The sequence below is a fragment of the Sorex araneus genome, chromosome 3 (genome assembly GCF_027595985.1).
Source record: "Sorex araneus isolate mSorAra2 chromosome 3, mSorAra2.pri, whole genome shotgun sequence".
Taxonomy (NCBI): domain Eukaryota; kingdom Metazoa; phylum Chordata; class Mammalia; order Eulipotyphla; family Soricidae; genus Sorex; species Sorex araneus.
In genome coordinates, this window is record NC_073304.1 from 195,516,888 (window position 1) to 195,805,245 (window position 288,358).

General features: G+C 43.8%; 6 protein-coding genes and 1 pseudogene across 7 annotated transcripts; 2 read left to right on the forward strand and 5 right to left on the reverse strand.

Moving 5' to 3' along the window:
• Nucleotides 1–3,733: 3,733 nt before the first annotated feature.
• Nucleotides 3,734–11,218, reverse strand: TMEM199 (transmembrane protein 199). The gene is made up of 6 exons (XM_004605030.2): nt 10,977–11,218; nt 8,055–8,128; nt 7,632–7,721; nt 6,063–6,105; nt 5,750–5,862; nt 3,734–5,038 (listed from the first exon to the last, which is right to left on the reverse strand). The coding sequence occupies exons 1-6, from the start codon at nt 11,185–11,187 to the stop codon at nt 4,943–4,945; spliced, it is 627 nt and encodes a 208-aa protein (XP_004605087.2). The 5' UTR covers nt 11,188–11,218; the 3' UTR covers nt 3,734–4,942.
• A 95-nt stretch (nt 11,219–11,313) lies between these two features.
• POLDIP2 (DNA polymerase delta interacting protein 2) lies at nt 11,314–22,518 on the forward strand. The gene is made up of 11 exons (XM_004605296.2): nt 11,314–11,561; nt 13,422–13,503; nt 15,280–15,377; nt 16,049–16,145; nt 16,316–16,391; nt 16,605–16,712; nt 17,154–17,290; nt 18,779–18,805; nt 18,981–19,106; nt 20,765–20,844; nt 21,494–22,518. The coding sequence occupies exons 1-11, from the start codon at nt 11,401–11,403 to the stop codon at nt 21,606–21,608; spliced, it is 1,107 nt and encodes a 368-aa protein (XP_004605353.2). The 5' UTR covers nt 11,314–11,400; the 3' UTR covers nt 21,609–22,518.
• Nucleotides 22,519–22,663: 145 nt separating this feature from the next.
• On the reverse strand, nt 22,664–33,502 carry TNFAIP1 (TNF alpha induced protein 1). 2 transcript variants are annotated; one of them, XM_055130968.1, is made up of 7 exons: nt 33,320–33,502; nt 28,848–29,162; nt 27,633–27,802; nt 27,205–27,294; nt 27,074–27,126; nt 26,054–26,249; nt 22,664–25,168 (listed from the first exon to the last, which is right to left on the reverse strand). In XM_055130968.1, exons 2-7 carry the CDS (start codon nt 29,050–29,052, stop codon nt 24,932–24,934), a joined length of 951 nt encoding a protein of 316 aa, XP_054986943.1. In that variant the 5' UTR covers nt 29,053–29,162; nt 33,320–33,502; the 3' UTR covers nt 22,664–24,931. The 2 variants fall into 2 exon arrangements, with proteins under 2 accessions (XP_054986943.1, XP_054986942.1); XM_055130967.1 differs by having other exon boundaries at nt 28,848–29,165; nt 33,320–33,501.
• Nucleotides 33,503–33,708: 206 nt separating this feature from the next.
• Nucleotides 33,709–40,224, forward strand: IFT20 (intraflagellar transport 20). Its single transcript, XM_004605033.3, has 7 exons — nt 33,709–33,862; nt 36,669–36,753; nt 37,319–37,346; nt 37,492–37,620; nt 38,707–38,792; nt 39,287–39,390; nt 39,821–40,224. Exons 4-7 carry the CDS (start codon nt 37,494–37,496, stop codon nt 39,900–39,902), a joined length of 399 nt encoding a protein of 132 aa, XP_004605090.1. The 5' UTR covers nt 33,709–33,862; nt 36,669–36,753; nt 37,319–37,346; nt 37,492–37,493; the 3' UTR covers nt 39,903–40,224.
• A 69-nt stretch (nt 40,225–40,293) lies between these two features.
• TMEM97 (transmembrane protein 97) lies at nt 40,294–52,660 on the reverse strand. Its single transcript, XM_004605034.3, has 3 exons — nt 52,423–52,660; nt 44,059–44,203; nt 40,294–41,660 (listed from the first exon to the last, which is right to left on the reverse strand). Exons 1-3 carry the CDS (start codon nt 52,546–52,548, stop codon nt 41,401–41,403), a joined length of 531 nt encoding a protein of 176 aa, XP_004605091.3. The 5' UTR covers nt 52,549–52,660; the 3' UTR covers nt 40,294–41,400.
• A 10,159-nt stretch (nt 52,661–62,819) lies between these two features.
• Nucleotides 62,820–210,332, reverse strand: NLK (nemo like kinase). The gene is made up of 11 exons (XM_055131283.1): nt 208,601–210,332; nt 139,073–139,202; nt 124,663–124,718; nt 98,503–98,609; nt 96,965–97,050; nt 89,933–90,142; nt 84,100–84,201; nt 78,373–78,459; nt 70,971–71,169; nt 69,381–69,474; nt 62,820–64,691 (listed from the first exon to the last, which is right to left on the reverse strand). The coding sequence occupies exons 1-11, from the start codon at nt 209,056–209,058 to the stop codon at nt 64,637–64,639; spliced, it is 1,584 nt and encodes a 527-aa protein (XP_054987258.1). The 5' UTR covers nt 209,059–210,332; the 3' UTR covers nt 62,820–64,636.
• Nucleotides 210,333–238,873: 28,541 nt separating this feature from the next.
• On the reverse strand, nt 238,874–239,001 carry LOC129403952 (small nucleolar RNA SNORA70; annotated as a pseudogene).
• Between the last annotated feature and the right edge of the window lie 49,357 nt (nt 239,002–288,358).

Below are 288,358 nucleotides of genomic sequence, written 5' to 3' on the forward strand. Positions count from 1 at the left end.
TTCCTCCTCAGGTATGGTTCCAGAACCGCAGGGCCAAGAAAATCAAGACTAGAAAGGCAGGAGGCCTGAGCCCCCCACCTGAGGCTGAGAGATCCCCCTCTCTTCCCGATCCCCTTCAGCAGTCCCGGGCCTCAGGCCAGCCTCTGCCCTCCGCCAGCACTCCCTGGTGCACACCGGCGGGTCAGCACAGCCGCTGTCCGGCGGCCTGTCCAGGACAAAGCTGGGCAGCGGCTACAGTGGCTGTAGCATGGGATCCTGCCGGGGCTTCAGGGGTCCACCTCCCTTCCGAGCGCCCTCCTCCCCAGACCTCACTGGGCAGCCTGTCAGATCTCCTTCACGCCTCAGTCATCGTCTCCGGCATGCACTATTCCTAACGCCAGACCCCTCCCATGCTCCTGCAGCCCCCTCTGGACTGCGCTGCCAGCAGTGCACCCCTGCCTCCTCCTTTACACAAAGGCTTCTCTCAGAGCCACGTACTCTCTGAGAAAAGAGTATAACTCTCGGGTCCCTCCCCTCAATGTCTTCTGGACTTGGATCTCCCTCCCCCTACCCAGTACTCTGCCCCTCTCAGAGATGAGTTTCTGCCAGAATACATTCAGAGACACAAGCTGTGCTCTCATTCTGCCACCTAGACTGTATCCAATTCCTCTCCATCCTCTGAAGACTGGGCAGTCAGCCCTCCCCCAGGGCCCTTCAGACCATTACTATCTGAACTTTGAGGACAAAGCTCTGAGTTCCGGTCCCAGGGATAAGCTGTGATTCAGGATTGCCTGGATCGGTCAATCATTAACCTTGGATCTGAAGAAGTGACAAGAAAGTCATCAGGAGAAACAGGAGCCCAGAGCTTCCATCAACTTCCTTTTCATGAAGATCAGATTGGCTACCTTCTAATCTAAAGCCGCGGAGACAACCTGACAGATTTAGGATGGGGTGAGGGCTGGGGGTGGGGATGAGAGGTTTTGGTAATGCCAACTAATCTCTAATCTCCAAATAAAACCCAGACTCTCACCTTAATCTGGATTGTTGCGTGCTAGAGATGAGTGGGATGGGGATAAGGGCAGTTGGTTTTTAGAAATTTATCTCTAGCCCCCAATCCTTAAATAAGGCCAGGTTCTACAAAGCTCCTGAGCGGGTGTGTGTGTGTGTGTGTGTGTGTGTGTGTGTGTGTGTGACTGTGCGGGTGTGTGTGTGTGTGTGTGTGACTGTGCAGTCCACAGCTGGGATTAGCTACAAGGACAGTGAGTTAAAGGGCTTAGGGCACTGATGACAGGCCTGGGAGATGGTGCTTCTGCTGCTCCTGCTGCCGCGCTGGGAGCTGTCCTGCTGCAGAGAAGCATGGGGTGAGTCACTGGGCATGCTGCACTTAAGTCCCACCCCTGCCCATGCACTCTCTGAGAGCCTGTGAGCCTGGAAAATGGGGCCAAGAATACTTGTCTTCTGTCTCCTAGGGGACTGAGACTAACGCAGAGGTTGGGTTCTGCATGGTGCCTGACACTACATGCCAGAGAAACTCAGGCAGGGTCTAGTTTCTGATGAAGTATTCTGCCTCCTCCCTGAGGAACCCTGGGCAGGCACTGCAGAAGGCCTCATACAGGGAAACAGAAGAGGCACGAAGAAGACAGTGCCACAGATTAGAGAACAGGACTTCCAATTCCTACTTGTAACTGACCTTGAAGATGGAAACCACCTTGCACAGTGGCCAAGTCCTTGGTAGGAACTGGGGCTCCTACCTCTACCCCCACAAGCTAGCTGTGTTGGCTCTTAAAGTTCTAAGTGCTCAGTTGCATTGTTGCTAAAACATAAACCACTTGTCTTCCATGTTTTTGGTAATGGTGGTGTTTCCTGGCTCTGTGCTCAGGGATCACTCTTGATAGGGCTCGGAGGACCAGATGGGGTACAGCAAACTGGAAGCATGCACCAATCTAAACCAAGTGCATTAGAGGCAAGGCAAGTCCTTTTCAATCTTTTTTTTTCTTTTTGGGTTACTTCTGGCGGTGCTCAGGGGACCATAATGGATGCTGGGATTTGAACCTGGGTTGGCCGTGTGCAAGGGAAATGCCCTACCCACTGTGCTATCGCTCCAGCTCCCCCCTTTCAATCTTGACCCATCCCTGTTGGCTTCTATTCTTAGAAATTACCTATTGGTTGACATTATAGACATTTCATTTATAGTATTACCAATTTGTTGTTTTTTGGTCACATCCATTGATACTCATAGTTTATTCCTGGCTCTGTGCTCAGGGATCACTCATAACGGCACTTAGGAACCATACGCAGTGCCTCAATCTTTACAGTCTCTGGACACGTTTGCTTCTGACTAGGGTACTAGGAGCAGATAAGGAGTCCACTCTAATGATGTTGGGGTGTCTGTGGAATGAGTCCCTCCTTTCCACATGATGCTCTGGGTCAGCAACTGTTTGAAAAGATCTGCTCTGTCTGAAAAGGTCAGTCTAAAAGTCTAGGGTTCAATCCCCATCACTGCATGGTCGCAGGAGCACTGCTAGGAGCAACGTGAGCAGAGCCAGAAATAGCCCTGAGTTCTGCCAGGTGTGGCCCTGAACAAAATCAAATCGGAAATCTTCCATCATAAATTCAGATTTGTGGGGGATGTGAGCTTGAGGTTATATGACACTTACCTGAGTCTTCCATGTAGGCTCAGGTAAGTGTAGATATCTAAGCACAAAGGTTTGCTGTTGCTTTGTTTTATGGGCCACACCTATCGGTGCTCAGGGCTTATTCTTGGCTCTGCACTGAGGGATCACTCCTGGCGGGGTCCAGGGGCCCATCTGGCGTGCTGGGGATCAAACCCAGGACAATGGTGTGCAAGGCAAGTTGCCCTACCCACTCTACTACGGCTGTAGGAAGGTAGCTTAAAGGGCTGTAGTGCAGCCTTTCATATTCGAGGCCTTGCATTGAATGCCAAGCACTGCATGGCCCCCCAGCAGCCTTCAATCTAGCCCTGGAGGACCTGAACCCAGTGGCCCTGATGCCGAACACTGATGGGAATGCCCCCTGGGCTCCCTGAACATTGATTGCTTGGGAGCCCCATGGCAAAAACAAACCAAAAAACCCAACTCCCCTGATAATCTCAGATTGCTATGGCAAGAAACTGGCAAATACTTGGGCCTGAGAGTTGAAAGGCACTACATTATGTTCCCCCAAGCACCGCCATGAGTGATTCCTCAACACAGAACCAGGAGTAAGCCCTGGTTTACTCCTAAATGCATATACCCTAACTCTGTGCTCAGTGCTCAGGGATCACTTCTGGTAGGGCTCAGGGGACTATATGTGGTTCTAAGGATCGAAACAGGGTTAGCCATGTACAAAGCAAGTACCCTACCTACTAGCCCTCTGGATATATATATATATATATATATATATATATATATATTTTTTTTTTTTTTTTTTTTTTTTTTTTTTTTTGCTTTTTGGGTCACTCCTGGCTCTGCACACAGGAATTACCCCTGGCCATGCTCAGGGGATCATATGGGATGCTGGGAATTGAACCCGGGTTGGCTACGTGCAAGGCAAACGCCCTACCCGCTGTGCTATCACTCCAGCCCCTGAATATATAATTTCTAATTAACAGAAAAGTGCCCAGAGGGAGGTGAAGCCCACAGAAACTCATATAGGAAACAAAAAGATGCAGTCAACCACTAAGAGCAGAACATTGGGAACAGGACTATATCTGTTCTCAGAACCATGCAAATGAAGACTTCATAGATTTTGAATGTCAGAGATTTGAAAAAAAGACATAATAAATATTTATTGGATAAATAACTAATCATTTTTAAGTGCTTTATGCAGACTCAATCGCACCATTAAACAAGAGGTTTAACAATACAGACCTCAGGGTCACTGAGAAATCTGGCTCCATTTAACAAAGAGAGCTCATGGCTGGTAATTTATGCCTCTCATCTTGCTTGTCCTCTAGAAAAGGGCCTTAGAAACATTTCCTTTCCCAATCTACCATTGTTGGAAGAATCACAATTAAACAAGTGTGAACATTTCATACTGTTTTCGCACTTCTCAAACATGTTTAAGAACCCACATGAAATAACTGCATTAGGTTTATATACAACAGTATGCATACATATGCTATGCATACTTACGGTGTATGCTTGCTTATGACCGTGTATAGGTACATGTTGTTATTAAATGTGAAAACAATCCTTGTGTATTAAAAATGTCTCCCTTATTGAGGCAATCTACAATAAGCATTCTCTCCCCTCCCTGCAAATACAAATAAGCACAAGGAAATCTGCAACTGAAAACAAAACATACTATTTTGTCATCTAAATTGTTCCCCCTTTTGGAGGTAGAATAAAAGGTAACAAAAACATTGAAAGTTTAGATTGGTGGGTGGTAGAGGCAAAACCAAATACAAGGAAAAAAAGGCAGGTAGATGGATAAGGATGAAGATAGAAACAACGATTCCAAAAAGATAGCTGCCCTGCTTTGAATTCTAACAGTCTGCACCAACCCATCTTTTTCTTTTCTTGTTTGATGTCCTCTGATCAGTCACCTTCACAAATGGGAGAAATGGAAGTCTTTCTTGGAGGCTTCTGATCAAGTCCACAGCAAGGATGTGTGCGGTGTGGGTCACAACCAATTTCTGAACTTGAGTAAGTTGAAGTAGGGTCAACTTCTGGGAATGTTTGGACTCTGTTTCCTGATGGTAAAAATCAGTCCTAGCAGGGACCAGAATGGGCCAGAGAAAGCAGATACCGTGTTCAGGTAAGGACCTGATGGTCTAGTTCTTTTCCATGGTTGGGAATACCCTTCCAGGTCCACTAGAAGCTACAGAGGACTGCAGGTGGCCTCTGGTCAGCCTTTGAGAAATCAGAGCTCAGTAGTGACAATGGTGGGTTGGCTGAGGGCCCAGTGGGTGCAGCAGAAAGCCGTGAGACTCCCGAACCTTTTCCAGATTTTATGAAGCACGTCACAGCTCTCCCAATTCACCTTCCATTGTCCGTACCATGACATACAGCTCCGCGAGACCCACCACTGAGGCGACGATCAATGCAGCCAGTATTTGCTGGGGATGGGAAGAAGCATGTTTAGGCAATGCTGAAGGCCAGCGTTCAGCACAGCAGTCTCTAGCACCTCTTATGAAAATGGAGATGCCCCAATCCAGTTTAGAAACATGTGGGGGTAGAAAAGGAGATCTGGATTTTAGGATTGGGGGGCCCCCCCCCGCCCCCGTGATGCTTAGGATTGATCCCATGGCCTCAGACATTTGAGGCAAGTGGTCTCCCATTGGTCCACAAGGACCTAGATTTTTCTTCCCCTTCTCTTGATCTTCTGGCCACACCTGGTGGTGCTTGGGAGTTGCTCCCTGTGCTCAAGAGACCCATGCAGTGCTAAGGACTAACTCCGGGCTCACATATGCTGTCTCTGGATAGATCTGGATTTTTTTCCTTTTTATTGTTTTGGGCCACACCTGGTGGTGCTTAAGTATCAGAGGTTGCTCCTGATACTTTAAGAGAACTATGGGGTATTGGGAATATAACATGAGCCTCCTGTATACAACACATGTGCTCAACTCTGAAATCTCTCTCCAGCCTCTCACCTGGATGATTTTAAGGCTGCACCAACCTCACAGCTGCTAGAAAGCTCAAATACTCTTCTCGTTGGCCCTGTGAATACCTAACATGTTGAAAACCTGTGTAAGGCATTTTCACCTATGTCCACCCTTTTCAACTAACACCCCCTCTGGAGTGTCCTGCCCTGCCCAGGGCCTACTTACCGAGGCCATTTCTGTGAAGACATACTGGCTTCCAAGGTAAGTGCAGACGAAGGCAGCTGCCACCGTGACAATGAAATTGAAGATGGTGATGACCAGAGCTTTCACTGACCTCACTTTGGGGAGAAGTCCAGGAAAGAGATCTTTAGGTCAGCATTTCTTGTCAGCCCTCTTGGCTCATGGCTCTACCCCATCATCTAGATTTCCCTCAGACAGCAGCCTAAAAAGCTCAGGCTTAAACCTAGAGCAACGGCAGAGAAGGGAGCCATGACCCACCCTAGTGAGGTGTCAGCAGCCTAACTGCCCAGTATCTCACCTTGCTTTCCTAGGTCACTGAGAGTTCCACCATGCCTTGAATCCTGGGAAAAAGAAAAGCCTGCTTTCAGAATGGAAGCAGCTCCAAGGCAACCCAGAAAGTATCAAGTTGCCATTTTGGGCTCAGCTTTATTTAGAAACACATTAACCCTGCCTTCTGCCTTTTTCATTGATTTGTCAGCTTGGGACCAAGCTAAATTGTTGTTCTGGAGCCATACTTGGCAGTAATTAGGAGCTACTCCTGGCTTAGCACTCAGGAGTGACTCCCAGTGCTGGGAATCCACTGGGCCTCCCATAAGTAAAGAATGTGCACCAGGGGCCAGAGAAACAGTACACAGTGGACATGGCATTTGCCTTGCATGTGGCCAACCTGGGTTCAATCCCCAGCATCCCATATGGTCCCATAAGCACCACCAGGAGTAATTCCTAAGCACAGAGCCAGAAGTAACCCCTGAGCAACTCTGGGTGTGGCCCCAAAGCAAAAAACAAACAAAAAGAATATGTTCCAGCCCACTCTCAATTGGATTCTTTTCTGGACCACAGATCAAGCATTTTAGAGAAAGGACTCAATTTCTCAGTAGTATCTATCCCCCTCCTGCTTCAGCACAGAGCATGCCAAAGAACAACATGTCATCCTTTGGGAAGAATGGCTCTAAGATTCACTCCTACTTCTTTTTTTCCTTTCTTTGTGGTCATGGGATCGAGCCCAGGACCTTACACATGCAAGGTATGTGTTCTATGCTATGAAGTTTTATTATCTGTTCTATGGCAGAATGTGTGGCAGGGCATGAGGGCTACTTCTGGCTCAGTGCTCAGGAACCACGTGGTACTAGGGGGTTAAACTCAGGGTCATAGAATGCAAAACATGTGCTACAGCCCTCTAAACCATCTCCTTGGCTCATACCTCTACAACATGGTTTTTGGAGGGAGGGGGGTGGGGGTTGTTTGGGGGCCATACCAGTGGTGTTCAGGAATTACCCATGGCAGTGCTTGAGGGACCTTATGTGATGCTGGAAATCAAACCCAGGCCTGCTACATGTAAGGCATGTACTTAGCTGCTATACTTTCTCTTCACCCCAACCTCCACCCCACTTTTAAAAGTAAGTTACTACAGGGACAACAAAAATAGTACAAGAGTTAAGGCGCTTGCCCTTCATGCAGCTGATCCTAGTTTGATCCCCACCATAGTATGGTCCACTGAGCAGAGCTGGGAGTAGCCCCAAACACTGCTTGGATCTGGCCCCAAACCACCTGTCTTCCCCTCCAAAAAAGGTCACAACAGACCAGGGATGTAACCCAGTGACAGAGCACTTGCCTTGCATCTTTGAGGCTCTGGATGCACTCCCTGGCACCACAAAAACAAAAAAGATACCCCCTCTCTCTGCAAATGGTACTGAGTCCAGAGTCCTAGCAAATAAGTTTGGAACTGTATTTGGTTTGGAAGCAAAGGTTTTCCATGGCCCCTGAAGAGACAGAAACCAAATTTCCATGGTGTTTCTTTAGTACTTTCTTCCAGTTCAGGGCCCTGCTTTTGGGCTTCTCAGTTGTGTACCAGCAAGCAAGCCCTTACCTGACAGGTGACATTGCGGGTAATCCGCTTATATTCCTCATTGGCCAGCTGTATTTTAATCTTCTCCAGGCGGGCAACCAGCTCTGGATTCTGAGGCAGAAATAGTAAAGGAACAGAATGATATTCTCAATTTGCTAGGAAGCATGTCACAATCATTAGCTCAGGGGACAAGACACCGCTGGGAGGCCAAGAGACCTATGTAATAGTTCTGCTGCTTTGGAGATGGCTTTCCTTTCTTATGGCCTCACACTGTCTAATAGGGAAGATAATATTGATCCCATACCCCAGTTCCCAAGGATTTGAATGCCAAACTTTTGAGCCCATAAAGCTAATTCTTAAATCTGAATGCATCATGAAAACATCCAGAGAATACACACATTTGGCCAGCCCATACCCACTCTTGTAAATATGTCTTTTACATACCCGAGGTGGCTTCACAACCTCTGGGAGATAGATTTCACTGCCTTCGAGGAGTTCATGTAGGTAAAGTGTGGAACCTGGGAAAAAAAGATTTCCTCAAAGATAATGATACAGAGAGCTGGGGCTGGAGCGATAGCACAGCGGGTAGGGAATTTGCCTTGCACGTGCCCGATCTGGGTTTGATTCCCAGCATTCCATATGGTCCCCTGAGCACTGCCAGGAGTAATTCCTGAGTGCAGAGCCAGGAGTAACCCCTGTGCATCGCCAGGTGTGACCCCCCCAAAAAAAAATGATACAGAGAGCTAAGGCTGGAAGATGATGACCAAAGAAGCACCTAGCCTTTCTGTTTTTTTTTTTTTCTATCAAAACATGACCATTCCTGTGTCGATTCATTGCGAGGATCATTTTCAATTGGAAGGACTCCAGGAAAATCCTCATAACTATCTCCCAAGGTTGTACTGATGCTCTCCAACTATCCTGCCAATGTCACAGAACTCACAGCCAACATGTAAGTCTTTAAGGTAGGTCAGTTTATTTAGTTTTTTGGGTCATACCCGGCATTGCTCAGGGCTTAGTCCTGGCGGTGCTGAGATGGGGGAGGGAGGGAGAGAGATATATGTGGTGCTGAGATGGGGGAGGGAAGGAGGGAGGGAGAGAGATATATGTGGTGCTGAGTTGGCAAGACAAGCTTCCAGGCAACCCACTGTACTATCTTTCTGGCCCCAAGTCCTGATGTTTAAATAGCCCAAGTGGTAGATCAAAAGCCTAGCATGTGGGGCTGGAGCCATAGCACAACAGGTAGGGCATCTGCCTTGCACACAGCAGACCTGGGTTTGATTCCCAGCATCCCATATGGCCCCCCAAGCACCACCAGGAGTAATTCCTGAGTGCAAATCCAGGAATAACCCCTGAGCATCGCTGGGTGTGAACCCCCCCCCAAAAAAAAGCCTAGCATGTGTGGGGTTCTGAGTTTCAGTCTCAGATACCACCTCTCTCTGCAATTTCTATATTAAAACGTATATATGTATTTTTATACATATACCAATCCTGGAATACTAGGCAGGTGCAAGGAACAATAATCATGCCATTTACTGCAAGTTGGATGGAACTGGAAAATATCATGTAAAGTGAAGTAAGCCAGAAGAAGGACAAACACAGGATGATCTCACTTATCTGTGGTATATGAACTAACAAAACAAGGGAACGCAATGTAGTAATAGGCAGATACCTAGATCACCCCTGGCCCCAGATGACAAGAATAGAGAAGGAAAAAAATAGAGGGGCAAAGAAGAGGCAATGAAAAGTAAGGGGGTGCAGGGATCAAAGGTTTCTGGTATATCGGTGGTGTAGAGGTGGTATAGCTTTTTTAATTTTCTTTTTGGGTCACACTCAGTGATGCTCAGGATTTATTCCTAGCTCTGTGCTCAGAAATTACTCCCGGCAGTGCTTGGGGGACCATATAGGATGCTGGGAATCAAACCCAGCTTGGCCGCATGAAAGGAAAACACCCTAACTGCTGTACTATCACTTCAGCCCTGAAGTTTTATATCCAAACCAGCGTCAACAGCAATGAAAGGAGATTCAAACCTAGTACTCAACTATAAATGACTTTATAAGTCTGGTCAACTTTTTGGTGACCCAGAACTTCCTTAAAATATGTTTAAGTCATACTGAAAGCGAATTCTCAATATATTGCTATACTAGATTATCTCTTTTCTCCTTTCCTTCTCCTTCTCCTTCTTCTTCCTTCTTCTTCTCCTTCTCCCCCTCCTCCTCTAATACTTGAGCAGGATGCCCTTCGCACTTCTTGCTAGGCTATGGTAATTCTGGTAAAAGATCCCACATACTAGTTTCTCCTATTCCTACACTTCTGATTAAGGGAACTGAGGCCGAGGGAGGAGAAATGACCCCAACAAAGTGCATTAGTAGCACAGCAGGGGCAAACTCAGACTGTAATCCTGGTCCTAAGCTCTCAACTCAGAGGCACAGTCTTACTCCGGAGTACAGGAGTATCAGGGGCCAGAACTGCGGGACAGCGGATAGGGCGTTTGCCCTGCTTTGGTCCCCAGCCCCGTATCTAGTCCCTGGCGCACTGCCAGGACTGATTCCTGAGTCCAGAGCAGGGAGTAACCCCTTGAGCATCGCCGGATGCGGATGCGGCGCTAGAACCAACACCCCCCCCCCCCAAACCAGACAAAGGAACCCAAATGAGAGTATCAGATTTCTCCGCTCTCGCTTCGGGCATGGAAGGAAATACATATTCCCACACACCCACTTTCTAGGTTACGCTGGTAAATAACGTAGCTTACAAGGCTAGCAGGAACCTCCCCGGACTAGCAGGGCCAAGAGGGGGGCTCCCGGAGGTTAAGATGATCACTGAGTAGCCGCCAGTGGGACCAAGCAGGCGAAGGGCTTTTCTCGCCGAGAGACCAGCAATGGTAACAAGGGGGTAATGAGTACCAGGAAGACTGCTCCACGGCTTGGGAGCCGGCCTCACACACTGAGGGAAAAGGCAGCTCAGACAGAGAAGGGAACACCAAGTAAAGGGTGCTTGGAGGACCCGCTAGGATGGGAGATGCGTGCTGAAAGTAGACTATAGACCGAATGATGGCCACTCAACCACAACACCCAAAAGGAGAGAGAGGGCAAAAGGGAATGCCCTGCGACAGAGGCGGGGTGAGGTGGGGGTGGTGGGAGGGATGCTGGGATCATTGGTGGTGGAGAATGGGCACTGGAGGAGGGATGGGCACTTGATCAGTGTATGACTGAAATGTAATCACGAAAGCTTCTAAGTCTGTAACTACCTCACGGTGATTCATGTTAAAGAAAGAAAGAAAGAAAGAAAGAAAGAAAGAAAGAAAGAAAGAAAGAAAGAAAGAAAGAAAGAAAGAAAGAAAGGAAGGAAGGAGGTAACTGCAAGCTCACCCGTTGCCCTGAGGTACTGGTGCAGCTCCCGGATCAGGCGGAAGGACACCAGGCGCTCGGGGCCACTGTGCGGGTCGCCCTTCTTCTGCTTCTTCCCCAACGCCGCCTCAAGCTCTGCCCGCAGCTTCGCGGGCAGCTGCTCGGTTTTCAGCTCCCCGCCGGGGCCCAGAGCGCGCAACAGTCGCTCGCCCGCAACCAAGCGAGACGCCATGCCGGGACGACTCCGAGGTCAGGTGACGCCGAGGCGGGACTTCCGCCGGGCGCCGGAAGGAAGCCCGCCCTCGAGGGGCGGGGCGAGCCGGGCCGCGGGCCGCGGGCCGCGGGGGCGGGGCGGCGCGCGGGGCAGTGTGGGGCGGGGGCGGGGCGCCGCCCGGCCGCGGGTCGGGCCCTGTGTCAGCTGCCGAGCGCCGTGCTGCGGCCGGTCATGGCGGGCTGTGCGGCCCGGCGGGCCCTGGCTCTGGGCAGCCGCTGCTGGTCCCGCTCACTGACCGGGGCCAAGGGACCGCGGCCGCTCTGTGCAGCACGTGGCGTTGGGGCCTTCCTGCCAGCGGCGACCTCGACGGCGCGGAGGCACCTTTCGTCCCGGTGAGGGACAGCGCGGGCGCCAGGCGCGGAGTGGCCGGACGCAGGCCGGGCCGCCGCCGGGTGACGAGGGTTCGGCCCCGGAGGGGACCCCGCGCGGGGAGGCGACCTGCGGACGCTGCCCGGGACGTGTGGCGGCCGGGGCTGTGCGTGGCTGGCGCCCCGGGGGCCGCTGGTGACGCTCCCGGGGCGCATCGTGCCGCCCCGAGTCTGGTCCCCGAGCGCCGCGGACACGGGCAGCCTTTCAGCTCGGCCTTCAGGGGCAGGCTGGACCTCCCGGCCCCTGGACCGGGCCGAGCCTTCCTCGGACGATGCTGGAGGGAGGACAGAGGGCTCGGCCCTGCGCGGGTCCTCGGTCGCACGGTGACCTTGGGAGGCTGATTCTTGGTGTGACTAGGGGGAGCGAGGTGGAGGCTCCCAGAGCCTGACACGTCAGATTGGTGGATAGGGTGGGACGAAGCATCAAGGACCCTCGTGAACAGTGCCCCGAAAGGCCCCCGGTGGGAGCAGCCCTGTTCGGCGGTCCCCGAGAACTGACTTGGGGCTCGGATGAGAGTTGGGATGGGGGACGCTGAGAGTCCCCTGTGACAAGACAAGACTGAGGGAGAGCCAGGAGCAAGGCGGGGAGCAGTGGAGTAGCAAATCTAGAGACACAGACCTCTGGAGGAGTGAGCTGAGGGCCAGGGAGATCTTAGAAGGGAACAAGCACAAATTCTCTATGTGGGGGACTCTTCCCACTGTCACCCCGGGAGCAGCCTCAGGCAGTGGCCCCAAGGTGGGGTGGACAAAACAAGGGTAAAGTCAGGATTCTTTCCCTCCACTTGTTGTTTTGGGGACCCACCCAGTGATACTCGAGGATGGAATTCTGATGACCTGCGTGCAGAGCCTGCTCTCCAGCCTCTTGACCCTCTCCTCAGCTTCCCTTAGTTTTTGGTGCAAGGACCACAGCAAGCACTGGCTCAATTCCCAGCATCTCGTATGGTTCCCTGAGCACTGCGGGAGTAATTCCTGAGTGCAGAGCTGGGAGTAACCCCTGAGTATCATCAGGTATGGCCCCTAAACAAAAAGCCTCAAACTTTTTTTTTTTCTTTTTGGGTCACACCTGGCAATGCACAGGGGTTACTCCTGGCTTTGCACTCAGGAATTACTCCTGGCAGTGCTCAGGGGACCATATGGGATGCTGGAAATCGAACCTGGGTCGGCTGTGTGCAAGGCAAACGCCCTACCCGCTGTGCTATCGCTTCAGCCCCCTCAAACAGTTTTTGATTATCTCATTTTTAAGGCTCTGAGGGGATCCCAAGCTACGGAGAAGCAGGTGCTGTCTCTTGTGGAGATCACTGTATCACTGTCATCCTATTGCTCATCTATTTGCTCAAGTGGACACCAGTAACGTTTCCATTGTGAGACTTGTTACTGTTTTTGGCATATCGAATATGCCATAGGGAGCTTGCCAGGCTCTGCCGTGCAGGCAAGATACTCTCGGTAGCTTGCCGGGCTCTCTGAGAGGGAGAGTGAAGATAAGTCATGAAAACCAGACAACAGAAGGGAAGATTGGAAGGAGCGTGTGAAATGTGGTGGAGGGTTCCGAGAGTGGGTCAGGGAGGAAGTGGAGGAAGATGTACAGTTGCAGGTGTGGAGCCCGGCCTGAGGAGTGTGGAAAGTGAAGAGAGCGGAAAGTGATCTGGGAGCAGTCGGACCAAACTCTGCAACCTAGGCAGAGCTTTGGCAGGTTTGGCGGGACGCTCTGGCTGCAGCTGCCCCACTGCTCCAAGCCCTTTGTCACTGCCAGTGCCTTGGCCTTCGTGCCACAGTGTAGGTCAGTACCATCCACTTTGTGTGCTCATTCTTTCTCTCCCTCATCAGAAACCGACCAGAGGGCAAAGTTTTGGAGACAGTTGGTGTGTTCGAGGTGCCAAAGCAGAATGGAAAATATGAGACTGGGCAGGTAAGTGCTGGAAGGGTTAACTTTTCACTCGATGGCTTCTGGTCTTGTTTTTTTTCTGTACCTCTTCCCAGATGTGGTCTGGATTTCAGGAGTAGAAGGAACATGACTTGAGTCCTAGATTGTGCAGGACTGGGATGCTGGGAACTAGTAATCCTCGAAGAGCAAGCCCCACCTCCTCAAAAGGGGTAGAATCAGACTAGAATCACATTTTTTTTTTTTAAGATGGGGTTTCTTGGGCCAGAGATACAGTACACGGGTTAAGGCGTTTGTGTTGCATTCTACTGACCCTAGTTTGAATCCTCAGCACCTTCAATGACCCGTGAGCACTGCCAAGGGTCACCCTGAGCATGGAGTCAAGGAATAGCCCTGGAGCACTTCCTGTGTACCCCTTGCAAAGATGGGCTTTCTTGAATTTCGCAGGTCAATGGGCTCTCTTTCCAAATCACTGTGGAAAGGGATCATTTGGACTAGAGTGTGGGAACAGCCAAGTTGCTAAAGAGGTTCAAAGTAGTGGATGGTAGGAAGCCAGTGAAGGGAGCTTTCCGAAAAGCAAACTTTTGATGCTTTATAATAGTTGAACTGATTCCATTGTAGTAGGCTCTGGGTGTGAGACTCTTTTTATCTCAGTATGTGCCAGAAGCATTGAGTAGGAAGCACTTTTTATTTCTTCAATTGCCTTCCTTCCTTCCTTCCTTCCTTCCTTCCTTCCTTCCTTCCTTCCTTCCTTCCTTCCTCTATTTTCTTTCCTCCTATTCTTATCCTTTCCTTCCTCTTTCCTTCTTTCTGTAATGCTGGTCACTGTGCATTGGTTTATTTTAGAAACCAGTGCCTTCAAGAAGTTTACTCTTAAGAAAGGAAATATGGGGGGCTGGAGAGATAGCACAGCGGTTAGGGCGTTTACCTTGCATGCGGCTGACCCGGGTTCAATTCCCAGCATCTCATATGGTCCCCCGAGCACCACCAGGAGTAATTCCTGAGTGCATGAGCCAGGAGTAACCCCTGTGCATTGCCGGGTGTAACCCAAAAACCAAAAAAAAGAAAAGAAAGGAAGTATGGGACCTAATAGTACAGGGGTAAGGCCTTGTGTGCACCAACCTTGGGTCAATCCCTGATGTCACTTATAGTCTCTAAGCCCCTGATGTCACTTATGTCTCCAAGCATCGAGGGGAGTGACCCCTGACCGACCACAGAGCCAGGAATATCTCTAGAGCAGCGCCAAGAATACCAAAAAAATTGAAGGAAGGGAATTTTTAATGGAAGGTATTCAGGACAGCTTTTTAATTGCCTAAGTTGTGGCTTAAGGGGTGATTAGTAGTTGATCCTCTGACCGGGAGTGTTCCAGCATTGGGACTGGAACAGTAATAGTACAGTGAGTAGGACATTTGTCTTGGGCACGAGGCTAACCTGGGTTCTATCCTTGGCACCCCACATGGTGCCCTGAGTCCCACCAGGAGTGATCCTGAATGTAGAGCCAGGACTAAGCCCTGAGCACCACTGGTGTGACCCAAAAACACAAGTTAAAAAATGAAAGACTTGCATAATATGTGAGCTAATAAAAGATGTTCTAAGGAGAAAAAAATACTTAAAAAAGGAAAAAGAAGAAGAGTGTGTTCCAACATTGGCTCAGGTAAATCATGGAGTTCAAGGGAGGAGTGGCAAGGCCTGTGCTGGGCCCCGCCTACCTGAGTGCTCGGGACTGCAGACTCCCCCTCTGCTAGTGGTTTGCCTGAGCTCGCCCGGCTGCAGACTCAGCTCAGCCTCTCTCTCCCCTCCCAGCTTTTCCTCCATAGTGTTTTTGGCTATCGTGGCGTCGTCCTGTTTCCCTGGCAGGCCAGGCTGTATGACCGGGATGTGGCTTCTGCAGCTCCTGAGAAGTAAGTTTCCTGGTCAGCGGCCACCTGGTATGCTCAGGAGGCAGCCTGATTCGTGATGCACGTAAAGGGAGTCCCCGGGGTGCTGACTGTATTCCCCTGGGTGTAGGCCCAGCCCCAGAGTACTTTCCTGGCACTGCTACCCATGGAGACAAAAGTGCTGAGTGCCTGTGACAGTCTTAAGCCAAAGGGTCCCTTTGGACTTCTGAGGCTGTTCCTGAGCTGTTTTCTTTATACGCACCCCTGAGGGGATCTGGACACCTGGGTGTCTTGATTTCTTCACATTCAGTTAAGAGCCTGTCCCTTAATCTCTTTTCATCGCAAAATACATGATCCATCTCTATTAATAATAATAACAGCCCCTAGAGTGTGAGAAGAGCGGGTCCTCTAGCCCGGAGATGTGAGGCAGAAATTTGATTTTCTCAACATAGGCCTCTTCTAAAAGCCCTCCAGAGTATGAGACGGACGGTGGCCTCTGTGTCTTGGGTATTTTCCTGACCACAGTTTGCTTTGACTCGGGGCTGCCTGAGCTGGCTGTTGCCGAGCGAGTATGCCAAGCTGGTGATAATGCCAGTTCAGATCGGGCACCAGTTGGCCGAGGAGGTGGGGGCAGCTGAGACAGACACTGCTCTTCCTTCTCTCACAGTAATCCGGGATTGTTTCCTCCCCCACAGGGCAGACAACCCTGCCGGCCATGGCTCTAAAGAGGTGAAAGGCAAAACGCACACTTACTATCAGGTGCTGATCGACGCCCGCGACTGTCCACATATAGTAAGTTAATTAGGTGGCCGGGCTGGGGGTTCCTCTCCAAGGGGAGGACTTGGACATGATGGGGACAATGGGAAGGAGAGGGTTCCAACAGAGCCCACATCCACACCGGGCCCCCAAGTCATCAGGACTGGATGGTCACGAGAAAGTCTCTGACTTGCTTCCTACCTTAGTCTCAGAGATCTCAGACAGAAGCTGTGACTTTTTTGGCTAACCATGATGACAGCCGGGCCCTCTATGCCATTCCAGGTGAGTGAGTAGTGACTAAATCTTGAGGGGTGCCTGTTAGCGTGGGGTCTCTGGGACATCAGGGAGAAATCTCCAATTCCTTTTTAGCTGGGTGGGATTATAGGTGCCGGGTCTGCTCTCCCTGGGACTGGTCGGAATCTCTCTATGCTCTTAGCCCCATTCCTTTTCTTTCCCGTTTGTGAGTTTCACTGTTTGTTCCCCTTTCCATTCCAGGCCTGGACTATGTAAGCCATGAAGATATCCTTCCCTATACCTCTACCGATCAGGTTCCTATCCAGCACGAGCTCTTTGAAAGGTTTCTGCTGTATGATCAGACGAAAGGTAACTTTGTCAGGATGGGAGCTAGAATACGGGTGGGTCCTTTCTTAAAAAGAATCTCATAGAAGTCATTACAAAGCTCTACTTTAACAACTACACTCAATCCCTGTTATACTTGTCCGATAGATGACTAGTATCTCCTCATAGGCGTGGAAACTGAGGTTTAGGGAGGATGAGAAGTGACTCATGGCTGGTAGCTAGTGGCAGAGCAAGGTTTGAGTGGCGCTAACTCTTCCCAGGATCTCACATACCCCTCAAGACTTGTTCTCAGTGGGCAATGGTCTGCAGAGGTGGGCAGGGGGTGCTGTGTGCCTTCTCCTGACCATACATTTATGTTTAGGTGCCTTGGTACTGGGCCTCTACTCAGAAGGGTCTTAGAGGATGGGCAGTTGGAGAGTTCGTGCAATGCCTCAGACTCTGTCCTCTGCTAACCTCTTACCGCAGCACCCCCTTTTGTGGCCCGGGAGACACTGCGGGCCTGGCAAGAGAAGAATCACCCTTGGCTGGAGCTCTCTGATGTCCACCGGGAGACAACTGAGAATATCCGCGTCACCGTCATTCCCTTCTACATGGGCATGAGGGTATGTGTCTGGCCTGTGCCTCTTCCCAGGGTTAGGCCCCCAGGTTTGGTGTGATATCCCTAGTGGGACTGCTGGAGTGGAGTCTCCACAGAGATCAGACATTGGGTGCTGCTTCCAGCTACGGGTTGTGGTGGTTGCGATTGAGTGTCTCTTGGCGATGCTGCCCGAAGGAACTAGAATGTGGCTGGAGTGATAGTACAGTGGGTTGGACGCTTGCCTTGCACACAACTGACCTGGGTTTGATCCCTGGTACCCCATGTGGTCTCCTGAGTACCTAAGGAATAACTCCTGAGAGCAGAGCCAGGACTAACCCTTGAGAACCACTGGGTTTGGCCCTAACACAAAATAAGAATTAGAGCAGGGAAGGCCTCAGTTTCTTGGCCAAGTCTTCCTGACTGACTTTTCCTTTTCTGGTCTAAATGGAGCCTTGTTTATTAGGAGTACATGCATATCTGGTAAGTCAGGGTAGCTGATTTCATGACTTTATATGTTAGTCCACTGTTTTCCAAAGTGAGTGATGACTCTTAATGTTTGAGAGGTAGTACAGAGGTTTAGGCACTTGCCTTGGACGTGGTTGATCTGGGCTCAATCCCCAGTCCTACATCTGGTCTCCTTACTACACTAGGAGTGATCCCTGAGCACGGCCAGGTAGGACGTGGCCCCCCAAAACAAAGTATCTGATACTGTCCCTGTGGGGGTTGTGCTTGAATGACCAATGGTGGAGTGGGGTGATAATCTGGAGTGCAATGTCACATTCCATGACATTTCCTCATTTTTCATTTAAGGGAGATTTGGGGGAAAGCACTGATTTTTTTTTTTTCTTTTCTGAATAGGGGACAATAGAGCAGTAAGTCTGGGAGTCTCTGCATTAGTGAAATATTTATGGAGTTTCCTATCTGATGGAAAACTTGGTCTTAGGGATACACATATAAGTGAAACATTGTTCCTGCTTTCCAGGAGCTTGGGCTAGAAGAGGTCAACATCCAGTTGACCTGAGCATTGTGATAAGGTTGGGTTATGGGAGGGCAGAGTGGCCAAAGCTGACAGTGATGGGCTGGGCGCACCGGGAAATGGGGCTGCAGAGGAGAGCCAGCATGGTCAGACCAGGTGGGACACCAGGGAGGGACCCAGGGGAGCCTTTCTCTAGGGGACTTTGACCATATTTGAGTTGTCATCATCCCATAGTTTTTGCATTTTCTTCTTTCTTCTTTGTTCCACATCTGTCATTGTTAGGGTTTATTCCTGGCTCTGCACTTGGGACCGTATGTGGTGCCCGGGTGGTGGGTGGGGGGAGAATCGAACCCTGGGCGGCTTCATGCAAGTGCCCTACCTGCTGTACTATCTCTCCAGCCCCATCCCACAGATTTTTGAAGCTTTGTAATGTCTCTGCAACCTTCCTGGAACACGTCTATTCCATTGGAGAGAAGTTGATTGGAACAGACTTGGTTCTGCCCACTGGAACTTAAATTTTTTGCTTTTTCTCCCCAGGAAGCCCAGAATTCCCATGTGTACTGGGTGAGTGTCTCCCGTGGGCAGGTGTGTCTGGGAGGGCAGGTTGATGGCCTGAGTGGAGTCGAGCCCCTTGAGAGGGGGGTTTGTGCAGTAAAGGCTTTTTCCTCTTTTGTCCCCAGAATCCTGGGCCAAGAACTGGTCTTTTCTCAGCTGTGATCTCTCTCTCCCCCTTTCTTAGTGGCGCTACTGTATCCGGTTAGAAAACCTGGACAGTGACGTGGTACAGCTGCGGGAACGACACTGGCGGATATTCAGTTTGTCCGGCACCTTGGAGACAGTGCGAGGCCGAGGAGTGGTGGGCAGGGTGAGCATCCTGGGCCAGTAATGCCAGTTTCTGGTCCTGCCCCACAAAGCTCGTGTGTGGTCTCTTCTTCTTCTGCGGCTACACACAGGCCGTGTAATGCGTTGAGATGCTTTGCATTAGAAATCTCAGAGCAACACTGAGTGTCTCTTAAATGGTTTTTAAAACCATTTTAAGGCCAGAAATGTGGTTCAAATGTTAAAGCACATTCCATGCACATATGAGGCCCTGCGTTTGATCCCTGGCACCACATGATACCTTCCCTTGCTCGTAGCACTGCTGGGTGTAGCACCTATTAAAAAAAAATAATAATTCACAGAGGCTGGAGCAATAGCACAGCTGGTAGGGTGTTTGTCTTGCACACGGCTGACCCAGGTTTGATTCCCAGCATCCCTTAGGGTCCCCTGAGCACCATCAGGAGTAATTCCTGAGTGCAGCCAGGAGTAACCCCTGAGCATCGCTGGTGTGACTCAAAAATAAAAATAAGGTGGCTGGAGCCATAGCACGGTGGGTAGGGTGTTTGCCTTGCTCGCGGCTGACCCTGGTTCGATTCCCAGCATCCCATATGGTCCCCTTAGCACTGCCAGGGGTAATTCCTGAGTGCAGAGCCAGGAGTAACCCCTGAGCATTGCCAGGTGTGACCCAAAAAGCAAAAAAAAAAAGGGGGAGGGGAATAAAAATTAAATTCAAAAAGAATTCACAGGTGCCTGAGTGATATAGTACAGCAGGTAGGGCATTTTGTCTTGCATGCAGCCAACCCAGGTTTGATCCATGGCACCCTGTGTGGTCCCATGAACCCTCTAGGAGTGATCCCTGAGTGCAGAGCCAGAAGTAAGCCTTGAGCACCGCTGGGTGTGGCCAGCCAAAAAACAAAGCAAACCATACAAAAAAAAAATGTCATAGATGAAAAGTGAGACCTCAAAGTTCAGTGACAATCCCAGAGCTAGTCGTGGTAGTGTTGCCACTGAATCCAAGTCTGACATCAGAGCTGGTATAGAGTGCTTGTTGCCAGCTGAGGCTGATTTTGTGTGCCATGAAAGAGGGCACATTCTCCCCCACCCTTGTTCTTGTCTGTCCCCTTGCACGTGTGTATCCTCTTCCTAGTCCTTAACGAGATCAGATTTTATAGTTTTTGTTTTGGGGGACAAGGTGTTGTTCCCCCCACACTACCCCCTTGCAATGCTCATGTTGCTCCTGGCTCCGCACTCAGGGATAACTCCTGACTGTGCTCAGGGGACCATATGGGATGCTGGGGATTGAACCTGGTCTGACATGCAAGACAAGCACCCTACCCGCTTTGCTATCACTCTAGTCCCATGGACAAGTTATTTAATAAAAATGTTTCTCACCACTAAAAATGGGTCTTACACTTGTTACTTTATGCTTGCTCAGAGGTGTCAGTGAGCAGAAATTTGCAGGTCGCTGCCATCCTAGCACTGGGGTACCAGAACCCGTGTTTGTAGAGTAGGTCCTGTGCCAAGCATGTGCCTGGTTAGAACTGAAATGACCTTCCCTGGAGTCACTATAAAGGCCCAGGTCAGTGGTTATGCGCTGAGAATGCTCTGCTGAGGGCGCATCCAGTCCTGATGACCAGCAATTAGCAAGTGGCTCCAGACTGGGGACTGTGTCTGGCCTGATCTGTTACCCGCCTCTGTCCACAGGAACCAGTGCTGTCCAAGGAGCAGCCTGCATTCCAGTACAGCAGCCATGTCTCCCTGCAGGCTTCCAGTGGGCACATGTGGTGAGTAAGCATGCGCTGGGCAGGGGTGCTCCGCTCCACTGACTGCGGGGCAGAGGGGGAGCTTACAGTAAGCTCCTTCACTCTCAGTCCTCCAGTCTTACTTGCTGTTCACTGGTTTGTGGGATTCATCTAATTTTTTTTTTTTTTTAGATGGTAATTTTTCCTAGTTCCTTAAAAGTCCATGGACTGGGGCCGGAGCTATAGGACAGCGAGCAGGGCGTCTGTCCTGCACATGGCTGACATGGGTTTGACCGCATCCCATATGGTCCCTAAGCACCTCCAGGAGTATTCATAAGTGCAGAGCCAGGAGTAACCCTGAGCATTGCTGGATGTGACCTAAAATAAATAAATAAATTAATTAAAAGTTCATGGACTGAAAACTTAGACCCCAGGGCCAGTGATTTCATTCTGCAGTTGCTTGTGTGGCTGCATTTTCTTCCTGGGGTTTCGCTCTTTACCCTGAAAGTCAAGTTAGGGAGCTTACTGAAGGATGCCCACCTAGGGGTCAAGATCGGGACAGCTGGGTTTCCTTGCTGTGGGGTTTCCGGAGGCAGAGCGAGAGCACAGCCTGGTGCATCCTGTGGTCTGCAGTGAGGGTGTGGGCTATGGCTCCCGACTCCCTCTGTAACAGCATCTCTTCAACCCACAGGGGCACGTTCCGCTTTGAGAGACCCGATGGCTCCCACTTTGATGTCCGGATACCCCCTTTCTCTCTGGAAAGCAATAAAGATGAGAAGACACCACCCTCAGGTCTTCACTGGTAGGACCAGTGAAGGCCCTGGAGTGCCCAGGCTCAGCCCCTGAAGAACAGCTCTTCATCCCACATTGCTGCAGAGCTCTCCAGCATGGACCATAAAAGGTCTCTTAATCGATCGCATCATTTGATTGTAGAGTTCTTCTTGAGGGGTAGGGGGGCAGGTAGGTCATGGGACATAATTCTCCCTGCAGGCCTCCTCCAAGGCTGGCCGTCCCTATAGCCCCACATACACTGTGCTCCAGTTAACCTTCCCACCAGGAACTCTGGGGTCAGCGGCCAGAGCTGGGTGTCCCCTGGCCTGTCAGTTTTCAGAATGTGAATAAACCGGTGCACGTGTGGCCCCTCTCCCCTTCACCATTTCTGCCCCAGGGGCAGCAGGCTTTCTAATCCAGTGCGCCCCCCCCGCCCCCCATTTCTTTCCTTCTTGCCCTTCTAAGCAGCTGTCCCTCCTGCTGAGGGATGCACCTGAAAGGAGCTGGAGGATGGTGGGCTCAGCCTGTGGGGAGGGGCGGGGCAGGCCTCTTGCTGTCTTTACTCTGCCAAGTGCAGAGCTGCAGCTAGCAGCAGGATGAGGAGTAGCTGGGTTCTTACAAGCATTTGCATCTCTGGCCTCCCTGGGCCTGGGGGGGCTGGAGTAAGCCCACTGGGTTTCTCGGAGCAGCGGACCTGCCAGCCATGAGCGCACATGTGTCAAGCATCCAGATTACAAGTGCAAGAACTCAAGTCAAGGAGCTTTAGGCATGGATGGCAGTGAGGCCAAGCTACTTTCTGAGCTTCTGGAAAATCCCCAAGAGCCTGAGATGAACTGTGCTGTGTTTTTCCCTGATTTGGGGACTCCTGCACCTCCACCACCACCATAGCGATTGTTAAAACGGTCGCTTTATTCTGAATTAACATTAAAACTATTTCAGCCCTTACTGTTGTTGTTCTCAATTCTCCACTAGGGGGAGGCTGGGTTGCAAGGTAAGGGAGAGTGCCCCGCTGTAAGAAAGCACAAGATCAGTCAGGGTGGACGGAAGCAGAACTAAGCCAACAGCAGTGAGCTGGCCAAGATACACTCACTGCATGCATGACTGCACCTCGGCAGTGTAACAGTTTTATTAGATACTAGCTGTTTGTATCACCTTTGTCACATTAAACAACAGAGAAAATTACATGAAACAGAATTTCTCATGCCGTGGTCTTTGGGCTGATCTTGGTCAGCTACCAAGTAGAATAAGTCCAAATACTGGCACGTGTGGTTAACAGCAGGCTTCATTTCTTCAGACTGACAAGGTGTGACCATTCACTCTCCCTAGGCTGCCCAGAGTTGACAAATTCACTCTCCCTGGGCCGCCTAGGGTTGACAAATTCATACAACCAATAGTTGCTTTCTAATCCCAGTGAGGGGACTTAAATGAAATTCCCTAAACCCTCAGTCTCTTGCATCTCATTAAAGAAACAAAGATTCAATGTCAGTGCTTAAGACCCAGAGTTCCCGTCCCAGCAGAGTCCCATACTTTGGGCTTTCTTTGGAAGACTAGTCACTACATTAAGACAGCTCAGAATCTGAATGACAAAAGCAATGTATTATTGGGGCTAAGGAGCCAAAGAATGAGCATTCAGAATTCTTAGTGGGGGGCTGGGACTGTAAAAGGCATCAGAAGGGCAGGGAGGAGGAAATAGGCTGCTGGCCTCAAGCCAGAACATTCCAGTTCCTGAGAAAGCCATAATGCCAATGCCAGAATGTGGCCAAAGAAATGGATTTGTCTTTACCTTATTGCTCCAGTGAAAGCTGGAAGACTTGTCTGTAATTACCAGGGCGCCTCACCTGAAACCCTACATTCAAGACGCCATGAGTTATAAAAGGCCTCCTGAGAATGGCATTCTCCTTCCCTGGCATGCCTCTTGGGTGCTTGTGCCTGCTAACCTGACATTTGCCCACAGGCGCCTTGGGCTCTGCTGGAGCAGTCACTTAGCTGTTAAGAGGAATCAAGAGCGATGCACTGGATGACCTCTGTCTCTTAAGAGCACAAGGCTAGGTGACTGCCCTCGCTTAGACCCTAGGTACAACTCTCTCCCTGAGGGCATTCCTTTGGGAAAGAATTCCGAGAAGCAGCTCTCCAGGGCAGGTCACTCTGAAGGGAATGAACACCAAAGCCCTGAAGAGGAACTAGCACCCTGGCCCCAGCTGGCACTTGGCATCTCCAGAGCCAAGTTACCCAACTAGAAAGGAATGAGGCCTTCCAGAGGCAGAATTGTGCCTGCTGTGTCCAGGCTCTTCGCTGGGCAGAACCATCGCCATCCAGGACATAGTGACACATGATTGTGGCAGAGGTGGGTCCAGAGCAGGGCTACCTCTCCTGGCCCCTGCACCTGCCAGCACCTCTAGCCTTCCCGCTGCCCTGCTCTTAGCGCCTTAGGGCCGACAGCAGGCTGAGGAGAGGGTCAAAGAACCAAGAGCCACCGTTCCACCACAGCAGTCATGCTAGCTATGGGGCAGGGGCGGGGTTTATCCTATTAGGGGAATGCTTTCAGGGTCTCACATCCTAACTAACCTTCCTGCTGTAGTGCTCATGGCTGGCTGCTTGACCAGTGTGGCAAAACCAGAGTGGGTCTTTTTTTTTTTTTTTTTATTGCTTCTAGTCCTCTCCTCAGGTTGATTGCCAAAAAGGGAAGTAGAGTCAGAAAGAAATGTGTTGAATACAAATATCCTGAAAAAACCAACAAAGTGCTTCAAAGAAACGTCCCAAAGGCATCAGAAAGATGGGGGTTACTATACCTTTTCCTTTCAGGAAGGCACCCTGAAGGGGAAACTCGGTCCCCTCATTAGTAGACTAAAAAACTATTCATTTTACTATTCTAGATCATTTTCTAAAACCCAAGCTCATCAAGCCGGTGCTTAGCAAGAAAAGAGCCCAACCTGTAGGCGACTGGGCCTCCACGGCAGCAGCTGCTTCCTGGCCTGCAAAGTGAAACGTTCCCACGGGAGCAGCTAAGCTACCGAGCACGGGGTGTCCCTTCAGCAGAGCAGAGAGGCAGGGAGGCTGCAAGGCCAGGAAGGCTGTTGTCAGTGGGAGGTGGCAGGTCCATCCATTCACCCCGGGGCAGACGTAGCAGGGTGCTGGCGAGTCAGGGATCCCCACCCAGTCCTCTCAGCAGTGCTCGGGAACGAGCCAAAGGGTCGTGGTCCTGTTCCTCTCAGGCCCTTGGTCCTCCCAGGCAGGCCCTGTCGGGCCTCTGGGTGCTGGAGCAGGGGCCCAGCCAGCAGCATCGAGGGCTGGCCCATGAGGCAGGGCTCCACAGGAGGGGAGACAGAGTAGCCCGTACCCTGACTCCCCGAGGGTCCTGTCAGTCTCGATGGGCAGACTGGTGGCCGAGCTGCCGATCGTCGTAAGTGCTGTAGCGCTTGACGTGGATGCGGCGGACGCGGTCCCGAAGTTCGAAGGTCTCCTCATCTTCACTGGGGGACGCCTGGCTGCGGCTGCGGCTCGTGGCCTCCAACAGGGAGTTGTCAGGGACTCGCGGGGTCTCATAGAGTAAGACATTGAGCGTTTCCTCATAGATTCGGGCCTCTGGGAATTCCACCTGGGGTGAGGGGAACGAGAGGACTGCATGGTTTCACCCCTCAAGGAGTGCCCGATCCCCTCAGAGGTTAGCTCCACTCCTGTGGTGCCTCGCTGCCTGCATGCCTGTCCGCATGTGTGTGCGCGCGCGCATGTGCCCGATCCCCTCAGTTAGCCCTACCCCTGTGGTGTCTCACTGCCTGCCCTCAAAGGTTAGCTCCACTCCTATGGTGCCTTGCTGCCTGCCTGCCATGCATGCGTGCGTGTGTGTGTGTGTGTGTGTGTGTGTGTGTGTGCGCGCGCGCGCGCGCGCGCGCGCGCGCATGTGCTCAAGAGGGGCGAGGGGGGAAGGGACAGCTCTCTTACTGATCACCTGGTCAAATCTCTCCCATGTGCCTGGCACTGGCATTACCCACAGCGGCTCAGCTGACTGCCCAGGAATCACCTGAGAGCTTGGGTCAGAGAGAGTTGACTGACGTCTCCACCCACTGTGCTGCTCTCCCTCAGACCGGCTCCTTTAGGGCTGCAGCGACAGTATAGGGTATAAGGCACCTACCTAGCATGTGGCAGGCCTGGATGCTAATCCAATATGCCACAAGGTCCCCAAACCCTGCTAGGAGTGATCCCCGAGTGCAGAGCTAGGATTAAGCCCTGAGCACCGCAGGGTGTGGCTCCAAGCCCACCTGCCCTCTCCCGACCCTCTCCCAAATTGTTCCCTTTTCATAATGGCGGTTAAATTCAATCCATGGCTACTCCTGCTGGTCACCAGCCCCTACTGGCAGCGAACAGGAATCAATGGTTCCCCGGCCATCCCTAGATGCTAGCTGTAATCTTGTCTAGCACCAACACAAGAGTCTGGGTGAGACAGCAAGCATCCTGCCTCCAAGCCTGAGGGCAGCCCCCTCACCTTGGTCTGCTTCTTCTCCGTGGCATACACGATGGAAGTGCAGCACACCTCGGCCAGCTTCCGGCCCTGGCCATAGAAGGACCAGCAGCAGATTTCATCTCCCAGCACGTCTTTGATGAAGAGCACTCGGCCGTTGAAGCGGAGCGAGAGCTTGTCAAACAGCTCGATATTTTTCAGCAGGTGGTCGTCAGAGTTGCTGGAAGACCCATGGAGGGTGGTCAGAGACAGGGTGAGGTTATGGTGTGTCCCTGGGCTGACACAAGGTCCATCTCTGGTACCCCATGTGGTCACTGCCAGGAATGACCCCTGTGCCCTGCCATATATGGCACTCCCCAAACCACTACCATCACCACCTCACAGTCCCTGAGGGTGCTGGGAAGGAGGCGGCAGGCTGGAGCCCCTGAACCTCCCCTGTCAGGAGATGCCAGAGGAGACAGACGGAGGAGGATGGGACCCTACGCGCAGAGGCTGGGGGTCTGCAAAAAGGCAGTTGATTTGTATTTTGCTGATGCTGAGAGACCCCCGACGGGGCATCTCCTCTTGTTAGGCCGGAAGGAAAAAGCCCGCTGCTGGCCAAGAACTGCTTCTCTTGCTCTGGTGGGGGGCCCTGGAAACTGTCTGCAGGGCCTCGGCCTGCAGCCCATCCTGCATCTACCTAAGTGCCTTGCTCAGAGGACCCAGTGGGGGCCAAGCAGAAAGGGGGCACAGCTATGAGGCACAAAGGCCGACTTGGTCGGTGGGTCCTGGGGCACTGCTTGCCAGCATTCCTCCTCCACCGCATCAGACAATGCCGGGGAATCCCCTGGAACACTGCCTTGGCATAATATGCGGAAGTTGGTGCTACATGTTCAGGCTGGCCCAGAGCACAGGTGGTCCTGCACCAGGTTCCAAAGGCCTCTATCTTGATTTTTCTTCTATTTTCTGTTCCACCCATTCCACCCAGAACCCCATCGGAAAGCCTTCCCTTGGGCCTGACCCCTATTCCCTATTTCCTGCCCCGCCCCGCTGGCGCCACCCTACCTGGTGTAGGAATACTTGTTGTTGCTCCTGTTGTACAGCAGCTTCACCACCGGCTGTGAGGGAGGAGAGTGTGAGGGCCGGGCCAGGGGCCCTCCAGGGGCCCTCCAGCCCTCCCACAGAGGCCCGAGTACCTTGGTGGAGGACTCAATGAGCGTCTCCTCCTCCTTCAGGGATGTGATAATGGGGATGTTGCACACGGGCTGGTATGAGTCCTTCTTGTCCTGGGTCACACACAGCCAAGAACATGTTGAGAACTTCTGCTTGCCACACTTAGCCAGCGCTCCCCAGGAGCTGTCACTGCCCCACTGCCAAGGTCACCCCGTGCTCACAGAGGAGGCACTGGGCACGGAGCAGGACACTGGCAAGCATACTCCCGTTTCAGAAATCATCACACTGGCCACTAAAGACACCTCGGCACAGACGCAAGCAGCAGAACGCAGTTAGACCGTCTCTGCCCAGTACGGAACTAGCGCTGGACTCAGCAACCACACAGCCTCCCAGTAACTGGTCCCTTAGGTAAGCCCGAAGGTCATCAGCCGGCCCCACCTCAGCCTCCTACCTGCAGGGCAGCCTGGCACATGTCCACCAGCCCCTGAATGAGGTAATACTTCGCTTCAGCCATCAGTTCCTTGATTTCCTGCCGGTTTTGAGGGAGGACGATGGTGTCATCGCGGAGGTAATTTAAAATGGTGCCAAAGTGCTTTCCACATCGGTCTATGAGGATCCAGCCTGGGGGTGCAGAGAGACCCCGGAACATTACTTTAGCCTCTGGGGAGTCTGAAAGCAGGCAAGGGCCACCTGCAAGCCAGGTGGCAAGTGGCACCGAGAAGGAGCACATGAGGTCTATGAGCTCAGGATAACAGGTGGGACAGAGGATCTCGCTCTGAGGTTTGGGTTCTGGGGCCATAGCTACTCTTGCCTGCCCCACTCCACGCCCCAATCGAAACTGGCGAATGCGTGAAGACAGACCCTCAGGGTTCTGTGAGGCAGGTCTAAGCGCAGGAGCACTCAGGGCTGCCTCCTGGCAATACAAAAACATCCAGGCACTGCGTTGTGCTGCCCACTGGCATCACCCGCCACGGCCACAATTCCTATTAGAACTGAACCCTGTGTGCATATCAGGAAAGATGGGTCTTCTCTCCAGAAAATTCATACACAGGGCCAGGGAAATGGCTCAAAGGGCTAGAGCACATGCTTTGCAGGCAGGAATCCCAGGTTTGATCCCTGGTACCTCAAGGTCCCCTGAACACCACTGGGAGCTATCCCCACTCGAGCTAGGGGGAGACCTTGAGCCACTGCCAGGTCTGGCTCAAAAACCAAAACCAAAGAAAATCCATGAACTGATTTTTTTTCTCTCCAGAGACTAAAGCCAAAAAAACCCCAGAAACTCACGTTCGTTCCCTCCCTCTCTCCCTCCCTCCCTCTCTCCCTCCCTTCCTTTCTTGGCCACACTTGGCAGTGCTCAGGGAATCCTGCCTCGGTGCTCAGGGATCACTCCTGGCGTGTTTTGAGGGACCATACTGGGTGCTGGGGATCAAACCCAGGTCACCCACGTGCAAAGCAAGCACCCTACCACTATATTACCTCTCTGGCCCAAACTTGTGTCTTTCTATGTACAATTTCAGAGAATTCTTACGTTCTATGATTTCCTTCAGGGAACAGGAAAAGTGAACCTAATCTAGAGCCCAGATCTGCCCAGCAGGAGCCTTGCCTCTGTCCTTGCTCAGAACTTCCCCTTCTGTCCCCACATGCCCCATGGGGCCCCGTGGCTCACCTTCTTTGTCGGTCAGCACCTCCATGCGTCCGCTGAACATGGCCTTGAGCATGGTGTCCTGCCGGGTGAGTGCCCGCACCGTGGTATAGTACAGGGAGCCGCCCACGTTCAGCTGGACGTATTTGTTGCCCAGGCCGCCACCCTTGAAGCCACTCAGCTTGGGCTTGGCCCCCGCGGAGGGGCACAGACAGGTATCCCCCGACATCTCCCGCTGCAGGTAGATCACCACACGGCAGCAGGTGGGTCTGGAAGGTTCCGCCGTGGTGGAAGGGTCACAAGGGGGTGGCCAGTGGAAGCCAGAGCCACATCCTCTCCCTGCTGTGAGCAGGAGACAGAGAAAAGACAGCAGTCAGGAGTGGCAGAGGGGAGCCCCCAGCCAGGGGGAACCCTCTGGGGAGCTGGCCCGTCCGATCCTCAGCACAGGGCCTGAGACTCCCTGTCAGAGGTTAATGCCCCAAGCAGCAGCAAGCAAATAAAACCATTTCTGCTGTTATTTATGGTAGTAGGAAGCAGCAGGGAGAGCCCATGGCCTCGTCTCACCACCTCTCCAACACAAGGGGCCCCGGAGGTGGCTCAGTGGTCAAGCACTTGCCTCACAGGTGTGACACCCTGGCTTTGATCCCTGTGGCACTACTGGGTGGAGGGGCGCGGGGGGGGGGGGGGGGGAGGACAAGGAATGGCATCGGCCTTTCCAGGACACATCTGGACAAGCCAAGCCAAACAGGGGTGAGCTGGGGGAGACAGCAAGCAGACTCCCCACTCGGGTCCTCAGCAGTCAGATTATAGTTCCTCCTTTCTCATGCAACCAACTACTGGAAATCTGGCTGTCCAGCCTACCAGTGAGCGTTTCCTGGGGATGGTGGGGACAGGATGTCCTTCCTTTGTGAGGATTCCAGGCCCAGGAGCACTGCATCGGTGCTTACCCTGACCACCGCTTGGAGTCAGGCTCCAGGAAAGCGAAGACAAGTAGCTTCCAGAGAGCCAGGAAAGAGCCAGGCGGGCGGGACGCCAGACAGTATTCTTGGCGGCGGAGACTTTGGCTCCAGTCAGGATTTCCTGACCTTCCCTTTTCTTAGCTTCAGCCCTGTCCCAAGTTCCTGAAATTGTCACCATTTTTCCCAGGCTAGAACAACTAGAGGATGACATTTTTTACTTTTTCCTGAAAGGCGGCCCAACTCTCTCTCATCAAAGGCATCCCAACAAAACAGGGAGAAAGAATTGGAAAAGGTCAGATAGTCGCTCTCAAATCAATGAAGTAACCAGGAAATGAAAACCCTCAAGGGAATTCATACGAAGGAGGCAGGATAGCAAAGGAGGTCACGCCTCATAATTTCATGTCTTAAATTATACATAATGTAGATTTATTATATAACTAATTCATATCATCTGTCATTTATTCATAATTTTATTCATAATGTAGAATTTCATTCTACATTATATGTACTCATTTCTAAAAAAAAAGTAACATTCATTCATGGAAGAGAAAATAAGTAATAGCTTCCACTGTTACACGTTTACTATGTTCCAATGAACATCTATTAAATACTTATCAGTTCATTAATTTTTTAATTTTTATTTATTTATTTATTTGCTTTTTGGGTCACACCTGGCGATGCACAGGGGTTACTCCTTGCTCTGCACTCAGGAATTACTCCTGGTGGTGCTGAGGGGACCTTATGGGATGCCGGGGATGGAACCTGGATAGGCCACGTGCAAGGCACACGCCCTACCCGCTGTGCTATCGCTCCAGCCCCTTATCAGTTCATTTAATGCACTCAGCTATAAAACAATCTTGAGGGGGGCTGGAGTGATAGCACAGCAGGTAGGGCGTTTGCCTTGCATGTGGCCGATCCGGGTTGATTCCCAGCATCCCATATGGTCCCCTGAGCACCGCCAGGTGTGATTCCTGAGTACAGAGCCAGGAGTAACCCTGAGCATTGCCAGGTGTGACCCCAAAAAAGCAAAAAAAAAACACCCCAAAACAATCTTGAGGGTCTACTAGGTTAGGCAATAGTAAGAAAAATATAAAAAAAAAAAATTGGGGTTGGATTCCCAGCATCCCATACGGTCCCCTGAGCACCACCAGGAATAATTCCTGAGTGCAAAGCCAGGAGTAACCCCTGAGCATCACCGGGTGTGACCCAAAAAGAAAAAAAAATTTATCCTTGACTCTAAGGAGTTCAAAGAAGCATCACACTATTAACAAGAATAATATGTGCTTGTGTTCACTGTGTCCCTGCTAAGTACCAGGGGATAAGGCGAGGATAAGTCATGGAGCTTATATTCTAGTGGGTAAATAAAGGCAGTGGACAGGAAATGAATAAATAAGTCAGCAATTCCAGAAGGTGAAAAAACAATAAACATTGAAAAGAGGGTGACGGAGACCAGGAAAATCCTCTTTGTGAAGGTCACATTCCAGTTGAGGTTTAAAGGACATTCCAGAGAGACGGAAGAGTAAATGCAAAATTCCTAGGGCAGAAATAAGGCCAAGATGGCAAGAGCAGAGAAAGGGATAGAAAAAGTTGGCAGAGGAAAGGTACAATAGGGTGTTTGCTTTGCACACGGCCGACCTGAATACATCTCCAGCACCACATATAGTCCCCTGAGCCCTGCAAGGAGTGATCCCTGAGTGCAGAGCCAGAAGTAAGCCCTGAGCACCGCCGAGTATGGCCCCAAAACAAAGAAACAAAATGAGTAAAAGTTGGCATAAAGTAAAACCAGGGGAGACTAGGGCTCAATTCCCGGCATCCTATATGGTCCCCTGAGCAATGCTGGGAATAATTCCTAAGTGCAGAGCTAGGAGTTACCCCTGAGCATTGCTGGGTGTGGCCCAAAACCAAAATCAAAACAAGACAAAAATAATCAGGGAAGGAAGGGGTGAGATCATATTAAAAAGTTTGAGTTTTATATTATTTGCAATGGGAAGTGACTGGAGAATATGAGCAGGAGTGGGTGTGACAGGGGTTACTTCTATTCTGAATAAAATTACTGCTATGGGGCCACAGTGATAGTACAAGTGGCCAACCAAATTCAATCCCTGATACACCATATGGTCCCAAGAGCCTACCAGGAGTGATCTCTGAGCACTATTAGGTGTGGCTCAAAAACAAAACAGAACATGGGGCTGCAGCGATAGCACAGCACAGCGGGTAGGGCGTTTGCTTTGCACGCGGCCAACCCGGGTTCAATTCCCAGCATCTCATATGGTCCCCCAAACACCGCCAGGAGTAATACCTGAGTGCAGAGCCAGGAGTAACCCCTGAGCATCGCCGAGTGTGACCCAAAAAGAAAAAAAAAATCAAAACAAAACAAAACAAAACAGGTAAAATAAAATGGCTGCTGTGTTGAGAAGGGTCTAGAAAGGTACAAGAAGTGGTAAGAGAGAAAGCAGAAGTCTGGGCAAGAGAAGAGGAAGGTGAAGACTTCCAGCAGTGAAGTGCTTCAGTGAATCACATGCACACATTTATAATTGCTTCTCATCTCTTCTAAGTGCAATCCAGAAGCAATGCACGAGTTTCCTCAAGTTTATTGTTTCACTCACAGAGCAGGGATTGGCCCAGCACCAGGTCCGAATTAAAGCAGGTGCTGCGTGAGCACTGAACTCCTTGAGACTCACTGGCCGCAGGGATTCGGGATGCACCCCCACAGCGCCCAGTCAGTTACACCTGAACCGGATTTCCACTGGCCTCCCTCCGCCCCCTACAATGGGAAAGGCCGCCCCTGAGTAGGGCCCCGGAGTAGGTTTTAGCAAGTACCCCCAAGTACTTTGTGTCGAGAGCCCCAATTTCCCCAGGGACAAAAGGCGCGCAAACACCTATTGTGTCAGGGCAAAGGGACCCAAAGGCGTGGTGACTGCCAGCAGAGGAAGACAGACCCGAGACTAATCCCGAGACCCTGGGCGATTCGGTCCTGACCAGGGGGCCACCGGAATCCGGAGCAGGGGACGCCCCCGAAAGCATTCCAGGGAGAATGTTTCCACTGACAGCCTGGGCGCGCTTCCTTCCGGACTTTGTGCGTGGACCTGGGGCTATTTCGGGACGCCAGGGACGCAGGCAGCCTCTGCGGGAACTGGTGGGCACCCGCCAGCACACCCCGCAGCCCAGGAGGGTCCTCAAAGACGACCTAGAAATGCCTCGCGCACGGCGGCGGGAAGGAGTTGGTCTCGGCTACCCCGAGGGAAATTAGCAGAAAATCTAAGTGTAAATTTCAGGCTTCATCCAAAGGGGCATGGGAAAAACCTGGCAAGACCCAAATTCTCTGTGGCCAGTGTCCTATTCTGCAGTCCGGACCCCTCCTCACTCACGGACAAGCCCCGAGACCCCGTCCGGACCCCCGCCCCTCGGGCTCCGCGACGCCGACCCACGCCTTTTCCCCCAGGACTGGGTGGGGCGCTCCGCAGCCCCGCGCCCGGCCGTCCATTCCCCACCCGCAGCGGCGAGCCCTTCCACTCTGGCCATCCCGGGGCGCCTCACCTCTCAGCTGGGTTTTCAAGCCTGCACCGTGCGGTGGACCGTGGGCAGTGGACGCCCGTCCGCTGGTCCGCTTGCCCGCAATCCCAGGCCGTGAGCTCACATCCTCAGCCGCGGGCTCCTCCCTCCTCGAGCCTCAGCCCAGCCCCGCCGGCCCCGCAGCCCAGCCAGGGAGGCCGGGCTGGCCCCGCGCCCAATCAGAAGCAAGGGAAGAGCTCCCGGGACAATTCCGCGGGGCAGCGCGAGCTACTTCCGGTAGCCTGTCTCGCGCGCAAAGGCCTCTGGGTCTTGTAGGCACCGACCCTCACTTCTCGGGCCTCTGTTTCCCACTAGGCTCTGCGGCACGGGGGGGGGTCGGAGTGTAAGTGCTTCCGGGGTCAAGTCGTGACGTTTTGGGTAAACTGGCCGTGTCGCCGTGGCAGCGGGTTGGAGCGGGGCGGGGGCGGGGAGGCTGGGCACTGGCTGCCCAAGTTGCTAAACGGAGAGAGAAGCAGCTTGCCGCCTTCTGCCTGGGCCCCAGCCCAGCTGCCGCGCCGGGGCCGGAAGGTAAGCAGTGACAGGGACTTGGGTTGGGGATGCGGACGGACCTGGGGGCCGGAAAGGCGCGCGCTCTGGGGAACCGCGGTTCCAGCTGAAAGCGACGCGGGGATTCCCGCCTGACTCTGGGAGCGGTTCCGCGCCGGCCTGGTGGGGGCCTGGAGCTTTGCTAGGCATTCACCTCGCGACGATCTTAGAGAAGAAAACTCCGACCAGGGAGTTGACATAGTTGAAGACGGCAAGCTCCATGGCCCGGGAGTCCCTAGTTAGATGCCCAGTTGTCCTTTCCCCGCATCCCTGGACGGAACCGGCTCGGCTCGCGGCGCCAGGCGTGGACCTGGGAGCCCCCGGAGGGCGGAGAGCGCCGGCTCGGGCGGGCGGGAGGCGGGAGATGTTCCGACCGCAGTCGGCCCCGGCCCCTCCCTCCCGGCTCCTTCACGGTCTTCCCCGCACCGATCCGCGCTCCTGTCTCGGGCATCCTTCCCGACTCCTGCCCGCACCCCATCACTCCTTTTCTAAGTCCCAGCCACTGCGATCCCAGCCGTTCACACCACCACCCGACATGTCCCTACACACACACACACACACACACACACACACACACACACACACACACACACACACACACAGAGAGAGTTACCTACGGTCGCCCCGGTAGGTGCTGCGGAGCCATCGAGGTGCACTCCCCCCGCCCTCCAGTCCGAGCACAGCACTTAGCGCCGTGAGCTGAGCGTTCGCGGCATCCTCTGATCGCATCCTCTGCTGGGAAGCGTGAAATCCAAACCCATCCCCTTGGCTTTCTGACCTCCCGCGCTCCAGCGACACCAGTCTCTCCCTTCGGAACTTGGGGTCCGTTCTTTTGTTTTTCATCCACACCCTGCGATGTTCAGGGCTTACTCCCGACTCTGTGCTCAGGAATTACTCCTGGCGGTGCTCAGGGACCGTATGTGGTGCTGGGGATCCAATCCGAGTCCGTTGAGCGCAAGGCAAGCGCTGCGAGGACAGCCTTCAGGTTGCAGCTTAAGCTTTTCCAGAAGCTTTTATTCCCACACATCCCCTCTATGAATGCCGTGTTTTCCCTTAAATCTGGAGCATACCGTGGAGATTCCATACCTTGCAGTGTTCAGGGGTCACTCCTGGCGATGCTTGGGGAACTATATGGGGGCTTTAGGGATCCAGCTGGCATTGACTGCATTGTAAAGCAAGCGCTTTTCCCTTGTACTGTCTCTCCAGCCTTTCTTCTAATTTTAATCACTATATCTGATTGTTTACTACTTGCTTAGAGATCTGAAATGAAAGCATTAAAGCATTTTCTTCCCTATCTCCAGAGCTGACACACACAGTAGATGTTTCTGAGTAAAAGCACCCTGGGAAAGTTAGAGCAGATGTTTGCACCTCAGTTTGATTGAGGCTTTCTAGAGCAGCTGATCTGGTTAATCACCTGGTAGGTGTTAAGCCAGCAGACTCTTAAATGTAAGTAGAACTAGCTGGAAGACATCTTTTTTTCATAAGTGTGATGGTTATTACTGGGAAGCGCTGAAGGATCGGGATGTTTTCAAAGGAAGAGACTGCCTTGTTGTAGGGGACTGCAGTATGGCTCAGGGGCCCCAGCTGTATGCCTATAGACATGCACTAAATGGGCCACAGGATCGAGTGTGATTTTTTTTTTCCTTTAAATTTTTGAACTTAGGGCTGGAGCACAGCAGGTAGGGCATTTGCCTTGCACGTGCCCGACCTCGGTTCGATCCCCAGCATCCCATATGGTCCTCTGAGCACTGGCGGGAGTAACCCCTGTGCATCGCTGGGTGTGACCCAAAAAGCCAAAAAAAATTTTTTTTTCTTTTTTGAACTTGAGAGCTACCTTAACAATCAGATGTCTGGGGCCAGAGAGATAGTCTTGGGGGTAAGGCACTTGCCTTGCCTGGGGTGGTGGCAGCTCTGAGACTGGTTTCCTGAGGGAAAGGAGGGAGAGAGTTGGGAAGGAAGACAAAAAGTCAACACCTTGTACACATCTTGTCCCAGTGGTCACTCCCAGGGTTCAAAGTAGTTTCTCTAAAGAAATTGGAAACAGATTGGTTGAGGCGGGAGAGGGAGACGGTAGCCAGGGGGAGGATGGTACACTGTGCCAGGTGTTGGCAGCTTTTGAAACCTCTGGGGTTTGGAAAGTGCATTCCGGCAAGTGGCTGCATGTAACTAGCATTGCCTTTAAAAAGAAAATTATTTAAAATTTTTTGGTTTTGTTTTTGGGTCATACCCAGCGGTGCTTAGGGCTTACTCGCTCCTGGCAGGCTTGGGGACCATATGGGGTGCCGGGGATCGAATCCCAGTTGGCCACATGCAGAACAAGCACCCTACCTATCCACCGTACTGTCACTCTGACCCGTTGTTGCCTCTTTTTAGACATTGGTTTTAGTATTAAGCCAGACCAAGCATGAGTTTTCTGTTCTCCAGAATTGAGATACCCTTTTTTTTCTTGCCCACTGTCAGTAGGGCCGATTCAGGCGGGGGTGGGAGGGTCTCCAGAGTCACAGCCTGTGGCGCTGGGTATGTGGCACCAGGGGTGAACCCCAGGGCTGAGCACTTCTCAGGCCATGTGCACTGCCACATTGAGGGCTCAGTCACAGCCCGAGCCTGGAATTGAGGCATTTTTCCATTCAGGATCAAGGTAGTTGGGAAGGGAGGAAATATCTTTGCTGGTTCTCTGTTGCTTAATTCATAGAAGAAAAAGAAAACCAACTCCTGAGCTTGGCATTTGGGACCTTGCTTTTTGGCTCCAACTGATGTGTCCAGCCCGTCCTGTCTTTTCATCTTCTAGGCAGGACATGTCCTGTCGGTGACTTCAGGCTCTTGTCCATGCTGTTTCCTCTGCTTGGAATGTCTCTTCTTGGCCTCCTTACTTGGTATGTTCATGCTGTTACCACTTTTTTGAATAACTTTATAACTTTATATGTTTTAAAAAAAGAATACTAACTTTGGGTCCCAGTTCAGACCAGCGTAGAATGACCCGTAGCATCCATCATTCAGATTCCTTCCTAGTTTAATTTTTAATCCACTCACATTTCTTCTCTTACTTTTGTGTGTGTGTGTGTGTGTGTGTATTCTAAGACACGTATATGAAAAGCCATTTCATGTCCTTTTGGGTACATAATGGGACAACGCAGTGGCCCACAACTCAGTTCCAGTAATGACCTCATCACCCCGTGTTAACTGCTCTGTCTTGGAGGCATTTCTGGAAAAGCAGTTAACAGTGTGGTCATCAGCTCATGTTTCTGTCTTCCTTGGGCTAAACTCTGGGCTCCTCCAGGCCAGGCACCATGCTGCTCTCATCCTGTGCCCCCAGCTTTAGAGGTGATGGCATGTAGTAAGCATTCAAATGTCTCGATACCTGTGATAAGCAACTGGACTTTGTTCTTTTCTGACCTTTGCTCCTGTGACGACTCCTGGCTGCTACTGTCACCCCTTCAGATCTCTAGGAAAGCCCAAAGGGACACAGGTAAGGCTCAGAGAGATGGGGGAAGAGAGAAGGGGGAGACTTGGAAAATTCTAGCCTTGGGTCTTTGGGGTCTAGGAGGAGGAGGAGTGGGCACTTTCCTGAGTATCAGGGAAATGATCAGGGGGCGGGGCCCATTTCTTTGCAGCGATGGCCAAGGACATCCTGGGTGAAGCAGGGCTACACTTTGACGAACTGAACAAGCTGCGGGTACTGGACCCGGAGGTCACCCAGCAGACTACAGAGCTCAAGGAAGAGTGCAAGGACTTTGTGGACAGTGAGTGTCCTTTGGGGAAATCTGTTGCTACTTTCACCTGTCCCAGATGCATACCCAGCCCCACTCCCCTGCGAGTCCTCGTCTGGCAAGAATGAAGCTTTTGCCTCCGGATGCTGAGCCCGGCCTTTCTGCATTGCCACGAGCTCCCATCCTGTCCAGCTGTCTTGTTTTCTTTTATGGTGCCAGGGATCAGAACCAGGCCTCATGTAAGACGGCCCAGGAGAGATTCAGTAGTGTAGAATTGAGCCTCCTGGGGACTCTGCAGGCTAAGGAGAGAGCTTGATTGGGGAAAGGCATGTGGTTTGTCAGTCTCCTGTGATTAGTCAGTGTGTGTTGTTGCATCTGTCTAGGCCTCAGTTTACACTTCAGGAGAATGGGGTTCCAATACGTTGAAGGACGCAGAGAAAAAGAGAATAGGAGTTGGTTACGCGCTTAAATGCTTCGTGCTCTTTATTAGCACTGGTTACAAGTGGAAAGCCTTACCCCACCATTAACTGACACCTAGTCTGATTTTTGCGGCAGGGAGGATTTGTTCCATGCCCAGTGGTACTTAGGGGCTGCTTCCAGCAATGTGCTGTGTTCCGTCTGTTAAGCTCTCTGGCTCCTTTTTCCTTTCTTTCTCCTTGGGGTGGGGGTAGGGCTTGGGGTCCATATTTGGCAATATCCGGAGACTGGCTCTTTTCTCAGGGATCCTCCCAGTGGTGCTGGGCATCCACCTAGAGTTGGCTGGATGCAAGGCAGGCCTAAGCCCTGTGCCTCTGCTTTTGTATCCCGAGGCAGCCCTTTGTACTTCTGTTACTCTGGGGAGAGCTGGATGGCATTCACCCATGGGTGGGCCCAGCTGGAGCTTGGCGCCTTCTTGGCCTAAAGTAGTGCTGGCGGGCTTGGTCAGCACTCAGTCCAAGTGTGTCCACCCAGTGGGCCTTGGCCCTCCTTCCTCTTGCTCCTTCCCACTAGCAGGCAGCAAACTGTTGGGCAGTTTGAAAGGACAGTTAACCCTGCCCTCCTGGTGCAAGGGGACGTTGAAAGTGATGATGCGGAGAAAAGAAAAAATACTGATTTCTTTTTTATCGTTTTCCCTGAAAGAAATTGGCCAGTTTCAGAAAATAGTTGGTGGTTTAATCGAACTTGTTGACCAACTTGCCAAAGAAGCAGAAAATGAGAAGATGAAGGTAAGATCAGCATGTCTGTCAGCTTGCGGCCCTGATTCCTTTTGTCCTGTCCTCTGGATGTTTGGGGTAGAGATGGTGCGGCATGTAAAACAAGGTTTTAAACAATTCCTGGTCCAAGTAACTTACTATTTAACTCCTACATGCAGCAAATAGTTTCCTTTCACTTTTCCCTGGACAGGTGGTTTTCTATTGATGGTTTTACCTTATTTTATAAAGGAGGTAGGTGTGCTGTGTAGATGAGTTGGCAAAGGATGCACCAGACCAGCCACTGGACACCTGTGCCAGGCCTGGGGTGCTGCTAGGTCTGCCTCAGGGCAGAGTCCAGTTCCCCTGGGGCAGCCTAGGATTTGTGGAGGGTGCCCTTCTTCCTCAAAGCTCTGGGGCTACATCTCCCTGTTGTGGGGCACCAAGAGCTGCTAGGTGGTCACTGCACAGTGGCCCCGTGCTGAGCTTGCACAAAGCCCTGACCTCCCTGGGCAATGCTGTGCTTCCAGGCGATTGGTGCTCGGAACTTGCTCAAATCTATAGCAAAGCAGAGAGAAGCCCAGCAACAGCAACTCCAGGCGCTAATAGCAGAGAAGAAGATGCAGCTTGAAAGGTAAGAATGTGATGATGGGAAGAGGCCCTTCACTCAGCTGCAATCCTGTCTTTCTTGATCACTCCTGACTTTCTTCATCAGTCTTCTCCCAGGAGTAGTTCCTCATTCGTCATGCTCATTTGAAGATTGTTTACAGCAAAATTACATTTGAGGAGATAGAAAGCGTGTCTCAAACTTCTAGTTAATTTGATAGCATGGAAGTTGAGGTGACAATAGTTGGAGTTGGCCGGCTCTCAGAAGGACTTCTTGAGCTGAAGACTTTTCACGTTTTAAGGGTTTTTCCTCTTTTTTTCTCCCTTTCATGCCCTACCTTCTTCACTCTGAATTCACACCATTTCTTGGAATCACCTTGAATCATCTTTATTCTCTAGAATGAAGCTCATGGTTTATTTCACTCATTTTTAGGGCTTCTAACAATTTTGTTTTTCAGGTATCGGGTTGAATATGAAGCTTTGTGTAAAGTAGAAGCAGAACAAAATGAATTTATTGACCAGTTTATTTTTCAGAAATGAACTGAAAATTTCATTTTGTAGGCGGGCAGACTACAAAAACAAAAACAAAAAAAAACCACCACCAAACCAAAACACCTCTGTACCATTCCAGTGACCTGACTAATGACCTGTGTTGTGTGAGATGGTGTAAGGAATGCAGCATCTCCAAAGGCAATAATGTCAAGTCAGGGGACCTTGTGTGCGGAGCTTTACCGAGGCTCCCCGGCTCTGCATTCCTAGTCTGAACAGAGCAGACTATAACCTGACTCTTTTCTCTTTTTTGTAAATCCACAAAACTTTGGAAAGCAAAGCAATAAATTATTGTTTTCAAGTGTTTTACTTATTTGCTGCCTTCGAAGTGTTCTGTTTAACTCCAGACCCCTTAGCCCCTCACCCACAAAAGAAACCAGGCGGTGGTCAGCAGCTGTTTTTATTTGGACCAGGCACACGAGTGGACCAGACACTTCTTCCAGTGGTCCGACCCGTGTGGCTTGGGAGCAAAACAGGCAAAGGGAGGAACTGACTGGGACTGGCTGCTACCGTCTCGTGGGAATGTTCACAGGATTGAAGTTAGCCTCTAGTGTATGTTTGCAAGTGCCAAGAACGCTGATGTCATGTGAAGTGACCCAGTTGTACATACTGGACATACCATACCCAGCTGCCCTCTCTGCCTTGACTAAGAACAGGCCAGGAAAACTGAGCTGTGCTAGGAAGGACGGTAATCTCGGAGGAGGTTCGAAACTGGGTCTGATGTAACAGACGTCAGAGTAAAGGGATTTAGGCCAGGTGGTCTGTGAAAATAGAGAAAACTAGACCTGAAAAGATTAAAATAAATCTGAAGACAGAAACAACACATTTCAGTTGAACCTTTTTTCTGACTGAAAGTTATGGTAGGGCTGAGCCTTCCATTTAGGGGTGAAGAATTCCTTGAGTTTTAAATGAGTATTAAAAAGAAATATAATTTCAAACTTTAAAATGGACAGGAACATCCTATTGTTCAATTTGCTGATTTAGCCACATATATAGAGAGTCAAAATAATAAATGATTCATGAATATGCCAAATACATATATGTATATATGTGCATACATATATAATTTTGTGTGTGTATGTGGAGTGCAAAAGATTGAACTCAGGGCTTCATATACGGGGCCAATGCTCTACCAGTAAGTCACGCCCCTGGCCCAAGGAGCCCATATTTCACAGATGTTTGTCCAGTTTCTGGCCTGGTCTTGCTTTTAAGTAACCCTGCAGTAGAACTTGGGCATAGTGAGGTACAATAACTTCCCTATACAGTAGCCCAGATCCCTCTGCCCCTCCTCAGGTAGGCTGGTCTGTTTGTGCCAGTGCCCCAGGGAGATGTGGGGATCTGACCTGTTTCCTGCCAGTTCTTGCTCCTGGTGTAATGCTGCTGGTGTGTTCCAAATGCTACTGAAGACTGGGGTCTGAGCAGTTTTCCTGGTACTGGGTCAATAGGAAACTGCCCGTAGGCATCTCTCCTTGAGGCCAGTAGTGCCTTCTCATTTTTTCTTCCTTTTCTCCTCATACTTGTAATGGGGGCTCCGCAACATGAAAATCAGAAGCATGAGAGGGATGAAAAAGTAGGGAGCATAGATGGATACGAGGGCTATTCGTTCCCGCAGAGTCTTTGGCCCATGTCCTTTGAAACCACTGGTCTTGGAGAAATCCTCAAATAGAAACGTGGTGAGAATTGGAATTAGCGTTGTCATGGTATGAACTGCGTAGATGATCGCTGGGGTGCGGATCCACTTGCAACCTCCTGAGGTCATAGGGGGAAGAGAAGAGAAGCATTAGGTCTGTTCTTGGCCCCAGAGATGTTCATGACACCATCTAGCTTCTCTACCAGCTCCCTTCAGCCAGATCATTCTACCTTTTTCCCAAGTGGAAACAAATGGATAATGAAGTTTATAGTACTGCGTAAACATAAACTAGCTGGAGCCCAGCACATGCACACTGATGGCCAAAAAACCAAGGTTGGGTTTGACTTTTAATTCAGGAACATTCTCTCAGAGCTGAATGATAGGACAGCAGGGAGGGCATTTTCCTTGCACTTGGCCAACCTGGGTTGGATTCCCCACGACCCATATGGTTTCCCAAGCATCATCAGGAGTAACCCCTGAGCACAGCTGGATGTGAACTAAAAACAAACACCCTTGGGCAATAAAATGGCCAAAACTAGTTGAACTGGTTTGGTCTAAAATGTGGGCGGGAGTCCCACAAGTAGCATCTGGTAATTGTGTCTTGTTAGAGATGGGCTCAGATGCAGAAAGGCCATCTGCACTACTGTGTTCATTGCAGCACTATTTACAATAGCCAGAATTTGGAAATACCCTCCAAGTGCCCAGGAATAGATGACTGGATAAAGAAACTATGGTACATCTATACAATGGAATACTACGCAGTCACAAGGAAAAATGAAGTCATGAAACTGACTTATAAATGGATGGACACAGTATCATGCTGAGTGAAATGAGTGAGAAGGAAAGGGACAGACATAGAATGATAGCACTCATTTGTGGTTATAAAAAAACAGTATGAGACTAATACCTAAGGACAGTAGGAATAAGTACCAAGAGGACTGGTCCATGGTTGGAAGCTTGCCTCAAGTGCTGGCGGAGGGTGGGGGGATGAGTGGGGGGGTGGAGGGCAGCTGGATAGAAAAGTAACCAATAGGAACTGGAGCAATAGCACAGCGGGGAGGGCGTTTGCCTTGCACGCGGCCGACCGAGGTTCAAATCCCAGCATCCCATATGGTCCCTTGAGCACCGCCAGGAGTAATTCCTGAGTGTGCAGCCAGGAGTAACCCCTGTGCATCGCCTAGTGTGACCCAATAAATAAAAGGAACCAATATGACAATGACAGTTGGAAATGATGACTCTGGACAAGAGTGCTGGGAGGAGGTAAAAGAATATACATGATAGCCTTTTATTGCCTATATTACAAACTGTAATGCCCGAAAGGGAAGGAGTGAGTGAGTGAGAGAAGATAAGTGCCTACCCTAGAAGCAGTCTGGTGGGGGGCAGTGGAGGGAGGATACAAGACATTGATGGCGGGAAATGTACACTGTTGAAGGGACAAGGTTGGAATATTGTCTGACATGACAAAGCCAATCATGAACAACTTTGTAACCATGTATCTCATGGTAATTCAATTTAAGAAAAAAAAAGGAAAACAGATGGTATGACTCTTGTAGGAAACAAGTTGTACAAACTCTGTTATCACTTCCTTGGGGACAGCCACTTTCTTTTTAAAAACAATAGGCAGATGGGAACATGGGGAGAAGGAGTTTTAAATGAGCAGGTAGGTCCATGTAGCACCATTAAGATGTAATTCAGGGGCCGGAGCGATAACACAGCGGGTAGGGCGTTTGCCTTGCATGTGGCCGACCCGGGTTCAATCCCCGGCATCCCATATGGTCCCCCAAGCACCGCCAGGAGTAATTCCTGAGTGAAGAGCCAGGAGTAACCCCTGAGCATCGCTGGGTGTGACCCAAAAAGAAAAAAAAAAAGATGTAATTCAAAGGTGCAAAATAAAAGCAATTTTTAAAAAAAACTTGGGGGCCAGAAAATAGGACAATGCGATATTTGCCTTGTACATGGCTGATCCAGGTTCAATCTCTAGCATCCCATATAGTTCTCTGAGCACCACCAGGAGTGGTCCCTGAGGTGAGAGCCAGAAGTCAGCCCTGAGCGCAGCAAAGAATGGCCCAAAAGCAAAAAAAGAAAAATTTGGGGCAGGAGAGATTGTACGATATATGTTTTGCATACAGCAGAGCCTGATTTGATCCCTGATACCGCATGGTCCCCAAAGCACCACAGATAGTAATCCCCAAGCCCAGAGCCAAGCATAGGTCAATCTGGGGTTGACCAGATTATACCAGAAATAAACCCTGAGTATCATCAGGTATGTTCTCCCACACACAAAAAGAGCAAGTTCATTCTTGCAGAGGCCCCTGAGTTTCATGAGTGAGTCTTTCTGAGGATTGCGCAGTCTTGAAATGGCAGAGAAAAGCTGGAGGCACAATAGTGTCCTGGCCCCATCAGCAACTGTATCACCCTAGTCCAAATCACGGGAACCACGGCCCTAGAGAGTCTGTACCAAAGGTATGTGGAGCCAATCCAATCCAGAGCAGAAAGATTTTCCCATCATTTACCAACCTTTGAAGAAGGCGTATGTTGCAACGGGAAAGAAAGGCAGCTGGAACAGGAGCTCACAAAATATGAAGGACTTCAGCCACGACGGAGGGTCATGAAAGAGCGGGTCTTTGAACTCCTTGGCATACCACTGCATCAGGTTTCTCAGCTGGAAAAAGACAATCACAATGAGCACAATACTGAATCCTGGTGGCTCCAATCCATTGTTGCGGGCCCCGGCACAGAGGCGTACCCCGCTGGTTTTCCTGAACAGAATCTAACTCTCACGGTCTTGGTGAAGCTTCCCTCAGCTCTTGTAGTCCCTTTGTGCTAACAGGCATTTTGGTCCTGACCCAGGAGAGAGCTGGGGTGTACCCATTATTGAGACAACAGTATCTGCCACTCAGAAAATTCATAGGATGGTTGTGGAAGGGACACAAATGTGACAGATACCAGCAACAATGTTCTTTAGAAGAGCAATAGCGGGAGGGGGGGCTGGCACAATAATATAGTAAAAAAGGCATTTCTGCCTTGCACGTGGCAGACTCAGGCTCACTCCCTGGCACCACACGTGGTCCCCTGAGCCCACTGGGAGTGATCCTTGAGCACAAAGCCAGGAACAAGCCCTGAGCACCACTGGATATGATCCAAAATCAAACCAAACAAAAAACAGAGAACAAACAGAAAACTCCAAAATCTTGAAAAGCAGACAGGGAAACTATTTCTGGTATTTCTGGTATCTGTCCTTTCATATAGCAAATGCACACCAAACTGAAGGCCAGGGTTCTCAAACAACAAAACTAAGGGACTGGAGAGATAGTAGAGTGGGTTAGGCACTTGCCTTATATGTGGCCAGGGTTCAATCCCCGAAACCACAGAGGGTACCCTGATGTGATCCAGGAGTGATCCCCAAGCACAGTGCCCGGAGTACACCTTAAGCATAGCTGGGTGTGGCCCCAATATAAAACAAAACAAAAATAAGCTGGCCGGCCTTGTTTTTCTGGGGAGATTGAAGGTGAAAGGGAGATAAATCTAACTTCTGTAAAGATGTTATTTTTGTTTAAATCCCCCAAACTCTGGGACCTGTACAGCAGGTAGGCTGCTTTTTTTTTTTTCTGTTTCTCCAAGATTTATTTTAACTTTTTATTAAATCACCATGTGGAAAGCTACAAAGTTCTCAGGTTTATGTCTCAGTTATACAATATTCAAACACCCATCCCTTCACCAGTGCCCATACTCCACCACCAAAAACCCCACTATACCCCGCGCCCCCACCCCCTACCCCCGACTGTATTACTATTGAATTTCACTTCATTTTCTCTTTACCTTGATTATATTCCATATTTCACTACAAAACTCATGATAGTTGTTGGAGTTTCCACCCAAAAGAGACAGACCTACTACCAAGGAAGCATTTGATAATTAGTTTTCCATTGCTGGAAATGAAGAAATATGTAGCCCCACTGCTACAAGTACATAACTCTTCTTTTTTTTTTTCCTTTTTCCTTTTCCCTTTTTTTTTCCCCCGTCATCCCCCTTCCCGAGCCTCATAGTATGGTGTATGCCACGCCGCGTCGGCCAGCGTGGGGCTTTTGCTTAGCTTACAGTCCAGAGAGGTGGCTGCTACATTAATAACCTTCAATATTTCAACAAAAACTTACTGTTATTATTCGTAGTTTCCCCCCCAAGTCAGACCTGTTCAGAAGGAACCATTTCACATTGCTGACAATTATAAATGTTAAGTCTCCGTCCGCGCGGTTTTGGATTTCTGTATAAAGTCCAGGGAAAATTCTGCCAGAAATCGCATAGCCCAGCTCACAGTCCCAGTGCATTGCTGTTCTGGGGACATGGTTGGGAGCACTTGCTGGGTTCAGAAGTCATCCATCTGGCTCCAGATGTTGGGCGTAGAGCAGCAGGGCGGCCGTGCGAACGCATGGCCACCCGGTTCGAATCCCGGCGGAGCGCCAGCAGGTAGGCTGCTTACTTTGCACATGGCCAACCTGGGTTCGAGCCCTTTTCCCAGAACCTCACCAGAAGTGATCCCCAAGCACAGAGCCAGGAGTAAACCCTGAGCACTGCCAGGTGTGGCCCCCAAACCAAAAACAAATTTCCCAGACGCAGTTTCTTCCTCATTCTCAACTCCCCTAGGTCAAAAGTTTTTCTTTTCTGGAGCCCAGAAGTATATTTATAGAACTAACCCTATTAACCCTGCCCAAACCATAAATTATAGAGCTTATAGGCTATGAATGAAGGCTGGACAGTTAACGGAATTAGTTCTAGCTTGCTGCCCTGCCTCCACTTCCCACCCCTCATAACTACGCCAAAAGCACCAGGGTCTGGAGAGATGCTACAGTAGGTAAACCACCTGCCTGTCTGATCCCCGGCATGGCAGAGTCCCCTGAGCACAGCCAGGTGAGAGCCCCCAAATGAAAGCTATGAAAGCTACAGGTTATGATGACGTGGGCCTAAGAGGAGGAAGGGGGGGTTGAATCTGACTTTGGACTTTTGCTTAGGAGCCTAAAGCCTTGGGCTGTCCCTGCTACACGGACTGCTGAAAGGCTGCAGCACTGGACCTCCTGGATCGGGAGGTGGGGGAGGGGGGTGGGTGGGGAAGAGATTTGAGAGGTTGTCCCGTGTGTGTGCGGGTGTGTGTCCAGTGTATATAATGTGTGCTGGATTAGCGGGGGTGTGTGTGTGTGTGTGTATCCTGGATGTGTGTGTGTGTGTGTGTGTGTGTTGCGTGTGTATCCTGGATCAGCAGGTATATGTGTGCCGCCATCTCCACACACCTGTCTCTGAAGTCAAATATGTCTTAATACATGACAAATAAAAGACAACTTCTAAGGTAAGAATTTAGTTTACAATGGAAAACCCAAATATATCTTCCTGTTAATTTTTAATCAGAGATAAAGGCTCACAAAATAGAGTCCTGTGAGGGAGCTTTAAGTAAATATTCAGCAGCCATGGTGCAATGGATAATGCATCTGACTACAGAGCAGAAGCAAATGTTCAGAAACAAACTTACTTTTTTTTTTGCTTTTGCTTTTTGGGTCATACCCGGTGTCGCACAGGGGTTACTTCTGGCTCATGCACTCAGGAATTACTCCTGGCAGTGCTCGGGGGACCATATGGGATGCTGGGAATTGAACCCGGGTCAGCTGTGTGCAAGGCCTTACCTTACCCGCTGTGCTATTGCTCCAGCCCCGAGAAACAAACTTTCTGGTAGCATAAAATTGATTCCACAAAGGCTCTGGCTAGATAATTTGTTGACCCAGTGACCTTGGATTTGTATTTGATTTGAAACTAAAATTCAAAGCAATATCCTTTGATTTCTTCTAAGCACTTTTCAGGATGGAATGGCAGAGAACTGACCTGGGCTATTTCTTCATTTGTAGAAGAAACAATTTAGAAGAAATGTTTAAGAGTTTGTTTCCTCATAGAATACTGGAGGGAGGAAAAAGCCAGAGAGATAGTACAAGTTGATCATGTGCCTTCAATGCCGGTGAAGCCAATTCAATATCTGGTTCACGTATGGTCCCCCAAGCACTGCCAGGCATAATCCCCAAGGACAGAGCCATGTGTGGCCCCCAAACAAACAAAATTAGCTAGCTCCATAGTCATCAGGACCCAATCACTTGCTCACAATCTTAGAAGCCCCCTGAACTGAGTTACGCTCAGGTCCCAGCAGAGTTAAAACATGGAACCTGGGGGCAGAACTGGCTCTGAGTGTTGACTCAAGACAAAATCCTTAGTCTCAGTAAACTTGTTTCCCGTCTAAAGTAGGGCCAACCTTCACTGGTGGTAAGATAAAATGAACTCTATATAGAATGAACCTATAGTCTATAGAACAGTGGTTAGCATGAAATAAGTGGGAAATTATTCAACTGAATAAGACCTATCTGGAGGGCCAGAGAGACGGTAGAGAGAGAGGTTACAATACTTCCTTTGCAGGTTACCAATCCTGGTTTGGTCCTCAGAAGCACATGTGGTCTCTTTTTTTTTTTTCCAAGACTGCACATTCTGGACACGGTTTTTTTTTGAACCACATGTAGTCTTGACTGAGTACCACCAGGAGTGACCATAGATCCAAAAGTAAGCCCTGAATGCAGCTGAATGTGGGTCAACACCCCCAAACCCGTCCCACAGACACACAATATTTGAAAATTTACCATTTACTCCTATTAAAATTTTAGCATGCAACTGTCAGAAGAACTATTATTCGAATATGTGAGGTTCTGTGTTCAATCCCTGGCATTGCCATTAAAAAAAAATAGATCAGACACCAGAAAAAGGTAATAAAATTGTTTCTATTTATGCCTGACTCACATTTGACTCAACTAATCATTGTTAGCCATTAAAATATTCACCTGGGGCTGGAGCAATAGCACCAGTAGGGCATTTGCCTTGCACTCGGCCAACCCGGGTTTGATTCCCAGCATCCCATCTGGTCCTCCGAGCACCGCCAGGAATAATTCCTGAGTGCAGAGTCAGGAGTAACCCCTGAGCATTGCCAGGTGTGACCCAAAAAGCAAAATAAAATAAAATAAAATAAAATAAATAAATAAAAATTCTCCTGGCGGACACATGTTTTCTTTCTTTCTTTTTTTTCCTTTTTGGGTCACACCCGGCAATGCACAGGGGTTACGTCCTGGCTTTGCACTCAGGAATTACCCCTGGCGGTGCTCAGGGGACCAGATGGGATGCTGGGAATCGAACCCGGGTCGAGTGCGTGCAAGGCAAATGCCCTACCCGCTACGCTATTTCTCCAGCCCCCACATGTTTTCTTAATCAGGAGTTGTCACAAAGTAGTTTTTGTCTTCTCTAAGTTATAAGGAGGGCACAGAATGATTTCACTATTTCACATATTGGTGCGCCTCTATTTTTCCTTTAAGAGATGCAATGCAGAAGGCTAGTATAGGGGATAGAGAGCTTGCCTTGCATGTGGCACACCCGGGTCAATCCCCGGCATCCCATATGGTCCCTCGAGCACCACAAAGAATAATTCCTGAGTGCAGAGCCAGGAATAACCACTAAGCATTGTTGAGTGTGGCCCCAAAACAAAACAAAACAAAAAAGATACAATGCCACCCAGATACAAACAATACTACAAAATGCTTCCTGTAGAATCAATAGGTTCCAATCCAAACAAAATTCTTACTGTTTCATAACAGTTTTCCAAGTATTGATTTGGTTCCAACCAAGATACTTAATCTGCAAATTTTAGCCCAACTATTATGTGATTTCCCACAAGCTGTTTAGTTCTAGAGGAAAATTCTTCCTATTTTTGGAGGAAAAAAGAAAAAAAAATACTCAATTTTGGCAATTTTCCAAAGAAAACCTTGAGAACAACTCAAGGCTTTTATTTTTCCCCAGAAAGAAGCAACAAAATTTGCCTCAAGACACAAACACACACACCACCCACTGAAAGGTTTTTTGTTTGGTTTGGTTTGGTTTTGGGGTCACACCCAGCAATACTAAGGAATTACTCAGTGATCAGAGGACCATATGGGATTCGGGAATCGAACTCTGATAGGCTGTGTATAAGGCAAACGCCCTACCTTCTGTACAATTACTCTGGCTCCTTGCCTGAATTTTGTTACACGGGTTCTGAAAACCATGAAAACTCCTTTCTTCAAGGACTGTGCCAACCTGTTCTGGAAAGAACATGTTTACAAAGGCCTGCATGGCTCAACAATGGCTGCCATAGAAGTCCATATCCTAATCCCCAGAATCTGTGATTTGTACTATTTGGGCCAGACTTTACAGATGTGACTCAATTAGGATTCTTTTTTTTTTTTCTTGCTTTTTTTTTCTTTTTTTTTTTTCTTGCTTTTTTCAATTAGGATTCTTGAGACAGGGAGATTATCCAGGTTATTTGCTGGTGAGTCCTAATTGTGATCACAAGATTAACTTTTATAAGGGCAATAAAAGTGGGTTGGGGGAGACAGGAGTAAAGAAAGTGCATCAGGGCCTGGAGAACTAGTACAGGGACTAAGATGCTCTCCTTGTATGCAGCCAACCCTGGCTAGATCACTCCACCAGCACCATATATGGTCCACTGAACAGCACTAGGGGTCACGCCTGAGCACAGACCCAGAAATTGGCCACCCAAGTGGCCCCCGAACAAAGCCAATAACAAAGGACAATGTGATCATGAATCTATTGCTAACTGATCTGATCTATTGTGATCTATTGCTATTCTGATCTATTGCTAACACTTGGGGCCACTGGCTTCCCACAGAACTGACCCAGGTTCAATGCCCAGCACTGCACACGGTGGTGCCAGGAGTGACCCCTGAGCACAGAGCCAGGAATCAGGCCTGAGCACCGCTGCACAACAAAGACAAAAACACAAAGAAGGCAGCAGGGGAGTACCTCAAGTGATAAAGCACATGCCTTGCATATGTGAGGCCTGTTTAGTCCCTCATCTATCCCTGCCCCATCCCTGCTAATCATTTGCTCAAGCCCTCCCCCTGTCCCTGGTGGCACCCTAATCAAGAAAAGGCACCTGAGTGACGCCAGAAGCAGAGATGAGGTGACAAGCCAAGGAACCCTGGCACCACCAGAAACCACGAAACGCAAGTCACAGGTATTTCCCCTGTGCGCTGAAGAAACCAACCCGAAACCTTGATGAGTTCCTTCAAACTCCTGAACTCTGGTACTGGAAGAGAATACATTTGTGCTGTTTCATGCCTGTGTTTTTGGTGTCTTCCAGCACTAAAAGGAAACTGCGTTTGCTGGTGCCTATAATGTACTCCAACTCCATGCTATTCCAGAGTCCAAAGCTTGGGCTCCGCCAAGACACTCAAGAGTTCTGGGAAGAACCAAGTTCCCAGACTGCAGCCGAATGCATGCCATATGCTACTGATACGGTGCCCAGGCACAGGCCTCCCAGGTCAGCCTGGTTCTTCAAACAAACCCAGAGACTCTGGAGTCAGGGGGTACAGGGTGAAGGAGGGCCCTTTCATCTTTGGGAGAAGCTTAGACACCTGGGAAAATTGACAGAAATTAGACTTCTACCAGAAAACTCATGGCACGCATATGCATTCACCATACCGGTTCATGGAACTCAGGATAAGAAGTCCCACTACACAGGAAGCATTTAAATTTTATTTCATTTTATGGCTTGGATTTTGGACCTCATCCAGAGAGGTGCTTGGGGACTATTCCTCGTTCTGTGCTCAAGAGTGACCCCTGGTGGTGCACAGGGGACAACATGGGGTGCTTGAGATTTGAAAAGGTGGTGGTGGGGTGGGAGAGAGGTGGGATGCAAGCCGATGGCCTTAACGCAGGTCCTATCTCTCCAGCCCAAAAAAGCATTTTCAAGGAGAAACATGGATGATCAAAATTTCAAGTTAACAAGTTAGGTTTTGCCCAAGTTCTACAGAAGCATTGAGAGAAAAGAACTGAGGTCTGAAATTCCACGAATGATTAGAGGCCAAGTAAATGCAGAAAACAAGAATTTGTCCCCCAAAATATAAAAAGCATTAAAGTTTATGGGTCACGAATGCTCTCCAATAACCACGAAACGGGCTTTTCGCGTGTATCTCTATTCTTACTAGCATTCAATTAAAAGGGCCGATTTGAGGTGTGAGAGACAGCGTAAGAGGTTGAGCATATGCCTTGCGTTTACCCAAGAAACTCCCAAGGAAATTGCAAGGAAATTGCTGAGAGCAACCCTGGGGGCACCTCCACACAATCCGCTACGCCCCCCCCCCCCAGGGCAAGTGTGAAAGGTGTTGGTCATTTAGTTCTCAGGCTTTGCAGTTTTCACACCACTCATCTATGGATGTCTTTTAGACAGGTCTAATTCTACTTGGATTCTCTCTCTGGAATCAGATGACATTTTATTTAATCAAGTTGTTTTGGGACCACACCTGGAGGTGCTCAGGGGTTGGTTCTGAATTCGAGGTCGCTCCTGGAAAAGCTCAGGGGACCCTGCAGCTCGAACACTCACATGCAAAACTTTCGCTTTAGCTATATCCCCAGCCCTAGACGATCAAGTTCTTCCACGAAACAATTTAAAAACAAATTGAAACGTGATGGAGACACTCCGCTACTTCTGTGTTCTTTTTTCTACTACTGCCAACAGACCAGAGGTGGGATGTGGAAGCATACCCATTTAAGATATATATATATATATGTATACATATATATCTTCAACATATATAATTTTTTTTTTAAGAACCAATACCGGCCTCAGCCCTTGGGAGGTAGGGGCTGGGACAGGCAGGACCTACAGCAGCAGGCGGGAAGGAAAGGGGCCAGAATTGAAATCATGGGTGGGAGACAGCGGAAGAAGAGGCCAGTTGGGGCGCAGGACAGCCTCAGCGCGCGGGGGGATCCCAAAGTCGACGAGCGGGATCCAGAATCTACCCTGGCTCTCACCTCGACCGGGAAGAGCTCGAGCGGCAGCAGCATCTGCAGATCCATGACCAGGGTGATGGGGATGTGTGAGAGGAAGTAGAAGCCCAGCAGCCACTCCAGGCCGCGCCGGGCACTCAGAAGCCCCATGATCCGTTGTCTGAGGCAGGAAAGAAACGAAGTCGCGCTAGCCGGGACCTGCCGACGTGGGAAGAGAATTAAAACCGGTTCTGGGTCCCAGGACCCGTGCCGGGGCGGGCCGCCCCGCCCCTTTCGGGGGGCTACGCAGGCTTCTCCCATTGGCTGGCGCGGCGGGCCGGGGGCGGGACTCGCTGCCGGGACCGCCTATTGGCTCGCCGGGGTGTAGCGTGAGGAGGCGCCACGTGGGCAGGGGCGGGGCTGCCCGCGCCGCGTTGGCCCGCGGGCGAGGCGGGGGCCGCTGCTCCTCCGGGGGCGGCTCCGTGGCTCGTGACCGCGTGGCGTTCTGGCCACATTGGCCGCTGTCCACCGTGGTCCGGGTCTCATTACATCATTTACTGAGCGCCTCCGGGGAGCCGGGACAGGGTCGCGGAGGGAAATGGACCGCTAAAACTTCGGGGGTGGCACCGACCCGGGCTCACTGAGAATGCAGCCTCGTGGCGACATCCCTGCTCCGCAGGGGCTCGAACATAATTGCCAGATTATTATCTGCCCCGCAAGGAGCCTTCCCAAGGATGCACACGGCGCACTCAGCCTCAAGCAAGCGCGCAGAGGGCCGGAGCTACAGAGCCGGAGGACGCTTGCCTTGCGCGCGGCGGAGCCGGGTTAGGTCGCTGGCGTAGGGTCCCATATGGCCCTCCAGCACCGCCGGGAGTGATCCTGAGTGCGGAGCCAGGAGTGAGACCTGAGCTCTGCGGGTGTGGCCGCAAACCCGCGCCACCTCCGCACCCCCAGCAAGAAAAAGGCGCGGGGAGAATGCAGAGCGTCTGTCCGAGCGGGCTTGGCGACCACGCAGCAAGGATTGGTTCCTTCTCTGCGGCTACTGAGCTCGCACTGGATGGACAGGGGGAGAGGCTGCGTGGGGCTTCGCTAGGAAGAGGGACACAGGAGTGAGTGGACACGAAGGTCATCCCTGGCATCTCTGAGCTCTCCTTGAGTCCAGGCGGCAGTGAGGGGTCCTGCTTGGAGGTGGGGACCCTCCGTGTCTTGGGAACGCATGGGTTTTGGGAGTCGAGGTGCCCCAACCTCAACGGTCACCGGGTGTGTGTGTGGGGGGCATGTGCTAAGAGAGGGGGTTGGGGCCACGGCGACGCGGGAAGCTCTGCAGCCTGGACCTGTGGGAGCAGTTGAGTGGCGCCAGAAGCCAGGTGACAGCGGGGAGTCCTGAACCGGAAAGGGGACGCAGGCGCCTGCCTGGCTGGCTTCGCGGGGAGCTGCTCCCCAGTTCCCCGAAAGTGCACCCCCTGGGCTTTCGACCGCGCAGCCGTGGGCAGCGGGGAGAGTGGGCCCCAGAAGCAGGGGTTTGAGTTGAGGGCACACCAAGCAAGTGTGGATGATGGGGCAGGGGAGGGTGGTCCACACAGCAGGAAATAGGGCGCAGGGATCCCTGAGGAGTCAGGGGAGAGGGAGGCAGTGCAGTGTCGCCAGGGTGGGCCCCTGGGCGCTAAGGCAGATTTGGGCTTGGGGGAAACCTGGTGAGAAACCCGGATCCCCCCAGGCTGTCTCCCTCGTGGACTCCTCTTCAGTGCCACGGAAGTGCTGGAGCCCCATAGTTCAGGCTGGCCAGGGTGGCAGACCACAGGGCAGAGGGAGAGAATTGTGGGTTCAGGGGCAACAATGTCCTTGTCCTGGTGGCAGGAAGTGTTGCCCATTGACAAGGGCTGGCTGAAAGGAGAGGGGAAGTTATATGGTGATGGCAACAAAGGACACAGGGCCCAGGGGACCAACTGGATGCGGTGGCCCAGGAGAGAGGCCTGAGCCCCCTCTCACAGTTCCTGCAGCTGACAGGAGCACCCAGGAGCAAGGTGGCTCAGCTAAGCTTGGCTGAAACCTGCAGGTGATGGAGTATGAGAAAACCAGCAGTCTGTGTGAAGGGGCCAGCGAAACTTAGTCGGGGGGTGGGGAGGTGGTCCAGGTGTCAGTACGGTGACAGCTGAAGGCAGGCGGTGGGGTAGCAGGGGGGTGGTCGTACAGGGGGCCAGGAGAGGAACCTGGAGACTCCTTCTGAGCTGGTGAGTGCACTCTGTGCCAAGACACAAAGTTCTGGGATTCCCAGGACCTCCCAGGGTCCAAGAGTCCCGGGTACCTGGCTCTGCTGGCGGCACCGTGCCAGGCTCACCTCATGATGATTGGAACTGCTCGCTGGAGGGGGCAGGGGCCCCCTGGCAGGGATTTGCTCAGGGAACATGGTAAGCGTGCACCTGTGCCTGTGACTGTTCTTCAAAACCACCCAGCCACCCTAGTCGATTATCCGTAGATGCGAAGTTTGCAAAGCTGGAGTGCAGGGAGGGGCGGCACGGACTGAGCCAGGACCATGGACTGGGGAAGCTGTCTGGGGAGGGCGCTGTGGATAACCAGCAAGTGCTGAGTGAGTGACTTCCTGCCCCAAACTGGGTGCTTTGTCTGACCTTAGTGAAGCCGGTGCCATTTGAAACTGATGTGCACTGTGAGAGCTACACATGGTGAGCCCCCCAGGGACAGCACTGTCACCCCAGTGCCCCTGCCAGCCTGGCCTGGCCACTTTCCTCTTTGGTGGCAACTCCACAGAACTCTTTCCTGGCCCATCTGCTTTCTCTTTTCCTCTCTTTTTTTTTTTGGTGGGGTGGAGGGGGGGGATTGTTGTTGTTTGGGGCCACACCCAGCGATACTCAAGTGTTATTCCTGGCTTTGCACTCAGAAACCATTCCCGGCGGTGTTCAGGGGACCATATGGGAGGCCAGGGATTGAACCCGGGTCAGCTGCGTGCTAGGCAAGCACCCTACCAGCTGTAGTATCACTCTGGCCCTCTTTTCCTCTTAAAAGGGACCCAAACCCCACCAGGAGTGATCCCTGAGCACAGAGCCAGGAGTTAAGCCCTGACCAATGTCCCCAAACAAAAACAAAAACCCACAACGGCAAAATAACAACCCAAAGCCCCCAGTTCCAGGCCTGAATCTAAGGGCGCTGCTGTTTCTGTAACTTGCACACTTGTCTGTTTCCTACATTTACTGCCAGCAGCATTCATCTGAGTGTCTGCACCTTTCCTGCTGATGGTTGGGTCCTGAACCACAAAGACTGTGCTCTCCAGGTCTGTTTCTTCTTACACCAAGTAAGGAGCATTGTTGAAGGAACTAGACATGAAAGTCAGAGTCCTCTGCCATCTGGAGGCTGTCCCCGCATGTCATTGGTAGGGAACACGGGCTGGAAGAACAGCCAGCTAATGGCAAGATGGAGAAGTATCAGGTATCAAGAGGTTCTGCTGCTAATGGAAAATGATAAGGCCTGGAAAGCCGCTTTGCTTCTACAATCAGCAGGTGGCTTCACGCCTCAACGCCAAACCTGTTTTCACTGACCAGAGCCACACTCGGTCAATGCACACTGATCACTTTATTTTATTATTATTAGTAGTATGAATTTGCTTTTTTTGTGTCATACCCGGCGATGCACAGGGGTTACTCCTGGCTCAGGCACTCAAGAATTACTCCTGGTGGTTCTCGGGGGACCATATGGGATGCTGGGAATTGAACCTGGGTCTGCCACGTACAAGGCAAATACCCTACCCACTGTGCTATCGCTCCAACCCCACAATGACTACTTTAGATCTACAAGTGCAGAGGGCAGCTTCCTGGGGTGATGACCCCCTTTTCATGTCAAAGAACTTGTTAACTTCGGTGGAGAGGAAGAGCAGGAGGGATTCACTCGGAGACTTTAAGATTTGGGTATCTTCATACTTTTTTTTTTCATCATTGTTATTATTTTTCCTAAGTGTTTGGACATACCTAGCTTTGTTCAAGGATTACACACAGTGATGCTCAGGGACTACTGGCGGTAGTGCTTGGGGAACCACGTGGTGGTGCTGAGGTTCAGACTCAGGCTTCCTGCTGGCTCAGTATGTGCTCAGCCCTTTGAACTGTCTCCCTGGCCCATCTGTTATGGTTTGAAAGCACGCTGCATTAACACAGTTTATCATGATGACTGAGATTTTGGTGCCCGCCAAGGTTTTGTGCCTGAGCTGTGTCAAACACTAGCATATCCGAGTGCTTGTCGGGTGGGGGTGGAGTAAGTCTGCCTTGGGGAGGCGGCGGGTCAGTAAAAAGTGACAGTTGATATCTCTGCTAGTGGAGCAGTCGGGAGGGAGCAGGAGACCCTGAGCGAGGCCTGTTCCAGCAGTGCTCTAGGAAGGATTCATTGTGCCCATTGTGCAGGTTGGACTAGCAATGACGAGGGCCTGAGGCAAGAGAAAATCCCGAAATACTCGAATGTGTGTAAGAAATGGCCTATTTCCAGAAGTATAGCAGTTAACAAGCTGGAAGGTCAGGAGTTTTTTCAAGGTGAATGTGGTGGGAGAAAAGGGGGCTCAATTGTGACTCGTTAGTATTTCTCACACCGGAAGTATCTTTCAAACAGTGGAGCAGGGCTTCTACCTTTTCCTGGAAACCAGCCCTAGAGGAATCAGCATTGTGGGGCATTTGCTGTCCAATGACTTCACTTAGCCCTGTGTTCTGAGAAAGCAGGTTTTTTTTTTTCCCTTTGTTTATTTTGGCCACAGCTGGTGGTGCTCAGGACTTACTCCTGGCTCCGCACTCAGGGATATCACTCTTGGCTGGACTTGAGAGATCATATGGGGTGCCAGAGATTGAACCTGGGCTAATTATCCCACTCTTCTGTTTTTCTGTTCCCATGTTTTCACAGCTCTTTGAGTATTTTTTTCGGGGGGGGGCATACTCAGTGATGCTCAGGGGTAGTTCCTGGCTCTGCAGTGGTGGTGCGTGGGGGACCATATGGGATGCTGGAGATTGAACCTGGGTTGGCCACATGCAAGGCAAGCACCCTACCCACTGTATTATCACTCCAGCCCTACTTTTTTTTTTTTCTTTTTGGGTCACACCTGCTGATGCACAGGGGTCACTCCTGGCTCTGCACTCAGGAATTACTCCTGGTAGTGCTCAGGGGACCATATGGGATGCTGGGACTTGAATCCAGGTCGGCCGAGTGCAAGGCAAATGCCCTACCCGCTGTGCTATCTCTCCAGCCTCATCCAGCCCTACCTTTTAATTATTGTGAATAATGCTGTCTTTTTGTGTGCGTGTGTGTGTATGGGGGGGCACACCTGGTGGTGCTCAGGGATCACTCCTGGTTGATCTGTGTGGTGCTAGGGTCAAACCTGGTTTGCTGTAAGGCAAACATGCTACCCATAATACTATTGCTCCTGCCCAATCAATAATGGTGTTATGAACATTGGTTCAACTATCTGTTCACATATCTGAAATAGAGTTCCTGCTCTGAGTTTTTTCTTATAGATGCCAGAAATGAATCAAATGGTGGTTTAATTTTTTTTTTTGAAGACCTGCCACACTTTTCCTGTCGTGGCTGCATCATTTCAATTTTCCATCAGCAATGCACAAGGGTTTCATTTCTCAGATCCACCATTTGTACAATTTGTTTAATAGAGGCCACACAGCAAAGTGCTCAGGGCCTCAAAGCCACTCTTAGAGGTGTTCTGGAAGCCAGGTGGGGTCAGGATTCTATCTCAGAGTCAAGTACATGCTAGGCTCGCACTCTGGCCCTTGAGCTGTTCCTCAGCTCCTGAAATTAAATTTTTGATCATTTAAAAATCTTTAAATATATTTTATAAAAAATTTTAGCTGTAGATTCTAGCTAATTCTATCATGGAAAAATGGCTATCACATAAACGTTTGGACAGTCTTCACTGGCAAACCAAGCTGCCGAAACAGATTTACCTTCTATGTGAAAAGTGTCTGGCTTCATTGATACATGTTTCCATAAAAATTTTTCAGTTCTGAGATTTCAAGAGAACTGTGCCATGAAATCTGTTGCCTGGGTGATAAAAAATACTGCTGGCCTCATTGTTTCTTCTCAGTGCTCCCTTGGCTTTACTTTTCAAAAGGTTCTCAGTATTGATGCGCTATTTCACAGAGTTGAGGTCTTTATAAACCAAAGCTTATAAACCAAAGTCATTTGATTTGTTAATTCCAAGTTTACATGCAAGAACCACTGTGCCACATTAGTAAGATGTGTGAAACATATGCCTTTCTTTTTTTTTTTTTTTTTTTAACTTTTTTTGGGTCACACTCGGCGATGCACAGGGATTACTCCTGGCTCTGCACTCAGGAATTACTCCTGGTGGTGCTCAGGGGACCATATGGGATGCCGCACTCAAGGCAAATGCCCTACCTGCTGTGCTATTGCTTGAGGCCCTGCCTTTCCTTTTTGGTTGGTGGTGGTAGTGATTGTGCATTGCAAGGCAGCACCTTTATTTGGGGGGCGGAGGTAGGGGAGAATTTGGGTCTCACCCTCTGGTGCAGTTTTTTTTTTTTTTTCTTTGTGCTTAGGAGTGCCCCCTCGTGGTCTTTGGGAGACAAGTCCTGTAATTCCTGTACTCTGGCCTATGTGATAGTGTTTTTTTGCAAAGTGAGATTAATGGTGATTGTGTAGGAGCATGTAGAACAGAGCACCCCAAAATAGACAGGAAGTTGGAAAGCATTCAAGTTTTTTTTTTGTTTGGGGGACCTACTTGGTGATGCTTAGGGCTAATCCTGGCTTTGCATTCAGGAATCAGTCCTGATGGGTTTGGGGGAATCATGAGATGCCAGATATTGAACCTGGGTTGAGTAAGGATAAGGGAGATGCCCTACCCACTAGACCATCATTCTGGCCCCCCAAATTCAAGTGTTTGATTCTCTTAAAAACAGTTGTGCCAGTGGGGTGGAGTAGGAGGAGGGTTAGCCTGATGGGTCGAAGCACATGCTACCCCTGCAGGAGGCCAGGGTTTGATCCTCAGTGCGCAGCAGGGTCCTCCTAGTGCATGGCTCAGAGGCCCAAAGCAGAGGCCTTTCGAGGGTGGGGCCCTAAGTTCAATCCCCAGTGCCATGCACACTGCAGAGCACCCTGGACTCTGGAGCACAGCAGTGTGTGTGTGTGTGTGTGTGTGTGCGCCCTCAAACCAAAAGAAAGATCTCGGTGAGCACTACTGCTAGAATGTGCAAGTGCCACGACTCACAGATCTGCAGTGAGACTAAGGTTGAATGTGCAAGCACCACAGCCAGAAGAACAAGCCTCGTGAGCAACACAACAATGTGTGGCCTCAGTTACTGCACCATCAACAGCAGCAAAAGATGGGGGGAAAGGAAACAAGGGTGAATGTTTTACTCGTCGCCCACTGAACATGACCGCTTTCTGTGCGGTTAGCTGATAGGTGACACCCTTAGGAAGCACTGCAACAAGAGGTAGGAGTAACAGAGCCACGGCAAGCACTGTTTGCAGGGCCCTGGTGAGCATGTGTGCAAGCACTGCAAGAGTACAAGCCTTGGTGAGCACTGTGGCCAAGAGAGCACCAGACAGGAGTGTGACACCGCTCCCCATACCACACACACACACCCCCCTATCCCCACACAACAAAAGGGAATGGGAGTGGCAAGGAAGTGGTATCTGGTGTAGGTAACTGGGTAGATGGTAATGCCCAGGTTGCAGATGAAATATTGGATATTATACCTTGAGCCATTGTCTTCGCCCTCAGCCCAGGCACACTCCCGAGCTAGTGAAGTCTTCGTTATTTTATTGGTCTGGGAAGGGGAAAGAGGCAGAGGGAAATGGAACTATCAAATAAGCTAGAGTCTTTGAGGAGAGAATGCAATTTTCTGCATTCCGCATCCCCCACCCCCACATCTTTCAACATACACATCTCCACTTGGAAGCCCAGTTTACTCTGGCCTTGGTCTGCATGTGGGCCTGGTAATTTGGTGCTGGCAGTATCAGGGGCAATCAGGGCCATATCCAGTGATATGTGGGGACCATGTGATGCTGGAAATTGAACTCCGGACCTCAAACATGCTTTGCTTCTATTCTTACCAACCTGCTCCAATTTCTTGTTTTTTTTTGCCACAGTTAGTGGTTCTTAGGGACTATTGACACAAGGTTTTGAATCCAGAGTCTTGGGTTCAATCCTCAGTACTAGATGGTCTCCTGGGCACTGCTAGGAGTCACTTATGCCCTGAGCCAGGAGTAGCTTCTGAGCACCACTAGATGACTCCTTCCCCCCAAATTTGTGAATAAAATGTGTATTTGTGTGTTTGAGTTTGAACATTCAATTTCACACGTGTCAGTAAAAAAAAAAAAAGCTCATTAATTTGTCAAGTTTAAAATATATATGTGCTGCCGAAGCGAGCACTGTCAAGTTTAAAATAGGGAGAAGTACATGTCATCTACAAAACCCAAAGTAACGCTTTTAAAATTCAGACTAAAATTAAATGTTTTTAATCTTGGACATGGCCCAGCAATGCCAGGGGCTCCTCCCAGCCCTTTGCTCCAGGTTCGCTCCCAGTGTTCAGGAAACCAGCGGTGCAGAAGCACGTGCTGAGCCCCCCCCAGAGGACAGTTCTTCATCCGGTCTCAGGGAGAGTACTTCGAAGTCAGACAGGCTCATTTCAGGAAAGAAGGCAGGGAGATGTGAAGTCCTCTCATAAGCCGGCCTTATCTAGAGCAGGGAACTTTTATCTGTTTTGGTACTCACGTGGAGGTGAGAGGCTGGTTCTGTTGTTAAGGTGTGCACCTTGCCTGCAGCTGCTTCTGGCACATCCCTGGCACCCATAACTCCTCAAGCGTTGCTAAATGCAGCCCTAAAGCCCCCTGAGTGCCACCACGGTGGATTGAGTAATCCCTAGCACCGTAGGGCCTGACCAGCACTCTAAGTGGTCAAGAATTGCCGGGGCAGGGGGGAGCAATAGCACATCGGGTAGGGTGTTTGCCTTGCACACGGCCCACCCGGGTTCAATTCCCAGAATCTCATACGGTCTCCTGAGCACCACCAGGGGTAATTCCTGAGTGCAGCACCAGGAGTAACCCCTGTGCATTGCTGGGTGTGACCCAAAAAGCAAAAAACAAAACAGAATAAAACCAGGAGGGGGTTCTAGGCTTTCTAGACCCCCATAACCTTCAATTTTCTACTGGATTCCAATATATGGAGCTTGGTTTCACGTGCAAATAGGGCTCACTGATTAAAAAAAAAGTCTGGGCTAGAGGGACAGTTCAGGGGTGAAAGAACATATTTTGTAGCACTGCTTGGTCCCCTAAGAACACAGCTGGAAGTAGCTCCCCAGCACTGACAGGGCTACCCTCCCCCCATCAAAAATAAAAACTCTGGTGACCATTGGATGATATACTGAGTTCTGAGGAAGTGTTCAAATTATCTATAGTTAAACCAGTGTTTCTTTTGGGCCATACCTGGTGATGGAAGGAGTGGGTGGGGTCACTCCTATCAGTGTTTGGGGATCACCAAGGAGAACCTGAGCTTCGCACATGCAACACATATGTACACATTATCTTCCTAGTCCTAAAATAACAGTCTTGATATTAAGTTTTCAGTATGTCTCTGGCAAGTTTCTGGGAAGAGTTTAAAAAGGGGTATGTGTGTGTGTGGGGGGGGCCTAGAGAGATAGGTGTACATTCAGGAAGCCCAGGTTCAACCCTAGATTTAATCTACTCAGTGCCAGTCTAAGCACCCTAGATCAGTTCTAGTCTAAGTATTGCCAGTTTTGTCCCCAAAACCACTAGAATGTTTTGTTTCTAATCCCCCTCAAAGATCAAAATGGGGGCCGGAGCGATAGCACAGCGGGTAGGGCGTTTGCCTTGCACGTGGCCGACCCAGGTTCGATCCCCGGCATCCCATATGGTCCCCCAAGCACCGCCAGGAGTAATTCCTGAGTGCAAAGCCAGGAGTAACCCCTGAGCATCGCTGGGTGTGACCCAAAAAGAAAAAAAAAAAAAGATCAAAATGGGAAGAACAGCTGAGGTGATAGCTTCCATGGCTAAGCACATGATTTGCATGTTTGGTCCCTGACACTGTATATCTCCTGGATAAGGAGCTGGGAGCAGCCCCAGAGCATCATTGGATGTGGCACCCAAACCAAACCAAACCAACCAAGGAAATGGGATTAGAAAATGTCTCGGGGCTGGAGCGATAGCACATCGGGTAGGGCGTTTGCCTTGCACGTGGCCGACCCAGGTTCGATCCCCAGCATCCCATATGGCCCCCCAAGCACTGCCAGGAGTAATTCCTGAGTGCAAAGCCAGGAGTAACCCCTGAGCATCGCTGGGTGTGACCCAAAAAGCAAAAAAAAAAAAGAAAAAAAGAAAAAAAGAAAATGTCTCAAATCTGCAAATTTATGATATATACAATTGGAAAAAAGAAAACAAAGGAAATGAATTGAAATAAAACAGAAGACACATCTTTTCAAATGTCACATTTAATGTTTTCACCACTGTACTTCAAATCTACATTGTACAAAGTGACCAGTAAGTGTGCCACGGTAATTGACCAACCTCTGAGATTGTACCTTTCACACCAGTGTCTTCTTGGGCTCTTTTGATACTAAACACGTTTCTCATTCAAGTGAATTGAAATGCTTCAGTTGGGTTGATTCTCAGGAGCCTCATAAAAAAAAAACAAAGATATTGCACCATCTTTGTTTAGTAATTCATTGTTTGTTTCTTTCACAGCAAATAATTACTTCATTGAAGTTAAAACTTCCAAACATAACTTATTAATAGTCTTCAAATTCAGTTCAGATCACTCAAGATGAAAATACTCTGCTAAATACAGATAACTTACAATAACTTTAATAGTTAATTGTCCATAACACACACCGAGGTTTTTTTTTATCCTAGACCAATTTTAAGACGATTCATTAGGATTCCTTGTACAGGTGAAAAACGATCTTCAATTTTCTTGTCTTTTTATTTTTAATATAAAAGTTGGAAGGGACATTCAAGTTTCAAGTCTCCACATTGAACTTAAAAAAAAAAAATAGTCATCATCAGCAAGTGGAGGTAAACAAGCCAAGTTGTATGACTCCAGGAGGTAGAGGCCTTCAGTTTGTATTCATATATACATATGCACAGAAGAATTCAGTGTTCCAACAGAAAAAAGAATTTGTCAAAAAAGTCATAAGTTATTTACTACTGTGACATTTCAAGACTCCCACAGCTTTGCCTAAGGACACAAACACATTTGACATAATTCCCTATGTGCCTTTTTTTTGTGGCTTTAATTTTTTTTTTAATTTGTTTTTGTCTTTTATTTATTTATTGTTTTACTGTCCAGTGCAGGAAAAGTCTCACAAAATTTCACAGACCTAAAATGTGCAAGCTAGTTCTCTCTCTATACAGCAATGTTGGGATTCTTTTGAAATTAGCCCAGAAATTACTTATTTACACACATGAAAGATGCATGCTTGGGGGTTCTTTTATGTAAGAAAGAGCAGAAAAACTTCTAATAAAAATAGATTAAATATATATATATATATTTATACCAGGTAAGGAAAACAAAAGTTTAGTCTCTCCTAGTCACAAACTCATTCTCTCTACCCACAACAATGGATTTTAGACAGCACACATCACTGTCACGGCTCTAATGAGAAGCTAATTATAGGGCTGGATCATCAGGTGGCATGCCCCGCCCCCCACCCCCAGGTGCAGCCACAATCCGCTCAGGTGGCTCCATGATTGGTCTCAGGCAAGGTCTCGAGATTCTTTTAGAAAACTCCAAATCTTCAGGAATGGCTCAAATTATCAAAATGTATGACTGCCTTGTGTGTGCATGTCTCTGTGTGTGTGAGTGTGCGTGTGTATGTATGTATGTGGTCTGTGTGTGTGTGTGTGTGTATGTGTGTATGTGTGTGTGTGTGACAATCTCACTTCATTTAAGAAAAGAAAAAGAAAAACAAAAACAAAACCACAAAACCCCCAACTCCCAAATTTGGTTCAATTCTCTCTTGTTCTGAGGTGAGCCATAACAGCTGCACTAAATTCATAAAACATGTGCGACTCTGGGTAAAATATTTTTTCTTCTAAAAGCACAACCACTTTACAAGATTAAAAGTCTAGTAACATTTCTAAATATTATTCATATCATACAAGTAGTGGTTGTTAATTTAAAACTTCATTAGTAAAATTACAGTACAAGCATGATTAACCTCCAGAATTGCAAATCCCAGACTCCAGTGGAAAGCTACATTACATCTTCAGTAGTACATTATCTCCCACGTCACTCCCACACCAGAGGCGAGGGGGGCATCTCGGACGGCTGAGCGACAGTGGAACTGAAAGGAAAGGAGAGATGGTAAGGTCAGTTGTAACACCACAAAGGGCACTAAGCACCTGTTCTGGTCTCTTCTTTATGAAAATGGTCTCAAAGTTGGCAAGCAATAACCACCACTGGTTATTTCTCAACAATCTTATTTTCTGGGGGGTGGCCACACCCAGAGATGTGTAGGGAACCATTTGGGATGCTGGGGATGGAATCTGAGTCAGGCGCATGCAAGGCAGGCACCCTTACCCGCTACACACTCTCTCCAGTCCTAATTCTCTTAAAAAATAATTCTTTTTTAATAAAAAAAAAAATGGGGGTTTTAGGTTACACTTGGTGGTGGAGGGTGGGGGGTTGTTCCCAAGTTCCCAAGGACCCTGCAGTGTCAGGGATAAAACCTAGGTCTCCTGCATGCAAAGCAGCCCACTGAATTATCTTTTTGAGAATTCAATAAATTCTGATTACTTCAATGGGGGAAAAAAATTTCTCCTGTTTCCTCCTTCCTTCCCTCCTCTTTTAATTTCTCTAAAGTTGTATTTATTCCACTTTATTCAAAGATCTATCTCTATAGTGAGGCAATATGACATAGTGGCTAAAACAAGGACATGAAAACAAGGGTAAAACATGGACTTGAAGAGCAAATTTACTTAAAAGGAATAATGTTGTCCATCACACAAGCTACTATTAATTACAAGATATCCTATGCTTTCCTAAGCCAACTTTATAACATAAATGGTAGCTTTTTTTTTCCCGATTTTTGGGTCACACCCGGCGATGCACAGGGGTTACTCCTGGCTTTGCACTCAGGAATTACTCCTGGCAGTGCTCAGGAGACCATATGGGATGCTGGGATTCGAACCCGGGTTGGCCGCGTGCAAGGCAAACGCCTTACCCACTATGCTATTGCTCCAGCCCCCATAAATGGTAGCTATTATAAATAATGTCTGTACTCAATCAGCAACATAATCTTTTTTTTGGAGGGGGGCTACACCTGGCTATTCTCAGGGGTTACTCCTGGCTCAGTGCTCAGAAATCTCACCTGGTGAACTTGGGGACCATACAGGGTTTTGAGGACTGAACCCAGGTTGGCATTATGCAAGGCAAGCCCTACTCACTGTGCTCTCTGGCCCTATAAATCAGCAACATAATCTTAAAGAATGCAGAATTCTTCATTAAAACACTGAGACTTAATTTTGGTTTTTGGATCATAGTCAGTGGTGCCTGGGGCTTACTCCTGGTTCTGCACTCAGGGACCACTCTGTCGGTGATTAGGGGAATAAAATGGGGGATCTGGGGTTAAACCTGGGTTGGCCGTGTGCAAGAGAGGCACCCCGCCACTGAATGATCTCTCTGGCTCCCTGAAACAACGTGACTTTATATTTTTTGGCTTTGGGCTATACCCAGTGGTACACTATTGCTCTAGTCCAAATACCATGACTTTAAATGGGAGACCTATTTTGAATGGTTCTCATACGCATTCTTTTACCAAACAGTATGAATATTCACTTAACATTTGTGGGACAAGGATCTGTTTTATCAGTTATCAGTCTGTCTAATGTTGTCAACTAGATTATAAACTTGTGTGTAACAACTGTTTTCCCAAGATCCAAGATACTGAATGATTTGTATCTGAAAGGCATCAAAACACCTGATTGGCATTTTAGTTTGGAATTTCCAGCATCCCAACTTGGAATGTGTAATTCCTTCTTTCACTGCATAGGAGGGATCCCTCTTCTCACTCATATTTCTTAAATAAAAAAATTGTGGGGGGGGGTTGGTTTGGGCTATATCTGGCTGTGATGAGGGTCTACTTCTGGCTCTATGCTCTGGGGTTACTTCTGGACTTCTGGTGATGTTAGGGGGACTATATGCAATGTTGGGGACTGAACCTAGGTCGGCCACATGCATGGCAAACACTTATCCCCTGTATTTTCTGTCTATTTCTAAATAAAACAATTTTACTGCACACACACACACAAACATACACATCACCTACATGATGTAGGGTGAGGGGCTGTGTGTTATTACTGATTTTTTTTTTTTTTTTGCTTTTTGGGTCACACCCAGTGATGCTCAGGCTGACTCCTGGCTCTGCACTCAGGAATCACTCCTGGCGGTGCTCGGGGACCACATGGGATGCTGGGAATCGAACCGAGTTGGCTGCATGCAAGGCAAATGCCCTACCCACTGTACTATTGCTCCAGCCACATGGTTTTTGTTTTTCTTTTTTTTTGCTTTTTGGGTCACACCCGGCGATGCTCAGGGCTGATTCCTGGTGTTACTGATTCTTAAGGGGGAAATGAAAAACAATTTTATTACTTAGAATATTTTTGGTCAAACCCAATGGAACAAGGGTTGCTCCTGGTTCTCATTCTTGGTGAAACATATGTTGCTGGGGCTGAAACCCAGGTTTCCCACATGCAAAGCCAGTGCTCCAGTTCTTTGAGCCATCGCCTTTACTCCCAAACAAACAAAAAACATAAGTCCTAGGGAAGTAAAAATGCAATCTAATACCTTCTTTCTACAGAAGATATACATAGAAGAAATAAAAATCACTGAGTTGTTGAATTCTGAATAAGACCGTTCACAGTGGTTCAATAGATTCAATCAACTTATTAAGTAAAGTCAGTTTTTATCATTATGTGGGGGGATGCAGCTGGGCCACACCCATCAGTGCTCAGGGGACCATGTGCACTGCCTGGGATGGAACAGGGGATTGGCTCCACTGAAGGCAATGTACTATCACTCTGGCCCATCAAACCCAATTAGATTGTAAGGGAGGGGAAGGAAGTGAAGCAGGGAGATGAGAAAAGATGGAGAAGGACAAAGGAAGGATGTGGTTGTCCTGCTTTGTGGTACCAGAGCCAGACTCTACCGATTCACATTTGTCCTTTGCCATCGAGCATGCTGCTGGCCTCTGTCAACAGAGGGCGCTCTGAGGCCCTAGCACTGGCCCCAGCACTAGCAACTTCTCTTCCTGGTTTTCCTGAGGGATTTCTTTGAAATGGAAGGTCCACCTTTGGTTTAACAAGTTTCTGGTAAATTTCTCTGTAACTCAGCAGGATTCTGATGGCCCAACCCCTCCTCCACCTTCTTGCACGCTTCTTCACCACCCTCAAGCTGTTCTGGGGGTGGCCATGTCCTCTCTAAAGAGTTCCAAATTCTTCGGCAGTAGAGAGGCCTCCTGTAATTTTTTTCTTCTACTTTAAATTTTTATTTATTTTTGGTTTTGGGGTCACACCCGACAATGCTCGGGGGTTACTCATGGTGGTACTCAGGGGACCATATGGGATTTGGGGATTGAACCTAGATTCACCACGTGCAATGTCAATGCCCTACCCACTGTACTGTCTCTAGCCCCTTTTCCTCCTAAAAAAATTAAAACAGGGGCTGGAGCGATAGCACAGCGGGTAGGGCGTTTGCCTTGCACACGGCCAACCCAGGTTCGATTCCCAGCATCCCATATGGTCCCCTGAGCACTGCCAGGAGTAATTCCTGAGTGCAGAGCCAGGAGTAACCCCTGTGCATCGCCGGGTGTGACCCAAAAAGAAAAAAAAAATTAAAAACAACAACAACAAAAAACAACCCAAAAAACCAAAACTGAATCACGATGATATAATTTCTTATAAATGCTCCCTGTTCATGCCCCTCTGTCTGGAAGAAATACTTGAAATTGATATTTCAGGACCCTTGAGATTTCTTATACCTTTGAGTAGCTAACCATCTTTTCCATTTTTTGTTCTGTTTTTCTTTGGGTGGGGGGAGCGAGGCACACTCAGTTGTTCTCAGAACTTATTCCTGGCTCTATACGCAGGGATCACTCCTGGCAGTGCTGGGGGCCTCATTCATGCGAGGCAAGTGATCTGCGGCTGAGCTACATCCCTGGCCCAGTTAATGCTTCTTGTTACTAAGTGTTCCCTGTTCAAATTACTTTCTCCTGTCTGGAACTTAACTGGTACAAGAAGTCGGGGAAATAGAGATTAAGAAGGAAAGGACAAAGAGATAAAGAGAATGAGGTCTGCTAGGTGCCAGAGTAGGTTTCTAGCTCTCATACAATAAAAGCCTATTGTCTGCTCTAAAGAGGCCACACCAGCAACCCTGCTGTGATAAATACTTTCCTGGCGGGCAGTTACTAGGTGGTGGGGGGTGAAGGGACCTACATGACCTCATCAAATCCAGAAGCTGCCACACGCATTCATGCACAGGACCAGCCAGCACATGACTGCTGCAGAAACCACTGCTATAGACACCGCCAGGAATGAGTGTCCGTGGAATGAATTTATTTTGACCACAGCCAGAATTCATAATAAAAACCTTCATTTGGATGTTTTCTATTTTTTTTTGAGGGGGGAGCGGGTAGAGGGGGAATGACACAGTGATGCTCAGGGGGCCATAGCAGGTGCCAGGTATCAATTTTAAGTTGGCCGCTTGCCAACCTGAAAATCCAGGCCCTGGATTTTCTTTCCTATTCTGGTGTTCTGGGTCACACCTGGTGGTGCTGAGGGACCATCTGTGGTACTAGGGATTCAACCAAGGGTTGGGTGCGTGCAAGGCAAGTGCCTTACTCATCATACTATCTCTCTGGCCTCTCTGTTATTTAATCTAAAGAAAAGTATGCTGAACAACAAATTACAATGGCATGCTTTTACTTCATCCCCCACCACCTAGAACAAGAAACTTAGAACTACAGGCAGATAGTTACCTAATAAAGCTCTTAAAAGCAGCAGACTGAGGGTTGATGCAGAGAGGCACTCTGTTTCCTTTCTGCTGTTCCAAAATGAACTGGTGAATAATTTCTGTGGAGAAAACAAACATATTACACCCCATTGAAGGCTTGGAAGCAATGATGCGTCAGCTACTTCCAGCATTTCCTACTGACAGGATCGCTAAAGCTCCTTCCTCTCTCTCCCTCTCCCCCTCGTCCCCCTCCCCGTGCCCCTCCCGGGCTGAATCCGGCAGCATTTTCCAGCAACCAAAATAACAGGTGCTGCTAAACACCGGCAAAGCCCCTATAGCAGCGTGCTTGGGCTGGAACACACCCAAGTATGTATCACTGTATCACTGCTCATGGATTTGCTCGGGCGGGCACCAGTAACATCTCCATTGTGAGACTAGTTGTTGCTGTTTTTGGCATATTGAATACGCCACGGGTAGCTTGCCAGGCTCTGCCGTGCGGGCGAGATACTCTTGGTAGCTTGCCGGGTTTTCCAAGAGGGGCGGAGGAATTGAACCCGGGTTGGCTGCGTGCAAGGGAACCGCCCAACCCACTGTGCTATTGCTCCAGCCTGCCCAAGTATAAAAAATGTTGATGATTTTGAGCACTTCACAGGGCCGGCATTATGAACAAACTCATCTAAATTGCTGCTAACTATTGCATTTTTGAAAGTCACTTAAAAACCTCAATTGGTGTGCAGGGACACAGTTTTGGGTAGGATACTTTGGGAACCACTTTCTTTCTAAAATGTCCTAGAGCTGACTGAATCAGAACTTTTTTTTTTTGCTTTTTGGGTCACACCTGGTGATGCACAGCAGTCACTCCTGGTTCATGCACTCAGGAACCACCCCTGGCGGTGCTCAAGGGACCATATGGGATGCTGGGATTCGAACGAGGGTCGGCTGCGTGCAAGGCAAATGCCCTACCCGCTGTGCTATCGCTCCAGCCCTGATCAGAACTTTGAATGTCATTATCTCCCACCCTACCTTCACACCAAAAGTAAATTTTACAAGTAGACTATGATAAATTTCTTCTCTTAAAATCATCCAAGAACTGATTCCCTCAGTGGATATTCATCCATTTGAAAACTTTACATGTTATATAAAAAAGAAATCCATAAAGTTTCATCCAATGAAATCACACAAAGTGAATACAACATTAAGTACATGCTGGCTAACTCACTAAGTCAGCCTTGAAAATAAACACAAAATATTCATGCTTGACATTCTCCTAAATAAATGTTTTTTATAACAGAGATCTCTGGGCATATTTACTCTGAGCAAAGAGTTCAATGTGCAATGTTGTAAAATATTCAGGGTAAGAAATTCATGGCCGGGGCTGGAGCGATAGCACAGCGTTTGCCTTGCACATGGCTGACCCAGGTTCGAATCCCAGCATCCCATATGGTCCCCTGAGCACGGCCAGGGTAATTCCTGAGTGCAGAGCCAGGAGTAACCCCTGTGCATCGCCAGGTGTGACCCAAAAAGAAAAAAATAAAAAATAAATAAATTCATGGCCAAACAATGAAAAAATATTATTAGGCATCCTGCTTGGCCAAAGATTCAAACAGACACTTACCTTTAACCTGTCGAACAGAACTGAGGTTCTTCTCAAAAGTATCGTCGAATTTGGGATTGGTGATGGGCTCAAAGTCACTGGTATAAACTCTTCCAGTAGAGGTGGAAAAGCAACATTTACACATACACGTGTGGTATCGGAGTCGCCCTTCATCTAGGTAAGGGTGAGCTAAGGCATCCTTAGCGGATATTCTTTTGGACTGAAATAAAATGTAGAGACCAGCACATCAATATTACAGATAAACACGACACTCCAAACAGGCACTTTCAGAATACACAGTAATTACATGGTTTATTTCTGGCTCCTGGTGGGGCTTGAGGGACAATATGGGGTACTGGAATTGAACTTGGGTCAGCTGCGTGCAATGCAAGCATCTGATCTGCTCAACTATCGCTCCAGCCCCAACACAGTAACTTGCTTAACACAGCTTCTATTTATCTTCTGGCATAGCCCAGGTAAAGAGAAAACCTAATTTGGTATGACAAACTATTATTGTAAACCATCATAATCCACCACAGAGCACTTAGCAGAGACTTCCTGCCATGGTCCTGAAAAGCTCCCATCTTAAAATAGATGTATAGAGGGGGGGCAAAACACACACACAACAAATATGTCATTTAAATGTGTAATGCTTTAAAAGGGATATATTTAGATTTTAAGTAACAGGTTATATTCTCTAAATAGGTTCCAGCATTAAGAAGAGTTGCAACCACTGGGGCAATTTTATAAAGCTGCTTCAAAGTCTCATTCTCTTGGATTGCCAAGCCAATGTCGGGTAAAAGCCTGAGCGCTGCTAGAATTAGGTAGCAGATAATGGTCTGAATGCTGTGTTTTGATATCCAGCTCAGTTTAAGTATCAGCAGCCTGTGGTTTTTTGGCACTTCAGATCAGAGTACTTACTGCACTAGTTTCAGGTTTACATAAACCATAAACTTTTGGACTCATTTCTCCATTGGAGGTTTTGAGAAAGGAAAGACATATTTGAAAGGATTTTAGGATATGCTCTATAGGGAGAACACAGCAAAACTGACATCTGGCTCCATATGACACAATTGAAAAAAAAAGAAAAAAGAAAAGACCATTTTGCACTGAAATATAACCGGTCCTCTTTACGCATTCTGGTCCATCAAATAACAAACATTTAGGTATTTCCCATACACTTGGATGCCACAGAAACTGCTTTGTCTCTGACTGTTATCTTTGTTCAAGTTAAAAGGCTGCCCATGACCATGACCTGACCTTTCAGGATACATCATCACAGAAGAAAGCTGCAGTTTGTTCACCGTAAACAGACACATGTAAGCTTCACAACTTTGTTTTTGTTCCTCTCGCTGCTCATGTTTTGCATCTGGTGATCCAGTTCTCTGGTCAAATTCACCAGTACTCTTGGCAAACAAACCATTTGGGTGGTTGTTTTTGCAGAGTGGGGGAGGGGCTCACACCTGGCGGTGTTGGGGAGCACCCCTGGCTCTGTGTTCAGTGGTGCTTGGGAGACCAGGCAGAACCAGGTTTGAACCTGGGTCTACCCATTGAAGCCTGTGCTCAGCTTGTTGGGCCATCTCTCTGGCTGACAATTACACAATTTTCTTCTCCCCCTTCCTAAATGAGTCCAATTCTTTTTTTTTTTTTTTTTTTTTGCTTTTTGGGTCACAACCCAGCGATGCTCAGGGGTTACTCCTGGCTTTACACTCAGGAATTACTCCTGGCAGTGCTTGGGGGACCATATGGGATGCCGGGGATCGAACCCGGGTCGGCTGCGTGCAAGGCAAACGCCCTACCCGCTGTGCTATCGCTCCGGCCCCCAATGAGTCCAATTCTTTCTGCTGTCAGTGAACCTTTTCCTAGCCCAGGGCTTCCTGAGTCCTCAGCTGCCGTTCCTCTGGCGGCACTGCTCAGTTCCACGTGCAGGACCGAGCACTGGCTTCTGCACGCCACATCTGTTCCTGGCCAAATCTATTTCTGATAGAGCAGGGTCAATTGTGTCCACATGGATGACAACAGTCACTGAATTTGGCTTTGATTTTAACATATGACCATGAAGTCATTTGCCAGGTGGCAGATGTCAGAAAAATTGGGTCCTCATTAACTGCCACCAGCATCTGGAATCTGGTTTTCCTATTAGTGTTTTGGTTTCCTTGTGGCTTCTTTCCTGAAATTTGAGAACTCAAGGCTAAAAGATTTTGGTGTTTTCCCAGCTACTCAAGGTATGCTCTGCATCTATTTGTTCCGTGTGCACCACTAGAGGAGCTTCTAAAAGGTGTCTTTGTTCAGAGAGGCCTTTGAACAGAAGAGAAAGCATGTGATGATCAACTTTCATTTCTCTAAATAAATCAGTGTCTATTGAGGAATTTTGAAACAAGGCTTAAGAAAGGAGATGGTCATTCTGTAAGGGGTATGGACACTGAAAAAAGGCCACATTCAAGTAGAAATTGCAAACTTTCTTAGATTTTTCAATGATGTCCTTTTGAAGCAAGAATGGTATTAATTACATCCTATGTATCTTTTTTTTTTCTTTTCTTAAATTTAAATTGGGGGGGGGGGTGAGGACATACTTGGTTGTACTCAGAGGCTGGCTCTGGGGAATCCCAAGGGTGACGTACCTTGGGGGAACTGTTCTGTGCCAGACACCAAACCCAGGACTTTCACATGCAAAGCAACTGCTCCAGCCCCTAACATATCTCTGCTCCATCTTCCTTTCTCTGTCTTTGGCGATCCCCAGGTGATCAGGGCTTAATCCCACTAACTCCTGACTTTGTGCTCAGGGATCACTCCTGCCGGGGCTTGGGGACCATATGGGTTGCTGGAGACTGAATGAGGTTAGCTGTATACAAACCAAGCGACTTGGCCACACCATATATGGTCCCCTGTGACCTTCCAGGAGAGACCCCTGATCACAGAGTTAAGATTACACTCTTGGTCTTGTCATTAAGATAAAAAAAATATTTTTCACTGAAAAAAAAAAAAGTACGTTTTTTTGGTTTTGGGGCCACACCCAGCAATGCTAAGTGGTCACTCCTGGCTCTGTGCTCAGAAATTACTCCTGCTGGTGCTCAGGGACCATAAGGAGTGCCAGGGATTGAATCTGGGTCAGCTGTGTGCAAGGCAGACGCCCTGCCCGCTGTACTATTTCTCTGGACTTTTAAGAGTTTTTAAATATCATTATTATTTCTGGGTCACACCCGGTGGTGCTCAGGGCTTAGTTCTGGCTCTGTCTGTATTCAGGTATCACTTTTGGCAGGGCGTGGGGGACCCTATGTGGTGCTGCAGATCAAATGTGAATCAGCCACATGCAAGGCAAGTTATACACTGTATTACCTCTCTAGCCCATTAACTTTAAATTTAAGATAAAAATCTATGTACATTCCTATGGAAGATGGCTTTAGAAAACTCAATTGAGGTAATTATTTAAAAATTTTGAAAACCATCTTTTTCTTCCTGATTACAAGTCATTTATATAAAAATAATACCAGCACACTATTCTAGTTCATACAGCTTTTAGGTCTTTGCTCTTACAAAAAGCAAGATTTATTATACATACATAATATAATAAATATTCTATTATTTATTATACCACACCTGACAACTCTCAGGGATCACTCCTGGCAGGGCCTGGGGTACCATATGTGGTGCTGGGGATCAAACCCCGTCAGAAGCATGCAAAACAAGTCCCCTATCTGCTGTGCTAGTGCTTCTGGTCTAGTATGATTGTTTTAAACTTGATTCCCCCCACTTATTTATTTTCTAGCCAGGCTAATATTAAACTTTAAGCGTATGAAATTGCAAAATTAATGTGTTCCACTAAATTGGATGAATGACATTAGGTAGTACGTTTCTAAAAAAACCCTAGTATTTATAAAGCACAGATTATAATAATTTAATGTGTCCTCTTATATTTTTATTTATTGATTTTGGTTTTGTTTTTGCAAGGGGGGGCACACTTCATGAGGGCCTGATACAATCTCCTGAATTCAAATTCAGTTAACATTAAGAATTTATCAATATCAATTTGAATTAATAGAAAGACTTTGGTGGGGCTGGAGAGATAGTACAGTGGGTAGGATGCTTGCCTTGCATGTGGCTGACCAAGGTTCAGTTCCTAGTGTCCCATGTGGTCCTCTGAGCATACTGGGAGTGATCCCTAAGCACAGAGCCAGGAGTAAGTGCTGAGCAGTCAGGTGTGGACCAAAAGCAAAACAAAACATATCTTTGGATATCTATACAGTTTTCATTAATTAATTAATTAATTAATTTATTTAGGGGGGTGAGGGAAGCTGTGCTCAGGGCTTACTTCTGGCTCTGGGCTTGGGGATCACATCTTGGCAGGGCTCTGCAGCCCATATATGGTGCTAGGGATTGAGCCTGGGCTGGTTGTTCCAGGTGTGCCTTACCTGTTGTACTATTTCTCCAGCCCCAGGGTTTGTTTACAAGGCCACAACTGAGCAGAAGTTGGGGTTCAGTATCAGCAATATGTGGAGGACCATGTGGCACTAGGAATTGAATCTAGGCCTTCCACCTGGAAAGCATGCATCTAGCCTGTTTAACTATCTCTCCACTCTGGGAAATGTGTGTGTGTGTGTGTGTGTGTGTGTGTATGTGTGTGTGTGTGTGTGTGTGTACATATATATGTATATATATGAGTTTGCTCCTGAATCTGTGCTCAAGAATTAATCCTGGTGGGGGGCCGGAGTGATAGCACAGCAGGTAGGGCGTTTGCCTTGCACATGGCCGACCTGAGTTCAACCCTCGGCATCCCATATGGTACCCCAAGCACCGCCAGGAGTAATTCCTGAGTGCAGAGCCAGAAGTAACCCCTGAGCAACGCTGGGTGTGACCAAAACAGAAAAAAAAAAAAAAGAATCCTGGTGGTGTTCAGGGGATCATATGTGATGCCAGGGATTGAACCTGGATCAGCCTCATGCAAGGCAAGTGCCCTAGCTGCGGTACTATCTCTCTGGGTCCTGGGTAATATAATTTTAACACTGGCTTTTGCATGTAACCTTATTTCTTATGAACATATTACAAAGGGATGGTAAGATGGATCAAAGGGCTGGAGCATATGCTTTGCATGTAGGAGGCCCTAGTTTGATCTCTGGAGTCACAGGGTCACTGCACCAGGAAGTGCCCCCAAACACTGAACCAGGAGTAACCCCCAAGGACTACAGGTGTGCCCCCCATGCCCCCAAGACAAAAACAAAACAAAAAAGGAAAAAACAACTGGGTGGGGCCTGGGAGATAACTCAAAGGGCTGCCGTGCATGCCTTGCACATGGAGGTCCAGAGTTAGGTCCCCAGTATGACATCGTCCCAAGTACTACCCATGTAGCTCTGGTGGCTCTTAGCACAGCTGGCTGAGGGGTGGCACATCACAGAAAGCCTGTGCACTGAAGCTGCAGGCCCACACAGCGAGTCCAAGTAACATACCTCCAGGAATGGCTCATTTGGTTCCCTGCCTTGAAATACTGCCTGAGAGTTACCTTCCAACCCCTCAGCCCCCACCAGAAAAGTGAAACTAGTGGGGCTGGAGTGATAGTACAGTGGGTAGGGCGTTTGCCTTGCATGTGGACAACCTGGGCTTGATTCCCAGCATCCCATATGGTCCCCTGAGTACCGCCAGAAGTAATTCCTGAGTGCAAAGCCAGGAGTAACCCCTGTGCATTGCCGGGTATGACCCAAAAAGAAAAAAAAAAAAAGTGAAACTAGTATTACTTAGGGCTGGGAGATAGCACAAAGGGCTGCAGTATATGCCCCAGCGTGCATAAGGCCCTGAGGATATGCCTGGCACATATATGGCTTCGTGGCAACACTTGTTCCCTGAGTACCACCAGGGCAGAGCCGGTTAAGTACAGCCAGAGTGGTCCTCAAGACTCCCTGAATTTAGTCATATAAATATATAATTCAAAATATTACTTATTGAGTGGGACTGGAGTGACAGCACAGCAGATAAGGCATTTATCTGGTGTTCATCACCAGATGAATGGTGTTCCTCAATTTGATGAACAACGGGATGACAGTGTTACAGTGCTATTTTGGGACCACAGAGGTAGCAATCCAAGGGCAGGTTGGAATTCTGTGAACTGGAGCGATAGCACAGCGGGTAGGGAGTTTGCCTTGCACGCAGTCGACCCAGGTTCAATTCCTTCGTCCCTCTCGGAGAGCCCAGCAAGCTATTGAGAGCATCCTGCCCACATGGCAGAGCCTGGCAAGCTACCCGTTGTGTATTCGATATGCTAAAATAGTACCAACAAGTCTAACAATGGAGATGTTCCTGGTGCCTGCTCGAGCAAATCGATGAACAATGGGACAACAGTGCTACAGTGCTACTTATTGAGCAGGGATGGTCTAATGGTAGACAACATGGCTAATAGATGAGAGGACCATGACAAATAGTAAAATTAAAAAAAAAAGTTTTTCAAGCCACACCTGGTAATGCTTGGTGGTTACTCCCTGCAATACTGGGTGGGGGGCAGCGGAGACAGAGGGTGCTGGAGATTTAGCCCAGGGATCCCACATGCACAGCATGTGCTCAAGCCCTTTCAGCCATTTCCCTTGCCTCCAATATGGATCTGAAATCATGAGTGACTTTATGTTTTTCTTAAAATTATTTTTATCTATTTATTTTAGACTTCCTGTTTTCTCATCGTGAATAGACTGATGTTAAATAAAAGAATTGTTATCCTATGTACCCCACTCTCCCATTTAAATACCTGATGTCCTTGTACTATGAGCATATATAATTTTATTTTCTGAAAGCTTCCATTTTTGAGTCTTCTTTGACAAACTATTGGCAGAGAGTAAATAATAAATATTCTTTGGATAAATGAATAAATGAAGAGCTGCACTTTGTCCCAGAAGAATCCAGTCTATAAATGGCATTTGGAAAAGCTATCATTTCAACAACCCAAAATAAACATTTCCTTATGCAATATAATGGGCAACTTCAAGTAATGTGAATTTTCTCCTTCCAATTTAACTTGGTGTCAAACTCTTCTGACAAATAAGGATGGAAGAATTCTTCTCTTTTTTTTTTTTTTGGATTTGGGGCCACACCTGGTGATGCCCAGAGGTTTGCACTTAGGATAACGCTGACAAAGTTCAGGGACCATATGGGATGCCAGGGATCGAATTAGGGTTGGCAGCACTCAAGGCAAGCACCTTGTCTGCTATACTATCTCCCCGCCCAAGAATGATATAATTCTTTACTTCTCTTTACCTGGACTATTTCTTTTATGTTCATAATAAAGATTCAGTGTGATGAATGAGCATGATTCTTGTGAAATGAGGGAAGTTAAGTTCATCTTTTGAAGAGTTATTGTTTAAACACTATCCATCTATTCAGAGTCAGGATGTTTTACTTAGGATGCATGTACTTTTAATTCATTAGAAGGAAAACAAACACGACTTACTGGATCAAAGACCAACATCCTGCAAAGGAGATGAACAGCTTCATGTGTAGCCTGGCTAGACAGGGTGTAAAGTACAGGAAGAGATGGCTGTGAGGAAAACAAAAAAATTCAAACATATGAGTCTTTATGTAAGTAGTTGTGGCAGGCAGCCAATTTATGACAAGTATTCGTTCAAAAGATATGTGCATAAAAGCCTAAACTCAAGTATTCCCCTCATTAACCAATCTTCAAAAGTAACAGCAGTCCTTCATTTCAATAGAATATTTTCTATTGCATGATACCAACTATAGGTCAAGGTACAATACAGCCTACCAAAAAAATAAAAGCTAATTCTATAAATAGACCTTCTGTTAGCTTATACTGTAAAATAAGGAAGTCCAAACATATCAAGGGATTGGAGGGAAAAAAAGCAAAGCATTGGCCACACGCAAAATTAAACATGTTTAACTGTGCAAAGTAAAAAACGTGCATACAGCAAAATTAGAGAAGGTGCTAAAACAATAGTACTAAAAGGACTATTGGACATTAAGGCATGTACATAATCTTCTAAGAAAATATGCCACAGCTTTTGCTGTTTCCACCTCAATTGCCTTTAGCAGAGATTTCTCACTCCTTCAGAAGTGGCAGGCATATTCACATAACCATAACTAACTGCTTGCTCTCTGGCAGGGAAATGGCTCTGATGAGCCCGAGAAGCCACAGAGCTTAGAAGGCTTCTAGTTCACTGCCTGATGGCATCACTGCTCTATGTCACACAAGCATCACTGACGGTTTACTTATGTCTTGATCATAGCCTCAGAATCCTGCAGTGACATGTATTATTATCAGGTGTTTTACATATTTTTTTTCCTAACAAAGCCATGTAGCACCAGCATGCACATGTGAGGCCCTGAGGTCCTGGCATCACCACCCCCACCTCCCAATCAACTGATTATTGGCATTCTTTTTCTTTCCCTGTTTTTTTTTTCTTTTTGGGTCACACCCGGTGATACACAGGAATTACTCCTGGCTCATGCACTCAGGAATTACTCCTGGCGGTGCTCAGGGGACCATATGGGATGCTGGGAATCAAACCTGGGTTGGCCGTGTGCAAGGCAAGCACCCTACTTGCTGTGTATCACTCCAGCCCCAATTGTCAGCATTCTTATTTATAAAATGAGGTTAAAATTAATGATCTCTTATGTTTACTTAGGTCTAAAATGATGAGACATTATAGGACTTCATAGAAAGACTTTAGATTGCAACCATTTTGTGCAGAGACCCCATACGTACACGATGCTCAAATGTTTTAGACTTTACTATCATTCCTATAAATGCATTCCAGTGCATGCATTTATGTTTGCAGATAAAGATTTCTTGTTAAAAAGATGAGAGTCTAGTGTAGCTGTACAGTGATCTGTATTAAGATGTGGGGGTACAGGAAAAAGTCTGGAGTCACTTTAATTTGTAACTTAATTTACAGATATTTTCCTAATATTTTTATTTTTCCCCAAATTTTATCTTATGAAAGCACCATGATTTACAAAGTTATTCACAGTTCAGTTTTAGACATACAATGTTCTAACACTGATGCTGCTACCAGTGTCAATTTCCCTCCACCACCATTCCCAAGTTTCCTCTCCTACCCCACCCCTCCCCAGCCTGCCATCTTGAGAGGTGCCTTTATAAGTGCATGTCTCATGATTTCAGTGTTGCTAACTGAGGTTTGGATAGTTAGCTCTATTGTTCTTTACACCACTGATGTACATTGAACCTTGTCCCTGTTACTTCTCATCTGTATCTTCTCCCTCTATTCTCCACTCATTGCGTTTTCTTCCCTATAATTTGGGATCAAGGGTGATCTAGACATTCGCCCCCTTTAAACCACTGCTTTTCTTCATCAAGTTACTCTAAATACCACATTTGAGTGTTCTAATTCTGTGTTAAATCCTTCTTCTGGCTTATTTCATTGAACATGTATCTTCTAGTTCTATTCATGATGCTACTGAATAGTGTTCCATTGTGTATATTTATATACACAGTTATATATATAACATCGTTATGACCCAATGATCTATTATTGGACATCTAGGTTGGTTCCAAATCTTGCTACCATACTGAGTGCTGCAATGAATAATAGTGTGTATATAAACTTATGAATGAATGTTTTTCTATGTTTTGGCCATACCCAACAGTGTTCAGGGCTTACTCCAGGCAGCACTGGGGAACTATATGGGGTGCTGGGTATTGGATCCAGGTTGGCTGCGTACAAGGCAGGTGCCTTACTGGCTGTACTATTGCTCCAGCCACTCCCCTAAGATTTCTAAAGAAGAATGATAACTTTGCCAAGCCAATGATGCAATCCTAACTCGGGCCATAATTTACAGTTTCAAACTGCAATGTAGTAACTCTCTATACAGATGTGTGGGAATCAAAGATGACAAAAGTTAAAGACACATTCTTTTATGTGTTCTCTTGATCCAGTGATTATTCTTCTTAGACCCTTCAGGCTGGTCGGGTAGCAAAAAGGGCTGTTCGAGAACAGGCTTTATATGCAGGAGCCCTGGGTTTAATTTCAGGCACTGCATGGTCCTCCGGCACTGCTGGATGTGGGTCAAAACTAAACCAAACCCAGTTTTGGCACTGTGGGCCTGGCAATTTGGTGCTTCTCAGGCCCAATAGTGTTGCTGGGGCAGAGTGGTGGTTATAGTGTTGTGTGTGTGTGTGTGTGTGTGTGTGTGCGCGCGTGCGTGCAGGGTACCTCAGTTCAAACTTGGGTACTCATGCATACAAGACCTTTAAAAGACCTTTAAGCATCCTTGGCCTCCTACAAACTTTTTTTTTTTTTTTTGCTTTTTGGGTCACACAGTAACAGGAGTTACTCCTGGCTCATGCACTCAGGAATTACTCCTTAGCGGTGCTCAGGGGACCATATGGGGTGCTGGGAATTGAACCTGGGTTGGCTGTGTGCAAGGCAAACACCCTATCCACTGTGCTATTGCTCCAGCCCCCACCACCTACAAACTTTTTATGGAGTAAAGAGAAGTCAAGTCATTTGATAATCTTAGATTCAGATTTTTTTTTTTTTTTTGCCATACCCGGTGATGCTCAGGGTCACTCCTGACAGTGCTTAGGAGCCCGAGATCAAACCAGGGTCAGCCACTTGCAAGGCAAGCACCTTGCCCCCTGTACACTCTCTCCGACTCCAATTCTTGATTTAACTGTGAATTGCTCTCATATTTTCAACTACTTGGCATTGAATTCTAGTCAATCATTTGTTTTTGTTTTTTGGCCACACCCAGTGATTCTCAGGGATCACTCCTGGCTCTGCACTCAAGGATTACTCCTGAGGACTTGGAGGATCATATGGGGTGCTGCGGATAGAAACTGGGTCAGCTGCATACAAGGCAAGCACCCTACCCACTGTGCTGTCTCTCCAGCCCCAAATTTCAGTCAATTCTTATGACTAAAATATTTCACAGCAAGCAATGGTTTTAATTTTACCATTTTTTGCCTACCAAGTGCTCAGGGGGATAGGGTGCCACTCCAAGCAATGTTTGGCCAACTGGGCTAGACGGTCTGATGCCAAGATCTGAGAATATGGTGCTGATGGCCACCAGGGACACGTGTGGCAGAGCTGGAGCTGGGTCATGAGGATCAGGGGATTGTGCACCCTTGGCCCCTGTTATTCCTGGGCCTTTATAAGCAATTTGCCAAGTGAATCTATCCTCATTCCGTTTTTACAATGAAGATAAAGTTCAGGGAAGAGAACAGTGGACACAGGCTTAAATTCTAGCTTAGCCATCACAATCTTGGTTAGGTCACTGAATCTTCATCTAGGAGACTGCACCAGCACTCCTGCCACGTATCAATACTATTGCGAATCATCTAACACCCACCAGATGCTGGGGCTAGGTGCTGGTGCAACAATATGAGTAAGACCTCTTTGTTTTGTTTTTAGGCCACACCCAGCTATGCTCAGGGCCTACTCCTGGCTCTGTGCTCAGGGACCACTTCGGGCCATGCTCAAGGGACAATATGGGGTGTCAGTTGCATCAAAGGCAAACACTTGGCCTGCTGTACTGTTCCCTCCAGCCTCAAGTAAGACCTCTCTGGTGGTCTTACAGTTTCAAAGTTCTATCTTAGATGGGGGATGAAAATCAAATTAGAAGGCAAAATTTGTAAGATCTGAGGAGGACTGAATATGAGAGGGGAACTTATGAAAACCAAATGACTAAATGTAAGGCCACTTGAGATAAAAAAAAAAAAACCTCTCCTGATCTTAGCTTCCTTTAGAGAAACACAGATCCACAAATAAATTAAAAATAAGGCTAAAGTTCATTTCAGTCTAGAAAAGGCACTTTGTGCTTTCATCTTTTACAGGGCTGGGGTCACATCAGGTGGTGCTCAGTGGCTATTCCAGGCTCTGTGAATCTGAACCGGAGTTGGTGGGATGCAGGGGACTACAGCATCTACACACTCTTGTTAACTGAAGCCGATTTTAGAAGATCATATGCTCTACTCACTAAAATTACAGACAGGGAGTTACAATGAGAAGTCAAGGCCCTGACCAAATGGCCGGCTGCTAATTTAAGGGACATATCAAATGCCAGGTCTGTCATTTGTTCAGTGAGTCAACCTAATGACCAATAACCTAAAGACTCAAAAGAAACAAGGAAAGGGGCCAGTGCAACAGTGGGTACGGTGCTCGCTTTGCACACGGCTGATCCTGGTTGGATCCCTGGCACTCCATATGTGTGATCCCTGAACACAGAGAGCAGAAGCAAGCCCTAAAACCAAAACTCACCCCCAAGTTCCCCCCCCCAAAAAAAAGGGAAGAAAGAGAGGGAAAGAAGGGAGAGTCCAGGAAAACTAGTTACTGAATTTTTCTTCTCAGGTCTTCCCTCTCCTATTTCATTTTGTTCCAAATAAAAATATTCCCTTGGGGTTGGAGTGATAGCACAGCGGGTAGGGCGTTTGCCTTGCTTGTGGCCGACCCGGGTTCGATTCCCAGCATCCCATATGGTCCCTTGAGCACCGCCAGGAGTAATTCCTGAGTACAAAGCCAGGAGTAACCCCTGTGCATTGCCAGGTGTGACCCAAAAAGAAAAAAAAAAGAAAAAAAGAAAAATATTCCCTTTACTCTTAATACCATTAAGTTGTTCTGTCCAAAGATTAGAAAAATGTATCTAACAAGTGCTACTAAATCAGAAGGATAGAGATAAAGATCATCTTGACTTTCTTAGCAGTGACTTGGCTGGTTGCAGGTCATCAGTAATACCAGCGGAAATCTCGCAATCCCTCTTCATATACTAATTTTCTAACAACAATATCTGGTGGCGTGTTAGGGGTAGGGGTGCAGTGGAGACAGCTTCACAGTCCTGACTGAAACCAATTAAATCAGGCATGTCAGCCCAATACTTGGAAAAGATACCTTGATATACATGGAACTATGTCACAGCCCTGAGGCCAAAAAGCTGTACCTCCTGTAACTTCTCACACATCAAAATAAGGAGACAAAAACAGAAACACCAGGGCCACTGATTAGCTAAAACAATTACTTTCTCCCCATGACACAGAATTATCATATTTTATTTGGTTTGATAAATATCTAACATTTTCTTACAGCTGATACATGAAAAAAAATTATGAAAAATGACAACTGTGTTTTTGTTTAAATATTCTCTGTTGAAAGGAAAATCCCAACGAAAGGGATGGTGCCCCGGTAAAGATCCTCTCTCTTTTTACCTGTTTATGAGGACCCCTGAGTATGTGTGCCTTAGCGCCTTCACAAGCCGTCCTCATTGCTTCCAGTGATGGTGTGCCCAAGAGATCCGTGATCAAATCCAACTATAAGGCAATAGGAGATATACAGTGATAGTAAGTTCATGGAAATAGCTTTGTTATTACTCTTAGACCAGCTTTAAGGATGAGCACCAACTCTTAAAAAAGGTAGGATCTCTTGGTTTCATTTTTGGGAGTACAGAAAAAAAAAACAAGAAAAATATTTTGGTAAGTATGACAATCTAAGGCTAGATTAATTTAGAAGTCCATCTACTTGCCTCGTGTCTGGACAATACAGTACAAATCAAGGATGGGTAGACTATTTTGCTGAAAGATACTGTTCTTTTCAAACAATTAAGAAATGGGAGTCTGACAGTTAAAATAAATTCAGGTTCATTATGGAGCTAATTACTAAATCAGAAAGTGGTGATTTAGTGAAACTCTCTGAACATTCATACCGGAACTGAAAACTAAGCTATCAATGTTTGGGCGAGGGGCCACTCTTCATATCCTGAATATGCCAGAAGTTTCTTACACTGGCAGGAAACTAGGGCAATTAGAAAACAATGACACTGCATTGGTCACATCTGACTAGGTGGGTCTAACAACTGAACAATAAATATCTTCTTACAGATAATCTTTTTAGATAAGCACACTGCCTTAGCAATTTTCTGGAGAATCAATTATTCTACCTTTATAACTTAATCAGCAATAGCATTTCATTTGGATTACTCCAGAAAAAAAAAATCTTTTTTTGGGGTTGGGACCATATCTGGCAATGCTCAGAGCTTACTCCTGGCTCTGTGCTCAAAAATCACTACTGGTGGGGCTCAGGGGATCATATGGGGTGTCGAGGATCAAACCAGGGTCAGTTGTGTGCAAGGCAAGAGTCTTACTGGTTGTATTATCCCTTTGGCCTCTGTAATAAAAAATTCTTACCTAGATAATATTTCTTTTCTTGGTTTTGGGGTTGCCAAATATGAAGCACTAATTTTGCACTAAATTTAAACCCTAGCATCTTTTTTCCCCTATGTAAAATTTATTTTAGTTAACAGTATGTGTTTACAATGGTGTTGACTTTAATAGTCTTGGTGTACAGTAACTTTACCACCAAAATGCCCAAGACCTCTCTAGCTTTCTAAACTGTGGGTCACAACTCCATGGGGTCAGATAAGGTTTTTTTTTTTTTTCTTTTTGGGTCACACCTGGTAATACACAGGGGTTACTCCTGGCTCTGCACTCAGGAATTACTCCTGGCGGTGCTCAGGGGACCATATGGGATGCTGGGAATTGAACCCGGGTTGGCCACGTGCAAGGCAAATGCCCTACCTGTGGTGCTATCACTCCAGCCCCATGTCAGATAAGGGTTTTGTTTTGTTTTGGGGCTACACTCAACGATGCTCAGGGCTTACTCCTGACTCTGTGCTCAGCAATTACTCCTGGCAGTGCTTGGGGGTCCATATAGGATGCTGGGGATAAACCTGGGTCGGCCGCATGCAAGGCAAGTGCTCTACCTGCTGTACTATCACTCCAGCCCTGAGTTCAGGTAAGTTTTTATTTTTCATTTTGGCCTTCCGAGCAGTGCTCAGGAAATTTCAGTAATTCTCTACCAACCAAATCATCTGCTTGAGTCTGTAGTGCCAGGGATTACCCAGGCCACCTTGCTGGTGCTTGGGGGGCCTTTATGGCTACACCCACCAGAACTCAGGGGACATGTAGTGTCTGGGGTTGAACTTTGGTGGGCTCACAATCCTTATATATTCTTTCTGGTCCTTCATGTAACTTAAAAACAGTACATGTTTTTTAATTACATGAATTACATTTGTTTTAAAATAAATTTGTTAATAAATTAAATAAATTGTATATACCCAAGATCATATAAAACTTTTTTGGGCAAAAAGGAATCATGAGAGGTAAAAGTTTAACAAGTCCTGATCTAACCAGGATCAGCACCCTCCAGAATAGAAAAGCATGTTGGTGATACTTTCGGATCTCTAACAAATACAGAGGGCAGAAAGAGCATCAGTGCACAAATGAAAACATGTGAAAACATCCAGAAAGAGGTCTACAGAAGTTTCAAATCCATGGATGAGAAACATTTTTATGGAGTCTGATTATACCATGTATGTAATATCTCACAGACATCGAAGGGAAATGCAATACAGAAAATAACTGCTGCCATCAAGAAGTTAAATCCCTCCCACTTGAGGTCTTTATTTCTCACGTGAAAAATATGCTGGTAATAGACATATGCAAGTTCTCTTGGAGAGCCATGTCAGACTGGAGATTTTAAGACCTAAATATTTCTCTCTAGAAAATGAGAATATCTGAATCCTATGCTAGCTACTCTTCACTTTCCTTTACAAGCTCCTTTTAGCAGCAACAAGGATTTGAACACTACCTTAATTTTTGCTTAACTTTTCCTGTACGCCAGTCTCCCATGTCCCAGTCTGATGTCTTATAGGCAAATCTTTTCAACTATCTAAAGAAATTGAATAGTAAATATTGTCACTTGTGCTCAACCTTAGATTATATTACCTGATTATCAACATTTAAGGTGCAAACTATAGAAAAGATCTGAATGTATAGTAAAGAAATAAATTGAAATGTTGATCACAGCATAGTTTTATTTTATTTATTTTATTATTATTATTTTTTGCGTCACATCCAGTGATGCACAGGGGTTACTCCTGGCTCTGCACTCAGGAATTACCCCTGGTGGTGCTCAGGGGACCATATGGGATGTTGGGAATCAAACCTGGGTCAGCCGTGTGCAAGGCAAATGCCCTACCTGCTGTGCTATCACTCCAGCCCCAATCACAGCATAGTTTTATATGTACCAGTTGACAATAAAGAGCATGAAGTAATTCCATTTCTGTCAGTTGTATGAATTACTTATAAAAGGTAATTTTATAAGTAATTCAACAGGGTGATCTTTAAAAAGTGATCAGTCAAGGCTGGAGGGAGAACACAGAGGTTAAGGTGTGCCATGCATATGGCTGACCCTGATTCAAATCACTGACGCGATACTATATATGGCAGAGTCAGGGGTCGCTTCTGAAAAGAGCCAGAAATAGCACCTAGGCATTTCTGGGTGTGTGGCCCAAATGCTTCCTCCCCCATATTAAAAAAAAAAAAAATCAATCAGATCTTAACAATTTTTTGTTTAAAACCTTTATATTCTTTGGCCCATCCATCCTGTTTGTTTTATGGGCTTTGGGCTACATATAGCAATGCGATGAGGCTACTCCTGCCTCTATGCGCTGGGGTCACTCCTAGCAGCGCTCAAGGAACCATTTGCAGTGCCAGGGATCAAACTGGAGTCAGGCACATGTAAAGCAAGTGCCTAACACCCCTCTATTAGCTCCTTGGCCCCTCCTGGCAGTGCTCAGGGGGCCATCTGCAATGCTGGGGACTGTACTGAGGTTAGCTGCGTTGCAGTGCATGCTCCTTGACCCCGTATTATATCTCCAACCCTCTATCATACTTTGTACAGGATATACTGCGAAGTTCTTTCCAGGTTTCCACGATCAGGTTTTTTGTCTGATCTCATCCACATGCTCTGCTCTTGCCCCCCCCAACATGCTTAAGATTGGGGCCAGAGCGATGGTGCAGGGGGTAGGGCACTGGTATTGCACATGGCTGACCTAGGTCTGATCCCCTGCATCCTGTGTGGTCCCTGAGCCCTGCCAGGAGTGATCCCTGAGCACAGAGCCAGGAATCAGCCCTGAGCATTGCTGGGTATGGCCCCAAAACAAAAACCAAAAACCCAAGTTCCAATGCCCTCAAGAGGACTTATCACATAGGCTGCCCCTTATGCTAGATGCTTTTCCTCAGTGCTTCTCCTTTCATTTCCTTCTCTAGAACTATTCTATATCTATATCATATCATTCTTTTATTTATTTATTTATTTATTTATTTTTGGTGTGTAAGGCAAGTGCTCTATCTCTCCAGCCCCTCTATTGCCATTCTATTTTTTTTTTTTTTTTGGGTTTTCGGGTCACAATGGAGATGATGCTCAGGGGTTACTTCTGGCTCTGTACTCAGGAATCACTCCTGGTGGTGCTCAGGGGACTGTATGGGATGCAGGGACTGAACCCAGGTTGGGTCAGCCCCATGCAAGGCAAATGCCCTACTCGCAGTACTACCCGCAGTCTCTGGAGCCTCCAGCATCATTCTTTATTCCTAACTTAATATAATTTTTCTCCAGAGAATTCATCATTACTTGGGACTAAATTTATTTGTATACTTCATTTTCTGTCTCATGTGAAAGCCACACAAAGGCAGGGACTAACTTTGTCTTATTTGCTGCTGCTGTGTTGCCAGCCTCCTGCCTGCTGACTTGTCATGTGCTTCTGTGCAGCAGGCCTTAGTTTTAGCTTTACTAGTTCATTTAATCCGCCCAATTTTCAGAACAGTTTTAGAGACAGTGGGCAAGGCTCGCATCTGAGCCAATCTGATTCTAGTGGAGCTCATCACTGCTGCAGTATTTTCATGCACACAATGCTGCTAAAGTTGATGAATGAAAGATAAATTTAAGTTTGGTTGTTCAAGTTTGGGGCTGCAATGTTGTATGTCTAAAACTCAACTATGAATAACTTTGTTAAGCAAAAAAAAAGATATTTAAAAATTATCCTAGGACTGGAAAGATAGTATGGGGATAAAGAGCTTGCCAGGCATGTGGTGGGCCCTGGTTCAATCCTTAGCACTGCATATGGTCCCCCAAGCACTGTCAGAAGTGATGCCTGAGCACAGAGCCAGATGTGGCACAAAATCAAAACCAAAATGGAAAAACAAAAAGGAAAAAAATTACTCTAAGAAATATGCACAGAAACAAATTAATACAGAGACAAATAATCCAAAGTATCACGAGGGGCCAGAGATAGTATAGGGGTTAAGGCACATGCCTTGCATACATCCAACCCCAACTTAATCCCTGTTTCCCAAGCACTCAGGCATTGCTGGGTACAGCCCCGAGATAATCTCCAGCACTGCAGGGTGTGACCCTGTGTTGATGGAGAGGCTGGAGTATATGGCAGGGATGGCATTTGCTGAGCAAGTGGTATTTGGTAGACATTTTACGGTCCCCTGAACACCACCAGGAGTGATCCCTGAGCATTGCCAGGCAAACCTCCTTACCCCCTGGGGAAAAAAAAATATTTCTTTCTGAATTTTTAAGTATCTTTCAACACTCACAATTTATATTCTGGGAGCTGGGATATGGCTCAGCAGTAGAGCATGAGGCCCTGAGTTTGTTTCCTGGCACTATAAATAACACATCCAGTAAACAAATTCTTTTTCTTTCTTTCTTTTTTTTTTTTTCTTTTTGGGTCACACCCGGTAATGCACAGGGGTTATTCCTGGCTCTGCACTCAGGAATTACCCCTGGTGGTGCTCAGGGGACCATATGGGATGCTGGGAATCGAACCTGGGTCGGCCACGTGCAAGGCAAACGCCCTACTCACTGTGCTATCGCTCCAGCCCCACAAATTCATTTTCATATCAGACCCACTTAATTAGAAAGAGATGACCTAGCAACGGAAGATTATACCCGCTCAAACCGTTCCATCAGTCCATGTAACAAAATCAGCACTTCCTCTCTAGTAGACTTGTGAGGTACAAAATGAATCTCTCTGTAATCTTTAACTCCGCAACTTTCTGAATTTTAAGTGAACCTAAATTTGCTAAAAGCAATTTAGACCTACAGTGAGTAAGTACAACTATGTGTGCATAAGATGGGGTTTCCTTTAAATCTGTAAGAAAACTGAAAATGACTAAAGCTCCCATGAAATCATACCTGCTGAATGGGACTCTGTGCCTGAAACAGTATTCTTCGTCCAAGTAGCTCTGCAAAAATACATCCGACTGACCAGATGTCAATGGCATTGCTGTAATGACGGCTGCCCATCAGGATCTCTGGAGCCCGATAATACTGAGTAACAACTTCCTGAGTCATATGACGGGATTCATCTAATTCTTCCACTCTGGCCAATCCAAAATCACAAATCTAAATAGAAAAGATTATGAAAGTAATGTCAAGCAGACTAATTTATTTACTCTTTGCAGTGCTTGAGATGCAACTTACGACCTCAGACACGCAAGGGCTCTAATACTGAGCTATAGTCCTGGCTCACTGTACATTCTGATTTCACTGGACTAAGAGGGGAAAAGTCTCAAACTTCCACAGTTCCATATAAAATGCTATATCTTAAAACTATTCTCACTTTTTTAAAAAATGTTTTCAACTGGTAACTGAACCAAAGAGTACCTACTAGTAAAAGTAAAAGCTAAAAGAACTTTCTAAGTTTAATGTAGAAACCAAGCAATACCTATTTTCAATAATGATTTACTGAGAAAGACATAAGATGAAATACTTAACTACATTCACCATACTTCTAGAACACATGCAGTACCATTTCATTAAAGCTATATTTTTCAAAGTGATTTTTATTGAATTTATTTCTGAGGAGGTGCTTCAGGAGTTTCCCTAAACACTTGACTGGACATTATCTCCATCTATGTAAGACATGAATTGACATTCAAATGTGTGAATATGTCAAAATGCAGCATACTACAGAATGCCAGTGTGTCTATGTTTATTCATTTTGGGTTGTAAATACTTGAGTGCCTACTAGTAAAAGTAAACGAGAAAGACTGGTTAATTTATATGCACACTAAGAATAGACCTTTTCTTCTATTTTTGTTTAATTGAAAAAGCACCCTGGGGCTGCACAGTGAGTTGTTAGTAAACAGCAGAAGCCGCAGAACTAGCAACTTTTGCTTATTTTCAGGAATGAAGATATTCTTGATTCTGGGTAACCAAAACAAATGGACACTGAGCATGAATATCAGAACAGAGGCATCTAAGTGCTAGGGTTTTCACTGAGTCGTTATCACAAAGGAGAGGAAAAAAAACAAAACACCAAACAAGGCAGTTTTTCTCTATATTCTAACTGAGGTCTCAGTATTAGATGTCATATTTGGTGCCAGAGAGCAGGCGGAGAGGGCTGAGCAGGAGGGGCTTCCGTCCCCATTGCCAAAGGGTGACCCCAAACTGCGGATAACCCCCAAGCAATATCAGATGTGACCACAAAAATAAAAACAAAGGACTGGGCCTGGGAACCTAAATATTGCTTATGAAAACCACAACTTGCCTTACAATCGAATGGTCATTGTAGGTGCTACCGAACATGTCAAGCACGCTCCTGGCAGCTCTGCTGTTTGAGCCTGGCAGCTCTCTTGATTCTGTGCAATCTGGGACACTAGAAGTGAGGTCTGGCCCCAACACAGCAAGGTGTGTGTCAACACCATGATCAGTGAGCACGAGTCTCAGCAGACATGTGGGACTGCAGCGACTCACTGAGCCCTCCAACTGTTGCCTGGGTGCCTCAAAGAAAAAGTCTGGCTCTGGCAAGCACCACAAATGAAAGGAGGGCAAACCTCAGTGAGCACCTTGGCAGAGTGTGTGAACACCTCAACCTAATACGCTACCCTGGTGAGCAACACAGATGAAGAAAAAAAATGTGCAAGTCACACCATTAGGCATTGCAATGTCAGCAAATGGAAGGGAGAGGAAGAAGGGACTGAAAGATATTCCAAAGAACCCACTACTTGAAAGGAGCAAGTTTTACTCTGAATTTTTGTTTTTCTCTTTTGCTTTTTTCTTTCTTCTGGTTTTGGGCCACACCTGGTGGTGCTAGGGCTTACTCCTGGCTCTGCTCAGGGATCAGCCTGGTGGGGCTTGTTTACCCCTGATTTTTGGCATTCTTTTTCTTTCTGTCTCAAATTCACTATATCAAGTTCGATCAAATGAATCTGTGTTGTAAATGGGAATCAATCAGTACAAAACCAACATCTTGAAAACTTTGAAAAGTAAGTTGGGGTCAGACAGCTAGCTCAAGTGGTAGAGCCCATGCTTTGCACCACCTGGTAGCCTGAACACCACACTGGGTGTTGACCCCTCTTTAAAAAAAAAACAACAAAAAAGCCCTCTTCAAGGTCACCAAAAAAACTCTAGAATGGGATAAAAAGAACAGATTTGACAGTTTGCCAAATCTGTTCAAAGTCTAGCGTTCAGATAACATAGTATTTAAAATTCTATTTACTTGGCCATGACTTTTAAGATAGTCTTAAACAAAACAAAGCCATAGAAAGTTCAATTCACTTTCTGCATCTTTTTTGCACTTAATATATGCCAAGAAACTAACTAACAAGGGGCAGAGGAGAGCTATGCATAGTATATGCAAGACCCCAAGTTTGATCATGGAGACAGGCTTAGAGGCCCTCAAGCATAGCCGGGCAGAACATTCCAGGAATCCTGGGAGTAAACCGGCTCCAGCTCTCAAAAAACAACACTGACCCAACAAAAAATATTTTTGTAAAAAGCAAATTCATTGTTTTTGAAAAAACAGCTGTGCTCTAGAGTCATTTTTTGTAACTTGACTGAAAGACAAACTAAACATGAAATGAGACGCTTAAGGGATCAAAAAGAACCAAAGGAACTGTAGAGGTTTCTCACAAAATTATCTTGTGCTTAACAGGAAACAAAATATATTCACAGTAAGAAAGAATGCAGTGCTGGGGAATGAACCAGGGGTCAGCTGTGTCAAAGACATACAGTGCTATCTCTCTGCTCCTGAAAGGATATCAATTTAAAAGAAACATTGCTTCATAATTGTTTCAGATGAATTTGTATATTTGAGAAGGGAGAATTAGAATCTATACCTAATAATCTACTCTACCTTATAGAACTAGGTTGCTGGGCCAGAGAGATAGCTCAATAGACTAAGTTCATACTTTGCATGATGGAAGACTGAGTATTTATTAATTAATTTATTTTTGGTTTCTGGGCCAGATCTGGTGGTGCACAGGTCTTACTCCTGGCTCTGCACTCAGGAATTTCTCCTGGCAGGCTTGGGGGACCATATGGAGTTTTGGGGATTGCAAGGCAAGCACCCTACCCGCTGTACCATCTCACTGGCCCTCTGAGAAGCCTGGATTTGATTCCCAGCAATGCATGGTTCCCTGAGCATCACTGGGAGTAATTTCCAAGCACTGCTGGATGTGACCCAAAAACTGAAAAAGAAAAAAAAAAAACAAAACCAGAAAATAAACAAAATAAAACAGAGCAAAATTTCAATATGTTCTGAACTGTGTGTTGTTTATTAAAAATGACATTCTTCTTTAGTTATTCATCCATGCAGCCAGAGGTTATAATATCAGGACAGAGAATTTAGAAAATGAACTTTAAGCAGTTAATGATGTCAAGTATGACATTCTAAACAAAATGCTTTTGTGTAGTCTTCCACCCAGAAACACAAATAAGTCTTAAACTGATTTGCTATAATTAGGACAAAGAGTTCCTAACTATAAGGCTTTTACTTCAAAAAATAAATAAAATGCGATAGAGAGACAGTACAGGAGGTAAGGTGCTTGTCTTGTACATGGTTAACCTAAATTTGATCCCTGGCACTGCGTATGGTCTCTTGAACTCTGCCAAGAGTTATCCCCAAGCATGGACCAGGAGTAAGTAATAAGCAGGGCTGGATGTGGCCTAAAACAAACAAATTTAAATGGGTTAGGGGAATACGCTGAAGCTCTCTTTAAAAATGAAAAAGTTGATGTTTGATCCCTGGCACTATATATGATCCCCTGAGCCCCACCAGTAAATATCCCAGGAACACAGAAGCAGTGTAGCCCTTGAGCACTAGTAGGTGTGGCCCAACTCTCCTCTCACCAAAGAAATGCAAAGTTGGGGGCCAGACAGATAGTAGAGGATAAGGTGCAGGCCCTGCATGGGGTCAGCTGAATTCGATCCCATATTGCATATGGTTCTCTGAGCAATGCCAAGTGTGACCCAACACGCCTCCACCCAAAAGGTAAAAGTTAGAGAGGTGAGGTAAATGTTCATCAAAACCATAAATGTTATTGTAAACATGTTACAGAAACTACAGTTAAAAATAATAAAATCAAGTTGTGAAAAAAAAAAAAAGAAAATGGTTAGAGATAGATCAGGGTTAAAGTGTTTGTCTTGCATGTGCTCAACCCTGGTTTGATTCCTGACACCATATATGATCCCCCAAGCACTGCTAGGGATGACCTTTGAGCACTGAGATTACTGGGTGTGGCCCAACACCTATCTACAAAAAGAAAAAATGAAATGCAAGCAGGGATGTTTTAGTGGTCGAGTGTCCACCTGGCAGGCCAACAGCTTCATCTCTTTTGTGAATAATCAATCATCATTCACATGCGAATGCCATCCTGGTGGTGCTGCCATTTGAGATCCCTGTCACCACAACTGATATGATCTCTGGTGCATTGTAAACCAAATGTGTCCGACTACTGTAGCCCATGTAAGAACAACAGTGTGGGGAGTAACCTCAAGTAAGGTCTACAGGGCACTGATTCAATGACTGAAAGTTTATTTTATTTACTTCAATGTTTTAGTTTGGAGGGTCAACTAATTTCTCTGTGGAAACAGAAGGACTAAACTAACTTGTTTTCAGGGGGAAAAAATGAAAATCAGATTATAAAAAATGCTTTCATTTCTTCTTTTTTTTGTTGTTTATTTTTTGGGGGGCTGGAGCGATAGCACAGTGGGTAGGGTGTTTGCTTTGCATGTGGCTGACTCGGGTTCAATTCCTCCGTCCCTCTTGGGGAGCCCGGCAAGCTACTGAGAGTATCCCACGCGCACGGCAGAGCCTGGCAAGCTACCTGTGGAGTATTCGATATGCCAAAAACAGTAACAAGTCTCACAATGGAGACATTACTGGTGCCCGCTCGAGCAAATCGATGAACAACTGGACCACAGTGCTACAGTGCTTTGTTTTTTGGGCTCTACTCAGTGTGTTCAGGCATTACTCCTGGCTTTGCACTCAAGTAATTACTCCTGGTGGTGCTCCGTGGACCATATGAGATGCAAGACAAATGCCCTACCTGCCATATTATTGCTCTGGCACCCCAAATCTTTTTTTTCCCCAAAATCTTTTGAGTTAAAAAAGAATAGTTTTTCAAAACTATAATAGCACTTTATTTAAAGCAGTATAAATAACCAGTATAAATAACCAGAGAAAATTGTTAATCAAAGTTTAAAAAAAATTTATAATTAAAAAAATTTTACTCATGTAAAATTTTAATATATAGGCTGATGACATATTATACAACACATCATATAGAAGTATAATATGTATTATGTAGAAATGACAAGTCTTGACTCACTGGCCCTTGATTACTTTTAAAGAAGGTATCATTTTAAAAGTTCTTTTTCAAACATACCAGCTCAAATGTGGACAATATTTACTCTGGAACTAAAACACCACGATGGGCTAGGCATTTATTAAATAAGTGAAACTTTAATTTTAACAACAGGGAAAGGGGAGAAGTAAAACTGAGCTCCAGGACTGAGATTTCTGGGTTAGTACCTACAATTAAACCTGTAATTAAGTTCCCTTCAGAGGACTAAATGAAGGCTGGCTACAACATAGTGAGAGTGAAAATTCCTTTAACTCTTTTTTTTCCTTTGGATTAGTATTTTGACTTTTCAGAGGGTCAGGGATTGGGTTTGGGTTATACTTGGCATGTTCAGGGCTATGCTGGCTCTGTGCCCAGGAATGACCCCTAGTGGTGCCCAGGGGGACCATATATGGTGTTGGTGATTAGAATCAAGATCACAGCCATTGCAGCTTGCAATGGAAGGCAAGAGCCTTGCCTACAGTGCTCTCTCCCTCTCTGGCACGGTATTTTGAAATGTAAGTGTTTGTCTCTATGTAGCTCTCTCAGTCAAATGGTGTACAATAGTACTTAACAATATCGGCTGCTGGGCTGTGGCTGTGGCCTAGGTGCAGAGTGCCTGCCTTGCATGTGTGAGGCTCTGGAGCTAGATCCCTGGCGCCTCAGGTCCTCTCCCTCACAGCACTACCAGCTAGGACACCCACAGTAATGACAGAACTTAGCCATGTAAAAACATAGACAAATTTGGGTTTTACATTTTAGCTTTTGTGACATACATGGTTTTGCTCAGGGCTTACTCCTGGGGACTATATGTGGTGCTGGAGATCAAACACAGGTTGGTGCATGCAGGGCACCAACTTACCAGCTTACAACTTACCAGCTGTATTTAGTATATCTCTGGCCCCATAGACAAACCTTCTTAAAAGCCACATGTTATTCTCATGTAAACAGCTTATTAATCTTCTAATATATCTTCTTATATATATACTTACTTTGATCATGGAATTAAAAAGATAACCTCTGTTTTTTCTAGACACAATGTTACTACAGTTTCAATGTTCTCAAAACATGCAAAATGTCATGTGCAGTTCAAGAGTGGAGACTACAAATTAGCTACATCACTATGATTACCAATATTGCTAGAAAAAATTGGTTAAGTGGTGAAAATAAAAACTTTCTTTCACAGGGCTAGAATGACAGTAAAGCAGGGAAGGCAATTTCTTGCCTTGCACTCAGCTGACCCATTACTGATCCCCAGAATATCATATGGTCCCTCGAGACTGCGAGGAGTGATTCCTTAGAGCAGAGCCAGGAGTAACCCCTGAACATTGCCAGGTGTGGCCCCCAAACTAAACCAAACCTAAAAACCTTCCTTTCACAAAACATGCTCTTAAACCTAGGGGCTGGAGCCACAGTACAGCGGAGAGGGTGTCTGCCTTGCAGTGGCCAACACAGATTGGATGCCCGGTATCCCATATGGTCCCTAAGCACCATCGGGCAGGACTCAAAAAGCAAAACAAACAAACAAACAAACATTCTCTTAAACCTGCCTTGACATTTTGATTTTTATCTCAAATTTTTAAATAACCTGAAACCCTACCTTCAGAACACAGTTGCTGTTCACAAGGAGATTCCCTGGCTTAATGTCTCGATGTAAAATGCCAGCTGAATGGAGATACTTCAAACCTGAAATAACAAACAAAGGGTCATCGATGATTTGCACAATTAGATTGTGTCTGTAATTTAAAAGATTATTTAGGTTTCAGTATGGATGCGCTTCCTGGGTAACAAAGTTAAGGCTGACCAAACAAATACTGTTCAATTGCCAAGAACTATGGCTATTGGACCTCTGCTATTGATACTCTCAATCTGTGACAGTTCCTATTACCCAACAGGAGGCTGGGCCAAAGAGAGAATATAGCAGGGAAGGTGCTTGCCTTGCCTGACTGAGTTTGATTCTTAGCACCTTATAGTTTATGAGTCCTGCCAAGAATGACTCCCTGAGCACAAAATCAAGAGTAAACACCTAGCACTGCTGGGTGTGACTCCCCCAAAGCAAATTTTTTTTTTTTTTTTTTTTGCAATACACCCAGTGATGCTTAGGGGTTACTCCTGGCTTTTTGTTTTTCGTTCCTTTTTTTAGGTCACACCTGGCAATGCATAGGGGTTACTCCTGGCTCTGCACTCAGGAATCACTCCTGGCAGTGCTGGGGGACCATATGGGATGCCGGGAATCAAACCCGGGTAGGCTGCGTGCAAGACAAATGCCCTACCCACTGTACTATTGCTCCAGCCCCCCCATTTTTTTTAAAAAAAGGAACTTTAGCACTATCGAAGGCCACAGCTTCAAAGTTGAGTCTTTGAATAAAATATAATAAATTGCATATTTTCCCAATCTTTAAAAAACAAATCAATATCTCCCTTCTAGACTTCCTCCCTGCATTACTACAACAAATCTACTTAACTACCTTCCTTAGTTTTGTTTAATATTGCGTATGGATTTTAATCCTTTTGGTAGAAGCTTTTCAACCTATTAAGAGTCAATTATGTGAATATTGTAAGGAGAAACATTTTTATTAGTGAGGAGTATGTTTCAGGTTTAAATGATTCTTCATTTATAATAGCAAAATCCTAAAGGACACACAGGAAATGTCAACAAAGTTGGCTCGTCACTTCTCAGTCAAGTCTTCAATAGATTAACCTGGAGAATTATTTAGCTAGCTGTTCTGTCTCATGCTTTGGTGTTGGATCATTTTGGCTCTTTTTCTAGATTTGGACTCAGACATGCCAATCAACACTCTCACCTGGCCCACTTGCAGGGAACACAGCTACATTTTTGTATTTAAATTTAATCATCTAAAGCCAGTCACGTCCATTTGGCAGAAACTGTGACAAACCATCCCCGCTTATCAAACCATCCTGCTATTTACCACCCTAGATCAACCCACTCAACTGCCACTGAAAATAAGAACCTTTTGGCTATCTTTGAAGCCTTTGAACATAAAGTAGAGATTAAAGAGGCCTTGGTCAAAAGAAAAAAAGCCTTTAGGGAAGAAGAAAGTCTTAGAAGTCAGATTAATGTCCAAATGAAAAGCAAAACATTTCATTGACACAGTAACAATTAAGAAAAAAACTTACCTCGCAAAATCTGATAAAGAAAAACTTTGACATGATCTGAGCTGAGTGGTTGAGGAGAGACGATAATTTTATGCAGGTCACTCTGCATCAATTCTGTGACAACATATCTTGAGGTTTAAGTTAAGGAGACTTCAGAGAATTCAACCCCCAATCCCCTCAAAGCAAAGCGCAGCTCTAAAGAAAAACTTCCATTCTTAGGGCTGAAAAATGTTTAGGTAACGACATCAGACAGCAAGATAGAGGCAAGGATTCCAGCCCTCAGGAGACAGGACATTGCCAAAATTAAAAGAACTTACATATTTATAAGTTAGCAGAAGTAACCCAGCCAAAGGATTATTTCCCTATAATCAGCATTTATAAAAGAGAAAAGGACAAGCATTTGAAATGAGGGCCAGGCTGGGAAAAGCGGGAAGTAAGCAAATGGATTTAGGGTCTATTCAATAGGTTACAGAAACATTCTTTCAATCCAAATGAGAGGGTTGGTGGTCTCACTCCAGGCCTCTCTACAGGGCACCCATGGAAAAGTAATAATCTACCCAGCAATGTGGCTTAATTTATACAGTACAGGACTAAAAATGTCTAACATTGGTAGTTCAACTCCAATGTCTCAATAATCTTTACAGCTTAATTCTTTTATTTAATTCTACATTTATACCCCCTTACTAAATTTTGCTTTATACTGCTATATCCTCAGGGTTTTACTCAATCAAAAGATGTTAGTGACCAAAGGAGGGAGGGATGTGGAATGCAGAATTTGAGCTTTTGACCATCGTTTGCTCACATTTAAACTGGGCAGATTCAAATCTCATTCTGTCTCTATTGATTTATTAAAACTTGGCGAGTTGGATGCTGAGGATGTGTCTTAGTGGTAGTACCCTGTGTTCAATCACCTACTCTGGGGGGAAAAAGAGGAAGTGAGTTGGATGATTTCAGTATAATCTTGAAATGAGTGTGGGAGCCCTGAGCAATAGTACAGGGTAGGGTGCTTGCCTCCCACGTGGCCAATCTGGATTTGATCCCAAGCACCCCAGATGGGCCCCAACCTGCCAGGAGTGATCTGAGTGCAGAGCCAGTAGTTAGCCTTGAGCACTGCCAGGTGTGGCCCCCAAACAAAACATAGTCCTTGATTTTAGGAGGCTCCTACAAAGATCTCAATCCTTTAGACACCACTCCGTAAAAGTAAGTTTCATAGTCTGAGCAAAACTCTACTGCCTGGGGTTCAGCTGCGCACATCTCCAGTGGAGGCCTGGGTTTGATTCCCTGCACCACAAAACAAAACCCCGAAGTCTCACCTAATCCTGTGCAACTAACTGAAAATGGGGAAACCAAAACAAAACTTGTTACTGGCTGCAGTTACTCTGCTTTCTTTACATAGTCCTTCAGATCCTTTCTTCTTTCAGGAAAAAACCCTCTTTTCAAAGATACCCTGTAAAACACCTGTGCTTGTAAGCTATGGCAATTGTCCCTTGTTCTGCTTGCTGCACTGCTGCCTCCCCCCCACGCCCCCACCCCCCATCCCATCTGCTCTCTGCCTTTCCATCCAGTCACGACTCTGTGGCTCTCAACTACAACAACCTGACTTCTGGGGCTTTGGGGAAACCAGATGCAAGGTCTTCGGGTTTCTAATTGTTGGAACATTCATCGTAGCCCTAGGGGTTGCAACTTTAAACCTGGTGGGGCTGGATCAAAAGGCAGGCATATGCAGATCTCTACAGAAACTACAATTCCATGGAAAGATTTGTGCTTTATGGGCTACACCCTCTGGTGATGGTCACTGGACCATGTGATGCTATACTGAACTGTGGGTGGCCCCATGCAAGGCAAGTCCCTTAATCCCTATACTAAATCTTCATGAAAGATTGAGGAGATGAAGAAGGCTGGTCCCTTTCAGAGTGCTAAGTAATGCTGGAATTTCAAGAATTGTTTGGTCAGGCTTCCAAGTGGATGTTCTCACTGGCCTGTGTTTCCTGGGATATAAAACATGAATATTTGGGCTAAAGATGTTTTCTCTTGATAAATAAACAATTAACAAATACCAAGCCAAAGAACATAAAAAGTCCCACCTCCTGTAGCAGTGTTCTAGTCGTCTAAGAAGGTGATACATGATCACAAGGGGCAGTTGGCATCTTAGGGTGCTTGTTAGCTATAAATGAAGAGTGTCTCTAGTTTTAAGATTTACATGTTTATTGTAAAGATGAATGCTGGGCACACAAAAAGCCAGACTATAATGAGTACAAGAGGTAGGGTGTTTGCCTTGCACACTGCTATACTGGGTTGGATCCCCAGCACCACATACAGTCTCCTAAGCACCAATAATAATTCCCGAGTGCAGAGCCAGGAGTAACTCCTGAGCACTGCTGGGTGGGCCAAAAGTCAAAACAAGTGAGATGGAATCTATCTTTAAAACTTACAATCATCGTTAGCATCTGGCTATTATTTTTATGAGCTTAAAAAGAGTGTTGTGGGGGGTCAGAGCAATAGTACAGAGGGTATGGTGTCTGCCTTGCATGCGGCCGACCCGGGTTCAATCCCTGGCATTTCATATAGTCCCCGAAGCACCACCAGGAGTAATTCCTGAGTGCAAAGCCAGGAGTAACTCCTGAGCATCACTGGGTATGACCCAAAAAAACAAAACAAAAAAAAGTGTTGTGGGACCAGAGTGATAGTATAGCAGGTAGGGCGCTTGCCTTCCATGTGGTCAACCTGAATTGGAGCCTTGGCACCCCATACGGTCCCCTGAGCCCACCTGAGTGGTCCCTGAGCACTGCTGGGTGTGGTCCCTAAGCCACCAAACCAAAACCAGGCCCCCCGCCCCGCCATGTGTGGTAAGTGATCGTTACTTGGGTAGAAGGATTTTAAAATACATCTGATTTAATGAATGAGAAGTATTTAAGTAAAAAAAGAGACGTTTGGGAGTAGGGAGAAGAATCAATAGTCGATAGCACCTGATACTTGAAATTGGCCTCTTAGGGAGACCTTTTCTTTCAATGACTTCTAGGGTATCCATTTATTTGCCTTTCTTTTTCCTCGCTATTATCCCTTCTCCGTCTTCTTTTGTTGATTTTCTTCTCTTAGCCAAAATCTTAATGCTGACATGCCCAAGAGCTTGGTCCTGTGAAATACTTTTCTTTTTCTAATGATTTTTATATTATAGTTTAGGTAGTATGCTGACACTAATATTAATGCTTACAATTTTTTTTTTTTTTTTTTGCACACCTGGCTGTGCTCATGGCTTATGGCTTTGTTTTCAGGGATCAGTCCTGGAGGTGCTTGGGGGACCATTTGAGGTGTCAGACCCAGGTTGGCTTCATGTAAGACAAGCACCCTACCTGATGAACCATTGCTCCAGTGCCAAATGTTTTTGGTCTTGATATATAGTTACCATACCTCATTACCATCCAAATGCCTGACTCTCCACCCAATATTATTTCTATATATACTCACTTTTCAAACACCCATGCAGATGACTCTCAACTTTGTTTTTTTGGGGGACACACCCAGTGGTGCCCAAGGCAGTGCTTTAACCCCTGTACACTATCTGTCTGGCCCTGAATACCCAACTTGGTATTTGCAATCTTCCTCTATAATAAACTGTCTAGCCTTTCATAAGAAACTGTCAACTCAAAAACTCCAGATGATTTTGTTTGGGGATCATACCCAGTGGTGTCAGGTTTCACTCTTGACTGGGCTTCCAGGACTGATTATATGGGGTGCTGGGGACCAAACCCAGGCCTGCAAGGCAAATACACTACCTGCTGTACTCTCCAGCTCTTAACTAGCATTTTTGCTTTTTTTCTTTTTGGGTCATACTCGGCGATGCTCAGGGGTTACTGCTGTCTCTCTACTGAGGAATCACTCCTGGCACTGCTCGGGGGACCATATGAGATGCCAGGGATCGAACCCAGGTTGGTCGTGTACTAGGCAAACACCCTACCTGCTGTACTATCCCTCCAGCCCCCTAACTGGCATTTAAAAAAGTAACATGCCTTAAACTGTATTATCCATTTCCCCCTCATCACATCCTCACTATAGGCTTGTTTTCCCCTTACCCCCCCCTCTACACCCCTTGGTGCTCAGAGAACACTCCTGGTGGGCTCAGGGGACCATCTGAGGTGATGGGGATCGAACCCAGGTCAACTGCATGCAACTCAAGCGCTCTACCCTCTGTACAATCTCCCTGGTTCTTTAGCTATATCCTTCTCCCACCAGCAAGCCTGTTTTTCTAGCAAGCTGCTCACACCACAAAATACACACTTTAACATCACTCTTGAAGTAGAATTGTATCAAAGCAGGTCATATTATAAGCACCTTTATTGAAGACATTTGTGAACACCTTTCCATGGTATGTTCTTGTTTCATTTGTTTTTGGCCAGAAAAAGCAGGGCTCAGGAACCATGCAGTGCTGGGGATCAAACCCAGATCTCCTCCATGCAAAGTATATGTCCACTCTATCAGTTGGCTCCTTATAATTCTTTTTAAAAAATATCACTGAGGGGCTGGAGTGATAGCATAGCGGGTAGGGCGTTTGCCTTGCACGCGGCCGACCCGGGTTCAAATCCCAGCATCCCATATGGTCCCCTGAGCATCGCCAGGAGTAATTCCTGAGTGCAGAGCCAGGAGTAACCCCTGTGCATCGCCAGGTGTGACCCAAAAACCTGCAAAAAAAAAAAAAAAAAAAAAAAAAAACCTGCAAAAAAAAAAAAATATCACTGAATGACTAAATAATAATCCATTTTAATGCAGTATGTCACAGTTTAAGCAATCCTCTCCCAATGGACCCTCAGGCTATTACTGTTTGACTAGAGTGTAGCTTTATGGTAGGATTTAGAGTTTCAGAGTTTTGTTTCATCAGGGATTTTTAATTATGTGTAGATCCTCTCCTGGGTTAATCCCTTCCTCCAGAGAGAAAAGACCCGTTAATTTCTGTCTTAGAAGACAAAGAGCAGACTCTTAGAAGGCAATGGTTCTGTATGAGTGGGGCAAGGGGGCAGAGAAACAAGTCACAGCACAGTGTATCTTAGGTAATAAATTTTTAGTCTTCTGCAGGATAGGAAAAGAGTATCTGTATATCTTGTTACTTTTTACACAGGCGGGAAGTGAATTCCATCTTGTACCCCCCCTTTTTTAAAGGGTTTTTTATTTTTATTATTATTTTTTTTTGCTTTTTGGGTCACATCCGGCGATGCACAGGGGTCACTCCTGGCTCTGCACTCAGGAATTACCCCTGGTGGTGCTCAGGGGACCATATGGGATGCTGGGAACCGAACCCGGGTCAGCCACGTGCAAGGCAAATGCCCTACCCGCTGTGCTATTGCTCCAGTCCCTCTTGTACCCCTTTTCTGAGATACTTGAAGCCTCCAGTTCCTGAGACTGTTCCTGTGTGTTTGTTGTTGCCAGTATGGATTTCTACTATTTTAGCTTGTGTGTGTGTGTGTGTGTGTGTGTGTGTGTCCTGGCAAGTTACCTGTGGCGTACTCCATATGCCAAAAAGTAACAACGATGGTCCTCATTCCCCCGTTCCTGAAAGAGCCCCCAATACGCCACTGGACTACACTAGCACGAGATAGGGATATGAATATAGACGTTACTGGTGCCCGCTTAAGCAAATTGATGAACAACTGGATGACAGTGATACATTGATACATGTGGAGGTGCACAGGCGCTATTCTGAGCTGTACAAAGAACCTAGTCTCGCGTGTACAAGGCAGGTGTGCTGCCACCTGAGCCACTGTCCTGCCCAAGTTTTTAATTCTTTTCTGACATTTCAGGAGAGCTACAAAAAAACTGTCAGTAAGGATCTGTGTACTATCAACTGTGTTTTCAGAAATGAAAACTGTTTACATGTTTACTTGCCATATAAAGGTATGAGTATGAGAGGCAAAAGGAAGATTAAGAATGAGAAGGTTTGTGGGCATGGCACCTGCTCTACATGTGGCTGATCCGGGTTCGATCCCCAGCATCTTAGGATGGTCCCGATGGTCCCCCAAGCACCACAGGAATGATCCCTGAGTGCAGAGCCAGAAGTAAAGTCTGAGCACTAATAGGTGTGCCCCTCCTCCTAAAAAAAAAAAAAAAAAAAAAAAAGAGTAAAAGAAGAAAGGACATATGCTGCCCAAGCCTATGTGGTGCCTGAGCACATGTGTTGCCCACGTCTCTCCTCCTGAAATGTGTACCTCAACTTCAGACTTTATTCAGGAAAAAATTTTTCTTGGAGAGTAGAAAGCTCTTTGTCTGTTTGGGAGGTCAATGACATTTTCTGGGTTTGCTGACACTTTTTTTTTTGTTTTGGGGCCACTGTGCTCAGGGCTTACTCCTGGCTCTGTGCTCAGGATCACTCCCAGAGGTGCTCAAGGGACACATAGGGTTCTGGAGATTGAACTGAGGTCAGCTGTGTCAAGGCAAGTGCTTTATAACTTCTGTTCTATCCCTCCAACCCTGCTACCATTTTCTTGTTCCAGCCAGGACTGAAAAGTTCTTGTGTGGAAGTTAAGAACCAGGTTCTATGGCATATATCTGTAAAAGTGGCTGCCAAGTTATGTTGCCAGAATCTTTATTGGAAGTAGTCACAGTTGGTATGCATTCAGGCAGCAGAGAGAAAACATCTTAATTTCCAAGTTATCAGGTTGAATTCATAATACTGGCACTCAAAAAATCTTGCTTTGACTTATAAAAGGAACAAACTGATTCAAAAGCCAAAAATGGGGAATAAATATGAAATAGTCATATGTTCTCTTCTAACAGTGACTACATTTTCAAAGAAAGGGGAAAAGAAAACAGAAAAAATCATGGCTGGAAATGGGTCCCACTCTAATTAGATGTTTTATACACTTATTTCAGAAAAAATTCTTACATTTCATTTAGTATTACAAAACCTATTTTCAGATCAGTGTGTTACTCTGGACTCATCAGATCTGAACTGACATACTTAATTATTTTTGACCAACAAAAAGCAAATAATTTCATGTGGTTCAACATGAAAAAAAAAACTTAATATAGAGTAGAGTATTATCAGATATAAAAACAAAAAGGAGCAAAGGAAAAAAAGGGGACACTAACAATGAGTAGAGTTTAATTTTAAAATAAAAGCCAATTCTTCTATGTGGCGACCACATCCATGTGCATTTAAACCTGAAGGTATTTCCTCTGCTAAATACAAATGACTAGTTCATCACTTTATTGAACTCAGGATCTGTGAACTTGAAACACCTTTCTTCATTCACTCTCCTGTTCTGATATTCCAGAAAGGAGGGTTTAAAAGACTGCCACTTTTGGGCTACAGTGATAGAAAGGCAGATAAAGAGAGCTAGGTTGGATGAAAAAAACAAAAACAAAAAACAAACAACCCAACAAACCCCCCAAAAGTTAATAAGCTGTCTTATATCCAAACTGTTTTACCTCTGTGGATAAAACTCCTGTCCAGTTTTACCATTCTGTTTACCTTTGTGCAGAAATGCTTTCCTTCCTCCAATAGCTCAACTAAAACAGATTGAAAAAACATAATGGATGATTTTTACAAAGTTATTAAGATAGCCATTCAGCCCAGAATAAATTTTGCCCAGCTTTAGCTTCACAAAGCAAGTTCTTCAGGGGAAAATACACTTTAACTTAATTAATAAAGCAACTTTTTTTTCCTACACAGGAAGGAAGCCAACAACCAGGCCAGACTTTTAAAAAATTTATTCTTTGGAAAATATAATTTCTGAATTTCAGGATCTTTAACAATACAGCTGCAGAAACTCAGATGCAATATACAGGACTTTATAATAAGGTTTCTGCTTTGCTCTAGCAGAAACCCTCTGAAGTCTCAATCCCCAGCATAATGTCTCCCAGATGTCTCAACTAGTTGCCATGCCAACTAAACAGCTTAAATTAAATGAGGGCCTGAAAAGGCACCTGCATCACTCCAGGTCTGTTGTGCATTAAATAAAGCTCTCTTGACAGGGACTCAGAGGTGCTATTAACTTCCACAGCAGCTATCTGATTATTGTTTCTGAGTAACTTAATGAGGGTCTCCAAACAAGAGGGGAAAGAGGGCGCTCTTGCCCGTCCCTAGTCCCTCTAAATGGGACGGCCTCTCCAACAGCTGGTGCACCACCGGGTCAATACTGTGCCATGGCTTTTTAAGTTGCCAATAGGCAAAGATAAAATATAGGACAGAAGATTGGGGTTTGGGGGGCATGTTAATAGAGCAATCATTTTCCCCTATTAAAAAAATCACCATGACAAAATATGATCATAAAAATAAAAAAGAAAAACAGTGTGAATGGAATGCCAACCTCAGAGTGATTTGAACAGTTCTGCTATAAAAGAAATCGCAGCTGATTGCAGCAATTAGTTAAGTAGCTCCATGAAATATGGATTTCAAAATGTACTGATTTGCTTCAGAAAAACGAATGATGCAAATCAACAATTATAAATGCAAGGGGAGCAGGGACATGGTAGCTCTGACAGCGCACCCAAGAGAAACAACAGTGCTTCTGCGTTATTTAAAAAAAAAAAAAAAATCTCTTTTGGGGGAAGGATCAGATGGACAACTTAGAGGAGTTTTTTTTTTATAACAAGATATAAAATAATCCTTGTTCTATTTCCCCAAATATTTCTTGTTATTGAAAAATATCACATAACAAGACACTTGCGAAAGAAGTGACTCATCCAGTCGCACTCCCCCATCTATGGAAAGTCGGCCTCACCTTGGGTTTCCTGCCTTAGACCAGCCCTTCCTCCAGCCCACCAAACTACTCTCATTGGACCTCGCTTCTGTTCTTAATCACCTATCACTGCAGTATGCAGAGTACTTTGAGATTAAAAAAAGCGGAAATTCTGCGCTATGAAGAGAAAGGAAACTAATTTTTGTTACTTCATCCTCCTAATACCTAACTTCGTAATCTGCCTATGTACGAGTTTGAATGCTCCTAAGTTGGAAGATGTAAGCTAGTGACAAGAGTTTGGATTCAAATCTGGGTTGTAATAATTTGGAAGCTTGATCCTTTCTATGAAGTATCACCTTACTTTGGTTAGTTTTGTGTGTGTGTGGTGAGGGGCTGGGGGAGGGGGTGAGCCATTTCCGGCGAGGCTCAGGGGATTACTCCTAGCTCTGCACTCAGGAATTACTCCTAGCAGTGCTCAAGGGACCATATGGGATACCCAGGATTGAACCCAGGTTGGCTATGTGCAACGTAATCACCTTACCCACTGTACTATGTTTCCGGCCCTCACTTTACTCAGAGATAAGATTAAAGGACCAAAAAAGATAGTACAGAGTGCAGTATGGCTATAGTATAGCCCTGAATGTGGTAAGTGCCCAACTTGGGAGAAGGAGAAAGAGGGAGACAGAGGAAGGGAGAGGGAGAATGGAAGGAGAGGGAGAGCAGAAAGAAAAGAAGAGAGGAAGGAGAGGGAGGGATAGGGAGAGAAGAAGGAGATGGGGGGAGGGGAGAAAGAGGGGCCAAGGACATAGCTTAATGGTAGAGCACAAGCTTCTTGTGTAGTGAGGTCAAGTTCAATCCCTTGCACTACCAAAGGAAGAAAGAAAAGGAAAAGAAGTCCACAGGCTGCCATTAGCTGCATATTTAGAAAATATCAGGTTTCAAGCAAAAATTGGAAATGCAAAACTGCATTATATGATTTTAGAGTTCCTTTTTTGCAATGTGTTTCTGAATGGGACATCACTGTCTTCATTTTTCAGCAAATATTCTTAATAGTAGAATGTGTCTGACACCACTGAGGCACTGGGAATGCAATGGTATTTAAGAATGTAACTGCCCTGGCTGAGTTTATAGACTAACAAGGGAGATAGACAATTAAACATGCAATTACAATGGATTCACTCAATGATTACAACAATGTTATGGCTGTTAATCCCATAAAGCTCCTTAGACACTGATTTGGAATTGAACATGCTAGATTTGCCATCACACACCCAACAGAATTAAGAGAAACGAAGTAGCCCAACCAAGTGATATTCTTATAGAGACAAATCTTAGACAAATTCTTAGAATTGCTACATTCTAATTACTAGAGATCAAAACCTTTCAGTATACAAGAAACCAACAAGAAAAAAAGATTCTTTTCGTTCCTGCATTGCCAAATTCGCATGACTATGCACATGCTTACTGGCAATTTACCCATACCTATAAGCATCTGTAATAAGGCTTACAGGTGGTATCCTAAAATCGTTCACCTACGGGTCAGAAAGATAGTAGAGCGGTTAAGGTGCTTGTTTTCATGCAGCAAACCCTCATTTCAATACTCAGCACTAACTACCCTCCTGAATCCCTCAAGAACCCCAGAATGCAGAGATGGGAGTAGTGTGGTAGAAACCCACCCCCACACCCAAAATAAAATTGCTCACTTTAAAATTGAAAATTAAAAATGGAGGAACAGAGAGACAGGACCCAAGTTCATTCCAAAGTGCACCCGTAACTGTTTTGTGGCTTTCGTGGCCCATACGCAAGACCATATTGCCGATCCCTAGCACTGTACTACCCCCAGCTGACTGAGGACTGCTGGGAGTGGCACTCAGGTCTCCCAGCACTGTCTGGGAGTGGTCTCTCCAAGTCACATGAAGAAGGACCAGGGATGTGGCTAAGTGGCACAGCAAACATGTCTAGCATGAGAGACTCTGAGTTCTATCCCTGGCACTGCCTGCTCCCACCCCTGAAAAATCTCCAGGTGTGGCCCCAATTAAAAAAATAAATTCTTGCTGTGTTCAAGATACTTTCTACAAATTTCTTCAAATTATCTCAATAAATACTCAAAAGTAACATGTTACTCTAGATAACAAACTGTGCTTGAGTTTTAGCCTTTACTTGGAAGAACTGAACCAAAGATGTCTGAAGTACTTACCCAAATCCATGCAAATATTCATTTCCATCTTAGTACTTTCACTGGTAGGTAAGAAACTCAAATAATAACCACATAGTTACTTTTTTTTTTTTCTTTTTGGGTCACACCCGGCTATGCACAGGGGTTACTCCTGGCTCTGCACTCAGGAATTACTCCCAGCGGTGCTCAGGGGACCATATGAGATGCTGGGATTCGAACCCGGGTCGGCTGCGTGCAAGGCAAACACCCTACCCACTGTGCTATCACTCCAGCCCCCACATAGTCACTTTGTCTCACTCTACTGTAACATATTTTTGGTGAACCTCACAGGTGCCACTTTTAACCTAAGGTCATCTCCCTTAATCCTCAATCATTTGTGACTTCCCACATCACACATCTGGTTGGGAGAGGATGAAAGAATGCAAAGTTGACAGGCCAAACGATGACACACCTTAGGCCAACAACTGAAAATAGAAAAGACAAACACACCAGAGGCACATTATTCTGCCTTACTTTCTCTCTGCCTCTCTCTTCCTACCTCCTGAGTTTAAGCCCTTCGAATCATATTCCTTTTATCCTTCTTTACTTACAAGGCTAACACCGTTAAGTCAACAAACTCTTTCTTGGACTGATAAATCATATATGCCTACTTGAATTACTTCAGACTTGCCATCTTGGGCTGGAGCAATAGTCCAGTAGGTAGGGCATTTGTCTTGCATGTGGCCAAACCCAGTTCTATCCCTGGCATCCCATATGATCCCCCAAGCACCACCAGTAGTAATTTCTGAATACAGAACCAGGAGTAGCCCCTGAGCATCGTTGGTGTGACCCAAAAAGCAAAAAAATCAAAACAAAAACACAGACTTGCCCTCATGGCACAGGGACCATGTAGGTGCTGGGGATGGAAGGAACCCAGATGGGCTGTAAGGCTGCTGAGAAAATTACTTTTATTTTCAATTAACAATCTCCTTTATAGTTTTTAAAATTAAAATTTGAATACTGAAATTATTAAAGCACGTCTCCATTAATGGAGTACAAATTCAACCTTAGTGACAAGATACTTTTTTGGGGTGTGTGTTGGGCTGTATCTGCTAGTGTCTAAGGTTTAGTCCTGGCTCTGAACTCAAGGACCACTCCTGGTGGTGTTTGAGGGACAATCTGGGTTGCTGGGGCTCAAACCTGGGTCGGCCTTGTGCAAGCAACAGTGTATAATGTAAACAGCCAAGCTGGTAGGGAGGAGGGCCCAAATGTAATATGTAGGACACTCTGCTAGATTTCCACAAAGAACGCTGCAGAAGAAAATGTGTGCATAAAGTCGAAAAAGCAAAAAAAAAAAAAAAAAGGAATCAGGTAGAAAAACAATTTTCTTTGGCTTAAAAAAGAATTATAAGAAGACTAGGAAACTGATCTAGAACCTGGCAGCCAATTACACTTCAATGACCTCCGCTGACCGCTTGTTCAAATCAAACAAATCTGTACTATGATCAATATTTGTTTAAACTATCTCTATGATGCTACATCTATTTTAGGAAGTAATTTAAGAATGCCTGGTAATCAGCCTTATGCCAGAAAGCCTGACTACTCCAACTGTCAAAGGTAATTCTGCTGAAAAAGCTACACAATCACCACAGAAACAAATGCTGACATCAAACCCTGACCTTCAATTATGAGTAAGATAATTGAGGCTTTTTCTGTTTTTAGGAAATCACGATTACTCAAGCAGTCTCGGAGGCTGCAGGACTGATGCCAACAGCAGCTTTGTTTAACCATCATCATTAGCATCAATAGATACTGACTGGGTACCAAGTGGGTATTGAGGACATGCTAACTCAATGACAAAACAGAAAAAAAATAAAGAATGGATGAAAGCAGGGCAACATTCAAAAGGTTTGAAAAAGGCTGAGACTGATACATAAAAATCAAGAAGAGAAAACAAGGAAGCAACAATATTTTAATGTACATGGTTACAGAAGTTTGACTAGAAAACAGTTGCTATTTATGGAGAATTTTCTAAAGTCATTCAGCATTAAATTTATTTTGCTTTAGCTATTCCTAATTACTCTTAAGAAGCCAGTCCTAATATGATCATATATAAATGTGTGAAACATAGGGAACACAAAGAATTGCTATGTAATAAGTAAAAGCCGTTATCATCAGGTCCAATAAACTGCCAAATGTTTTTTTTTTTTCTGTTTTTGGGGGGTCATACCCAGCTCATGCACTCAGGAATTGCTCCTGGCGGTGCTTGGGGGACCATATGGGATGCTGGGAATTGAACCCGGGTTGGCTGTGTTCAAGGCAAACGCCCTACCTGCTGTGCTATCACTTCAGCCCCCATCCAAATGTCTTGTATACATTAATTCACTTATTCCTTAAAATAAACCTTCAAGAAAAAAACACCTCTATCACTGAGGAAAATGAAGCTCAGAGAAAAGTGTTTTGAAATACAAAAGGAAGGAGAGCAGTGTATCAGGATCTGAACTCATGATTGATAGTATCAAAGTCCATGACCTTTGCCAAAAAGTACAACTATGTTCTCATTTCTTCCTATCATTCCACCCCATTTCCCTTAGGGAGAGTGGGACAAAAGAATGTATGTTAATAAGAAACATTAAAGAATTTCATCACCGAGGAGGAAAATTTTAATCACTTTGGACTGGAGTGATAGCACAGTGGGTAGGGCGTTTGACTTGCATGTGGCTGACCCGGGTTTGATTCCTCTGTCCCTCTTGGAGAGCCCAGCAAGCTACCGCGAGTCCTGCCCGCATAGCAGAGCCTGGCAAGCTACCCAAGGCGTATTCCATATGCCAAAAACAGTAACAACAAGTCTCACAATGGAGACGTTACTGGTGCCTGCTCGAGCAAATCGATGAACAACAGAACGATAGTGCTACAGTGCTACAGTTATAAAAGGATCTCATGTGTTTTCTTGACAGACACACACATACACACAAACATAAAAAATACCTATATTTTAATAAATTCCTTTGTATGACAATAAGAAATGTTTTCTTTAAAAAAAAAAGATGCCACATTCATATTATTTTTGAGATAGACCTAGGGTTAGTTTTTTAGATTAGAAATTTATGGGAGCAACTGAAAGTGCCAATCTCTGTGAGATCTCTGAAAATCTCCATACAGAGAACTTCTGGATTTAGTTACAGGATTCTAGTAACCTGAAGGGATTCTCAGTCATAAACTGAGAGTGGCAAAAATGAGCTATCAGACTGGTATGCAGTGATGGACTAGTAGTATTCCAATATTATCAGTAAAACATACACACACACACACACACACACACACATTTGCACATACATAAAAACACAACTTTGCTTGGCTCATACGGACCAAACTCTCTTTGGAAAAATGCCATTTGAACTGGATTCTGTTTTCTACCATCTGGTTCTCTTGCCATCTCTAAGTAATCTATCAGTAAGATGGAAAGACTGTAAATTAAACATGTAATTATTCAACCTATCACAAATTATATCATTCAAATTGCTGTTCCTACCTAACAATTACTTTTATACACTATGCACAGAGTGAACCTCCAGTACAAAATAAATTGCACTCAGGTTAAAATATAGATTTGTGTTGGTGTGCCACAGGTTTATTATTAAGTTCCCTGAAGTACTGCTCTCAAATAAATTGGGTAGGTAGCAGGAGACTCAGCTGGTTTATGAAGTGGCTAAAAGTCCCACTGATTCCCCATATCCTTGAATTAAGGTAGGTCGGAAATTTTCTGGCCTCTGAAACCTCTGGGTCTCAATGTAACAGACCTCCTGGTGTCTATCAATCTTCTAAAAAGAAACACAAAACACAGAAATAGCTGAAACAGTGAGATAGGACCAAAAAAAAAAAAATCAAATAGTCTTTGGAATGCCTCTAAACTCACACCTGAATTAAAAATGTCAAAAGGCTAATAAGCAGATTAAGTGGTTCAGAATGTTAACAGTGTTATAAGGCTTTTTCAGCAGCTCAAATTAGGTGTGGCTTTGTTGTTATTCAATATTATCCTTTAATAGCTGGGAGGCATGACAGGTTTCATTCCCACCAGCTGGGAAGTTTTACAGATATATTTATTTATTAACGAAGAGGTGAAAAGAGTAGATTTCAAGCTTCAGATTTTTTTTTTTTTTTAAGTTTCATGGATCACAGGTGTTTCAAAGGGCTGGTGTGAAAAAGCTGTTCCAACCCTAGTGACTCTCTTCAAAGGGGCAGGGAGAATTCCCACTATGAGTTAGAACTTTAAACAGTTCTTTCAAACAACCTCAGCATTTGCTAATGCACTAAAAAAAGCCCAGATAATCTTTATAAAGCCAGGATCAGGCGACTAAGAGACATGGCTACTACTGCTACGGCAGGGCACAGGAGGAAAAAGTTCTAAAGATATATCAGGTTGAAAAGGGAATTATGCAGGGACAGCGAGATAACACAATGGGTAGGGGGCTTGCCTTGCACACGGCCAGCTTGAGTCTGATCCATGGCACCTATTATGATCCCCTGCGCACCACCAGGAGTGGTCCCTGAGCGAAGAGCCAGGAGTAAAACTTGAGCACTACCGGATGCAGCCCAAAAACAAAAAAGAAAAAGGAAATTATGTCATATCATCATAATTAAAACGGTCTGGTAAGGAAGCAGCAGTAAGACAGAAATAATGTGGATTCAGTTTGGATAAAGTGATTTCAGTTGTCCTGTGAAGGAGATCAGGTAAGAAAATATGAGGACTGATGTTTAACAACCCATTCCTCATTAACAGTTCATATTTTATTAAAAAAACTATAGAGACAAGATAACTGATGAAAATTCCTTTGTTTGTGTTGAGTGCTCACAGCACCTGCTGGTAGTGGGTATGTTACATTTGCATCAGAAAGATTTAAGAATGTTCCTGATTCTCTTGTAGCTACACTAAGCTCTACCAGTTCTGGGTTCAATTTCTACCCTATATGCCTTTCCCCAACACCTTCCCTAATATACATAACAAAACATTTAAAAATAATTTAAAAAGAGACCATGAGGTAGTTAATGTAATTCACCATTTCATTTTCTTTCTTTTCTTTTTTAAAATAATGTAGAAGCACTGCTATTTATTCAGCCATTGATTAAGCTGATTGAATTGGGCATGAACTCCATTCACCATCTCATTTTCTTAACCAGGAAATTGGTCACAGAGGGATAACTTGTCCAAGATCACAAAAGGCAGTAAAAAGCAAAAATGGATTCAAATTTAGGCAGTCTGATTTCAGACTCCAAATTTGCCACTAGAAAAGATTTTCTATTTTCTCAAGTCCTGAAATAATAGGAAGAATTTTGAAATAAACAAAGAAGCTTTTGTTTCCATTTTGCGATGGGATGGTAGTCACTAAACTCAATACTGGTATAGTCAAGCAGCAGAACTAAGATGATGAGAGTATGACAAGCACAAAAAATGGAGGAAGGGTCTGATTTTAGAATGCTGCTAGGCTCCAGTACCAAGAGCATATACTGAAGGTACCACCAAAGTTTTACATATAGGAGAGAGATGCCCAGCTGCTTCCAAATATAGTAGTTCTCAGACCAAGGGGACAAGTATGGGGACCAGTGGCTGAGCACATGTTCTGTATGTATGAGGACCCAAGCACCAAAACCAGAAAACAGAAGCAAAGGAAATTTTAATTTAGAACCCAGATATTCTAAATTTTAATTTAGAACCCAGTCAAATAAAAATGAGGAAATTAAATGGCACAGATAATGAAAATCTTGTTTACAGAGACTGTTGATTACAAACAATGCTTTCCATAAAAAGGAAGCAGCAATGCATCACACAGAGAATTGTTTTTTCTTCTAACAACTGGTCAGCCTTAAATCTCATCCTCTTTGCAACCGAAAGCATGCTTGCCTTTCCAACTAGAAAAAAAAAAATCAGTTTATGCTTCAATTAGAGTCACTGACCTTTTCTGAAGCAAGCCTGTGCTTCTCTACAGAAATCAGTGGAAAGGTCACATTGTTAAAATGTTTGAACACAACCTCTTCTAGGCAAAAGCAAATTCCTCTTCTTTTTAAGGCAACTAATTTGTTGTACAGGATTAAGGCAAATAATTTGTACAGAAAATTAAAACTACCTTAAACTTTAAAAATGATTTTTAAAAAATCAAGTCTACCACCGGAAAGCAATAAAAGTTGGAAGGCTATTGTTATTCACATTCTGTCATAGCCAGGGAGATCCTACTGGCTGAATCCTTATCACTAAGGCTATAATCACACATGCAACAAAACAAAAAAGAATATCCTGGAGAGGCCATTAGCTCTCTTTTTCCCAAAGTGCCCTGGAGAAAGGTCAAGGCAAGCTGTGTTTTTCATATGTAGTTTGGCCGTAACTAATCTACCATCTTAACCCTACAGAGCAAATGCACATATTCACAGATGAAGGGCTAATAAAACAATATTTTAGGTTCCAGATATAGTCTATAATCTCTTCTTGGTGGGGAGGAGGTCAGAGCATATTTTTATATATAAAACTTGGTTACTATCTCTATTGATACCCTTACTGGACTCAAACTCCTTAAGGATAACAGTAATGCACACTTACACTTGGCACTACCTGCTGGTATATGCTTTCCTTAGGGTAAAGTTCAAAAGGGATAAAATGAATATTGAGCATTGAATCATTGTGGAAGATGCCAAGTTGTAATGCAATGCATCAAATTCTCATTAAATTCAACAGCATTGTGGTCCCCGGTATTAGGACAGAGTGTTATTTTCTTTAACTAAACCCCACATGAAACAGCTGTCTGACATGACATCCTCTTGGGATGGAGACAGAACTCAGCAGGTTGGTACAGATGCATGCAGAAGGTCTCAGTTCAATTCCTGCATGCGACTGAATGCTCCTGTCCCCCAAGCACAGACAGGAAGAATGGCCTCCAAGTACTGAGCTGGGCAGAGTCCCTGGACAGCACTGGGTGTGCACCACACTTCAGTGCTTCCCAACAGTTTCTCTCTCAATACCAGCAGGAACTTAGCCTGGTGAAAGCTTTCATTTATGGGGAAGTTTCTGAGGAACAGCACATTCTTGAAAGAACAGCACATTCTTGATTTCTAGCTCATGTTCTGGAAATAAAGTACGTGACTAGAACTGAACAAAAGGTGATTACATTTATTTCCCAACCCCCTCCTCTCCCTCGTTTGCAAATGTTTCATTTAATTTTATTGTGACTTTTGGGAAACACCCAGCTGGATTTGGAGAGTACTTCTGGCTTGCTGCTTGGAAGTGGTGCCCTGTAATGCTTCAGGGACCATGTGGTGCTGGTCACTGACCCCAATTCTCATGATACAAGGCAAGTGCTCTACCACTGAGCCACATCCTGGCCCTCAAATGCTTCAATTTATTTTTATTTTTGTTTGATTTTTGGGCTATACTAGGCAATGCTCAGGGCACAACCAAGAGGTGTGACTTACTCAGGGCTTACTCCTGGCAGTGTTCGGGAGACTGTATGTGATGCCAGGTATCGAGTCTGGGTTGGCTGTGTAAAGGTAAATGCCCTACCTACTGTACTATCTCTCTGGCCCGTCAAATGCTTCAATTTAAATGCACAACTCTGACATTACTCTAAGTTCATACTTATTTATTAATAGAATAACTGAAGTGGAGATTTTGAATAATCAGTTTAAGGCCAATTCAAAGCTTAAATTTTGAATTCATTTTGAATCCGGTCCTTTTCAATATTAATTATCAAAATGAAAAGGAAGCTGGAAATTTTGGCCAAAAAATAATGTACTCTGACTTGTTTTTTTAGGTCACACCCAGCAGTGCTCAGGATGATCCTGGAAGGGATTGGGGGACCATATATGGTGCCAGAAATAAAAAATGGGTGAGACATGTACAAGGCAAATGCCCTACCCACTGTACTATCTCTCCAGCCTCTGTTTTGATATTCTTAAACTTCCGTGGAGGGGCCAGAGTGATAGTATAACAAGTGAAGTGTTTGTCTTATACGTGGCTGACCCATGTTCCATCCCCAGCACCCTGCCAGTAGTAAGCCCTGAGTAAGTCACACCTCTTGGTATGACTCCAATTTCTTGGTTAAAAAAATTAGATGGTAAATTATAGCAACTACTTCATGGTCTCTTTTTAAATTATTTTAAAATTCTGAAAATTCTAAAAGCATTTATCACTTTAAACATTTTTGTGTGCACAAATGACTGCCATTAAATATTGTCAGAGAACAATTAAATCACTAATAAATTCTACAACTTTCTCATCATCCCCAACAGAAACCCCCTGTTAAGCTATAAAGCATACTTTGATTCCATCACTGCTGATTAAGATCTTTGATGGGGGGTCTTCCATAAAAGGCAAAAAGACCATTTTGTTTTGTTTTGAGGTCACACCTGACGGTGCTCAGGGGGTTACTCCTGGCAGTAACTGCAGTTGGGAGTCACTATTGGTAGGCTTGAGGAACCATATGGGATGCCAGGGATCAAAACTCAGTTGGTCACAAGGAAAGTAAGTGCCCTACTGGCTGTACGATCTCTCCAGCCCCCACGACTAATATTCTTAGTTCAATATCCAATCCCCTCCATGACTATGCCCCAATGAGTTTAATTTCTCATTATTCATGAATGCTAAGCTCTAGCCAAACGGATTATTTCCTAAAAGCCATTTCTGACACAGCTCCATCTGGAATCCCCACCCTCCTTCCAATTACCTATTCAAATCTTTCTCAGCCTTTCAATACTCATCTGAAATATATTTTCCTCAATGGTTTTATTTTGTTTTTTGTGCCACACCTGACATTACTAGGGCTTACTCCTGGCTCTATGCTTGGGAGCGATATGGGGGCTAAGAGGTTGAATCCAGGCTGTCCATGTGCAAGGCAAGAGCCTTAATCACTGTACTATCACTCTAGCTCCCAATGAAGCTTTTTTGTTTGTTTTTGGGCCACACCTGGCGGTGCTCTGAGCTTACTTCTGTCTCTGCATTCAGGAATCACTTCTGGTAAGCTTTGGGGGATGTCAATGGTGCTGGGGATCAAACCTGGGTTGTCCACATGCAAGGCAAGTGCCCTACCCACCTTACTAACGCCCCTTCATTTAAAGTCCCACACCATTGAGCCAAATTCTTTGGGCACATTCTGCAATAGGTGGTAGTTACAACATATCTCTCCCTGACAGACTGTATGCTTCTTAAGGGAAAGAGGCAGTTGAGGATTAAGAACTCACACCTAGGGGCTGGAGGGATAGCACAGCCGGTAGGGTGTTTGCCTTGCACATGGCCAACCCGGGTTCGATTCCCAGCATCCCATATGGCTCCCCAAGCACCGCCAGGACTAATTCCTGAGTGCATGAACCAGGAGTAACCCCTGTGCAATGCCAGGTATGACCCAAAATGCAAAAAAAAAAAAAAAAAAAAAAAAAAGAACTCCCACCCAGCAGACCAGACAAAATATTATTTCTAAGTATCTTGTACAAATTATCTACTTTCCTGAGGTAAAAATGGAGATAAAGTACTCAGAATAGAGCTTGATACACTAAATTTAAAAGAAGTTAAATGACCAATCCAAAAAGAGATTAGAACAATGCTATTTATAAGCAGTAGTGTTTAATGTTTGGCCGAATGAATAAATAAGCTGACTCGATAGTAAGTGATGGTTAAAGTTAGAAATTTATTTTGGATTGTTCAAGTAACTTTTTTTTTTTTTATCATTCTCTGTGTTTCTTATCTCAACTTCAGAGGTAAGGTGACAGAAAGTAAGTTGTTAACAGTGGGAAATTTTATTTGTTTAGGTTTGGGGCTACACACAGCGGTGCTCAGGGGTCACTCTTGGCCATACTTAGAGGACCATAGGCCATGCCTAGACTGAACCTGGGTCAGCAACATGCAAGGAAAGCACATTAGCCCTGTACTAGCTCTCTCGCACTAGTTCTATTTTATATCACTATATGCCTTTCAAATAATTCAGTTTGGAAACTAAAAATATCCAAGTGAATATCAGATTCCCCAATGCTTTTGGGATACTTTGATAAGTTTGTATCACCATAGTTTCTAACCAACAATATTATTATTATTATTATTATTATTATTAGGGTGGGGAGGGGATTGGGCCACAGCAGTGGTGCTTTGGGAGACCATGAGAATCTGGGTCAGCAACATTCCAAGGCAAGACTTGCCTTCAGTCCTGTACAGTAGGGCTTTATAGTTACTATTTATATGATCGCATCCTTCATTAGATTATAAACCTGAAGAGCAGAGACCATCTAATTCACTTAATACCTACTATATTATATATTAAGCATTGTTCTAAGTGCTAAATATACAAGAGACAGAAAAAAATTTTTTTTTCTTTAGGAACACAGCTGATGCTTATGTTTACAGAATAAATGAATAGGAAATTCTTCCAATGAGTATTCAAAACCCATTGGATGTAGATCTCCAGTTCTTGCTGGTACTACTATTGTAGAAAGTGTGCACTTACTTATGCATATACACATTTTGTTTTGTTTATTCCAGCCCATTGAGCTACTTCCCAGCCCCAGGAATCACATATTGTGTATTCTTTAAATTATAAAATGTTGCTACAAAATACAATGAGCAGAAAACTATCAATTAAACTACTGCATCTGGTTCCATATAAGCTCATTAACTGCATGATTCAGAGACTCACAAATAAATCTCACGAAGAGAGCAACGTAGAGCAACAGGCCAAAGAGATGCCTACCCCGCACCAGGCTGTCTCATCCAGGGTAACCCAAAGGGGAGCAGGTGAGTTCCCCTCCCTGCCCCAACAGAGCCTTGGCAGCTGAAAATCTCCAGAACTAAATTGCCACCACGTTGATGGCCTATCTCCACAGGCTCGGACGAGTCTCATCAATGAATGAATCTGCTGAAAAACATAGGTATGCGGGACTTGTGACTGAAATTTCCAGGCTTGCAGAGTTGGGAATGGGCAACCTTCCCCCATCTCCCTGTGCTTCCAGTAACATGGCAGTCATGCTCACGAACTGCCTCTGGTGCCATATAGGCTCATTAATGGCCATCATCCAGAGACTTACAAATAAATCTCTCGGAAGGAGTCAACACAGAGACACATGCCTCCAGACCCCAAAGTTACCATGCAGTCAAAAGAAAATTAACCTCACCTATATCACTCTATTTAAAATTTTAGAATTCCTGGAGCATGTGGCTACATTCAAGGCTGTACAACATCTCATACTCTACACCACTGATGTACAAAGAGTATCACACCACATTTGATGGGTGTAAAGTAGAAGGCAACCAATCTCGGGGAGGGGAAACACACACACACACACACACAGATATATAGGGACAGAGACAGAGAGACAGAGACAGAGAGAGACAGAGTGCACACACAAGGTTCAATCTTTAACAGTATGTTAGTAATCTCTTATATAAGAGCTCAATGGCTCCAGTGTGAAATACAACAACCTTCACACACTTTCCTCTAAGGAAAATTTTTGGATCATTTTTAGTGAGTTATTCATAACAGGCAATACTAAAATAAATTACTTAGGTCCTGCTTGGGGGTATGGTTTGGAGGTCGGGGTAGAAATATATGAAATATTGTGGTGGGAAGTTGTAGTGGTGGTGTGATTGGTGTTGGGATATTAAATGTAATAAATTATTATGAACTACTTCATAAAAATAAAATTAAAAAATTAAACTACAGCATCTGAAATGCAAAAATAGTACATTACTGCCTATCAAGAATTCTAATTGGCCAATATGAACATAGATTCTCTCTCTTGCTCTATGATAAGAGATCTCTGTTTAGATATTGCCTCTATGGCTGGGGAGATCACTTAATAGGCTAAGGGCAGGCAAGTGGATTTGCATGATAATGATCTGCATGTGGAAAGCCCTGGATAATTCCCACATGGTCCCCTAAGCACTGCCAGGAGTGGAATCACCTCCTGCCCCCCACTCCAGCATTGAGCACTGTAGGGTGTGGCACAGGAACAAAAGAAATAAACACTGCCTGCAATGGAATGAAAATTGGTTCAGCCTCTATGAAAAACAGTATGGAGATTTCTCAAAAAATTAAAAATAGAAATAGTATATGACCCAGCAATTCCACTCATACTTATCTAAGGGAAAACCCACAAAAACACTAATACAAAAAGACATATGCACACCAGTGTTCACTGCAGCACTATTTACAACAGCCGAAATCTGGAAATTACCCAAATGCCAAAGACAAATGAATGGATAAAGAAGTAGTGATATATATATACAACGGAATATTGCTTAGCTATCAGAATAAATTAAATCTTGCATTTTGCTGTACCATGGATGGAACTGGTGGGTGTCATGTTAAGTAAAACAGATGAGAAAGATAAGTACTAGATGATCTCACTTGTATATGGTATATAAACAAAGCATGGGGCTGGGGAGATAATACAGTAGGTAGGGACATGGACCACCAGACTCAATCCCTGGCATCTCATATGACCCTCCCCTCCCCCAGCCTACCAGAAGTTAAGCCCTGAGGGAAGGAGGGAGAGGAGGGACATGAGGGAGGGAGGAAGGGAATAGATCATGTCCAATGAAGACAAATCCTTAGACTGATGACAAGAAAGAGACAACCCAAGGGTGCAGGAGTGAAGAAGGGCTTTATGGATAATGAAGGAGGAATATTGGTCATTTGGAGGTGGCTTTATAATAATTTGTAAGATTATACCTCTAAAATTATAAATACCTACACATTTATAAACCAATATTACCTGAATTTTAAAAGATTGAGAGAAGAAAAAAGAAAAAAAATGTCTACACAAGCTATGCCTATTATTCAAACATAAACACTTCTGAAAGTGAAAGGAGGAATTTACTAATTATAGCAGGACATTAGGTAAAATAAAAGCCAGGGCTGTTCTGGCAAACCAGGACACAAGATCACCTCATTAAAATTTCCATTGTTTAAATTGTAAGTGGTCTAGCATGGAATTGCTGTCCATATTCTCCATAAAATAATGCTTCAAATAAAAAATTTTCTTGGGGCTGGAGCAATTATAAAAAAAATACAGTGATAGGATGTTTGCCTTGTACACAGTTGACCAAGGACTTGCTCTCATTCCATGCTGGTTCTCTTAAAGTCAGTGTCCAAGACTTTTCAACAGTGTTATATGAGTAATTACTGTAATGATCTAAAAAGAAAAAAAAGTCGGTGTCAGAACCACTTGGTCTGGCCCATGAGCCCAGATATAAACCACTCACTTGGTTTTGGGTCACACCTGGAGGTGCTAGGGGTTACGCCCAGTTGTTTTGGGAGGGGTCTCCCACAGCAATGCTCAGGGGACCATGTAATATTAGTGATTAAATCCAGGCCTCCTGCACGCAATGCATATGCTCTACTACGGCCCTGCAAGAACACTTCTATTGGTCAATGATCAGTCCATTCTTTGGATGTGCATGGCTGGCACAACCCAACTTACAGTTAATGCTTCACTGGATAAAGGGATTAATCATGGTGCATATACACAATGGAATACTAATCAGCCTTACGAAAAGATAAAGTCACGCAAGCTGGATGGATCTGGAGAGTATTGTGTTGAGTAAAATCAACCAGAGGGAATGACTCAGAAAGAGCCTTCTCATATGTGGGATATATGGAAACCTCATGCTGTATCAAATGCTGAATGGAGATAGAAGCAAAGAGCAAGAGAAATGGTCTTCAATAGGAAGCTTGTCACTAGGGCTAGGGTGAGAAGGATAAGTTAGGGAAGGGAACACTCGGATATGGGGGAATGGAAAAGTGGCACAGAAGCAGGCTAGGGGCTGGGAGGGAAACTGTGAACACTGGTGGAGGGTAATGGGCACCGGTGAGGGGATTGGTGCTGGAAGAATATACACATCAATCATAAATATTCTGTAACTTTCTAATTCATGGTGATTTGACAAAGAGAAAAAGAGATTAATTCCATAAATGATTCATAAGCTAAAATATCACCAAGGATTACAGCATTCAAAAGCTTTTGGTTTATCAGATCAAAAAAATCCCAACAGTGTTGATCAGTGATAATTCTATCATCTTATAAGATTTCCCAACTCTCTAGTAACCTTAGCAGTTTCTTTCCCTTTGGGAAGCTCTTAATTGTTCCTAGTTACTAAGGATATTATCAGAGATAATTGTCTAGTATGGAATTACCATCTGTGTAAGAAATTTTCATTTATCCCTGCTAAATCAGAAAAAATTATCCTGCATTAGTTTCCATTCTGAGTCACAGATCTAGTATTAATGAAAAGCCTAGAGTGAATACTGCACTATCACGAACTTACCAAATTCAACGATACAGAATTTCATCTCTCACCAAAAGCTTCACCAAGTCCAAACTGCAAAATTTTGTCCAGAAGTGTCAGAAGTTCTAACTTATGTCACGATCTTTTTCATACACATTTCCAAGAACTGTTATCAGGTATTATCTTATTATCCATGGTACTCACAGTATTTTTACACATTAATAGTAGTACCAGGGGAATTAGGGCTGGAGAGATAGTACAGCAGGTAGAGTGTTTGCCTTGCATGTGGCCAAGCCAGACTTTAACACCAGCACTCCATATGTTTCCCTAAGCCCAGCAGGAGTAATTCCGAAGCACAGAGATAGGATGGGCCCATGGCTGGATATGGCCACAAAACAAAACAAAGTCTCAGGGCAATGTTAAAGTCTCTACACTGACACAATTACCCAGATAAGAGTTGAAATCAAGACTATATAGTGTCAAACTGTAGTCATATTTACTAACTCTGCAATCTCATGTTTCTTACCTTTTGTGCCTTAATTTCCTCTTCTGTACGAATGATCACAACACTTTTTTTTTTCCAGAGAGTTATTTTAGGGTTTAAATAAACTCATGGGCATACAGAACTGAGAGTTGTGCCTACATGTGACAGAACTTAAGTTAATAATGGCATATGCCATCATGACATTATTCCAAAGAACTCAGCACTTACACTCTCTCTTTACTTTTCACCTTACCCTGAATAGTAGGAGGAACGACAGGATTACTCTTTTGACTGATTAACAGCTGCGACACAGTGACAAGAGCACTAAGTTGTCTCCTGCTATCACATAGCTGCTACACTGGTTTCATCTGCAATGTGAGGATGATGATAACCTATCTTCTAAGACTATGTGGGGATACTATTTTAAGGTACTACACTCAGGGTGTATTGAAAATATTGTGTTCTCTCAGGTACTTGGGATTTCAAAATTACCGGATTTCAAGTATTTTACCTCTTATGTAAGGTTGGGATTTAATATACTTCAACTGAATACCAAAAGGTGTCAGAAAAACAAATCAATACATTTGTCCCCTTCTTTTACTTCCCCTGGTTAGGATACATTTCTTCAAAATAGTCAATGTGTGGAGGTTGGAGTATGTCAAGGGCAGAGAGTACCTGAGAAAAGGAAAAAAAAAAGTCAAATTTAGATCATTTATTAAAAGATGATATAAATGCAAGTAAATACTATTAATTCTTTAAAGATTTATGACAGTTATAATTGAAAACTAAACTTAATTCAATTCATAAGAAACAAAGCCATATATATATATATATATATAAATCTCTAAACATACTATACAAAAGGCAATTCTATATTTTTATTTAAACTAAATGAGAGGCAGCTGGGTCATAATACATGATACCAGAATCCCTTCACAGAAGAGGGTATTGAAGATTAGAGATTTATTTTTTATTTTTGGCATGGGGGCGGGGAGGGTGATGGTGGTTGGGATACATCCAGCGGTACTCTGGACTTACTCCTGGGGGTGGCTTGGGGAAAGAGACCACACGTGGTGCCAGGGATTGAAGGTCAGCCATGTGAAAGACAAACACCTAGTAATCCCTGTTCTCTCTACCCAACCCCAAATGCTCTATTTTAAATTATTATTTAATTACTGCTCTAAGAACAGTATGCAGAACTTTATCACTCTGTTCAAAAACTAAGTGAATTCTACCTGGCAGGCACCGTGGCAGGTACTCACGTTAAACTGACAAAATTTTATCATCCTTCCCTTTATGACTAAGGGAGAAGAAGGTATTAAAAAAGTTACACAAATGTATGATTACAACATTATTATGAAGAGAAAAAGTGAAGAGTGGGGAGAAAATGCTTTCTTGATATAACATGAACCTGAAGTTGAAGAGGAGTTGGTCAGGTAATGTGAAGGTACATCCAGGCCCTGGTGCAAAAAAAAAAACCTAAAACAACCAGGCAGACTCTAGAAACAGTTCTGATGGGACACGGGTGAGAGGGAATATTCCCATGCAGTCTCTTTAAGCGTTTTTGACTTTCATTTGGGGGAAGACTTCTAAGGAGTGCTTTGGAGGTCTAGGGTCCCCTGTCAACTGGGTTGGTGTTCTAATAAAAGGGTCCTGTGGTGTCAGAGATTATCCGGGCCACTGCAGTATATGTGTAGGGTAGGGGTGGGGTGGCTGGGAGAGGGCCGCCAGGAGTGCACTTTTGATTTAAGTTTGCATTTTAAAATTTTATTCCAAGCACAAAATAGAAGAGGCTAGGATGAAGAAGACACTGACAACTAAATTCAGGTGTATAAGAGAAGCAATACACTACCAATGTAACAATTGCTATCAAATATATCAAACAGAGACCTGAGAGAGAGAATACAGTGTTGACTGTACTATCACAGCTGACCAGAGTTCAATTCCAGTACCACATATGATTCCCCAAGCATGATTAGAAGTGATTCCTAAGCACAGTAAGAAAGCCCTGAGCAAGGCTGGGTGTAGTTCCAAAACCAAAAAACAAAATCACACACACACACACGTACACCATATATACTGTATGCCACCATATAAAACATATAAATCATATAACCATATTTTCTTTCACAAATTTTTATTCAATCATTGTGAGATACAGTTACAAAACTATTTGTGATTTGGTTACAGTGATGCAATGTTCCAATACCCATCCCTTCAGCAGTGTACATTTCTCACCACCAGTGTCCCCAGTTTCTCTTCTGCTCCCACCCCACTCTGCCTCTATGGCTGGCACTTTCCCCCTCTCCATTTTTATTCTCTCTTTATTCTCTCTTTTCTCTCTCTCTCCTTTTGGCATTATGGTTTACATTACAGGCACTGAAATACAACCATATTTTAAAAACTCATTATACATAGAAGCAGTGCTAGGGGAAGTGACAGATGGTGGGGCCCTAACAGCAATGCTTAGTTAAATGTCAACTGTGGCCCCTGAGCACTGTCTGGGAGGACTCTCCTCCCCTAATCCAAATCTATTTTTCCTGACTGAAAATATTCGTAGACTTAAAATCTTGGCTAAGTGGAAAATAATAAAATTTCCAGTTTCTCCAATAATTTTTTTATTACTATGAAAAGAAATTATCTTTTCTCAGACCTCCCATTCAGTGGTTGAGCCCACCTCTAGAGCGAAGGGCTGAGGAGGGGGATGAAGTGCTCAGGATTGAACTTGGGGCCTCTGCATGCAAATCATGCTCTCTAGCCCTGTGAACTATTTCACTGACCCCCTCATTTCTATATTTAAAGAAAAACCTATAATTAGCAAGTGTGTCACAAATTCACGTAAATTCATTTCTCATTATGCGACAGAACAATTTTAACATGAATATTTGATGCTGAGGAAAGCAGCTAGAAATTAATGTTTTACTTGACATCTTTTGGATTCTCAATTCTGTATCTGAACAACATATATCCTGTCTTGGGGGAAAACAGAATGTAATGAGTGACAGCGTCCATTAGACAAAGCTATTTTACACTTCAAATCTATCTGCTATAATTAGAGGTTATCTAGAGGAAAGTGACAACCATACATTTAGAACCTTGATGGAGAAGAATGAGGCTTTCTTACTCTAAATTTGATGAGGCTTTTTGTGGAGCCATATAAAACAGGGGTTAGACATTTGCACCAAAGCATTTAGCTGTGACTATTAGCTTCAAAGGTACAATATTTTAAATCAGTATTTTCTGAAGTGGTTTACTGTGCACCTCCCCAGCCCCCAACCCAGGACTAGTGGACTGTAACCAGCAATGCGGGGATGGGGAGTTGGGGGAAGAAGGGTACAGTTCTGTAGAGTCATTTAAAGAAGGTAGATTTTCAGAAAGACTTGAGTGATTTTTCTTTTTCCCTGAAAAGGGGAGATAGGTCAAGTATGTCTAGAGCCTATTTTATTTTTGTTTTGGGCTCATATCCAGCTGAGCTAGGGCTTACTTCTTTCCGACTTTGCATTCAAGAAAACATTAAAAAAAAAAAAAAAAAACAGGGCTTAGAGAACCGTATCAGGGTACTGGGAATAGAACTCAGGTGTTTTTGTTTTTTTCCACTTTTTTGGGTCACACCCAGTGATCCACAGGGGTTACTCCTGGCTCTGCACTCAGGAATTACTCCTGGCAGTGCTCACGGTAGCATATGTGATGCCAGGGATTGAACCCAGGTCAGCCTTGTGCAAGGAAAATGCCCTACCTGCTGTAAAATAGCTCCAGCCCCGGGAATAGAACTCAGTTGGCTACATGCAAGGCAAGCATGCTACTATTGTACTGTTGCTCTAGCCCAGGAACCTAATTTATACTCTGTCTGGAAATTTTTAAATGCCTGTTTTACACTGTGTTTTTTTTTCTTTCTATATCAAAAGTTTCACCCAAAACATTAGAAAACTCACCTTTATGGGCAATGTGACACAGGTCCTCTTGCATTTTGGAAAACTCTGATGAGGTTTCAGAGCCTAATGTTTTGGGTGAAAAATGTTAAGTGCATGCCCTTAAAGAAGAGATCTTAGTTGCTTCATTTTCTGCTCTATTAAGGCTTTGAGAAACTTAATTTTCATTTTATTTCCCTGGTATTGTGGAGTACATGGATAAGAAGTTCCTTTTCAACCTTGTGGAGAGATAGAGAGAGCTATAGGGAGTGATAGCACAGTGGGTAGGGCTTTTGCCTTGCACAAGGCTGACCTGGGTTTGATTCCTCCGTCCCTCTCAGAGAGCCCGGCAAGCTACCGAGAGTATCCCGTCCGGACAGCAGAGCCTGGCAAGCTATCCGTGGTGTATTTGATATGCCAAAAACAGTAACAAGTCTCACGATGGAGACGTTACTGATGCCACTCGAGCAAATCAATGAATAACGGGACAACAGTGCTATATATACATATATGTATATATATGTCTCAAAGGTTTATCAGAGATTGTTATTACTGTATTTCTAGGTGGCAAAAACAGTGTTTAGACTAGAAATTGGTCTAAGCAAACAGAAGACTGGTCCAAACATCTCAGAAGTGATGCAAATAGGTTATAGTAGCAGAATTTCAAACTGCAGATTTTGTACCTATTTTTTTTCCATTTATTTTTGTTTTGAGGCCACACACGATGGTGCTCAAGGATCCCTGTGTTGCTAGAAATCAAATCCAGACCTCCTGCATGCAAAGTATGCACTCTGCCCTTTCAGCTATCTCTCCAGCACCCTGACTCCCTATAAGTAGTAAAAATCCTAAAACTCCAACTATTTTCTGTGGGAATATAGTGTGAGAGATCAGTCTTACAGTTTTTTTTTTTCCCTCAGCCCCTTCCCCCAAAACACAGAGGATACCAGACCACTGGACAGTCAAGGTCACCTCAGCACATGCTGAAGCATCAGGGCTTGAATCTCAACCTTGTATTTGTAAAGGGTTAAGTGCAAGACTTAAATGCCTAAGCCACTAAAACATGTTCTGGGTCCCTTACTATATAATTTAAATATTAAGATACTTAAATACAGACTGTTAAAAGAACCAAACTATCCCAAAATACCACCAACTCTTCAAACTATCTCAAACTAAAACAATGAATGGATTTGTCTGAAACTGAAAAATTATCTAATGCTACATTCTTAAATAATGATAGCTACCAAACAGTGTCTCAAGCTACACCTCAAGTGTCTTATGAACTGGACAAAAACTCATTATGGTAATGCTTTTTAGAATTTTAATGTCTATGAATGTTAGAAGATTCATTACAAACTGGACACATGAAGAGTAAATGCCATGTTTTCAGTTCTTGATTAAAGAATGATTGCTATGATAGTCTCAATTCTAAATATAAAGATGAGAAACTAAACAGCTCATAAAATATCCTTCCCTAATACATTTAAAATGCTTCATGGCAGATTGTTATGGTGATTCTTATAGACCATAACATAAAATACACAAATCATAAATGTATAATTTGAATGATTTCTCTATATAAAGTGATGCATTTTTTAACTTCATGGATTAAATTTTAGATCAAGAATTTAAGCATCTCAATATCCCAGGAGGCTCTCTTACCCTGTCAAATCAAAAGTCAACCCTGTTCAGAGTTACCACTGTGCTTATTTTTATCATTATACATTTGTTTTAACTATTCTTGAACTTCATTTATATAAATTGACTGAGAGAATTAAGTCTTGTGTGCAGATGGCTTTTTTTTATTTGATATGCCTGTGAGATCAATCCATGGTGAAGTGTAGATGAGTAGTTTATATTTTTTATTGATGTCTCGCCAACCATTTATGAATAGGATATAACACAACGTACTTATTCAGAGTTATACTGGCAGTCATTTGGGTTATTTCCAATTTCTAGGTATTATGAATAAAGATGTATCTTTTGGGGGATCAATCAGTAATTAGTCTTGAATATACCAAGGAGTAAAGCTACTGGGTCACTGGGTAGGTCTATATTTAGCTTTAGTAAAATTGTAAATTTTCGTAAGTAATTTTTACAAATTTACATGATCACCAGCAATGGATAAGTTTCAGTAAATTCAAATTTTGGCCAATACTGGGTAGCAAGCAATCTTTACTTTAGCTATTCTGTTGGGTTTATAATAGTATCTCATTGTAGTTCTAAGATATATTTTTCTAATGACTTTGAATACCTTGTCATTCTTATAAGCCATTTAGCTATCCTCCTTTGTGACATTCTTGATTAAGTCTTTGCCCCATGGGCAAAAATTCTTGATTGGAGATGCTCTTGTAGGACTGGTAACATTTAGATACAGAACTCAGTCTGAAAAATGTCAAGTAAAATGTTTATTTCTAACCATCCTCCTCATATACTAAATATTTACTTAAAAACTATCCTTAATGGTCAAAGAGATGGCTCAAACGGCTGGAGCACATGGTTTGCATGGGGGAGCCCAGGATGCTGTATGGCCCTCAGGACTGCAGTGAGTGAGCCCCAAGCATGATGCTGGGAATAGCCCCCAGAACACTCAGCATGAAAGAAAACAAAAAACAAAAGTACTCTGAAACAAACCATTTTTGATATATCACTGAGGTCTATATTTTCATTCTTATAACATGTTTTTACTTTTGAGCCACACACCGAGCAATGCTCAGGGGTTACTCTTGGCTCTGCACTCAGGAATTAGTCCTGAGAGTGCTCAAAGGACCATAGAAGGTGTTGGGGATCAAACCTGAGTCAGCCGCATGCAAGGCAAACACGTACATGCTATACTATCTCTCCAGCCTCCATTCTTATAGTTAATGCTGATCTCATTTGGAGTACTTAATGTTAATAACAATCTTCTTTTGTGTGTGTATGTCGGTGGGGGGGGGCAGCGGGAGGGGGGTGTTGCTAGAGACCAAATCTAGGGACTCACACATGCAAGACAAGCTCTTTATCACTAGGCTCAGCATTCCCAGTCTCTATCTTTCTTTTGTTTTTTGGGTCACACCCAGCTATGCTCAGGGTTTACTCCTGACTCTGCACTCAGGGATCACTTCTGTCCTCCTGGAGGGGTGGTGCTAGGGATTGAACCCAGTTGTGAAATGCAATTATCTTACCCACTGTACTATCTCTCTGGCATGCTTTTTATTTAAAAAAAAAAAAACAACAAACCCTCACGGTGATTCACTAATTAAAAATAAATAAATTTTAAAATAATAATAATAATTTAAAAAAAGTCAATGCTTTACTTGCCCAGTTAAGAATTTATCAATGGGCACTCTGATGGCAGGTATGGTATTGGAATGGTGTATGCATGAAACTCTTTTGACAGTGTTGCAGATCCCAGTGGCTAATATTGATAAAAACTTTCCTTAAAACAACAAAAAAAAAACTTTTAAGGGCGGCAGAGGTAGTAAGAGGTTAAGTCACATGCATGTATCCAATCCTGTTCAATCCCCAGTACTGCACTGGTTCTGAATGACCCCTGAGCAGAGAGCCATAAGTAGTCCCTGAGCACTGACATGGAGGCTCCAACCAACCCACCAAAAAATATTAATTCATCCTTTTATCTGTATTTCAATATCAGTTGGAGTGAATCTCCAACTCTGTTCAACCATTTTTGTTTGTTTTAACCATACCCAGTCGTGCTCAAGGCTTACCTCTTGCTTTGCACTCTGGGTTCAGGGGACAATATGTAGTGTCAGAGATAGGAGACTTTTTTTGCATGCCTTTTTTTTTTTTGTTTTTTGGGTCACATCCAGCAATGCTCAGAGATACCTGGTTCTGCATTCAGGAAGTACTACTGTTGCTTGGGGGATTATACGGGTTGCTGGGGACTGAACCCAGGCCTGCTGTGTGCAAGGCAAGCAGCCTATCCATTGTACTCTTGCCCCCAAGAGGCCACTACTTAAATCTGCTCAGGACCACAATTTTCCCCCCATATTCACAGAGCTCAGGGCTTACTCATGGCTCTGTGCTCAAGGATCACTCCTGGAGGGGCTTGCGGGGATCGAACCTCGGTTGCTGCATGTAAGGTAAGCACCCTACCTACTGTACTATTGCTCTGGCCCTCTTTAACTTTTATTAGTTTCAGGTTACACCTAGGGGTGCTTACAAGGCATATTCCTGGCTTGCTGCTTGAGGGTAGCTCCTGGTTCAGAGCTTTTTTTGGGGGGGGAGAGTGGGGAGGAGTCACTTCTAGAAATGTTCAAGAGGTCTCTATAATGAAGTGAATTAAAGCTGGGTCTCATGCATGCAAAATATATACTCAGTCTGTTCAGCTGCCTCTGGCCCACCAAAATGGTATGACCTCAACTTTTGGGGGTGGGGAACGCAACAGCCTGTGCTCAGACCATATGGGGTGCCGGGGATTAAATCTGGGTCAGTAGTATGCAAGGTAAGTGCTATAAGCACTGTATTATCTCTCCAGCCCCTGGTATAATTCCTTGTCCTGTATAATCAGAAATCTGTTTCCATTACACAATGCAAAAAAAAGTGAATTACCCCCCCCCCCCAGCTTTTGGGACACACCCAATGGTGCTCAGAGCTTACTCCTGGCTCGATTCTCAGGAATCACTCCTGGCAGTGTTCAGGAGACCATGCATGGTGCCGGGTATGGAACACAGGCTGGCAGTATTAAAAGCAAGTGTGTTTCTTGCTTCTAGCCCTCTTTGGTTTATTCCTAAACAAAAATACTGTGAAAAAGTAACTCTAAGAGTTGTATCATTGAAGTTATCTGGGACTTCTTTCTTCTGTCACCATCTAATCACTCAACCTTCTAAGGAGATCTGACTGCTGATTGGGACTGTTAAGGACAGAAATAAGCCCAAGACAGGGCTCTTAGTAGGAATCAATGGCCCCTAAGGAGGATCTCAAAAGGGTACAAGGTTGTGTGGCCAGAGAGATAGCTCAAGCAGCAGAGTGCATGCCTAGCTTGCGTAGGAGCCTGAGTCTGACTCAGGCACTAATTGGGCCCCTACCCTGAGCACTGCTAAATGTGGTCCTGATGGTTCCTAAGTACTACCAGCTAGAGCACTGCAGGCTGTACTGCCTATGTTCTGCTGGAAATGGCCTTAGATCCTCACCTGAGCACTGCCAGTATGATCACTATAAAAAATAATGAAAGAGTACAAGTACTATCGTTGCTTTCCATGCTGAAATTATGTGCGCCTATGTATGCATACAGAACCGCAAAGGTGAGGAAGATAGAGACTATTTTTGCCCAATTTTATAATGCTCAGATTCTGACTAGAAGTTTTAAGCCTATAAATACCTATCTTTCGGGGCCAGAGAAGAGAGTGCACTTGCTTTGCATGCGGTGAACCCAGATATTTAATTCCCTGTATCCCATATGGTCTTCCTAAGCATTCAAAACCGAAAAAATTAATAAAGTCTAATGACGGGAAATTAAAACAATTTCCTTACCCATCAGTTACTATATAAGGCAAAGTTCTAATTTAAAATGACAAACACCCCATCCTTTAAGGTGTTTTTTCCCCCTTATTGGGGGGGAAAGTGTGGATGTGGTGTCTATGTGTGTGTGTGTGTGTGTGTGTGTGTGTGTGTGTGTGTGTGTGTGTGTGTGTGTGTATGTATGTATTGTATGTCTATGTATATATATATATCTTAATCAGTCAGATCAACTGAAATCAATGATTTTGATTACAAAGACGCTGATTATAATGACTTTTCTGTTCAAAAGAAAAGCCAACATTTTTTACTTTAGTTCAGTAGCAAAAAGGACTCCAAACTATTCTCTGACACACACACAATGTCATCCAAATTAAAATCCAACCTTCTGGGGGCTGGAGCAATAACACAGCGGGTAGGGCGTTTGCCTTGCACGCGGCCAACCCGGGTTTGATTCCCAGCATCCCATATGGTCCCCTGAACACCGCCAGGGGTAATTCCTGAGTACAAAGGCAGGAGTAGCCCCTGTGCATTGCTAGGTGTGACCCCCCAAAAAACAAAAAACAAAACAAAAATCCAACCTTCTCATGATGGCTGGGCAAAACTCTCTAATCCCCTCTCATGACAATCCCTTCTATTTAATCAAATAAGGTACACTTTCTCTTTGTCAATTGAATATAAGGACAACATTCGATTGAAAAACTTAGAAAGAAAGAAAGAAAGAAAGAAAGAAAGAAAGAAAGAAAGAAAGAAAGAAAGAAAGAAAGAAAGAAAGAAAGAAAGAAAAAGACACCTGGACATCAACCTCAAAGAACCCAGTTTAATATTTGAGATGTGATCACAGAGTGATTCTAGTCAACTTCAAAAGTTGGTTGCCCAGCTTTTTTTTATACACAGACTATTCTGTATTCATATTTAAAACTGTCATAGTACCACTATCATAGTATTTATCACATTACTCATTGGGGGTAGAAATTTCTAGAAGCTAATGTAGTTTAGATATATAACATTTATAAGGGGCCGGAGTGATAGTACAGTGGGTAGGGCATTTGCATTGCATGTGGCTGACCTAGGTTCAATCCCCGGCATCCCTTATGGACCCCAAGCACCGCCAGGAGTCATTCCTGAGTGCAGAACCAGGAGTAACCTCTGAGCATAGCTGGGTATGACCCAAAAAGAAAAAAAAAAGATGTTTATGAAATATCCACACTAAAAATGCTCATTAAAGCAAAAACAGATTTAGACTTTACTATTGTCAACTTTGACTTTGAGCAAATTACTTAACTCTAAGCTTTGGCTACCTCCTCTATATAAGGAATAATAAGCCCTATTTGATAAGATACTTAAGTTGATTAACATACATAAGGCACCTAGGATACTTCCTAATACATAGTAACAAGTGCTAAACATACATCTGGTCTACTTTCCCACCCTCCACTCCAAAAACAATTTTTTTTTTTTTAGTTTTCATTAAGTAACCATGAATTACCATTATTTAAGACTGCATATATTGTTTCAGGCATAGGAGGTTCCAACACTAATTCCTTTATTCCCTCTACCAATAAACCCAGTTTCCCTGCAACTGCTCGGCTTCAGTTGCAGGAACTACCCTCTTCCCCTTTCAGGCACTGTGGTTAATATTACCGTTACTGATACACCCCTTTCCCTCTTCCCAAAAAACATGTTTTAAACTTTGAATCCTCTATGTAAAGGAGCACTGAGCTTCGCACACAGGATACAGTCTATAAACATTTGTTGCCTGAAGTACACCAAACACCAGTTGGCTTTTATATTGGCATTCCATAGATACCCGGCTGGCTCTGAAAAGCTTTTGAAGATAAATCTTAGAGCACAGCATAAATTTATTGTGTATAATACAGGGATGCCATGTCATCTTCAGTTGCCTCACTTCTGAACATTCCCATAAAAGTTATGAACCCCTTCACTGGGGCCAGGCAGACAGCTCCACAGGCTGTAGCATGTTTTACATGCAAGAAGAGTTCAATTTCCAGGTTCAATTTCCGATACTGCCATGGTTTCCCCAAAAAGTGAGCTGGTTGCGGCTGGAGCAATAGCATAGCGGGTAGGGTATTTGCCTTGCATGCAGCTGATCCAGATTAGATTCCCAGAATCCCATATGGTCCCCTGAACACTGCCAGGAGTGATTCCTGACTGCAAAGCCAGGAGTAACCCCTGAGCATTGCCGGGTGTGACCCAAAAAGAAAAAAAAGTGAACTGTGTAAACCCTGAGCACGGCTAGGTGTGGCCCAAAACAAAACAAAAAGTCATAAGCACTCCTATGACAGAGTTCAGAAGCTCCAAACAAATATTGCTGTCTTCTAATATGAATGAGTCTTAAGAATTCAGTTAGTTTCTTTTCTTACAAACTCCACACTGACAATGCCTTTGTTAGTTCATTACTATATAGAATGAGTCATTAGCAAAGATACAATATATACAAAGAGAGGATTATTACACCATCCCTTCTTTATGAAAGAAGCCAAGAGAGTTCTGGATATAATACACCATTGAAAGCTGCAGTAAGCCAATTTCTGATGCCACCTAGTTCTCTACTGTGGAGAAAAACTTAATTTGAATCTTCGGCATTGTACATAAAATTTGTATTCTTTAGTAATAAGCAAACTTGAGGAAAAATAATCAAGAGACATCAGATATTATTCTAAACCACTTACAAAATTTGAGGAATTGGTAAAAATGGGCAATTTGGATTGGCACTCAAGTTATTTTTCTGATACTATTTTTCAGTACTTATTTTCTTTGGACTGGAGCTATAGCACAGTGGGTAGGGCATTTGCCTTGAATGCAGCCGACCCAGGTTCGATTCCTACATCCCTCTCAGAGAGCCCGGCAAGCTACTGAGAGTATCCCGCCTGCAGGACAGAGCCTGGCAAGCTGTTTGATATACCAAAACAATAACAAGTCTCACAATGAAGACGTTACTGGTGCCTGCTCGAGCAAATCGATGAACAACAGGACAACAGTACTACAGTGCTATTTACTTTGTGAAAACAAGTACTAAGAGACTAATTAGCCAGCAAGTTCAAGTACACTTTTACATATACCACTTTCAATTCAGGTTTAGTGGAGGAAAGCCTTTTTCTCTCAAACCAGTCAGTCAATTGGCTCGAAATGGCGTAAGTAAGCTAACTGATAGTAGCTTACTGTTTTTCTGAGGAAAAACTGCTTCCCCGCATAGTCTGATCTAAAATATTTAACATAGTCTGATCTGAAATATTGAGGGAAAGGGGGGCAGAAAACAGATCGCTGGGTAGAGGCACCAGCTTAGCATGCTGGAGGCTCAGGATCCATCTTCTGCATTGCATGGTCCCCCTAGCATTGCTGGGAGACATCCCTGAGCACTGCACCAGAGCAGGAGTAACCCTTAAGTAACTGCTGGGTGTGGATTAAAATTCAAATTAAAAAATTTTTTTAAACTAAGACTAGAGCTGTAGCACAGTGGGTAGGGTATTTGCCTTGCATGCAGCTGACCCGGGTTCGACTCCTCTGTCCCTCTCAGAGAGCCCGGCAAGCTACTGAGAGTATCCTGCCCGCACAGCAGAGCCTGGCAAGCTCCCCTTGGCGTATTCAATACGCCAAAAACAGTAACAACAAGTCTCACAATGGAAATGTTACTGGTACCCACTAGAGCAAACGGCAAGCAACAGGATGACAGTGCTACAAGATACAAAATAAAATAGTAAGAGATCAAAAAGGGATCACTCAAAATTAGGCCAATTATTTTCTTAAATCTTTTTTTTTTCCTAATTTAGTCTATCTCTTTTTTTTGTTTGTTTGTTTTGTTTTGTTTTTGGGTCACACCTGGTGATGCTCAGGGGTTACTCCTGGCTCTGCACTCAGGAATTACTCCTGGTGGTGCTCAGGGGACCAGATGGGATGTTGGGAATCAAGTCCGGGTTGTCTGTGTGCAAGGCAAACGCCCTACCCGCTGTGCGCCCTACCCGCTCCAGCCCCTATTTTCTTAAATCTTAAACTATTTTTATGTTGTCTATTGGTACTGTTCCCCAAGTAGTCATTAACATTTGCTTTGTGTCAAATGATATTTATCTTATGATCAATAAATCTTGTAATTCACATAGATTTTATCACTGTTTATATAAAGTACCTAATTTGGGGACTTGGGTATGTGGTAAAGTGGGAGCTCTGGGTTCATTCTCTGGCATGGGGAAAAAAAAAATTCTGGGTTTCCCTTAATAAACCCCTCAGCTGTGATCTTTTCCCAATCTATTTTCTCTACAAACATACACTCCTTTTCGATGTGATTTAAAATGTTTAATAGCATATAGTCTTTAAAAGACATCGAAAATGGAAAGTGTACCACATTCAAAAGTCAATCTTAAACTTAGAGAGATTTCATGTTTCCTAATTCTACAAGGCTAGACCTTGTAGAAGCCATCCAATTTTACAGCTTAATTTTTTAAAGCACCAGTAAAAAGTGACTAAAAGGCCCAGGAGATAACTCAGCAACCAGGAGATCATGTTCTGCATGTGCACAACAGGCTTGACCCCTGATCCTGCACAGCTCCTTGACATGAGGTGCATCCTTGAAAGTACCTGAGCACCTTCAGGGTGGCCCTGGCGGTCTCCAGCAGGGCCAGAGCTCAGCAACTTGGGGCCCGAACACTGAACTGCCTTGGTCAGGTTGGTGGAGTATCACCATGAGTGGCAGCAACTCACCAAAGCACTACGTGGGAAGCTCTTCCATCCCCAAAGAGAAACAAAACGTGGATTAACTAAGTACCTGGATGATTTTAATATGCTATCAAACTTGAAAAACACTTAAAAGGGCCAGGGAGATAGCTGAAAGGTCTGGAGCTCACATGTCTGATATGCATAAGGTACCAGATCCGATCCCCAGCACCACATAAATTCCCAAGCACCACTAGGTGTAGCACTGGTGGCCCCAACATTTCTGGAAGCACTCCCCTAAAAAAAGAACGGAAAAAAAAATAGAAAAGCACAAAAATAGACAGTAAAATATTTTTCCCTGTGGTGCTGGGGACTGAACCCAGGCCTCCTGCATGCAAGGCATATGCATTACCATTGAGCTACACCCTCAACTCTTAGAATGAAAATTTAAGATGATCACAAAGATATAAAGAATATAGGAACACAGAGATGGCTCAAAGAACTGAAGCACATGCTTTTCATGCAGGAGGCTTGGGTTCAATCTCTAAGCATGAAGCCAAGAGTAGATACCAAAGAATTAAAAATATATGCTTCAGGAACTTTGGGTCCTTTCTTTTCAGTAAGAATGTGGAGTCAGAAGTCTATCCTTGGCATTTTCCTGGGGTGGAGAGAGAGTGCAGGGAGTAGGGCACTTGCCTTGCACAAGGCCAATGCAGTAAGGTTAGTTTCCTGGCACCCCACAGCTCACCAGGAGTGATCTCAAAGGAAGAGCCAGAAGTAAGCCCTAAGCACTGATAAGCCCTAATCCTTATCCCTAAAAAAAAAGAGGTTCTTTCCTATGACCTCACTCGTATGTTTACTGTTCTTAAGAGTGTTTTATATAAAATTATAGCTGACTTTCAAATCTTACTTGCATGTACTCTTTAAAAACTTTCTTTTTTTTCTACACATTAGGAAACATTTAGAAAATGGTTTATCTCAAACACCAATTTCACTTACATTATCATGTTTAAAAAAACACAACATCTTCAATTCCCGGAAGACCCTTTTGCAAGAGACCAGATTCTGGAAGACGTTGGGCATCTTTTTGAGTGCTACTCTCTTTCCATCTCTTGGATCTGTTACCGACCTACAGCAGCAATATTTGGGGGAAGAAGATAAAAAAAAAAAAGAGAGAGAGAGAGAGAGAGAAAGGAATCAATTCCAGACTCTGTTCTTCAGTATTTCTGTGCACGACAAAGAATTTTTACCTTAAAACAGTATTAAATGCACTCCACAATGCTTAAGAAGTTAGTACAAACAAAGTTAATGATTAAAAAATACCCATTAAAAGGAATGTTTAGTCCATGAAACAGTTTGTTTTAGTCTTGGTAGATCCCTGTTCAAATTTCTCTATGCACTTATTTACTTTCTGAGGAGTCACACAGTAATTCATCCGAGGTAGGAGATAAAGTCACTGAAAAGGTTTGCAGGTGAAGGGAGTAAGAGACACATTGAGATCAGTTTTGTTTTTCCAGTGTGAGGGGCTCAAACCCAGGGACTCACACATGGGGGGGCAGTGTTCTACTGCTGAGCCACATACCCACCCTGAGGTCAGATTACTTTCATGCTTAATTTTCAGCATCAAATTAAAGATGGGAGAATAATTCAGTTGCTGTCACATTTTAATTTAAACATTTTGATTTCTTATATCAATCAACATCTTCTTTAAGTAATATGGATTTCACTACTGTCAGCAGCGAAGAGTGGCTCCTCAATTAGTGCTCTCCCCCTCCCCACCATGTATCTTTAAATGAAGAGAACCTTCCCTTTTGTTTCTCAGCACTTGGAGTAGCAGCTGCATGCCCTATTCCTGTGCTAAGATCAGCTTGGTCTCCTGTACCCCTCTGCTCTTTGAGCCTTCTAGCCCTCATTTAAATAAGTCCTTGTATTTGTCTTTTGTTTGAAATGCTAATATCGTTTCCATTTTTCTGACAAACCTATTAGATACATGTTCAAACAGTTAAGCAAATCAATATATTTTATTACTATGGACATTGGCATATTAATTTTCCATAAATCAAATATTTTTTACCTTTCACTCATTATCCAGGGGTTGCTTATCCTTGTAGAATTTATGCCAATCAGATTTACCTTGTTATATTCCTGCTTATTATTCCCAACTGCCATATTCCTTCAACTCCTCGGTTTCAGTCTCATAACACTTTGCCTATCTCTTCCAGATGTCATTTGAAAATGTGATCTATATGATCAATGTCTTAATCTAAGTTATTAAAGTTCAGAACAGTGCTGAGAATAGATCTCTGAAATACCAGAAACCATTTATGAGTTGGCAACCAATCAATCTTGAGTATGGTCATTCAATTAAGTACTTATTTAACGTATCACGGAGGCTATATCTTCATCTTTTCCACACAAAAAAATCAGACATTCACTAAATTGCCTTCTTGGATCTAGAGGTAGGTCATCCTAGCACCAAATGGTCTCTCAAGCATAAGACAAGAGATGACCCCAGAAATAGTGCCCATTTTGATCCAAAATTCAAAAGAAAAAATAAATTCCTTCTTGAAAGTGAATTATTCTATGATTCTGTCTAAAACCATGTCAAACTTCTTTATGAAAAACCTTGACTTCTTTAGATATTCATTTGAGTGACCACTCGTTCCTAGGTGATTATAAAAACTCTTAAATCATGTTTCTAATACTTTTAAAGAATGTAACTCTTTTAACATTTTTACATTTCACTGGTTGAAAATTTGGTGACGCAATTAAGCATCCATTGATGATTTCTGCTTAAATAAATTGCTATGATGATTACCAAATAATTAATTGTAATATATATAATAGCTAGCCTGCACAATAAATATCACTCTCAAAACTTGAGTATACTGGAGCTAGAGAGACAGGACAGCAATTAAGGTGTTTTCCTTACAGTGTCCGAGTTTGATCCCTGCCACTCCTTATGGTTCAACTAGGAGTGATCCCTGAGTGCAGAGCCAGGAGTAAGACCCAAACACACTGCGTTCCACCCCCCTACCCCCCAAAAAACCCACCAAAACCCACCAAACTGATTTAACAAAATACCCTTTTAAGGGACTCATTCAAGCATACTTTTCCCAACTTCTGACTTCTTATGGTCTTAATCCTATCATGGTAAGGAAAGCTATGCTAATTAAAAAACAAAAACATTCCTGTCTCATGGTTAGCCCTGTGCCTTGTAATGTTTTAAGGTAAAATTCACAAAGCAGTACTTTACTTTCACAAAGCAGTTTTGGTATAGAAACCAGTCACTCCTGTGGTTGGTAACAATATAACTCTAATGAATGTGAATGGCAGTGAAGTAATTTCACACCATGTTGAGCTTGTGTACTCTCAACTTGGGGTCGAAGATGCTCAGTTCAGCACAAACAGTCCTATAGAACACAGGTAAGTGTGAACCCCATGACACAGGAATTCTTTGTAAGGCTTGCTCTTACTTTCTCTCCTGCTGCAAGACCCTGGTCAGTCCAACTGTACTTGTTAATGAAACTCCAGGTATAGAGATAATAAAAAAGATTTAGGGTAACTTTCCTCATTACAGGGGGGTTTAAAAAAAAGGGAGAAGGCAGTAGCGAGCCTTCCACTTGCAATTCATTTTTGGTTAGTTATTTTCCCTACTCAATAAATATGTCCTAAATAAAATGATACATCTATTATTTTATCTGTTTAATAAACATTCAAATTATACTAACAATTACCTATTTTTAATATTTGATTCTGCAGACACTATATTAAGGGTCATGAGAAAGAATTCTTATATCTGCGCATCAAGCATCAAGCCTTCTCTGCATTTAGAATTCAAGTTTCATTGTTTTTTTTCTCAAAGAGGCAGAAGAACCCCGAAGTCATTCTTCAGAGAGATATAAGGTCAGTCAAAAGAGTTCAATACAGAAAGAGGAAGCTTTTTTTTAATATCTAGTGTGGTTGTTTTACTGTACTTTTCTTAATCCCAGGAATCTAACCTCTGTCACAAATCTACTTAAATTACTGACAAGCAGAAGTGTTGGAATGGAAAAATAGCAAGATGTATTACTGGTGATATTTTCCCAAGTCTTAAGATATTATATTACGACATCTTCAAATTAGCGTAGCTAGTAGTCCAGACAGTCCTAATATGTGCTCTCCATTTTACATTAAGAATCATCTCTGACTGCACCTCCCCCCCACCCATTATGTAGCAGGTTTTTAAAAAAATTTTTAAATGAATCACTGTGAGGTACAGTTATAAACTTACAAACTTCCCTGCTTATTTGATCGAGTACCCATCCCTCCACCAGTGCCCATTCTCTACCACCAATGATCCCAGCATCCTTCCCACCACCCCCCAATCCCCACCACCTCCCCCCACCTCTGTGGCAGGGCATTCCCTTTCGCTCTCTTTCCTTATGGGTGTTGTGGTTTGCAATATAGGTACTGAGTGGCCAACATGTTTGATCTATAGTCTACTTTCAGCTTGCATCTCCCATCCCGAACAGGCCCTCCAGGCACCCTTTACTTGGTGTTCCCTTCTCTATCTGAGCTGCCTTTTCCCCGTTGCATGTGAGGCCGGCTTCCAAGCCGTGGAGCAATTTTAAAGTTCACGTGTTGTTCATGTGTTTTTGATACAGGTTTTTTTTTTTATTTAATCTATTCAAAGCAAAAAAATATTTTTTATAATGGCATAACTTCAGTTTGGATTAAGGAAATCAGGCTCTTCTAATTCTATTCACATAAACTTGTAATCAGCTCGCCTCTATTTTTCGCTATACATACTACAATTACTCCGTCAACTGTACCAAGAGTACATATCCCAGTAATAGAACCTCTTAAATAGACTCTAAATATTTAGATTACTGCCTTCACATTTATTTTGAAATTCATTTCCTTAAAAGTTATTTTTACTTGTATTTAGATTAAGTTAGTTTGAGAAAACAATTAAGCAGTGTATGAAGCAAACATTTTGATATAACGAGTAAGTGTGGAAAAACATGTAACATTTGTATTTTTAGTCCATGCTGTATGTTCATGGATACTACAGATTATGAAATAAGAAATATGGGCCAGAAAGATCACTCAACGGGCTGAGCACATGCTTTGCATGTAGGACGCCCAGGTTTGGTCCTTGACACGATATAGTTCCCAGAGCACCACCAGGAATGACTCCTGAACATAGTGAGAAGAAGATCCTGAGCACTGATAGGTGTGGTCCACAGACAGAAAGGAAATTATATAAAGAATTTATTTTTATGATTCTGGCGTTTTCAAGCAGAATTTTAATAGACTACAGTTCATGTGGACTTTGATACATATCTACAGAGTAGTACACTATTCAAAAGAATAAATCTTAAGATCTCTAATAGGATACCGATAAATGTGGGGGGGAGCGAAGGATTTCATATTTAGATAATCTTTTCCATCAATTAGGGGTTTCTGATTTTTAAAAGGTATTTATCCGAAGTAGCTCTTTAGATAAAAGTTAGCTCTGTAGATGAGTCTTTCCCTTTTCTTAAGATAGTTATAAAATGATCCCCAAATTAGTCCGATATTACTGGGAAAATGACATACAAATAAAAGAGCTAAACCAAATCAGTTAAATAAATTATTTCCCCTCATATTCTTCTAACATAATATTGATCAGAAAAAGCAAAACTTCTATATTTAACTGAAAGTATTAAAACATGAATTTAAGCATCCTCTAGCTCTGTGTTTAAAGAAATATTAAAAGGCAGTGATCCCAGAAGATGTGCAGTCACTGGGCCTCTCTGATCTGTAGTCAGACGTTCAGGGGTGCTGGTAAGGAAGGAAAGGGCAAGGCTTATCAGGCACTCATAAGCTCTGGTACTGTTCAGGGCTTACTCCTGGCTCTATGTTCAGGGATCACTCCCTGCAGTACTCAGGGAACCATATGGGATGCTAAGGATTGAGCCTGCATCAGCTGCCTGCAAGGCAGGCGCCCTACCTACTGTACTATCCCGCCAATCCCTTTTTGCTGTTCTTCAGACCACTGTTTCTCCAGCCATTTTCGGACCATGGACCCCTGCTGACTGTTTCCTTCCACGGTGCCCCTATCTTACCCGCTGGCCCCCTTGTTTCATGTCAGGGCCACCCATTTATGAGTCTCACGAGAGATCCCCTGAAGCCATAAGGCTCCCGAGTGAAATAAAATGCATTAAGCCATAAATAATTAGTACCACTCTTACTTCAGGTGCTGGGAATCTACAGAGACTTCCTCTGCAGCATTGTCAGATGTCTGCCTGAGGAGTCTGCCCAGCCTGCAGGCAAGGCTCTACCCTTTATTTAATGGGATTTTCTAACAGTAGAGGGTAAATGTGGCACAGCCTAGTGCCAAGCTGAGAAAGTTTTCATGACCCACAAGCCACAGTGTTATTCTAGAGACAGATCTGTGAATATAATATGAGAAGAAAAGCCAGTTATGAAGAAAAGGCTTAACCAAAGGAAAATAATTTCTAATTGTATCTTTTTGTATTTCATTCTAGATGCAAGAAAAGATCTTTACAAACAAAACCCAAACAAAAATTATGTCATTCAAAAACGTTTTTCCTTTTTTCTTTTCTTTTTGGGTCACACCCAGCGATGCTCAGGGGCCACTCCTGGCTTTGCACTCAGGAATTACTCCTGGCAGTGCGTGGGGGACCATATGGGATGCCGGGGATCGAACCAGGGTCGGCCGCGTGCAAGGCGAACGCCCTACCCGCTGTGCTATCGCTCCAGCCCAAAATGTGTTTACTTTTAATCTTATTGATGACACCCTGTTTAGTAACAGGACCACTGGGGAATATGAAGACTTAAAAAAGGCAGAACTGGAGAGATGGCTCTATAGGCAGGCATGCACGTTTTTCATGCAGTAGGCCGAATTTGATGCTTATACCACAGGGTCTCCTGAGTACAACCAAGAATACCTTATAAAGCAATGAGCTGGGGAACAGCCCCTGAGCACTGCTGGGTGTGGTCCCTAATTCCACTTCACCCTCGCCAAGGGCTTATATATATTAAAATTTCAAGAAAAAAAAAAAGACAGTTAAAGGGGCAGGAGAGAGTATAGTGGGCAAGGCACTTTAAATCCCTGGTACCACATTTGGTCCCCCAGTTCTGGCAGAGGTAAGCCCAGGACACAGTCAGGTGTGGCCCCTTGAAAAAAACTGAAAAAACATCTGAAGTCTAGATAATAATATAAAATTTTTTTAAAAGGAAGCTTCTTTCCATTATTTTTTATACAGATACACATTTATACCAGCCTATGGGATTTTATCTGCTCTCCCCTTGGGTCACTGGCTCATTCTGTAGAGAGTTGTATACACAGTGTCATTCTTATGTTTTTATAGAATTCCAAAGGAATTTGCTTGCTTAAAAAAAATAAACAATTTCTTCATCCTTACACAAGCAGACGCTATTAAGAAGCATTCCACAGGAGAGAACTGTCAGCAGAATGATTGCACGCCCCTCATCTACTCAAAATCTCCTAACTTCTTCCATTGTGCAGCAAAATGCTGAAACAGCTTCAATATATAGATGTGCTTCAGGTTTTTAATTAGTTGGCTTTTTAAAAATAACTCAAAACAAAAAAAAATTACAAACACAAAACAGGAGGCAGGATTTTCAGCTGAAGCAAACTTAGTAAGTCAGCAGAACCTTACCCACCCAAAACAACTGAACAAAAGTATCAAAAACAATCACTTCAGGACTCCAGAAAACAACTAGCAAATGACAAATTAAAAAAAAAAAAGTTTACTTAAAAAGAATTTGTGCTGGAGAGATTGTATAGAGAATATCTACTGGGCACAGCATTTGGTTCTGTGAGTACCACTAGGAGTGATCCCTGCCAGGTGTAACCCCAAAATTAAAAGTATCTTTTAAAAGTTGTGGAATGTTAGGCAAGAACAGTGGGAATCTGTGGTCTCACTGCTTGAGGCTGTTGCTCACTACCTGCCCCCACCATGGCACAGGCCATGTAGCAATTCTATCTGGGCAGGGTTGGCTGTGAAAAGCAGCAGCCTGCTGTCCCAATCTGCTGAGATGACGAGCCGGCAGGTGAAAACCAACTCCCACTGGAAGTGAAAGCAACAAACTTCACCGAAACAGAACAAAGTCTGTGACTCTTAATCTGACTGAAGAGGGACAGACTAAGAGAAATCCAGAACATTAACGAGGAGATTCCAGAAATGAGAGCCACCAGAGAACAGGTTAAATGCACCTGCTAGCCTGAGGCTGCGCTGAAGTTCAGCGCAGAGTTCACAGGGCCAGAGTGCTCGAAGGATCTGCAGCTGACTGGATGGCTTCCCACAAGTGAAGAACTGAGAGGCTCAGGAAAAGAAATAAATCAACATTTAAATATAAAGTGAAAGCACACTTGAAAACTAGATGTACTCCCAAACACTTCCCCTGCAGCCACCCAACACACACAATTCAGCAAAGGCTAGAAGCTTTACTAGCTCAAGATGAACACAGTATTTAACCTTCAGTGACCACTAAGCTGCAGAAATACAGGGGAACCTGAGATGGCCAAGTTTAAAATTAAAGTGACAACTTAAAAAAATTTAGGTGCCCCAGAAGATGGTTCAGTACGGCTTCAAATGCCTGGCTGGCAGGTGTGAGCCTTTGCGCGCTAACCCCAGTCAGCTGGCACTCACCGAGGGCATCCCGAAAGCCCCCAGGTTTGGGATCCCTGGGGGGACCAGGCGGGGAGTGCTGATGGGGAGTTGGATAATCCAGATAAATAGAGATGTGAATGGCTGTTCCCCAGATGAGAGATTTCGCACATTAAGGTCAGCCAAGTTAATTATTATATAAGCAAGCATAAATAATAATAAGGATAACCCTAGGAGTGGGAGGCAAAGAGAGAGGGGGGGATTGTACCCAGAGGGGTCACAATATAGTATCAAATACTTCCAGTTTTTACCAAAAATTTGCAAGATGTGTAAAGGAACAGGAAAATGTGACCCCTACATGGGGCAAAAAGGGAGTCAGCAGAAATGACTTTTCAGAGCAAGACTTCAACAGTATGTAGTTATGCATTACTTAACAGTTTCAATCAACAATGCAGAGGAGAGGCTGTTGCAGGAGAGGCTGTGTGGGAAAATTACTATAAGAAACTAAAAAGATCTCATGTGTCCAAAGAAAAACAAAGGGGCCTTGAGACCACAACCAGGCAGCCTTGCAGTTAGTTACCAACTTCCTGATAAAGAGAGGACTTTGGAAAACCAGTTCCAGCCAGCTAGCCACCGGAGCATGCTCAGTGAACAGAACTCTGACCCTATTTAACTTTTCTCCTCATTAAGCCCCAAATACAAATTAACTCACGCACCCTCTAGCTGCATAATTAGATGCTAATGATACATTCGATGTATGAGCAGCGTGAGTCCTACTCATGCCTAACCCTTTCCGCACATTCCTCCTCTTAGTTAACTCATCCTCAAAAAAATCACTAACCCCCAAGTCCTGCACTTGACCGTCACCCTTGAATATGTACTACCACTTTAATAAATCTCTCTACTAGTATCTATACTGTCTTGTCCTTAAATTTTATCTTCACAAAGACAAAGAAATGAGGTACGGTAGGGCCTGCATCCCCTGACTTCCCGGGAATATTCTTTTAGTGCTATGGATTAGGATTGTATATGGATTTGGATTGTAACTTGTCTCTGGACTGAATTCTTTCCTTTAAGAAGAAAAAGAATTTGGTTTCTTGGTGAGGCCACTTCCATATCTTTTTCTTCACCTGAAAGAGGTGAATCTCCCAGCCTAAATCCCACAGCTGCCAGAGAGACACCCTGGGGTTAATGCCCAGACCGGGCAGTTCAAAAGGACTTAGGTGTGGCCTAATTATCCGTTGCAGGAATGGTTACTGCCACCACTGAGGGAAGACCCACCCCAGCTGGGTCTTCTTTAGGTTGGGGGGGAACTCAGGTACTCATTTGGATCTCCCCTCTCTCTATGGCCTCCCAGAGTTTTCCCCTAACAGTATCATATACATGACAGAGGAACTAATAATATGTATCATATTGGTGTAAAGCAGGTATAGCTCACCAAAATGAAAATATTCTAATGTAAGAAGCAGCTAAAATAATTTGTTGCTGAAAGACTTGCCTTAAAGGAAATAATGAATTATTTCAGTCTGAAAGAAATTAACTTAGGGGGCTGGAGCGATAGCACAGCGGGTAGGGCGTTTGCCTTGCACGCGGTCGACCCGGGTTCGAGTCCCAGCATCCCATATGGTCCCCTGAGCACAGCCAGGGGGTAATTCCTGAGTAAAGAGCCAGGAGTAACCCCTGTGCATTGCCAGGTGTGACCCAAAAAGCAAAAAAAAAAAAAAAAAAAAAGAAATTAACTTAGAGGGGAACTCAAATTCCACAGGAAAAAAAAATTGAAAACTAGAATTGACAATGTATAATTTAATTTATAGCATATATAAGTGTAATATACTAACATAGCTACATTGAAGTGAAGCTGACGTATTTTACCAGAATTGAGACAGTGTTGATCTGACAAATTTTTTGTTTTGTTTTGGGCCACACCCAGCAGTGCTTAGGGTTTACTCCTGGCTCTGCACACAGGGATCACTCCTGGCAGACTTAGGGATGCTGAGTATAGAACTCAGGTCAGCTACATGCAATGCAAGTACCCTACCTGTTGTACTATCGCTCTGGCCCCAGAATTAAGTTTTTTAAAACAAGAATTAAGTTTTAATTAAGAATTCATTAAGATACAATAAGGGTTATTTCATAGTGGTAAAAGGATAAACATCTGGAAGATACAATGATTAAAATGTATGTACACTTAAAAATACACACTTGATATCATGTTGAGTGAAATGAGTCAGAAAGAAAGAGACAGACATAGAAAGATTGCACTCATATGTGGAATATAATGTAACTGAGAAGTACAAGTTGGCAACGATGCAACTTCTGGCAGATATCTCTCTGGACTTAGTTACTAAAATACTAAATTACAGAAATCCAAAACTGAGAGGCCGCTAAGTGTGGTCACTCGACCTCATACCTCTTCATCCTCAGCAATGGAAAACAAATTATCTAATGCTTCCTTTTCAGCAGGTCTGACTTTAGGGGAGAGACTCTCCAAACAATAATAGTGAGTTTTGTTGAAATATTGTATGCAATCAAAGTGAAAGTAAAGTGAAATTTATTAGTTACACAGGCGGGGGGGGGGCTAAGGGTGGGGGGCTAGGGGCGTGGGGGGGTTAGGGGTGTGGGGGGGCAGGGTGGAGCTATACTGGGATTCTTGGTGGTAGAATATGAGCACTGGTGAAGGGATGGGTATTCGAGCATTGTATAACTGAGATTTTAACCTGAAAACTTTGTAACTTTCCACATGGTGACTCAATAAAAAATTAAAAAAAAAAATACACACTTGACATAAAAGAAACAATTTCTTTTGTCTCAACGAAAATGGAAATAGATAATTCAACAATATTTTTTGGAGGATTTAATACCTCATCTCAAAGAACAACTAGCAATTAAAGATAAAAAAAATTAAATAACACCAGTCAACTTTGTCTAAGGGTCACTTAAGAACACTCTACCCCAAAAAACCCAGTATTTTTCCCCATGCATATTATGCATATTTTTCTTTTTTTTAGGTCACACCCAGCTATCTCAGGACTTACTCCTAGCTCTGTGTGCCGGGGACCATATGTAGTACTGGGGATTGAACCAGGTCAGACAAATGGAAGGCAAGTACTTAACCCACGGTCCTGTCTCTCCAGTACCTCCATGCACACTTAAAACCTTTTTCAGGTCAAAAACCAAATCAAGTCTCAAAAAATCACATCAACTGAAGGGCTAGTATCCAACGTGTGTAAAGCATTCACTAAGCTCAACGACAACCACCAAAATAACCCCATCAAAAACTGGGGAGAGGAGATGAACAAACACTTCTCTGAAACATCTGAATGGCTAGTAGGCATAAGAAAAAAAGTACATCATCACTTATTGCCAGGGAAACACAAATTAAAATGAGACATCATCTAACTCCAGTGAGAGTGGCATATATCAAAATGACTGAAGACAACTAAAGTTGGCAGATATGTGGTGAAAAGGAACCCTTATCTCCTACTGGTGGTTGTCTTCTAGTTCAGTCTCTATGTAAAACAGAGTGGAGATTTCTCAAAAAACTAAGAATAGAGCTCCCATTTGACTCAAACAACTCCACTTTCAAAAACAAAAAAATTAACTTGAAAACATAAATGCATGTGTCTATATATGGCTGTACTAAGTACAACAGTCAGGATATGAAAATAATTCAAACGTTCAATGACAGATGAATGGATAAAGAGGCTGTGTATGACTATGCAACCACTAGAAAAAAAAGAACTCTTGCAATTTGCTGCAACTTGGATAGGAGGGGACATTATATTAAATGAAATAAGCCAGAAGAACAAATACCAAATGACCTCACTCATCTGTGGTATAAACAGAACAAAGCAAGGAAATAATACCTAATGATGATAATCCCTTCATCTCGGACTACAAAACTGAGGTTACTAAGTGGGAAGGGGTGGACCATAAGTGACATTAAGTAGGGGCTGAAGTGATAGTACAGTGGGCAGGACGTTAGCCTTGCACGTGAACAACTCAGATTCAATCCTCAGCAACTGATACAGTCCCCCGAGTTCTGCTAGGAATAATTCCTGAGCCAGAGCCAGAGCCAAAACTTTTATTACATTCTTGAGAACATGACTTGGGGCTTATTCGAATTTTGATATTCAAGTTCTGGTACACAGTACAAAATTAATCATTTGGGGGGGGTTTTCTTTGTTATACAATCTAAAATGCTGATACAAGCACAGTATGTATAAAACATAGCCCAGGCTAGTATAGCAGGTAGAGCATCTGTCTTGTACGTGGCCGACCTGGGTTCGATTCTCAGCATCCCATATGGTCCCCTGAGCACCGCCAGGAGTAACTCCTGTGCATCACCAAGTATGACCCAAAAACTGAAAAAACAAAAAAAACAAACAAAAAAGCCCCTAAAACATAGCCCAAATTTTATAAAGGATATATATATATATCCTTTGAGGGGTCACACCCAGTGGTGCTCAGGGGTTACTCCTGGCTCTGTGACTAGCCATCACTCAGGACTCAGTGCTTGGGGGACCATAAGTGGTACCAGGGATCCAACTAACTGGAGTTGTCTGTATGTAAGGCAAGAGCCTTAACCCCTGTACTATCTCTCCAGTCCTGAGATAAAAATTTTATATATTTGGGGCTGGAGTGATAGCACAGTGGGTAGGGTGTTTGCCTTGCACACGGCTGACCTGGGTTTGATTCCCAGCATCCCATATGGTCCCCCGAGTACCGCTAGGACTAATTCCTGAGTGCGTGAGCCAGGTGTGACCCAAAAAAGAAGGAAAAAAAAACAAAAACATGTATTTTTATTACATGAATTGAAACTTATTTTTAAATAGTAACATACTAGAAAATACTAGTTTATATGAATTAAAGCACTTATATGATGGTATGTGGCTGAGGATAAGTTAAATGCCAGTAATATTTGGAAAACAACAAATACTTAAGAAATTATTGTTTTGAGATCTGTTTTCCAACAAGCTTGGTATAATCAGGTGTTAGGTTCTTTAGCCATGGTCAAGATGCTTAAAATACATGAAAGTATGGCCGCCTACCTACGAGATGGTCAGACTTCTTTGTCAAGACCCCGAATGAATGATTCCTGGAGTGAGCAGATGCCACTGAGCTACACTAGCATGTGACAGGGTTGAATAGAGACATTACTGGTGCCCGCTCAAGCAAATCGATGAGCAACAGGATAACAAGTGACAAGTGATGGCTGGTGAGAGGAGGCAAAGGGCTGGAAGTCATACTGTGCATGCAGGAATTCCTAGTATACAGCAGGGTCCCTGTTTGAGAACCACCAGGAGTGGAGAAATCCTGAAGCACCACCAGATGTGCCCTCCTCCCCACACCTCCTCCAAAGAGTACAAGTTTTAGAAAATATACTTAGAAAACGACAATGGCAAATATTATAATTATGGTAAAATAGAGAAATTAAAGAAATAAATCACCCATACAACAGGAATCAAACATTACCATGTTTTTATGCTGGTGTTTGAAAACGGATGCATGCAGCCCTGGCTCTAGGCACTGAATGAAGGCTGCGGGCTTGCTGCAGGAAACAAAACGGCTCTAAATGACTGGGGTGATGTTAATTAGCTAATGATTTCTACCACAGACCCATCGGAGAAACGGGGATGGGCTAAAACATTGCTATTAAGAGATAACAAAGGCTTTCTTCTGTGGTCTATCTACGGGTAAACCACTAGGTCTTCATGACGCACTTAAAGGAAGGGATATGGAAAAGATTCTGCTGCCCAAACACCCGGCAAGGGAGTATCTGATGACGGAGAACTTATTTATTCCAAAATTCATTTTTCACCAGTAACACCTGCAACCCTTTAAAGAATGAACCATGCTTTAACCTGCAGGAAAAGACAGCTGGAGGGAAGGCGATGAAAACTCTATCCCAGGTTTAGATATGAAACCTACCAGCCATTAGATTAAATGTCAACTAAAAATTTCTGTATTATTGAATTTAATTTAGATTAATAGAATTACAAACTATAAAATCTCTGATCAAGCAGGATGCACTTGTTTCAGCTCAGTTCAATAGCTTTGTTAAGAGAAGCCACCTGTTATAGCACAGCTAGAATTTCAGGTGTATATTACATAGTAGGATTTTCAGACCCCTTTGGGATATGAATTTGAAGACAGTTGTGTGAAAGGAGGTGCCTGTTTCCTTTCCCCTTAGCCAAGCAGAAAGCCAGGTGAAGAATTAAGGTAGCAATCAAGGACAGTCATGCAGAATGTGGTTGAATACAGGAAAATAATCTGTTGCCTGACATTTTACTGACCTAATAACATCACCTGAATGCAGAATGAAGAACTAAAGTATTCAATAGTGCAACAGTCCTCATACTGGGAGTTCAGAGAAAGTATCCACAAAAACATTAAATTCACTGAGAACTAGGGCTTTGATTTGTTTTTAACTAATTTTTTTCTTTTGCTACTTTAATCCAAAATTCTATCCCATGGAAAGTCTTTTTTTTTCTCTCTCTCTTTTTGGGTCACACCCGGCGATGCACAGGGGTTACTCCTGGCTCTGCAGTCAGGAATTACTCCTGGCGGTGCTCAGGGGACCATATGGGATGCTGGGATTTGAACCCGGGTTGGCCGCATGCAAGGCAAACACCCTACCCGCTATGCTATCACTCCAGCCCCACCATGAAAAGTCTTTCTTGAACCTACAGGGCTCCATGTGAAAAAATTTCAAGACCATTACTACAACCTCCTACCACATATTAGTTCCATGTGAATCTCAAATCTTTCCTTAAGAACTTTGCTTGTTGTCACTTCCGTCTAGCATAAATGTCATTACAAAATGCATATCTGGAAACTAAAATCAATCGTAACATCTAATAAAGATAATGAAAACCGAAGCCCCATCTTCCATTAACTGGCCCCATTTTTTCCCCCCTTTTGGGTCACACCAGTGATGCTCAGAGGTTACTCCTAGCTCTGCACACAGGAATTCTCCTGGCAGTGCTTGAGGACCAGTGCTTGGGATGCAGGAGATGAACCTGGGATGGCCGAGTTCAAGGCAAATGCTCTACCTGCTGTACCTGCTCTGGCTCTGGCCCCATTTTGATCATTAAAAACAAAAACAAAAACATAGCAGTGTGCCATCTGGTCACACAGCCTCCCAGACGAAACAAATCAGAGAATGAAGAATCTAATAGAGTCTAACAGAGGGGCTAACAGAGGGGCTAAAAAAGTTTTGCATACTTAATATTACAAGACGGCATCTCAAAATCCCTACCTTCTTTAAAACAACAGTTTTGGTAAACAATGTAATAAAGTGATTATCAGGCAAGAAACATTCGCCACCAGACAAAAAGGTCAAGTGGGCATCTTTTCCTTTTCCCAAAGAAAATGTGAAGTATTTTTCTTAAGTAGCAACCATACTAATAATAGAAATAGTGTGAGAGCATACAGCAAAATGATAAATATAGTAGTAAAACATAGAGTAAAGTTGTCAAAATAAATTCTTTAAAAGAGTTTATCAATTTGAAACTATTTCCCTCGGAACTTCAGTCTAACTGAAAAGCCTACTAAGTTTTGAAAGATATTAGGTTTTGTCTGATTTCAAAAGTCTTCAGAACATGGTTCCAAAAAGTAATTACTTGACATTAATTTATTGTCACTGTGATAACCAGATAAAATTTAAGCACATTTCCAAGTTCATTATCTCTTTTCTCTACACATTTTTTTCAGGGATCTAACACCCAGCAGTGCTCAGGGATCACTCCTGGTGGGGCTCTGGCAATCGAAACTAGGCAGGCCTTGTGTAAGGCAAAGGTACCATCACTCCAATCCCTCTAAATACATTTTGGGGGGTGAGGGGGAGAGAGAAATCACACCTGGCTGTGCTTGGGACTTACTCCAGCTCTGTGCTCAAGGATCACTCCTGACAGGGCTCGGGGACCATATAATGTGCCAGGGATTGAACCTAGGTCAACTGTGCAAGGGAAGAGCTTTACTTGCTGTACCATCTCTCTGAACCCTGAACACACATTTAACAAGATTTCCTAAGGTGTATATTTAGGACTTTAAATATGTAGTAACTATCTGAAGCAGTTCATTGTGGGGAATTGGGAGAGGGGGGGAGCAGCAGTGCTCCCAGGAGGTGCTCATGGAGCCCAGCGACCCTCTCCCCAAGTCTTGCTAAGTCTTGGCCCATCAGACCAGTGGTTCAATACAAAGGTCTGTGAGTGTGCTACAGAGGAGCTTTTCTAAAAATAGCTTTTTATTCTTATTTTATTTAGTGCTGGTGGTAGGAGGTCACACTGGCAATGCTTAAGGCACATTACACACTGAGCTCCAGACCTCAGGATCATCTTCCTGGCCTTTAAAATGCTGTTAATAATATGGTTGAATATAAGAAAAAAAAATCCCATTACAAAACCTCCAAATTCAGGAAAAGAGTAACTCCCCTCAACCCTGGTTTGTGGTGGTGGTGGTGGGGGGGCTTCTGAGTAGTGCTCTGAAGGCTCAGGTCTCCTTCCAGAGATATGTTAGCTCAGTAAAAAGGCATGCAATGACTAAGTCTTGATGGTGGCTGGCTTAATTAAACTTTTGTATTTCCCCAAAACAATCCACAGAATGCGTTCTTGTCATTCTCATACAACATATGGGGGGGAGGGGTGCGGGAGGGAGGTTGGGGGGATGAGGGGAGATATTTCCAAAGCAGTGCTCAGGGGATTTGGGACATTCCCGGTGATACCTAGGCAACCACGGTTCAATGCTCCAATGCATGAGGATGTAGAGCTTGCTCAGGGGCTTCCAGAGGTACACATGGTGGTGCATGTGGGGTCAGGTATCAAACCGGGGTCCTCCCTGGCCCCTGTGCTATCTCCCAAACCTCTCCCATAAGATAATTTGGGGGTAGGGTCGGGGTGGGGTGGTGGGGGGGACAAACCAGGTGGTGCTCAGGGATCACTAATGGTGGGCTCGGAGGACCATATGGGGTGTGGATGCTGGGGATCAAACCAGAGTCGGCCACATGCAAGGTAAGTGCCTTATCCACTATACTATCATTCCACCCCATCTCCCATAACATTTTTAACACTATGAAGTTGCAACAGAGAATTACAAAATAAAATGTCCTTTTTATCATTGCTTACAGCAGTGGTGAGGACAGTGGCGACTTCTAAGCTCCTTTAATGCTGGAATAGAAACCAGAGGTATGAGTCCCTTTTGAAATGGCAATACTTCTTTTGGTCGGGTGGACGGGTGGCCGCATGCAAGGCAAATGCCCTATCCACTATCTCCCCAGCCCTGGAAGTTGCATCTTTACCATATATTTTTATGCCAAAACACTAACAAGAAGTCCAGATTTAAGAAGGAGAAAACAAAGCCATCTAACTACTACTTTGTATATTCTTCAGGTGGCAAGACTTTTCTATGAGTGGCAAAAAATAAGTCATAAAATAAAACCTGTAGAATATATAACTGTACAAGAATGATAAGCTACATAAGAAAAAAAAACTGGCAAAACATCTTGAAATATAAGAGTATCTGTATTTTTTACCTGAAAATTTGACAGATGAGTAAGAAATACAAAGGCAGCTCAAAAGTAAAAATGGGGATAGAGGACATTTGCAGAGACAAAGAGAGATTTGCAAAAACCCATATGGTTAGAAACAGACCTGTTCTGTTGGAGAAAGAAAGAACCTGAAGTCAAGGGGATAGCTCAAAGGGCTCTCACAGATAAGGACCAGTTTGATTCTGGCACTGTTGAGTAGGCCCTGACCTAATGCCAGCTATGGTCCCAAGCCCCAAATAGGTAAAGAAATAAAAAGGAAAGCTAACAAGTGGCTTAGCATTTCTACTTCCAGGTATTTCCCCAAGAACAAGGAAAATTAACATCCATAAAAAGACTAGTACCAAAAATTCCTAACAGCATGACTCATAGAAGTAATCCCAGTGCCCATGAAGAGCTGAATTTAAGTATTTCAATATTATTTAAATAAACCTGTCATCAGAAATGAAACAATGGGTGGGTGTATCTCTGAACACTAAACTTAAGTAGAAGAAGTCAAACACAAAAAATATGTACTGCAAGATATTGTCAGAAGGCCAAAGAAATAGTAGTTGCTTGCCTTGCACACGCCAGCCTGGATTCAATCCCAAGCACTGCATTTGGGCCCCTGAGCACTACCGGATGTGGCCCCAAAGAAATTTTAGGTCTAGAGATATATTTCTATGTCTCGCCTATGGTAGTGATCACACAATTACCAAAACTGTAAGTTGTACTAATTAAAATGATTGAATTTTCTTGTGGATAAATTAAAATCTTATTCTCTCTCAAAAAAAAGACACACTCTCTCGCTCAAAAAAAAGGGGGGGGGGCAGGACTGATAGTACAAAGGGTAGAGCACTTGTTTTACATGCAACTAACCAAAGTTTAATTCCCAACATTTCACATAGTCCCTGGGCACTGCCAGGAGTACCTTCTGAGTGCAGGGTAGAAGTGATTCCTGAGCATTGGCAGGTGCGGCCCCCAAACTAAAACCAAACAAAAAAATATCAAAAAGACAAAAAATGGCACTCTATTTCTTTAACAGAAGGGATAGTGATCAGGCCAGAGAGCTAGCTGAATGCATGCTGCTTTGCATCCTGGAGAGGGCTCAACCCCCACCACCTCATGGTGCCCTGAAGAACTGCAAAAAGTAACCCTTGAGTACCATGTTGGGAGTAGTCACAGAGCGCAAAACTACTAGTTCTGGCCCAAAACAAAAGTGACAGTGAAATCCTGAGCTATCATTTTGTTTTGCTTTTTTCTCCAACACACAGGGCAAAAATTATTTTACTGATGAAGGTGTTAATTAGCATAACAATTCTAAAGAGTAAATTGGCACCACATACCTAAAAATGCGTGATCTTTTGATCCAGCAATTCTAATTCTAGGACTTTTTTTTAAAAAAAATAATTAGTAATCAGGCAAATTAAACAAGACTACATGAAAGAAATGAGTGGACCTGTTAACCCTGCAATTCTATTTCTTGGAAATGTAACTATAAACATAATCAAATTAAGTGAGACTACATACTAGAATGGTGCCAAAAAGCTTTTCATAATAGTGAAAAATAATTGGCGAAAAAATTACATGCCCAATAATAAGTGGTAAGTTAATATCCATCCACTGAAAATGATGCAGCCAGTAATGTGTCCTGTTCATCCTCTTTCCATTATTTCATGCTAATAACTTATACAAGAAGCTTAAAGTTTTAAAATTTTATTGTTTACAAAAATTTTAGTCATACTTGGCAGTGCTCAGGGCTTCCTCTTGGCTCTGTGTTCAGGGATCACGCATGGTGGGGCTCAGGGAACCATATGCAGTACTAGGGATCACACCCACCTCAGCTGCATGCAAGGCAAGTGCCACACCTGCTGTATTCTCGCTCCAGTCCCACAAGAAATGCTTCCTCTCCACTTGTGGAAATGATGATAAAAAATAACTGACCAATAGCTATAACATCAGATTTCTAATATTAGACGAAAAACAATCACTCCTGCCCTCTTTTACACTACCTTAGGTGTCTGAGGTTGTATTTTCTATCAAGGTTTTTTTGTTGTTGTTGTTGTTTTGAGTCTCAGAGCAGGGCTCAGGAACTACTCCTGACTCTGTGCTTAGGCGGTCGGTCGTTGGTGGTGCATGGGGCTCTGCGCCTGAGGACCATATGGAAGAGATAGAATCCTCTTCCTTGCAAAGCATATCATTATTCTACTGAGCTATCGCTTCAGTTTTCTGATTTCGGGGGATGAGGGGTAGGGCGCAGTTTAAGGCACACCTGGCAGTGACTGGGGCTTATTCCTGACTTGAGCTCAGGGATCACTGCTGGCTCTGTGGTGAGGGGACCATATGTGGTTCTGGAAATTCAACAGGGGTTAGCCATGTGCAAGGTAAGAAAAATAACCTCTGTACTATCTTTCTGGCTCCAACCCTCTAATTCTTATGATAAATAATTTGGAGGAACTTTGGACTTCACTCAGTATTATCACAACAGGTTTGACATAAGCAATTATGTTATTTCAAAAGAGCTCTAAACCACATACTGAATTAAGCTATTTTAATAATTTACTCACAGTTTACCATGACTTCTTTTTTTAAGTATTAGGAGGTTCTAGCATATAACTTTTTGTTTGTATTACCTGGGCCTCAGTTCCTTATCTAAAAAGGGAAATGGGAGGGTGAGGGGGATTAAAAAAAAATAAAGGTAGGAAGAGAGACTTCTGGTTCTATGAAGGATCAAGCTATAAAAAGGGGAAGAAAGAAGGGTTCAGGGGTCAGAACACATTCCTGGCATGCACAGATCCCTGGGAGTTCAATACCCAGGACTGCACAACTTCTCTAGCATCACCAGGTATAGCCTTGGTGGTCCTCAGCATTGTTAGGGAGGCTCTGGCCTCTCCTCTCCTCTACCTCCTCAATAGTAATCAGCACTTCATTGGGGGGGGGGCAGATGCTATAGGGGGAGGGAGGGGGAGGGAAGTGGAGGGAAACAGACACTCTGGTGGATGGGGTCTGATGCTGGAACATTTTGTGCATGAAACCATATTATTAGCAATACTGTATATTATGGTGCCTAAAAAATATAGAATTGGCAAATGCAAAATACCAAGAAATATAACTGTCAATTAGTCTATTTTACCTTGTAAACATATACTTAAAAAAAAAGAAAGAAACAGGATTTTTATTTCTGATGAATTTAGACTAAAGGAACATTCACTATAACATGAAATGGAAATTCAATCTGTCAAGTAGACTAACAAAGGCAGAAATCACAACTGAAAAGTGATACAGCCTCAATAGTTTCCTAGTTGCTGAAACTTCAAGTCAATTATCTTTCTTCAACACAGTTAAAATGTACAAGCATCTGTCACTATAACCACATCAGCAGTAGATAATAAGATGTCTAATACTCCCACAACTACAGGTAATTTCAAACAGCAAAGTGCTATATACTATCCGTTATTCAAGTTTAATAATTTAGCATTCTGGCTCTAAGATAATATTACCCAATCCAACTAGGTTCGTATACTCAAATCAAATAAAGGTTATTTATAAAATGTAATTCAACTTGTTTTCACCTAACAAAGAGTATCACAGCTAACAAATTTGCCCTGAAATTCAGCATACTTTAATTCAAAGAAGAGAGCAGGTAACCAATGTAAAATGTTTGTAAGGTTGACTATAAAGATTTGGTTATTACCTGCCTAGTGTCCTCCCCCCACTTATGTACACAAACACATTTATTAATTATGCTAAATTAAAGAAACACACTTAAGAAAATAGCTAGCTATAAGAGCAATATATTTAAAATTTACCTCAAGTAAATATTTTATTATGTGAACAATTTTTTGTACAGTTGCCTATGGAAGTTATACAATAGAAAAAAAAACGTAGTGCATCTTGTACCTTGGTACTTAATTTTTAAGTTAAATTATATCCCAAGTCAAACTAAAAGTATTACAAGAAAAGAATAAAACTATTAAGGCTGGCTGGAGACAGTGGTGATGGGATGTGGCACTGTAACATGTAAGATACAGATAGACTAAACAAAGCCTGAAATAAAGGGAAAAGGCTCCATCATACCACTGTTTAGCCCCACAGAGTCTCACTTATGTATTCTACAAGGCAAATGCTAGGAGAAGAATGTGTCTCTTATTTTCGAACAGAGAAGGAAATGGCTCTCTATTAGCTAATAGTAAGGGATTTCTTAAACAAGTTTCTCTGACACCAGTGAGTCATGAAAGTGGATTTTTCTTAGGACCTCTTTTCTTTATTTAAGAAAATGAAGATGGGGAAACTAGAGAAATGTCTTCAAGATCAACATGAGGCTTTTAATTAATTTATATCAATGGGCTAATGATAGAAAAGTTCTCTTGATGCAAAGGTGGCAAGATTTCACCTTTAAAGTTCAGGTAACCCAGTCCTATAACAAATGGTTGACAAGACATTTTATTCTATTCCCTTAGGTTTAGTTAAAGATTTGAGGTTATACTCAGAGGAGATCTTATATAAATGTGTGTGTGCAAATACATCTCGCAATAACACTTACATGAGAACATTTCATTTTCAAAAGCTCAAGACTATACAGAGTCAAACTTGGCTGCTGTTACTCTGGATGCCACACTAGTGGTGGCAGGGATTAAAACAACAGTGGCACTGATAACAACTGGCATGTGGGATGGTGCAGGAGATTGAGTTCCTGGCCTCATGCTGGTCAGGCAGGCAGTCAACCAGTGAACCAAAGCCTAGGCTCTAGAAAACAATAGTTTAAACAACATTCTAAATTTAATACTGACATGCTGAAAGGAGGAATGACAAAATAAGCCCTTCATTCTACTGTGTATAGTTACAGGAGGGGAAAGTACAATGTAGTTTACTTTTGGCCGAGTGAACAGAAGTATGCATCAAAGTCCAACGAAAGCCTGGCACAACTGTTGTTGCAGCCACCATTCAGTTTCAACTTTTCAAAAGAAGTGTATTTTTGGCCTATAAAACAATGCTATTGCTGACAACCTTGACACCACAGTTAACAACATTATGATGAATGTGCAATTACACTTCACTGATAAGGAACTTGAATAGAAATACACGGCAAGTTTTGGAATAATAGTCCACTCCCATTTGAAGAGTTTAAGGTAAGTAAGTGCAATGGTTAGGACACACACACACACACACACACACTCACAGAGGACCAAAAAAAAAAGCACAGGAAGATACTTGGGGAAATTTTTCTATTTGAGCCTGCTATTTCAGAAAATCCTAGAATACTCAGTGTCAGAATGCCATCTGGCTGTACAACTGATGTAATCTTTAAATGTAACTTTAAAGACTGACGCAATCCCGGGAGGTGCCTAATGGAACCATCACTTCAACTATATTTTTAACTGGAGAAAATGTGGTATCATATACTTCCCATCCTGACCAAAAGATTTTACTGACACTATGAACTATGTAATAAAGTCTCTGAAAATTAAAGCCTACAATTAACACTACAATCCTGAGCAGTAAGACATTTGACTCTAGGAGTGTTACTGAAAGAAAGAGAGAGAGAGAGAGAAGGGGGTTTTGTTTTCCAAAGAGCTCTAAATTTCTTCCACAATTACATGAGTTTTTGTCTGGAGGGGGGTAAGGGAAAATAATCCTAGCACATGTAGATGCTAGGAACAGAATGAATCATATATACTGCTCTATAAAATGGTCAGCAAACTCTGTTCTAGGGCCCAAGCTATTGTTCAATCGATTACCATACTAGTTTGAGGGGTACAGAACTGCCTGGGAAGATTATAAAACAGAATTAGGACATGGACGCAGCAACAGCAGTATGGTTTAACATTTGTCATCACCATTGATAAATCAGTCTCTCCTCCCATGAAAACAACCCTTTCCTAGCACAGATAGCAATTTCCACTTAAGGTAGTGATGGCTATTATTCTGCCTTCCCACTGTTCTTTCTCATCTCACTCTGATAAGCAGCTTATACTCCCTACCATGCAAGAAGTCTTCTTAGGAAATTTAAAAAGTTAGAGCTGGGAAAGCTAAAGAGACAGTATATGCTGTTGTATGCAGGAAGCTCTGGTGCTGCATGGTCCCCAAGCACCATTAAAAAGCAACTCCCAAGCACTGGACAAGGAATAGCCTCTGAATACCAGAGGGTATTACCCCCAAACTAAATAAAAGATAAAACTAGAGCTGAGAAAGGTGCCCTTTCCTCTTGGTTAAAGGACAGCTATAATTGATATGGACTGAGAAATGCCACTGCCATCTGGAAAAAAAAAAAAAGATTCAGGAAAATAAACATTGCTGGCAGAAAAAACCTGAAAAAAGAAACAAGAATCCTAATAACTTTCGAATCTTACACATCAGCTATATGAGGCAGTTTCTATGCCTATTCATCTTAAAGTCTGCTTAAGTGAGCAAATAACTCTCTTTTTCGTGTTTGAGTTAAATTTTCATCATCCAAAAGATTCAACTCTTATATAACTCACCCTTTACCAGACACCCATTTTATATTTTTTAAAAATATTAGCTTTCGTCTCTTGTTCTCTTCCTCTATAAGATTATAAATACTGTAATCTGTCCCTTCCTTCCTCCTAGGAAATGGCACTATTCAATCCTTTTCAGGTATTTTAATCTTGTCATGACCAATCTTACATTACACAGTACCACAGACAAATCAGTAGCTCCTTTGTCAAGAACTCTTCTCATCTCTCCTAATTTTGTTTTCCTTTCTGGTATGCAAGTCTTGGATTCAGTAACCAAAGGACAAGGGGCATAGCTGGGTTAAAACTGTGCTATTTATAATTTGTTCATGCTAGTCATTTATTTCAAAGGTGCAAAAGAGTAAGGCAGCTGTGTTGAAATGTGTTCCTGCTTTTTTGGCTCCTAAGACAGAAACAACCTGACATTAACTTTCAAACTGCTGGGTTTGAACTATTTTTCAAATGACTTTGGGTCTTTAAGATGTTTCTGCTCAGAAATCTGAAAAATCTAACCATTCCCTATACAGCAAATTCTAGTAAGTTGTGAAAAATTATAGCTTTTTCAGAGAGCTTAATTTCACCTCATATAAATAAAAACAGATCATTTACTCCATCAGAAGTTATCATCATCTGATGAGAAAATAACCACCACTGGCAAAACTTGTGACTCTACCATATCCCAGTAAAAATATCACTTCTTTTGCTACCTTTGTTATTAAGCAATAGCCATGTTTTGCAATCTTCTTGTCATTCTCTTTTTAGAGATGCTGTGTTGAAATTCTAATGTTTTCTAGTGCAGACCATATCCTGACTTGGGCAATCTGATGGTTGAATGAGTCCTGACAAATGTTCATCAATTATTAACACTAGCAGAAACCACTAAAGAATCTAGTACAACATCAATAAATTAGCTGGACAAATGAAATAAATGAATAGTGAGAGCCTATGGTGTGCAATTTTCATGGGAAAGACCATTACCTTCATTTTTCAAAAAGGAAAAGTGATATGTAGAGAAGTCAACAAATTTCCCTTGGGGTCACAGAAAATAAAGGGCAGAAATGGGATTAAAGTCTATTGGACTCTACAGTATGGGCTCGTTTTTTCTACAATAGGTTGCTCTCTCTGAAGTTCTACAAAACAGCAAGTAACAAAGCTTTACCTCTGCACCAGAGTCTCCCAATTTACTTGGTCTACTATGCCTTTTCCCCAAAAAAGTCACTCAGTGCTCGCCCCAGAAGTCTTCCTTCTTTAAATGGACAGAGAAAGCACCCCCCCCCCCCACCCCTCACCACAACTGCATCTGAGGCTACTCCCCTCCCCCCATACATTCCACTCATCCAGGTTCCACCAAGTAGTGACAGCATCACCTACTTTGGGAGACACTATTCTATACCTTCTAAGGACCCCTCTGACTGCATTTACATTTCACAGAATTTTCCTTTCTGTTATATATCCCCTTGATATGCGCATGGGCTAATTTAAGGGCAATAAGGAAAGAGAGCTAATAGGAACCATCCACAAAAGCCCTACTTTTGGAAAAGCTATATATCAGCCTATTTTAGACATTTCCAATTTGGGTCTTACTATTTCAGAGCCAAAACTATATCTGAGAAACCCACTGTGTATTTTTCCAGTATCTGGTCACAAGAATATTTCAAAGAAGCCACGTCCGTTTATCATCAAAATGTGTCTCATCCTCCCCGACTCTCATTTATGTGCTGGTTATTCATTAGTTGGGGGAGAGCATTTCCCAGAATCTCGTTTAGGAAAACTTTATAAATAGAAGGAAAATTAAAACATTTCACTTTTGATCTGTTTTGACATCAGTACAGTCCATTTTGCTGCATCATTATCTTCCTGCCGTTTGTTACACAGTAGGTGTCTGCTGAAACAGAAGCTTTAGTAATTAATGTAAGCTGATTCGGTGACTGGGACTTTTACAGCTTGAAGATGGACTAGCCTTAATAAATGAAAGAGTAGTTATAAACTATTATACTAAAAAGAGTTCTGTACTTAATGGGAACAAGACATTGTTGGTAAGGTGCATGCCTTGCATGCACCAGACCAGGGCTCAATTCCCTGGCACTACACAAGACTTTATGAAGCCCTGCAGGGAATGATTACTGAGTGCAGAGCCAGGAGTAAACCCTGAGCACCCACTGTCAGTTGTGGCCAAAAACAAATAAAAACAAAACTATGCTCACAAACTGTGGCTTCCTCTAAAGAGAAAAATATATACCACTGAAATGGAAGAATGACCACATCATGAATATGTTGTTTTTATTGCTAATAATGAAAAGAAATATGTGCATCCAGGGGCTGAAGCAGTAGTACAGTGGGTAGGGCATTTGTCTTGCAAATGGCTGATTTGGGTTCAATCCCTGGCACCCCCAATAGTCCCCTAAGTCTCACAGGACTAATCCCTGAGTACAGAACCAGGTGTAAGACCTGACAATTGCCAGGGGTGACCCCCACCCTCCTAAAAAGGAAACATATATATATATATATATATATATACATATATATGTCTTCATATGGCTAGCATATTAAATATTAAATTTCAATGACCTAAATAATTTTTCAAAGGCAAAAATGCATTAAAGTCTTAATGCATCAAGGCCAAAAGCATGAGACCATAAGAAAGTTGACGCAACATTCTAATTATTTTAGAATTAGGAAGAAGTTGGATGCAGGGGTTACGTGTTACCAAAGAGATTTCAGTCTCTGGCAACACATTTAAGAAAAATCATATATTGTTAACTACAACAATTCCTAGGCCTAAGAATTGAACAGGAGATGCCTATCTGTTGGCATCTCCTGTTCAAATGACAAACTGGAAGTCAGGACATAACAAGCTGTGAAAGCACCCCCCAAAAAATTGATGCCAGCCTGACAAAAATTTTTTATTTTAAAAGTTAAGTGACAAGTACACTACCGAAAAATATCTGAGACGGGAACATTATCTAATACAATCTATTTTATTTGAATTAAATGTTATAAAACTTGTATTATATCTTCTGGGATACCTCAAAGTAAAATTTAAAAAAGGGTCTCCTACAGGAAAGGGAATGGCTTTTTTCCCCTCCTACTGGAAAGGAGAAATGGTTCCATGAAACACTTTTCACTGAGAACTATGAAAATTCTGGTCACTGCCTTCTAAAGACACTTAAGAAATTGGTCTGTGTCTCTGGAAACTTTGATTTGGTAGATTACTGAAAAGTAACTAACCACACGGGTGAGATTAAAAAAAAAAAAGCTCTTTTTTTTACTTATTAATAAAATGAAGGAACTGAACCTGTCAAGAGCTAGACTGAACCTTTCTCCCAGTGCCTCCTCCGCCCCCTTCCCTGCTGCAGTCGGGGACTGCACACACCTGGTTGTGGTGCTCACTGGGTGCTGCATATCAGGCTTCAGCTCGTACACTCAGAATAGGTATTAATTTATTGAGACTTGCACTCCTTTCTCCCACCCCCGGGGGGGGGGGAAATCAAATTAGAAGGGGAAAAGAGCAAGAAGCCTCCCATAGTAGAGGGGGGGGGTCTCCCAGGCATGATTCTGATATACTCTTTAGCTGTGGTGCACATTCTGACTTAGTGTTCACCAGGGCTGACAATTTCTGGCAGTGGGGCTATCACCTTGTTAAGCAGCATGCTCGCTGGGGGTCATGCCCTTTTGTTGTGGTGTTTATACACACCTGGGAGTAGTGCATCTGGCTATCACCTGTCGTACCCTGATCATAGACAGCTCAGCACATGTGGCAACAGCAGAATTTGAACTCATGACTACATGCGTGCAGGGCGGCATTCTAAGCCAGAACCATTCCGCCTGACCTCTGCTCAATCGGTGATCACATATTTTAGACACACATGCAAATATAGAAATAAGATGCTCATTTTCACTGTTCAGATAAAAGCTTACTAATTTGGATACCATGAAGACATTAAATACTAAGATGCACAAAAAGGCTGTCTTAACCTGCAATCTCTCCCTCCCCAAACTCCGGGATGAATCACTGGTATTTATACTTTAAAATGTTAACTTATCACTATCCATAAAAACACATATAATAGTGGTGTTTTAAAATTATACATAAATTTAACATCACACTGACCTTTTACATGTAATCTGCTTTTGTCAGTCTTTTTAAAATTATCTATGCTGATTTACCTAGATCTAATGCACTCCTGTTATTTGTAGTGTCCTATGAATAAACTGAAAGCCCCAACACCTGAGAATTTCATAGAAATCCGAGGAAAACATTGAAGAAAATTATACCAAGAACACATCACAATCATATTGCTTAAAACGACTGTTACAGGGAAAAAATCTGAAGCAGTCGGAACATCAAAACACAGTAGATAAAAAAGAACAAAGGTAAGGATCATGTCATAGATCTCACTGAAAACAACGCAATCTAAGACAAGAGAGCATCTTTAAAGTGCTTAAATGGAAAAATAAAATAAAATGTCACTTTAGAATTCCACATCAACAAAAAATAGCTTTCAAAACTGAAGGTGAGACAAAGACCTTTTCAGTCATGCAAAAGCTGAAAGAAATCATCACCAGTAAACTTGCCTACAAGTCGCAAAGGAAACCCTGTAAGTAAAAGGAAAATACCAGATGAAAACACAAAAGGAATTAAGAGCAAGGGAAAAATAACAGGTAAATACAAAAACATTTCAGCATGACTTAAATCTTGTTAAAAGATAATATTAAAGAAAAATAGTAACAAGAATGTTGTGTTGGTTTTAAACCTATATAAAAGTAAATTATATAACAAAAGCACAAAAACTAGAAGGAAAGGAACGAACACACATTAGTGTAAGGTTCTGTTTTGTTTTTTGTGGTGTGGTGCTCAGGGCTTATTGTGGCTCTGCGCTCAGGGATGAGTCCCAGCAGGCTCAGGACCATATGGAGTGCTGGGGATCAAATCCAGGTCGCACATGTGCAAGGCAAACACCCTAGCTGCTCTAGTATCGCTCTGGGTCCTATTAGATTCTTTTTGAGGGGGTTGGGGGAGTTTGGGCCATATCAGGCAGTGCTGGGGGAACCATATGTAGTGCTGGTGACTGAAGCACATGCACATGCCTTAACCCCTGTACTATCTCTCCAGTCCAGTAAGGTAATCTTATGCTATGCATAAGGTAGTAATATCACTAAGTGAAGCAACCTGGTGATATGTTAAAACCAGTAAGACAACTAGAACTCAGGAGCCCAATAATCAAAATAGATTGATTTGTACCCAATAAAGATAATAGTTACATCTGGGAATATATCCCGGGGATGCAAAAAACACAGTAGAAATGGCATCTGCACTTGTATGTTTATTGCAGCACTATTCACAATAGCCAGAATCTGGAGAGAACCCTAGTGCCCGAGAACAGACGACTGGTTAAAGAAACTTTGGTAGATCTACACAATGGTATACTATGCAGCTATTAGAAAAGATGAAGTAATGAAATTTGCATGTAAGTGGATAGACATGGAGAGTATCATGCTAAGTGAAATGAGTCAGAAAGAGAGGGACAGACAGAGATCGACTGCACTCATTTGTGGAATGTAAACTACCATATGAGACTAATACCCTGAACAGTAGAGACATGGGTCAAGAAGATTGCTGCCTTATGAGCTGGGGAAAAAGGCAGCTGGGATAGAGAAGGGATCATTAAGTCAATGATGGTTGGAGGGATCATTCCGGATGGGAGATGTGTGCTGAAAGGATCAAACATGATGACCTCTCATTATCTGTATTGTAAACCATAATGCCCATAAGTAGAGAGAACAGAGAGAAACTGCCATAGAGGCAGGGGAGGGGTGGAGAATACTGGGGACACTGGTGGTAGAAAATGTATACTGGTGGAGAGATGGGTGTTTGATCAGTATATGACTGAAACTCAAACATGAATGCTTTGTAAGCGTAGCTCATGGTGATTCAATAAAAAATTAAATTAAAAAAAGATAATAGTTGCAATAAAACAAAAATATCCCTTTAATATGATGGGCATGGGGATGGGGAGTACCCTGCAGCAGTAGGATACTACTGCAGCATTGCTGGTGATGCTCAGGGATGCCAGGACCCCATACCCTGCCAGTGCTCTTGGAGCTATGTGCTACCAATCAAACCCAAGGCCCCACACATGCAGTGTGCTTTACCACTTGAGCCATGTCCACATCCCCTCAAATACACTGGAATCCATAAGCTATAGTAATATCACTGGCCACAACGGCATGGTGACAATACACCAGAATAAATTCATTATTTTGAAATTGAAAAAGGTTGTAGGTAAATCATACATTTACCCAATCTTTCCTATATATTTTTTCCAACTATACATACCAACAGTTAATCAAAGATGAAGTTACATTTTATTAAAGCATTTGAGCTGGTACACAAAAAACAAGTGTTAGAATTAGAGTATTACCATTTTGCAAACATTAACAATTACCAGACCTAAGCAGTAACCATCAATGTCTACCAATATTACAAAAGGAAAGACCAATCAAATATTATGTGCTTGAGAAGTAGAGACCAGGTCTACCCCAAACAAACAAAAAAGTAAACAATTAATGATCAAGTCTCCAGATCCACCAGCCAATTAACAGAAGAAAACAAAGTAACATGCAATACCATGTTGATGCAAACAGTAAATTGCAATAAGATTTACTGTGTCTAAACTTATTGTATGTCTAAAACAAAACCACCCAATTCACTAAAGGGAAAGAGAGGAATACAGAAAAAAACAAAACAAAACAAAACCACTATTTACACTAGGCATTCCCAAGTGCTATAACCTCTCCTTCTTGATGGCCTCACCTAATATATTTACAGTTCTTTTTTTTTTCCCTTTTCTTTGCCACAACCAGAGGAGCTCAGGGCTTCCTCCTGGCTCTGTGCTCAGGAATCAGTCCTGGTGGGCCCAGGTGCCAAGTATGGAACCTGGGTCAGTGGGGTGCAAGGCAAGCACCCGACCTGCTGAATTCTCTCCTACTCCATCTTGGTGAAGGCATGCTAGAACATTCATGACCTACCATTATTCAAACTTTTACACATACTGTATCTCATTTAATCCTACAAATGTCATATTAGGTAGATCTTTTTACTTTCACTTTCCATGAGAAAATAAATCATACTTAGAGGTATTTAAGATTGTGCTCATAGACACACACCAACTAAATGCACAATTTAGAAAAGCTATATAGCTACCTCTGTTTAGTGATGAACCTACTTCAGAGTTAACCCTTATAATGGGTGTAGATGTTTTACATACTGGACTTATAGATCCTCTACACTGTCCCGAACAATATCATATGATTAATTCCTTTGACACTGTACAAAAAAGCAGTTCTCATCATTTGTAGGTAATAAGAAGTCCCACCACTGAAAAAAACTTTTAAATATTCAAATATACAAAATTTCTATAAAACTTTTTTGGGCAGCTATTAGAGAATGTACCTCAAGGGTCAATGAGATTGTACAGCAGCTTAGGTGCTTGCCTTGCATGTGACCAACCCAGCTGGGTCCCCAGCATCCCACGTGGTCTCTAGAGCACCATAGCACTGTCGTAGCACTGTTGTCCCACTGTTCATAGATTTGCTCGAGCGGGCACCAGTAACGTTTCCATTGTGAGACTTGTTACTGTTTTTGGCGAATCGAATACGCCACAGGTAGCTTGCCAGGCTCTGCCGTGTGGGTGGGATATTCATGGTAGCTTGTCGGGCTCTCCGAGAGGAACAGAGAAATTGAACTTGGGTCCGCTTCATGCAAGGCAAATGCCCTACCCACTTTGCTATTGATCCAGCCCACCAGGTGCTCTGGAGCACCACTAGGAACAATTCCTGAGAAGAACCAGGAGTAACTCCTGTGTATTGCTGGGTGTGGCTCAAAAAAAAAAAAAAAGCTAGCACGGAGGGAGGATGGCCTGCTCCTCCACTTAGAATAATGATTTTAAAAAATGCTTCTTGGGGCTGGAGTGATAGCACAGCGGGTAGGGCGTTTGCCTTGCACGCGGCCGACCCGGGTTCGATTCCCAGCATCCCATATGGTCCCCTGAGCACTGCCAGGGGTAATTCCTGAGTGCATGAGCCAGGAGTAACCCCTGAGCATCGCCGGGTGTGACCCAAAAAGCAAAAAAATAATAATAATAATAAAATAAAATAAAATAAAATAAAATGTTTAAAAAAATAAATAAAAAAAAATAAAAAATGCTTCTTTCTTTAGAGATTAGTATTTAGCAGGTCTTTGTGGATATTTGACATACATTCCTGCTTAACATCCACTATAAAGACTTGGGTTCTGTATTTTAAATTTATGTAATAATCTATTATAGCAACCTTTTCCTTTCTAAATGTGATATAAAGGGAATTTCAGTAGCAAATGAAAACAGGTTGTTCTTCTCTATTCCAGAAACAAGTTGAGTTAAAACAGTTATCAAAATCTCCACATGAGTGGAGTTCATGCCCAATTCAAACAGCTTAATCAATGGCTGAATAAATAGCAGTGCCCCTACATGATATAAAAAAAAAAATCTCCACATAAAAATTTATTATTCAAAAAAGGATAATATATTAATTTAACACATACAGAGTGTGGCTAGGGACTGTCACACACACAAGAAGAAAGACACATCCTGAGATCAAAAACTTTTCAAACTAATAAATAAATACAATTAGATTCTAGAAATCAAGCCTCTTTATTGGTTCATGTAATTCTGAAAATGCAAGACTCGAGACAATTTTTATATGTTAGGCAGTACAAGATAATATAATAATGATAGCACTGAAAAATGATTTAATATGTAACACAAGGATGTTCTTCTCTGCTTATTTCAAAACCATATGTGACTATTAGTTCAAAGAGTCCTCAGCATCCAGTTTTACGAGCAACCAAATCACTGTTTAGAAAGGGTCACAACAGAAACTTGGGCTTTCAATAACACAGTGTAACTCATTCTAATGGTTAAAATTTCCTCCTAAATGACTATTTTGGCATAACTTTTAGGATAAATGAGAAAAATTCTAAGATGTGCACCTGCATATTTTATGCTACTCGGTCATTACAAGCATGCTATTTCCTCAATGTTTACATTTTAAAGCTTTTACAGCCAAAAGCACTCTACTCAATTCAAAATTTGACAGGTGCTAGTGAAGACAAATAAATCCTTTCATGCCATCAACGTTAGAGGTCAACAATACATCCTGCTTTTCGATTTCATCTCACAATCCAAACTGATCCTGCAATAAGAGTAGCAGGAAACACAGGGGATTGTGCTTCCTTTCTAATCCCAACTACCCTTTCCCCAAGCCTCTTAGACACAAGGACAATAAAACATCCTCGCTGCAGGAAAACTCTTCCCTAAAACCTGTGCCCTTGATGAGCTCTCACTGATGAAAGCTTAAATAAAAGTCTAATTAAAAAAAAAATTCCTAATATTCTCCTGCTACTCGTAGGGTGATTTGTCTAAGGACACAGAATTTGCTTGGAGACCTCAATACTGAAATGCAAACTTGAACACAGAATCAACCCAGGTAACTTTTAATCAACGTAACACCTGACCACCTCTACTTCCTCAGTATAAACACCATATGAAGATGTTAACAGGTTTCAAGATAAATCCCAAACATAAGCTTTACTCAATCTTGCTCCATAATGGAAAACTTTTCTCTAGATCTTCAGGGACAGGAGCAGAGGAGGTGGGGCAGAGTAGCAGAAGCATGGGCACAGTTCTTACTTCCTCTTCCCCCTTCATTGCTATTGTTGCAATAAGCACATTAGGTGTTGACACACTCAACTCAGCAGAGATGCTCTCTGAGGGTTGACTCTTTAGCTCTGGTGCTCATGCATATTCTGGTTGTAGTATTCATTAAGGTTACTGCAGACCTCAAAGGTGCCCATCAGAGCTGGTTTTCCTGGCTGTGGTGCTTGCACAACCTTTTTTTCTTTTAAGTGGTGCAAACTGGGTGTTACACCCTGTTTGTTGAAGTGCTCATACACACCTGACTGCAGTGTGGCGGGAAATCCCTTGTGGCTCAGGATTTCGCTCAGTGCGTGCTGCAGTACCAGAGACTGAACTCTTAACACTGCATTTGCAAGGCTGGCATTTTAAATCGCTGGGATATTTATTCCCTTGGGCCCCCAACAGTCTAATTTACAAACAAACAAACAAAACCAAAAAACTTAAATGTATTATGATTATATCCCCCAAGTGCATTAACTATTATTTTAAAACCCAATCTTAAAAAAATCGACCTCAAAGTAAAACTAGTTCTTTCAAAGAATCAAACTTCTTGAATAAAATGCACACAACTGAAAACATAAACCATAGAACAATGATGGTTGGAGGGATCGCTCTGGATGGGAGATGTATGCTGAAAGTTGGTAAAGGACCAAACATGATGGCCTCGCAGTATCTGTATTGCAAATCATAATGCCCCAAAGTAGAGAGAGAATAAGAAGAAAAGTGCCTGCCATAGAGACAGGTGGGTGGGGGTTGGGGGTGGAGTGGGGGTAATAGGAGGGATACTGGGGACCTTGGTGGTGGGAAATGTAGTCTGGTGGAGGGATGGGTGTTGGAACATTGTGACTGAAACCTGATCATGAAAGCTTTGTAACTTTATCTCACTGATTCAATAAAAGCAAAAACAAAAGCCATCAGAGAAATCTTTTAGAAGCAGCAAATTCTAACATTTGAATAGTTTTCTGTATTCAATACTTTCAAACTAATTTGATGAAAGTTTAATCTACCAAATTGGTCCATGCAACATATCAAATTAATCAAACAAGTAAGGTGTCTACAGATGATATGTTTGAAACCAGTTCCATTCTGCTTCTCACTGAGGTTCTTACCATTTTTTTTGTGGGTCTCCTAAGGGTGCTCAGTAAGGCCCTCAAAGACATTCTCAGCCATCTAGGTTACAGATTTGATACAACAGTCTAAGACCACAGTGCTCCTCGGGCCCTGAAGTGCTAGGAATCACCCTGGCCACCATCGCAATGGTCAGCACCTCTAGGAATACCTCTTGCAGTGCAGAGGCCCCCAGTGATACCCCTTAACTTCACTAAATGGTCTCTCTGACTCTGATTCTCCCCTCTCCACCCCCCCTTTTTTGGAGTGGGGGGATTTTGGGTCATACCCAGATGTGCTCATTACTTACTCTGCTCAGGGATCATTCCTGATTCCTAAAACTCAGTGTCCTAAAACTCAAGTTCTTAAAATTGCTCTAGCTTCCCCACCTCTAACCACTGTTCCAGGAGAAATCCAGGTTCTTCTTAAAAATGTATTCCTGGAAGCCCTGGCAGTCATACCCACAAACCACCTCCACCACCATGTAAGCTCACACACTGGCCTTGCTCCAGAGACTCATAAATAAATCTCAAAAGAGATAAACTAGCTACAAAAAATTTCTCAGACACCATTCTCAGCTGAGGCATCTGGGACACTCTGAAAGTGGGTGGGTCAATGCCACCCAAACAAAGCCTTGGCAGCCACTTATTCCCACACTCCAAAGTCACTGCCATGCCTCTGGCTGGACTCTATCATCTCAGAACAGAGCCTCACAAAGAAATTAACCTGCCCCAAACTCAGGTACATGGGTCCCCATGACTGTAATCTCCAGGCATTGTCAGAGGCAGGATGGATTTACCTCCCTCCATCTCCCTGTAATCCACAGCCCTGGCAGTCACATGTATCACACACCCCAAAGCCACCACCCAGTTAAAATTTTAATTCCAGATGTATCACCCAGTTAAATATTCTGTAGTGCGGGAAGCATTCACACCTGTGCAACATCTCCAAATTCTACAATACTGATAATCCAGTAATAGCATAACAGGTTGGATGGAATATAATGTAGAATCTCAACCAACAAAAACATTAACACAGAAGGCTTAAAATGTAATACTATATTCGTAATCCCTCACACAAGGACTTAATGTCTCCATGGTGAGATATAATTTACATTAATTTTCCTCTAAGGAAAAAATTTTTATCATTCTATTCTATTAGCAATGTATTGGTAACAAGTGATATAAAATAAGTAATACAGCAACTAACACGGCTCCAGGATTCGGGACTGGGACACATCCGAGCCGCGGGGGGGCACTGGAGTGGGGCGGCGCCAGCCCAAAACTCCAAGTGGTCCCAGCCGCCGGAAGTCATGCCCTCGACCCACCCTCGGCGCCATCTTGCCACAATCAACAGAGAAGCGGCAGGCATTCTGGTGAGCAATGCGGCCCGGAAAATGCTCCGGACCTGAATTGGGGCCAGCAACACCGGAGAGCCGGAAGGAGGAGGTGCCGCCTGCACACATTCTCCAGATGGAGCCCTGGCGACACTGAGCAGCAACTAACACGGCTCCAGGATTCGGGACTGGGATACATCCGAGCCGCGCGGCCGCTTACGCGGCTGCGCGACCTTTTCTAAAACCTGAAAACATACAATCTTTTAATGGAAAACTAATTATCAAATGCTTCCTTATTAGGGTTATCTTGTTTGGGGGTATAACTCCCACAACAATAGTGAGTTTTGTGTTGAAATATGGAACGTAATCAAGGTGAAGAGAAAATGAAGTGAAATTCATCAGTTATACAGTTGGGGTGGGGGGTATACCAGGGATTTTGGTGGTGGAATATGGGCACTGGTGAAGGGATGGTGTTTGAATACGGTATAACTGAGACATAAACCTGAGAACTCTGTAACTTTCCACATGGTGATAAAATTAAAAAATATAAATAAATAAAAAAAATTTTACTTAGAAAAAAATAAATAAATAAAATAAGTAATATAGTGGTCCACTATGGGGACAGGTTTGAAGGGTGGTTGGGAAAATCTCAGACAATGGTGGATGACGAGGAGGTCACAGTGGTGGTGGGACTGGTGTTGGAATATTGAAGGCCTGTAACAAATCATTACAAACAACTTTGTAAACAGTGTTTATTTAAACAGTGTTTAAACAGTATTTAAATAAAGTGTAGGGGGGGAAATTACACAGGTAGGCCTTACCTATTTCATGTAAACTCCAAAATATATTAGCACAGAATTTTTTAAGCTTTATTCATGACAGGTGAGATGTGATTATTACCATAATGAGGTCCAAGTACAAAATAAAATTTAATGCAATATATTTTAGATTTCAGAGCAGAAAACTTTCTTATGTAAATGAGAATAGGTATTTTCTTATGTTACATTAAGCGGTTTAAAATTCCTTAGTTACATAGGTTAAAATCATACAGCAATCACAAATTGGCTTTTACTGATTTATTTCTGATCATTCTATTTCCTTAAGTTTTGTTGGAACAAGTAATATAAAGTAAAATTTGTTATGTGACTAAGCAGGCAGGTTGGTATTAGGAGGGAAACTGGGGAAATTGGTGGAGGGAAGGTCATACGGGTGGTATTGGAACAGTAAATGCCTGAAACAACTGTATTATATATGAACAACTTTGTAAGTCATGGTGTTTTAAATTAAAATAACCCTCTCCCCCATATATTCCTCTTTCTCTCCCCTCACACATCTCTAAGTAATTTTCTTTCAGTAAAAATCATCTTGTTTCACTAAAAAAAAAAAAAAAAAAAAAAAAGCTATTATCTCCAAACAAAGTCCTACAGACTCATAAGGTCATGGGATAGGAGAGTTGGTAGTGAGCATTTTCAGGATGTGACAATAGTTAATGGACTGTTTTCCTTAAAAAAATTTTTTTTTGGTAATTAGTCACTTTAAAAATTATTTTTAAATTTATGTGATTGGATTGGTTTCCATCTATTCCCCCCATCTATTTGTTGTTGTAAGAATTGGGTACACATACACTTGGATGCAGTGTTCACACACTGGTTGTGGTGCTCCCACACCTGGTGTGATAAACTTGAGAAGGAACATAACATTTTGGGGTTGTATTTTCTGTATCAAACTCAACCTATGAGGAAGTACAGGGATTGAATTCACAGCCTACCATTTTCCAGAAAGTCTCTCTGCCATGACACTATTAACACTGGACCCCACGCCCTGGATTGTCTTAAAAAGCAACACAGAGAGAGAGAGACATATGAATATGCACAAAAAGATTTTAGACAATTTCAGAGTCTCAATTCACAAACTGATTGATTTACTTTAATGGTACAGGGGACTGAACCCATTGTCATTTATGCAAGATATGTGCTTTACCTCTGAGCCATATCCTCAATCCTTCACGGATCTTTCATAGCCTGTAATATTGTGCACTATAAATATGGATATCCTCATGCCAAAGAATAATGTGGACCCTTATACCACATACAAAAATTTAAAAACCAAATGTAAGGCCTAAAACTATATATAAAGTTCTTAGAAGGAAACATATGTATTTGGCAATGATTTCATGGACGTGAGTCCAAAAAACTCAGCAACAAAAATTAAAATAAACAGTGGATCTACATCAAACATAAAATTTCTGCAAAGGAAACAATCAAGAGAGTGAAAAGTCAACCTATGGATGGGTCCAGGGTGATAGTACAGCAGATAGGGTGCTTGCCTAGCATGCAACTGACCCAGTTTAACCCCTGGCATCCCATAGTCTCCTGAGCACCCCAAGCGCAGAGCCAGGAGTAACCCCTAAGCATTGCCAAGTGTAGCCCCCAAACCAAAAACCAACAACAAACTAAAATGTTAATGAGAATGTAGAGAATTGTAACTATCTGATGGGAATATTGGAACTACTGATGGAAATTCGTAAAATGATATAGCCACTATGGACAACAGAATGAATGATCTCAAAAGCTAAAAAGAGAATTACCATCTGATACAACAATCTGACTTTGGGGAATATAAAGAAAAGACCTGAAAACATAATTTTAAAGTGTGATTTAGACATCCATGTGCACTATAGCACTGACTACTCATAATACTCAAGAGGTGACTGTAGGAAAAATTATATATACATATACATATATACATATGTGTATACACACATTTCAGTATAACTGAACCTTAAGGAAAATATACTAATGTAGGCCTAATAAAAGACAAATATGCACAATCCACTTAGGTAAAATGTTTAAAGCAGTTAATAGGGTCAGAGATATAGTACAGGGGTTAAGATACTTAGTACTTTGCATCCAGCCAACCTTGGCTCATAGCCCCAGCACACATTCCTAAGCACAGAGCAAGGAATAACTTCTGACCACCACTGGCACAACGCCCCCCCCCACACACACATACACACACTCCCAGAGCCACCCAAATAACAGAGTAATCAAATTCACATAAACAGAAAGCAGAATATGATTACAATGTGCTAGGAGTAAGAAATGGGGAGTTACTGCCAATAGGTATACAGTCTTTTTTCAGTTTTGCCCGATGAAAAACTCCAGAAATCGATCACACAACAATTGTGTATAGATAACATTACTATACTCTTCAGTAGTTCAAATAGTGGGTCAGAGATATAGTACAGTGGGTAGGGAGTGTGCCTTGCACATGGGTTCGATTCCCAGCATCCCATATGGTCCCCTGAGCACCACTAGGAGTAATTTGAGTGCAAAGCCAGGAGTAACCCCTGAGCATCACTGAGTGTGGTCCCTAAACCAAAACCAAAGTTCAAACAGTGTATATTGTTTTCTTTAATAGTTACACAAAGAAAACAAAGTAGATATCTACAACCAGACAATATCTCTAGAAAGAGAGACTGAGGTTGGTTTTTAGAGATTTAATTCCATGCCAGAGCTATTGGGTGAACTTTATTAACCATCCACTAAGAGACTTGGGTAGAGAGGATGCTACAAATACTTAATGACAAAATAGTCTATTTGTCTAAAACTCTAATGACAGAGTTCAGAGTTATACTAGGCAGATTATATGTGCCATCTAGTTTAACATTCCAATAAATCTGCATATACATATAAAATAAAATGGAGATTGAAACTGGAGATAAGAAAATCAAATAGGAGAGAAACTGTGACAATCAAAGATTATACTAGTGCCACACCTGAAATGACATCCAAAATCTTTCAACTATTTTTTAAACCTGATTCAAATTAGCTACTTAGGGCCTGAAGACGTGACTCAACAGTACAGCATTTGCCTTGCATGTGTTAAGCCCTGGGTTTCATCCCCAGCATCACAAACCAACAGAAACCTAAAACCAAATTTGCTACTAAGAGAAAGATTTTTTTGGGTTGGCTTGTTTTAGAGAATTTTCTCTCTTTTTTTAGTGTAATGTGAAAAGTCTGAAGATGTAGCTCAGTGGTAAGCACCTGTCTTGCTCGTGTGAAACTGCTAGTTCATTCACCCAAACTGCTCAGCACTGAGGGTGATCTCTGGCACTGCTGGTGTGGTAACCCTGGCATATGGCAATGAACTATGCGAGTACCATAAGCAGGTGTGCATACCCAGCACTCCAATCAAGCTGAAAATAAGTTCACATAAAAATCTGTACATGAATGTCTCCACGCCAGGCTGTTTTCGCTAGGGATGCCCCAGAGCGGGGTGGGTGAGAACCCTCCCCGCCCCAAGGGACCCAGCCCCAGCAGCCGACCTCCACTACCCAACAACCACCACGCTCCAGGACGCTTTCCGGACACATTAGAAGACACTTCCTATCCATTTTCCATAATTATCACACCATATTTGATGGAGTTCAGACAGTAGGCAACAAATCATAGAAAGTTTTACACACACACACACACACACACACCCCAGCCCCCTCCCCCTCCACCTACCTCTCAGAGAGCCCAGCAAGCTGAGAGTATCTCCCCACATGCATGGGCAGGGCCTGGCAAGCTACCCGTGGCGTATTCGATATGCCCCAAACAGTAATGACTGGTCTCATTCCCCTGACCCTGAAAGAGCCTCCAATCATTGGGAAACACAAGTAAGGAGAGGCTGCTTTTAAAATCTCTGGGCTGGGAGGAATAGAGATGTTACTGGTGCCTGCTCGAGTAAATCAACAAGCAACGGAATGACAGTGATACAGTGACAGTGAATGTTTATAACAGCTTTGTTCATAATTAGCAAGACTAGAAAGCAACTAGGTTTTTGGATAAACTTTAGTGCACCCAGACAGTGAAATATTATTCAGTGCTAAGAAAGGAGTTACCATACCAATGAATTACCAAACAAATACACAGGTGTGTGCATGGGAACATATTAACTAAATTAAAATATCTAACATGAGATGTCTACAAAGTACAGGGTATAAGGTGCTTGCCTTGCAAGCAGCCAACCTGGGTTCGATCCCCGGTACTACATAGGGTCCACTGAATATACTTGGAGTGCTCCCTGATCACAGAGCCAGGAGTAAGCTCTTGAACATGGTCAAATGTGACACCCTCCAAGAAAGAAAAAAAAATTATACATATTATAAAATTTTAAATACATGACATTCTGGAAAAGCAAGTTATATGGATGTCTAAAAAAAAAAAAAATCAATGAAGACCAAAGGCCAGTAGGCTGAGTGCATGCTTTGCGTGCAGGAGGCTCAAGTTCTATTCCTGGCACTGCAAAAAGTCCCCTGAGCATCACCAGAAGTAGCTCCTGAGCTCTCAGCATGAAGTAGTACCTTAGTACTGCCAGGTATAAGCCCCTCCAAAACAAACAAATAATCTTACAGATCAGTGATTGTCAAGGGGATGGAGGGAGGGAAAAATATGTGGAACACAAGAGAATTTTTAGGGCAGTGAAACTATTCTGTATATTACTCTAAGGGTGACTGTGTCATTAAATATTTACCAAAACCCACAGAACACACAAAAACTATCAAACACTAATGCAAACAATGAACTCTGAGTAATGCTGGTGCTTTAATTTTGGAATTACAATGTGCAGCTTTGCATCCTCAGGCCCCAGCACTGCACTGACCAGCCCAGTTGACCAAGTATTCCCTAGAGTGGAATGTTAAAAAAAGAAATCAATGAGGGTAAGAGAACCAAGCCAGTTGACCAAGTATTCCTCTGATCTCCCTAAGCACTGCTTGAAAGGCTTAGCCCTCAAAATAAATACATAGAGTGCACAGAAATAATAATACTCATCTAGTTTCTTCATTATCAGGTAAAATACAAGGAGAAAAGCATCATTCCTCTTCTTTCCCACATTATTTCAGCCAAGTAACTTTGTAGTGAATACGTATATCTCTTTCCCATCACATTTCTCTGAATAAATATGTTAATATATTAAAAAATTTTTTTTTAATTTGAGAGGCCACACCCTGCAGTGCTGGGGGAACTGGGGATTGAACCTCAGTTGGCCGCATTCAAGCCTCACTTGCTGTACCACTGCTTTGGCACTTGAGTAAATTTATTTAAATAAAACTATTTTAGTTAAAACAAACAAAAAGCACCAGGGGCTGGAGCGATAGTACAGCGGGTAGGGCATTTGCCTTGCACGTGGCTGACCCGGGTTCGATTCCCAGCATACTATATGGTCCCCCGAGCACTGCCAGGAGTGATTCCTGAGTGCATGAGCCAGGAGTAACCCCTGTGCATCACCAGGTGTGACCCAAACCGCCCCCCCCAAAAAAAAAGAAAACAAACAAAAAGCCCCAGTAACTTGAAATCATTCAAATTTCAAAATAGTCACCATTATGATTTTCTTTAAAAATCCAGTTCGTGGGACTGTACAATAGGCCAAACTCCTATTTTTGCATGTAGGAGGTCCACTAATCAATGTCAGGACTGACCCCTGACTACACAGCTAAGAGTAGTTCATGAGCACTGCTGGGTGTGGTTAAAAACTAAAATACTTTTTAATTCATTTTTCAACAAAAAATAATTTTTAGAGGGGCTGGAGCAATAGCACAGCAGGTAGAGCGTTTGCCTTGCATGCAGCTGACCCGGGTTCGATTCCCAGCATCCCATATGGTCCCCTGAGCACCACCAGTAGTAATTCCTGAGTGCAGAGCCAGGAGTAAACCCTGTGCATAGCCAGGTGTGACCCAAAAAGGGAAAAAAAAAATTTAGAAATATCCTGTATCTTGGGACTGGTGCAATAGCACAGCGGGTAGGGCGTTTGCCTTGCACGTGGCCGACCCGGGTTCAAATCCCACCATCTCATATGGTCCCCTGAGCACCACCAGTAGTAATTCCTGAGTGAAGAGCCAGGAGTTACCCCTGTGCATTGCTGGATGTGACCCAAAAAGCGGAAAAAAAAAAAAGGAAAAAAAAGAAATATCCTGTATCTCTAAATCAGAAACAACTTGACAGAGCTCACAATTCTTTAATCTCACAGTATTAAAAAAAACCATAAATATCAGCAATACAAAATTCTTCAAATTCTTTCATCTCAAAATCATTTAATATAAATGAAAAAAAAGGAAAAGAAACAGGGACTTTCTCTTTGCATCAGGGCCACTAAGGTGTTTGGTCTTTCCTTCAAAGTAGTTAAAGGTCAAGTTGGGGTAAGACCCTCACTTTATCTGACAATTAGCACCATGCCCAACACCTGCCCATATTATGGCCTCTATTTCAAAACTTAACTCCATCTACTCAGCCTTCATCCTGCAAGGCAATGAGGTGACAGTCACAGAGAATAAGATCAATGCCCTCATTAAAACAACCAGGGTAAACACACATATAGCCTGTCTGCAAAGGCATTGGCCAATCTGAACACAGGGAGTCACAGATGCATCAGAGCTGGGAGAACAATGCAGGTGGTCCTGCCCCCTCCCTCCACTGCTGCTGGCACAGCAGAAGCAAAAAAGAATTCAGAGGTCTCAGGATAACATGGCCTTTGGTCTTTTTGACTAACCCCCTTTGTGATTTGTTCAATAAAAAGCTGAACTCCTTTGAATTTTTTTGCAGTGCCAGGAATCAAACCAAGGGCCTCATATGCAAAGCAGCTGCTATATCATTGAGCCACATTCAGTTCAGGCCCCAAACCTGAACTTTGCAGCTTTCAAAAAAGACAAAGAAAGGAAAATACTACTTGCTATGTCACCTGCTTTAATTTTCCATTATCGTTACATGGGATAACTTAAGATGAAGAGAGAGGCAGAAAAGGAGAGAAAAAAAGGAAGGACGGGGGAGCAAGAGAGAGAAGGGATGGGATAGGATTTTTTAAAAAAAAATTCGAAGTTTTATAACTTAAAAACTTAAGGTAAACAAACTGAGAACTGGTCTTGAATAGGTTGTTTACCATGGGAGGTGGGGGCAAGTGGGGGTGGAGGAAATAGGAGGGGACACTGGGACAATGGTGGAGCAAATGAATACTCTGTGGTATTTGGTCTTGTAATGTTTATGCAGTAAGCCCTACCACAAACAGTACTATAAACCATGGTGTCTAAAATAAAATATAAATATCATTTTTAAAAAAATTTAAGAAAAATTTCAAGTTATCTCAGAAAAAGGTGTTGTTGTTGCTGTTTTGGGGCCACATCTGGCGATGCTCAGGGCCTACAACTGGCTCTGCAATTAGAAATCACTTCTGGTGGGGCTCAGGGGACCATACTCGTAAAAGGGACTGAACCCAGTTTGGCTACATGCAAGGCATGCACCCTACCTGCAGTACTACTGCTCCAGCCCCTGGGGGGGGAAAATCATAAAATTCGAATAAAGAGAAATATATGCTCACACACACAAAATTTCCACTCTCAAAAAACTTACAAAGCTCCACCTACCACCCCCACCTCAAAATTTTGTTTGGTTTTGGTTTTGAATCACACCCTGCTGTGCTCAGGGCTTAATTCTGATGGTACTCGAGGAACCATACGGGTGCTGGGGATCAAAGCAAGATTTTTGTTTTTCCTTTTCTTTTTCTTTTTTGCTACACCTAGAGATGCTCAGGGGTAACTTCTGGCTCTGCACTCAGGAATTATTCCTGGTGGTTTTGGGGGGACCATATGGGATACTGGGAATCGCCCCTGCCAGTAGTGATGCTTGAACACAGGGCAGGGAGTAAACCCTGAGCATCAACCAGGTCAGGCCCCATACTGCTGCACCAAAAAAGGTCGAAAGAACAGAAACAATATATTCTATATGAGTACAACCTATATAGATTGTGTAACAAGCAAAATTAGTCAAAGATTATAGAGAGAGTATCAGAGAGATAGTTCAAAAGGCTGAGTACATGCTTTGCATGCAGGAGGCCCCGGTTCCATCCCTGGATGTATTTGGTACTTAGCTACTAGTTAATATCAGGTGACTGGGGATTTATTTGTCACAACTGAAGATGCAGTGAATTAGGAATACATGAAAACGGAAGTAGACAACTGAAGATTTAATTTATAAGAAACTTGACTGCAAAGGAAAAATGGGGTTTGGTTGACAATCCAAAGCAGTTTCACAACATTTTTCTGACTGTGGCCCTTAGTCTCATGGCATGCCCCTCTCATTTATGCAATTTTCACCTGTGATCCCTTTGAAATGTCCTGAGGGTCCACAGAGGGCTATATGGCTTCTAGCTGAGAAAGGCTAATCTGAATTACTGAATACAGGGTAAACTGGAGTAAGTTTATAGATTTAGGGGAAAGGTACTGTTGAGAAACAAGTAGAAAACTTGAGAGAAGACAACAGATGGAACAATGCATCTGAAACAACTGGAAGGGAACAGGATCCAGAGACTTTTAGAAAAGTAGAGAAAAACAGAGTAATGGTGACACAGATATCTGTCTGTGGGTGGAACAGGAAGTTATCCAGTTCTTACATAGTTTGTCTTTTCCCCCTTTGTGAAGCAGAGGATGAAATCATCTACAGAAGTGAGAAAGAGGTGGAGAAGGTAGGAACTTGGGTACAGCAGCAGAGGTGTGAAATAGCTACTGTGGGCAGTGAAGAAAATAACTTGAGACACATGGGAGACTGGCAGGAGAGTGAGGCCAGGGAAATAGTTCAAAGAGCTGGAACAGGGGCTGGAGAGATAGTACAATGGTTAAGGCACTTGTCTTGCACATGGCTGAACTGGATTTTAATCCCCAGCATCTCACATGGTCCCCTCAGTCCGGCCAAGAATAATCCCTGACTACTAGTGGTGTGGTCCTGAATCCCTCAAAAAAAAAAACAAAAGACAACTTCAAAGAGCTGAAACACATGCTTTGAACGTAGAAAATCCAGATTTAGTCCCTGCATTATATAGTCCCTCAAGCTTTACAAAGCAGCAGTCTCCAGCAAAGTTATTGCCCAAACTGCTCCCTTGGACCGAACCCCCTCCCCAACACACACACCAAAAGAACTATATCAAATTGACCTAAGAGTTTCTAAATGCCTCAGGATGAACCTCAATCAAGTTATGGGAAAAGAAAAAAGTACTTTCATGACCATCACTTCTGCAATCAAGTTTGTGATCCACACTAGGAATAGCACTGACATGCAGTATTTGCCTTCTCAGCACCTTATAAATTTGATTATATTAAGAATCTACTTTTATTTTATATTGTGGGCAACCATCATTTACCAAGGTGTTTTTTGTTTTTCTGTTTTTTGGTGGGGGTGCTACACCCAGTTGTACTAGAGCTCAGGGGACAATATGTAGTGCCAAAGACTGAGCCAGATTTGGCCACGTGCAAGGCAAGCGCCTCACTCCCTGTACTATTTCTCCAACCTCTTTAAATAACAGTTTTAACTGCTTTAAATTAACAGTTTGGGGTGTTAAATGTTCCAACTCCAAACCCACCACCAGTGTCAACGTGCCACCACTGATGACAAATTTTCCCCTTCCCCTCATGCAATAGTGTCCTAGGACTAATAAATCTGAAAGCAGGAAAACAGCAAACAAGAACCTCCTTCATCTCATTTCTTAACAATCACTCTCTATCTCATCTCATCTTTCACTCTAGCCAGAGTGGCAAATTCCAGGTCCTCAAAAGAAATTTCTCATGTTCTCATGACTGGTACATAGAATTCCTTTTGTCTGAGATGTTCTTTTCCCTCATTTCCTGACCCTTCCCATAAAAATTTAAATCAAACATCACTTACTTAGCGTAACAACACACAGCATAACTACAGGGGATACCATTTATAACATAACATAACGCTATAGGAAGTGTTTCCTTGCAAATGTCCAGGCTGACTGTGTATGTCTTTCCATAGTAAGGAAGGACCCTGTGCATCTTTGTTTGAATAGTAAGCATCAAATAATTACAATAGCTATACTATTATTAATGTTATAATTTTGTTTTTTGGGGTCATACCCAGCAGTACTCAGGATTTACTCCTGGTTCAGTATTTGGGGATCAATCCTGATGGTGTTGGGAACTAAAACCAGTTTAGCTGCATTTACCTGCTGTATCTGGGCAATAACTGTAAACTAAGATTTATAAAGTTATTTTTTTGTTTTGTGGAACACATCTGGAAGTGCGCAGGACTTACTCCTGGCTCTACACTCAGGGATCATTCCTGGTGGGCTCAGGGGGCCTATATGGGGTGCCAGGGATTGGACCCAGGTTGTCTGCATGCAAGGTGAACACCCTACTTACTGTACTATTGCTCTGGCCCATTAACTGTAAACTATTAGAGTACAAGCTTCAGGGCCAGAGATAGTACAGTAGCTAAGGCCTTGCATGCAGCCGACTGAATTCAATCCCAGGCATGCCATGTGGCCTTCTGAGCAATGCCAGGAGTAATGATTCCTGGACACTGAGCCAAGTAACCCCTGAGTATCCCCAAAACGAAAAAACAAAATACAAATTCTTCAAGGAAGGGATTATGTCAGAGAAGTTTCCTTAACCCCAGAAATTAGACAAGACAGCATATCACTCTGCTTTCTTCTATAACACAAAGATGATAAAAAGTTCTCATAGGCAACAATAAAACTCAGCTAATATTTCCTGAAAGTTTACCCTAGGCAAAATTTTATTTCATTATTTCATTTAATTCTCACAATACTTGACAATCCCTATTTTGTTTTTGTTTTCAGGTGACACCCAGCAGTGCTCAGAGTTTAATCCTGGCATGGCTCATCATACAGGGTGCTGCTGGGGATCAAACTTAAGTTGGTTTGATTCTGGTGCATCAAACTTAGATGCACCCAAGGCAAGCATCCCACTCACTGTACTATTTCTCCAACCCCTGACAATCCCTATTTTGTTTAAGAGAAAACTGAGGTAAAGAGATAAAGTAAGCTGCCTATAGCTGCTAAAGCCACAGAGTAAGTAGCAGAATGAATTCAGATTATTATTATTATTATTATTATTATTATTATTTTGTGAGGTGTGTGTGTGGGGGGGAATAAGGCAGGTTGTGGGGCTGAAGCGATAGTACAGTGGGTAGGGCATTTGCCTTGTACATGGTCGAATGGGGTTCTATCCCAGCATCCCATATGGTCCCTCGAGAGCACCACCAGGAGTAATTTCTGAGTGCAGAGCCAGGAATAACCCCTGTGCATCACCGGGTGTGACCCAAAATTAAAAAATAAATAAATAAATTAGAAAAAAAAAAAAAGGCAGGTTGTTAGGATGGTCATGCCCAGCAGCATTCAAGGGCTTTTCCTAATATTTTCCTTAGGAGTAACTGCTGAAGACACTAAGGGAACCATATGTGGTACTGGGATTCAAACTAGGGTTGGTGGTTGCTACAGCCACATGCAATGCAAGTGCCTTGCCTCCTGCATTTTCTCCTCAGCTCCAGATGAACTGTCTTAAGACAATAATCTGTCATTCCTACTTACCAAAACTAATTTTGTTCCCAGTGCTCAAAGTACCTAAATAAGTGTCTACCAATTTAAGAATGACTCTAGGGTCACAGCATTAGTTCAATAAGCTAAGTGCATATTTTGTATGCAAAAGGTCTGGGTTCAGCCCCTGGTACCACATGGTTGCCCAAACACAGAGCCAAGAACAGCCATCAGCACAGAGTTAAGTGTGGTACATATAAAAAAAAAAAAAGTACTCACCTTTATATTTATATCTCTACTAAACTTTCACGTGTCAATTTCTGCCTGTCATTCTTTTACTATCTCTGAACATTTGTTATCTGCTTTGTTAGCCATCTCTTTCAGCACTTGTAAATAAAGAAATCTGACAGGTTTTCTATGTTACTACTCAAGTTACCAATAAGAAAAATGTAGAGGTCTATAATTAGGTCCAGTAAATTATTTTTGACATCTTAAATCATTTTTTTATTAAAGCACTGTTTTACGAAGTTATTCATACTTGAGCTTTATAGTTGAGTACTTGACATACAATATTGCAGAATTATTCCCACCACCAGTTTTAACTTCCTTCCACCAGTATATCCACCAGCCTGCCTCTTGACAGGCACCTTTCTAAGTTTGACTATTAAAGTGTAGGTCTCCTAATTTCAATATTGTTTACTCTGTGGTTTGGATATTTGGCTCCATCAAATATCCAGCACTGCCAGGAGCATGGATATTCACCTTAACACCAACCACCTTTGCATCTTAATCCCCTGCCCTGGCCCTGTTTCTTCTTATCTGTCTTTTCTCCCCCACCCATCCACTGTTTCTTTCTTCTCCCTCCCTGTACTTAGGGGCCAAGGTTGATCTGGGCATCCCTCTTTAAAACACTGCATTCCTCCATTCAGTTGGTCTAAAGACCACATATGAGTGGTATCATTCTGTGTTTATCCTTCTTCTTCTGGCTTATGTCATTTGACATATTTGACATCTTAAATCTTTATATTCACCGAAGTACTAACCGAAATCAGAGTTATTAAAACTATTTAAAAGACTAAAGAATAAACCCATGACTAAGGGTTTTTACAGAACATTAGTTTGCTTTAATTTTTCTCAAAACACGCCGTTTTCCACAGGTAAACACGGTTCTTTTCATTTTTGTTCAGTTTAATTATATATTAGTTTCCAAATGCACTTCCCAGGGCTGGTCATTTTGTCACAATCTCCTTCTGCTAGATACTTATCATAAAAGTGCTACAAGAAAAAGTGGGGAATAAGATGTCCATACTACTAACTGAACTTTTATGAGGGTAAGGGGATAAAGCTTCCACAAGTCTGACTTTCCAAACAATATCTTTAGAGAAGGGAATTAGGAGCTATCTGTATATAGACACACACTGACAAAACAAAGAACTCTCAGACTACAGAATTATTTTCCCTTACAGAAGGGTATTTCAGTGAATACTTTTTAAAGATCAAAGTTCAATAAGAAAGGTTTGACAAAATGAATTGTTTTCAAATACCAAGACCCAAGGAAAGAGACAGAGCTCAACAGGCTGGCATGCACTTTATACACGCAGGAGGCAGGGTTGGATCCCTAGCACCACCTGTCACCAAGCATGGCCAGGAGAAACACTCCAACACTAAGCCAGGAGTAGCCTGAGCACCTCTGGATGTGGCCTAAAAGAAAAAAAAAAAATAACCAGCAAAAATAACCCAAGCCCAGAGAATTAAAATTTAATAATTGACGAAGGGGGAAGCCAGACAGATGGTACAGGGGTTAAGGCAATTGCCCTGCACATGGCTGAGCCCGTTCAATCCCCAGCACCATATAATTGTCACCCAGGAGTTGACTCCTAAGCAGAAAAACAGGAGTAAGCCCAGAACATAACCAGGTGTGGCCCAGATTTTTTTTTAATTGACAGAGGGGAAGAAATTGTACATATACAAACCATCTTCAATTTTACATTATTGGCCAGGGACCAAAACAATACTATAGCGGTAGGGCACCTGTCTTGGCATGTGGCCAATGAGGGTTTGATCCCCAGCATCTCAAATGGTGCCCCAAGCCTGCCAGGAGTGATCCCTGGGCACAGACTTTGGAGTAAACCCTGAGCATTGCTGGGTGCAGCCCCAGAACCCAAGTAAATAAATAAATTCCTGGTCTGAGATGTCAGAGTTCAGCAGGACAGTATTTGTCTTGCATGTGACATGAGAGCCCAGGGTTGATTCTTAGCGTCACACACAATGACTTTTCCTCCCAGATACAGTATTAAGCTTTATGACTAATATGCTATCACCAGACATTAATATTACTCAACACATTTTGAGGATAAATTATTTCAGATGTGTTATCCAAACTGGCAAGATTAAACAAAAAGAGAGAGAAAGAAGAGAGGGCTAGAGAGGTAGTACTGGGGTTAAGGCTCTTGCATTATACTCCATTTCAAATCTCAGTACCACATATAGTTTCTGAGCATAGTCAGAAATAACCCCGGAGCACAAAGCCAGGAGTGATTCCTGAGCACAGATACAGAAGCCCTAGGCACCATGGATGTGGGTACAGCCCTTAACCAAAACATCCCTGACCCCACCCCCTGCCACCAATAAAAAAGATGAGATGTTTAGCTGTTGTCCTAAAGATAAAAAAATTGTAAATCTTTTATAATTTAATAATTTTTGATTAAAATATTTATATCCTGGTTGCTTTTTATACAGTACACATGGCTTTTATAATTTTCATCATTATCCAAAGATATCACAGTACATATTCGTAAATTTGGTGCGAAAGGAAGGATACCTCCCAAGAAATACTGAGGAGGGCAGGATGGGGGAGATAAGTAGGGGTTCCCCCTAATCTTGGCCAACCTGGCCAGTAGTTCACTGCAAGATGGTTCAATGTGAGAGCCAAGGATGCAGTGCTGCTTGGGCAGCAATAACCAGGAATTACCCAGGCCACCCTGGGGCCTGTGGGGTCATATTCAGTGATGTGGACCAGGTGGTGGCAGGGATCATACTGGGGTCAGTTGCATGCAAGGCACGCACCTTAACCCCTAAAATATTTCCCCAGTCTCATATTAGAAAAAAAAAATTAAGTTAACCTAAATCATTGAACAATATCAGGATTTGGCTTTAATAAGGATTTTTCTTTTAAATCTTGTACTTTGAGGGGTGAAGAGATTGTACAATGGGTAAGATGTTTGCTGTGCATGAGGCTGACCCAGGTTTGACGCCCAGCATAGTCTCCCAAGCACTGCCATGAATAATTCCTAGGGGAAGAGTCAGGAGCAAGCCCTGAGCAAAGTCAGGTATGGCCCAAAGACAAAAAACAAAAATTCCAGCTCTGAGAATACTCAGTCATCCTTGGAGGCTTTCTAAGTGTTACAGGATGCTTACTAATGGTATTTACATTTAGTGAACGAACTAAATGAAGGGAAATGAGCATAAATTTAGTAATTGATACAGAACTCTTACCCATGAAGGTAGAAAACCCCCAAGTCATTAAATAAAGATCGTAGAGTCACTAATTAGGCGATTCACCTTTACTTCTTATTGATTTTTATAGCTCTTTAAATATTAAAGAGAGTAACTTTTGCCTTTCACATGTGTTGCCATTATCTCCCCTCCCCAGGTTTTTAAAGACTTTTTTTTTCCAGTGTATTTTACCAAGCATGAATTCAAAATTTCTACACAAAATATATCTGATGTTTTTTGCTTTGAAGTTGTGGTAATACGGTCTTCTTCCTCCAATATAATAAAACTGATTATCTGTATTTCCTTTAAATTTTGGGGTTTTGTTTCTTACAACTTTAACCCACTTGGATTTTATTTTTTAACATGATGAATACATATCTAATTTCATTCCTCCCCACCACTAGCTAAATAAACATCCCAACAAAGAAACAAAATAGGGCTGGGGAGACAGCTCAAAGGGCTGAGCATATGTTTTACATGGAGGAGGCCCAGATTTGATTTCCTGGAACTACATGGTTCGTAAGCACTGAGGATGGAGTTGCCCCTGAGTACTAGGAGGTCTGGCTCAAAAAAAAAAAAAAAGTAACATATTGAAAAAGCTAAATATTGGCTCAAAAATAGTTACATTTTCTGAAATTTGTTAAATTGACACCATCATTCAAAATTCAATTATATAAATTTACACAAAATAAATTATAATTTTCAAATACTCAGAAATCACTTATTTTGTTATTACTTATTATTTTAAAGGTGGGCTGGAGTGATAGCACAGCGGGTAGGGCGTTTGCCATGCACGCAGCTGACCCAGGTTCGATTCCTCCCTCTCTCCTCTCTCCCTCTCTCTCTTTCTCGGAGAGCCCAGCAAGCTACTGAGAGTATCTCGCCCGCACGGCAGAGCCTGGCAAGCTACCTGTGGCATATTTGATATGCCAAAAACAGTAACAAGTCTCACAATGGAGACATTACTGGTGCCCGCTCGAGCAAATGAATGGGACGGAACAATGCTATTTTAAAGGCATTTAACATTTACTTTGTTAGTGAAAATACTTCATAATAGTATGTTACTGCATTTTTTTCCCAATTCAATGTTTACATGCTTTAAGTGGATGGCTTGAAATTGACTATTACAGAAATATTTACACAAGAGAAATTGCAAAGACAGATAAGGACTTTTTAATTTTTCTGAGACGCAGCTATTAAACTTTTGAGAATACCACTAAAACAAACTGTTCTTTCCTCACTAGCTTAAAAAAAAGCATTTTTGACATAAAAACTTATTTTTATTCCAATATAAAATATAGCATAAGTATTAAAATTACATAGACAATATCCTGTTGCTCTTGAACTTACATGTCAAATCCATTACTCAACAGTTAAAAGAGGATCTCTAACACACACTGCTCTGCTATTTATTAATAAATTTATAAAAGAGTAAGGGAGTTTTTCCTTTTTGTGCTAGGATCAGAAGCTGCCTTGATATGCTTTGATGTGTTCGTTGATTCTTTCGACATTTTCTAAATTTGTCTAATATGAGATCACAACACTGCATAAAGGATGAATTCTTTTCCTAAAAAATTCAACATTTTTAACTTTATGCAGGAGGCCCAGGTTTGATCCTCAACACTACCTTGATCCCTAACTTGCTGGAAGCAACCTCAAGCACTGAACTGGGACTAGCCCCCTAGAACTGCCACGGGTGCCTCCAAAACCAATCAATTAAGGTATAAAAGTCAGGTAGTAAACGTCTGTCCACAAACTATCTAATAACCAGATTTCAGCATATATACTTGTTAACCATCACATCGTTCCTATTTTAATGTCTTCCTTGCTACTTTAAGGTACTTTAAGAAGTCAGTCATTTGGTGGAGGGAAGTTGACACTGGCGGTTGGATTGGTATTGAAATAGTATATGCCAAAAACTCAACTTTCATTAACTTTGTAAATCACAGTACTTTAATTAAATAAAAAATTATAAAAAGAAAAAAAAGAAGACAGTAACTTACTAGCAGATAAATGCAGATTTTCAATTGCATCAAGTAAACAAACTATCTGCTGCCTATATATGTTCTCTTATCAGTCACACGCCAATTAGATTTGAACCCCAGCTACCTTATTCTAGGTATCTACGTTAACTGCAATTTTATAGTTGGATAGTCTTAATTTTTTTCACTTGAACCAAAAGACTTTTAAGAAATTTTGTGTCAGGACAAGAGATATAGCTCAACATGCCAGAGTACAGGTTTTGCATGTAGAAGACCTGGGTTCAATTACCAGCACCATAAGGTCCCCTGAGCACCAAGCTGTAGGAGCCGTGGCCAGATGCGGCCCAACAATAAACAAATTCACCTAGCATCTCATATTACAGTCTAGAAAACAAATTCAACAGGTGACCTTTTTGTACACATAGTTGAGGCTTGATAGATATATAGTGACAATTTGCGCCATTTTCAATCATGAATATTTTAGACTCCAAAATCTACGGGATTCAGGCTATCTATAGAAATAATCATTATCGGGGCCGGCGATAGCACAGCGGGTAGGGCGTTTGCCTTGCACGCGGCCGACCCGGGTTCGATCCCCGGCATCCCATATGGTCCCCCAAGCACCGCCAGGAGTAGTTCCTGAGTGCAAAGCCAGGAGTAACCCCTGAGCATCGCTGGGTGTGACCCAAAAAGCAAAAAAAAAAAAAAAAAAAAAAAAAAGAAATAATCATTATCCTCTGAGAAACAATGCCTTATTTATTAAAAATGTGCTTAATGAAGCAATTATTTGGTACTGAAATAATTGTGTATTGCGTTACAAAAAAATCATGGTATCATCAGTGACTATATTTGGGCAATTTATTAAGACACACTCAAAAAACCCCCTACAGGAACTTAAATTTTATCTTCAATAATGTAACTTCTTCAACCATTTCCTGTCAGAAAATTATTAAATCAGATCTTAGGCTCCTATTTTTTTTTAATTCCCTGTAACTCCTGACGAGATAAACAGCACAAAAAAGAAAAACTGCAGAATGGAATATTTCTTTCTGCCTGAAATCTAGCTTTGACTGGTATATGTTTCAGTTACACATTTGATTCACACTGAATTTTGTTTTACGTATTAAGAGAATAAATAGCATTCCAAAAGTCACAAGTTTGAAAACTTCCAGTTCCTTCCCTAGTTGGAGAGCTTACAAAACTTACTGCATGGAACAGAAAGTTGATGCAGTAACCATAAACTTAACACTGTAAGTCTAAATTTAATTGAAAACCAATTTCAGCAAGTTCTAAAGAAATAATCTCAAAGCAGATGCAGAAAAGTCATGAAAATGTTCATCTGAAAGAAAGGCTTATGTATACATCATGCAATCCACCTCCCCCAAGTCACCCCTTTTTTCTTTTTTTTTTAAATTTTATTTTTATAAAGTTGTTCACAATAGTTTATTACATTCAATATTCCAACACCAATCCCACTACCAGCAATTTTCTGCGGCTTAAAATTTTTCAAAAAATAAAAATGGGAAGAGGAACGATAATTCTGAAAGCAGACACCTATAATTGTGAAAAGACTGAGCTGCTTTCTACCAGAAACCTTGTAGTTCACTTTATGTTTACTTATTTTTGGTTTCTGAGCCCCACGGAATAAAAAAAAAAATCTGATGTCTAGGGGCTACTCCTAGGTCAGTGCTTGGGGTCACTCTGTGCTGGATTTACCAGCACACCAATCTTCAAGCCATTTCCCAGATCAGCTTTAACAAAAACCTCTGAATTACCAACATAAAAAGCAACCAACAATGTATTCTAAATATTCTTATTTTCAGATGCCTTATTTGGTTTCACTTATAGAGTTGCTTTTTGTTTTGCTTTTATAAGACCACTTCCTCCATTTTTCAATAGGCATATTAATTCAATTGGGACAGGTATTACAGGTAAAGCAACAAGAGCAAAGGTCCCGGCTCAGTCTCTAACCAGCTGTGTGACCTTAAACAAATCTCTTAGTTTCTCTGGGTCTCAATTTTCCTATTTATAAAATGAGGCCATTACACAAGATGCATTCTAAAGTAAATTTCAACTCTGCAATTCTTTCAGGTAGAGCTCTAGGTTTATGAAAAGGAAAAAAACTAGATGGGGGTGGGGGGAAAGGGAAGGAAGGGGATGTGGGCGAAATAACCAAAATCTATCTTTATAATATTCAATGTTCATGAGACAAGGGATAAAAACTGTAAAAGCATAATGCAATTATGATATCAAGCTAATAATAATACAAATGAACACAAATTCCAGGTAAAATATTAAGAGGGGGAACCTGATATCTATAAACATTCAAAGAAAGCTATTAGTTATTTTCCCTTAATGAGTAAGGTTTAAGGAGGTACTTGACTCTCACTTGCACTGAAACTGGTAATAATTTAGCTAACATTTACATAGTACCAGGCACAGTTCTAGGGCTCCACATGTTGTATTTTGCCTCATTTAATCCAATAATAATCATAGGACAGATGATACTACTATTATCCACAGTTTATATACAAGGAACATAAAGCACACCAGTTAAAGAATTTTCCCATAGCAAAATATAGGTGGATTAAAATCCAGGCAGTCTGTCATCTTAGTTCAGGCTCATTATAAAACATTAATGTCCCTTTGTACCTAAATGTTCTCCCTAGATCACACTGTAACAGCTTTTGCTCAAAATTCTTTTAGATTACCTTTATTTAAACTGAAAGGAAACAATGTGAGTACTGTGGCTAAAGTCCCACCAAACTTCTAAATTGCTGGCTTAAAATTATGATTGAGGGACAGGGCGATAGCTCAAAGGGCTAGAACACAGAGTTGACAAGTATGAGTCCCAGGATGGACCCCCAATACTACACAGAGCCCTGAGCACTGCACTCAGGAGCAGCCTTTGAGCACTGCCAGCTATGGCCAAAAAATTATTCATATATAATTAATTTCCAAGTCATTACTTCAAAGCTACGAAGTATAAATTAATCTCTATAATTACCACTGATAATATAACACTGAAGAATAAAATACCATTAATTACTAAGTTTAATATCGAAACTTTTTTAAAAAAGAGACTTGAGTAATAACAGTATTTGTCCTCATGATTCTTCTAGGAAAAGAGCCTTTAAAACCAACTACTGGGCTGGAACAATAGTACAGTGGGTAGGGCACTTGCTTGTAGGCGGCAGACCTGGATTCGATCCCTGACATCCCATATGGTTCCCTGAACATTGCCAGTAGTGATTTCTGACTTCAGAATCTGTGTAACCACTGAGCTAATCACCAGGTGTAGCCCAAAAACCAAACAAAAAAAATAAAGCCAACTACTGTTTATTTTCTAAAATTTCTATTTTATTAAACTGGTATTTTTAAAGAGCTGGAGAGAGAGGACTATGGATAAGGCATTTGCCTTGTATGTAATGGATCTGGGTTCAATCCTTGGCACCCCAAAATAGTCCTGAGTTCTGCCAGGACTGATCCCTGAGCACAGAGCTAGGAGTAAGCCCTGAGCACCACAGGTATACCTCCAAACAAAACAAAAAGGTGTTTTTGAACTATGTCATAATTATTTTGGTTTTTAAAGGAATGTACAACAAAATTTACTTTGAACAACTAGTAAATGTCACAATAAGCCATTACTATACATGAATCTACAAAAATAAACAGTAGATGCCAACCAATTAAAACTGATTGGAGGTTCTTACCTAATTCTCTCAGGCAATTCAAATCCAAACTAGTACAGGCCCTACTTCTGCACAGCATGCATGTTATTTACCTTTTTTTTTTTTGCTTTTTGGGTCACACCCGGCAATGCACAGAGGTTACTCCTGGCTCTGCACTCAGGAATCACCTCTGGCAGTGCTCAGAGGACCATATGGAATGCTGGGAATCGAACCCGGGTCGGCCGCGTGCAAGGCAAACGCCCTACCTGCTGTCCTATTGCTCCAGCCCCCATTATTTACCATTCTGTATGTCTTCTAGACTATTTTTTGCCTGCCGGTTTGGGCCACACCAAGTGGTGCTCAGGTACTATTTTCATCTCTGGCAGACCATGCAGTGCTGGAGATAGATGCAAGGCATGCACTCAGGCCACAGAGCTGTCTCTAATGCCTTTGTTCACTTTTAATAAAACTCAAAATTTCCCATACCTGTGTTACTAAATTATCCAACCCTAAGCTTTCAGTAATAAAAATTAAAGTATTAATCTCTAGCTAAATAGAAATCAATTAATTCTGTAAATAGAAATATAGAAAGCAAATTTAGAGATAAATATAGAAATCAATAGTTTCCTATTTTAAAAAGAGGAGTCAGAGACAGAATATAGTATGCACCGAACCTGAGTTGGGTCCTGGGCACCTCATACAGCCCCCCAAAAACTCTTAGGAGTGATCCCTGAGTGCAGAGGCAGGAGTAACCCCTGAGCACCGCTGGCTGTGGCCTCCTTCACACCCCCACAGAAAAAAAAAGGTAAAAAAAGACGATCCTAAGCAAGGAATAAGGATGGGTTGGGGAAAATCATATTTGCACCAGGCTGACTGTTAACTTCAATGTGTAATGAGAGATTCACCAGATAATTGCGCCCTTTGGGTACTTCAGTACTGGTAAAATCACTGTCACTGTCATCCCGTTGCTCATCGATTTGTTTGAGCGGGCACCAGTAACGTCTCTCATTGAGAGACTTATTGTTACTGTTTTTTGGCATATCCAATACGCCACGGGTAGCTTGCCAGGCTCTGCCATGAGGGCGCGATACTCTCGGTAACCACTTGCTGGACTCTCCTAGAGGGGCAGAGGAATCGAACACGGGTCAGTGGCGTGAAAGGCGAACACCCTACCACTGTGCTATCGCTCCAGCCCACTGGTAAAATAATAAAGTCACCTGGCTTATTTCAATGTATTTATACAAATTGCAAAAATGTAATTTCTGCCATGGTACATTAAGAAAATTAGCAAGTAAGAAAAAAATCACCTACTTGTGTAAACTGGAGGATATTTTTTATCCATCCAGACAGGTAAAAGAGACAGAAAGAAAGACAGAAAAACATAGACAGAGAGAAGAAAGAAAGAAAGAAAGAAAGAAAGAAAGAAAGAAAGAAAGAAAGAAAGAAAGAAAGAAAGAAAGAAAGAAAGAAAGAAAGAAAAAGAAAGAAAGAAAGAAGGAAAGAAAGAAGGAAGAAGAAAGAGAAAGAGTTACAATCTGGGTCAAAGGACTAATTTTATCTATTTGTTCAAATGTCTTCACCTTTTCTCTGTAGCTCAGAACAAGAATTTTAGGTCAAGAATAGAGAAACAAAAAGTTTCTGTGTTGTCCATTCCCCTGTAAGGAGTTTGCTGCCTGTCACCGCTGAGCTCTATACTAGTTAAATTGAAAACAAAACTGAGACCTTCATCTAGATAACAAAACCACAACACAGAGTGGGAAAAAAAAAATCAACAGGGGATGTCTGATCTAACTGGGAAGGAAAGCAAACATGGCAAGGATCAGGTATACCATTTTTGCCTTCTGTTACTTTAGGCAAACAAGCCTTCAAAAAAGGAAAATATTCCAAATAACTCACAGCAGATAGGACAATTTCTTTACAGAGAACATTATTCTACTTCGCTCTATAAACATACCAGGTCAAATTCTCAGTCTGCTGTAAATTAGATGAATGCATAATCTTGGTCATTAATTACTGCCTTCCCAGCATCCACTGCTGGAATTCATCCCTCCCACTTATAACTGACTCCATTCTCCACCGCTCAGGGGTAGAGCTGATTGCTCCAAAAGTAATCCTATCTGCACTGACAGAACTGGCTCAGAAATGAGTATTATAGGACTAGAGAGACACAAGAGCAAGTAAAGGTGCTGCCCTTGCAAGCAGCCGACCTGGGTTTGGTTCCTAGAACTTCCTATGGTCCTCAGTACCCTGCCAGGAGTGATTCCTGAACACGGAGCCAGAGTAAGCCTTGAGCATGGTCCAAAACCAAATAAACCAAACAAAAACAGAAAGAGTATTAGAAACCCAATGAAGGACAAAGAGATTCAAGAACAATGCAGTCAAGTACCCACATTGAGCACCTGAAATGTGGCCTGTCCAAACTGCAGTGTGTTGATGCAGGGATACAGCTGGCAGGGCACTTGCCTTGCACATAGCAGATCTGGGTTTGATTCCCAGCTCTCCATATGGTTCCCCAAGCCTGCCAGGTATATCTGACCACAGCACCTAGAGTAAGCCCTGAGCATCACCAGGTATGACAAATCCCCGCCCCCTTTTTTCACTTATTTCTTGTCTGTATTTTTAATGTCACTGTTAGAAAAACCTAAAGCATCTAACCAGAGAGATAGCCCCAAGAGCTGAATACATGCAGGGTATGTAGGAGACCAGATAAGATTCCCAGATTCCAAGTTCCTAAGGACAAAATCAGGAATTTTGAATTTTGTACTCAGGGCACTGCCTGATAAGGCCACACAAAACAAACAAAACCCACCAGTATGCCCTGACTAACATTTACTGAACAGTCTGTCAGTTCAGTTTGCTTGGATGGCTCAAAGGGCTGGGGCAGAGCGCATGATTTGCATGGGAGGGGTCAAGTTTGATTCCCAGCACTGCAGTCTCCTTTGCACAGCAGGGAACGACCTCCCAAGCCCACTCCAGCATCTAGTTGTGCTCCTGCCCTGTGCAAAAAAAAAAAAAAAAGAGGCAGCTTTAATAAGTTACACTTTCTTTATCCTTTTCACACTGTGTAGCTGGTCTGGACAGGGCAGAAAACCACTACCCTAAACTGCTCTGTGACATAGCTCTTTTTCTGGGAAGTTTATTTATGAATTCACTACCAAATTTAAGAGTCCTAAAACCAAAACACTGATCTTCCTTAACCTGATAGATTATTCACAAAAAAATGACAAGATACGTAATATTTGACTTTACTTAAAAAATTTTAAATCTGGGGTTGGAGAGCTAGGGCAAGTATTACGGTACATGCCTTGCATACTGGTGACCCTGGTTCAGTCTCTGGCACAGTCAGGGTGGCCAGGGTAATCCTTCACACAGCTGGGGCCTTGGCAAACTACAGTGAATCCTTGTTCCTCCCTCCTTCATCCACTAAGTTGGCCAACATGACCAGGACGGGCTCCTGAGATTTCTAAGCACCCCTACCCATAGTTTTTTATTTTAAATATTTTCAAATCAGACTAGGGATGTGGCTCTGTGGCACTATAGGTCTCAAAAGCTCAGTAAGGTCTTAGGTTCAGTCTCTGGCAATGCAGGAAAAATTTTTTTTAAATCATTCCCAATTATTTGGGAAAGTAAGCAAATGAGTCTAAAACACTAAAAACATAAAAATAGTCTCAGGACAATACTATTACATTTATATATAGGGAGGAATAATCCATTTACAAATAGGCAGGTTCATTACAACTGAACCAAAGCATGTATCATCCTCACCAACAGTTCAATAATAAGAGAAAATAAGTCTTCAGACAAACAACACATTTATAATCTCAGCCTACACTTGAAAACTTCATAAGCCATCAAACTGAAACAGGGTTACATTAATCTCTTCTTGTTTTAAGCAATTTTAGAAGCTATTCAACATCTGAAGTCCTAAAGCAAGTTGTCTTGTGGTCACTAGCAGACTCTACTTCCCCACAAATAATGCCACAATGCTTTACAAATATCAATGCAAATTTATAATAGAAACTTAGAGAACAGAGCATTTTATAAATAGGAAACCAAGACTCAGAAAATTTAAATAACCTTATCAAGGTCTTAGGGTCGTAGGGTTGTTGACAGCAAAAGGGAGTGGGGGGGGAGACAAGAAACTTGTCTCCTAATTAGTTCACCCTTATTACCCTGTCATTATAAAAACAAAACAGTGGTCTTCGCTGGGTTCAGTGCATGATACTAAAAATAAAAATCTTTCCAATGGGACCAGGGAGATAGGTCAAAGGGCTGGAGCGCATACTTTGCATGCAGAGTTCCAGGTTTGATCCCTTGCACCACACATGGTCTCCTGATCATTACCAGGAATAAATCCTGAAGCAGCAATCATGACCGATGGCTGACATCCTTATACACATTCCCCCTACCAAAACCACAACAACTAATAATATTAACATAGTTTCTTTTAAACATTCTTTTCAGGTTGCCTGAGTATCAAATTTTCCTAATGTCTCTTGAGCAGGGAACTTTAGAACTATCAGCTAGGTCAATGGATGACTTGTCACACGCTTATTGACAGTATTAGAACTGTTGCCTCTGGCAATCTCTATATTATCCCTAAGCAATAACAGGATCAGCAAGGAAATCATTGTTGATCTGCATCAGATGATCCAATCAACAAACAATTCACTGGAACATTTTGGATGTTCAGGGAACCATAAGTAAAACCCAAATATAATCTTACAATAAATAGCTTCTGGAGCCAGAGAGTACAGGGATTAAGGTGATTGCCTTACATGCCAGAGATTAGAACTCCCACATTGAATGGTCCCCTCAGCAAACAGTGGGGAGTAGCCCCCAAGCACAAAACCCTCCTCTCCCCTTCTCCAAAAAAAAGAACATCTACTAATGGCTTCTTTCATCTGGTTTTATGATCCCAAAGAAGTTTCTCTGGCCCTGACAATCTCCAACAAGGAAATCAAATACTAAGCAAATTAGGGATGTATACAGTAAACAATTAATTACTGAACTGCTAGGGAATCAACAAATTTAGTAAAAATCAAGTAATTCAACTGTGCAATACAGAAGTCAGGGAAAACTTTAATGTTCCAAGTTGCAAAGATAATAGCTATTATATTACTCCATAACGGGAGTAAATAAATGAACATTTATTTCTACAGCTGTCAGTGCAATTGAGGGTAAATATCCAGAACTTAAATCCAAACATACTCCACTTAAAGCATTCTGCAAATATTCTTCTTGCATAGCATACAAAATAAAATTATATATTGGTCTCCATTTCTTTTAGGACATGTACCAGTGGTACTAATTAGTGGTTAAAAACATTGCATGTACAGGCTGAAGAGACAGGACAGTGGGCCAAGAGTTTTTCTGCACATGGCCAATCCTGGGTTTGATCCCCAACACTAAACATGGTTCCTTCACAGTACCAAGAGTGCTCTATAAGCACAGTGGAAGGAGTAAGCCCTAAGCACTGCCAGTTGTGCACCAATGCCCCCTCCATCCCACTGGCCCCCCACCCCATGAAAGTTTAAAAGTTTCATGTAAATTTGAGGAATATGGTTATTTTTAGCTTATTTGAAAAGGTAATTCTAACTCTTTCTAAAAGATATTTTTAGGGGGAGGTGGTGGGGGGAGTATGCTAAACCCCCAGAGTTATACCAAGTGGTGTTTGAAGGCACGAAAGTCATGAACATGGTTGATGCCAGAAATTGAACTCAGGGCCTCAAGTATGTAAAGATGTGCTTTATCACTGTAAGCTATCCCCCAGCCCTAAGTTCTTTATTTACTTTTTGTTTTGTTTTGTTTTTTTGCCTTTTGGGTCACACCTGGCTTTGCACTCAGGAATTACTCCTGGCGGTGCTCAGGGGACCATATGGGATGCTGGGAATCGAACCCAGGTCGGCCGAGTGCAAGGCAAACGTCCTACCCGCTGTGCTATCACTCCAGCCCCACTTCTTTATTTAATTTTTAAAACTTATCTTTTTCATTTTGTGGTATGAGGGTATGAACTTTGTGGTATGAATTCAGGGCCCCACACATCTAAGACAACAGCTCTACCACTGAGTTACATCCTTAATCCAAAAATATTTTACTTTGTTCTTCTAAGCAGATATTCACTACTATAACATGAAAATTTCTTCTCAAGAATAAAATTTTTTGCTGCTGTGCTGTGGTTTTTGTTTTATTTTGGGGTTTTGAATATAATTTGAATAAAACACAGTCAGGAGCCTAAGTACAAAATTACTTCCAATGTTACAGAATATGGAGCTTCATCCCCAAGAAATCAGTCTGGTATCATTAGGTCGTACTTCTTTTATTATTTACCTCTCTTTGCCTTACTTTATGACCATGACCCTATGTTTTTAAAAGTTTGTTTGGAGTTAAAATTAACAATATGGATTTCCACATTTCTAGTTTCACACGGATGCTTTGTTATGTCTACAAGAGCAACCATTTCCTTTTGATAGTGCAGGCTCTGCTTCTTCAAAGCTCTTCTCACAAAGCATATATCCCAAAGACTCCAGTTGTGGCTGTGAATATCAATATTACAGACTCCTAATTTGTAAATCATAGTTAATAATAATAATAATAAGCACTTTATATTACTACTCTTTCCAAAGGGAAACTTCAAGATTTCCCCAAAATATATCCTAAAAGAATTATCCATTTTTCCAAAAACTACTTTTGCTATTTGAGGAACATGAAGACCAGAGGAAAAAACATCAGAAAAAAATGATGCCTCTAATTTTCTCAACTAAGATGAGCAAACTAGGCAATCTCTGCCATGCATAAGGATTTACACTGAATAATTTTTCTTAAAATCACATGTATTTCACCTGAGATTTAAACCTGAAAACTTTGTAACTTTGTAACTTTCCACAATAAAAAATTAAAAAAAAAAAAAAAAAAAAAATCACATGTATTTCAGCCACCTCACTGGAATCTTTAGCAATTCATTTTTTTTTTCATCCCAACACAAGTAAAATGAATTTCCAGCAAAGCCAAACTTAAAAATAAGTATGTCCTTCATTTCTCACATTTTGAGAAAAAAAATCAATTTCCTTCTTACAATATAAACTGTAACTCTTTCAAAAATATTGCAGTTGAGTAGAATATCTACCAACCCTGTTCAATTGTGTATGGTTTATTTGTATTTATTATGTGTAGCTTGCCTTATTTAATTTCACTGTAAAGGCCATACCTGGTAATGCTTGGAGGTCATGAAGTTTGGGGGATTTTACACAGTTCAAAGCAGGCGATCTACTCTACCACGTGAATCATATTCCCAGCCCTAGTTTACTCTGTGGGGGGAATAGGGCCTCACAAGTGGTGTTCCAAGAGCCACTTCTGATGATTCTCAGCCAACCAGGTCAGTGGCTCAATGAGAAGTCCTATGGATACAGTGCAGTGCAGGCCCTGCAGTGCTGGGAATTGCTCACTTCACCCCAGCCGTGCCAGGGGCCTAAAGCACTCTGTCTTGTGATGATCAAGGAAGCTGTGGTGCCAGGCATCAAACTACGGTTGGCCCACATGCAAGGCATGCATCTTAACCCCTGTACTACCACCCCCGCCACCCCCAATTTGTTCTCAATTGAGACTAGAGCATAATCCTGGTTCAATACTCAGCTTATCTCTCTGGTATGTAACACAATGGGTACTCTATGGTATTTAAAGTTATGAGCCCCATAGTAGCCTGCATGTTGACTTCACCTGGTAAATCTAACTGTGAAGCCATTTAATTTAATTCTGCTACCAACATAACTACTAAAACAGAAACAGCTAACATTGAAGGCCAGAGAGAGAAAGAGAGAAAGCAGAAGTTAAGGTGCTTGCCTTGCACCATAGCTGGTTTTATCCTCAGGACTGTACCTGGTCTCCTGAGTACCACCAACAATGACCTCAGAGCCAGAGGTCTTTGAGCCTGCTTTGAGCACTTCCAAATAAAGAGTCTCAAAAATCAAATGAAGAAAATAGCTAACATTTATTATGTCATTAGTTTGTGCTAGACAATGTACTCACTGATGTAAGGATTTCTTCATTTAATCCTCATACTATATCCATGATAAGTGCTACTTTTATCCTCTTTTGGGGGAGGGGTGGCAGTGGCACCCGGCTGTGACCAGGGTTTACTCCTGACTCTGCGTTCAGGGATCACTATTGGTGGGGGGGACACATAAGACTGTATGTGGTGCGGGGGATCAAATTCAAGTCAGCTGCGTGCGAGGCAAGCGCCTTGCCCATTGCTGTCCCGTCCCTATCCTTATTGTAGATGAGGAACATAGGGATTAAATAGTTCATCAAGCTCATAAAGAACTTGTAAGTTTCACTATGGTTAGTTTAAAATATTTAAATAAAAGTAACCTGTAGAATAATAAAATCCAAAGTTCTCCAACTTGGGAGTACAAAGGCAACAAACCCAAATGAATCCCAGACACTTTGATCATTCAATTAATCAGATAAGAAGCCAAAACAATAATTTTATAAAGTAGAAACTTCTCCCAGACACACTTTCATTAAAGGGGCCATATGTGCCATTAATTCGGTCTATTATATTTCCCTTAGCAAATGTCAAAATTGCCTATCTTCAAACCCCTTTCCAATGGAGTCAAATCCCTCCAACTTTTCAAAGTATACATTTTATAGCTCCTGGGACCTTATGTTATAATGGCCTCTGCCCCCAACTGTTACATCTTTAAACATAGTATCCTTTCCTATGGCAAACGTGAGTTGGGTTAGAGTTCTGGTTTTGCATTATGAAAATGTCCAAATGAGCCTTGAGCCTTGACATCTGATAAAGAAGATCAAATTATATATGATTCTCTGATAACATGAACAATATTCTTGGCAAATGAGTGTACCTCAGGGCCAAACCCATGATCATATTACCAGGTATACTGGAATCCTTACTCTGAGATAAAACACCACAGCAGGTAATTGTTAATGAAACCTTAATTGAACTGTCAAAGCACCATCTTTACCAGCAACCTAACAGGTAATTCACTGCTTTTACACAACTGTCCGATACTGATAAGTCATTTCACTGGTTAAATTCAGCAGAAAGATAAATCAAGCTTGGCAAACTAGACTATTCAACAGTAAATCTGAATGGTAAAATGCTGCATCACTTCTACTTTAGTCTCTTTCTTTGACTACGTGGAGGCACAACAATTCCCCTTCAAAATTTCTAGCCACTGACTGCATGTCAAGAAAAAAGAAATGAAAGCAAGTATACTTTCATATACTGTGCCCAAAGAGAGATATTTGTAAAAATGCCTTAAACTTACTTATTTGAATGCAAGAGAATTTTATAATGTCCAAGTAGTGACATGATACTCTGAATCAAATGATCTATCATTGTGAGAATATTTTTATATTTTACTTTAATAGTTTTAGAAAATAGCTATTTAGATTCATTAGGGGCTTTCTAAATTAAAAGGAATAGTTCTGATTCAGTTGCTTGAAAAAACTTAGATTCACAGCAGTTTTCAAACTACCAGTATATGGGCAGGAAAGATTAGGCACTTGCCTAGCATGCCACAAACCTGGGCTAGATCCCTTGCACCACATGGTTCCTGGAACACCACCAGGAGTGATCCCTTAAGCACAGAGTCAGGAGTAAGCCCTGAATATATAGTAGTTAAATTCCAAATATAGGGGCTGGGAGAGTAGTTCAAAGGGTTGAGCACATGCTTTGTATGCAGGAGGCCCAGTTGGAGCCCCTGCAAGGTTTCCCAAGCGTTGTGCCAGGAGTGACCACCAAGGTACAGAGTTGGGATCATGAGGCCTAGAGCACTGAGAGGTGTGGCCCCAAAAAACAAAAAAACAAAACAACAAATCTAAGTATAATGAACAATCAGAAAATAAGTTATCAGTATGTAAATACAAAAATAGAAAAATATTTGCATACTAAAACACACACCTGGAACTCTTCCCTTTTTTATATACCAAATTGTTTTTCACCTGTAACAGCTGATTAAAAAGGAAAAAAATAAACTCCTTGCAGCTAACTAGAAAAACCTGGTTAAAGAACAAAGCCAGACCTGACCAGAAGGATCAAGTAACCAAGCGGCAAAGATGCCCACAGCACCATTAGGATCTGAGAAGAAAAAAAAAAGTCACCAGTCCTAATCCTCAGCGGGCTTACAAACATAGCCATCAGACAAGAGAAACTACAGAACAACTAGTATATAATAGAGGGCAGTGTACAGAAAGAGTACATTTAATAAATAACATAGACGGTAGAAGGGGTCAATCAATTAACAATATAGAACAGATACAAATCAAACACATGCAAAGATTTTCTTTATGTGGGTCGTTCAGAATACCCACTATCAGGGAAGCAGAGGAATAACTCAACAGGCTGTGTACTTGCTTAACATACAGAAGGTCTGGCATTGATCCCTGGTATCACATGGTCCCATGAGCAACCCACCAGTAGAAGAGTCTGTTGCAACACCAGGTGAGACCCCAAAACAACAAAATACTACAGAATACCCACTACCAGAATGTTCACTGTGTGACATGTTCTAAGAACTCTAGTGCCTACCCTCCTTCCCCTTCACTTTCTCCTTTGGCACCAACTTGAAGTTAAAACTTCTACAAGTCATAAAACCATCTGTAGAAAAGTAGGAAAGCGGCACCTTTTGAATACTGTCAAGAATGCAATAATCTGTTTCCTTTTCAGAATCTTCAGTTCTTAGCAAAGCACTAAGATAAAACAGAGCATGCAGATCTCAGAAAATCTAAACAAATTAGCAATCAATGTCAAACTCTAAAGCAAGGTACAACCTTCTTCCTGTTCCCCCCCACCCCCAGCTTTGAAATCCTTAAGGGTTAGGCCAGGAATGGAAGCTCACAGTATAATCCCTAAGGACAGGCTATGGGAGAGAGGAAAGCAGGAACAGACAAGTCCCTGAGCAGAGCCACTACAGAGGCACCATTACTCCACTCCTCTTCTGCAAGAATCTCACACACCTTCGAGAAAGGCAGCACTGCAGCAGCAACTGCCTTGCAGAGCTGTCTGAGAAAACAGTGAACTCTACTACTTTAAAAAAAAAAGGGGGGGGAGGGTGGACCAAACTGTTTAGAAGGCTACATTTGAATCTGAAATATAATGTTATTCATATCAACTTCAGACTGGAGTAGCGACAAAAGGAGACATTTACTGGGCTAGTTTCAAGGAATATATTTTCCCATGGTGATGGGGGCTTTTCTGGTGATTAACAAGAATCTATTTTTGAATGCACTGAAAACATCAATTCATCTATCCACACCAGAATACTTCGTCCTTGGAAAAACAAACTCAATTCACTCTAGTTCTGAAAGGAATAGAATCTTGCAATGGTATGTTCATTATACAAATGCTGATTTTTCTTAGGAAGGGAAAGGAGACCAAAACGTAGCAATTATGCTGATAGACTTTTAAAAACTATCCCAGCACTAGAGAAAGTAGAGCAGTTTCCTGTATTTTTAAAAGCAAACGTCCTACTAGAGCAACAAACCAAGGGATTACAGCAACTTAAGAGGCACTAAATGACACTAAAACATTACACCAAATGTGGGCCACTGCCTAACTACAGTCTACTGACCTCATTTGTGGGACTCATGTGTGAGGCTATATTTAATGCACTCTTATCAAAAGGCTAAGGCTACATACTTCCCAACTGTAGCTTTCCAGTTTAAAATAAACCACTCAAGCAATGACTTAACTCATTCAACTATGAACCCTCACTTCCTTCTGGGGATTAAAATCACACATTCAGGAATGAAAAGACAGAAAGTGGTTCAAGTACTTATGCCAAGAATATACCTACGACAAGGCAATTAAAAAGAACTGAGTGGGACGGTGGGGGGAGGGCAGTTGTGACATTTGCTGCCATCGGGCAACTAATGTAAAGGAGATCAATTGAGATAGCCAAGGTCTTGGTAGGAGTAAGCATTTCATCCTCTCATCTGTTGAGTCCAAATTCCAGGGGCTTGCCTCGGTCCCAAACCTGAAGTTTGGCAGCCAGCAAGCCCAAGTGTGTTGCTCATCAGAAGAGATGCCACCCCAAAATTTGCCATGTCTCCGAAGCCCACTCATTTCAGACTTCTTCCCCATGTATGCACAGAAGGGTGCTGCCTACAGTTGAGTTGAGACGCTTGCTCCACTCTGCGTCCACGTGGAGAAAACCAGGAGGGGCGGGCTGGCCCAATGAGAAGGCCACCACGAGAAGGAACCAGCAGTTGGCTTTTTCTTTTGATACTCACCAGACAACACCAAAGGCTCCATATCCAATGGGTCTATCCGGCTCTATGTCCAGCTGCTGTTGTGGATGATGCGAGTGCTGATGATGGTGCGCCTTCACTGTAGCAGCTGCAGCAGCCTGTACCTGAGCTGGGGCTGCTGCAGCTGGTCCAGGAGCCTGACCCGGTGCCGGTGATGGGAAATATGGCTGTTGCTGCCCAGGGTTTAACATGGCTGCAGCTGCGGCCGCTGCTGCAGCCGCCGCAGCTGCCGAAGAGGTATGCTGCTGTACTGGGTGCACGGCAGCGGCCGAACCAGGGTGCAGATGGTGCTGAGGGTGGTGGTGATGGTGCAGGTGAGGAGGAGGCAGGTGTGGAAGGTGGTGGTGATGGTGGTGGTGGTGACCTGCTGCTGCCGCAGATGCACCGCCATTGTAAGCCGCCATCATTTTTGCGTTGGCTCTTGCGCCACAAAGAGACATTCAAGAAAATGCCCTTTGATTTTGGAAAGCAAACTGGGTCAAGCTGTCATTTGGCCATTTAAAAAAAATGAAGAAAAAAAACCACTCACTCCACCTCCAAAAAACATAGAGCGGGCAGGGCTTTAGGTCTTCATCAGTCAATCCAGAGAAGTGAGGGGTTCTTGGTGGGTAGTTTGGGGTGAGCGTGTATGGCCAGGAGTGGGTTGCCAACAAAAGAAAAGGAAAAGGAAAAAGAAAAGAAAAAGGGACAAGGGACCCGTTCCCCCCAGGATTCCTGCCACAAGTGGGTACTAAAACTCCATCCTTAATTGGGGGGAGGCTCCAACTTTGAAGGTGGGAATGAAGGCCAACCCTCCCGACCCCCTGAACTCCACGCACGAAAAGGATCAGGTAACACGCCACCCTGGGAATCTTGTAAGAGGGTTGACTCAGCTACCCCTTCCATCCCCACATCCTTTTCTAAACCCCTACCCCCTCCTCAAAAAATACAACGGGAACAAGTCTCACCACCCCAAACTCACAGGCTGGGGGGAAATTCTCAGGGAAACCAGCTTCCCCCCCCCTCAACTCCTCAGGCCTTCCTACATCTCCCCCCCTACTCCGAGACAGACAGGCCTGCAGGGAGGGGGGGGGCTACTAAACTTTGCTGAACAGAGGAGAGCCAGGGACGGAGGCAGCAGGGAGAGAGTGAGCCGAGGGGGCGACAGGGCAGAGCGGAGAGGAGAAAGAGGACCGGGGCAAAGTGAAGGGAAGGAGGTGCGGAGAGAATGAAAGAGAGGTGGGCAGCACTCGGACGCCCAGGCAGAGGGAACCGCCCCGGGATGAGGTGAGGGTCCCGGGGCCAAAGAACCGAAGCCCGGGGAGGCGGGCGGGGTGCAGTCGGAAGCGGGCTGACTCCTACCCCCGCCGCCGGCTGCTTCTGCTGAGGAGGGTTGGGGGGGAGAGCGGGTGGGTCCCCCCGTACGACGGCCCCCGCAGGGCTCAAGGCTGCTCCGTCTCCCCCCCTCCCCCCCACCCGGCTTCCGTGACCGCAGCCGCTTTCTCCTCAGCCGCTGCGGCCGCTTTCTTCTCAGCCGCCGCCTCCTCAGCCGCCAGTGCCGCCGCGGCCGGACTCACCTCCCCTAGCAAAGCCGGATAGAGCGGAGCCAGCGGCGGACACGCGCAACCAGCCGCCGAGGCCCCGCCCCCGCCTCACACTGACCGGCTGCCCTAGCCAATCCACGCCCACCTGTCCGTGTCCGCCTCCAATCCTAGACCGGGAGCTTCAGACAGGCGCACTGTTCGGCCAGTGGCAACAAGGTGTGGGTCTCCTGGGGAAATCCCGCCCCGGATTCGGGATGGGCAGATAGAGAGACCAATCAAAAGACAGGATTGTGCCTGACCGACAAGGCTGAAAGCGAATTAAAAATCAAAGATCTCCGTGACATTTTCTTTCGCCTCTCTCCTCTTTTCTTTTTCTTCTTTTATTTTTTTGGCAGGAGCAGGAAGCTGCGTGCTAATCCCGCCTGCAAAAGCTGGAAGAGAGGGGTGGAATTTTAGACCCAATCATGACCAGGGGACCAAGAACAGAACAACCAATCCTTGGGTTGAAGATGAAGTGGGCTGGGACTGGGGTCAGATAGACACTTAATTTAACAAATTGAAAGAAAGATTGATTTTTGATCCCACCTTTTAGATGTCCTATAGGTCAGGATTGTGGAGCATTCACTGTCAAATCAGCGACGACCGCGCTAGGGGGCGGGGCCTAACGAAGGAGGTGGGGCCTAAAAGAAGGGGGCGGGTTCAAATGAAGAAGGCGGGGTCTAAGTCATTCATGTCCATTGATAAGAGTACCATGCCTATTTTAAGGCATAGACTTTGCCGAAATGCCGGTAGGGGAGCGGAAAAAGAAATGAGAAGTTGTAACAAGACAATCACAGAAGAAACTCGGTAGATTTTGACAGTTTGCAGCCTATGGTTGGTTCTCCATGGCAATTTCTGATTTGGGTAAAAAGGAATTATTTCCACCATTCACAACTCCACTCTCTACAGACAGTCTTTAAACATTAAAAGCAAAAATAGTTACCACAAAGCGTGTAATTTTATTCCAAGTTTCCTATGTCAGGTAAGTTTCAGTGGCTAAAGTCTTACTAAAACATTTCTCCTTGCCATAATCACTTTGTGGATTTACTTTTCCCGTAAAACATGAAACAGTGAATTTGGAACCCTTCCTTTATTAAAACTGTATCAGAACTCCGGAGATTTTTTTTTCTGAATATTATCTTTGATTTCTTCTTTGCCTGCACACTTCTCCCCTTCAAAACAATCATCAAGTCTTACTTTAATGACTATGTTTTAAATTTATTCCCCTTCCCTTTTCTTTTTGTTGATATCTCAATGACCAGGTCAAACAAGCATGGTTGTAGTGTGCACGCACTTGGTGTGATGCTTGCACACTTGGTTGCATGCTGAAGATCACACACTTTGTTGTGTTACCAGGGATCCCAAATGGCAATAATGCCAGATTTCTACTGTTGGCCACACAGTTATTAGGAGACCTCTACCACTAAGCTATGCCCAAGGCTTAATCATCAAGTTTTAAACACTCTGTTGTTTGGGGGTTATATACAAGGGAGGGAGAAGGGTTAATTCTCTCTTTGAGGTCACTTCTGACTGTGATGGAAGACTATCCCATGGAGTCCCAGGGATAGAACACAGGGCTTCTTGCATGCAAAGCAGGAACTCCAACCCATTGTGCTATCTCCATGCTCTCTAACCAATTTCAAATACTTAAAAATATCCCCTTGGGCTGGAGCGATAGCACAGCAGGTAGGGCATTTTGCCTTGCACGCGGCCGACCTAGATTCGATTCCCAGCATCCCCTATGGTCCCCTGAGCACCGCCAGGAGTAATTCCTGAGTGCATGAGCCAGGAGTAACCCCTGAGCATCGCCGGGTGTGGCCCAAAAAGTAAAAAATAAATTAATTAAAATTAAACATTTTTTTAAATCCCTTTATCGCAGTCTCCACAGAATTATCCAAATTTATACCACACGCATCGTCAATACGCTTCAATACTTGACTGCACAGTAATCTTCCTTTATTCCTCCTCTGTAATTGCCTCCTTCTCATAGCAATCTTGAAAAAATAGTTGGAAAAAAAAAAAAAAACACCTACCCTACAATGAAGTCTGTAAGACTTTTTCTGCTGGGTTTCTGTCTTCCTCAAATGTAGTATCTCTCACCTCCACCTAAGCTTCAAACATTCTGAACTTCTTTTAGTTCCTCAAATGGTTTGTTGATTCTAAATCTCCAAGTTATCTTCTACCCCAAGCACTCTCCACCCACCCTCCACTCTTCTATCTTATCAACTAGGATGCTCCCATCTTCACTAAATTTCACTTTTTTTTTCCTCTTTCTGGAAATCTTTCCCTAAACCTGTTGTAGAATATTTGCTGCTTATCTCTCTCCTTGCACTGCCTCCCTGATAGCAATGAGAACTCTGTGTTTTCTTTGTTTTCTGAGTATTACCAAGACAGAATGTTGATTTGTTCTACTCCTTGTCATGTACTTGTTTAAGGACAGCTGAAGACACTTAATATTTGTGCAACTCACTGAGTGCAGTAGAAGCAGCTACCAATCCACGATACTGCTGTTCTCTAGTTCAGTGACTTAAGCTCAGCAGTTTAACTAACCTACCTGAGTTACAGTTGCCTTAACTGAAAATGAAAATAATGGGAATCTCATCAAATTGAGGTAAGAATTAAATGAGGTGATGTATTTAAAAATTATTATCAAATAGTAAAAGCTAAATGTAGGTTTCTTTCCCTGTCCACTTCTTGACAAAATATGGGATGTCCTTCCAACTTCCCCAAATGCATCAGTCTTCTCTAAAATGTCATTTCCTAGAAGCATATTATAAAAGCACAGTCTCAGGTCATACCCCAGATCTATGGAGTCAGAATCTCTTGGGGGATGAGAGACTAGAAATCAATCTAACCAACCAATTATTTAAAATTTATAATTCCTATAGTGTGAGGCTGCTTTATTATGTTTTTTAACTTTTTTGTTGAATCACTATGAGATAGACCCTTACAGACATTTCATATTGTTCATAACAAGCAATACAAAATAAATTATCTAGCATCTGCCTGTGGGTAGGCTTAAGTGGTAGTGGAAAAATTCAAAGTAATGGTGGTGAGAAGGTGTAATGGTGGTGGTATTGGTGTTGAAATATTGAATGTAATCAATTATTATGAACAACTTTATAAATAAAATTTTAAAATGTTTAAAAATCTGTCTAACCAGCATTCCAGATGATTCACATATTAGACTTTAAGAAGCAAGGGACTGACTCATCTTTAACGCAGTTTACTTTTCAGCACCTCAGTACATGTGGTATCAATCAATAAATCCCATCCACCAGAAAATAATTGCACATTGACAGTTGTTTATTCCTGCCAAACATATTTGTTGAGTACTAAATAAATCTAGGCACCAGAATAGCCTCACCAATGTGGGAGGGGAGATCAATGAATGAACAAGGTCTCTGCCCTCCAGGAGTCCTATGTGTGGTGCAGAAGTTTCTAAAATAGTGTTTGCCCACTCCAGGTCATTCAAAGATAACTCATTAAGCTCCAGAAAAGAGTCCACTATCTATTTCTATCTTTTTATTTTATCTTTTTTCCCCAAAAATGTCTATCTACTGGCCAGTGGACACCACATTGGAGAATGCTCTGGACCCCAGACTGAGCCGATAATACTGGGGTGCTCCAGATGGAGAAGGTGCAGTCTTCCTGTTTTCTCCAGATGGAATCCTGGCGACACTGAGCTTCTACTAACATGGCTCCAGAGGATGAGTGTGGAACTGAAAATTCTGAGCTTCTAAGCACACTTGGTCATTCTGTGAAACAACAAGACTGGGGATGGGGGAAAACTTGCCATGTGGATCAGTCTGGGTCCCAGCAGAGCTCAGATCAGACAGTTGAAGAGTCCTTGGGACAAGTCACAAGTCCTGGAAGTGCTCAATGGATCATGAATGGTGCCAGCAATACAACCACGGTCAACAGTATGCAAAACAAATGTCCTAAAGGCTCAACGGATGGTCAGAATTGCCTTTTGGGTTTACCACAGCATGAAACTAAACTTGAAAATCTATCCCAAATGCAAGGTGGAGTCAATTCATGAAGTTTGACTTTGGGAGAAAAACAAAAGTCAAAGATACAGCAGTCATATGCCAGTATGTCCGGACAGCAACAAGGAGAAGTTGACCCCATCCACATAGTCCCTTGTTGATTGTGGCAAATTGTTGACAAGGGACATCCCAAATTCCAGTGGTACCTTACTGGATGTACCTCACCTGTGTTGATATTGCAACCATCCTGCAGATGTATAGTGTGCATCAACTGATGAAAAGGTGGGGCCATGACGATGGAGAGATGGAGCAGTACTCTAAGGATGCAAAGGGAGGAGGGAAAAGGAGCGAGTGAGGGAGAGAGAGTAATACAAAAGGACTTGCAGGTTTCATGACTTCATCTTTTCTAACAGCTGCATAGTATTCCATTGTGTGGATGTACCAAGGTTTCTTTAGCCAGTCATCTGTTCTCGGGCACTCAGGTTTTTTTCCAGATTCTGGCTATTGTAAACAGTGCTGCAATGAACATATAAGTTTGGATGTCATTTATACTATGCTTTTTTGCATCTCCGGGATATATTCCCAGAAGTGGTATTGCTGGGAGGGATGCTGGGACCATTGGTGGTGGAAAATGGGCACTGGTGGAGGGATGGGCCATTGTATGACTGAAATGCAAGCACGCGAGTTTATAAGTCTGTAACTGTAGCTTACGGTGACTCACTAATAAAAAAAAATTTTTTTTAAAAAGTCTATCTAGGGGACAAGGTATATGACTCAAGTGCTAGAGTACAGACCTTGATTGAATGAGGCCCAATCAAATTCCCAGCACCTGCTGTCTGGCTATGGTCTCCACACAACCACCATCACAATAATAGCAAGCAAATGAGCACTTGTCAAAGATTATACATTGTAGAGAATGAAGTGATAGTCCAGTAGAGAGGGTGTTTGCCTTGCACGCAGCTGACCCAGGTTCGATCTTCGGCATCCCATATGGTCCCCCAAGCACTGCCAAGAGTAATTCCTGAGTGCAGAGCCAGGAGTAATCCATGAGCATTGCTGGGTGTGACCCAAAAATCAAAAAATCAAAATAAAATAAAATATAAGGTACAGTATGTTCAGACTAGTGCACTTACATAAAATTTATAAATAAGTAAAAACACATTAATCAGTAATTTATGCTAAAAATGTGCTAAGAATTTTGGGAAATAATTTGTCAATGCTAGTGTTCATGATTGAGCCCAATTTTGTTCAATAGAAATATCAGTTCACATATGAATTTGAAATGTTCTAATAGTCACATTAAGAAGTTCAAAGAGGGGGCAGAAACACCCGAGTGCCCGAGAACAGACTGGTTAATGAAACTTTGGCATATCTACACAATGGAATATTATGTTAGAAAAAAATGCAACTATGAAATTTGCAAGTGGATCAACATGGAGAGTATCATGCTAAGCAAAATGAGTCAGAAAGAGCGGGAAAGACACAGAATGACTGCATCCATTTGTGGAACATGGAGTAGCATAATAGGAGAAAAACACCTAAGGATAGTAGAGATAAGGGCCAGGAGAATAGCTTCACGGCTTGGAAGCTGATCTCCTGTGCTGGGGGAAAAGGTAGGTGGGATGGAGAAGAGACCACTAAGTAAATGATGGTTGGAGCGATCTCTCGGATGGTAGATGTGTGCTGAAAGTAGATTATGGACCAAACATGATGGTGGCTTAGTGCCTATATTACAAAACATTACACCCAAAAGGAGAGAGAGAGAGTAAGAGGGAATATGTCTGCCACAGAGGCAGGGGGTGGGGGTGGCAGGAGGAACACTGGGAAAATTGGTGGTGGAGAATGGGCACTTGTGGAGGGATGGGGATTCAAACATTGTTTGATGAAACATAATCACGAAAGTCTGTATCTCACGATGATTAATTAAAATTAAAAAAATTCAAGGAAGGGGATCACAGAGATAGTACAGCAGGTAAGGTGCTTGCCTTGCACACAGTCAAACTAGGTTCCATCTCCTGCACCAGATATGCTCCCCCAAGCACTGCCAAAGTGATCCCTGAGCACAGAGCCAGGAAAAAAACGGTGATACTGCCTGTTGTGACCCTAATCCATCCCTTCTCCCACAAAAGAAGTTCAAAAAAGCTGGGAAGACAGAATTGTTTCAGTGGTTACTTTGCATGTCAGCTGACAGTAAACCTGAGTGTGACCCAAAACTAAAAAAAAAATTATTAACGTATCACAATTTACAATAGTATTAAAATTAATGTATTAGGTATGCACCACCCACCTCATACCAATATCCTCCTATCTATACCAATATCTAAAGGCTAAGTTACTTTAAGTATCACTGTCATCCCGTTGCTCATCGATTTGTTCGAGCGGGCACCAGTAACGTCTCTCATTGAGAGACTTATTGTTACAGTTTTTGGCATATCCAATTCGCACGGGTAGCTTGCCAGGCTCTGCCGCGTGGGCTCGATACTCTCCATAGCTTGCCGGGCTCTCCAAGAGGGGCGGAGGAATTAACTATATTTAAATATATTTTCTTTACTTCAATCTATCCAAAATATTATTGTTTTAAAAAATTTAATGAACATAAAAAGGACTTTTTGTATCTATTTCATTGACATGTCTTCAAATTCTGAGTATATTTTATCTATACAGTGCATATCCACTGATTTTAGAATTTCATTTCCCCCAGTCCCTCTAGTCACATGTCAAATGCTCGTTAGCTTCATGTGCCTAGAGGCTACTATATTAATAGATAGCACAGATCTAGAACATGGCTTTAAATCCCTGTTCTTCCCTTCCCGGTCTAGGATCTGGAGAAAGTGTCTCAGTCTTAGAATTTCCTTGTCTGTAATAGAGAAGCTCTGACTTCTCCAGTTCTGTGATCATTCAAATAGGTCATTATTGAAAGTACATATTCTAGGGCCAGCCTGACTTCAACAGAGACACTAAGGGGGTTGGTATTGTAACCCAAGGAAATTGTCCTGTGAATCAGATGAGAATACACTTTGGGCACTGCTCAGTTCCTGTCTCCAACATACCATCCACATGGAATTGATCTGACAGCCACCCAACCCTTCTTAAACACATCACCAGACAGTACAATATCCGGTCCTTTCCATTCCTTTCCATTTTCAGGAGCTGAGCTCGATGAACAAGAAGTCGGAAGTGAGTCAGCAGGATAGCACTTAGTGCCTAAAAAAGCAAGCAGGACATCAGAATGCATAAGCAGGAATAGAATGTGCAGGAAGTGGGAGGTGATCTTCCCTTTCTTCCAAGAACTGGCTCGCCCATGAGTTGTCTGCAGAGACTTTGTAGAACTTGAACCAGCTCTGGGGGGGATTAAAAGACTCCAAAGGGAGCAACTGACTTTCAAATATTGAATGCCCATCCCATGTTATCTCTGGTGGTAAATCATCATTGCAGGGACCAGGGAGAGAGCTCAAAAGCTGAAGCGCATGGTTTGCATGCAGGAGGGACAAATTTAATCCCACCAATAGGGCCCTAAGTGTCCCTGACTCCCCACCTACACACACACACACACACACACACACACACACACACACACACACACAAAATCATACTACATTCTGTTTTGCAAATGAAGGAGACACAGGAAGGCAATGTAACTTATCAAATCTCATAAAATTAGGGAGTGGCCAGCAACATAATGCATATTCCCACAGCTGCAGGAATGGATCTGAGAAGTGGTGATACTGTGGCTCCAGGAAAGAGTAGGAAGAAAATTCTTCATTTTTCAAGTCTGACAGCCAAGGTCCTTCTCACTGGGGCATGAACCTTCTAAACTTGTTACTTTCCTTTAGGTGCTGTGGCTTAAAAACTTGCTAACATAAAGCTTTCCAACATTATACCATCCATCAGAGCATCCCCTTTCCTCCACCATTGTCCTGGTATCCCCTTCTCATCCCACCCCCTCTCCCTTGGTAAACTTCCTACTGAAGACAAGTTCTCCGTTTCTATTGCCTTTGGATGTTAATTATCCCCCCACTGTGTTTCTTTATCCTGCTTATGAGAGAGATCATTCTGTGTCTGTCCCTCACCTTCTGACTAACTTCACTCAGCATGATACTCTCCAGATCGTCCACATAGTAACAAATGGAAAGATTTCATCTTTCATAAAACTGAGTAGAAGTCTATTGTGTATATGTGTCATAGTTTCTTTATCCAGTCATCTGTTTTGGGGCACTTGGGTTTTTGCAGATTTTAGCTATTGTGGATAGTGCTGCAATGAACATAGGAATACAAATATCTTTTCTGAATTGAGTTTTAGTCCTTGAGGTAGATGTCCAGAAGTGGAATTGCTGGGTCATATGGACCCAGCATATGCCTAGTTTTTTGAGAAGTGTTCATATTGTTTTCCTAGAAAAAGTGGACCAGTGAACAGTCTCACCAGCAGTGAATGAGGATTTTCCCCCTACCCCCAAATCCATGTCAGTACTGGTTGTTTTTGTTCTTTGTGATATGTGCCACTCTCATTGTTGTGAGATGATATCTCATTGTTGTTTCAGTTTGCATTTCCCTGATGGTAAATGGTGCAGAGCATTTTTTTCCATATACCTTCTGGCCATTTTATGTGTTCTTTGAGGAAGTTTTCATTCATCTCTTCTCCCCATTTTTTGGTGGGATTGGTTGTGTATTCTCTTATAAAGTTCTCTCAGTGCTTTATGTATCTTGGATATCAACCCTTTATTAGATGAGTGGTGGGCAAATATTCTTTTGCTTGTGGAGTATCTTATTACTGGTCTTCATTTCTTTTGCAGTGCAGTAAGTTCTTAGCTTGATGCAGTGCATTTGTTTATCTTTGCTACCATTTACTTGGCAAATCATTGAAGACACCTCTACCTTTAATGTCATGGAAAGTTCTACCTGTTTTCCTTGATGTAATTTATGGATTTAGGTCTGATGTACACAGTATCTGACATAGTCATTCAATAACAGTAGCTTTCTTCCCCAATTCTATGTAGTACTATTATTTAATTAATTATTTTTGTTGTTGTTTTGGGCCACACCTGGCCATGCTCAGGGGTTACTTCTGGCTCTGCATTGCCAGGAGCAGTGCTCGGGGGACCATATGGGATCTCAAGAATCGAACTTGGTTCAGCTGTGTGCAAGGCAAACTTCCCACCTGCTGTACTACCACTCTGGCCTTGCTTTTCTGCTTGGAGGGTTGGGGGAACAAGACATGATACTTAAATCTTGATAAATTGTAAGTTTCTTTTTCCAATGTCCATTGTCTGTTTTCCTATGTTACATCTGGTTCTCCATCAGCCTTGTGATGGGACTGTCATTATTAGAGTAAATTGGGAAATTTTCTCCTGCAAAGAAAGCCCCCATGAGAACCCAGATTATCAGCAGAAAATTGTCCAATGGGCAAGGTCTCAGAGCTGGGTAACAGGGAGTGAGGGTATGGAAAGGAGGCTGATGGGAGGGCTAAAGGGCTCGGGTCATTACGTAGGTGTGATTGCATGGCTGGAAATTCCTGGTGTTTCTGCAAAGACTGATGAGTTCCTGCTTCAGTAATATTAAAACTTTTGTAGTAAACTGCCTTTGGTCTGATCAGATGGCAAGTTCTTGGTCTTTATTCTTAATTGTTACAGCTACAGCTATGCTGGTTGAACCTTAGACATTTTGACTGAAGCACACCTAAATCTCTATGTGATCTGGGGGAGGAGACATACATTTTTTTTCTATAGATGCCTGGCTGGGTGCCACCCCTGAGCTCCAACAACTGCTTCTGTTGTTTCTGTCATGATTCTTGTCACATGACTTTACAGATGTTTGTATGCCTAATGCTCTGGGTGCTGTTTCTATTTTTCTCTGCATTCCCAGTGCCTTGTATTAGTTCTCTCTCTCTCTCTCTCTCTCTCTCTCTCTCTCTCTCTCTCTCTCTCTCTCTCTCTCTCTCTCTCTCTCTCCCCCTCTCCCCTATCTCCCCCTTCCTCCCTCCTCTTCACCCCTCCTTCCCAGCCTTCATCCCACTGCCCTCCTTCCTCCCCCTCTCCCCCTTCCTCCTCCTCCCCCTCTTTTTCTTCCTCCCTCCTTCCATCTCTTCCTCCCTCCCTCCCTCCCTCCCTCCCTCCCTCCCTTCCTTCCTTCCTTCCTTCCTTCCTCCCTCCCTCCCTCCTTCCCTTCCTTCCTTCCTTTTCCTTTTTGTGGGGAAGGGGAGGGGGTTTGGACCACACCCACCAGTGCTCAGGTCTTATTCCTTGCTCTGTATTCAGCAGGGGTCACTTATGGCAGTGCTCAGGGACCATGTGCAGTGCTGGGGATTGAACTGGGGTTTGTAGCATGTAAGGCAAGCACTTTACCTGCTGTACTTACTCTTCTGTCCTTGGTTCTTAAGCTGTATACTTTGTTTGTCCAGACATTGCATTTTAAACTTACTTTTAAAAGCCCAAATAAATTCACAAATAAATTATTTTACAAAAAACACTCCAAGTTCTGGGGTCAGAAAGATAGTACAGTGGGTTGGGCACTTGCCTTGCACACAGATGACCTGAATTCAATCCCCAGCACTCCATATGGTGCCCTGAGCACTTCCAGGAATAATACCTGAATACAGAGTCAGGAATAACCACTGAGAATCACTGTGTGTGACCCAAAAACAGAACAAACAAACAACAACAAAATTCCAAAATTATAAGTTGACTGCTTAGTAAACTCCTCCCTTGATCATCATTCCTATTCTGTATGGTTGCAGAAGGATAACAGAGGTTGTTACCAGCTAACTTTGCATTCTAAGTAGACTGTCTCATGTACACATATATGTGTACACATTTAGGAACACGTGGTTTTATTTTTGAGTTCTTAAAATACATGCTTTTATACTATGCATTAAGTTTTTATAACATGCTTTTTTTAGTTAACAATATGTTATAGTCATCTTTTCATAATTGTCTACTAATCAGTTTTGTGCTTTCAAAATACTGAATTCAAAAGGAGACCTCAGACAAGGATGCAATGCAAATATAGCAAGTGATCCCGGAAAATGCTGATAAGAAGAGAGGAAGTGACACCAGGAAGGAAGCCACTAAAGGGTGTTTATATCAAACAAATCATAATCAGAGCTCCATTCCACCAGACAACTCTGGGAGCCAACATACAAGAGAAGAGCCAAACACTTCTGCCCAAAATGAGTAGACACAGTTATGTGCCAATTCTTCATCTACTGTTGGTTAAGGACTGCTTTGGAGAGGCATTAAATCTCTGGTACTTGTGCTCAGTCATGCACGGGGCAGAGAGGGCTCAGGTCAAGAAAGCCCTGAGTAAAGCAGGGCAGGTGGGAGCAGCAGGGCAGGTGGGAGCAGTTGGGAATCTGCCAGCATACCTGGACATGGCAGATTCCAGATTATGAGTGGTTCCAGATTCTATCATGTTCCAGGTTCTATAATATTCTGCTACACAATGAATAAACCATACATCATTCTTTCATTTTCTACTATAGTTGCTTACATTTTTTTAAACTTTCACACAAAAAAATTTTAATGGGCACTGCCACTTATGACTTCTTATACAGACACACACACACACACACACACACACACACACACACTTTTTAGGTAGGGTTTGAGCCACACCTGGAAATGTTCAGTGTTTTATCCTGGCTCTCTGAAGTCAGGGATTATTCCTAGTGGAACTTGGGGGACCTTATGCAGTGCTGGGGATTGAACTTGGATCAGCTAAATGCAGGGCAAGAGACTCACCTATTGTACTACCTCTCCAGAACCATTAAAAACATTTCTTTTGGACCACATCTGGTGCTGCTCAGGGCTTACTATTGACTCTGGGCTCAGAGATCATTCCTGGTGATCTCAGAGAACCATATAGGGTACCAGGGATTGAACTTGGGTTGACCATGTTTAAGACAACAAGCACCTTAACCACTGCACTACTGCTCCAAGTCCTCTGCCTGCATTTCTTTTTTTTTTTTTTTTTTTTTTTTTTTTTGCTTTTTGGGTCACACCCAGCAATGCACAGGGGTCACTCCTGGCTCATGCACTCAGGAATCACCCCTGGCGGTGCTCAGGGGACCATATGGGATGCTGGGATTTGAACCCGAGTCTGCCGGCGGCATGCAAGGAAAACATCCTACCCGCTGTGCTATCACTCCAGCCCCCCCTCTGCCTGCATTTCTTAGGAGTATTGTCTCTACAAATGAACTCCTTTATGCAAGGACTCTCACTAGTTTTGCTATTCCGGGCTAGGGAATGCCCACTGTGATCCACTCTGCAAACCTTGCTTTCTCTTAGTAATAGACTTTCTCATGACATTTATAATGTCTGCTCAGGTTTCGCACTATTTTTAAAAGGGGTATAGTTATATAAGATGGTCAAATCCCATTGATTTCTGACAACTCCATGGGTTTCTATAATCTGTGATGTTCAATTAGATGCTTCCTTTCGCTGAGTGTATTTTCTGTAATTATTGCATGTTGTCCTAACCACTGCAAAAAAAAAAAATGCATGGTATCCAAAAGATGCCTAATTCTATCACTTTCACTGTGTATCATAGTATATCTGAAAAGAATTATTCACAAGTCTTGGTTCCAATTCAGGTGTAGAGAGAAACTTTATTATTAGTCCACACACATGTCTTCTTAGATATCAAATTCTCTAGCTCAGAACACAGCAGGAGTTCAGGATACTAGGGTAAAAAAATGTGTAAAATAATATTATAGCTCCCAGAGTAGTGATTCAAAATGCCAGTCCCAGAACAAGAGCCTGATGAAGTATTTTACACAGAATCTCTGTACAACAGGAACTAGAAAGATCATTTGTGAATTCTTCATAAGGCTAAATATATTATTCTGAGATTCTACTCTCCTAACTTTTGGGTGTGAAAATGTCCCTACCTTGTTCTTTCTGTGACAAGGGCTATTACCCTTACACGGTAAGACAAATTAGCAAACTTATCTTAATCTACCTCATATGACCAACTTAAAATAAGTTACTGGCTTGGGAATAGTGTGCAATTTCTAGGAGAACCTCAATATACCTATATTTGTGTCCTGACTCTTACCATATTCCTTTGGGAAACTCTGGACCTGCTGTAAATTACTTCAGAATTCCAACCCCTATCATCCTCCAACCAGGGGGGACTGATCCCCATAGTGGAACTGTACAAGTCTGCAGAGATCCTGTGAAGTGCAGTGGGCTGAGAGCAGCCTCTCCTGACCCCCAAAAAAGAGTATAACAATCCATTTTGTGGTTCTAGACTGGAAAATATATCAGACAATATGAAAAAGTATCGAGGGGCTAGAATGGTAGCACATTAGGTGTTTGCCTTGCACGTGGCCAACCCAGGTTCCATGCCCAGTATCCCATATGGTTCCTGAGCACCGCCAGGAGTGATTCCCGAGTTCAGAGCCAGGAGTAATCCCTGACGTGGCCCAAAAACAAAAAAGAAAAAAGAAAAAGTATTGAGATGGAGAAACACTAAGAAGAAGGGCCCACATCAATGGGAGAGATGTTTGAGAGAGGCCTCATGGGGTTTGTGGGAAGCCTGATAGAATCCCGAGTGAAGAGAAGCTCAGCCAACTTGGCTAAGGCTTAACCTTAGAAGCCTGGTTTCCATAGCTGCTAAGTGGAAATCATCCTTCTGCCTTGTCTCTCTGGAGTGTTTGCTTGTGGACTGAATGATAATGGATAAGGGAGTGCTTTGCAAACTCCTGCATCCCTGACAAATTTGAGCGATGACTCTTTCACTTTGTTGACAATTGAAAAGGCAATATTTCTAGACACATGACATAGCTGCAGGCAACCTTCATTGAGAAGATCGGATGGAAATGTACATGGCCGGTACATGGCTGAATACTATCAGAGCAAGTTGTCACCAAATAAATCTGGACTATCTTCTTTGTGATATCATGTGACTAGGCATAGTAACTCGAGAGACTCAGCTCTTCGAGGTACTGGATGCAAAGTGGGGTCTGAGATAAACCACGGATAGCTGAGGTCTATGTCAGCTGCTTGAGATTCCATGTTCTGCATAAACTTCTCAGACCATATTTGCACCAACTGATAATGCTGGTGTAAATCCAGATGCTGGTTCCTTTGAAAACCCATCTTGGCACAAGCAGATTTTTTTCAAACAAAAATAGAACGTTTTAATTTCCCAAAGTCCATGTTGTTATAATATATTCATCACAGGTAATCCTTCAATTGTAAGGTTATCATTTATTAAGAACTATCTTTGCAAGAGGTCTATTTTAAGTGCTTTAACATATTATATCATTTTATACTCCTAACAACCTTACCAAAAAGGCACTGTCATTATCTCCATTTTCAAGATGAAGAAACTAAAGTTTAGAGCACTAAGTACTTTCCCTAAGGTTGTGCTTTTACTTAGGGACAGGAAATGGATTTGGACAGGCAGTCAAATCCCAGATTTAACCTATGCAGCATATCTATTTTTATTAAGCACATTCTCTATTGCAGGCACCAGACCAGTTAGCTACAATGATTCATAAAACCAAATCCATGCTCTTGAAAAACATTCATTCTAGGTGGGGGTTTGGGGGATGGTGAACAGTGGCATAGATAATTATAACACAACATGCAAAGTATGACAATAGCTAGAGTTCTCTCTCCTCTAATTTATTTGTCTCCAAAACATCCCTATTGTCATCTAACTAACTACATATTTGCTTATTCTTTATCTTTCTTGGTCTATTAAAACTATAAACTCCATGTGGTCAAGATTTTGCTTTTCTAACTTTTCAATACCAGGCTGGAGAGAAGCTCCTGGCAGGTTAATCTATAGAGAAGATGCCTTCAAGCACAGGAGTGAAGTTGAAATGGAAATGGACAAGAAATGTCACAAAATATCATGAGTATTCTTGGTGATCTACACTGACAAGATCTTTGTAGAATGAAATGTGCTGAAAAGTTTCAGGAAGAAGAAAGAACATCAGCTAGAACTTAGTCAGAAAAGCTGCAATTTAAATACCGTGAAGCTATTAATTTATTTTGGTTTGGGGACCACACCTTATGGTGCTCAGAGCTTACTACTGACTCAGTGAGCAGGGATCACTCCTCGTGGGGCTCAGATACCCAAGGATCAAACCTGAGTTGGCTGTGTGACAGACAAGCACCCTACCTGTTATTCTAGTGCTCTGGCCCCACCCTACAGTTAGTTGGTGGGGGAGTTTGCATACCCTAAATTGGACTCTCTGTGTTTGAGACACTTTCTCAAGTTATTGTGGGTAAGTCAAGGCAAAAATCTAGCATTCCAGGGTCAGATTCTAACCCCATAGGGACATTAACTGTCCCTAAGTAGTTGGGTTCTCTTTAGGCCCCAATTTCTTGATTTGCAAATAGGAGGCACATAGTTAAGGTCTCTGCTAAAAGTTTTGGGAGACTAAATTTGCCCTCTTCAAATCAAGGGACTATGATTGGGCTTTAATTCACACTCAACTCCATTTCTTGATGACACAACAGCAGCCAGTTTCAACAGAGCTATGTGTGGATCTGGACATCAAATAAAAAGCACCCATTCATCTCAGGTGTGACTCAAAACGATGGATAGAATGGCAAGGACAAATCTGACCTGGTCCTACCTACATAGAAACTAAAATGCATCATTTCTAAGTGTCCAAATCTCTTCATTCTTTTTGAATCATCTTTTTCGCCTTACTTGTTTTTTGGGTTACATCTGGTGATGTTCAGGGATTACTCCTGACTCTACATCCAGGAATTACTCCGACAGTGCTCAGAGGACCATATGGGATGCCGGGAATTGAACCCAGGTCAGTCGCATACAGGGCAAATGAGCAACCCATTGTACTATTGCTCTGGCCCTGATGATTCATCAACCTCTAACAATTGAATCAAATACAAATATTGTAAAGATTGTGCAGGGTCCCTGTGTACTCTTCAGTCCCATTCTCCTATTGCTTACATCTTATGTTACCAAGGTATTTTTATTACAAGAACTAAGATTGGTACTGCAATGAACTAAACTCTACCCTTGCTCTGATTTCACCAGTTCCTCCACTAATGTTCTTTCTGTCCTGGGATTGCATCCAGCCTACTTGATTACTTGGAGGAATAATTTTCCCTGAGCCTCCTCCTATATAGGAAAGTTTCTCAGATTTTTCTTATTCTTGAGGACCTTGAAAAATTTGAGAGACACTGCTATTTTGTAGAATGCTTTTCATGATTATGCTGGGACTCTGGGTTTTGGAGTCAGAAACCCATAAAAATCCAGTGCCATTCTCATCACATCATCCTAAGGGCATGTACCAGATAAAACAGAATGACTTATAACTGTTGGTGTTGACCTTGGCTCCTCTGTATTTGCCCAGTTTCTCCCTTGTAAAGAGTTACTTTCCTCTCCTCTCAGACTGCATTCTTGGAGACCAAGCCATGGAGTGCAACCCCGCTTAGGGTTGGAGATTTTTCAGTGTGTCCTGCCTTCCTAAGCAAGGTACCTCACTTCAGGAGAGCATCTACTTCTGGATCTTCTCCGCACCCCAAAGACCTCTATAGATTAGTTGCAGGAACTTTTGTAGAAAGTGCCTACAAGATGTATTTGGGTGCTATTTAGAAATCTTCACAAGGTCTATTCAATGCAGGGGGCCTTGTGCAGAGGCCCTCTGAGATTAATAGTGAGAGAGGTCACTAAGGGACAGATTTCCAGGGATTGCTGAGGACCTACCTTTAGCCATTCTAGACTGAGTTTTCTCCAAAACTCCAAAAAGCGTTGTTCAGGTTCCTCAAGGCCTTTTCATTGTCTTATAAAGGTAGAATTTAAGCATTCAAAAGAGCTAGGGGTGATGGATAGTCACAGACTTTGATTTATGTTTTGACTCTTTGGCAGGGATTACCTCCGTGGTGTTGTAGAGTTTTAGAGGTTCAGCCTCAGACCAAGGAACTTTCTAATCAGATACAGTTAATTTCCCAGTCCTTTCCCTTTTCCAAGGATCCCTGAATATATGATTGGCCACTCAACAGAATTGTATCATCTCTTGGTTAAGTTGGTAAGTCATTTAAATGGTTTCCATCCTTCCTTCCTAATTGCCTCCTCATTTTGTTCTTTACCTTTTGGCTGCCTAATTTTAGAAGAGGCCATAGAAAATGACAAACTCTCCAAAGCTAGGCACAAATCCTTTAGTCTGTGTTTCACTCCCACTTATACTTATGCAACAAGGCATAAGCAATGTTTATTGCTGAATGGGCTTTTTTAGCTTGAAGGAACTCAGTCAACCAATTTCAAGATTTTCCAGGGGTTTATTTATGTTGGCGCAAGCTAGTACATTTGTGAAAAGTGACTTGGGGGGCCAGAGAGTTAGTACAATGGCTAGGGTGCTTGCTTTGCATAGTATAGTGGCCAACTGGGGTTCAATCCCTGACATCCCCTGTGGTTCTCTGAGCACTGCTAGGAGCAATTCCTGAGTGCAGAGTCAGGAATAACCCTTGAACACTGCTGGGTGTGTCCCCCCCAAAAAATAAAAGTGACACTGATACATATTCACTTAGACAAATGTACCTACCTCAGGTGTTCCTTTGGAATTTATGGCCAAGCTCATATTCCAAAGCATGTTCCTCTGTATCACTGTATCACTATCATCCCGTTATTCATCAATTTGCTCAAGCAGGCACCAGTAACGTTTCCATTCATCCCTGTCGCATGCTAGTGTAGCCCAATAGCGTTTGCTCGCTCCAGGAACATGAAGAGCCTCAAACTGTTCATTCAGGACCCCGGTGAAGAAATCTGACCATCTTGTAGGTGAGTAGCCACGTGGTCTTTTGACATTCCGTGGAATCCAGTCGGTAATAGCTCTAGTTCAGTGGTCATCTCTGAGTCTCATTATGTGTCTGGCCCATCTGATTTTTGACACCTTGGAAAATGAGACAGCATCCCTGATTTTTGATTGTCAACGGTGGTCGGAACTCCGGATTCTTTCTCTTACTTGGGTGAAACGTGATACTCCAAGCATAGCTCTTTTGATTCATCTTTGGGATACCCGAATAACTTTCTCATCTTGTTTTCGTAGGGCCCAGATCTCTGAGGCATATGTTAGTGCAGGGAGAACGGTGGAGTGAAAAAGATATGCCCGGAGCCGGAGGTCCTTTGTCCTTTTAACAACTTCTTTGGAGTTCTTGAAGGCGCTCCATGCTGCTCTCTTTCTCCTGCATAGTTCTGGCGCCAAGTCATTCCTCATGTTGAGTTCTCGACCCAGGTACACATAGCTGTTGCATTTGGAGATGTTCATTCTGTTGAGAGTAAATGGAACGTCAGGGACTAGTCTGTATTTCATAAACATTGTTTTGTTGAGATTTAGCTGCAGTCCTACCTTTCCACACTCGCGGTTGAAGTCGGCCAGTATTTGTGCTGCTTGGCTAATGTTTTGTGTTATTAGAACAATGTCATCAGCAAATGTTCCTCTGTCACTATCACTGTCATCCCATTGCTCATCTATTTGCTCAAGCAGGCACCAGTAACGTCCCCATTGTGAAACTTGTTGTTACTGTTTTTGGCATATTGAATACACCGTGGATAGCTTGCCAGGCTCTGCCGTGCGGGTGAGATACTCTTGGTAGCTTGATGGGCTCTCCGAGAGGGGAGGAGGAATTGAACCCGGGTCTGCTGCGTGTAAGGCAAACGCCCTACCCTCTGTGCTATTGCTCCAGCCCTATTTTACTCCAGCCCTAAATTACTATGGATATAGTAATTTTTAGAAAAAGAATGTTCCTCTAATACTGAAAAAATAAAAATGATGCTTCAGGTCTTATGCTGATTCATCTATGTTGAGCTTTAGATGAGGTTATATAAAGCATATAAAGCATTTCCCATGGAGCCTAGAATAAAGCTAGCATTTAATAAATATTGACTATTGTTAGAGAGAAGTATCAGGTATTTCTCTGTTTTTCCTTGTCATGTGTTATGTTTCCTCGCTATTCATTATAGAGAGTACAAAGAGAATTAGACATAGAGAAGGAAATGGGATGGGGAACATTTTATGATTTGTCAAATTATGAATACAAGAATCTCACTTCTTTTTTCTGTGGCTTTTTGGGTCACACCTGGCGATGCTCAGGAGTTACTCCTGGCTTTGCACTCAGGAATTACTCCTAGCTGTGCTCAGGGGACCATATGGGATCTGGGAATTGAACCTGGGTCAGCTGCATGCAAGGCAAAAACCCTACCAGCTGTGCTATCACTCCAGCCCCAAGAATCCCACTTCTTATAAATACAGAGGAAGTACTAGAAATTCAATTGTTATTAAGTTACAAAAAAGTAAATTTGAGGGGCTAGAGAGATAGCACAGTGGGTAAATAGCTTGCTTTGCATGTGGCCAAACTGGGTTCAATCCTCAGAATCCCATATGGTCCTCCAAGCACTGCCAGGAGTGATTCCTGAATGCAGAGCCAGGAGTAAGCCCTGAGCATCTCTAGGTGTGACCCAAAATAAACAAAAAGAGTAAATCTGAAAGTAGTGTTAAAAATCACCTCAGCAGTCTTTAGAAAGCCTATGAACCCTACTGGGCAATTCTTGAAAATGAAGTCAACAGTTTAATACTAAGGCCTGAGGAGACCAGGCTGGTGCTGGAGGTTACCCAGGTTACCCAGCAGCACTAAGGGGCTCCCAAGACATACAATGATGCAGCGCCCAGTGATGCTTGCAGGACCATGGGTTGCTGAGAGTCCAACCAGGCTTGGCCTTGTCCCTGTAGTATGTCTTCAGTCTCCCAAGCCGAGGCTTGGTTTAATTATTTTTAGTTATTTGTTTTTTGGTTTGGGGGCTACACTTGGCAGTGCTCAGAAGCTACTCCTGACTCGATGCTCAGAGGTAGATCCTGGAGGTGCTCTAGGGACCATGTGGTACCAGGGATCAAACCTGAGCTTCTTACACACAAAGCATGTGTTTAACCAATTGAGCTCTCTCTGATTCACAAAGGATATATGTGTATGTTTGTGTGTGTTTGTGTGTGTGTTGCTAGGAAGAAAACCCAGGAACTTGCACATGTGAGGCAAATGTTTTACCACTGAGCTATATCCCGGCCTCAGCCTCCTTCAAGCCTCTTTGACTCTACTTCATTTATTTTTCTGGAGGTGAAGGGGGGGAGATACTCAGGTCTTGCTCCTGGCTTTGTGCTTAGAAATAACTTTAGCAGGCTTGGAGGACTATATGGGATACCGGGGATCAAATACAGGCAAGCTCCTTACCTGCTGTACTATCTCTGTGGCCTTTGGCTCTACTTTGAAAATATATTCTGAATCCAATCTTCTTTTGTCATTCCCAACCAAAATTAACTATCATCTCTCACCAGGAACATAAAATGTTTCCCTAATTCCATTCTTCCTTTGTTCTGTTCTCTATCCAGTAATAAAAATGGTCATTACTTATGAAAATGACTCTTTATTTTAATTTTGGGGTCACACTTGATGGTATTCAAGGTCTACTCTGAGCATTGCTGGAAGTAACCTTTGAGCACTGACATGGAAGTAGATCCTCAGTACCTTCAGGTAAGGCCTAAAAACAAACAAAAAGTTATGTTAAATAAATTTAAAAAAGAAACAGATACAAAAGATGGCATCATGGTATAATTTCATTTATATTAAATATTCAAACTAGGTAAATCCATAGGGACGTAATGAAGATTAGAGGTTGCTAGGGGCTGGTGGAGAGGAAATGAAGAGCCACAGCTTAATGGGAATGGGGTCCTTTGGGAATGATTTTTAAAAAATGTTTTGTAAGATAAGAGATGGTGATTGTACAGCACGATTACTCTAGTGTGAATCTAAAGTGAACAGAATTATTCACTTTAAAATGATGAATTTTATGTTCTGTGAATTTGACTTGAGACTAGTCCTTTCAAAAAGGAAATTATTATATGAAATCTTCTGGTTTAAGATGCTGTTGGAGAGTCAGTATTAGCCAATCAGGCAGTGCCTTGTAATCAAGTTTCAAGAAATGCCAAAGTTGTGACTGATCAAAAAGCCATGAAAAACCAGCCCTAGGCATTAGAAATATAGACCAGGACTTTTATCTCCAAAAGAGAGCTTGCTTGAGGAGCAAGAAATTGGTACCGAAGATAACGGATTGATGGATGCCGGCTGACAGTAGCACGGTGGCCCAATTCATCCTCCTTGGAATAGACAGAACTCTGCCTAGTCTGTGATGAGCCAGATCTGACTGCCACGGTTCCCTCAGAAATGGCCACTATCAGTCCTTGCTTCAGTAACTTTCTCTTTTCTCTGTACTACTTACCAGTGCAATTGAACACATTCTATTTTGGCTTGTTATTATTTGGGGACATGCCTGGCAATGCTCAGGGCTTACTCCTGGCTCTATGTTCAGAGATTACTCCTGTTGGTGCTCAGAGGCCATATTGGGATTGACCCAGGGTTGTACAGGTGTATGATAAGCACTATATCTCTGGCCTCTGTAGAACACATTCTTTAAGTTTGCTAACATCTATTCAAAGGATCCACTATATATCTTTCAGGTATTTACACATAATCCCATCCATTATCTTACTTAAGGTCCAAGTTGTGTGTGCATGTGTGCGCATGCACGTGCATTTGTGTGTGTATGTCTGCTTGTGTTTGATAAATGCTTCATTTATAGAGTCCACATAACCACAGTACTCTCAAAGTAATCCAAGTGGCGGGGTGAATTTCAATGGAACGGTTCTGTTAGAAAAAGAAGTGAGTATTGTTGGAGTGGAAAAGGCACTTGACTCAAAATCGCCTCCAGAACTTTTCTGAATTTTGCATGCTTGACATCCTACCCCACTGCCAATTTTGATAGGTCAGAAGATTTGGGTAGGTTGGGTGAACAAGCACAAGTATTTTGGAAGAGTCTACAGAGGATTTTGAAAAGTTCTTCCTAGGTCCTTTTGAAGTGCTCATACATGATGAGGAAGCGTTGATTATGGCTGTGGACTTGAAACACAGACCCTGGTGTCAAGGGAACTATGTCTTCTATCATGACTCTGTAGCTCAGCTTCTTAGTGAAGAGACAGAAAGCTCACACAAGAGTTCCTTGGATACTTCTCCATCAGTCAGGTCTTTGTCACTATTTTTGTTGCAGAACCACCCACCTCGTTGAGGCTTTCTTTCTCAGGAAAGGCATTTATCCACCAGAGTTCTCACCCACTGGAGAGTGGGAAAGAAGGGGACTGGCAGAGTGGGAGTTGCAAGGCAAAAAAGAATTCTTTGTCCCTTGCTAGCTGAGTCCCCCTCTACTACTCCCTTGCAATAGAAAAGACTCAATAGAGGATTTTAGAAGGTAAAGTAAAAGTGATTAAGTTCATGGTCAGTTATGGGGTGATAGAGAGTAATGGTGTGGGCTGAATCTTCTTTATGAATGACTAAATATTCTGACTCACTTTTTTGAGATAAGTGGGTGCAAAGCCAGCATCAAATTGTCCCAATTGCAGAAGATGGAGCTTGTCAATGCAGGTGATCCTTTTCCAAGGGAGGTTTGGAATATATATACAAGAAGAAAACAAATCCAGAATTACCATTGGAATTCTAACAGTATTGAGTTGACCATATCTTCTGACAGTAAAATGTATATAATTATACATAATTGTTAGCAGTGAATTTTATTTTGTTTTTTGGATCACACCTTCCAGCCCTTGGAGTGATCTCTCCAGCTCTTAACAGTGGACTTTTAAAGATATAGAGTCCATGTCAGCATATGAGGACAATGCTTTAGAACCTATCAAAGCTTGTGCAGTCGGGGTTGGGGGGGAGGTTTACTGTGGTTCTTGGTGGTGGAATATGTGCACTGGTGAAGGGATGGGTGTTTGAGCATTGTGTAACTGAGACTTAAGCCTGAAAGCACTGTTACTTTCCACATGGTGATTCAATAAAAAATTAAAAAATAAAAAAAGCTTGTGCAGTGATAGAAAGAACAGACTGTATCCCCATTCTTTACCTTCAATTTTTCTTCCTAAACCATCTTCCTAATCATCACCCTAAGAGTTACTTACCTTACCCTTACTTATAATTGGTCAAATAAAAGCAAGAGGGGTTGTCTAAATTGTTTAGAATTTCAGCTTTTAAAATGTAATTGATTTCCAGGGGACCATATGGGATGCTGGGGATCAAACCTTACTTGGCCATGTATAAGACAAATGCCCTACCTTCTCTGTACTATTGCTCCAGTCCCTATTTTTTTTTTTTTTGCTTTTTGGGTCACACCCAGCGATGCTCAGGGGTTACTCCTGGCTTTGCACTCAGGAATTACTCCTGGCGGTGCTTGGGGGACCATATGGGATGCCGGGGATCGAACCTGGGTCGGCCACGTGCAAGGCAAACGCCCTACCCGCTGTGCTATCGCTCCGGCCCCTCCAGTCCCTATTTTTCCTAAACTTCTAGGAAGGGTTTTCTTTTATTTTTTTTATTTTTTTTTATTTTTAATTAGAGAATCACCGTGAGGGTACAGTTACAGATTTATACACTTTTGTGCTTATACTTCCCTCATACAAAGTTCGGGAACCCATCCCTTCACCAGTGCCCATTCTCCACCACCCGTAAACCCAGTGTCCCTCCCACCCTCCCCAATCCCATCTCCCCCCCACCCCACCCTGCCACTGTGGCAAGGCATTCCCTTCTGTTCTCTCTCTCTCTAATTAGCTGTTGTGGTTTGCAATAAAGGTGTTGAGTGGCCGCTGTGCTCAGTCTCTAGCCCTCATTCAGCCCGCAACTCCCTTCCCCCACATGGCCTTCGACTACAATGTAGTTGGTGATCGCTTCTCTGAGTTGACCTTTCCCCGGAACGTGAGGCCAGCCTCGAAGCCATGGAGTCAACCTCCTGGTACTTATTTCTACAGTTCTTGGGTGTTAGTCTCCCACTCTGTTATTCTATATACCATAGATGAGTGCAATCTTTCTATGTCTGTCTCTCTCTTTCTGACTCATTTCACTCAGCATGAAACTTTTCATGCCCATCCACTTAACTACAAAATTCTTGACCTCCTTTTTTCTAACAGCTGCATAGTATTCCATTGTATAGATGTACCAAAGTTTCCTCAACCAGTCATCCGTTCTGGGGCATTCGGGTTTTTTCCAGATTCTGGCTATTGTAAACAGTGCTGCGATGAACATACATGTGCAGATGTTGTTTCGATTGTACTTTTTTGCCTCTCTGGGATATATTCCCAGCAGTGGTATTGCTGGGTCAAATGGGAATTCAATATCTAATTTTTTGAGAGTCGTCCAAATTGTTTTCCAGAAGGGCTGAACCAGTCGGCATTCCCACCAGCAGTGAAGAAGGGTCTCTTTCTCCCCACATCCTCTCCAACAGCGGTTGCTTTTGTTCTTTTGGATGTGTGCTAGTCTCTGTGGTGTGAGGTGGTATCTCATGGTTGTTTTGATCTGCATCTCTCTGATGATTATCCACTCAAATTTTAATAGGGGAACACAACAGAAGCTCCTTCAAGATAAATTAGAAGACTCCTAGGCTGGTATATCAGGTGGCAAAGAATGTAGTGGCTGCTTTGTAATAATGCAGAAGAGATTAGCACTAATCCTGGAAGAGTGTTATCTCTTGGCCCCCCTGAGTTCATTTCCAGACTCATTGGAATTGCAATAGTTCTCAACAGAAGTGTGTTGGGGTCCAAGGAAGTATTGCTGGTGTTGACACACGCCCCTGATAGAGAGACCTATTTTCTGATCTTTAAACACTATCACCACTTCCATGGGGACTGGAATTCCTCCTTCAGAACTATGTCCTGGCTCTGAACTCCAAAGGCTGTTTAGTTACTAAACACAGAGGTGGAAGCCTGAGCTCATGAAGATCTGTCTGTGCATCAGACTCTCCTAGAAATCTTTTGAAGTTCAGGAGTTGGGGCCTCTTCACCTTCTGAATTAAAACATTTGGGAATTGTGTCAATATTTGCACTCTCATTATGTATACCAGGTCTTAATATGTCCATCTATTAAAACCCTCCTAGTACCAGTTGATGTTTTAAAAACACACTATGGAGATGCTGTGGCTCATATGCGTCTGATCCTTTCCTATTAATCTTGGATCTAGGAATCCTGAGTTCCACGCTTCCCATATTATACCTTTCCCCTTGTTACCATCTCCAAAGTCACAGATAGCAAGGTCTGGTGTTCATTTTGACATGTGTCTGAAACTTGCTTCAATTATTTGCTAACTGAGTGGTCTTGAATAAATTATAATTTCTTCTTCAAGGCTTCGATTACATGGGGAGATGGTATACTTTGCATATCAGAGCCTTTGCTTTGACCCTCTGTCACTGCATGGTTGTCTGAACTGCTCTGGAGCACCATTTAGGTGTGGCCACAAACAAATCAGAAGGTTTAGCTTCCAAGTGTCTATGAAATAAAGATACTAATATCCACATGTCAAGGTTGCTGTGTAAAAGTGCCTGGTTGAGACCTGGCTACTTGGTAATTCAGCAGTAAATGCTGGTTTATTTTCCAGGAGAGAGATTTGTGGAGAACTCTTAGGAAAGTTTAGTAGGGGTCTCTTCTGTCAGGGACCCTAATTCTAGAATACTGATCTAAGTTCAGGATCCAGGGGAAGAAGTGAAAGAGTCCAGCTGCAGGAGGCCAGAGACAATGTGTAGCTTTTGAAAATTTTACTTGGTCAAAATTTAAAAATATACTCATTTTTTAAAATATGCTTCAGTTAGTTCCCCTTAAACAAAGCAAAACCAATTTCCTGTGGCAGTTATTATGACTCTCCTTCACAGTTCAGTCTTGTCTCTGTTTCTGAGGGGAAAGAGAATGATTTAAGTTATATACCCACAATACAAGTCTAGGATACCCAAGTTCTTTAAATGTGTCCTTAATCCCCCTGATAATATATAAAAGCAGAGGCAGCTACAAAGCATTTTCCTAAGACATGGAAAACAAAGAAGAGAGAACATAACCATAAAAAACATTCATTTCAATCCAGTAGGGGCTTGTTAAAAAATCTTTTATAAATTATATTGTTTGCAAAACTATGTCAATAAAAAACTTTATTGAGATACTGTGATTTATAATACTGAAAACTAGCTTCATGTCAGAACCAACATCAATAGATAGCAGATCCAACATTTCCTTAAAATAAATTATAAATTAATAAAGATTTATTGTTTAAAATTATAAATAAATAAAGATACATTATTAAGGAATAGTAAGTTTATCTGAACAGAATTTTTCTTTTTGGTCACACCTGGTGATGCTCAGGAGTATTCCTGGATCTGAGCTTAGGAATTACTCTTGGAAGTTCTGGGGACCATACAGAATGCTGGGAATTGAACCTGGGTCAGCTGCATGCAAGGCAAGTGTCGTGCCTGCTGTACTATCACTCCAACCCTAAACATATATATATATATATGTATGTATATATATTGCTTTTGGGGTCACACCCGGCGATCCTCAGGAGTTTCTCCTGGTTCTGCACTCAGGAATTACTCTTGGTGTGCTCGAGGGACCATATGGGATGCTGGGAATTGAACCTGGGTCGGCTGCATGCAAGGCAAACATCCTTCCCGCTGTACTATCACTCCAACCCCGTGAACAGATTTTTAAAATTTTCCTAGTTTGGGGTCGGAGAGATAGTATATCAGGTAGGGCATTTGCCTTGCACATAGTTCACCCGGTTCAATCCTTATATCCCATATAGTTTATCAAGCACTGCCAGAAGTAATTCCTAAGCATTGTCGAGTGTTATTATTGCTCAAAAATAAAAGAAAAAACAAACAAAACCTTGCCTAATCTTTTTCTTTTAGATTTTTGGAGTCAGATACTTTTTGGTTTTATTAAATACCAAGCTTATGAACTCCATAAGTGTGTTTTAAAGCAATGGCTAGAGCAAGAAAGGCAGGGAATTCCAGATCAGAACCGGGAGCAGAGACCTGGTTCTGGAGTAAGGAAGTCTTGGGGGAGGAGCTGTCCACGCTCTTAGTGCTGACACCCCCAGGTTCTCACCTCTTCCAGGCAGACGCAGTGTACCAGACGAACTTGGAGTCCAAACAAAACAAAACAAAACAAAACAAACAAAACCTTACCTAGTCAATGTGTATGTCCCAAATGGGGTGAAAACCGAAAATGGGCTCTTTTTCGGTTTTCTAAGGAGTTTTGTTTTGCTTTGGCGCCACATCCAACAGTATTCAGGGGCTACTCCTGGCTCTGTTGCTCGGGGATGGCTCCTGGTGGTACCGAGGATTTGACCAGGATTAGCTACCTGCAAGGCAAGTGCCCTAGGCCCTGTATTGTCTTCCCAGCCCTGAATGCAAGGTCTTTTCAAAAGAGGATGAAATGTACTTCAATCTGGTAAGGCCATGAAAATCCAATATCCTAGTTTTGCACAGACATAGATGAACATAGATGATAATCCATCCACAAACCCCACAAGGGCTTGGGGAAATCACATCCCAAGAATCTTACAAGGGGGATGGGGAAAGGAAATGACACTTGTTGAACTGATAACTTTCTCTGCCTTTACTTCTCGTCATTCTTTTTTATTTTTGATATGGGACCTCCTAAGAAGTTTTAGGAGCCTTTGTCCAGGATTCAGCCAATTCAATGCAAGAGTCCCAGAATGCAGTGCTGCTTGGATGCTACAGCATCAGAGATTAGCCAGGCCACCCTAATAGTGCTCAGGGGCCTCCAGGGATGTGTCTGAGATTGATCAGGAGGACCATGTGATGTAGGTGATTGAGTCAATCTCAAACAAGATAAGTATTTTAATCCCTAGCAATCACTCTAGTCCTCAGTCTTTAAGTTTAACCTTCTTTTCTTGTTTTGAGGGTCTTACCCAGTGGTGTGAAGGGTTTATTCCTGTCTCTGAGCTCAGGTATTACTGCTAGTGGTGTTCAGGAGACCATATGTGGTACTGGGGATTGAGCCTGGGTTGGCTGTGTGTAAGATAAGTGCTCTACTCACTGCATTATTGCTTTAACCTAATTTTAATAATTTTAAACTTTTTTAAAAATTGAGTATAAACAGAGCCTCCCCCAAGAATGACTAGAAGTAAAGGCAGAGACAGTAAATCCCTTGTTTACAATGATGTCAATAATGGTTTCCTATATACATAATTCCAACACCACTCCAATTACCAGTGTACCCACTTCCCAATCCCAAATCTCCAGGGTGTCTCATTTTCAACCCCTCGCCCCAAAACACACTAGTGTGGATCAGTTCTCCCCTGGTGCTGCCTTTGGCTCTTTGTTGCTACTTTTCTGCATATTCTTAAGTCCCATCCCATATATGTATGTTATACATTTTATTTGTTTTTTATTAAGAAGCAGGATTTATTGTATGATGGATGGAATGGGGGTGACTGAGTGCTGGAGTGGGGAGCAGGGACTGGAGAGGGCAGCTCCGAGGCTCTCAGGAGTGCAGTGCCCACCATTTGTCCAGAGGCCCATGATTCAAGGTATATTTGACCCTTTGGCCATCTAGGGTGAGCTGCATCTCAGTTACCACGTCTTCAAACTCATCCGCATTAAACTTGATAAAGCCCCACTCTAGGAGATATGGATCTTCTGGCAACCAGGAAACTTGAAGTTGGCCTGGTGCTGAGTCTTAGTCACATGTTCCTTGTTATGCAGTTTGGTGTGTTTGGATATGATAACTTGGCCAATGTGGACCTGGCTACTGGGCCCTGAGGCTTACCTACCAAAGGCCTCCCTGCATATCTGCTTGGAGCTCAATATAGGAGCCAGTATTAGAACAGATAGAATGTCCATTATAAAGGACTTTCTCCAGGATCCTTTATTACAGCTCATACAAACCAAAGGGTGCATCCACTCCCTAGGAGGCTTCAGCCACTGCATACCAGGCAGCACTCCCTGGGGCAGAGAACACAGCTTAATTGGCTGCTCATTTTATAATTTTTTTCATTTTATAATTTTAAGATACAAGTGTCATTATTTTCATTTTCAAATGGGGAAAGCAAGACACCGAGAAGTTAAGATGTTAAGTATGTTTACTTAACGTCACACAGCTAGTAAATGGCGTGGTTAGTCACTTGAGTTGGGGCCTCTGTAGAGGAAATGTGAGTAATATCATGCTTGTATCCTTTAACTATATAAACTGTACTTCGGCTGAAGCCAAGACTTGGATGGTGCCTACTACATAGAAAGGAGGGAAGTCCTAAGAACACAGGAATCAGGCAAGAATCAGAGAGTACCATGCTAACTCCACCCTCCTTTTCTGAGAGGGATACTTGGTGGAAATAATGCTCACCATCTTTCTAAATCAGAAACTCATCATCTGTTACTCCTAGCAAAGTGACTAACAATGAGAAAAACTCTGGCAATAAGTGGAGGTGATCTCAATTCTGATATCCTTTTCCCATAGGGAGCACTAACATTTAAGATGTTCCAAACTCATTTCTTGCCTGGCCCTATTTTTTTCTTCTGTCTCAACAGTTTTTTTTTTTTTCAAATTTTTGGTTGACTCAAGCCAGCTTCAAATCAGATTTCTATATTGCTTTCCTCAGTCTTGTCCTTCTTATCTTCCCCAAATCTGTAGGTCTGTACTGCCTCTGTTGACCTTTGCAATCCTGTAAGTTCTCTCCTTTCTCTTACCCCTTTCCTGATTCAGGTCAGCATCAGCTCTGGCCTAGATCATCATAGTGATTCTCTAGTATCCATTTTTATTGCCCCCAAATCTGCCAAAGTCATCCAAATACAGGGTCGTTACCCTATGTGTAATGTAATGAGCAGAGGGAGAAGGAGGGGGAGAGCTTGAAGCTAAACTACTTGGATCTGAATCCCGGCACTGTTTTTTACGGAGTACACCTGTGCAAGCTATTTAACTTCCATAGATGTTAGTTTCTGTATCTGTAATAATGGTGCCATCTTTAAAAAAGCCTTTGAATATTAAATAAAATAGTGTCAGATATAGCTTCATTTCTCAAGTCCTATTTACAGCAAAATTCCTTGAAAAAAATTGTCTATACTTGGGCCAAAAAAAGCTCATTAGATTGAGCAAATGCTTTGCATGCAAGAGTTCTGGGTTCAACCCTTGATATGGAACCACCCAAGTACCACTGGAAGCAACCCTGATCACAGAGCCAGGAGTATTTCCTTAGTACCACCGAGTGTGGCCTCCAAACAAGAATTAAACAAGACACATCAGAGATCATACCTCTCTCTCCTTAAGACTCTGACTTATAAGACCCAATGTGAGCTGTACATACTGTACTCTTTTTATGAATACACGTGTGCAAGCTATTTAACTTTCATAGATGTTAGTTTCTGTATCTGTAATAATGGTGCCATCTTTAAAAAAGCCTTTGAGGATTAAATAAAATAGTGTCAGATATAGCTTCATTTTTAATTCTTCATTTCTCAATTCATTTTCATTTATTCATTTATTCATTTCTCAGCTGTACTCTTACACCATCTCGGCTCATTTGCCACCAATCTCCCATCACATGCCCTGTTCTAACCTCACTGCTTAGAACAGCCACCTTGAACAAGCCGAGCACACTTGCTTCAAGGCCTTTGTCATTGCTCTCTTATCTGTTTGGAATGGTCTTTCCCTGCTCTTGGGGCATCCTTCAAATTTTTGCTCCAATCACCTTCTCAATGAGCTTGTTTTCTGACCTCTCTTTAAAAACCTGCACCTTCCCTAGCATCATTTCCTACCATTGTATTTATCACTGTTGAACACACCATGGATTTGCCTCATTTATTTTGTTGGTTTACTCCCTGCACTTGAATGTTAGCTGCAAGTCAGGGAGTTTTTATCTGCTTTGTTTTGTTCACAGCTATACCCTCGAGTCAAGAACAGAACCTAACATAGAGCAATACTCCAGGGATTCTTTCTTAGGCAAGACATCAGTGCAGTTGACAAGGCCAACTCTCAGAAGGGAGACCTGGCGCTTGAGTAAAATGTTCTCTAGTCAAAATTATTATTTTTTTTGTTTGTTTGTTATTAAAAATTATTTTGTTTTTGGCTCTGGATTCTTTCTTTCTTTTTTCTCTCTCCTTTCCTTCCTTCCTTCCTTCCCTCCCTCCCTCCCTCCCTCCTTCCTTCCTTCCTTCCTTCCTTCCTTCCTTCCTTCCTTCCTTCCTTCCTTCCTTCCTTCCTTCCTTCCTTCCTTCCTCTCTCTTTCTTTCTTCTCTCTTTCTCTCTTTCTTTCTCTCTCTCTTTCTTTCTCTCTCTTTCTTTCTCTCTCTCTTTCTTTCTTTCTTTCTTTCTTTCTTTCTTTCTTTCTTTCTTTCTTTCTTTCTTTCTTTCTTCCTTCCTTCCTTCCTTCCTTCCTTCCTTCCTTCTTTCTTTCTTTCTTTCTTTCTTTCTTTCTTTCTTTCTTTCTTTCTTTCTTTCTTTCTTTCTTTCTTTCTTCCTTCCTTCCTTCCTTCCTTCCTTCCTTCCTTCCTTCCTTTCTTTCTTTCTTTCTTCCTTCCTTCCTTCTTTCTTTCTTTCTTTCTTTCTTTCTTTCTTTCTTTCTTTCTTTCTTTCTTTCTTTCTTTCTTTCTTTCTTTCTTTCTTTCTTTCTTTCTTTCTTTCTTTCTTCCTTCCTTCCTTCCTTCCTTCCTTCCTTCCTTCCTTCCTTCCTTTCTTTCTTTCTTTCTTTCTTTCTTTCTTTCTTTCTTTCTTTCTTTCTTTCTTTCTTTCTTTCTTTCTTTCTTTCTTTCTTTCTTTCCTCAGGGCACCACATGTGATACTGGGAATTAAAGCCAGATTGGTTTTGGACCATACCTGGTGATTTTCAGGGCTTACTCCTAGCTCAAGAATCACTCCTGGTGAACTCGGTGGCCCACATGAGGTGCTGGGGATTGAACCTGGGTCGGCTGTGTGCGAGGCAAGAGCCCTCCCTGCTGTCCTTTGGCTCAGGTTCACTTTCTTTCTTTCTGGCTCTGTGTTCTAGGCTCACTCCTCGAGGTGCTTGGGAAAACATACACAGTACTCAGGACTGAACCGGGTTCCATTGCATAGAAAGGCAAGTGCTTCAACCTCTGTACTATCTCTCTGGTCTTGGTTCTAGGGTCATTCAAGTGAAATCTGACGGGACAAATGGAGCATATTCTTATATGCTGTTCCCTCTCTCTATGGGATTTTATTTTTTTCTGATCTGCCTTAGGCCCCTTTCAAGCAACTGCTATGATCTTGTGACCCAGAGAAACTTTTAGTCTGGGCAAGGGGAATGTCAGAGTCAAGGTCATGTTTGACAGGGACCCAGTTGGCAGGGCATGAGGCTCTTGTCACAATGTGTATCAGACTGGTGGGATCTCTGTCTTCCAGGAATGTAACATTAAATAACAAATTAAAAAAAAACCATGAGTGACTGCATGAAGAGGGACTGCGGAAGAAAGCAAAAAGCTTTTCTTGGCTTTCAAATTAAGGTTCCCCCATTTTCACAGGCTTGAGCCCTGCACATCATATATCCAGCTCTGTAGTGCTTAATAAATGTGGGTGGAATGAATCCATGAATTATACATGTAAAGTTCTTAGAAGTATCTGGCATGTGGTAAGCATCCAATAAAAGTTGCCCATCATCAGCTATTGCCTTGTTAGCGGCCCCTTCTTGCTTCAAGTGTATCTCTCAGGTTACACCCAGCTGCACTTCATCAGGTTTTTGGCACCTGTGGCTTTGCTTATTGTCTCCTCTGCTGGGAGTTCTCTTTCCCTCTCCTCCACTTTCACTTATGGCCACCACTCTGCTCTGCCTTCCTGTAGGAAGCTTTCTCTGTTCTTCTGGGATCAGATGTGTTAATTCTCCATTCTCTATTATGCTTGTTTTTTTTTTCTTCCCTCAAGGCAGATCTACTAAGGCCCAGAACTGCGTCTAGTGGGCTTTGGAAGGTGGCAATGCTGCCAACCAGTTTAGGAACCTCTTTTTGCCATATGTGAGGCCCTTCCCTATCCTCTGGCTCCTAAGTTAGCTTTCTCTTCCTTTACCTCCTATCTTCTGTGGGGTCAGACTGGATTGCACTCTCTTAGTTCCCAGGGTTCCACTAGGCCAGTAACTTGCTTTCAATCCAGCCTGCTAGTAGAATCCTGCTTATCCTCTTAGCTACATAGCAGGCACTTCTTTCTTTTACTCAGTATTGCACGATCATTTATTTTATTTAATTTTTAATTTTTTAAAATTGAATCACAGTAAGGTACACAGTTATAAGCTTGCTTATAATTAGGTTTCTGTTATATAATGTCCCAACACCCATCCTTTCACCAGTATACATTTCCCACCATCAATGTCCCTAGTTTCCCTCCCATATCCCCCCACCCTGCCAACTTTTCTCTCTCTCTCTCTCTCTCTCTCTCTCTCTCTCTCTCTCTCTCTCTCTCTCTCTTTCTCTTTCTTGCTCTTGCACTCTCGTTCTCACACTCTCGCTCTCGCTTTCACTCACTCTCTCTCTTCTCCTTTTGGGCATTATGGTTTGCAGTATAAATACTGAAAGGTTATCATGTATTCCATTTACATATACCTATTTTCAGCACTCAGTTCTTGTCCAGAGTGATCGTTTCTATTATTTTATTCTGGTCCCTTCTCTATTCTAACTTCCCTTTGCCTCCGTCACACTTATGGCAAGCTTCCAATCATTGACCAGTCCACTTGCCTCCTGTTTTTTCTGGCCTTGGATATTAGTCTCATACTTTTTTTTTTAATATCCCACAAATGAGTGCATTCATTTTATATCTGTTCGTCTTCTTCTGACTCATTCCATGCAGCATGATACTCTCCACATTCATCCAATACAAGCAAATTTCATGACTACATTTTCCCTAACAATTGCTTAGGGAAATTGTATTCCATTGTGTAGCTGTACCATAGTTTCTTTATCCAGTCCTCTGTTCTCAGGCACTCAAGTTGTTTCCAGATTCTGGCTACCGTGAATAGTGTTGCAATGAACATAGAAGTGCAGGTGATGTTTCTGCTGTATGTTTTTAGGCTCCCAGGGTATATTACCAGAAGTGGTATTGCTGGGTCAAATGGGAGCTCAATTTCTTGTTTTTTGAGGAATGTCCATATTGTTTTCCAAAAAGGCTGGACCAGTCGGCATCTCCGCCAGCAATGAATGAGAGTCCCTTGCTCCACACATCTTTGCCAGCACTGGTTATTCTTGTTCTTTTGAATGTGTGCCAGTTTCTGTGGTGTGAGATGATATCTCAATTTTATTTTTAATTTTTATTTGCTTTTCGGGTCATACCCGGTGATGAACAGGGGTTGCTCCTGGTTCTGTGCTCAGGAATTACTCCTGGCGGTGCTCAGGTGACCATATGGGATGCTGGGAATTGAAGCCGGGTCGGCCACGTGCAAGGCAAAGGCCCTACCCCTACCCACTGTGCTATTGCTCCAGCCCCTCAATATTGTTTTGATTTGCATCTCCCTGATGATTAGCAATGTGGAGTATTTTTTTCATGTGCTTCTTGGCCATTTGAATTTCTTCTTTAAGGAAGTTTTTGTTCATTTCTCCCATAATTTTTTATGGGGTTAGATTTTTTTCTTGTAAAGTTCTACCAGTACCTTTTATGTCTTTGATATTAACCCCTTATCAGATGGGTATTGGGTAAATAATTTTTCTCATTTCATGGGCTGTCTTTGTATCTTGGTCACTGATTCTTTTGAGGTGTCCAAGCTTCTTAGTTAAATCTAGTCCCATTTGTTTATCTTTGCTTCCATTTGTTTGGTCAGTGGTGTTTCATCTTTGAAGATGCTGTTATCTTCAATGTCATGAAGGGTTTTGCTTACATTTTCCTCCATGTACCTTATGGATTCAGGTCTTATGTTTAGGTATTTGATCCATTTTGATCTGACTTCTGTACATGTCATTAGACAGAGTTCTGAGTTCCTTTTTTTTACACATAGCTGCCCAGGTTTCCCAGCACCACTCGTTGAACAGTCCTTCCTTGCTCCATAGTGGACATTTCTTCTTGATGCGGTTCTGTTTAGCACTGCATTGTTTTGTGTTTAGATTTGTGCAATTAGTTTTTTTGTATAGGGTTTTAAAAAAATCTCTTAACGTCAACATCTTCTTCTGAAATAGGGATGAGAGCATTTATTTGGCAGGGTCATTGAGAAGTTAAAAAAAAGTATAGTAGGGGGCTGGAGCGATAGCACAGTGGGTGGGTAGACATACGCCTTGCACAGGGCCAATCAGGGTTTGATCCCCAGTATCCCATATGATTCCCTGAGTAATTCCTGAGTGCAAAACCAGGAGTAGGCCCTGAGCACTGTTGAGTGTGGCCCAAAACAAAACAAACAAAACGAAACAAAAGTATACCAGCCCACAATAGATACTTAGAAATACTTGCACCCCTCTGCCAGGTATATTATTAGTTGCTGACACCTGTCCCTTTCCATTGGCAGGGGACTCCTGGTTTCTGTGTTGCCATGAGCACATTTAAGCTGTCCCATCTCCAGCCTGTCTCAGTATTAGTGACTGTCTCTCTAGCAGGTCCTGCTGGCCGCTGACAGGACATAAAAAAAACCCTCATTGTTTTGGTTCAAGTATGATAAACAGTGATTGACAGGCCTGGAAAAGAAGCTGTTGAATAACAAGGAAAAAGCCTCTAATTATTCCCCTTAACCTGTCTGTTATCCCGTCTGTTCAATTCATTCTCTGACAACTGCCTTCCTCCCTGCTTTAACTATTTAGGAATAAATTATTTTGAAGAAATGTGTTTTCAAATAAATTTGTTAAAGCTAAAATGTTGACATTTGGGAAACTCTCTCCGTGCTGAATCTGGGTTCCCCTGCTTTTCTCCAAGGGACGGGGAGTCATTCTTGCTGGGGAATGTCAAAGAAAGCAGCTAAGAAACGTGTCCAGGTTGAAGTGGGAGGGATCAGATTCCTTTCTGTATCTTATATTATTATCTGGGTGACCTCTGAGCTATTTCCAGTTTCTTGAGTCACAGGATCATTTTTTCGTCTGTTTGGCATTTGTTTGGGGGCCATACCCTGCGGTGCTCGGGAGTCATTCTTGACAATGCTCAGAGGACTATATACGGTGCTGGGGATCTCACTGGGGTCTGGATGGCTTCGTACAAGGCAAATGCTTTAACTCCTGTCCCTCTCTCTGGCCCCTTGAGGCACAGTATCTTCATTGTAAAATGACGTGTCCTATCTACTTCTTGGAATAAGAACGTGACAGCATTTTTGAAGTACAAAGGTCTTTATTCTTAGGGTATTCAAGATACTGATCAATTTGGTGAAATTACAAGATGACTGACTTTGGCATAGAGAGAATAGCTTAGTGGCAGAGTGAATGCTTTGCCGGTATAAGGCTCTGGGTTTGATTCCTGGCACCAAAACAGAAAAATGTCTGCCATGGAGTTGGTGGCCCAGTTCATGCTCTTGGAACTGTCTCTGGCCTTGCCCTTGATATAAGGTCTCCAGTGTAAGAGAGGCAGTGGGCTGTCAGGGATTTTCATGAGACTGGAACTGGTGTAGAGATGGGAGGCATCGGGTGTGGGGGAACAGAGGAAGAAGATTTTCAAGCTGGGTGGGAGCAGGGGGTTCCCAGGACTTTAATATGGAGCTCAGTCACAGGTGTCGTGGTTCTTATCTGACTTATTATTACCTGAGCCACATTTCTTCTCATCCTCCATGTCATTTCTGGATCCTGGGGCCTTGTTACCCCAAAGACTATTGCTTGTAACCTGTGCATGGTTCAATCCATGCCGCAGGCTCCCTAGCAAGTGAGTCTATTGTGGTTTACAGGAAGTCCCTAAGGGGCAGGGGTCTGAACCAGGAACCAGTTTCCTGTCTATTCTTGGAGTGGGCCCTGTGGAGAGAGGTTGACCTTGGAGCAACAGTTCTGAAGAAGGAATCTGAGCGTTAGACTCACAGTATTCATGGGATATTTTTGTTTGTTTGTATGGGGCTATACCTGCTGGTGCTCAGGGATCACTTCTTGTGGTTCAGGGGAAACATGTGCAGTGCTAGGAATTATATCTATATAATCAAGTACAAGGCAAGTACCTTAACCCCTGTATTATATCTTCAGTCCCTTCTGGGGCTTTTATTTTTCTTTTTGGGTCACACCCAGAGATGCACAGGGGTTACTCCTGGCTCTGCACTCAGGAATTACTTCTGGCGGTGCTCGGGGGACCATATGGGATGCTGGGAATTGAACCCGGGTCGGCTGCGTGCAAGGCAAACGCCCTACCTGCTGTGCTATCACTCTAGCCCCTCTCCTGGGGCTTTTTGAGCACAACTGTACACCAGGCAGATGACAATGAGAGGCTCTTCCTATGTCCCCAAAATATGGTTAAAAATAACTATTCTCAGCCCACTCTGCAGTCACTGATTTCTGTGATAGGGGATGGTGTGTGTCCCTAAGGATGGACTTTTCTCCAAGCTCCATTGCCCCACGTGATCTCCCCTTGCTCCAGACTGCTTCAGTCATGAAATTCTGCATCTTCTCTTTCCTCATCTCGGACCTCTCTGCACTCACCCAGTGAAAGGGAGAGAGCCACGTGCTCAGGGCATGTGGAATTGCTCTCTTCTTTTGTTCCATTTTTTTTTTCATCACCTCCCTTAATTCCAACCTTATGTTCCCTAGCCCCATCTTGCTTTGAAATCTTCATAACTCCTCTACGAAATGAGGAGTTTCTAAATGTGACATATATTACTGCAACCTGAAGCAGCATTAGTGGAAACAGGTAAAATTGGAATCAATTCCCATTTTAGCTACTAACACTGCTGTGTTGATTTCTCAGTTTTGATAATTTTTTTAAAAGTTTTTGGGTACAGACACAGCAGTGCTCATCGAGTACTCCTGGGTCTGTATTCAGGAATCACTCCTGGTTGTGCTCAGGAGACCATATGGGGTGCTGGGGATCAAATCCAGGTCGGCAACCTTACCTGTTGTACTATCTCACCTGCCCCTGATAAATATTTCTTATAAGATGTTAACACTGGGGGAAATTCTGAGAATATATATGCAGATTCTCTGGACTATGCAACTTTGCATGAAATCTAAACTTATTCCAAAATTAAAAGTTTATTTTTGATTAAAAAAAAAAGTTCTTTCCTTCTCTTTGGCACTGCCTCAGCACCATTTCTCAAGGGTCCATCTCTGCCTCTGCTCCTAATCAGGGTAGTTTCCCAGCAAGACAGTTCATTCTCTCCTTAATGACATGCTGGTGCCACTGAAGATACACACAGTGTCCTCTGTCTTACTTCAAGACTATATTATCTTACTGGCTCTGCACATTGCTGCATGGGGCATTTAGCATGGCTTTTAATTTCCAGATTTTGAGATCAGGGAACACATGTAAGATATTGATTCGAGTGAGTAGGACAGACAGAATTGAAATCCAGCTTTTCATTTTGAAAAATATGATTTTTTAAAATAGATAGCACACCCAGCAGTGTAGAGAGGACCCAGTATTACTTCTGGTGGTGCTGGGAGGTTGAGGACATGTAGTATCTAGGAATGAAAATGCAAGGCACATACCCTTCCATTCAAGCTATCTCTCTGGTCCCCCAAACCTGCTTTTTTTTTTTTTTTGCTTTTTGGGTCACACCCAGCGATGCTCAGGGGTTACTCCTGGTTTTGCACTCAGGAATTACTTCTGGCGGTGCTTGGGGGACCATATGGGATGCCAGGGATCGAACCTGGGTCGGCCGTGTGCAAGGCAAACGCCCTACCCACTGTGCTATTGCTCTGGCCCCCCCAAACCTGCTTTTAACCATTCTATTAGCTTTTCCTTCTTTTCTTCATTTTTTTCTTTCCTTTCTTTCTTATTCACCCACTGACAAATTAAATAACTATTTGTTGAGTATGCCATGTTATCTACTGACCAAATATGAGGTGTTAGGAATACAGAAATAAAATAAGACATGATTCTTTCCTTCAATAGGCATCAGTCTTGGGACTGGAGAGATAATACAGTGGATAAGACACTTCCCTTGCACAGGGTCAATGTGGGTTCAATCCCTGGCACCTTATACGACTCCCCATCAGCCCAGGAGTGATTCCTGAGTGCAGAACTAGGAGTCAGCAGGCTCCAGTCTGGTAGAAGAGATGGGAATACAGTCTTAGCATGGAGACCAACGCAGCTGTAAGCAGGGAGAGAGGGCCAATGGGAGTTCTGCAGGAAGGACCATCTGTACCTCCTGCTCTAGGACAGGCCTTGTAGAGGAAGAAAGGCTTGATCTGAATCTATAAGGATGAGTAAGAATTTTCCGTGAGGAATCAGAGGTAGGCAAGGACACTTGAGGCCAGGGAAAGTACAGGAGCTAAGACAAAATGAGAGGGCATGTCTAGGAGGTATGAGTGCTGTGGCCCCATGGGAACACAGGGTGTCTGGGGAGGATCATGGGAGGTTAAGTTAGAGACACACAGGGTCCAGGTCATGGGGAGGCTTGGGGACCATACCCTGAGCATTTACTTTCTCCTGTAGGTGATGATGGAGGCGCATGGAAGGGAGTGACTTTCTTTGCTGGATTTATGGGTCTGGTTGTACTGACAGGAAGGATTTAAAGGGTCAAGGCTGGAGGCAGGAGATGGGTTAGGATGCTGCAGGAAGTCAGATAAGCTGTGCCAACATTGCAGCCCGGAAAGTGACACAGTGGGGTCAAAGAGATTAAGAATGGCAGCTCCACTCTGCCATTGAATTTGTAATACCCTTAGTCATTGCCTCTCCCTCTCCCCATCTAATTTATCTGTCAGCAATTCCCCTAGGCTCCATTTTCAACATGTATTCAAGAATCTGCCCATGGCTTACCTCTTCCACGACTGTCACCCTGGATGGGGCCACCATCGCCCAAGGGGTGGACGATGGCAATGACTGGTTTTGTGTCTCTCCTCCCTCCTCATGCTGCACTGCAGCAGCAGAAACCTTGGAAAGGTAAAGGCATGTCAGCCATGTTGCTTCTTCGCTCACACTCATCCAATGGCAACCAACCTTTCCCTAAGGATACCCCATCTCACGGTGGTATGCAAGGTGTAATATGATTGGATGAAGATCTCATCCCTTATCCCTTTCCCCCTTAGTTATCATCCTATCTAAGCCACAGTGGCCTCTGTGCATACTCCGACACATGAAACTGCTTTGCATTTCAGGGTGCATATCTTCATCTCGCCCTCTGGCTAGACTGTCCATATTTTCTCCAGAGATGAGCATGTTTCTCCTTCTTCACTTGGTTCAAGTCTTTGCTCAGGGAGTCTTTCCTTGACTGTCCTGTATTAAAACCCCATTGTCATTCACTGTCTCTTGCTTTTCTTCCATTTTCCTTCCTTGCTCCTGGCCACCTGCCATTACTTCCTTGCTTACAGGCTCCCACCACAACAGATGCTCCACCCCAGTGATGGTGCTGTCTGCCCTGCTCCCGGCGACCTCCCCAATGCTGAGAGCAGTACCTGGCTTGAAGGGGGTGTTTTTGTTTATTATCTATTTTGATTTGGGGGCCACACCTGGCTGAGCTCAGGGCTTAGTCCTGGCTCTGTGCTCAGGGGAACATATGAGGTTCAGGGGATCAAACCAGAATTAGCTGCATGGAAGGCTATACCTTCCCTCCCACGTCTGTCACTCCCCCAATCCCCTTTCCCCCAATACTATCTCTCAGGCCTCAAGGAGTGAGAAGTTCTAAAGCAGAGTTCTATGTAATTAACTGATGGGATATTTCTTGTGTCCTGTGGTCCAAATGATCTTGGGCATCATTAGGTGTTCTCATATATTGAGTTACATGAAAGTCCCATAATGCAAAAAATCCTAATGGCTGGAGAACAAAGTTGATTACTGCCCCCCCAGATCTGTGACGAAGCTGGCAGGAGGACATAAAGAGAAGATAGTTTCCCTATCTGCTGAGGGGAGGGGAGATGCTAGGCCTTGTGAGGACTCACTGATGTTGAGAAATGTGATCCAAGGGAAACACAGGATCCCTGTGTTCGATGCTGTGAACAGAGCCTGAAGATGCCCTCTGGGACAAGCTGCTGGGAGCAGAGGCCAGAGAAGAGAGCCAAGACCACAGCTGGAAATGGGGCATTCAGCACCAAGATGCTAGGTCTTGAGGCAGGACTTACCTCCTGAGGGGAGATCAAGAGAGAAGGAAGCAGAGGAGCACTTAGTTTTATTTTGTTTTACCTAGTTCTTTCTTTCTTTCTTTCTTCTTTCTTTCTTTTCTTTTCTTTCTTTCTCTTCTTTCTTTCTTTCTTTCTTTCTTTCTTTCTTTCTTTCTTTCCTTCCTTCCTTCCTTCCTTCCTTCCTTCCTTCTTTCTTTCTTTCTTTTCTTTCTTTCTTCTTTCCTTTCTTTCTTTCTTTCTTTCTTTCTTTCTTTCTTTCTTTCTTTCTTTCTTTCTTTCTTTCTTCCTTTATTTTTTTGAGGAGGAAGTTTGGACCACACAGACGTGCTCATGCTTAGGGTTGGTTTTTGGCTCTGCACTCAAGGATCACTTCTAGTGAGGCTTTGGGGGACCATATGGAGTGCCAGGGATTGAACCTGGGTCAGTGGTGTGCAGGCAAGCACCCTTCCCACTATACTGGCACTCCAACCCTATCTTTCATAGTTTTTGAAACTAGTGTTGACATCACATATCACCGGTTCCTGCTTGCTCCCAGACTTTGAGTAGAAACTTTCCTTGCTGTTTACTAACTTCTGGTGGTAGGTGACAAACCTTGGCATTTCTTGGTACACAACAACTGTGCTCAGATCTCTCCTTTTGTTATTACATGACCTTTTTACCTCCTATGTCTCTGTGTCCAAATTTCCCTCTTGTAAGAACACCAATTGGGGCCGGAGAGATAGTACAGTGAGTAGGACTGGCATGCTTTGCACTCGCTCACCCAGGTTCGGTCCCTGACGACCAAATGCTCTTCCAAGCACCATCAGGAATAATTCCTGAGTGCAGAACCAGGAGTAAACATGAGCAATTCTGGGTGTGGCACCAAAAACAAACAAACAAACAAATGAACAACAACAGCAGTTATATTGGATAAGGATTCCTTCAGTACCCCTCGGCTCACTAAGAATACCAGCAATGGCTTGATTTCCAATTAAGGTCATGTTCTGTTGGACTGCAGGTTAGGACTTCAATTAGCTTTTTTTGGAGACAAAATTCAATCAATCATAGGGAAGGAAGAGCCTGGTGCAAACAGAGGGAGGATGGAACATTGAAACAGAAATAGGAGGAATGGAGGGCCATGGACTTGGTCAGTGGGTAACAGTGAGTCCCAGGCTCCATCACCAGCCTCTCACAGTCGCCCAAGTATCACCAGGGAAGGAAAAAGAAAATAGAAAAGCAAAGGAAAAACAAGCGGGAAGAGATCTAGGTCTAAAACGAGAGGGGAGCCAGGGAAGAATAAGTCATGCAAAGGGGAGGAATCCTGAGCATCCCCCCAGAGCTGCCGGACCTCCATCAGGTCTGCAACATCCGCACAGTGGATGCTCTGGGCTGCCCTGTTCCGGAGCCTGGCTCCCAGCCTGCTGTTGTTTCCTTTAGAAACAGCGTCATTCGGAATCCTTCAGGGAGAGCATGATTGCTGAGCAGATCTCGGCTACCATGTCTTCTTTGCACTCAAATAAACCTGGTGTCCACACTTCGTCCTTTTCTCCCATTCTGTTTGCCAGGCAGCAGTCAGAGGTGCCTTTGCTTTACAGCTGTCTGTGCCATCTGTTGCTACCTGGGTGCTTCTGGGGAAGGTTCCTGAAGTCAGTGTGTGCCAGCATCACTATATCATGAGCTATGTTGTTGGCATGGGGAGCAGTGCCCCCCTTGCCCTATTTTCTCCCCACTTATGTTTTGGGACTTTCTTCTTTCTCTCCCTTCCTCCCTCCCTCCCTCCTTCCCACCCTCCCTCCCTCCCTCCCTTCCTTCCTTCCTCCCTCCCTTCCTTCCTTCCTTCCTTCCTTCCTTCCTTCCTTCCTTCCTTCCTTCCTTCCTTCCTTCCTTCTTTCCTTCCTTCTTTCCTTCCTCCCTCCCTCCTTCCCTCCCTCCTTCCCACCCTCCCTCCCTCTCTCCCTCTTTCTTTCTTTCTTTCTTTCTTTCTTTCTTTCTTTCTTTCTTTCTTTCTTTCTTTCTTTCTTTCTTTCTTTCTTTCTTTCTTTCTTTCTTTCTTTCTCTCTCTCTCTCCTTCCTTCCTTCCTTCCTTCCTTCCTTCCTTCCTTCCTTCCTTCCTTCCTTCCTTCCTTCCTTCCTTCCTTCCTTCCTTCTTCTTTCTTTCTTTCTTTCTTTCTTTCTTTCTTTCTTTCTTTCTTTCTTTCTTTCTTTCTTTCTTTCTTTCTTGTAAAACAGTCTTGGGAATGCTGTGAAAATATTTCCAAGATTTCATGGGAAAGCTGTTTCTGCTTCCATCCTTCACTCCTTTCGGTTCTCACCTGAGTCCACTCTCATCACAGGTACTTCCATGTTTACTCTCCCTTCACACTTAAGGACCCATCTGGGGTTTCCCAAGAAGCCCATTTGTTACATTTTTGCTACTCTTTTGGGGAGAGAACAGGACTTACCAAACAGTACTCAGGGGGCCTTGGGGCCCCTCAGGACAATTCTCTGCCTGCCTGTGTGGGCTAGATGGGTCAATACTTGGGCCTAGTGATGTTGTGCCCAGGGTGCTGGCAGCCACCAGACCCACCCTGGTGGTGCTGGAGTCCGTGTGGTGCAAACTTATGGCTTCATACATGCCAGATATGCATCCCAGCCCTTGGAGCTACCTCCCTTGGTCCCCCTCTACTATCACTTTTAGGAGAAAGTGCCTCACCCAGCTTTTATTTTTTGCAGAGAGGGGCCTTCCCCAAGTGATGGTCAGAAGGTGCAGGGAACTCTCTTGGTAATGCTTGGCCAAGTGTTCAGGGAGACTTTTGTCAGAGCCAGGGTGTGGGGATGTAGAGCTGTTCTGCCCTGTGGCACTAGGGCCACCCCAGCAGTGCTTGGAGGTCTCTAGGACATACCCATGGATGCTTGGGGGAACGTGTGGTTCTGGGATCCAAGCAGGTTTGGTGCATGCAAGGCGTGTTCCCCAACCCCTGTACATTCTACCCAGCCCCGCTGGTCCAGATACTTGGTTGAGAAAGAATCCACCTTGACAAGACATTTGAATTGGTCCTATCTCCCCTGGACCAGACCTGTCCATATGGCCCAGAGCAGCTGGTCAGCAGTCTTGGCTGTAAAGGCTGTTAATCTGGAAGAACCATACTTTTTCTTTGGGGAATAAGCTTGAAGGGACTGATGTAGCTGGGCAGGAGCTAGAAGGGTAGTTAGAACTGTAGGTAAAGAAACCACATCAGTCAGTCATGACACGGACAATGAGTCAAGTGAGATACAGCATCACAATAAGAGATAATAAAGCTCATGATTTAAAAAAAAGGCAGGTGACAGGACTGGAGAGATAGGCCAGTGGACAGGGCACTTGCCTTGTACGTCACTTGCTCGGGTTTGATCCTGGCACCCATATAGTCCCCTGCGTGATTCTTAAGTGCCTGATTCCTAAAGCTTTCTTAGTTTCAGAGGACAAGCACATATATGGCATGTAATCCCCTCAACTCCATGATCCCTCCATACTGTGGAGAAGTACATGACTCCAGCTCCCAGCCAGAGGAGAGGCTAGAGGTGGACATATCACCCCACTTAAGATTGTCAAAGTACCTTCTTTAATGACCCAGTGATTTACTTGGGTAGGGCCCATGATCTATGCTGGCCCTGTCAACATTTTCTTATTTTTTAAATTTAATTTTATTTTATAGAGTAGTTCACAATATTTGATTATATGTAATATTTGAACACCAATCCCACCACCATTATGCTTTCCTACCACCATATTTTGGGTGTTTCCATCCCAATTCCCATCCCCATGTCCCAAAGAAGAACCAAAATAATTTATTTTGTATTGCCTGTTATGAATAAACCATTGAAAATACTCCAAAAAAAACCTTTCCTTAGGGGAGAGTTCTGTGAAGATTATTGTATTTCACCCAGGGGCCATTAAGCCCTTCTATAAGAAATTACTAATATGTTGTTAAATTAACCCTATCTAATGTGGGGTGCTACTTTTGGAATATGAGTGGTGTGAGGTATGAGATATCATGTGGTCCAGAATTACAGCTGCCAGGAATGGGTCCCTTTGAGTGGGGTACCCTCTGGGGTACCCCGATTGAAACAGCCAGGTGCAGGGTCTGGCGGCGTTGGCTATGGCGTGTGTTGTTGTATGCTCTCTTCTGAGAGAGAAGGACAATAAGACTCTGGATCATGGCCATTGATGAGATTATCTGGCACTAGCCAGAGGTGGCTTGTGGGTGTGACTGCCAAAGTCCCTGGAAACATGAGCAGAGGACACCCATTCCCAGTTCCGGGCCCTGTCAACATTTTCTTGGGGACTTTCCTGTTAGAGTTCTTTGTAAAGAAGAACTGACTCTTTCTTTTGGGATCTAGGTGCTAGATGTAAGTAAACTTGGAGTACTTGCTGGTGGTTATCTGGAGGTCCAACTGTAGGAACAGAGAAAGAGGCTAGCACAGAGCAGGAAGCAGATCTGAGACAGGGAGAGAATGACAAAATCCCTCAGAGACATTGTTAAAATTACTAAGTCTCCACCCCGTCCCATGCATCTGAATTATATGAGTCAACAAATCTTTTTGGATTAAACTTGCTTGAGTTTGTGTTATTACAGTCAGTTTTCACAAATGTAACTCATATCTTTATGATAAAATTTTTTTTTCCTGCAGGAAACTCTAGTGAGTCTTAAATCACTTCGGAAAGGAATCCTTTTAAAGAATCTCACTGCAGGGGCTGGAACAAGAGCAAGAGCACAGCCCATAGGGTGCCTTACACATGGCTGACCCAGGTTAGTGCCCTGGCACGCTATATAGTTCCCTGAGCCAAATAAAAGTGATCCCTGAAGAGAGAGAGCAAAAGGGAATACCCTGCCACAGAGGTGGGATGGGATGAAGGGGACGGGGTGGCGGTGGTGTGAGGGATGCTGGGACCATTGGTGGTGGAAAATGAGCGCTGGTGGAGGGATTGGTACTCAACCATTGTATGACTGAAATGCAAGCACGAAAGATTTTAAGTCTGTAACTGTACCTCACAGTGATTCACTAATAAAAATTTTTTTAAAAAAAGTGATCCCTGAGTATAGAGGCAGATGTGAAAAATACTGAGCACCACTGGATGTGGTCCAAAAATACCCCCTCCCTCCACCAAGAGAAAATAACTGGAAACTAGAGAAATAGAGAGAGTCCAGGGGTTAAAGCGCTTGTCTTGCATGCAGTCCTAGTTTGATCCCAGCACCACATGTGGCCCCTGAGCACTGCCACATGGCCTCCCACATAAAAGGACCTAACAGCAAAATAAATAAATAAATAAATAAAAAGCCAGAAAAAGGAAGAATCTAGGCTCATCCCCCCCACTCAGATATTTTCATCCATCTCCAGCAAATCTGACCAAGAATCAGATCATTCATATTTTTAGGCCAAAACTAATTTACCTTTTTCTGTTTGTTTTTTTTTTTTTTTGGGGGGGGCACACCTGGCTGTGCTCAGAATCTACTCCTGACTCTGTGTCAAGGATTACTCCTGGCGGTGCTCAAGCAGACCATGCTGGGAACCGAACCAGGGTACGCTGAGTGCAAGTAAAACTCTGTAGGAGCTGGAGACATAGTACAGTGGGTTGGGTGCTTGCTCTGCATGGGACCAACCAAGGTTCGATCCCTGGAAACCCATATAGTCCCCTGAGTACCACCAGGATTGATTCCTGAATGACGAGCATTGCCAAGTGTGACCGCAAAGCCAAAACAATAACAACAAAAGCACCCTTAACAAAAGCACTATATCTCGGGCCCCTTATCAAGTTTTAGAGATCAGCATCAGTTTTCTGAGTTCTTGGGGGTATGCACAGGGATTGAGAGGGGATTTAGGAAGGGCTTTCTTGGCCAGTGGGACCCAGGAAGGAGACGCAAATGGCACAGAAGTCACGGGGCAAGATGAGGGCTGGTGCCCTTGACACACACACCTGAATTACAAGAGGCCAGCATCAGTTTTCTGAGAACTTGGGGGTGTGTTCCCTTATCAAGTTCTTGAAATTCTATATCCCAGGCACCTCCACTGTAAATGGGGGCAATACTATTGCTTATTTCATTGGAGTATGGTGAGAACTACATGAGATTTGTAGCTATAGAGGCATATACAATTCATGGTATAGTGCTTGGGAGATTAAAAAATATATATAAAGGCTGGAGTGATTGAGTGGATTTGCCTTGCACACATCCGACCCAGGTTCGATCCCTAACATCCCATATGGTCCCCCGAGCATGCCAGGAGTAATTCCTGAGTGCAGAGCCAGGAGTAACCCCTGAGCATTGCCAGGTGTGGCCCCAAAACAAGCAAAAATAGAACACTCAATAAAGGTTAGTTAAAATTATCATCATCATTATTATAATTATTGTTATACTCCTGGGCTTAAGCCCAAAACCATCAATCTGAGTCTTCACTCCTTGTCACTCTGAGAGGGACAGCTGTACTTGCCATCAGCTCAGCCTCAAAGGCTCAGGGTTTGGCATGCTGGGAGAGCATTTTAACGTGGCTTAACTCAGTGTTTTCATTTCTGTCATTTTGTTGTACCTGCCCCCTGAGGCTACCGAAGCAGAGACACCCCTGGGGTGGGAGTGGAATGAAAGAAAGTAAAGAAGAAGCTCTGATGAAGTGCCCTCATTATTCTCTACTTTGATGCTGTTATCCCGAATATCTTTGGGTAAAAGGTGAAAGATCTTCAACTGTGGTTCAAATTCAGGTTGTGGTCCCTGAAAGGCACGGATGGGTTGGGCCAGTATGAGCAAATAATAGGGACAGTATGGAGATGTTTGGCAGAAAGTAACCTGGGCAACAATGCATTTTGGGGGTTTTGTTTGTTTGTTTTGCTTTTTGGGTCACACCTGGTGATGCTCAGAGATTACTTCTGGTTCCGCACTAAGAAATCACTCCTGGTGGTGCTTGGGGGACCATACAGGATGCCAGGGATCAAACCTCAGTCAGCCACACGTAAGACAAACACCCTACACACTGTACTATTATTTGCTCTGGCCCCTAATGCATTTTGGAAGTAGTAGTTTCTAAATCTATATAACAATGTGAAGGTTGTCCATCAATTAGCACCACTGATATTCAGGAGCAACTTAGAAAACCCTAAAGATTATTATTTTGGTGTGTGTTGGGGGGGCGGGGAGTGCCACCCTCAGTGGTGCTCTGGGCTTCTACCTTGCTCTGTAGCTTCCTCCTGGCTTACCCACTGTATTAGCTCTCCAGTCCCTCTCCCAGAATTGGGTTCAATAGGGCAGAGTGAAGATCAACATCTAAATTTTAACAAGCAAGTTAGGAAGTGATACAGGAGCTCTGTGTTACACACATTTCAGACACTGCTTCGCTGCCTTCAAGGACATTCTCTTCCTTAGTGTCAAAGCTTGTACAAGAACCTTTCTCTCTTCAGACTTGTCCTTTCAGGTCATGCAAAAGAATTAATTTGATTTTCAAAGACTTGGGCAATTTATTATCCTTACAAAGTTAAGAGGTTATGCAAGAGCAAGTGATGTGATATCTCCAGTACATCAATGAAAAGACTTTACAAAGATATTACAGATAAGATTTGCCACTATTATCTTTCCCACCACACCCTAGACATTCTCTTCAGTTCCATCTTCCTTGGCCAGGGATGTGGCTCAACTGCAAAGCACATGCTTTGCTTGCATGAAACCTGGGTTTAATCCCTGGCACTGCAAACACAATCACCATCACTACCACCACCCCCCCCCCCCACCACCACCACAACAACATGCCTATTCTGTGGTGAATAGTAAGAGAAGAGACAAGTTGATGAAGCCATTTAATGATTGCGTTTCTGGCCCATATGTTCATATGGATTCCTCACGGTAACGAGCACTATTGATCTTACTGACGTTATCTTCAATTTCAGAGGGTTTGACACCCTGAAGACTGCTATTATGCTTTGTTAGCTATATTCTGGATGTGAGGACAACATGAGTTCTAGTAGAGGTCCATAAAGCACTTGAGATGGAAAAAAGTTTACCCTGCAGTAGATTGAGTATGAAACCAAAAACCTGAGAACAACCATCACATCAACAACAATTAAGGGCATTTGGAGGAAGGCAGGTGATATCTCTGTTTGAGTATCGAGGGGAGAGAGAAGGTCCATTTCTGCCTGGGAGCATGGTTTAGTCCATTTCTCTTGGACAGCCAGACCTCCCCATAGTGAAGATTCTATTGCAATGGATCTCTGTGTTCTCTTATCACACTCTCTTGTTTGATCCTCACAACCTTTGGACATAGTGTAATGAAATCAGCAAACATTCTTACTGTGTGTCAAGCGATCTCTAGGCCTTTGACAGATAGAGAAGTGCGTCAGACTGAATCCTTGACCTTGTGGAGACCATAAGGAAACCACAGATCAGTGAGGTCAGGTGACTTGCCTGACACAGCAAAACAGTGGCAGAAGCACAGCTGCAAGTCAACCCCCCTGGCCCCCCACCCCCAATATTGTTTCTCTACACAATTCAGAGTTTTTGTTTGAATTTTTTTTGTTTGTTGGTTTTAGGCCACATCCAGCTGTTCTAGGGCTTATTCCTGACTTTCGCACTCAAGGATCACTCTTTTTTTTTTTTCCGCTTTTTGGGTCTCACCCGGCGATGCACAGAGGTTACTCCTGGCTCATGCACTCAGGAATTACTCCTGGCGGTGCTTAGGGGACCATATGGGATGCTGGGAATCGAACCCGGGTCGGCCGCATGCAAGGCAAATGCCCTACCCGCTGTGCTATCGCTCCAGCCCCTCAAGGATCACTCTTGGTGGGCTCGGAAGAATATATGGGCTGCTGAACCTGGGACAGCTGAGTGCTCTACCCATGGTACTATTACTCCAGCCCTGATCTCTTTGTCTTGGTAATTTGAGATGCAAGTCCTGAGCCAAAGGCTGAAAATGACTTTTCCTACAGTGGAGTCACTGGGTCCGGACCATCTTCCTCTGACCCTGCTCCTCTAAATCAGTCTCTGATATTTCTATGTGGCACCCTACTTTCTCCAAACTTTCAAAGCAATCCTTCTGATTGAGGGTTTCCTACAAGGGCAGTCTTACTCCTCTGGCCAGGGAAGTCTGGGATTGGCCTTCTGAAGACTTAGAAGTAGTGTGTGCAGGGAGAACCTTAGGTTCCTGGATTCTCTGCATCAGGAACTTTCCATTGTCTTCATTTTTCTCCAACTCATGCCCCACCCCCAGCCCCTCACCACCACACACAGGCAGATACACATTTCCCTTCCCTTGTTGTGGCAATGTTTGGGGACCATACACATTGTTGCACACACTTGGTTGCTACGCTCGCGCACTCAGTGTGGTACTCACATTTGGTTAAGGGTGCACTGGAGATTGAACATTTGTGGCACTGGGGATCCCAATGGCAGTGCTGCCAGGATCACACTCAGCAAGGTGGGGCAGCACCAGGGATTGCACTCGGGGTCTCACGCCTGCAAGGCATCCCTCTACCACTGAGCCACACTCCTTAGCACCTTTCTTTTTCTCCCATCCTCCCATCCCAAGCCTCAGCATACTGACCCTGTATTGATGACAGGGCCTCTGCCTGGATGAGCTGCAGAGAACTCTAATTTTGCCCAAGTCCAGTTCATTTGGGGTCTAATACATTAGTTAATTCTTGACAGCATTTTTTTTTTTGGTTCACACCCAGCAATGCTCAGGGCTCTTCACTCAGGAATTACTCCTGGCAGTGCTTGGGGGACCATATGGAATGCCGGGGATTGAACCCAGGTTGGCCGCGTGCAAGGCAAATGTCTTACTCACTGTACTATCTCTCCGGCCCTCTTGACAGCTTTTTCTGGGATGGGTTAAAGGGATGCTAGGCCCCTTTGTGCTGAGAAGAGATTATCTGAAGTCAGGAAGCACAAGACCACTTGGATTCCCTCTATCATGCCCCAGGCTACAGTGGGGGAGGCCTTGGTGGACACGAACTGATTATTTAGCATCCAACCGTGTGGTCCTCCCAGAGAGAATTCGGGAATTCTGCTTCCTCAGCATGGCCCCTGCTTTCTTTTTGCCTTGTGGGGTCAGGGCATGTGTGTTCTTTGGAGAGATGGAATGAAACCCTCTGCGTTATACCAGGATCTCTCTTGGAGACACATCAGCCTTGTTACAGAGATTGTTAAGACGTTCCCTTCCAGACTTGCCCCTAATGAGACACTTCAAGTACTGTGTGAGTAGCAGCAGAAATACGCCTAGGAATTAAATGGGCCAGTGTTAGCAAAGCTCTTCGCATGGTGTCTGAGACACAAGAAGTCAATCAGCAATTTGTTTAGCATGGGCTAGGGGTTCTCAAGTGGCTCTGCCTGTGGAGCTGAGGAGTCTGGGAATCAAGTGAACTGACTGCAGCTGGTAAGGAAGGGAGCGAATGATCTAGAGCTTCCTTCCAATAGACTGCTCCCCCCACCCCCGTCTCTTCTTAATTCTCTTCATCTTTATAATTTTATTTAGAACTTCTGTGGGATTCTAAGCAATCATTTATCTGGCTCCCCAACAATGACTCCCCTCTCCCTTTCATAGATCAGTTTGGAGAATATAAAAAATTAAGTACACGTTCCTTCTGCCCGATGTGTGCCCCACCTCTCCCAGATCATAAGATACACAGTCGCTGCATTGTGGGGTCCAAGAGAGACGAAAACAAGGGTAAAGGTAACAATCAACATTTTTGTTTATTTAGTTTCCTAATCCGTATAACAGCATGAAGGTTATCCATCAGTTAGAACCACTGATATTCAGGAGCAATTTAGAAGATTCTAAAGATTTATTTTTGTATTTTTCTTTTTGGGCCACACCCAGTGGTGCTCAGGGCTTCCAGATGGGGTGAGGTGAGGGTGGGATTGATGGTGGAAAAGAATTATGCCTACTCCAAGATGGTCTCTCTCCTGGTCTTCATGCCCTGATATAATCCCCTTTCCTGAAGTGAGTCATTACTCACTTCTATAGCACTGTAGCACTGTCGTCCCGTTGTTCATCGATTTGCTCGAGCAGGCACCAGTAACATCTCCATTGTGAGACTTGTTGTTACTGTTTTTGGCACATCGAATATGCCATGGGTAGCTTACCAGGCTCTGCCATGTGGGTGGGATACTCTTGGTAGCTTGCCAGGCTCCTGGAGAGGGACAGAGGAATCGAACCCAGGTTGGCCGTGTGCAGGGCAAATGCTCTACCCGCTGTGCTATTGCTTCAGTCTGGAAGATGAAATAGAGTAGAAGTGATAGAATGGCTTTGTGACTTTAGATTTTAAAAACACTGTGACTAGAGTTAGAGTGATAGTATGGCAGGAAAGGTGCTTGCCTCACATGTGGTTAACCCAGGTTTGATCCCTAGCACTCTGTAGGGTCCTGCTGAGCACTTCTGAGTGCATAAGTAGGAGTAAGCTCTGAGCACCACTGAGCACCACTGGGTGTGGCCACCAAACCAAAATAAATAAATGAAAGCACTGTGACTAGCATGTGCTGTGCTGAGGTAGTGGCTGAGTGGCCATGTTTTGAACGGCCTTCTGGAGAGGCCAATGTGGCCTGGGAGGCACTCAGATCCTTAGTCCAATACCTGGGTGAGTTGGCTTGGAATTGAGTCCTTCCCTCTGGTAGAGCCTTCCCGTGAGATTGGAACTCTCTCCCGAGAGAAAATGAACCACAGGTCCTGGCTAAGCAGTGTGAAGGTAAAAACAGTGAGATCATAAAGGTTTTTGTTTGTGACCTCTACATTTTGACTTGGGGGTTATACATTTTGTTCTTTATTTGCCTTGGGGCTTCTCCAAGGGCCCACTCAGCCTGGTGACTGTTAGAACTAGAAAGCAGGGAGAGTGAGTATTGGAGTTGCAGGAGAGTGCCTGGAACAGAAAGTAATTTCATGATGATCTCACCCCTCAAAGAAGAGCTGTGGAAGAACAGAGGCTGGAGAATGAAGCCTCTGTGTAGTGCCAGTCCAGCTGGGCTGGGCAAAAGTGCCAAGTCTGAACTAAAAGAGTTAAAGGCTATGGGCTGCCCATTGGCAAGGTCGGGAGTGGGGTGGGGTGGGGGACTCTCAGCAGGCCACAAAGAACAGTATGAAAAGTGAGAGAGACTTGGAGTGGCAGTGGAGCTCAGAAGCACTGTTGGATGCCAGCATCCAGCAGACTAAGTCCTGCTATTTAGCAGCAACGTGATCTTAAATAAACAATTGCACCTCTCTGAACATCTCAAATAGAGATTATGGGCCTGTGAGACAGCTCAAAGGGCCAGAGTGCATGCTTAGTATGTAGGAGCCCCGGGTTCAGTTCCTGGCCCAGCCCCCTAGACACCACATCTGATATGGACCCCTAAAAAAACTTAAGAAAAATATATGATGCTCTCTTCTTTGAAGGAAGGGTTCTTTTGAAGATTTAGTGGAATACAGTACATAAAATCCTTAACAGAGTGCAAGTGAATGGTTGATGTTGCTGTTTTTCCTGGAAGGAGCCCCAGCTGGAGATCCTGCCCATATGGTTTCTGTGGGTTCTGGACAGGTGATAGGAACCAGTGGGGCCTTCAAAAAGAGTTGTGAAAAGCGGTGTGGTGAGTGAGTCACTCTTACACAAACGAATGCATGAGGGGTGAGAGAGACGGTATGGGGGCAAGGCACTTGACTTTGTATATGGCCAACTCCAGTTTGATCCCAGCACCACAGACGGTCACCTGAGGACTATCTTCTAGGAATAAGCCCTGAGCACCACTGGATGAGGACCAACATTCCCATAAATAAGTAAATGCATGACTAGGGACTTAGAGATAGCTCAATGAGCTGTTTGCATACAGTAGGCCCAGATGGGATCCTTGGCATTGTATGTTACCTGGAGCACTGCTGGGAGCAACCCCTGAGCACTGAAGAAGGAGTAGTACCGGAGAACTTTTGGGAATGGCCCCAAAAACAACCAAACAAAATGCATGATTAAATGACCAGTGGAGGTACCAGAGACTACCTGAAAAGGGAATGAGAACATCCAGAATTTATATGTAAAAGTCTTATAGTCTCCAAACCTTTAGACAGAGCTCAAGCCTTATTGAACATAAAGAGACACTGACAGCTTATTCTTTTTCTCAGTTTGGAGGTCACATCCAACAGTGAGCAGGGCTGTTCCTGGATATGCAACTCAGGGATCGCTCTTGGTGGACTTGGGGAAACATATGGGGGAGCTAGGGATTGAACCTGGGTCAGCTTCATGCAAAGCAAACACCCTAACCACTGTACTATCATTCTGGCCTCTGACAGTTAATTCTATGAAGTCAATCAACAAAAATGGGCAAAGGTGTTCAACCATAAGTCCCAGTTCATAATGTCAAGCAATTGTCCACTGAAGACAAAGTAGCATTGTAACAAGTTGGAGACCCCCAAAATATTAGAAGATAATGCTTTAGGAATAAAATTGAAGTGATTTTTCAGTTTGGTTGTCTTGGGCTTCAATTTTTGGGCTATACCTGGCAGTGTTCAGGGTATACTCCTGGCTCTGTGCTCAGTCATCACTCCTGGTGGGCTTAAGAGACATTATGATATGCTTGGGATGGGATCAAATCTAAGTCAGCGGCATTCAAGGCTCTACCACTATACTGTCTCTCTGGCCCTGAAACCAAAGTTTTATGTTTTTTTTTGTTTTTGTTTGAAGATCACACCTGACAGTGCTCAGGACTTACTCCTGCTCTGTGTTCAGGAATTTCTTCTGGAAGGGCCCTGAGGACCATATGGGGTACTGGGGATGAACCCCAGTCAGCTGCATGCAAGGTAGTGCCCTACCCACTGCACTATCTTTTCAACCCCAGGGTTTTTAAAACACTAGTAGGTAGAGGAAAGGGTGGGGGGGAAATCCTCATTAACAATTTACAGGTTATTTTCTGTATCTAACTTTAGAGTCCTTAATTCACTTTGGGGAAGACTGTTGCTTTAAGAAAAATCTCTGAATGACCCTTTAATTATCCAGATATAAAACATTGTCCTCATTAATTGTTCTTGAAGGAATGGTGACATCATTAGTGACCTGAGTGAATATATTAATAATACAAATTATATCTCTATAAAGCTATCATTTATTGAGTACTTACCATGAAGTCATAAGAATCACTTTGGGGGGGCTGGAGCGATAGCACAGCAGGTAGGGCGTTTGCCTTGCACGCGGCCGACCTGGGTTCAAATCCCAGCATCCCATATGGTCCCCTGAGCACCGCCAGGAGTAATTCCTGAGTGCAGAGCCAGGAGTAACCCCTATGCATCGCCAGGTGTGACCCAAAAAGCAAAAAAAAAAAAAAAAAAGAAAAAGAAGAATCACTTTGGGACCTTTGTTTAACATACAGATTCTGAGCTCTTGCCAGGAGATCTGCTTGACTAGGCCTGGTGAAAGCCTTGAAACTCAGGCTGAGTCTCAAATGATGCTATGGTTTCAGGCTTCTCACTCATTAATCCAACTCTATTCTAGAGGGCCACATCTTTCAGAAGAGGTGAGTAACTTGCCCAGGATCACACAGCTAGTAAACAAAGAGGAGGCAGGAAACTGATCTCAGGTCCTTCTGATTCTCATTCTACTCTAGCATGAACCCCCAGCGTAATGGGAGGACGGAACTTTCCTGGGTGGAAAATGCAGAAGCAGCAAGATGCTTCTTTTTTTTGGGGGGGGTCATACCTGGCGATGCACAGGGGTTACTCCTGGCTCTGCACTCAGGACTCACCCCTGGTGGTCGAACCCGGGTCGGCTGCATGCAAGGCAAACGCCCTACCTGCTGTGCTATTGCTCCAGCCCCAGCACGATGCTTCTTGAAGGAGCAAGCTGATCAACCACCTGGGTGGGCCAGAGACCACTGTGCTAGTAAGGCCAGGGCAGAGATGGTGCCTGTCTGTGAATCCTAGATCCAAGTTCGCCCAAGGAGTAAAGCCATTCTATTAGTCTTCTGTAGTCTCACTTGCAGGCACCAGAAACTACTAATTGAACAGATTATTGTTATCTTTATTATTACAATTAGATTTTTTAAAATCTCAAGTCAGCAAGGAAAATTCATATTCCTATTTTCCTTCTCTTTCTGCCAAGACAGGAGTTCATGCTAGATGGTGGGTGAATTGGTTTCTATGGTTTGGGGTTTTTTTTTGTTTGTTTGTTTTTAGCCACACTCAGCTGTGCTCAGGGTTTACTCCAGGTTCTGGGCTCAGGTACCACTCCTTGCAGGGTTTGGGGGACCATATGCAGTGCTGAGGACTGACTCCAGTTGGCTGCATGCGAGGCAAGTGCCTTAGCTGCTGCACTATCTTTCCAACCCATGATTTGGTTTTTAGATCTCCTCTGATCAATGACTTCTCATGGTCTCAGTTACTTCTTCTGTTCTCAGCTTCCTCCAATTTTCTTATATGATTAGCAGGGATGCTCCTTAAGACCACACAACTTAACTTGCGATGAGTTTTTAATGTTCATATTTCCAGAGCCCAGCATAGTGCCTGGCACAGAGTGGATAGCTAATGAAAGGTTTTTGACTACATGAATGAACGAACCGGTGAGAATTTGGGTATAGAGGAGACTCCCAAATACTTACAGCAATGCCCCCATTACCTTCCCTTCTCTGCTCCTAAAAAGTCCCTAACTCTAGATCTATGTCATCCACCAGGACAAAGGAGACAGCTTTGGCACAGACACTTCTGCTCCAAGGAAGCCCATTGTGTGAAAATGTATGGTCATGGGACAAATAAATTATAGTGATAGTGATTCTATTATATAGACATCTGTGAAGAAAGATAAGCAAGACCTCTCCATACAGGCCTTACAATTGTGGGCAGGGCCTGGGAAAGACTGCTGAGTATGCAAACAATGAAGGGCTGTCACAAAAGACAATTGTTTCCTACAGTCATAATTACACTTTAAAAGAAACAACCACTAACATTTTGGTATGGTTCCTCCCACTTGTCTTTGGATACATATTTTCCTTGCATAGATTATAATGCATCCATGTTTTTGAATCTTGTTTTTTTTTAAAGTTCTACATAACATATACCTTTCTCTATATTGTTAGGGAAAATATAAATATCAGTTTTAGCAGTTGAATAATACTCCATTTTATAGATGTACCATTATTTATTTAACCATTCCTCTACTCATCATTTAGTTTTCTGATTTCTTCCTACTATAACAAGGTGAATGGGACCAGAGAGATTGTACAGGGATTAAAGTGCTTGCCTTGGACGAAACAAACCCTGGACTACATATGGTCCTCCAGCAAAGCTGGGGTCACTTTTAAGCAGAGAGCCAGAAATAGCCCCTGAACACAGTTGAATATGTCCTCCTCCACATCACCATCCCCCCAAAATAGCCATTTTGAAAAGAAGATCTTGATGCATTAAACTTATTTTACACTTAAATTTATTTCCAAAAGATAGGTATCAGAAATTGAATACTATATTCCACCAAGGAAGATGCTTGAGAATATACCATTGTTTATATGGGGAAGGTTCTCATTGTTTTTTGGAACATAGGCTCTGGACTCAGACTGGCTGAGGGAAAAACGCTTGCTCTGGCATTTACCTCTGTGAGCTTGGAACCCTTGGCTGGCCTTCCTACATCTCAGTTCGTCTAGTGTCAGGTATTAATTGTACTCTCCTCACGCAACGGTGGTAAAGAGGATATAATATATGCAAAGCTCGAAGCTTGGTGTGTGTAAAGTGTGCTCATAAATATTAGCAATGATTAATTTGTCTATCTTTGAATATCAAATAGGATGGACCCTTCCACTTATTGTCTGTTTATATTTCTGTGTGCGTATATCAAGATATATTAATTTAGTGTGAAGAAAATTAACTACAGGAGATTCTAAAAGAATATTTATCAGGCAGCCTACAGCACATAGTGAGTGTCCTTAGGGTGTATCTAACCAGAGAGAAAAGTGGGTCCTGGTACCCTTTATTCTTCCTTTTTTGCTAGGCTTTGGATCTATCATTTCTTTTAAAAGATTTTTTTTTTTTTTTTTTGCTTTTTAGGTCACACCCAGCAATGCACAGGGGTTACTCCTGACTCTGCACTCAGGAATTACCCCTGGCGCTGCTCAGGGGACCATATGGGATGCTGGGAATCAAACCCGGGTCGGCCGCATGCAAGGCAAACGCCCTACCCGCGGTGCTATCGCTCCAGCCCCACTTTTAAAAGATATTCTTAAAAAGACTAACTCGATCTGTAAGCACATTTTTTGTTTGTTTTTCTTTGGGAGCCATATCCAGCAGTACTGTTGGGCTATTCCCCAAACAGTGTTTGAGGCAACCATGCAGTGCCAGGGATCTAATCCAGGTCTCCTACATGCCAAGCTTGCACTCAGCCTGTTGAATTTTCCTTTCGGCCCTTAAGTATGATTTGTATTATGTCCCGGGTTCGGTGGGAGCATAGTACAACTCGTAGAATCAATGTAGAGGGGAAATTCGATTTGATTTCCAAAAATCTGTAGCACCACACACCTCTCTAGCAGCACATTTCTCCGTGAATCAAGAACTCCCCAGACAAGAATAGTCAGCTCTGGGCTGCTTTTAACCCTGTAGGAACTTAGATCAGCCCCAGTGGCCAGGCGTGTCCATCCATCCATTTCCCGTCTGGTAATTATGTCTCGTGTAGTAATTAGCCTTTTCATATCAATGAAACCAAATTTCCCTATGTAACAGAGTGAAGCCTGGGTGTAGGAGCCCAATGCAAATGTAACGGTAGTTAGAGGAGGGTCCCTGATCCTCCTAGGCCCTATGCCCTCATCTCCCACTCCAGCTGCATCCCCTGTTTTGCTTCCTTGGTACGAGCACAGCTTCCACCCAAGATCAAGTCCACCGGTGGCCACTTGCTGGACACAGACACTACGTGCTGCTGGCTGGGGATGATGCTGTAGGAGGTTATATGGGGTCTTGTGGAGTCAGTCCTTCCTACATCAAAATTTGAAATTGCACGAGGCCCGCCCATCTGCCCACCCTGTCTTCTCAGCCCCGCATGGAGCAGACACAAGCAGGCAGTTCAGGATCTCTGGTTACAGAGCATAGAGGGTCCCACAGTGAGAGAGACACTGGGAGCACAGGGCAGGCCCAGGGAGCCCAGGGCAAAGCTGGAGAGGGAACAGGCCAGCTGCAGGGAGATGAGGGGTGTGTGGCCTTGAGAGGCCCCTCCCTGGTCACCTGTCCTTTCTCTCTCCAGTCTCCACCTTCTTCTCCCGGCCATTCGGCTTTGTGCTGCACAGGCGTCTCTTTCCTATGAAATGGGGGTGGGGTGAGGAGTGGGTTATGGGCCCAAGCTCCTGTAGCTTGTGGGAGAATTTGTGCAGATGAGAGAGGGCAGCTGACAGCAAGGCCTGGAAAAGGGTAGGGTTAGTCGCGGGCTCCCAGTCTCTCACACTGGAATACAGGCAGTGGTGTGCACCCCAGGGCCTGTGGAGAAGGGCACCTCTGCCTCACTTGGACTCAGGGGTCTGCTGGCATTTTAGTGACATGTCTGGTGAAACATGTAGAAATGTGTGTATGTGTGTGCACACATCTCCAAAGCAGCTGTTCATGCTCATACACAGACAGACAGATAGACAGACAGAAACATACACACACACACACACACACACACACATACACACACACACACATACACACACACACACATGTGTTTCTTGCTTTTAGACTCTTTGTTTTGTTTTTGGGTCATACCTGGTGCTCACAGCTTACTCCTGACTCTGTATTCAGGGATCACTGAATCACTCCTTGTGGGCTCCAGTGACCTTATGGGGTGTCGGGGATCTAACTCGGGTCAGTGACATGCAAAGCAAGCACCCTACACACTGTATGATCTCTCTGGTCCCTGAATTTTAGGCATTTAAAATGTTATTAACTGTCACTCACTCTGTTCCAGTGCCTCCCTGGGCTCTGCACACATCTTCTTATTTTATCCTTAAAAGCCTGTGGGGTGAATATTGCTAATTCCATTTTACAGATACATACACTGAGACTCCAAGGTCAGACAAGTTAGAAACTGCTTCAGAGCTGACATTTGCAACCAGCCTGAGTCTTTCGTTTGAGTCATTTTGCTGTTTCTAAGAATCTGAGCTTTTCTTTACATCCATTGCCAGGCATTTTTAGACTCAGAGGGAGGATATTTCCAAATACCATTTCCCCGGGGCTGACTCCCACCTTCAAGCCCCATTGTGGATCTGCTTCAGAGTGATCTCACGCTTGAAAAGACAAAAGCTTTGGGAGTGTGCTCTGCCCTGCATTCTGCTCCTCTAAGGTGCTTCTCTAGCTCCATCCCCAGCACTGAGAGGGTCTTAGGCAAGGCCTCAGGCTCCCAGTGATGGTCTCAGGTGCTTCCATGCCAGAAGATGCTCCTGGGCCACTGCCCGCGGTTGGACCCTGCAGCCTCTCTCTTTGCATGTGCATTGTGAAAACGCTGAATTTCTGTAAGTTCTTTTCCATCTGTCTTCTGCCTGACCTGCTACCTTTTTTAAAAAAAAAAAAATACAGTAGAATTCAAGGTCCGAGGAGTAGGGTGCTTGATTTGCAAATAGCTGACCCAGGTTTGATCCTTGGCACCACAGATGGTTTCCCAAACCACACCAGGACTGATCCCTGAGCACAGAGCTAGGAGTAAGCCCTGAGCATCATCAGGTGTACCCAGAAGCAAAACAAAACAAACACTGCCCTCCTTATATGTGGCTCACCCAAGTTTGATTCCTGGCATTGCACTGTTCCCACAGCACTGCCAGAAGCGATCCCTGAGCCCTAAGTCCAGGAAGAAGCCCCAAGCACCGCTCTCCACCCACCAGGAACCTCTCACTGGATTCTCGAAGGGTCCACCACAAGTTCAGTTTTTGAGTCAGATTCAGAAAAGGTGCTGGCAATAGCTGTAGGGAAGAGGTTAGAGGCTGGGCTCTGGAGCCACGGCTCAGAGTTTGAACTGACACTTGACTGTGCCATTCACTCTCTTATAATTAATGACAAAGAAACAGAGAGGACTTGAGACAGTGCCAAGGTGATAGCAAGGTCTCGGGAGTTCTCATTTTTACTTCATGTCAAACACTCTGCCACATGCCTTACTCCCATGACTCTCATTTAGGAGGCATAACAGCCCTTTGATGGCATGACAGTTCTTTGATGTAAATGCCATTCCATTCCCATTGGACAGGCTTGTGGAAGTTAGGGTGACAGAGTAGGTAAGTAAGGATTCAACCTGCATGGCCTGAGTTCATAGTTACTGCTTTTGGGGGCTTGGAGATGTGGCTTAAATGGCAGAGGATGTGCCTAGCATGTTTGAAGTCCTCAGTGCCTTTCTAGCATGGTCCTCTCATGCCCTGCTGAGTGTGGCTTCTACAGAAAAAGAAGAGAATGGATCAAAACAAAGTTCATGCTCTTAACTCCTCTCTGCACTGTTTCTCCAAGAACTCCCCATAAAATGAGTTGCAAAAATTTTCTCCAGCACTTTCTGGGGTTTCCTACAGGGAAACCCCCAAGTGTGAGGATGACTGAATTGGCTCATGAGATAAGATGGACTGGGGGGGGCAGTGTGGTGCTGGTGACCCTCTGCTGAGCTAGACCCTGTGATTTCGAGGGCCTCTTTCAGCACATGTGCTGGGGAGACTGTCCCCAAACTGACTTGTAAGAGGTGTGGCTGGTGGGGGTTTGTCTAGCAGAGTTTAGATGAGCTTTGAAATATCTTAAAGGGGGAAGCAGACAGGGCAAAAATAAACTTGTGCATTAATCCATTATCCTAATGATCACCCGAAAGATAAGCTTGATCAGATATGAGCATTGCTGAGATTGATTTGCCTAAAATAAGAATCTCATTTGCATTTTTCTGATTTTACTCTACTTCATTTAGCTGAGTTAAGACAGCTGCAGCTTTCACCAAGGACAAGTGTTGGAAATAAGTGGAGATTGTCAACAAGAGTTTATGGGGCATAGGGTCCTTCCCATTCACCTGTACGTGTGTTTTGATGGCTTTGATAGAGAAGAGGAGGACGGTTTAGGAAACTTCAGGGTGACAGCTCTGGCTTGCTAATGCAGGCTCAGCCTTTTCAACTTCCCTTTGATCCCATTTTTAACTCATACAGGAAATGTCTATCTATGGAGTCAAAGAATATGCACAAGTGGATTGGAGAAGATCCTAATAGTCTAGAGTGTGAGTTAAAAGAACTTTAAATGCTTTCTTTCTTTCTTTCTTTCTTTCTTTCTTTCTTTCTTTCTTTCTTTCTTTCTTTCTTTCTTTCTTTCTTTCTTTCTTTCTTTCTTTCTTTCTTTCTCTTTCTCTCTTTCTCTCTCTTTCTCTCTCTCTTTCTCTTTCTTTCTCTTTTTCTTTCTCTCTTTCTTCCTTCCTTTCTTCCTTCCTTTCTTTCTTCCTTTCTTTCTTTCTTTCTTTCTTTCTTTCTTTCTTTCTTTCTTTCTTTCTTTCTTTCTTTCTTTCTTTCTTTCTTTCTTTCTTTCTTTCTTTCTTTCTCTCTCTCTCTCTCTCTCTCTCTCTTTCTTTCTTTCTTTCTTTCTTTCTTTCTTTCTTTCTTTCTTTCTCTCTTTCTTTCCTTCTCTCTCTCTCTTCTTTCTTTCTTTCTTTCTTTCTTTCTTTCTTTCTTTCTTTCTTTCTTTCTTTCTTTCTTTCTTTCTTTCCTTCTTTCTTGTCTGTCTGTCTCTCTCTCTCTTCCTGTTTTTTGGGGTGGTGGTGCTCAGGGCTTACTCCTGGTTCTACACTCCAGGAACCACTCCTGGAGGTGCCCAGGGGACCATATGGAAAGGCCAGAATTGAACCCAGGTTGGCCACATGCAAGGCAAGCACCCTGCTCACTAAACTAACACTCCAGTCACTAACACTCCAGAGCCACTGAGCAGCTCTGGGAAGAACCAGTTCCCTGAGATACAAAGCTTGGTAACGCAAAAAGACTACACCGCTCATCAGCCCCATCTTCAATGACCTTTCACGGTGAAGAGGAGGCCAGTGAAGTGATGTGAAAGTTGATGGACACTTGGTGCACTTTCTGGCAGCGAGGAGAACGAATAATAAAGCCCTTGGAGAGGTTGGAATGGAACCCAAGCCAATCTCTCTATGCTTCTGAGAGATTCCACTGACCTTGACTCCTTCTTCATCCTGGGCCCTGTTTCTGCTGCAGCCAGCTCCTCTTCAGTTTGATTGAATGATTGGCTTTGGGAATGGAAAGAGTGTGGACTGTGGCATCAAAGACTCCAGGTTGAGGGGCTGGGGAGATAGTACAGCGGGTAGGGCGTTGCCTTGCACGCAGCCGACCCGGGTTCGATTCCCAGCATCCCATATGGTTCCCTGAGCACCACCAGGGGTAATTCCTGAGTGCAGAGCCAAGAGTGACCCCTGTGTATCGCCAGGTGTGACCCAAAAAGCAAAAAAAAAAAAAAAAAAAAAAGATTCCAGGTTGAGTTCTGGCCTTTTCGGTTAATGTCCGAGTTCCTAAGGTGCCCTCTGTGTGGAATTTATTACATGACTTAATTTAGTACATGACTCTACTTAATTCCCCAGCACTACCACAAGTCCAAGAGGACAGTTATTGTCCTGCCTCTTCATAGGAAAAACAAATTCTCGAGACTCTTAGAGGCTAAATAACTGGGAGCTAGACAAGCTTGCTTCCTGATTCCATTTACTTAAAAAAATAGATAATTCACTTGGCCACAATCCAAAAGCTAAAGAAAAAAAAAAGAGAGAGAGAGAGAGAAAACTGAAATGTCTCCTTCTTGCCTCTGCTCTCCAGTGAGTCCACCTTCTTGGAGGCACCCAATTTGCCAGCTGCTGTGTTTCTTCCAGGGACTTGTTACACAAATACAAGCAAAGAAGCAGATCTATTGTTTCTGAAATTTTTTGTGGGTGCATAAATCCTTTTTCATGGAAGAGCTATTGTTGGAGTTCTATATTTAAGACAAAGAAGAGTATTGATTTGGGTAATATTAGGACAAAAGTGGTATTTTTAGTTAAACATGTTATAGTCTTTCCATTTTCTTGCCTTTTGCTCTTGCTTCTTCCACAATACAAAATGCGTGACTCCTCACTCGTTCTCTTCTCGCATGCTGCCCCCATCTTTCGGAATATGACATAGATGTTACCTCTTCTTTTTTTTTTAATTTTAGTTTTTAAATTCATTTATTGACTTTTGGGGTTACACCTGGCTCTGCACTCAGGAATTCCTCCTGGCATTGCTCAGGGGACTATATGAAGTGCTGGGGAGTATGTTATCTTTTCTTGAGAAGACTTCCTCCACCCCTCCCTCTCTGTTTAAGGCTATTCATTTCCTTCCTCAATTCCTCAACTTTTCATACTGTATTATAATCATTTTTAAAACTATGGGCTTGAGGCCAGAGGGATAATAGATGGGTTAAAGTGCTTGCAGCCAACCCCAGCTCTATCCACAGCACCACATATGATGCCCTGAGCACTGCCAGGAGTGAGAGCAGAGCCAGAAATAGCCCCTGTATGTTTCTGGTGTTCTTCCTCTCCCCTAAATTTTTTTTAAGCAGCTGGAGAGATAGTGCAGGGACTAAAGTTTCTTATATGGAGCCTTACATTAATTTTTCATACGTAGCCCACCCTGGATTGGCACACCTGACCCCCCCCCCACCCCTACACCCCATCAAGTATCACAGAGCATGGCCCTGGAGGCACCAAGTACCACTTGGGAGCCTCTCCACCTCCCCCATCCCTCACAATTTAAACAATTTTGTTATTTATTTATTTTTGGTTTGGGGACAACACCTGACTTCATACAAGGCAACTGCCCTATCCACTGTGCTATCATTCTAGCTCCAGCAAAACAAAACAAAAATTTACCATATTCATAAGTTACCTGATAGGTCTAAGAAGGAGAACCAGTCCTTTTACTAAACACACACTCACACACACACACACACACACACACTCATACACATGCACACGCACATGCACATATACTCCATAGGTGTGGTTCTCTCCTTTTTACTTTGTAAGTGGCAACATATTGAGTAGAATAATGTGACTTTTGCTTTCTAAAAACTTTTATTATAGAAAAATATCACAAAATTCAAAAGTAGAGAAAATGATGTGAATACCCATAGAGCTATCTTCACTCAGAGAGCCATTTTAACAATTACCCACACATGGCTAGTCTTACTTTGTCTACACCCTGCCCCCGCCCTGATTATTTTAAAGCAAATCCAGACATCATATCATTTATCTATAAATACTTTAGCATGGACTGCTAAAAGAAAACGACTTTAAGAGAATAAACATAGCATCTATCATATGTAAAATAAAATGTCATAAACTAGCTTGTAAGCATTCAAATTTCCCTGTTTCTAGCTTCCACGCTCTTTATTTTTTTAACCCACACAGCTTTGTTCAAATCGAAATGCAAGCAAGATTCACATAGTGCATAAGGTTGATTCCCTGCCTTTTCACCTAATAATACTGCTTTGTTTGTTTGTTTTTGTGTTTGGACCATGCCCAGTGGTGTTCAGCCTTTCTGCTGGTCTGTGCTCAGGAAACATCCTGGCAGGTTTGGGAGACCATTTGGAGTGCTGGGGATCAACTCTGGGTGGGCTGCATGCAAGGCAAATGCCCTACCCACTGTACTATCTCTCCAGCTCTCACCTAACAATACTCTAGGCAATCATTTCCTAACTGAGCATGAGGAAGTTCTTCATTTTCTCTTTACTGCAAAGTATCCTCTCTGTAAATAGACCAAAATCTATTTAACTGGTTCCCTGTTGGAGCGCATCTACTTCTATTCCCACTTCTACAAATAGCAAAATAACCACATTGAATAGCTACATTAAAAGTCCATCACTTTTTGGGGCTGGAGAGATAGCACAGCGGGTGGGGCGTTTGCCTTGCACGCGGCCGACCCGGGTTCAAATCCCAGCATCCCATATGGTCCCCTGAGCAGGACCAGGGGTAGTTCCTGAGTGCGAAGCCAGGAGTGACCCCTGTGCATTGCCGGGTGTAACCCAAAAAGCAAAAAAAAAAAGTACATCACTTTTGGGGCTGGAGCAATAGCACAGTGGGTAGGGCGTTTGCCTTGCACTCGGCCGACCTGGGTTTGATTCCCAGCATCCCATATGGGAATCATCTCATATGAACAGTCAGGGGTAATTCCTGAATGCAAAGCCAGGAGTAGCCCCTGTGCAACTAAGGGGATAGATCTGTAACATAAATTCTTGAAAGTGGAATTTCTAGGTGAAAGAACATATTTGTAATAAAAAAAAAATCACTGCTAGATTTTCTTCTTTTTTTTCTATTTGGGTCACACCCAGTGATGCACACGGGTTACTCCTGGCGCATGCACTCAGGAATTAACTCCTGGCGGTGCTCAGTGGGGGCCCATATGAGATGCTGGGAATTGAACCTGGGTTGGCTGCATGCAAGGCAAACGCCCTACCTGCTGTGCTATCGCTCCAGCCCCCTAGATTCTTCTTTTTTTTTCTTTTTTTTTTCACCCTAGATTCTTCTTAAAGTTAATATCCAAACCAATCATCATTCCCCCAGCTATGTTGGTGTGAACAGTTTTCCCTGCACTCTCAATTCACTGTCTTTGTGACTTCCCCTTCTTGGAATGTCCTGCCTAACTTTATTTGTTGGGGAACTCCTCCTCTTTTTTGTTTTTGGGTCCAAACCTGGCTCTTAGTCAGGTCTTACTCCTGGCTCTGTGCTCAGGGATCCCTCCTGGCGGTACTTGGGAGACCAGGTCTTGAATCTGGGTCTGCTGCCTGCAAGGGAAGAGCCCTACCTACTCTACTATTATTGTTCTGACCCTGGGACACACACTCTTGAAGGCTCAACTCAACCCTCATCCAACCTGCGTGAACTTGGTGCTTTCTTAATGCACCTAGTCACCCTTTTTCATAGCACTCATCATACTTCATGCTGGGTCCTTCTGTGACCCATCTTTCCCTTACCCTCATTAGCAAGGTCCTTAAGAGTACTGGCAAGGCATATAGCAGGTAGGTTGGGCCAGGTGTACTGAGAAATTCGGGCATAGCCTCCTGGGATTTCAGGGACTTCTGCTGCTTCCTTTGATGGGACAAACTCAGAGTCATGGAGTCATCTCCCTTTGGAACCCTGGGGTACCCAGGTATTGTTGCCTAGAAGAAAGCCCCCATCATCAGCCCTAGAAGCCTTAGCAGATGGCATTGCGTCATTGAGCTGGGAGGTCTGCTTATCCTAGACCTCCAAATTGTTTATGGATTCTGGCCTCTCAAATTGTTTTCTATTTAATCTGGGCTGGAAGACCTTGGTTTTTGTTGTTTTCAAATCTAGGCTCCCTTCCCACCACACAAATGAAACTGTCATCCTCCACATTGTCATTATCTGGATGGGCAGGAGCAGAATGAGGTCCCACAAAAGCGAGAGAGGCGGGGCAGGTGGGAGTAATCTCATGTGCCCGAGGTGGGGGAGGGCGCAGCAGATGGTTCTCGAGGCAAGCCTTGAAAGCCAGGATTAAAAAGTAATTTTCAGTGTGCTGAAAATGGGACTGCAGATTTGGGTCACCACGATTAACTCTTTCCTGGCTGGAGGCTGCAGACTAGACCCCGAAGAGGAGGTGTCCTGCCCAGGGGAGAGGGAGTGAGGACCCCTTGGCTTCTCCTCCCTGGTCTCATGAAGAACGTTTTCTGGCTTCTTCTTCAGGTGGGAGCTCAGGGAGAGCCTTGTTCTAGAGACCAGAAATTGTCTAGAGTCTTTGTCTACTTTTCCTCTGCATGTAGACTACTGACTGGGAAAGTCTCTCCCCGGGCTGGGGATGCTTCACGGGATTAAGTTCTTATCAGGGGCCTAAAGCAGCACCTCACCTTGTGATCAAAAGTAGCTTCGATAATTAATTGCCCTACAAAAGAATAGTACTGGAGCCAAAGAAATAGCACAGTGGTTAAAAGGGTTGCCTTTCACACTGCTGATCCTGATTCAGTCCCCACACTGCCTCAGGTCCCTGGAGCCCCAATAGGTGTGATCCCTGAGTGCAGAGCCAACCCATCACCCCACAAAAAAAGATGAAGTGCATCCTGCTGATGGCTTTCTGAGGTAGAGATCAGACCAGTCTTTCCCCTAAATGAATCTATTAGCCTCTGTCTCTGCTAGTCAACCTACCCCCGACAATGATTCCTTTATCACAAAATGCAAGAAATGAAATTCTTTCCCCTGAGGATTATTATTTTTTTCTCCTGAGGTCTTGGATTAGCGAATTGTAATTAGTGGGATTTCTCTTTTCTCTTTGGTTGCCAGGTAGCTCAGAGCCAAATTTACAAAGTAATTTCAGGACTCCATGAATGCATTTTATAGATCCATCTTGTAGTTCTTTTCTAATTTGCACATTTCTCTTGGTCCTAATGTTATTTTTCTACCATATTGCATTTTATTGCTGAATAGCCATGCTGTCTGTATGTTACATCAAATCCTTTGTGCAATGGAGTAGACTAAATGCAGAAAGGAAAACTTTCATTCACTAATTAAGTACCTGTTATATGCTTAATATTGTTCTAGGTGAGGGGATGGAACAATAGTACAGCGGGTAGGGCATTTGCCTTGCACGCGGCTGACCCGGGTTCGATTCCCAGCATCCCATATGGTCCTCCGAGCACCATCAGGAGTGATTCCTGAGTGCATGAGCCAGGAGTAATCCCTGTGCATAGCCGGGTGTGACCCAAAATCCAATATATATATATGTATATATATATATATATATATATTGTTCTAGGTGAGAGAAATAAGGTACACTTAAGCATATGGCATCTATTCATATGAGAGTTACTATGTCTATGACCTATGTCATCTATATTAATTTATGTCCAACAACAAATATACTGTATACATAATTAACAGTCATAATAATAGATGCTTAAATGAGTTGGAATACCTACGCACTAATTGCTTTGTGCCTGCTAGAGTAAGAACTAATAGTAGTAACTGTTTTTATTAGGCATCGTAATAATTTTAGAAAGATGAAATTTCTGTCTTTGAAGAGATAGTATAGGAGGTAAGGTGCTTGCTTTGCATGCAGCCCACTCTGTTGGATCCGAGGCACTTCATATGGTCCCCCCACCCACCAGCACTGCCTAGGGGTGGTCCTGAGCACAGAGCCAGGAATAGTCCCTGAGCACCAACTTGCTGTGGTTCACAATCCTGGAAAAAAAAAGATAAAACTTTAGTTATGAAAGGCTAAATTAACTTTTGTTATGAGAGTTTAATAAAAAACAATGCACCAAGGGCCTGGCAGCTAGCAGGTGTAGAAAGCATTTGTGGTCTTGGCTACCCAGAATTCATTGCCCTTCCTCCAGCAGCTGACTTCTCTTTGGAAAGTCCCACTCATTTTTGTACTTCATGTGCTGCTCTGGCCTCCTGGACTTATGTCCCACTCTCACTCCCAGGGAGAATCATGTGTCCCATGCATGACCAACTAGTGCTCAGAAATTTACCTAGCCACAGTCATTGCTTGGGGCATATTGTGTGACCAAGATTAGTTTTGTCAAAGTGAATCCTGGAATTTGTATGAGAATTTAGAGACCAGTTCTCCTTACTGCTAGACATGTTGCCTAGCCATGTGTGTGAATGAAGCTTGGGGGTGGGGGGGTGGGTAAGGCCATAGAGATGATTCAATGGGCTGGAGGTCATGTTGTGCATGCAGGAGGCCCATGGATGATCTTGACACCACATGTTCCCTTAAGCACCACCAGGATCCATCCCTAGCTGAGAGTAGCCTTGAGGTCCACTAGATGTGGCAAAAAGACAGAAGAAGACAAACAGCGTTGAGGTTGCCATCTATCTACTCTGAGTAGAGCCCATCTGATAATGAAGCCAAAAAAAAAGTAGAGGGAATGAAAAAGTTTTGAGTGAGGACCTCAGTTCTCTAGATCAAGCCCCACCTGAAGCCAATAAGCTCTATTCTATAATAATTCACTTGCTGAGCCAATAAATTTCCTTTTGCTTCTCCCTGTTTGAGTCGGCTGTCAGTCACTTATCACTAATTCCAATATAAACAAAACAACCAGGGAGAGTTTTGCTTCCTTTCTCTTTCCACTCGGTGGGCTTGCCCAGTGTCACAGCTAGTTAAGCAAGTAGCAGAATAGATATTTGAGTCGGCTTCTGGCTTTTGAACTTGTGTCTGTCTTCTCCCCTGCCTGTGGTGACAACACTGTGGTTGGGGAGTGTGTGTGTGGGGGGGTGCCAGGTAGAGACAAATGAAACAAGTTGGTGATGTGCCAAGGGGGGAACAGCCTGGCCATTGTCTCCACATTGTGGGCATATCTTTCGGAGCAGCCTCTCCCTGCGTTTTCCTCCCCAGAATCTGCAAATGGTCTGGGAGAAGCACAAACACTGATTCACACATGCCAGCTGGCGTTGCAGGTTTCTCTACAAGGAGCTGCCGCTTCCCCTGCTTGCTTTGGGGCAAAGGCGTGCTCAGAGCAGGGGTTGGATGGAACAGAGACGCAGACCCAGAGCAGCGTCCCCTCCCTGACAGACTTCTGGTTGTGTCGTCTCCCTCCTCCAATGGACTGTCCTGTCTGCAAAATGACAAGTGAAGTTTGACCAATGAGATCTTCTAGATCATGAAACGTGTGTGTGTGTGTGTGTGTGTGTGTGTGTGTATGTGTGTGTTGTTGGTGGTGGTCAGATAGTCCTGCGTGTAACTGCAGGGTAGAGCCTCTCCTGGCATATCCAAGGGCCCTCAAGGGGACTATGATTCTGTCCTATCTTACTCTCCACTACTCTGGAGACCCTCTGCTTAAAGCCTTGTGTTCCCCTATATAGGTACCACTCCCCAGGGTGGCCTCTGGCCATGGCACTGCCTGCCTCTGGATTCCTTGGCATGTTGCTCCTTTTTCCTGTTCTCTTTCCAGGGAAAGCTTTCTATGGCCGCTACCTACTTTCTATGCCCCGGGGAACTTGAAGGAGAGATGGGCTGTGAGCGTCGAGAAGCTGGATATGGCCCTAGTTCTGTGAGATGCGCTGCTTTCAGGGCATCGCCCTGTTTGGGGAAGTGCACTAAAACACACACAGGAGGAGGAGGAGGAGTGCCAGTGTCCCCACCACCCCATCCCAGGATAATTTCAACAAGTGTGAAAAGTAAGAGTATTGTTTATAGGCAGCACCTTCAAAAGAATTAAGCCTGGTAGGACAGAATTCTGCTCATTGTCCATTTGGGGCCTCAGAATCCCAACTTAATAATCAGTTAGGGCCCACCTCATTCAGCATACAGAGCATTAAAAGATAGTGCTGGTAAATGGTGAAAGAAACTGGCTCGCCAGCAGGGCCCAGAGAAGTAGTTCAGCAGTAGAGCACTTGTCTTGCCTGTGTGAAGCACTGGAGTCTCTGCTCAGTACCACAAAGTCAAAACCGAACTTAAACAGACTCTCTGGGGACCCGCGGATAGCTTAGTAGTAGAGTGTCTGCATTGCAGGTATGTGGTAATGAGTTTGATCCCCAGAACCACCCCCAGCTGCCTAGTGTGATCCCAGTGGCTTTGCTTTTTGTGGTTCCTGGTGCCACAGCAAAGTAGTGTGTGTGTGTGTGTGTGTGTGTGTGTGTGTATGAAGAGAGAGCGAGAGAGAGAGAGAGAGAGAGAGAGAGAGAGAGAGAGAGTATATATTAGGACCAAAGAAATAGTACAGGCGTATTTGCCTTACATCCCACCAACCCCAATTTGTAGGTTGTATCTTTGACACTACATATGGACCTTGTACCAACAGGGGTCAGTTCTGAGCACAGTGTCAGGAATGGTTCCTGAGCACCTCTTGGGTGTATCCCTACACAAGCCCCTGAGAGTCATAATAACAAATAAATTGCTTTTAGTCAGTTTGGGTTTCCTGCTTCCATAAGGAGCTCCATAAAGATGCTCCGCTGATGCTGTTCTGTGAGTAGACTCTGATGGAAAGTTGGGAGGGAGTGGGCCTGGGTACAAACTGGGGCTTTGTCAGGGAAGAGAGAATGGATGTTGGGCAGTTAATCCTTAGGTGTGCAAGGCTCCGCATCACTTACTATAGCATTTCAGTAGCATATGCCAAGGTCTTTTTCCCTTTAAGAATATTATTTAAACGGGGTGGAAGGAGAGTCAGTCCTTCTCAGTGATCTTGAGCATCAGAGTCAATCCTGAAAAGAATTACCTGGTCCCCAGGGCCAGATGGTTGAGCATTAGGGCCTGGTGGGACAGTGCTGTTGGAGCCAAGGATGCTGGGGGCCACTGGGGCCACTGGGGAGATGCTGCCATGGAGGAGGCTAAGGCATACTGGGGGTTGAATTCAAAGCTCCCGTTCATGCACACTGGCCCTTTGATCTATCCGCCCAGCCCTAAAGTGTGTTTGCATGTAACACTTGGGGAGACAAGAGAGCAGGGGGCAAAATGGACTTTGTGTTTTTAAACCTCTCTATGAAGTTTACTGGAGGACTATTATGCATAAGCTGAGTCTTAGAGAATGAATAGGACTCAGGGAAGAGAAAAATGGAAAGTTGTTCCGAAATGTGGAAAGAGTGTGTACAAAGGCTAGAGGCGTGAATGGGAATAGTGTGCTCTGAGAACTACAAGTAGTTTAATGTTTGGTTAGGAGAGGGAAGGAGAAAGTGAAGCTGGAGAGGTGAAATGCGGGGCCAGGAGGGGAGTGGCGGGGGGCACATGCGAAGGACGGGGTTGGAATTCTGGTCTAGTGATCACAGATGGTTTCCGAGGAGCTTGAAGCAGAGCTGTGGCCTGAGTACATTTTTTTTCTCCCTGAAATACTGTTTTGATGGTAATGTGGGAGAAATAAATGTAAGGGAGCAAGACAGGGCAGGCAGAGAACCCACGGAGAAGCCTGTTGCTTTACTGGGGGAAGGGGGGAGAGCTCGTGGTCTGAAGAAAGATGACAGTGAGAATGGGTCCAGAGGGGACTGGTTGGAAATGACACGGTGGGCAGTGACATGGATAAATCCCAGATGACCCACTTTCTGTGAGTTGAGCCAGCGGTGGATGGCAGAACCATTCACCACAGCAGCAGGAGGGGAGGAGCGGCCCAAACAGCATGAGATCATAGGTTTAGAATTTAACAGATTGTGATGTAATTTCAGCTCCTTGGGGGTTGGGCATTCCTGTCTGAAATCTCAGAACCTCCACAACTTTCCTATGAGAACTCTGAGCAGGGTCCGAGAGCATCTCTGTGGAAGCAGGAAGAGGTAGTGCAGGAGGAATGAAATCCGCTGAAAGAATTATTGACCCCCTGTGCCAAAGACTTACTAAAACAATACGACTTGATTCTGTCTCCTGCCGTACCAGGAAATAGAAGCTTTGCAGGAAAACCGAGTTGAATTATAATTATAGGCTCTTAAATAAGTGTCAGGGGTGATATTTAGCCCCCAACAATGAGGTGCTGAAGACTTTATTGTTTCCCTTTGTCCTGCTCATAGAGTGGAATCAGACTCAGCAGAATGCAGGGCCTTTTAAATAGATTTTCGAGAGTGACTCTGAGCCAAGGTGCTGCCACTTTACAGAGTAAATGATCCAGGAGAATAAGAGGCGGGAACTTCATTCTGGGGAAACAGTTCACTGGTTGGCCCTCTAGTTACTGTCTGGGGCCTTTGCTTACTGTGGAGTGTAGCATTCCAAGAGAAACTCTATTAGTTTCTCGGCAGGGGACACCGAGGCTGGGGTGAAAGTGGGAAAGGTGAGCAGTTATAGATGCTGAAGCTGGTCATCAGTCACGGGAAATATGTACCTTCTGAAGGCCATGCTGTCTAATGGAACCCTTCCATATTGGTTCCTTACTGTGTTCTCAGTTCCCCTCTCCACACCTAGACACACACAGGTGTAGCTGAGAGCAAGGCATACTCTGGAGCCATACCCATTGCAGAAACCCTTGAGCCATCGTGCACATGGGCTTTGTCCTGGTCATGGACTATTAATATTAATCAGGGTCTTTCAATGAGGATGCCTGGAAGCAAAATTGGGGCCAGAGAGATAATACAGCCAGTAAGGCACTTGCCTTGCATGTGGCTGACCCCAGTTCGATCCCTGGCACTGCATACAGTCTCCTGAGACCCCTCCATGCGTGATCCCTGAGCACAGATGTAGGAGTAAACCCTGTGCTCCCCAGGCATGCCCCTCCCCCACCAAAATAAATAAATGAATAAAGATGCTTGGCTTGAAGAGATGGATTTCACGTGGAAGCAGGTGACTGTGTTGCTTTCACACACCCCACATTCCAGTTTCTTGCCCTGTCCTGGGTCCCCTGTAGGCGCTGCTATTGCTTGATCATTTCTCTGGGCCTTGGAGCTGGACAGCCCAGCCCAGGGCTGCGATCCTTGGGCGGTGACAGGCAAAGGCAGTGTGCGGTCACGTCCGTGGCTGCCGGGGGCGGAGGTGGCGGTGGCTGCTGCTGCTGCTGCTGCTGCTGTCGCCGCTGCCGCGGGTGTTACCTGGTGGGTGGGGTGGCGGAGAGACAGGTGGGTTCTTTCACACGCCATGTTTTGTGAAGGCGTTTTGTGCTTGGGAGCTGTTTGTGCCTTCTCCTTGCAAGCTGTTGGCTGCCTCTGCTCAGGCAGGCTGACTCCCAGGCCCAGGGCCTTGCTCAAATGGGGCTTTGAGAAGTGTTTTCCTGCTGTGGGGGTTGATAACCAGCTCTCTCTCTTCAGTGTGTCTTCTCTGGGGCGGGGGGTTGGGGGTGGGGGGAGAGGGGAGCAGATACGCAATCGCAATCAGTGGGGAGGGGACTGGGCCCCAGAAGCTCAGGGAGACAGGAGGTGCCTAAAGGTGTGGTATCAAGTCAAAGGAGGTCAGCTCTGGGCAAGACTAGTGGCTGGCTTTGGAGACCAGGGATGAGCAAGGCGGCCAGGGGATCCTGTGGAAGGCAGGAGTGTGAGGCTTGCTGCAGGGTCAGGTCACAAACATGCCAACAGCTCTGATGGCACTGCCCGCAGAGGTGTGATTCCAGCTTTAGGCTACTATGCTGCAGCGGAATCTGGGTGGACTCGGGAAGGGATGGAGACACAAGAAAATCGTTTTCCAAAATCAGCTCCAAGACTCTTAGTTTAAAATTATTTTCTTTATGGGGGGAGGTGTTTGGGCCACACACAGTGATGCTCAGGGCATCCTCCTGCCTCTGTACTCACTCCTGTCAGTGCTTAGGGAACCATACAGGGTGTTAGGGGATGAGCCCAAGTAGACCGTGTGCAAGACAAGTGCCCTACCCACTGTACTATCTCTCCAGCCCCTGTCCCCCTGACTTTTGAGTTCATGGAACCTAAAAGAGAACAAAGGTTCTGGGATTGTGACAATTCAAGGAACCCAAGGCGGGCAACCCAGGGTACAGCTCAGTGGAAGACACTGGCCTGAGTCCACAAGAGTGATGCTGGTGGTACAACAAAATGTAGATTCCTGGTTAAATTGCAGTTGTTTGTGGACTCCACATCTAAAGCATGCAGGCGCCAAAACCAGGTGTATGTGAGCCTGATCAACACAGAAATAGCAGCAGAGGGAAGGGTGGGCAGGAAAGAAACCCAAATAAAGAGAAACAACTCTTCACTGAAAAACTCCTCAAATGTAACTTGCTAAAGGATGTCAGAATATATTTCCCAAATCTCTTTGACTCTGGAACCCTTTTTTGATGTAGTAGCCCTAGGGGAACTGTTCTATGAACACACTTTGGTGAATTCTTTCATTTTTTGGTGAGGAAAGAGGACGATTCCCCTGTCCCCAGGGTAGTGGGTTTTGAATCCAGCTATCAGTGGGTCAACCATAGACATTTAGCTTTGATACCAATGTTCCAACACTAATCCCACTACCAGTGTGACCTCCACCCATGTTCCCAGTTTCCCACCCAGCCTCAGCCTGCCCTTAGCAGACACAAATTTGCATTACATTGCTTGTTACAACAAAATGACAAGTGGGCTTATCATAAAACAGATCAATAAAAAGCAATTTATGGTAATTGTTATATCTCATAATAGCTTTACTGATGTTATTGTTATTGAGGATTTACTGAGCTAGGTTGGTGCTGGTTGAATCTTCTGTGTTATTGTTTTCACTCATTGAGCTTGGTGAGCTTCTACATAACTTTCTCATCAAATTTGCTGTAGTCCTAATGGGCTACAGTAAGTACTCTGAAATTTGGAGGTGTTGCACAGTTGCATATGCAGCTGCATGCTCCAAGATCTATGAACTGTGTCATTTATATTTTGGAGAATGTCAAACCCCTTGCTGTTAAAAAGACCAACGGGACCAGAGTGATAGTTATGTGGACCAAGCACAGGCTTTGTTTGCAGAGGACTGGGTTTGATCCCTGGCACAATTTGGACTCTTGCGCATAGCCAAGAGCAATTCCAAGCAAAGAGGCAGGAAGAGGCTCTGAGTACAGAGCTGAGTTTGACCTCAAAACAAAACAAAAACAAAAAAAACTTAAAAGAAGTATGAGGATATTAAGTTATTATACTCAGAATTGTGACTTACGAAAGTAAAGTAGAAGTAGCTTTGAAGGGCAGCCTGAAATAAATGCCAGTGCTCAGTGGCCTTGGCCTTGACCCATATGGAGTGTAGAACTAATGTGAAGATCACGGGGAGGGGGGCCAAGGGGAGAGGGCAGCAAGGAACATTGCAGGGCCCAAGGAAAGCAACAGCGCTGTGCAGTAATAACAAACTGTGATCTGGAGCTTTGACATCCCAACTCAACTGTTGAAGGGATGTGCTGCTCAGGCCAGTTTCTTAACTACTCTGAGCCTCAGTAGCCAGTTAAAATGAGGTAGTGATCAGTCACGATTCTTTTTGTTCAGAGGTGCACATCCACCAGTGCTCAGGCTTTACTCCTGGCTCTGTGCTCAGGGTTCACTCCTGGCGGTGCTCAGTGGATCACATGTGAAGGCAACAACTGAGCCCAGGTCAGTCACATACAATCAAGCTCCTTATCCACTGTGCTCTCTCTCTCTCTGGCCTCATCTCCCAGGTCCTTACGAGAAATAAATGAGAGCATATCTGTCAGTCACTCAGCACATGCTCAATTACAAATTAGGAGTGTAATGAATGTGTGTTTAGTCAATGGATGTCTTTTTTAAAAGTTCTGATAAAGAAACAAAGATACATTAGCTGAGAGAAGGAACCAGGAAGTGAATGCACTTGGCTGTACACAAATGGCAGGTGGACAGGGAAAGGGTGGTCGTGGACGTATGGAGAAGTGGGTGAATTGGAAGATGCAATGAGTTTCCTTGGTGAACTCAGGATATACAAGCCGAAAGAAGGAGAGAGATATATTACAGAATCAGTTTTCTGTCTTTGCAATTTGGGCCAAGCTGGCTTCAATTTGGCTTGGCGTTCACCAATCCTTTTACCAGTGGGAGAAGCCCATTAATCTGAGCAGAAATTGCTAACCTGTACCATTTAAAGTCTAGAATCTTTTGTCGTGTGGTTCTGGTAGAGGGCTGGAGGCTGGGGGAGGGGCCCTGCTACTAAAGCCTGGCATCAGCTCTTCTGGGGAAAGAGAAGGTCATTGACATGTGGGATGCCAGGAACCCAGTGAACCAAGCAATGAGGTCTCCTAGCCCCCCTCTGGCTGTCAGGAGGTGATTCATGCCTTAATGGAGGGGCAGAGGAGATAATGAGCAGCTGCCTCTCCTCCTCCTGGTGTTTGCACTCCCTCCAGGCACAGGCAATGGGAGGAAATGATCTGAGGGTTCAAGGTGCGGCTCAAAGGTGGGGAAAGCAGTTTGTACCACATCAAGGGAAATAGTGGGGGAGCAGCTGGCTTGGGTGGTAGAAGGCCACACCTGGCCTGCTTCTAAGGGCGTCGTCCTTGTGGTAGAAAGGCTTCCCAGGGGCTCCTTGCCTGGGTCCCCAGGGGTGATCAGTGAGAGGACTAAGAGCACTGTGTTGAATGTTCTCCTGAATGGCACACTCCAGGCCCTGGAAAGAGTTCTTTCTGGGAGTGGAGGATGTGGGCTCAGGCTGTGTTTAGCTCAAACCAAAAATAGCACCATAGTCAAGTTTCCGGTTCCTGAGTCTTTCCACACACTGGGGCCTCAATCCCCATATGAATGTTCCCAGTAGTCCTACTTTGCCAATGGGGATAGGGATGCAAGTTGGGAACATGGAGTCAAGGACAGGACGAGTGGGTCTCTAGAGTTCATATTAGTAATAGGAACCAGGATTCAACTGCAGGCAGTGTAGCACCAGAACTCAGGGGCTGGTCTGCTCCGCTCTCATGAGGGCTGGCAGAGGGAGATGGGACTTATGCGAGAGGCTGGGATCCATGTAAGCCTTCATATATATTTAATTTTATTTATTTATTTTTAAATTGAATCACAATGAGATACACAGTTACAAAGTTGTTCGTGATTGGGTTTTGG

Excerpts from the sequence above, each read along its gene's own strand:
- TMEM199 (XM_004605030.2), bottom strand. The coding sequence starts at position 11,187 with ATGGCGTCTCGCTTGGTTGCGGGCGAGCGACTGTTGCGCGCTCTGGGC. Across the intron at positions 7,722-8,054 it reads AGGTTGTGAAGCCACCTCGG|AATCCAGAGCTGGTTGCCCG; the intron begins GTATGTAAAAGA and ends TTTCTGCCTCAG. Across the intron at positions 5,863-6,062 it reads CAGTGACCTAGGAAAGCAAG|TGAGGTCAGTGAAAGCTCTG; the intron begins GTGAGATACTGG and ends TTCTCCCCAAAG.
- POLDIP2 (XM_004605296.2), top strand. The coding sequence starts at position 11,401 with ATGGCGGGCTGTGCGGCCCGGCGGGCCCTGGCTCTGGGCAGCCGCTGC. Across the intron at positions 16,146-16,315 it reads CCCGCGACTGTCCACATATA|TCTCAGAGATCTCAGACAGA; the intron begins GTAAGTTAATTA and ends TTCCTACCTTAG. Across the intron at positions 20,845-21,493 it reads GCTTCCAGTGGGCACATGTG|GGGCACGTTCCGCTTTGAGA; the intron begins GTGAGTAAGCAT and ends TTCAACCCACAG.
- TNFAIP1 (XM_055130968.1), bottom strand. The coding sequence starts at position 29,052 with ATGTCGGGGGATACCTGTCTGTGCCCCTCCGCGGGGGCCAAGCCCAAG. Across the intron at positions 27,295-27,632 it reads TGTGCCAGGCTGCCCTGCAG|GACAAGAAGGACTCATACCA; the intron begins GTAGGAGGCTGA and ends TGTGTGACCCAG. Across the intron at positions 27,127-27,204 it reads TCATTGAGTCCTCCACCAAG|CCGGTGGTGAAGCTGCTGTA; the intron begins GTACTCGGGCCT and ends CCTCCCTCACAG.
- IFT20 (XM_004605033.3), top strand. The coding sequence starts at position 37,494 with ATGGCCAAGGACATCCTGGGTGAAGCAGGGCTACACTTTGACGAACTG. Across the intron at positions 37,621-38,706 it reads GTGCAAGGACTTTGTGGACA|AAATTGGCCAGTTTCAGAAA; the intron begins GTGAGTGTCCTT and ends TTTCCCTGAAAG. Across the intron at positions 38,793-39,286 it reads CAGAAAATGAGAAGATGAAG|GCGATTGGTGCTCGGAACTT; the intron begins GTAAGATCAGCA and ends CTGTGCTTCCAG.
- TMEM97 (XM_004605034.3), bottom strand. The coding sequence starts at position 52,548 with ATGGGGCTTCTGAGTGCCCGGCGCGGCCTGGAGTGGCTGCTGGGCTTC. Across the intron at positions 44,204-52,422 it reads TCGAGCTCTTCCCGGTCGAG|CTGAGAAACCTGATGCAGTG; the intron begins GTGAGAGCCAGG and ends GTCTTTTTCCAG. Across the intron at positions 41,661-44,058 it reads AACATACGCCTTCTTCAAAG|GAGGTTGCAAGTGGATCCGC; the intron begins GTTGGTAAATGA and ends CTATGACCTCAG.
- NLK (XM_055131283.1), bottom strand. The coding sequence starts at position 209,058 with ATGTCTCTTTGTGGCGCAAGAGCCAACGCAAAAATGATGGCGGCTTAC. Across the intron at positions 98,610-124,662 it reads ATTGACTATTTTGAAGAAAT|ATATGTTGTCACAGAATTGA; the intron begins GTATCCTAACCA and ends TTAAACCTCAAG. Across the intron at positions 69,475-70,970 it reads TTCTGTTCGACAGGTTAAAG|AAATTATTCACCAGTTCATT; the intron begins GTAAGTGTCTGT and ends TTTTCTCCACAG.